Source organism: Symphodus melops, assembly GCF_947650265.1.
Source record: "Symphodus melops genome assembly, chromosome: 4".
Classification (NCBI taxonomy): domain Eukaryota; kingdom Metazoa; phylum Chordata; class Actinopteri; order Labriformes; family Labridae; genus Symphodus; species Symphodus melops.
Genome location: NC_136694.1, coordinates 8,977,641 through 9,265,998, shown reverse-complemented (window position 1 = coordinate 9,265,998; position 288,358 = coordinate 8,977,641). Strand labels below are relative to the sequence as shown.

The 288,358-nt window shown below is 39.2% G+C and overlaps 10 protein-coding genes across 21 annotated transcripts; 1 reads left to right on the top strand and 9 right to left on the bottom strand.

Annotated features, from left to right (window-relative positions):
* Nucleotides 1–65,461: 65,461 nt before the first annotated feature.
* On the bottom strand, nt 65,462–71,380 carry arl8bb (ADP-ribosylation factor-like 8Bb). The gene is made up of 7 exons (XM_079340542.1): nt 71,134–71,380; nt 68,802–68,882; nt 68,632–68,705; nt 68,298–68,391; nt 67,799–67,866; nt 67,414–67,484; nt 65,462–67,298 (listed from the first exon to the last, which is right to left on the bottom strand). The coding sequence occupies exons 1-7, from the start codon at nt 71,254–71,256 to the stop codon at nt 67,249–67,251; spliced, it is 561 nt and encodes a 186-aa protein (XP_079196668.1). The 5' UTR covers nt 71,257–71,380; the 3' UTR covers nt 65,462–67,248.
* Nucleotides 71,381–73,442: 2,062 nt separating this feature from the next.
* On the bottom strand, nt 73,443–76,676 carry LOC306821901 (N-acylethanolamine-hydrolyzing acid amidase-like). Its single transcript, XM_079340533.1, has 11 exons — nt 76,435–76,676; nt 75,912–76,076; nt 75,661–75,784; nt 75,414–75,504; nt 75,227–75,312; nt 74,971–75,143; nt 74,804–74,866; nt 74,654–74,720; nt 74,494–74,522; nt 74,159–74,228; nt 73,443–73,731 (listed from the first exon to the last, which is right to left on the bottom strand). Exons 1-11 carry the CDS (start codon nt 76,608–76,610, stop codon nt 73,714–73,716), a joined length of 1,062 nt encoding a protein of 353 aa, XP_079196659.1. The 5' UTR covers nt 76,611–76,676; the 3' UTR covers nt 73,443–73,713.
* A 3,115-nt stretch (nt 76,677–79,791) lies between these two features.
* bhlhe40 (basic helix-loop-helix family, member e40) lies at nt 79,792–83,467 on the bottom strand. The gene is made up of 5 exons (XM_079340529.1): nt 82,912–83,467; nt 82,736–82,799; nt 82,542–82,649; nt 82,056–82,179; nt 79,792–81,892 (listed from the first exon to the last, which is right to left on the bottom strand). Exons 1-5 carry the CDS (start codon nt 82,986–82,988, stop codon nt 81,057–81,059), a joined length of 1,209 nt encoding a protein of 402 aa, XP_079196655.1. The 5' UTR covers nt 82,989–83,467; the 3' UTR covers nt 79,792–81,056.
* A 2,198-nt stretch (nt 83,468–85,665) lies between these two features.
* On the bottom strand, nt 85,666–161,443 carry itpr1b (inositol 1,4,5-trisphosphate receptor, type 1b). Of its 10 annotated transcripts, XM_079340449.1 has the most exons (64): nt 161,232–161,443; nt 159,921–160,034; nt 154,753–154,823; nt 149,398–149,513; nt 149,045–149,131; nt 147,708–147,866; nt 145,231–145,329; nt 144,933–145,016; nt 144,562–144,708; nt 143,557–143,661; nt 143,316–143,360; nt 143,180–143,209; nt 142,538–142,692; nt 140,862–140,961; nt 140,627–140,787; nt 140,318–140,459; nt 140,076–140,234; nt 139,817–139,989; nt 138,679–138,798; nt 138,407–138,598; nt 137,833–138,084; nt 137,590–137,734; nt 137,344–137,497; nt 136,964–137,157; nt 136,742–136,880; nt 136,414–136,468; nt 136,150–136,315; nt 135,862–136,026; nt 135,645–135,716; nt 135,420–135,557; nt 135,158–135,283; nt 134,846–135,046; nt 134,431–134,682; nt 132,843–132,968; nt 132,481–132,609; nt 132,307–132,324; nt 131,783–131,809; nt 130,434–130,554; nt 130,133–130,317; nt 129,305–129,453; nt 129,072–129,183; nt 127,910–127,945; nt 123,267–123,302; nt 122,311–122,358; nt 121,693–121,822; nt 118,894–119,078; nt 112,587–112,770; nt 112,055–112,317; nt 111,121–111,321; nt 109,763–109,873; nt 109,208–109,303; nt 108,995–109,129; nt 108,435–108,542; nt 107,728–107,959; nt 104,839–104,961; nt 98,943–99,118; nt 97,646–97,810; nt 97,244–97,433; nt 96,622–96,714; nt 95,267–95,415; nt 94,593–94,758; nt 93,615–93,775; nt 88,146–88,307; nt 85,666–86,961 (listed from the first exon to the last, which is right to left on the bottom strand). In XM_079340449.1, exons 2-64 carry the CDS (start codon nt 160,010–160,012, stop codon nt 86,875–86,877), a joined length of 8,400 nt encoding a protein of 2,799 aa, XP_079196575.1. In that variant the 5' UTR covers nt 160,013–160,034; nt 161,232–161,443; the 3' UTR covers nt 85,666–86,874. The 10 variants fall into 10 exon arrangements, with proteins under 10 accessions (XP_079196575.1, XP_079196577.1, XP_079196578.1 ...); XM_079340451.1 differs by lacking the exons at nt 131,783–131,809; nt 132,307–132,324 and having other exon boundaries at nt 161,232–161,440; XM_079340452.1 differs by lacking the exons at nt 131,783–131,809; nt 132,307–132,324 and having other exon boundaries at nt 137,590–137,731; nt 161,232–161,440.
* Nucleotides 161,444–171,972: 10,529 nt separating this feature from the next.
* Nucleotides 171,973–175,128, bottom strand: setmar (SET domain and mariner transposase fusion gene). Its single transcript, XM_079340535.1, has 2 exons — nt 174,909–175,128; nt 171,973–172,866 (listed from the first exon to the last, which is right to left on the bottom strand). The coding sequence occupies exons 1-2, from the start codon at nt 175,008–175,010 to the stop codon at nt 172,069–172,071; spliced, it is 900 nt and encodes a 299-aa protein (XP_079196661.1). The 5' UTR covers nt 175,011–175,128; the 3' UTR covers nt 171,973–172,068.
* A 5,895-nt stretch (nt 175,129–181,023) lies between these two features.
* Nucleotides 181,024–184,105, bottom strand: lrrn1 (leucine rich repeat neuronal 1). The gene has a single exon (XM_079340483.1). The coding sequence runs from the start codon at nt 183,964–183,966 to the stop codon at nt 181,813–181,815; it is 2,154 nt and encodes a 717-aa protein (XP_079196609.1). The 5' UTR covers nt 183,967–184,105; the 3' UTR covers nt 181,024–181,812.
* A 46,101-nt stretch (nt 184,106–230,206) lies between these two features.
* On the bottom strand, nt 230,207–231,782 carry avpr2b.1 (arginine vasopressin receptor 2b, tandem duplicate, 1). The gene is made up of 2 exons (XM_079340545.1): nt 230,719–231,782; nt 230,207–230,535 (listed from the first exon to the last, which is right to left on the bottom strand). The coding sequence occupies exons 1-2, from the start codon at nt 231,581–231,583 to the stop codon at nt 230,327–230,329; spliced, it is 1,074 nt and encodes a 357-aa protein (XP_079196671.1). The 5' UTR covers nt 231,584–231,782; the 3' UTR covers nt 230,207–230,326.
* An 84-nt stretch (nt 231,783–231,866) lies between these two features.
* On the bottom strand, nt 231,867–238,065 carry trnt1 (tRNA nucleotidyl transferase, CCA-adding, 1). 3 transcript variants are annotated; one of them, XM_079340525.1, is made up of 8 exons: nt 237,931–238,065; nt 237,631–237,760; nt 236,550–236,743; nt 235,695–235,833; nt 235,402–235,528; nt 235,077–235,270; nt 233,468–233,718; nt 231,867–232,486 (listed from the first exon to the last, which is right to left on the bottom strand). In XM_079340525.1, exons 2-8 carry the CDS (start codon nt 237,758–237,760, stop codon nt 232,241–232,243), a joined length of 1,281 nt encoding a protein of 426 aa, XP_079196651.1. In that variant the 5' UTR covers nt 237,931–238,065; the 3' UTR covers nt 231,867–232,240. The 3 variants fall into 3 exon arrangements, with proteins under 3 accessions (XP_079196651.1, XP_079196650.1, XP_079196652.1); XM_079340524.1 differs by having other exon boundaries at nt 237,909–238,050; XM_079340526.1 differs by having other exon boundaries at nt 233,582–233,718; nt 237,909–238,050.
* A 44-nt stretch (nt 238,066–238,109) lies between these two features.
* Nucleotides 238,110–242,681, top strand: arl6ip5a (ADP-ribosylation factor-like 6 interacting protein 5a). Its single transcript, XM_079340541.1, has 3 exons — nt 238,110–238,370; nt 241,524–241,741; nt 241,931–242,681. Exons 1-3 carry the CDS (start codon nt 238,192–238,194, stop codon nt 242,104–242,106), a joined length of 573 nt encoding a protein of 190 aa, XP_079196667.1. The 5' UTR covers nt 238,110–238,191; the 3' UTR covers nt 242,107–242,681.
* A 1,912-nt stretch (nt 242,682–244,593) lies between these two features.
* frmd4ba (FERM domain containing 4Ba) lies at nt 244,594–272,022 on the bottom strand. The gene is given in 25 exon segments (XM_079340469.1): nt 244,594–245,657; nt 246,108–246,255; nt 247,120–247,246; nt 247,345–248,108; nt 248,216–248,380; nt 248,915–249,050; nt 249,155–249,211; nt 249,331–249,559; nt 249,808–249,924; nt 250,007–250,140; nt 250,249–250,381; nt 251,446–251,581; nt 252,308–252,350; nt 252,353–252,383; nt 256,385–256,471; nt 257,506–257,563; nt 261,593–261,658; nt 262,661–262,744; nt 266,302–266,324; nt 266,685–266,741; nt 268,014–268,098; nt 268,415–268,507; nt 268,644–268,738; nt 268,964–269,029; nt 271,734–272,022. Coding segments are annotated over 24 exon segments (3,054 nt in total). The 5' UTR covers nt 271,896–272,022; the 3' UTR covers nt 244,594–245,657; nt 246,108–246,149.
* Nucleotides 272,023–288,358: the final 16,336 nt, after the last annotated feature.

Here is a 288,358-nt window from a genome sequence, read left to right as displayed (position 1 = left end):
CAGAGCAGTTTTGGGGTTCGGTGCCTTACTCAGGGGCACCTCGGCAGTGCTCAGGAAATGGACTGGCACCTCTCCAGCTACCAGACCAGTTTCCTGACTTGGTCCGTGCCGGGACTTGAACCGGCGACCCTCCGGTTCCCAACCCAAGTCCCTACAGACTGAGCTACTGCCGCCCCAAAAATAAAGTACAACACAAGCCTATGCATATAACAATGCACGGTGTCACGTGTTGAAAATATAATAAGAAAGCAAATTTACAAATTGAACGAAAAATTAATACAAATACAAGAAAAAAAGCGATAACAAATAAATCAAAAACCCGAACCCACCCACTCCCTGGACCTAGGATTTCTCTCTTTCATTGTTAATCAAACCTGAAGCTCACGGAGAGTAGTCAAAAGTGAGTCCCAGGCATTGGTGGCTGCTTACTTGGCACCGTGGCTGTCGACCTGGAGTGGTCGACAGCCAGAATAAGCAATGTCCATATATATCAGGACCCATGCATGTGTGTATGTGGAGGTTTCCAACGCGTGGCTACAAGCTTTTTTCTGGCTGTTAGTCCAGCCAGCAATGCTCTTTTGTTGACAAAAGACAAACCTTGAACCGACAGATCGTTCAAAATAAGCTCAATATTGAACAGCTTTGAAAGGTTAGATGCAACCATCCTCCAGAAATCAGCCACCGGGGGACACTCCCAAAACATATGAAAAAAACGACCTATCACTTTTAAAGAGCAAAAAGTGCAGACAGGGTCATTTTTACTCTTCATCTGATGAAGTCTCCTAGGGGTTAGGTATACCCCGTGTATAAAGTTACAATGTATTTGCTGATGGTCTGGGTTTCTGGACGCTAAACCTATGCTAGCTCACACTTTGTCCCAATCAAATGTGGGGTTCATGTCCGGAACATCTTTCCTCCATATTGTGTCAAGTGCCAGAGGTTTGTAAGACTGCTGTAGTAAAAACCAATAGTGTCTTGAAACAAAAACAGTTGTACCACCATTGTAGTAAATTATAAAGTTGGTGAGATCTGAGAGCGTTCTGTAATGGAACACCTTTCTCTTTCAAAGATGATCTCAACTGTAAATAGAAGAAAAAAGAGGTGCAAGGTATACCATACATATTGCATATGTCCTGAAAAGAGACCAATCCTCACTCTCCAAAGAAGTCACCAAGTGTACAGATGTTTCGTCTTTCCCAATCCGGAAAACAAATGGGACGACCGCCAATCAATAATTTGTCGTTTTTAAATATAGGAGAATATTTGCCCCACGCATTAGAACATCCAGCTAGTTTCTCTTCTCTCCTCCAGGTAGAGAGCAAGTATGTAATTATGGGACCAAATCTCACTTGACATTGATTAATTGAAATATTAGACTGTAAAAAATTAACAAAAGAGTATGGGGTTAGCATCCTCTCCTCCATAGCTCGCCATGAAACCTGTGTCTTGGGTTTAAACCAAATTAAGAGAGGCCTCAGGTTACAGGCCCAGTTGTAAAGTTTGAGGTTAGGGAGAGACAGACCGCTGGCCTGCCTGCCCGGCTGCATGGTCGTGAGCTTAATACGTGTTCGTTTACCTCACCATAGAAATTTGGTTATTGTTGATTGTAATGTAGACCAATATTGAGGAGGTGGAGGTACTGTTAAACCTCTCAAACACTTACCAGACACCCATTTCACAAGCACCAAACCAATAACTACCAGTTCCTCTACCCCTGTCAGCAGTCTACACCCTTCCATAAGTAAGGTCCTTTACCTGCTTTTTGTAAACATAACAATGAGCATGGTCTCGTTACCTGCTCTTTTGTTAATGTTAACAGACAAACAGTAAGGTCCTTTACCTGCTTTTGTAAAGTGTCTCGAGATAACGCCTGTTATGAATTGACGCTATATAAATAAAGATTGATTAATTGATTGATTGATTCTCTGACATTAAGGCGAAGTTAAAAATGTAGATGCCACTAATACACCAGCTTTAATTGTGACAATTAAAAGAGGTGGTGACCAGCGATATGTGTGCATTCTCTCTCTCTCAAGCCTCTTATCTATCCTGCTGTTGACTTGGCTCTGCACAGTTCTACGGATGCTTCCTGAGGATGACATGAGATTTATAGTTGGTCAGAGCACAATACCTCCTCAGGAGCTATTTCACTTCCTGCCTTTTGATAGGACATTGGGGACATGACCCTATCAAACTTACCCGTTTTTATGTTCTACAACTCGTATTGAGCTACTTTCACATTTCTATTTGAAGTAGAAGTGGAAACAGAAGTCGATTGTTTTTTTGTTTTTGTTTTTTTTTCCAGCTGTATTTCTCCTTGTGGCACACAGCCTTCTGATAATGTCTATTAAGTAGCTGACGCGGGCTGTCGGCATCTTATGTGATACTCAACAGGTGTTCAATCCACTCAATGATATTAAATTAAAGTTAGCAAATAGTATAGTGCAGTGAAAAGCTCTCTGAAACTGAGGCTATGAGCACTGCCAGGTAGTTGCACTAGCAGACACAGGCCCTATATGTTTAACTTTAATATACGTTATAACTTACATAGTTCCCTTAGTAGTTGATGTGGCTCAGAGCTCAGATGACACCTCGTGTTAAATCCTCCAGCTCTCCAGTATCTACATGTCTGTGCTTTAGTTTATATTTCCATTAATATCCTGAAGGTAGGTGTGGTAAAGGTAAAACATAAAGCTTTAATGAACCCACACAGCAAAACTAGTTTGGTGTCACTTTTATTATCATTGTCTTGTCTTTCCATGCCAACCTTTGAAACCTGCCTAGTTGAGGTGTTGGGAGTTTCCCACTGCCAGAGCTGGGATGTTATCTTGAAGTCTCTATGGGAACTAATCCTGCAAAGTCTCAATACTATCCTGTGCAACTATTGTTTCGGAAGAGACAGGATACTCCCTTCCTCCCCCACTTTGTCACCCATTTTACAATAAAGTCACCCAAAGAATAACTCCCTAATTATGTTGACATATTCTGATGTCTAGCCCAGATTGTTTTCATTATAATACAACTTAGTTTCTTGCTTTTATTTATCTTTTTAAGGTCATGCAGAGAACTAAAGCAAGGCACTACCTGTTGAATTATATTTTAATATGTTCAGGACGCTCTATGACATCACAGCGTGAAACAGACAGGAGGGATGCTGAAGCACCCTCCCAATATCTCCTCCCGTGCTGATGTTGGCTTATTTCCTGGATACACACTCGTAGGATAACAGTGTCATGGTTACAGTTACAACATTTACGGGTGTGTCATGTGGGCATATTCACCACCTAGTTGAGCAAGAAACTTACAAATTGGTAGAAACTGTGACATTGAAACATTTAAAATCCCTCCCTGTGTTCCCCTTTTTAAATAAAAGCTGACATATGACATCTCTCTGTTTCAGTGTGTCTTTAGGATAATGTAGATATGAAATTGAGGGATTACGCAAACATTTGAGTCTTGTAGTATACAATTACCAATCCACCTCTTAACATGAGTTTAGTAAAGAGCGGAAAAAAATGATTGTAAAGCCAACTTCAAACACTTAAATTAAAAATACTCTGCACCAGTTCCAGATTTTTTCCCTAATACAATTGATAAAGTGCTGGAAAAACTGTGAAAGTACAGTAATTACAAAAATACATCAAATACATTTAACATCAAAACATTAATAACTCATGTAATATATCGCACAATAACTTCTTGAAGTATTTACAAGTAAGGAGCTACATGGTGAAACAGAGAGGAACAGAGCCAGAGAATGAATGGGTTAATGGCATCTATAAGCAAAGATAAAGGGGTGGAAATAAAATATGAAAAGTCTTTAGACTATAAGACTTTGTAGAACTATACCAGGAAGCATCCGACAAGAGAGATGGGAAACAGAAATGGCAATAACAACTTTGGAAGAAGACCAGGAAGAAGCAGAAGAATCAGACAACACAATCAATATATTAAGAATTTGACTGGAAAATGGACATGAAAGCTTTCAGAACACAAAAAATAGATGTTTTTGCCGTTGCTCTCTTTTATTTTCATTTGACTTTTTGCTCTGTCCTCCCTTACTCTATACTTTTATATGTATTATTGTTTGTTAAACAGTGAACATAATAATTCTAAAATTGACAACATGTAGTGTAAAAACCTGCAATAAAGGAATTCTCAAAAGTGTTTTGCTATGGACTCATTTTGTTTAAAATAATCCCACTTTGCAGCATGGATATTGGACAATGCCTTCTTGGAAGTTCTGAAGGTGCAGGAGACGTGTGTGTTGTAAGAACTGGGAAACCTCTTGTTGTCTAGTATGCCATTGAGCTGGAGGGGCTTTTGGCCCTGCATGTCTGGGCTGCTCTGCTTCTTATTTTGTAGACTACACAGCGCCAGCAGCACTAAAGGCCAAAGCCTGGATTGAATTAATTTCTTTGGGAACCTTGAACACTGTCAACATCACTAAAAGATACACATACTTTAACAGGTTCAAGTAAAGATCAATTCTTAATCCCTTTCCATAATTTTTTAGGACTTTACACAAACAAAATCAATCCTTTAAATACATTAATCCTTGATTGTGTTTCAGGGTGAGCTAAACCCTCTGGGATTGATGATGTCATGGGAGTGGCTGTCAAACTGAACATTGTGTGCCCCTGGATGTCTCCAGTAACTAGTCTTCTTTTTTAAAAAGGAAAACAAGTAACAAATGTTAAGAAATAATCAGACTGTCCGAGTTGGTATGATGCTAACAGGTAGGTAGCAGGACGGTAACGATATGAGGAGTATTTGACCCATGAGGGTCCGCTTGTGTCATCAACCCTGAAAGTGAATGCTAAGGTATCAAATTAATTATATAAATATGTTACATTATTTTCCCACCAGAGTATCCAGTTATTGTCTATGACTTCTTGAACATCAAATATGATCATCTGTATAAAAATGTAAAGCTCGAATTGAAATTGCTATATGGATAATCTGTGGTTTAGTGCTAGACTCTTGTCTCTCAACTGGAAGGTTGAGGGTTTTATTCCCAGCTTCTACTGCCACATGCCCGATGTAACTTTGACACTTAACCCCAAATTGCTCCCGCTGCTTCGTTGGCAGTGTATGAATGCATATAAATGGAATAAGTTACTTCAGATGGCCTCTGCCATCAGTGTGAGAATAGATAGCTGTGATGTGTTGTAAAAGCATTTCGAGTGGTCAGAAGACTAGAAAAGCGCTATGTAAACTCAAGTCCATTTACCATTTATTCTACAGCTTTAAACGTGTTTGTTTAATTTAATCCCAATGTTTTTATGGGGTAATGTGTTTTTTCAGAAAAAGAAAAAAACCTCTCAAAATGTATGATGCACTTCCCGCTCAGCCCCAAGCAGGGCACAAGCAAGGGTTGAGACTAAATGGTACATGGAAAAATGTGTAAAGTTGAATTTAAAAGTATTTCAATGAGGACCCTATAAAGGGTTAATAAGATGGAGAATTAGTCAGGTTAGGAGAGTTATTGATCAAGATAGAGGTGGCGAACACCAAAGACCTCAGAAACTTGGCAACTAATGGATGATAATGACAATTTTATGTTTTAAAAAAGATGAGTCACTGAAGATAACTTTAGATGTGACTGATAGTCACAGTGGCAAGAAAAAAAGGTGTCATGATCAGATGTAATCTACAACATACTGTATATCTTTTCCCAAGGTTAATGGCCATAAAGACAATGATATAATGTATTCGTAATTGTAAATGGTTTATTTGTTAGTAGTTAGTTGTTAGCCCTGTGTGTTCGCGGATCAGAATCCAAAAAGATTTATGAGCAAATTGCATGAAGGTCTGGGCCAAACAGGCCCCCCCATACTCTCCTTTACACCATCTGTCATGTCCTTTAATGGTTTTCAGCTGAGCATTAACACATCAATTCTGTTGTTTGCGCGCTGTTTGAAATGACACTGGCTTTCATTTCTTTCAAAACAGCAGCAAGAGACTTCAACAAACAGAACCCTGCATGAACCCTTTGAGCAACAAACTGTTTTAGTTTGTAGGCTTGGCTGGATTTTTGTCCTCCGCTGAAACCCATTGTGCTCTCCTTACATGACCTACTGGCAGTGTCACCTCTAGAGGGTTTTCCAGCAGTGATCTGCTCCCTGGCATCAAACATTAGCTTGATGCACGTAATTTGCTGAGACTTGTAGACTGTTAGCATGACTCACACTCAAAAAACAACCTTTCACCCGCAGTTAGAAAATCCTTTGCTTGCTTACTAACTTGTTGATTTGACACAAGACATCTCATTATGGTATACAGTTTGAAGGGAGTTTGAGGATAATGTTAGCATGTCACCCAGTTGGACTTCTGCCATGTCATTAAAACAGGCCACAGATCGAACCAAAAACAGAACTGTTTCCAGGGGTGGATCTAATGCTTTAAGTTCTCTGGGGCAAAACTGATGACAGGCAAATCACTCTTCATAAATGCTTCATAAAAAAATAAAACGAACAGGAAAAAATAAATCAGCTGTGAAGAGAGACTGCACTGATTCCACATTTGAGTCACTGTTTGATTGATGAGCAACTCACAACAGCTGGGACTAAAGCCAATGGCTGAACATGTTGGCCTGGTTCTCATTGAAGTGGGGATCACTGTTTGCATGTTTTTGGACTATAATAGATGTGTCCTATCTTGAACGACCATGCACAAAACACCACTTTGAGCAATCTGCAATAAAGTTAGAGGACTGAGCTATTGTTATGGCTACAGTGTCATCTTGCCATCTGGGTTTCACATATGACTTTATTGGGAATGCTGCAGTAGGAAATGGCCCACAGCAGGAAAGTGTTAGGATATATCTTCAGGGCACACACACTATTTCCCTCTTGAATAAGAAAGGATGAAAGGAGCTTTTGTTCAGGTTTGAGTTAAAAAAAATTCATTCCATGGAAGGACTCCTTGCCATTGTATCAGAAGTGTTCTCGTAAGAAATACCTGGCAGGGGTGCTTGCAGATTTAAGGAGTCAATAGCGACCCTCAATAGTGTTGATTACTGCACCAGTTGAGGAAAGGTTATGACTGAACATATAACAAAGGGAGGGTTAAAGAAGAAAATACTACCTGCAACTAAAACAAGCAACTCTCCAAGATAGAGGAAGGGAATGCACGGAAAAGGTGATCAGATAATCCCCCTATCCCAGCAGGCAGCCCGACAGTACACTCAGGCATTAGCAAGCACCTCTCTGATGGAGGCCTGGATAGTGACACAAGGCCCAGCAATAAAAGAGGAAAGACAGCAGATGAGGAGATTAAACCTAATGTCTCACAAGAACAGAGTCAGAAAAGATAGACTTTTTATAGCGACTACATGGGAAATTGATTTTTAGCATGAATGTTTGTCTTGTTTTTTGAACTTTTAAATGTAATGATTTTATCCAGAAAGCACAATTATTAGGATAAATGCAAACTATTGGGAATACCTCGGTGTACTGAGGTGTAGAAGTGAATTTAGTCAAAAGGGGGTGTCTGTGTTAGAGGCACTCATTCCTGGAACCAATTACAAGCACATATCAGTGATTGCGACAACTAGTCAACATATAAAAGATAACTCAAGCATTCGATCAAAATGAGCTCTTTCATGATAGCTGTCTCCTCTTCTGATGCCCTTTTTCGGGGCATCTCATCTAATTGAACCAGCTAATTTAACGTGGGCCTGTTTTTATCATTAATGTGTCCATTTTGTATGTTAAACGTTTGTGAGCTTTTCTGTGTGCTGGCTTGTGGACTGTCATGTGATGTGTACTGTTACTGTAAAATGTGTTTTTGGTAACACCAACACTGCCATAGAACTACAGATTAAATTGAGCTATGATGGTAATTACAACGTATCTAAACAGATGTGTGACACAGCGCTGATAATTAATGATTAATATGCACGGTGCAAATTTAATAAATACAATCAATCAATGTGTACAGAATGTCAACCCAGCTGAAGCTGAAACGTGATTAAACAAAGCTGTCAATTGTGAGATGTATTACCAACATTTAAAAAACACCCTGATGTGTATCAGATTAGATTTTTTCTTTACAGTTGTCATTTGAAGAATAATTTGTTTGCTTAGCGCAATAATCTTAACTTTTTTTTTGTTGTAAAGTTGTCTTTGGTTGCATGTTTCTTAACAAAGTAGAAAATATCCAAGGGTAGGGTTATGATTTAACCATGTAAGTTTGTTCAGTCATTCTTGCAATCTTGTATCAACACGTAATAATGCATGCTAACATGCTAATGTTTCTCAAGAAACGTTGCTAAAATTAGTCTGGTAAACTTTTAGCGATACATTTATCTGAAGACTCTTCTGGCTACCTCACCAAAAGAATTTCAAGGGATAATCAAAAACTAGAACACATCCATTTGGGATCACAAATACATAACATGTTTACTGGAAAAACATGTATTGATTAGTTATTTAATCCTGGACAAAGTCTTTTTCTTAAAACCTTACTGAATGTTTCTCCTTTGAACAGAAAATGTAAATGTATTAATCAGACATGCTGATACAAAACTAAACACTGCAATTGTTGACATTAGTCCATTTTGTGTTCATTAATTTGAACCAATAACAACACTGTCAAAAATCATCAGAGATTGTGGCGAGCTTGCTGCACAGAGAACTCTGACCTGGCCTGATGTGACTCTGCTTGAAAGAAGTCTGGCTCTGTCTCTTTGAGCTATTTCTTCTTTCTGTCTTTGAGTCTTTCTCTCAATTCTTGTCATGTATTTAGACACAATTTACATATTAACACTTTGACTGTTACCTGGACGTCACCTTGGATTTCCTGCGGTGCATTTTTACATTACAGCAGCTGGAGGAGAGTGGTGATCCATTGATAGGGAAATGGTTCCGGCACTAGGAAATAGTGTATGACAATCAGCAGCTTCAGAAGACCGTAAAAGTGTTTCTCCATGAGCAACAGCACAGTATGTTATAATGAATATGCAGCCAAAAGGATTCCTGTCTCTAGAGGTGTTTGGCTTGTTTGCTTTTAATTCAATAAGTGGAAATGTAGATACATATTACAACTTTTTTTTTGTAAGTAGAAGTACTGAACCGATTTTTTAAAAGCGAAATTGGGAGAAAAGGCGCTGGCTCTGAAATGCAATAGTGCAATAGTAAAAAGATGCCTTCTGATTGACTTCTACACTGTTGTGAAATCTAATCAAAGTTCTCGTCATATTTGTAAGACTATTGAACTTAAAGCCAAATAGTCCCCCCCAAACCCTGTGTACACAATGGTGACTACAGACCAGGCACGACGCCAGGACTCCAGTTTTGGATGGGCTTGTTTATTTTAGAAGTTACAATGGTTCAGAATAATAGAATAGAATAGAATAGAATAATATTCATCTATAATGCACCTTTTATTACAGGTCAGCTCAATGTGCTTTACATTGATGATAGTGGCTGTGGCTCAATTGATAGAGTAGTCGTCTCTCATTTGGAAGGTTGATGGTTCGATCTCCGGAAGGTCGATGGTTCAATCCCCCAACCTAGTAACATGATTGATGTGTCCTTGGGCAAAACACTTAACCCTGCATTGCTCCCGCTGCTTGGGTGCAGTGTATTAATGGATTAGTTACTTCTGATGGATGATACTACATAGCAACCAGTGCCCTCAGTGTGTGAAAGGGTTTGAATGGATAGGTGTGACATGCAGTGTAAAAGCACTTTGAGTAGTCAGAAGACAACAAAAATTAAGTTTAAAATATATTCCAAACTTTATGAATCTATAGCCCTAATGTATTAAAGTCCTTGTAAAGTTGTGTTTTTACACAGTAGTCAGTGAGTCAGAAACACAGCTCCACTGGTGTTTATTGTTAAGTGATTAAACAATAAAGCTCGGAAATGTCTTCCTTTCTTTGGAAGTCCAATTCAATATACATGCATATAGTCCAATTTAAAATATGTGCATTTTACCAGAACAGTGCAGCACTGCATTTTTGCAATTTTAGCAAAGAAAAAAAAATTGTTCTATTCTCAGTATACAGTTCTCTTCGACTGGCTCATGATTTGGCTGCATTTTAACCAGAGAGTTTTTTTCTTCTGACTTCTTCTGAAACAAAGAACATAGATACAATTAAAATTATGATTTCTCTAAAACTGCTAAGCCAGATAAAACGAAGGGGAGGAGGGACATTGGCAACGACAGATTTGCAAAGCTGTATCTGACAAGATGCTACAGCTTGATGTAGACAGACCTGGAGATGGAAGAGGGAGAAGATGAATAAACCATATTGAAATTCTCCAGCCTTGCAATGTTGCTCCCAGGAGAGCAACCAAGCAAAAGGAATATCTGATAAAAAACAGAAAAGAGAAACAGGCAGAGAAACTTTTCGTTCTGAATTATTGAGCCATTTGAGGTTGTAGTGTATATGAATGTTTTCATGCAAAGTTTATTGTTGGGAACTTTATGAATGAATGTCTGCGTGCAGGATTGCAGAAACACATTATAGGTGGTCTTGGAAGTTAACATTTATGTCTGATCAAAGTAGAATTTAAATCCTTCCTGATCCAGTTATGCCCTTTTTTTTAGTCATATTTTAAATAATTCTCATGGCTCATGCCTAAAGGGTTGACAAGTTAATAACATTCAGAATGATAATGACCTCCATCCTGTGATAGTTCACCAGGCAAAAGCTTTCATTTCTGATGCTTTGAGTTGGATTTCTGAGGTGGTGTGGCCTTCACACAGTGCCATGTAGAGAGTAATAGAAATTGGTGTTGGGTCTGTGGTATCCATGGTGACGATCCATAGTTAAAGGGAGGGATCCTCTGCCAGCATTGTGTGTCTAGACCATGCAAGTGTCTCCAATTGGGTGAAGCAAGTGTGGTGAGTCTCGCTTTCATGTGCTAGATCAGAGCCATGCTAATGTAGCTCTCTGAAATATTAGCACCACTCAGCACAGGGTTGCTGTTTTTGCCATGTACCCATAGCAACCATTTATTGTGAAAAAACAATGTTGGCTTTTGATTTGTTTGTAAAAGAAGTGCCAAAAGCAGCAGGTCACTAAGCTTGCTGCATTGTTATTGTGCTCCCAGAACCAACATTCTTAATATTTAAAAGAATAGAGTCAATGGATCAGTTATAATGGTGTTAGACTTGAAACTATAGAAGCCTATTCCACATGTGTAAACCTTTCTCCCTTTTAAGAATGCTTCTTGTATTTTTGGGATAATATTTGTGTAAATATCTTGGACATCTATAACAACAAGTCAGTTCTGAGCAGTTACTTCAAGTTTTGTGAAGTTGGTTTAGGCTACTCCACTTAAAACATCCTAAAGCGTACTTATGTTCTGCTATTGCACTGAATTAAATTGACATTAAATTGACTGACACATGCAGGATTTATGTTACAGAGTCTATTTGTCTCTGTCATAAGCCATAATAATTTACCATCCAGCATGCCATCATATATCAGCAAGTTATTAAATGTTCTACCCAACTGTGAGCAGACATGTGAAGAGCAGTCCTGATGTGCATGATTAGCACGTCTGAATGTATGTGTTAAAGTAAAGGAGATCTTGACTTAACTTGTAATATATATATAGTATGTCATTTATTGGACATCGAAATACACAGGGGATACAGTAGAAATTTCTATTTCAGTATGTGTGCTTTCTTTTTTTAATGATGAATAATTTGAAACCAAGATGAAATCTTTCAAATATGTTCTTTTACATTTTGCCCATTATTAACCCATTCATACATCTTTAACTTCTTTCATTCAGACACAGTCTGACACAGCAGTTTGCCTACTGTTGTCAACAATCAGATAGATGATCAGTGAGCTTCAGGCAAAAGACAGTATGTTATGTTTCTCAGTAGTGCTAAAACAAAATGACTTGCTAGTTAAATGTAATAATACGTTATGTAACTGTTGTAAAATGGATTTCTTAAACTTTTATGGAGGGTGGCATCATTTAAGAGAGTCTCTTTGGCCTGAAAAAACACTAGCTCTTTTTTGGTACCATTGCTTAATGTTGTACTTCCCCGTTGTGTAGCTGTGCTGTTCACATGGGACATTTAAAGACTTGACCAGAACTTTCAAGAAGACAATAATTGGAAAAAAAAAACCTTAATGTCTTGAACTGTTTTTTTGTTTTTTTTATTCAAGGAAATGTGGACACACAATGATAAATATGGCAGAATAAAGCTACCTCGAGTCTTACAAATGTGTTGACAGTTAGTTAGCTGCAAATAGAAGTATGTCATGACATTGTGCAGGTACACTAATTATGAAGTAGAAGTCCTTTTCAGAATAAAACTGAGTAGTTACATATTATAGGAGATAAACATCTGCACACTGGGAGACCTGGGATGGGTCTCTTGAGACTGATAAGCATTTACCACCTGTTCCCCAGAGTCACAGATCCTGGCATTTGATAGCAGCTCAATCAACATAGCATTGCTGGTATTTGGCAGCATTACAGAGTGACGGATAATCACCTCATTGTGCTTCATCCATATCCGAGCTAGGCTGAAAATCAGCCAACCAGCAGGGACCCTATGAAATACTGTATTCCACATATCTCCTAATCCAGTCAGGTATCTCATTAGCTATGGTGGTTGTGTGGTATTTGATGCAGGTGGACAGTCTTGTGGCGGATGCTGACTGATGTCCCCTTTCATCTCAGGCCCAGACCAACTCCTTCTTTATGTGTCTCAACCTTACATAGAGAGAGCTGTAGACAAAGAGATGGAGACTATATAATATATCATCTGCACCTGGTTGCCCAATAGTGGGATCACAACTCAAAGGAAAAGCTTGTTTTCTGTCTTTTTGCTTTCTGTATGTGTATAATGACCAATTTTCTAAAAAAAGGGCCGGGACAAAAATAATCCAAAGTGATTTATGAATGTGCAAAAATGTTGCTTGTCATATGGACTATTCATGGTATCTGGGTCAGAGCAGGGTTATGACCTATCACACACGCTCACACCCTGATGAGCTTGCTTTCCCACACACTGACCTCATGGTTGGCACAAATGTTACAACGTTTTATCTTTGAGTCTTAAAGCCAGGAGACAGCTGTGGACAAGCAGCAGCTCTGTCACACATCACAGCAGAGCCGTCTTTTCCACATACTGTATGTAACACTGCAAATATCAGTCAAATCCTGTCTGGCAAAACTACAGTAAACGAATCTACGATATTGCTACTTCTCGACTGGATTATTGCCTTTCCTTCGATCAACTTTGTGTTCTTATCAATTAAGTAATGTCCCCCATTTGTTACTGCAGAGGGCTCTGGAGGCTCAGGCTAAGAACTGGAGCTGAGGCGAGTTTTCATCCTTATGACTTTTTATTATTCCTGATGAAAAAATTCAAATAAAGTTGATTCACTGTAAGTTAAAGTATTTTTAACACCTCTTTTCAACCTTTTTTTATGAATTGTCACTGTACAAATAAAGATTGATGCGTTTATTGATTCATCCAATTTGACAAGTAACCATCAATGTCTGTCAGACCTCGTGTGTTTTATTTTGTGATGTTTTGCAACCACTTGAAACACAATAATTCAATATATAAACTGATTTTTGTAGTATTTTGATGAATCAACTTCACAGAAAATAATCCATCATCTTTGTTCTCTGTACAGGCTTTTAGCTTGTGTTGTATTTCATGTATTTGTGGTCTTAAAGAAAAATGAAGGTCTTGTATCTAATTGTTGGTATACAAACATAATAGAAGACCCAGTGTAACATGTTGACACAGTTTTTGGTTTGGCTTTGTCCAAGTAAACCAGCAGCCAAAATGATGGAGATTTGCCATAGAACAGAAGAGCCTTCTTTTGATGTCAAAGTAAGACACATTGAGATAGTGACAATACATTTACAACAGCACATAAACATGTTTTCAGTATGAGGATTAACAGGAGTAACCTCTGGAGCCTAGTGAGGCATTAGCAGGTAGTAATCTATCGGCCAGAACAGGCCTTTATCTTTGACCCCCATGGCCTCTGCTTTCAAACTGCTCTGTAATTACTTTGACCTGCAAAGACTAACAGTCTCTACCCTTCACACTTCAAAAGAGTGAAGCCCTCACATATTCACTCTGAAGATGAATACAGGTGTTATGATATAATCTGAGGTGAACACCTCCAAGAGGTCAAATTCCAAATTTCACTGGATTTTTTGTGCTTTTCTGGCTCTTCAGTCAACACAACATTTTTGTCATTTTTTATCACTTCAGGAGGTTAAGGGACTGTGCAGACTAGGTAAAAGGGGGTACAGTATATGTAACTGCAGCACACAAACATTCAAAGAAAGAGAAATTGAGTGAAGACAACATATTTTTACATAAAACATCCAGAGAGATGCAACTATTACTGTATTCAGGTTTATTAAACAACACGATAATTGTTCAGAGCTTTTTAATGTCAAACAAAAGAGTTGCCTTTCATGCTTTTGTCAACTAACTTCTCTTCTGCAGCAGTCACAGAAACTGCAATGCATGTCTTTACAGAGTGTTGTATCAAATAATGTTTCTATTGATCTGTTAAACTGGCTGGTATCAGTAGTGTTTGAATCCCTCACATGGCCTGCATCCCTCTATTTTAGTATTTTTGTTAATGCACATATGCAAGACTTTAAACAAGAAAAAACGGGTAATGCTTTAACCCACAGGTACAGTTTTTGTTAGTGTGTTTAACAGTCTTTATTTTTTGTAATAAGATGCACATTTGTCATTTTGCACAACAAAGCCTCACAGTTTTTGTTTCAACCTATAGTCAACTTAGGGCGCATTTAAAAAATAAAGCTTCATGAATATGATCCACTCTCAAAGCACTCATATGCAACAGAGCTGCAGCTAGGACACTTGAAAAACACAAACATATTAAGCCTTGATGATGTATCACAGTCATCTTCTTCAATTTTATGATATGTTTTAATTCAATAGCTAATATCAAGATTTCCACTCTAAAGACTTTGAAAATGCCCTCCTCGTCCGTGTGACCAGTGTTGCCTCTACTTTTGTCCTATAGTTATTTACTTTTATACTACTTACAATCAAAAGTTCAATCTTTTTCCATTTTGGAGAATCCTGTACTGAATCCAGTTTGTGTACATAAGCTTAAGGGATCAATGCATGCATGTGCAACTTTACCAATAATAACAGTGTATTGCATTGTATTCAATTCAATGAAAAAGGTGTACAGTTTTGTAAAAAGTATTCATGAACTTGTTTCGCATCAAAATAAGTACATACCAAATGAGCCTTTTACAGATCAGCACGATATTCTTTAATCAACAGGATGTTAATCTAATGGATTTATTGAAGCTCCTATGAGGACATCTCTGTTTGTTTCTAATGCAGCGCCCCCTGGGGACAAATCAATGCATTATATTTCTTTGCTGATCTTGTCCTTTACATGTGTAAGTACTGTTTTCTGTATAACATAAACAAACGCTGTTTCTGCTGTTAATCAGCTTGTCTGACACTTAAACACTTACCACATGACAACATTTCCAGACAATAAAAATCACTGGATAGAAAATGTTCAGCCTTTATGCTGATGGTCTTGTTTACGTTTGTTAAATATAGAAGAATCCATATTTATTTCAGTCTGTGTCTCTCTGAAATGGAACTTTTGATATTTGAGTTTTCACATTTGTCAGTGTCTTCTTTACCCTCAATGCAGGGAAAAACCTGCAGGCCTTGATGGGAGTTGAGAAGAAAGTCCTCTGTCTTCCTCCCAGATTTTCATCTCTAAATCAGCTGGTTGATTATCGGAACAAGTCCAAATCCTGTCTACTCTTGCTTATGACAGCCCATTACCTCCAGGCTTATCATGACCCCTTGTTCAAAGCAGAGGGGATTAGATGATAATTAAAATAAACAAGCTCATGTCATCTAAACTTACTTGTTTGGCAGAGGGCACCAACTCACACTGCTCTATTGAATCCTCTCATTCACCCTTATTTCTGGGAGGAATAAGAAAGCACATTTGTTCCACGAGTGAAGTGTCACATGTGACGCTCAAGAGTTCATACAGTACAACTGAATTTAGCGTTCATCGCATTAACCATCACCATCTATAAACCATAAAATATCATACAGTACCTTGCACAGGAATGCCTCTCTTCCCTCTGAGATACATGCTATATTTCACTGTCCTGACTTAAAACACCAGTTGTCATTCTGTATTAAAATGCACTGAGCTTTTTTGTAGTGACCTTACCTTGAACTCGCTTGAAAGCACCATCAGATACAGATGTGCATGTTGTGGCTGGGAAACAACTGTTGAATGAAAATGATAAGCAGCTACTGTATGTTTTACAGTTTATAATATGTTGAAGATAGCTAATTTAGTGGAAATGAAGCTTTTAGCATGGTTTAGTTGTGTTAGCAAATAGTTCAAGTGTTAGTTAAATAAATAAAAAGGTTCAAGGTTTTGAAGACAACATCTGAAACTGAATCAAGTTTGTGAGCATTGACCTTGGATAATCATTTCACAGTTTTTTTTCTTGTTTTGTCTTTTGTTTGTTTTAACTTTATAACCTCTGTATTTGTATAGCACCACTGTTTCTGTATTTATTTAAGTCTAACAAGTCTGTCTTAGTCCTAAAAGCCAAGCAAGGGACAAGCGTTGCAAATTAACCAAGGTCAGAAACTTGTATGCATGGTATCTTCTTTATATTTAATATACAGTATGAAACGATTTTCACTACATTTGTCCCTGTGAAATAAACAATTAAAATAAAAAAACATGAGAGCAAAGTGTTTCGTTAAGGTGAAGAGCTGACTCAGATCAAACTGTTTCAGATTAGGGAGGAGTTTGTTTTCAGTATATGGCAACATTTCACCATCACTTTGGTTGACACATGGCAGAGGCTTAAAAGAAAGACCTCATTTTCTTCCCAATTACCCACATGCTGATTGTTGCAAGAATCCCTGACCTCCATCATTTCTGCCAACTCAAATTTGTGAGTCCATAAGTCATTTCAAAAGAGAAATTAAAAGACTGGCTGAGAGCAAAACTCACAGGAGAGTAAGATCTCCATTTGGTGGCACTTTATGCTTTATTATATTTATCGCTAAAAGAGCATAAAACACAATATTAGGTCGACACCTGAAGAGCTTGTGACACAAATTTACCCCATGAAATGCATTTCATGTGTTGTCTATGAAGTATAATCCAAATATATATATATATATATATATATATATATATATATATATATATATATATATATATATCAGTTATTTCTCAATACTGAACGGAGTTGAAAACTGATTGATATTGAAAACATTGATGCACTTAATAAAAGTTTTTGTTTAACGAGATTTCAAACATCTTTGTTTTTAACCCATTACGAATAGCATCAGAGGAAAATAGACAATGTAGAAAGACAGTTCGGTGTGGAGGGTGATGATAAATGACTCAAACTCAAGATATTCCTGGAGATGGGGTTCAAGTCCCCTTTAACTTCCAAACGTCTGTATTGTTGTTTGAAATGTAGCACGGAAAGTTTTCTCTCGTTTTGTTAAAAATAGATAACAACTATTGACATTAAATTAATGAACGCATTTTGAAAGATTTTCACTCATTGTACACGTATTAAGAAAACATGTCTGGGAGGAGGAATATATGTTCTGCCCATTTATTAATGTTCTGAAGAAGTGTGAGCCTGTTGGAGAATTGAGTGTCTGAAGACCAAAAAAGAGCTACAGGATTGGAATAATTGTATTACACTTTTAGTGGCTAAATTTGTAAAGGATAAATAGTTTGCTGATCAATTTTTTGAGGTGGTATTACATCAAGGTTATGATAATAGCTTCTTCTCCTGATTTTAATTGGCCATAAAACTAATATACGTTTAATCTTAAACACTCTCTTTCCATTCTAGTTACTCCAATTCTTAAAATTTCAGTGAAGTCATGTATAGCCAAAAAGGCACTAATAGGGTCAAAGTATGATTGTAGAGAGCATAAAATAAGAGAGAAAACTAAATCATTTACAAACACCATTCATATATTAAAATGAGGAGAAAACGAGTCGAAGCATGCCATTACTCTTTTTTGAAATAAATGCTTTACAGGAGTTATATGATACCCAAATCCCAACATCTCAATTACCCTTTCCCTCTAAATCTTAACTGATAGCAAAGCAAGATTTTCCTTCTTTGCCGCAAGGAATCAGAAACAGATGTAGGCAAGCACTACCGCAGGCAAAACAACACAGTATGATTAGGAGAAGAAGGTAAATGACAACATAAGGGGCCCCAAAACCTATAAATGAACACTTTGCAGGGCAGGCAACAGTGTGTGATCTGGAGCAGGCGGCCCATTGCTCCATGCCAGCAGAGGCTCATGAAAAGATTTAAAGAAGTGAGCTCTGGGAAAATGCCAGGTCACGATGAAGGGACGGGTGGAAATAAAGCCCTGATGGTGGAAGCCTGACCCGGCATTTAGATGAGTTTGGCGCCACATCCAACTTGCATTGGGAAATTATCATGAACTACTTCTCCGTGTGTCAGCTGGTGAAGCTTTGTGTGTGTTACATTTCAGAAAAAGATGGAGGCATTCCTTTGTGTTCATCATTACAGTAAAGCTGATACCTTGTTTTAGGACTTTGACCTTTGGATGCAGTCTGCAGTAGTTAACTCAGTATATGTGGAGGAGAGTTTGGCTGATCTGAGTGTAAGCTGGTGGCAGTTGAATGCACTGTGACAGGCCTTGGTCGCTGTTTTCCCACCCCTCTGCTTTAGCAGTCAGGCTCCAAAGGCAGCTTGTCAAGCCCAAGGGTCTGGTTAATACACTCTCATTCAATCAGACACAAACGTAAACACGAGCAGAAATCACAAATGCACACAAAGGCCTTTTCATAATTCTTGAGGGAACTAAATCCTTCATTTTTTCCGGAAAGCCAAACAAGCCATCAATGCCACTTTGGAAAAATTTGCAAAGACTACATATAAGGTGTTCTACTTAATAATGCATATTTCAATCATGGATAAGTAAATTCCATTCCCTGAACAAACTAAAACTGAGGTGTGCAAGTTTGTCTAGGTCATATAGAATTTGCAATGCCCCTACGGCTCTGGTTCTGTGTAAAACTCCTTTAAGGCAAACTTTGATTTATTTCAACTGTACAATCTTTTATTGAATGTTTTGACCATTATTTCTACTATGATAACATTATCTTCACCTATTGTAAATGCTGAGAGGACAGGCAAGAAAAGGCAAAAAACAAACAAACAAACAAACAAGGAGTTGCAGTATTACTCAAAGTTTATGCTGTTATCATAGGCACTGTGGGAGCTGAAACGCTGTAAGTTAAAAAGTTTAGACTTTGACTCCTGCTTAATGTTAAAGTGACATGGACCCAGTGTCATCGCAAAATTTAGAACATGGTATCATTAGTCATATGAGTTTGTATCACTTTGTGAACAGAAGCTGGAGATGTATGTTAAACAAGCAAAAAGGACGTTTAAATGAAATCCTAAAAAAATTGGGACAACAAAATTGCACTGATGACTGACTAATGGCAGTTGGATTAATGTATATTAACAGTTCTATGGTACATTAGGTTGTTTTAGTGCCCTTACTATCTTGAAATGTGTGTTTGTAGAGGGGGAGAGGAGGTTTATGAATATACTTAATATGTGGTTTTATTTCTCCGTATGGTCACCTTGAGTGTCATGAAAGGCGGCCTTAAATAAAATGTATTATTATTATTAACCCTAATGGGTTTGTTTGCTGTATTGCTTTTAGCTGTTTTCACATATGCACTCCCAAAATATCGAAATCATTTCAGGAGGATTGCTTCGTGGATACTTCCTACTGGCTGTTCACATGTGCTCCTCATAGTGGGAGACTATCCCTGTCAGCCATGAAGCTGGGGACGGGGGTCTCCTCAGGTAAGACGTGACTTAAAAAGAACTATAAGTATCAGGCAAAGCAACAGAGTCTGCTGTACAACGCTATCAAGAGAATATTTCCCTTTATATCAACACTAAGTGTAGGTCAACAGAATCACCCTATCAACAAAAGAGGTGGAAACAGCATACTGACGGACAGATGGCGTAGGACTACTGCAGCTGTTTAATTACATGTACGTCTGGAAATCATAGTGGTTGTGTGCTCGAGGTAAATCCTTCAGATAACATCCACATCAGCCCACACGCGTTACGTTACATAGTTCAATTTTTATATTTGCCACCAAGGATGTGCTCAATCATAATTAAACAATGACATATGTCACCGCAGTTTAAACCTATAATTAATATTTTTGTCAATGTAGGCCCATAATATCAATTTAATGTTATGGCAAAGTTTTACCACAGTCACCCAGCCCCAGCCAGGGCTGAAGCTCCGGTTCATGGGCCTGCTCAGATCTTTGTATCACTGCCGTCATCTCTCCATTCTTATCAGTCAAGCATGCTCGGGAGGCAAAACAACTCAAAGTAAGGCACGCAACTTTATTCATAATGATCTTTATAGGTTCATTGTCCTCAAGCGGTTTTCTTTATGCAACCTCACAGGCCATTGGCTCTCATATTTTTGACAGTAGAGCTTGTAGCAAGTAAATATCAGTTCCATATGACAAAAAGACGAAGCTCGTAAAAACTGAATGATTATTAGAGTATTTGAAATAATAACCAAAGTTTAGCGTACCAAGCCCGCTGAATCATCCAATTAGGAACTAAAACTCCCTTAGTCTAGTCCATCCATCGAAATAGTGAAGAGTGGGAGGCCGATTTGCTTGATCACCAAAGTGTCAGTGTTGAGTTTGCTACACTTTAAAAAATGTGAGTGAAAGTGAAAGCAGGAGCAAATACAATAGCCCCAACCACTAAAGGGCAACACAATGCATTTTCTTAGGGAAAGAAGTACAAAACAGAATTTAATTGTACATTTCCAGCAAAACTAAAAAGTTTTAGACAAAGTGAATTGTCTTGTTTCTATAAGATTCATTTCAGAAATGTGACAAAAACCAAATCTCCATAAATCTCCAGGGCTCTTTAACTTGTTCAGCCCACACTGAAAGAATTTGTCCTTATTATGAAAATAATTCAAACCAGTTGGTGCTCTTCTGATACAGGGATTCCTCGAAAAATGACCTAGAATACTGATTTCTGTTTTCAATTCAGCTTTCAAACAGGCCAGGACGTCATGAGTTTGATTTCTAAGGAATGTTAAAGATAAGGGATGAACATTTAGTTAAACTGTTACATAAAGGGATACTTATCATATCAGTTTCTCTCTTTTGTTTTTAAGACTTATATTAGATGCCTCTGCCTGCTGTGTCCACTGTGTTGCATCATCTGTAAAGAAAAAAATAAAATAAAATCTACATTGCCAGAAAACAACATTAAGAATTTACAATTCTCCAGAAATCGAAGGGTAGTTTACTTGATAAATTGTATGTATTTTTGTATCTACTGTAGGATTATGGTGAGGGAAAGATTAGGACGTTTAAAGCATGACTTAAAGAGCCACTTTACTCACACCAGTGAACATCCAGGAAACAGACAGAGATTGGACTAAAAAGTTCCTGGCTGTAATGTAAAGTGCATTTGTGTTCACCTGAGTCGTAAACTGGACTGGACTGACAACATCACCACACAATCCAAGGCAGGCCAGAGCAGACTCCATCTGCTGCGCACACTCGGGTACTCTGAACTGTGTGCATTGCATGCTCTATTTTGTCTACCCTTGATCAGAATTAAAAATTAAGTTTTTCATCTGTTATATAAAGTTTATTAAGCTAACTGTAGCTCTGAATCTGACTGACATGAGTTTTATAAAATGATTCACATTATAAATTCACATTAATAAATCAAGAGAAAAAATAATCTATCATGAACAATGAGCTTGTTTACCAAATCGTAATGGTTGTATATCTGGTAAAAGTCATTACATAGTCCCTATTCATTGTCTTAAGGCTGCTCTATGTCAAACAGTGGGATAGGAGTATATGAATAAATCACAGCTTTATCTGAGCGTGTTTCCCATGTGCCCGATGGTGTTTACACACATCATGCCCTGTTAATTACCTGCTTATCTCATGGGCCTTCTGTTATACGCCGAGCGATAACTGGCATTAAACAACCACTTTTCATGACTTGATCTTATCTTGTAATCCCCGTAATTACCTGATTTGCTTTGAGGATTACCTGCATTGTTCCTGACAGAACCTAATCTCTGGATTTCAAAACAAAAGACAGACATATGTAAAACAACGGCTGATATAAAAGAGGACAGGCTTCACCCTGCTGTGGGACGAGGCATTTTCACGCAAGTTCTCCGCACGGAATACCAAGTGGCTGCTGGGAAAACCTTTGTTGTGCCATGGTGGGGAATAGGGGTATTTGACTTAGATCTCCATGATTGCCAGAGGGCTGTGGCTACCAACCAAGTACTGCAGCTTTCAATATCTTTCTGCCAAGGAATACAGTGAATAGCAATACTTGAAACACACAACTTAATAAATAATTTTCATCCTAGCTTTGGAATTATGTTTACTGAATTGATTAGAAATGAATATGGTCATTTACTACTTATTTGATTTTGTATTATTTGGATAGTTTCAACTTCTTCAGTTTCATTTCTGAATTCAGCTGTGAGTGACTTTGTTTTTGTTTTGGACTTCACCACAGTCTGCAGGACACTGATACGGACAAATGGGATCTCGCCTTATCATTTTGGAATGCTGAGGTCCTCACAGATAGAGAGTCATCTCATATGTTCTTCTGTTTGGATGGTTTTACACTTTTATCACTGGTAAATGGAGCCTGTCTGACAAAACCGCTCACGCACAGTCTGCAGGCCTCTAAGAACCTCACAGCCTCTCAGTTATCTCCCAGAGAAGCTCTGACTGTAAGTCAGTCATAAGGGACATATGACCACAAGGAATTCGCCACATCGTACATCATCTTTCCAAATGTACTTTTTTGTTTTGTTTCTGTACATCTGCTTCTCATCTGACAACTGCTTGCACTTGATTTTTCACCGACCTTTTCAGTATCAGGTCTCCACTAACAATCCACAAATGGTTTGTCACTGAAAAGACTACAAAGTGAAAATGGAATTCATATGTGGGTCGTTATTGAAAACGTGTGCTTCATAACCAACTACTGATGAGGTGTCACCCTTAAGTGAGAGAAAAACAACGTTAAACTTCTTCTTTACAGAGGTCTGTGTGTTAGAAAAAGACATACACCTTCATCTGTAGGCCTCTCTCTGAAATAGCTGGCTTTTTTGGGCGTGGCTGTCAGACACTGTTTGCTGAACGTTTTGGAAATTGTTAATGTATCTAAGTCTATGTGCTAGTTCCTCTGCGAGCCTTTATTTGCTGTGCTTTGATCTATAGATTACATTGGCAATTAGACATGTTTAAAATTATACTAACAAAGACAGCATATATGTAGCTGGTCTTGCCTGACACTCTGTGTGCTACAATAATCTCCTGGTTTAGTGTTGTTTAGAAAAAGATAAGAATAGGGCCCGGGCTCTCTTTCCATTCCTGCTCCAAACCTGGAGCAGGCTTATTTTCATAAATAGAAAAACATCTATACATGAAAAAGATATATGAAAATGTAAACACAAACTAAAGCGTGGACTTTTGGTGAATTATAAAAATGTTATTTTAAACACACGTTTCATATAGGGTATACATGTTATGTATGTATTACCTTTACAGTAAACAAAAAACAACAAAACAAAAACAAACATTTGCTGGTGATGCTAGATATACTGTGATATGGATTGCGGGCATTTAGGCTTCAGAGCTGTATTTGACTATTACAATGTATTACACTTACAAGTTAAGGAATTATTTGAGACACTTATTGTGGTTTTCTCTGTCAAAAGCTTAATAATATAATTGTGATCAGACACTAACTTCTAAATGCTTCAGCAGCCTATGTGTTATTTCTATGTTTTAAAGAGTTGTTGCTAAAACACTATGTAGTAAATCATGAATTATCTGGACCTGGCAGTTTTTTTTAAAGATCTAACATGTTTAAGTCAGGTCATCAGATTTCATTTTGAAAGTCCATTTAGGGCTACCACTTACAGTCACATCATTGGTCTTGAGACTTGCAACATGGAGCAGTGATAACACAGTCCTGATAAATCCAGTGCTGATTGAAAGCAGGGAGCCCCACACCTCTGGTTGTTGTCTGGAAATGGGGAGCCAGGGAGCTTGTGTGGCTGACCTTTCCCATCATTAATCAAACAGACCAGACCCGACGCTGCATGTGACTGACATGCTACCTCAAACAACACCATACAGTCACGCGTTCAAATACCACACAGATAATTCCCAATCAAAGCTAGCATGCCAATAAGATGATAGGCGTGGAAAGGTCATTTCTGCCAAAGTAATGACAGCTTGTTAACAAACTCTATGTTTTCACTTTCTAATTCGTTTTGATGGAAATCCCTATTTACCTAGATTTAACTCTTTTTATTTACCTTGTTGATTTTTGTATCTTTTGTTTTTTAATTATGTCATCTGACATCAAAGTATTCAGTAAACATCCAACCTCTAAAATAGGACAGAGATCATTTGAACACCATTCCCCAGGTCTATGATGAGAACATCTGCTCTGCCAAAGTGTAAACCCTAAAGTTACACGTGTACAATCTGGTTGCATATTCATAACATGGTCCAGTGTCAAAGTATTAGGGCTTACTAGAGGCTTCCCTTTCTTTGGAGTATTTACACAAGCGTACTTGGAAAGACAAAGCTGATCAAACACACACAAACAGACCCCTTTGTAACTACACACAGAGCTTTGCATCTGCCCTTTGGGCCAACATTGAAAGAGTTAGAAAAATCCTGTGTAACACAAGAGGTGGCAACATGACCGTGGTAGAAAAACTGGAGTGGTGGGCTATAAGAGGCTTCCTACATCACCGAACGGGGGACTTCATGCAGATGAGCTGCCATGAAGATCTGAAGAAGGAGCGGCCTGCTGCCAGCAAGGAGATTGGGTTTCCCTACAACTTGTTGCCTGGTGCTAAATAAACGCTGGCATGTTGTGCGGAGACATCCCACACCCCATCTGATAGGGTTGCTTACCCTGGGTTGTTCACAGCACCACATTTCTGACCCTCACAGTGCCCTCTTAACCCCTTCATTCTACTTTCGCTCTCTTTCTACTCAGCTCCTGTCTGACCTGCAAACAAAAGGTCCTAACTAGCATGACTGCCTGTCACTAACAAGGATGCACGGCACAAAGACACTGTATGTGCTTGTATGAAAATGAATGTGAATTTTTTGCATGCGATGCACAAGCCAACTATTGACCCGGTTCCATTTACTTGCCTTGCTGCAAGGCCCAAGGCTGATTCCAGACACCAGAGAGAAGCCTCAGATTCCCCTGATTCAGAACTCCAAGGATATTCCCTATATTTTTTCATTTGCCGAATCCATTTCACAAAGAAAAGATCTGTCCAGTTCTACAGACCTCACTATCTGGCTTCCGCAGCACAAAGGGAATTTATCATTAAAGAAGCACAATCAATATCTCTCACCCCCTCCACGGCAAGGCATAGCACTGGCCCTGATAGTGAAGCCGGGTGCTGAGCTCCAGTAGGGGAATGCAGGGTTCCAGAGGAGCTAATTAGAGAGGGAATGTCTGCTATCTGGTTAGCCCACATCCAGCTGTGGGAATGGTGCTAATGAGGCATGCTGTACCAACATAGAGTGGCTGTTATTGAAACATGGAAGATCACTGCACTTCTTAATCTTCTATGCTTGTATATTCATTCAAATAATGTATAATTAATGCTTTAACTCCCCTCTGGCGTTTCATCTTGGCAAGCAAAGGAATTCTGTTAGCTACATGCACCCAACATGCAAGATGCTGTCTGACACCATGTAGGCACTTCAGAAATGCTTGGAACATGTCTGAGGCATGCAGAACGCTTTTCTGAAAATCGACACACACAAACGTCTCATGCTTGTGTATACAAATACTTGAAAGAGATAGAAGGAATGTTTTTGTACCAAAAGATATCCATTGATTTATAGGTATAATACAAAATTGCTTATTCAGCTGTAGCATTGGTCTGAAAAGAATCTTTACACACACTGCAAGTATTTCAAACTAAATGTCTACAAAACCTGCCTCAAGTGAAAGATTTCTCTTTTGCTGATTAATCTAGTAATGACCAATTAGCTGTGGTCATGGCTTGTAGCCAGGCTGTGTGCAGTGCAGCATGCCTGTTTTTTCATCATTAATAGGCAGTGGGGTGTGAGCAGAAAAGCACATTTGACCCTTCTCTCCTGGGAAACATTACTTGGCAATTGGTCAGGATTCCTATCTACACTAACACGAAGTTTGTCCATGTTTTCATTTGTCTTCCTTCTTCTTAAACCTCAAGCTTCTTGGGTGCTATCTTGGCCCTTTTTTTTAAATCCATTAATTTAAAAGAATAGTTGTAAACTAACATTAGCCAATCAAATGAGCCTTATCAGCTTAATTTCTTACAGTATACCTCTTTCTTACAGTGTACCTCAGCCACTCAAGGCTCAGTGGGGAACACAGTAATGTAAAATCATTGCAGGGGGTAATATAAAAGTATTTAGCTTGAATTTATTACTCTCACTCACTTATGTACCTCTTGCTATGGGCAAAAGTGGGTAATAATACCACTTTTGCAGCTAAAGCTAATATGAACCTCTGTGCAACTGAAATGTGTTATTGCTGCAGGGACTTTTTAATACAACCTCTGAGATTGAAAACATGGGCATATTAAAAGGCTAATATCTGCAGTTCTGTCAGCATCCCTGCTGACTGCACACCTCCCTCAGTTTTATCGGCTCCAGTAGGGTAAATATTTACAAATGTGCACTCAATAACATTTGCTGCGCTTTGAGCTCAGCAGCATGGTGGAGCAAGAGAGACGAAGCACATCATGAACTCATGGGAAAGTACTTGGTCTCAGGTTCCATCCACTCACTGGGAGGCTTCAAATGCCACAAACAACTGGTCCCAGATGTATCCCATGATGCAACACAGATGAATTACAAGCTCCGGGGATACCCTTGATTGTTCATGTAGGGAGTACATAAGTGGCAGTTGGCAGTTGGATTACAAAGTCGTAGTGCAACACACAGAAACAAAAGCAATGCTCTGCACATCAGCCAATTAAGTGTGTTAAAGACAACTTGTAATAAGTCTTTATAGCATAATTTAAAAAGGAAACGTTTTTTATGTGAAAATGTTGACATCTGAATATAGAAGATCTATACCCATGATTATAAAATATTGTTTCCCACAGCAAGAAATTACCTCTATGAGTGCTTGAAGCAGGTGCAAAGATATCTAAATCCTGGAACAAATGTCTTCCAACATCAGTCATCCATCGGTCACCAACCTGTTCATTCAGAATACTCTATCAATGAACACATGCACACACTGACAGCACACACACAAATGCTAGTGTTCTCCCTCGACAGGTGCATTTACACACTGCTAAAGACTTTGTCATGCTCCGCCCTGTGAACTTCTCTGTAGTGTATCTGTGCACTTCCATGAGCACAGGAAAGCCAATTCAAATATTAAGCTTTGATGGAGTGAACACATGGGACACATGAGCTAAAAAACAAGATGTTGTGTTGTCCTTCCTTCAATAAAATCTTCCTTTGATATGTCATTATTCAAAAGAGTATTTTACAAAGTTAGTTTCTCAAAATTGTGAGATATTCCCAATTTCCCTTGATGTTTTTTATTTTCTAATTTAAATTAAATTGGCATTTTAAAAAATCATGCAAATCTAATGTTGAAACACAAGTATGTATATGAATCCATGCCCTTACTTCCTTTATATCCTTTATATAGGATGCAAGTTAATCCTTGTGTCAGGACTCCAGCTGATGATACATTTTAAAGGATTGTCTAACAACACAGGGTTAGATAACTTAAAAACAGAACTACTTATAGTCACATTTGATGGGCTGTCCAATACTGGATGTACAAATGTCTGAATTACTCTTTACTATTGAACTAAATGAATGAAGTTGACATGCAAGAAGTTTGGTCACTGCTGCCTCATTCACACAGGGAGAGATGACTCAACACTAGAATGGACCTGAGACGAGGACTAGTGAAGTCCAATGATGCATTACTCATTCTAAAAACAACTGTACATCCTACCTGAATCATTTAATACGGGAGAGAGATGAGCAACAGGACCCTACTGCCAAAATCACAAACTTTGCTCATGATATGCATTAACAGTGGAGTGGAAAGATTTCAGTTTGTGGTTGTGAGCAATATGTTGAGGTGACCATTTAAAGTTTGTAGGTGAATTACAAGGTGAGGGTCTCTGGGGCTCCTCCACTCTGGCTTTGGACAATGCACCATAAAAAAACCCCACATAACCTGATGGTTAACCTCTTTTCCCATGCCTGAGAGAGTCAGGGCCCCTGGCACCGAAGGGCTTATAAAATGGAGCTCTGGTTGGACCCCTCCAGCAGCGTGACAGACAGGGCACCAAACTGCTCTTACTACCCCATGTTCGCCCCAGCATAAATAATGTCTCTGTAAGTGAGCTGCATAGCCCCCACAGCTGCTGTGAGCATGTTTTTTATGAGTTGCGGTATGACACTGTGCCCCATGTGAGCCATAATGAGCCCTCCTACCATTGCTAGCTTACTGGAACAGGTAAGGGTGGGAATGCTTTATTAGGTTAGCTGTTTAGTGTAAAGTTACTCCATCGTTAAAGTGATGGATGGCAATTAAGGTGTAGATGTTGCAGGCTGTCTGCCATCATGCTGGCCCACTGCCAAAACAAGTTTAATTCAAAAAAGGGAATGACCTGTATTTCACAACAAATGTGAATCAGTTTATTTACCAAATTGTTCCTGCTTAGGCCAAATTGAGCATCGTTCTTAATTTCAATTTATGTAAGTGTTGTGATGTCTTTGAAAATAAATAGAGGGGGTCAGAGTTCAGATTGCTGTTGATGAACTTTCCTCCGCTGAGCGACTGCTGTTAAATATTGGTCCTTATGTGAAATGTTGAACTTCTTTCTCTGGTCTTAGAGCAGACTTACTTTCTTTCTTTCTTTATAGGATCCTCATTAGCAGCAGCATACGCTTGGGTTATTCTTCCAGGAAAACACAATACAATAATCAAACAAACAAAGACAAATGGCAAGACCTGGTTCTCTTATAGTATTAAAGTTCATACAAAAGAGGAAATAAATAAATACATGGCCATTCATTTTGAAGACCGTTAACAAAAGTTCTTCACCTCACAGAGGTAGACAACCTTTGTTAGACGGGTGGGGGTTTCCTGAGGCAAGACATGACGTGAAAAGAAAAAAAAAAGGGGTGGAACTCAATACATTTCCCACCAAACAGGCATATTTACACCTTATTTCACACTTCGCACAGAGCTGGACTCACTATCCATATGGATCCATATGACATTAGGCAAGTACATGGTGGGCTGTGTTATTTATTTTTTTGCTCGTACAGGGTTAGTGGTTTTTGAGTTGGGTGGTGAGTAATTTGCTCATACAGGTAGGAGGCGTGCCGAGGGCTGAGGTCCACCCATATGTACTGGAAAGGAGTAGCTGCCGGGGCTGCAGTCCCCCCATGGCCCGGCTGGCTGATAAGGTATGCTTCCCTGTTACTGAACCTCTGCCCCTGTCAACTGCTACACGGTACCGTTTTCCTGTCTTGAACTTTATGTGTTAGCATTTGCGTGCAACTCTCGCTCCACTATCTTCTGTTTCTTGGTTTGGCCCGCTCAGCTTGAGTTTTGTGTTTGGCACTGTGAGAGGCCTGGTTGACAGCTCAGGAGAGATGAGGGTGTCAGGGTTTCAGCAAGTACCATCAACTTTAGACCAGCCAAAATAAATAAATAATAATGCCCCAAACCTGGCCCAACATGTCCGAATTATGTATTTAATAATTCATTCATTTATTATGTATTTTACCAGAGTCCGAAGTCATGTTCCGTAGGGCTTGGGCCCTACTAATGTTGTGTAGATATTTTTCTCATATTATGTTTACATTAACCAGGTCTCTGTTCAACATGGCAGTCTTTAAGGCATGAAACATGAGGGAACTAAATGTAAGAAACAATTGCTTGACAACTATATAAAAGTCATTGTTAGCAGTCACTTTGAGGAAATGTAAGTCTTTTGTGAGGAAGGAAGGAACATTTTTTTGCAGACATGTTTGCTAACACACTGGAGAACTGAAGCCTTGTGCATGGAGGTTTTGCTTTCCCTTGTTTCCATTAAAGTCACACAAGCACGGTTAATGCCCTCTAACTTGTGGTGTAGCATTACAGTGAACCCCATGAAACTATGCTGGCTGTGCTTTAACCAATGTCATGTGTTTACTGAGCGACAGGCCACTCTGGGCTGAGACGTCTTAAAACCCATTCATGACTCTAAGACAGCAGGAGAGCTTTTAAATCCTGATTCAAGGAGACACTGAGAGACAGGTCGTTTCAGTTTGAGAAGTTATTATACGTCTTTGTCAATCAGGTGAGAGCAACCACTAAAGGTGCTCAAAAAAGGTGAAAGTCCAACTGTGCTTGGTTTTAAAGTTAACAAAAGTAAGCATCTCGAGAAACACTTTTCATCACTTTTATTAGGGTCAAGTGGTCATTAGTAAGCACAGGAGAATTATAAGAGGAAGTGGCTAATGACTCCATGTTTACTTAGGGACTCAACCAGCAAGCTCATTGGCTCCATTTGTCCCTTTGTTGGCCCACCTTAACCATATGGCACCAAATAAAAAGAATGCTTATTGCTATACATACTTTATCTGACTATGTTGAATCCATTCCACAAAGATTATAATGCTCTAATGTTTAACATATGAGATAGTTGTAAAATCAGTAAAACATTGTATGCATTTGTAGTTTTTAGCTATTAGCTTTTAGCTGATGTGCAATTTCTAATCTCCAAGTTTTTTTTTGTTTTTTTTTTACAATAAAGGGAAACATATATGAATAATTGAGCATAATAAGTAGTATATTACAACTTCCAAAAACGTTATTAAAAAACAATCTATAGATTATGGTATTGGTAGATTATGGTAGATTATGGTTGAAGTTTGCAAACAATAGGCTATAAAACGCTTTCACAGTCGTAGTTGTGCAAATTCTATACTGAAATTGTTCAACTTTTGGAACACAGCGCTTCAATGTCATTTTTCCCTAATGGCCAATCTGAGTAAAACTAGCATTGTCAACAACAACAGAAGAGAAACTAATTCAATTATGTATTTGGGGGGGTATAATTCCCAGGTCGACCTGGATAAGATTCTTTGACATTTCTTGGAGATATTCCCTTGACTAAAACAAATATAAAGCACATGTAGCAATTTTAAACAGATGTAACAGTCACCACTAAAGGAATCAGAAGTGTTGGGCGCCATTTGGCTAACTAATCAAAAGTAAGCATCAGAAAAAGCTGTTTTCACATAATACACTTCTGAACATTTTGAGAAATTTTCCTGATCTGGTTCTTCACCTCACAGAGGTAGACAACCTTTGTCAGACGGGGTTTCCTGAGGCAAGACATGACGTGAAAAGAACAACGCGGAAGAGGCACACCAAGCAACAGAATCTGTAGCTATAATGACAATGACAATGTTTGCTTTTAGATTAATTTTATCTATGGTTTAACAGAATCACAGTATCAACGAAAGAGCAGAGAGTTTTTCAGGAGTTCAGTGCAAGTGTGAAAGGCAAAGTACTCAGTAAAGGACAAAACCATATCTCATTATCTGAAAACATTGTTGCAAATAACTGTATTCTTCATTTAACTTTTAAGTAAATTACCGTAAACCAAGCTCCCACTTCATGAGCCTATACAATTTGCACACTAAAGTCCTGTGGAGCTGGTTAAGAGCACGCACATCGATGAACTCCACTGGTTGACCTCAAACTTTGTGACACTCGAAAATAATTATTAGTTTACAGCCACACGTGAGCATTTGGGCCAACATGCATCATGTGACTAAAGCAAACATTACAATATTCTGAACTTGCTGTGTTTGTATACAGCTATTAAATCCAAACAGCTTCTATAGTTGTAGTTTTGAAAAGTTGTGAAGTCTGTTCTGTATCACATAGGTGTTACTTTGTCATGTGTCAAACTAAGAAAGGAAATGTTCATTTTGATAGACAGCAGACTCTTTCTTCCCATCCAGGTCTTCTGAAAGCACCACAGTGTGCTATAAGCTTTTTAAATGAGCGACTGTTAAGTATTTAAACCATGCAGAGGGGGCCCCTTTGACAGACATAGAAGTTGTAGACGGGTTCTCTGAGGTCATTCTGAACGACAATGTAAAGGGAGAGAGGTCAGTGGGGACTTGTACCTTTGCCTCTTTCATTTCCTCCAGGGTGAACTTCCAGTCCCCTTCTGCCTCCTGGTCTCAGACTGAAAGGCACATGACGAGACTAAGAGAAAGGTCAAAACAGGGCTCATATATAGAAACCTCTGTAAAATTCTGCACATACCAAGCTGTGTTCATCCAGAACTGGACTGAATGATCTCTGACCTCTCCCTCCTCTGAAACAAGGAAAAAATTGTGGCTACCAGACAAGCAATACAGTACATGACGTGAGGGCAGGTGCTGTTATTATTTCCATGCTTAATCCGCAAAATGACAATGTGCATACTGGAGCATAAAGCTTTATTCCAGGAAGTGTTCTGAAGCATTAAGACTTAAGGATCTCTTACAATGTGAGTGTTCACCATAACAGTGCAAATCTGAAATAGGATGTCTTTCCGCTACTCTTCCTTACTTAGTTTTGGAAGACTTAAGGATTTCTATTCCCACCAAATGTCACCCAGAACAAGAACAACCAGGTCAACCAACCAGAATCTTCTTCCTGCAGGACCTAAACTAGTCTATTGGACAGTTGCTTCCTGTAATGAGAGATTTGGTGTGATTGTCAGCAGTGGTTCATTTAGCCCTCCACAATGATCGTTTTTTGGTGTCAAAGACGAAGCAGAAAAAAAAGTGCAGAGTGAGCAGACATGAATAAAGTTATTTGTTCTGTGTGTGCCCGGGTCATACAGTGCTTGTCTTTGTGCATTTATCTGAGAGGCTGCACAGAGGTCAGAACACTGACAGACACACAGGTGTGGCTGCAGTTGATGAGTAGTGCTTCCAGGTCTGAGCAGAGAGATAACAGATGACCTCGGAGGGCTGAAAGGTTTGAGGTAGACAGCAAAGTCAGACAGGGGATGTTGGACAACAATACATTTTTAGTAAATTATATGAAAGATATTTACCAAATTCATTAGATTTTGGGTGTAAATCTGGGTACCTGTGATATATGTTAAATGTAGGCTTGTTGTCATGGTTTGGTTTTGTTCTGTATTTAATCTTGTTTTAGTTTTCATTATTTCCCTCGTGTTCTGTGTATGTATGATTCCTAGTGTGGTTTACTTTAGTCCTTAGTGTGTTTCCCTGTATCCTTGTGTTATTCTATGTTGTCTGTAGACTTGTTTTCCTGTTACTTGTGTTTTCAGGTTCTGGTGTTTAATGTTTCCTTGTCTTGTTTTAAGTGTTTCCTGTTTTATTTTGTAATATCTTGTCTATCTTATCTTATCATGTCTTTTCATTGTCAGGTTTTACTTTGTACATGTCCTCAGTGTTCTGGTCTTGTGTTCTTTGTTTCTTGTTTCCCGCATTTGTGATTACCCTGATGTTCCTCACCTGTCTCGTTAGTCTCACCTGTGTCTGATTACCCCTTGTCTATTTAGTCTGTGTTTGCCTCAGTTTCTTGTCGATTCATTCTCTTGTCTTATGTTGGTTGTCGTGGCCTGTGGTTCTTGTCCCTGCTCCCTGTGTTTTTTCCTCGTGAATTTTTGGATTTCTGTTATTTGAGTAAGTCTTGGTTTTTGCCCTTTTTGTTAAATTAAATCATTTAATTTTTTTCTGCAATTGGGTCCTCCCTCTCCTGTTTCCTACCTGCTAACGTGTGACACTTGTAATGATGTTGCCATTCAAAGTAAGCAATGTAAAGACCACTACATCTGGTCTTAACAAGAATATTGTTTTGATTTGCTTATTTCTTTAATAGTTGTTTAATCCATCTTATTATATAAAATAGAGAAAATCCAAGGGGCTTCATTTCGCATGAAAGGATCAAAAGCAACTTTATCAATCCATCAAAATCTTGTCCAATTACCTGACATTTCACAAAACAGTTAAGTTTACAGTTAGGTTGGACACAGTTTTTGTGTGTGACTTTTTCATCCAGTCGTTGTCACCCTTGAGCACCAGCACCAAAACAAACCCTTTGTAATTAAACACACCATTAAGCGCGAGCAGCGGACAAAATTGCTTGAGCTGCAGTTGCCTGTGGCCTGCATTGTTGTTTGCACACTTAGGTTAACTCATAGGTTCATCTTGCACATAAATGTAAACATGGCTGGTTTTTTTTGTTTACCTGACATCCTAATAAATAGTAAGTAGGCTGTGTTCTTTTTGCTAGTCCTTGATTAGTTTAATACGCAAGGCCGTCCCATCCATGCATCCATACATTTTCCGTTTAAATAAACATGAAAGTATGAAGATTATTAAATGTATATTATGACAAATAATGTGCCTATTCAAGTGGCTTTTATTCACCACTTAATTCTGCAAGTAAACATGTTCCACATGTTTGGGTTTTTTTAGCTCTTACAATTTCCTTTTCCTTTTTTTTTTCTTTTTTACCTCTGACTATTCCCAACATGCAATAAAGCAATTTATAGTCAATGCAGCACTTGAAAATAAATTAATATGACAGAATCATGAATCTTCTCAAGATAATGTAGATTATGGTCGCCTGCTGCTCCTACAATGGTGGATGTTTCTGCTGTTTCTAACCGTTGGCACTACTCAGAGTCTGCTGGTGTATGATCACCAGTCTCTTTTCTATCTTCGAAATAATGTCAAAGATTTGGGTGCATTTGAGCATAGTGGACAGAGAATTGTGCCCCCTCTACTGGCGGGGATCCCGACTCACCTTGGCTCCACCTGCTCTGTGAAAGCGTCACCGTCACTGTGGCAAAAAGCTGAAAGTCTGGCTGGCACGATGTTCGTCCTTTTCCAGGACAGGACATGGATTAATCGATCCCTTCATTGTGCCCCGGCGTTTCCTGGATCCCCTCAATGCCTGCCTTGTACCTGTCAAAGGCTCATTTGAGGGACTCAGGCCCTTGGCTTTCTCAGCGCAGCGTGAACCTCCAGCTCCTGAAGACGCTGCCACGGGCTCCCCGATCCGCCGAATGGAAGCCCTCGGCTCCTGCCAGGTGTGGCCTGGTGATGCCAGATCACTGGTGAACAAAACGTTTATCCTGAAGGATTTCTTCAACACCCGTGACCTGGATTTCCTCTGTGTGACAAAGACTTGGATCGGTGCCGTTGAGTGCTGCCCTCTGATCGAACTTCTCCCTTCTGGCTGTTCTTATTTTACTTCCCTTGGTCGTGGGGTTGTGGAGGAGGAACATTTATAAAAAAAATATTTTATATGTAAGCAGCGCGCGGTCTCATCTTCATGAGACAGTGCATTTATTTGAGGCACATTTATTTGAGGTGGGTTGCTCTGACCTGGTGCTGTGTGCCATCATCTACCGACCGCCCAAATACAATAGACTTTATGAATAACCTCTCTGATCTTCTGGCTGAAATTAAGCTTAAGTATGACTGTGTCCTCCTCGCTGGGGATTTTAACATTCATTTGTGCTGTCCTGATAAACCGTTGGTGAAAGACTTTTTAAGCCTTATTGATTCTTTTAATTTGGAGCAGTGTGTGTCTGATCCCACACACGAACATGGACACACGTTAGATCTCCTCCTCTGTCATGGTTTGCCTGTGTCAAACGTGTAAATCTGTGACAATGCGCTTTCCGATCATTCGCCTCTATTGCATGAAGCTGCTTTCTCCTGTGCAACAGTTAAATCTGGTGCAGCCGTCGGATTTTTAACCCAGTCAGTTCTCTGCTGCCTTCAACCAGCTGTGTTCCCCCTTCCTTAACATCTGCAAACACGGAGGTGCTCAGTTCTTGGTTTCACTCCTCCAGCTGAACCATACTGGACTCTGTGGCTCCATTAAAAACTGTGCAGCCCAAAGCTAAACCTGAGCCCTGGTTCAGTGTGAGAACTCATGCAGCTCAACAGAAGTGCCCCAAAGCTGAATGCAGGTGGAAGAAGGACAAGCTGCAGGTTTCTCAACAAATCCTAAAGGACTGTTGGCACTGCTACCAGAGGACTGTTAAAGAGGCCAGAAGAGAGCACCTGTCAAACCTTATTGAGTCAAATTCTCACAACCCACGTGCGTTATTTAAAACCATTGGATCTGTTCATGATCCCCCTCAGCCTGTGTGCATAGAAGTGTGCAATAGCGTCCTTCATTTCTTCATTGATAAGGTTGCTACTGCACGGGCTCTCATTGCGACTCCTGTCTCTGACCCATCTGATCCTGTTCCTTGCTCAGCTGCGTTTGAGTTGTTTGAGCCTGTGTCTCTGATGGCTTTAGAAGATGTGGTTGGCCAGATTAAGCCATCGGGCTCTCCTGGTGACACTGTCCTGCCTCACTTTCTTAAAGAGGTTTTTCCTAGTATAGGGCAGTTGATTCTGGCCATTATTAACAGCAGTCTGTCTTCTGGTGTTGTCCCCCAAAATTGTTGTGGTGCATACCCTGCTTATGGAACCTGGCCTTGATTGTGGTATGTTAGCCAATTATAGACCTTGATCTCAAAGCTGCCTTTTATTTCAAAAATCCTGGAAAAAGTTGTCCATGCTCAATTGAAGTCATTCCTGGATGAGCATGATGTCCTGAAGTCTTCCAGTCTGGTTTTAAATCACGGCATAGTACGGAGTCAGCTTTATTAAAAGTTTTCATTGATATCCTCCTGGTGAATGACTCTGCTCGACCTAACTGCGGCATTTGATACTGTGGACCACAATATCTTAGTGTCTCAGTTGAAGCACCTTGTGGGCATTTGTGGTAGCACCCTGGTTTGGTTTAGATCCTATCTTGCAAGAAGAACTATGTGTGTAAGCGCTGGTGGTTTTGGGTCCCACTCAGCTCCGCTGTCATCTGGGGTTCCACACGGTTCAATTTTAGGGCCCCTGCTTTTCACACTATATCTGCTTCCCCTGTGTTCCATCCTGAGAAAGCATGGTATCTCTTTTCATTGTTACACTGACGACAGTCAGATTTATGTGCTGTCTGAATCCACTTCTGTTATGTCTTGAATCTTGAAGACATTAAAGCCTGGATGTCACTGAAGTTTTTGAAATTTATGAAAATAAAACTGAAGTGATTTGGCCCTTTGGCACACTATATGAAGCCAACAGTCTCGAACCTGGGTTTTAAGATGGACAGTGATTTTTAAATGGATCAGCAAATTGGTGCAGCTGTCATATCATACCTTCACATCTCAGCTGGATTACTGCAATGTACTTTACTTTGGAGTCAGCCAGTCCTCTCCCACAGGTCTCCAGTTATTCCGGAACGCTGCTGCGTTCTCTTGTGAACCGGAGTTCACAAGAGGGAGCACATTACTCCCATTCTGGCCTCTCTCCACTGGCTGCCTGTGCACTTTAGAGTTCATTTTAAGATTATTTTGTTTTGAAATCTTTACATGGTCTCGCCCTACCTTATCTCTCTGAGCTGCTCCATCCCTGCGCTCCTGCCCGGTGCCTCAGGTCAGCTGACCAGTTGCTCCTGGAGGTACCGAGGTCTAAGCGGAAGTTCAGAAGGGATAGACCTTTTACGACTGCCGGTCCCAAACTATGGAACAACCTCCCACTGCACATAAGACAAGCCCCCTCACTGTCCATATTCAAAACTCATTTTTATTCTTTGGCTTTTAACCCAGCATGACACTCTGTTATTTTTTGAGTGTTTTATTGTTTTAACTTTGTAATTGTTTTGTTTATGTTTTTCGTTCTTTTTTCTCGTGTGTGTACAGCACTTTGTCCTAGCTGTGGCTGTTTAAAGTGCTTTATAAGTAAAGTTGAGTTGAGAATGTTGCTCATTATTTGTTAAACATTACTCACTTAGAAAGATGTTGTTTTGTCAACGCTCCACTAGGCACCATCTTTTTTGATGGTTCTGATGATATCCCACTAGATTTTCCTGATATGTGTGAGGTATGTTAAGAATGATCTGATCTGCTCAGAATGATATTGTGGAAGTCCTCATTACAAATCGTAATTAATCAACATGTTTAATATTATTAATCTATTTTATGGCAACGATGCTGTTGTGTTGGGGTAACCCAGCGAAGCACACACTCTGTGGACAGTCACATGAACGAAATGATATCCAATTGGGAAGTGAGCTGACAGAAGAAGACAAAAGGACCTATTAGCAATCAAATGGATGGATATATTATTATTTGCCATTTTTCTTGGAAGAGTTAACGCAAAATGGGGGACAGAAGAGAGAATGTTTTTTTTTCGTTGTCCCTCCATCCATATATCATACACCTGGTGCTTAACATTTATTGCCTCAACTGCTGCCATCCAGTCTCAGCCAATTAAAACATCTGCAACAGTAGGCTACAATCTCCTCATTGTGCCAGGCCTTTGACCTGTCAAGACCTACTTGTTTTTTCAGAGTCCACCTTACATCTTCTACTGCCACATTCCCAGAACTCCAAACAAAAAGCCAACCTTCTGCGGTCAGAACTGCAGAAGAAAAACAAAACCTTGTTGCCAGCTTCAAATGAGAGCAGTGTGAGATCCTCATGTGATATTGATGAAAGACTCTGCCCAGACGGGTTATAGATTTTTCTCTGCCTTCTTTGAAGAATATCAGAACCTCTTGTTTTTGCTCAGAGATTTATCAGGAAAAGAGATGAAAACCTGTTCTCTAGGGATTTCTGTCAAGATCAGAGGTATCTTTTCTCTCAAATACGCATGCATCCACGTGGTGAGGGTTTGCAAAAAACAGCATGAAATTATCAAACTGAGCTGCTGACACTAACTTGAAATTACTGCCCAGTGGTCCAAAAGTCTGCATGAGAGGAAAAAGGGCCATAGCGTTTTCTCCCATTATTGAAAGAATTTTCTTTTAGCCTATAAAGAATTAACAGTGAAAAATGGGCGCTTGACAAAAACTCATGCAGCCTATCAAAACTGTATTTTTTATTTCAATCAATCAATTTTTATTTATATAGCGTCAATTCATAACAGGTGTTATCTCGAGACACTTTACAAAAGCAGGTAAAGGACCTTACTGTTTGTCTGTTAACATTAACAAAAGAGCAGGTAACGAGACCATGCTCATTGTTATGTTTACAAAAAGCAGGTAAAGGACCTTACTTATGGCTATATGACAAGAGCCCAGCTTAATCCGTCATAGCGTGGCAAGAAAAAACGTCCTTTTAACAGGCAGAAATCTTCAGCAGACCCGGGCTCATGACGGAACAGCCATTTGCTAAACTGTGCTGGGCTTGAAAATGGGATGGGGGAGATGGGACAAAATGCAGAAAGAAAAGTAGGATAGGATAGAAAGTTGGAACAGATATTTCTGTTCCAACTTTCTATCCTAACTTCTCATTTCGTATTCTCCCTGCTCTCGTTATTTCTTTTCACAAATTTGTTTGGTAAATCTCTAATTTAGTATATATAATAATATAATATATATTCCGAAGTATATCTAGCAACCTCAATCCAACCACCAAACAGACAAGCATTTCTTCAGGCAGAACACATAGAAACATGACGGTGCAAATCTGCAACCTTCCAATGAACCTGTTTTGGCTCCAGTGTTTTATACTATATAAAGCGTTTGATCGTGACCTCTGCTCCTCCTCTGCTTTTGAGGCTAATAATCTACCCAAAAACTTACCTTGACCACACATTACAGACAGTGTCATTTCTGTGTTCTAACTCAAACAAATGTAGCAGTCAAAGATAACAGGAAAGAAGGGGGAAGGAGAAATAGCATGCCGACTATTTATTGTCCATGGTCAGTTAAAGGAAACGATGGTTGCTGTCTATACTTTTTATTTATTTTTGCTAATTAACATTTCATATTGGTTTCTATTGATCAGTGAAATGTTGGTTTAGTCTTCATGCATCAAACATCTAAAAAAACATTTTTTAATGGTAATTGGAAAGCAATTAAACCTAATAACCAACAAATATCATGTGCTTTTTACAAGTCAGACTGTTTTTGTCTGCTTTTACAACATAAAGACTGATCATTCTCCATACAGAAACATTATTCTTATGATTTTTTTGTATCGAGAACTGTTAGTACAAAAAATGACTGTGAGTGACAAGCTCTAGCCACAGTGTTTAAAGCCTTTGATGATTTTCCCACTGATTAGGTCATAGCTCAAGCAGACCACATATTAGGTATATTGATGCATATTGTCTATGTTCAAGGGTTAAGTGTCATCTGTAAGATACCATTACATTTCAAATTGGATTTAAAAGAGCTATTACTTCTATTTTATACTGTAACTAAAATATATTTCAAATGGGACTGTCAGTTAAAGGAAACAATGACCAATATGACTACGGAAACGTTTAAACCTCTGCATCTGAGTGCCTTTCTTCACAGCATTACCCACGTGCCTGACTGCATCCATCCCAGGAGCCACATCTGGAGGCCACATGTGCTAAGGAGCGAGGTGGACTGGAGCCAGCAAGCCCAGGCTTGAATTGCTACATCAACCTGGTTACTTGTCTGTCGTTTGCAATTACCAGGACTGTTTATCGATATGAGCAGCTTCATCATGTTTGTCTGAACAGAGAGGTGGAGCATTTAGTTATTAGTGGGGGATACATACATGGCTTTACATCTGAACGACCTGATTGAGATCCTCTTTGACAAATTAGGCTGCAATGGTGACTCATTCTACAGATAATGCTGTACCACCCAAAACATTACATTAGGTTCCTTTAAATTCACACGTCATTTTTTTAAAGTTTCCAGTACAATCGTTCTTACAAAAAACAGTAAAACAGTAACAGCACTGACAATGTTTTTAGTTATATTTTAATCTGTTTGTGTCTGATATTATTAGCATTGTTATGCTTGAATGCTGAAATAATTAATTGTCGTCAAAAAATCCTTAAAATGCAAGTGTCCATCTCTTTTACACAATTTCCTTCGATAAATGTTCTTGCATGTTAACACCAATCCATGACTTTTTAAGTACTCCGACGAAAACCATTATTTAATTTGAATGATTTCACTGACAATGTAAAAAGATGCATGAATGCATGTGCAGCTGATATCTTTTTGTCAGACTTATAATATGTGTATCAACATATTATTTTCTTTTAGGGGGTATTGGCCCTGCTGTGATCCTGATTAGTTAAGGATTCTAAATTATCAACATTTTTTGGGGACATTCCCATTTAAATGGGGACATTTACATCTTGTTGGTTTTAGTAATGATAAAAAAAGACTTTTTAAAGCCTCCAATTATTATAATGGTCTTAAAAGATTTTTGTAAACAAAGATACAAAAACCTTTTAAAGTGATGATTCATGAGTTTGATGGACAGCAGTATGTTCTGCTCTTTCATCAGTGTTGACTCTTCCCCTGATGCTTGTGAGCACCACTTGTGCATACTGAAATATTTACAACACTCGTGGAAGTTTCTGAAGTGTTCTTCGAAGTTTAAAGTGAGGGCTTTTCATAACATGCTGCCGGCTCTCCCAAGTGTAAAAACAACTTGAGCTTTTGCCCTCTGAACCCTGTTGAATGTTGCTCAGCAGTTGTGCAATAATGTCTGCAGAAGTTTGTATCCCATTAGAAGCAGATATATCCAAAGTTATGTTATTGGCAGTGTGTTATTGACCTTTGCAACCCAAAATGTTATTGTAATTTCCGATTTGAGTTTCCATCTCGACAATGCTTTTTTATAATATGATTTTAAAAAGTAATCTGCAGGATAAAACCTCCATATTTGTAAAGTCCTCAATAACTGAGAATTTCCTCCAGGTCACAAACATGAAAACTACTGTAGAGCCCTGTGTAGGTCCACTCAGTTAGAAATAAATGGCTGTACGGGGGGACCTAAAAAGCTTTTTGCAGCTAGCTGTTGGGTCTTGTAACAGCCGGGGACTTTCAGTGTAGATTAGTGTCAGCATGGTAACAAAGTGTGGAGCCCTTAAAACTCCTGCACCTGACATCTGCAGGTAGGACAACGTAAGGCGAGGGAACCAAATGACATGGACACATAACTGAAGTGCTATACAGGAAAAAGTTAAAAAAATTCAACTACAAAGACTAAAACTAGAATAAAATTTGGTTACAAAGGTATTTTATCTTGAGGATTTTTTTACAGCAAGGTCAGTCTGAGAGTAAATCTGCCATACATTTTAGATTTGGTTTTAATGTTTTATTGGTAGCCAAAGATATATATGTATGTTGGCTGTTGGAATCGAGTATGTGCTACTTTCCTTTATCCTATTGGTTCTCAATGCAGTATGTGAATAGACAAAAATTGTGTGTCAAGTTGTTCATGGATGGCTTTTGTTTTTGGTTTTTTGGTTGTTTTTTTTTCAGGTTTAGACCAAAGATTGACACAGACTCAACACAGATTTTCTTGAAAATAAATTCTGTCAGCAGGCTTCTAAAAACCAATCAGTGTACACTGATTCAACCTAAGTGGTATTTCAATCCATAACGACTGATGGAGCCTTGAATTCTTATATGAAACACAGAAGTTGACTTACTGCAACCATAAGTTAAGAAACTGTCAGAAAACCACCAAACTCATCACACCAACTTTCAAAGCAAATAAAGCTTACGTCCTCTAAATATGCTTCTGTTTTTTTCAGTCAACTAAGACTTTCTTCAGTAGACTGCAAGAGTTTTCCAAAGAAAAGTTCATTATAATGCTTTGTGTTTGGCATTTCTGCTGGCTGCCATTATAGATCAGTAAAAACACCTCATTAAAGAATAAATGTCAACGTTCTTATGCAGGCCTGAGTGGTTTTATTCACATGTCGTTTTGCTCACTGGGAAACTAATGACACTGATATATACTGCCCAGCAAAATATAACTTGGCATTTAATAATAATGTTTTTTTTAATTATATAACACATGATAAGAATGAGATCATAAAAAGACAATTGGCTAATGATAGAAATAATGAGCCAATTATAATAAACAAATGATAATCATACTTGAGTGCTTTTGCTCTGCACCCTTATCTAAAAATGAAATGTAAAGAAAAATCCATCCAGCCTATAAGAGAAGTCCAAAGGGCAGAGGGTATGGCATTATTTTATCCTGTCAATCATATTCACCCAATTGCTAGCCAGAAAGGGGCTGGTAGGAGTGCAAAGCACATTTATTTTTCAAACATGATTTTTTTTTTCACCACAATATTCTTTCATCGTCTTTGAGTTTAAACAATAGAAAACGGAGGATTTGTTTCTTTCCGGGAAAAAACATCCTTTTTTAAAAGGCAGGTTCTCTTATTGTTCTCTTTTATCATTAAACAACATTTAGATTAAAGTATCTTTATTTTGTTCCAAAAATGGGAGGAGAAAGCTGGCTTTTTTTCAAGTATAGGTGTGGCTGAAATTGCTTGTCAGTTTGAAAAGGTCACAGTGACTTTTGTTATGTATCAAAGATTTGAAAACTCCTTTTAACAGAGTGACTGTGGTTTTTAGACAACCCTAATTAGGTTTTCAAAGAGAAGACAAGGGCTTGGGTTGTGCGTGCAAAGTGTGTGAGAAGGAAAATAATGCTATAGTGTGGCTCAAGGCAAAAATTGAGCATAAAGTATGTGCAAGTTTGTGCATGTGTGCATACAGTGTGCTCACACAGAGCAAGCTCTTTATATGACCCAGAGTTAGTCATGCCTGGCACTGGTCCCCCAGTATAAGGGAAATACAATCCCTCTTCTGCTCTAACTTTGAAGCTTAATAAAGCAAAATTACTGCGCCCCTCCCCTGTGAAAACAGGCTCTGCTCAGTGCCTCACTATGGAATATGTAATCACAGGTTACAGGGGACAAACACAATGATATTTCACACACCAGTAAGTCCAGCTGTGTTTCTATAAGTTGGCACTTGAGAACTTTAGGAAATGTTTTATCCTTTCCAGGGAGCACTTCTCAGTCACACACCCTTGGGTTTGAGGACACAATATGTGTTCTTTTAACTCAAGGGTATAATTCTAATTATGTGTAATTAGAGCATGCATCTTGATGAAAAAGAGTCTGTAAAAATGTAAAGTTTAACATCATCATCTTGGCTTCTGCGTAAGGTTTCAAGTTTTGATTAAATGTTTTTAACTCGGAAAACAAGCACAGCTGTACAGACAGCAACATGGGTTTGTGAAAAAAGAAATCCGCAAAACTTCCCAAATGCATTCCCCAATAGCATGAGGCTCTTTGTTTAAGCATCATTCTTCAGGCACTGCACATTTCCAGTTCTTTTTGTTTGACGAATGTGACTTTACTCTTCATGTATACTCTAAAGTGGTGACACATGTTGTGAGGGTCTCCGATCCAGAGGACAAGATGTTGTCATGTACAACACTTAACTGAATGATATGAGCAGACAGACAGATTAAGATAGAGATAAACAGATAAACAGACAAACACAAATGCAAGTAGACAGGACAAAACCATCATATGACCACAGAGACGGTGCTGATCTTACAGACATCAGTGCCAGCTTTATAACAATCAACAACAAGATGAAAGACTGCCATTCCCCCTCTTTGCAATCAAGATGCACGCTAAGATTGAAATCATGTAACCCTTCTGTCTCACTGAACAAAGCTCAGAGGTCGAATCACTTTTGACTGCGATGAGATCATTTACAAAGTAAATGTTATCATGTTTGTTTGTGTCATGATGCAAACATAATACAAACGTACATTTTTGAGTGAAGGCATCAGGCATGTTCATGATAGCATATACCTCCTTGAGATGCTGGAGCTATTTTTAAAAAAACAAGCAAAGCAGAAAGAGAATGTCTTTATATTATATTACCTCTCACACAATTTTTGTTTTTATTTTGGAATCAACCAAGTTGTGTTTACATCATGTTCAAGACACCACCATGATGAAATTACAGTATGTCGTCATGGTTCGCTTTTACAGCATGTGGTCAGTGACATAATGTGCACATTGTTACATTTGTCGGGGTTCAAAGAAGTCATTGTGAAACCACAATCTGACAGCAGAAGTACAGACATGATGCTCACATATCCCAGAGCTCTTTCATTGAATGTGTGGTCTTTGGATGTAGGCATATAAGAATAATGCAAAGCTAAATAATGTCATGTTAGCCTGCTTAAGACACAGGTGGCTCAATGACTGACAGTCAAAAGCAGAGAAATACGGGGTGCGGATGGCCGTTTGGTTGCCTTTCATGTACAGAGGCTATAGTTCTCCAACCAACGGTTCAAATTTGACTATTGTTTGCTTTATCACTTGTCATTCCCCGCTCTCTAAATGAAGGTTAAAAAAAAGCCCTACAAAGTATTTTCTAAAGACAAAAAAGCTGGAGGAAAAAACAACGCTACAGTTACTGCTCGTATGGTTGTTAGGAATTTCCAGTTGCATAAAAAGGCCCACACAAAGCCAAGCCAGCCACAAAGACTGTTAGCAAGAAATGCTACTGTTAATGGCAGGGCTGTTGATGGATGCACATCAAGCTACATACCAGTAAGAGGGTGTAATCAGCTCACCGTTTTTCATCCTGTCTGTCAGCAGCAGCTGAAATGGCTGCAATCTATTGGCTCATATGTCATTGAAAAAGAGGTTTTATTAGTTTCATGAACCATAGATAAAAGGCTAAGAAAAATATGAACATGCACACGCACGCACACCTACACACACACACACACACACACACACTTGTAAGGTTTGCCCAACTGCATAACTTTCATTACTGTGCATGGATTTAAAGTTTTATGTAGTTTGTTTGTCATATAAATATGCACAATATGAAAAATCCTTCAACCGGCTGGTTACCACACACGTTAGCTCGTGCAGCCACAGCACCCTCTGACCTCTCTCTCTCCACCTCTGTACAATCTATAACTCACCCCTCAACCAGCGCATTCAGCCCCCAGATCACAACCTGTCTTATTTATGCTTGACTGTGCTTCAAGCCACGTGCCTGTTCATGTTGTTTATGTTGTCGCTGCTGATGGGGGGTATTACAGGTTTGACACTTAACCCAACGTTTCATTGAAGTATGAGGTTCCACCTTGAGCTTTAAAAAAAAAGGAAAAAATTCACATTTTGAATGTCTTCCAGAGCAGAAAATGCTGACTAAAGTTCTGTAGTTTGGAGCTTCAGGAGACAAATAGAGTTACAGACATTGACTATTTTTCGAGGCCAAGATCTAGAGCATAAAGTTGTGTAAAGTGTATTAGAGTAAAATGTAAAGAACAGGTACAGTATGGAGAAAGGCAGGGAGGTACTATCACAAGGCACTTTAACTAATGGATGCTACTTCTAGTTCTTAATGAGGCACATAGTAAAGCATTACACTTTTCTTAACATGACTCCTGGGGCCATTAACTTCTTTCTGTTTCCAACTTACTCTGACATCACAGGAACCATAATTACCCTCAACAGCTGCTGGAAAACTTGGAAGATATTTTTTCATCAAAAACAAACAAAAGAAAAGCTCTGTTTTCACATAATAACCTCCAGGACCTCCTTTTAGACTCTCCTACACGTTTTTGTAAACAAATTGATTCTTTGCTGTGAGGAGGACATTGGCATCATGTGCAACATCGAGGAAGGAAAATGAGAGTGAATAAGGAAAATGGGAGTGACATCATATTCTCAATTTCTGAGTTCAGCGTGATGGATTTTTTTGGATGATGTTTAAAGCAGAATGATCATTTTAAAAAATGATTGAGATAAGTGTTTTGGCTTGTTAAGTTGAAACATCACAAACAAATAGCAACACAGAAGGTAAACAAACTACAATTGTACATTGCTGTTTGTAAGGTGTCTTACCCCTTTAAATGACACATTGAGCTGGTGGTACCATCACTACTCTAAGTAAAGCGCCCCCGTCTGTTTTCCCACACAGGCATGAAGATTGATATTTTCATAACCCGGTTATGATGAGGTAATAGGCTATAAAGGAAGGCCTCCACCAACAGCTGCAATGAAGATGACATTGGCCCCAGACCCTGGGATCTAAAATGGACTACAGTCTTCTGCTCACACCCTAACACTGAAATCCATTTTATGTATTCACAAACCCAGAGAACAGAACAGAATCATATGGTGCCACTTTAAAGCCAGCACTGAGTTGTTGTTTTTTTGTTTGTTTTTTTGAAGAATTACTAATTGAAGGATAAATAATTGGATTTAATTATTTTAGGAAGACCCCATGTGGAAGCAGTCATTGTGACAGAAAGGCTAAATACTGACTTCTGTAAAGATAAAAAATACTAAAAAAATGTTGGTTGTTTGTTTGACTCAATGATGATCAAACAGCCTAAATGCTTTTTAGAAGTCTCATTGAATTTGACAAACAGTTCAATAAAACAATTGAGCAATTGAGAAAATAAATAACAGGAACACTCAGGAAATCCTGCTTTAGGCTGAAACCATACATCTAAACAGACATTCCCCGCTGCCGCTGTTACAATCAGCCATCATGCATAAAATAAACACAGCTCACAATCTTTATTTTGAAAAGGTAATGGAAACAATTAACTTCTTAATTCAGTGGCGAGAGGTTCTGCCAACATCTGTATGTTGTCGCAGCTGTCCACATGAAACATGATGAGCACATTTGTGTGTTTATGTGAGCGTGGAGGCGGTGGGGGATGGTGCCACTTAGGCCTCTTACAGCCACAGATACATAGCTATTCCACTTTGGTTATGCTAAATCTTAAACTGCTTCTTTCAAAAGTAGTCAGTATGACAGTTTTACTGTACTGTGTGCTAAATAGTTTTCTGTTCTGACATTGACCTTTAAAGTTTCAGTGATCACTGATGATCACGCCACCAATTTGCCTGATCAATTCAATGGAAACAATGACATAAAAGAACATCCTATCAGACTGTCACTTTATAACTGTATTCATTTGTATTGTCACATTATATGTTTCTAGTAATCATTTTTCAACTGGAAAAGCTCTTAGGCTAACTATTGTGTTTGGCAAACAATGCTATGGTAATGTTAGAAGGAATTGCTGGATTGAAAAAATGTGTTTCCCTGCTAAGATACTGTTTTAAGATACTCAGCAGGAGATGCTTCAACACACTGTTTAGTCCATTTATCACGTTTGCTCTTTTGGTTTCAAAAGTTATTAAAAAAAAAAAAAAACATCCTTGCCAACTTTTGAAATTTAAGAATGATTCATTATAATGTTTTTTTAAGGATCGATTTAGAATTAGAGATAGCTTTTTGAGTACTTTATGCAAATGATTAATGATTTCCTTGGGCAGCTTGAGTAAAATTATTTTAATTCTTTCTTGATTATTTAATTCTCCCTTTCTTCTGCAGACCACAGGGAAGTATTTGTTTTGCTCCGACATTCCTCTCAGTGTGTAGCTGTGGTGGTTGAGAGTGGGGGCCCTTGGGGACAGTGGCGGCAGTCATCCCGGACCAAAAAGGAACAGGTGGCTATTCCTGTAGCAAGGCCTTTCCCTAATATCAACCCTCAGAGTGAGCATGGTGTTAACACTTTTACAGCTCCCCAGGGCAACTTAAGCCCCACGGCAGGGCAGTGTAAAAGCCTGTGGTGACAGGTCACCTTGGCAGAGGGTGGCACTGTCTGCCCGGGCACTCTGCCAGGTCACACAGGTTGAAGCTGTGGACAGACACGCAGCCTCGGCATCAAGATGCTGCTGAGAGGAAACTCTCATGAAAGAGGGTGCATCTTCTCCCACTTAAAGGTATAATGCAACATGTTTTACATTAGTATAGCAGATATCAAGCATATCCTAACTAAATATACCTGCGACTAATACCTTTCTTAAAGGCTTTTTGATTTTAAGAATGTGTTTTCTGGTGTTGGATTTCATATCTGTCTCATACAAGAGCTAACGGATTTGAATGTGCCTGCAGCGCAGGTGGGGTGAGTTTTTGTCTTTTGTCACACAAATTTTGTTACTGGATATGATCAAGAAACATGATTCACCTTGCCTCATTGACTTCTAGAAATGAAGATCAATATTATGCCTCTGTGAGCTTAATTAAAGCAAAACAGCTCAGAGAAATATACAAAAGTGTGAGTATCGGGCAAATACATGATTAATTTCAACAACTGAAACACATCAATAAATTAAATAAAACTCAATAAAGTGCCCTAAGTTTCTCTTTCTCTAACATCTGGCACTTATCAGTAATGAGGCGATTGACTTACTGATTTTTGTCTTCGAAATGTGTTTGAAAATTAATCTTTTCTGAAGCAAGTTTTCTATCAAGTGACAGTTGCATGCAGACTACCACAGATATTACTCTCTAATGTGATTTATGACTTCATGTATATACTGTATATAGGTATCCTATGGATGTTAAGCCTTTTAATGTTATCAATACAAGTACTGCAGCCATTTGGAAACTTAATCTTAGAAAGAGAAGGTAAATTAAGTTACTTTCATTGTGTGGCTTTGATATTTTAACCCAATAAATTCAGCACCCCTGGGCGATTGATGAACATCCTTCAGTATAATGCTTTCATTGTGTGAAATATGCAACAGTTTCATTTTCAATTCATTGAGTAAAATTTCAGCTCATCAGTACCCTATTACTTTTAAAAAAAACAAAGAAGTCTTGGGTTAATTGATTGTATTTATTTGGAAAAAAGGTTAGAATTTCACAGGCAACGCTGCAAAGGACAAGGTCATTCTGTCCATAGAAAATCTTTGTTACATTCATAAATAAATGAATTTTTTATTTGCCCTGTCCACTTACAGTACATATCACCACATTTTGGCTGGCTTGGATGATTTAGAAAAAAAAAACCTTTGCTTGATCAAAGACATAGGCCTACTGGATTTTGCAAATAAGTTAAGTATTGTTGTGATGTATTTTATAGTAAAGAAATATGAAACTTGCACCAATTGGTTTTTAGCCATTCTAGCAGATGACTCTCAGGATGGCTCTCTTTGAGAAAGAGTTGACAAAGACATTTTTGTTATCCTCTGACTCATGTTTGGTAACATCATCAGGTCAAATGTGTCTTGTCCCTCACTTTGAGTAATTACCACAACCTAGACAAATGAATGGTATCCCAAACAGTCTTACAGCAATAAGTTCTTAACTTTAAGGTTAGCATGTTAACAAACTAAGCTAAGATGGTGAATGAGGTCGATACAAAACTAAACATTTTAGCAAGACAAAACAATAAGTACAACTTAAAAAAAAAAAAAAAAATCAGCCGGTTGAGTCCCTGTGCTGTTCCTTTATCATTAGTTCATTAGTTAGACCGCCAATATGTAAACTTTGGGTGGGTATATTCATTCATGTCTAATGAGATTTTTATTAATTTTAGATGTTTTTTTCCATTCATTACTGTTTACATATGGTCTTGAGTTCCCAGATCTACTATGTCACCCAGGGGTGTCATTGACTCAACAGCCTATTGGGAAAATAGCCTGTCCATCAAATTTATAAGCAATAGTGGCCCACAAGAGAGATCTTACATTAACAGAGTGTATTTTGTTAGTGTTTAACAAATCCATATTTTATTAAAACAAATGCCATCATCTAAAACAATACTCACTTACATTAAATATGTATAGAGCAACAATTACAGGTAAATCTCACCCCTTAAGAGATTACACATTATAAACATGTGATTTAAGATAGATAGAAAGCAGGGCCGGGTGGGAGGGGGCTGGAGGAAAGACTCTAGAGTTCCTGGAATGTCTCTAGCTGACACACTGCCCTCATTTCATGGCCCATTATCAGCCCCACTGGAGTATTATTAATAGTTATGTCTTGTATTTGAATGCTGTTGTGTCTTAAATAGAAAACTCTAGTGTATCTACTGTAATTAGGTATTGTGGCGAGTATTTCCATCTTGGTCAAACAGGACTGGATATGATTTATGATTTAATATCTGCGGACATTCATGATAAGATATTTTGTCTGTGGGATAAAGAAAAAAATGTAACCAATTCATGACTTTGACTGTAAAATGAGATTGTATGATTCACAAACAGATGACCTTCCATAAGCAAAATGTCATACAGGGACATAGAAATGGTTTCTCAAATCTGTAGTAGAAATATTTCTTTGTCAGTGCATTTAAACTTTACAATGCACTACATCTCTCATCAGCCTGCATTATCACTCTCATCATGGCAGCCTCTTGGGAAAATGATTATTCACCCTCTATTGTGCTGACATCTGAAGGAAAGTTGCTGAGTGGTCTTAACAAGTCCCTGTTGTCTCCGTTTTGATGTTCCCAATCAGCAATTATGCTGTGTGCTTATGATCCCTGAGCTACTGCCAAATGACAGAGATGTGTGTTTAACATTTATTTATTTTATCTCAGCTTGTTAAGATTAAAACAAGAACAAACACACATACACAAATATAACACACACACACACACACACACACACATATATATATATATATATATATATATATATATATATATATATATATATAAACAGCCATGCTTGGTCAACTTCTAAGACATGCAACACTGAGAATACATGAACTCTTTTCAGTCTTTTAATGTAACTGCGGGCCTTGTCAACAGAGAGATGCATTAGAGGTGAGTTGAGGAGATAATAATCTCCATCTGCTCATTCAACCACTGACATATCCTACATACCATATTGATGTTAGCTCTTTCAAATTCATGATAAAAAAGGGCCTAGGTTGTCTTTTTAACCTCACTGTACTAAACCCATTAAAGATGCTAAAGAAGAACACAAAAGGTGTAATACAGACTACAAGGAGCCATCAAAACTCTCGGGTTTACAGCATCTTTATAACCTCTGCAAAGATTAAACAAAAAGTAACACACTTTGTGATTACTAAACACACTGACTCACTAAAATGGCTTCTTTTCTGACAGTTGAACAAAAGCTGATCTGTTTGAAACATAACACCAGAATGTGCAAGAGGCCCCTGTCCTCACTTGGCTTCCTCCCAAGCTCTCCAATGGCTCATCAAAGTGAGAATAAGGAAGGAACTCCACTGTAGTTTCATTGCAAGCCCAAACATGGGCTAAGCTATTTAGAAGATGTTTGATAAACTGCCATATTTCACTTTTTTGTCTTTTGTGTACATGTGAACATTAAATGAAGAAACAAATCAGTAGTTTCATTTTTAAATGTTGAACAAGAAAAGGACGATCAGTTGACATCTTTTGTTCTTGTAGTCAAGTTCTAAAATAGATCCATCCATGCCTCATCTGGTGTTCATGCTACTTGGCAAAGGAGAGGCTCTTACAACAGGCAGCCTAACAATCACGGGTTGAGCTGATAAATCAAGACAAGTTTGTTCATGTATCTAGCCCTGGGTGGATGGGAGGCAGGCCTCAGTCCGGCCAGGCAGACAGGCCAAGGTCCCTGGATGGCATGACAGAAAGGAGGGGGGATGCCTGGATGAGGTGCCTGGGAACCTTGCTATAAGAGCGTGACAGCTCTGTAAGTCAGGCCCTGATAAAGCAGTCAGGAGTGACAATCTCTGGGTCCCAGCCAACGCAGCGTCCGTCCTGCTTAGATAAAGTCAGACAGGCCATCCATCAGTCCGGAGACAGGGAGCTGGACCTTAGCTCTCCTGCCTCAATGGAAACAACTCAATGACCAGCCGCCGCTGGAATGCACGGAGCCTTCTGCTCTCAAGAGTTAGCAATGGGAAGACAAAGATGACTGTGAACCCTCTCTGGAAGAATCATGCATAGAGATTAGAGGGAGTGGGTGATGCGTAGCCTGTTAAGAGGTAGAGGTGCCACATCACTGAATGAAAGGGTGTAAATGTTGGTTGACAATGGCGGGGACACAACACGTCTCCATTGACGAGACCACCACGGCTGCAGACAGCGGAACAACACTAGAAAGGCTTCACCATAATGAGGAAGCAATAAGCCATGAAAACTGAAAATGTCACACAACACATTCCACATGTCAAGTCTGTTCAAAGGCAAACAAAGCCAGTTTCAAGCAGCAATAAAGAAAAGACCAGGTTGCTTAGATGTGTGGATACAGTATGTTAGAAATTTCAGGAAAAAAATGGGCATATGATTTAGTGACAGAACTAGATGTACAAAACACCCTGAAATTTTAAATTGCCAACAATGTTGTGAGTACACAGAACTGTAAATGTAATTATTCCGTACAAATATCTTGCCCTGGAAAAGCGTCTTTACTTCCTCTTCTGTTGACAACCTCTCAACGTTTCTGCTCTCTGTACACCCATGCTTCTTTGCATCGTGGTCTCAAGCCAGGAACTTGTCTGTGTATGGCTCCAATGAAAATACAAGCAATTTCACAAGAACAAACAATCATTTCCCTCTTATGTTTGCTCATGATTTGCCTCCTGGAGATGCATGTGACAGGAATGCACAGGTCTGCATTGGTTTAGGGCTCTTCGCTTAATATGGTTTGATTCTGTTAGAAGATATTTTATGATATTTTTCGAGCAGGTAATTGATGTGCATGCAAAAAATAGATAGTTTTTTTTTTTTTTTTTTTTCTTTAGTCAGATACAACCGTTCCAATAAATGAGCTCACTGTTTCAGTGTTCAGCTGTTTAATCTTTCTGATAAGGTAAAGACCCTTAAGTGTCGCTGTTTTAATGTTAATATCAAATGGTGTATGTCACTTTGGCTGAAAAGAACAGTTCAACATTTTGGCACATGGCATATGAGAATTAGATCAGCTGGTAGCATTTTCTTTAATATTTCTTCATTCACCTTAGATAACAATACACAGACTAAATTAAATTGAAGGAAAAAACAAGAATTTCTTATCAAGCTGTTGGACCAATAAAAGGCCAACAACAATGCAGCTTGGCATGAGTTCTAGTCTTCCAGAAGATTTGTCCTCTTTCAGTTAGTTGTTGAGTTGTCTTTCCAACAGCTCTAAAAGGTGTTAGTTGGGTGAGAAATATCAGGTGTGTGATTTAAATCATACATCATCTATTAAATCATATATTGTTCATTGAATCCATGCCTTGTGTGTAGTATGACACCAGATTGTTGTGTACCACAACCTATTTGTCAGATAGTTCATAGGGGGATTTTACTCAATTTAGCCTGGCATAATAACCTGGTGTCATGCTCTACCTAAAATAGCAAGCTGTCCTCATTTCAGATTTAAATGCCAACAGCAAGGAAAGAGGCATTCCTGCAAAACAATAGCATTCCAGTCCTGCTTTGTCATGCTTCTTTACAGAAGAACTCAGCATATGATGTGGTCCAATGTTGTTCTATGAGCAACCTTTAAACATTTAAAGCTCTTAGAAATGCTTTTATCATGGCGATAGAGTGTCAAGGCCATGCTAGGTACATTAAAGAATGCAAGCTGAGGTTTCCATTCCTCATTCCTGAATCCCTTTATTCTAACCACAACACATACAGGTGGTTGGACCGGCGATCCCTCACAGAAAAAAATGGAAAACAGAATTAATGGCTGGAAAGGTTTCTTTGGAAATATAAATGGTAAATGGACTTGCTTGTATAAAACCTTTTTCGTCTTCTACTCAAAGGTGCTATTACACCGCAGGTCACACCTACCCATTCACACCCATTTGAGACTTTTTTTTTTTCATTTGATTTCTATATTTAAATATGACAACATTCATTAAGAGCAACAAAGTCACACGTGTAAATTTGCCAGATTTAGCCATGCAGGCTAATTTTCATATGCAGTCCCTGGCAGGTTGATGATATTTAAGAAAATATAAAAAAGCACACAGGAGAATGCAGCACAAAAACATACAAGACAACACAAGTATGAGGGACGACCAACTATAACTGTTACTGACAGATTACTGACTATAACATTGAGACACAGCTACCATGTCTCAAACAACATGTTCAAGAAAAGCTGTCACACAAAAAGAATTGCAAGTCAGTAAATTATGATGAACAATTTGTTAAAGTCACAGAGAATACAGTGTGAAAGACCTTACATTTATGAAAAAAGAAGCTAGCCTGCGTTATTAATAATGTTCTCTCATATGGTGCACAAGTTTCTCCCTGCAGGCTTCTCGTTGCTGAATAGAGAGTGTGACTGTAAAGTTGTCAAAGTATGATCTTTTGCTTTTCTGTGACACAGGAAGGTCACAGGCCACATCCAAAAGTCATCACTAAATCCTCAGCCCCCTTTTCAGGGGGTAATCTACAAACCCACAGGGCATACAACCGCTTTCCCTGTGTGAGCAACAGTAAATGATGTTCCCCAAGAGTTGGTTTGAGCTTTCAATCATGTAATGAAAAAAAGAGAGAAAAAAAAATCAAACAAATGTAATCAAAAGGATTAAGAAAGAGGAAGAGCAACAGATCCCAGCCTGTCTCTCCAGATAACATCGCATACTGGAAGCCCCTTCAAATCACCTCCCATCTGGATCGTTGCTATACCTCAAGCATTGCTGCACAAGCAGTGTGATGCACAGCAAGGATGAAAGTATGATCACCTTGTGTCTGCTCTGACTCTGGGAAAGGCGCAGGAGGTGTCCTGGCAGGGGATCAGACCAAGGTAAAGCTTTTCTTCCATCTGATTGGCCTTATGTTGTCTGCCAAGGCCAGCTTCCTGCAGAGGAAAGTTCTGCTGGTATCAAAGGCAGGTTACCTGGTCGGAATCCAGCTGTCACCAGATTTCCAGTCCATCTGGCCCGTGGGACCATCTGTCAATCCCATTGAACTGATTCCAAAATCTCACTGAGGCCTTATTAAGAGGAGAAGTGCTAAAGGATGCTTAACCCTTTCTGGCAGTCAGCCTCATGACGTTTTTCAAAATGTCTACTGTGAATCAAAATCTGAACTATAGTTTGGAAATCCAATACCAGAACCCTATATTCAACATGCCGTTAAAAATTAAGCCTTTAGCTTGCAACACTGTATTTTTACCCTATTGTTAACCGTTTTTCCAGCATTCCAGCCTGCAGAGAACCATTTGTCCTGTCAGCCTCCCCTTTCACAGCCCACAGGGTTTTCTGCCATTGTCAACCTGAAGCGAAGACTGGAGGATAAAGGACTCACACAGTGCCTGCAAACTCCCCTGAACACACTCTACCTGATGCTGCTTGAAAACAAAGGGTGGCAGATTCCTCAAGCCTCCAGCCAGGAAGGCTGCAAGCACACAGTGAGGACATCCTTTGTAGGGATTTGGACGACATTTATCAGAGAAGACACATTCTTTCGACATATTATTTTTCCCTCTTTTTCACAATTGTCTTGTCTGGTTTAAAGACCACATGGGGTGCAGTATGTTAATGAATAATCAACCTAACTATATCTAGCTGAGCTCAGTTCTAAAGGCTGATTAAAATGTATCACTGTTAAATATAAATAATAGAATAAATAAGGACATATTATTAAAAAACCAACACAGTGTATTTCTAAGATTATAAATAAGCTCTGCAATGGGCTTTTACATGTGGAGCTTCTGTTGCTCTTGCAGCTGCACGGTGAGTGTGGTCACAATTGACTTCAAGTCATGGAAGAAGAGGTCAAGACCAGCTCCCATTAAAAAATAAAATACAGGCAAAGTCACTTTTCATTGAACTAAATTAAAATGTATACTGCACATACTGGGTCATTCTCAATACAGTTTTCCTGTATTTAATAGTGTTTGCTTTGCTGATTGTTTGTGTAACTTAATCTGGCACATACAATCACACAAACCACCATGTCACCTGTTAACAACCTTGTATTTCAAACAAGGGAGACGAGAAAACAACATTTAATACTTTTTATCTAAGTGAACATTCTGAGCCTTTATCAATCAGGATTTAGAGCTGCTCACAATTATTTTATTGCTCTAACAAGGTGACATCACGTCAGCTCTGGATAAATCATAACATTGTGTAGCACTTTTTGCCAATTTACCAAACGCATTTGGTACTGTGGATCATTACCTGCTTTAAAGAGGCTACCTTACATTGTACTAATTGGTTTAAGAGTAATCTGTCAAAGAGACAGCATTATTTAACTGTGCAGTTACTTTTCAAGTTTTCAGTACTGAAACCAAAGGTTTTCAACAAGGTTCAATGATATGTCTGCTTTTCTTTACTATCTATGTTAACAATATCGTCACTTATTTGTAAAACTGTCATTTACAAATGTATGCTGATGACACCGTGCTTTATTGTTTTACTGACACTGTACATTTTGAATGAATGAACAAAACTGGATAGTGATGAGGAGGTGGAGAGTTACACTAAACAATGGTGTGAATTTATTGGAGGCAAAGACAAGCCATATTACTGAAGACAGGACATTAAGTGAACTTATTTTGCTAGTGCAAAAGGTTATCAGAAATGACCAATAACAATGTGCAATATAAATACTTTCTTTCTATATTTTTAATTGCAGTGCTTTCATGATGAATGAAAAGACAGACTACATAAGCACATATGTCTATAATACCAAGTAGCTAACACACACATACGCTTGCTGGCAAAATATTTATGTGTTGCATTTCTGGTTTTGTTGTGAGAGTTAAATTAATTATCCACAACATTAACTCTGTTGTTGCTCAATGCTTTTACGGTATTTATTACTGTTGTACTTTTGTGCTAAATATTGGCAGCTCTGATTTCCTTCAACCCTTCGCTTACCCTCTACAGCATATGACTTCATTACAGCTGTGCTAAGAATCTAATTTTGAAGTCACTTTTTGACACATTTCCATTGTCATGAATAAACCTTTAGGTCACAGGGTGTTCTGAAGAAAGATAGCTACATATCCAACATAATCTTCAATACCAAACTATAAGGAACAAGACAAATATTGTTACTACTTTGAATCGCACATCTCATCAAAAATGTTATTCTTATTTAAGTTAAATGCTTGCCTTTTTTTTAATTTTTTTTTTTTACTTCAGTTTTGAGAGCTCAAGATCTAATTGTTTAACAATAGACAGAGCAAAGACAGTGGCCCTTTATTATTCTAAGACCTCCTGGCATCAGCTTTATAATTAATTGACAGATAATAATTTGAATAGCGGTTATTATTTCTGTGATCTTTCTGTGATCTTACTCTTTGCCAAATTTAATAGGCATATTTTTGAAACCTGTAAAACATTCATTAAACATTTGTGTTGTTAATAACTGATTTTCTGAACTCATAATAAGGTTGGCGTCCCAAAAGAGGAGAGATTGCTGGTGACCTCGGGGAATATGAATCATGGCGAACATGCTCCAGCTTGTATGACTCCTGTGCTGCTGATAATATGCTAGTTTATATCCATCTTGTCTTCTTATGCTCAATTTTCATTTGTGTCTACTGTTCAAAGAAGTGCCAGGGAAACTAGAAGAAAATTGACCAAACTACACCATATGATTTGAAAGCTTAAGTTCTGTTTACAGTCCCTGCATTATTATTCATCCCACATACCAAGTATACTCCCTTGTTCAAAGAATTACACTCCCAACATCAACTTTTCATTAAAAATACATAAATCCAACATAGTTTAATAAAGTGGACTACTGTGAATCATCCTTAAAATGCAGAATGATAAATACTCAATTTATATGTAAATATGAGGTACATAGGAAAAAAATAAAAACGCAGGGAAAACGCATTAACAGTCCTATTTGATCAGAGCCCCAGGAGCTGAAGTTCTGCTTTTTAATGGAATCTGAGGGGGAGAGAGTGTTGAAGCTGAGGCGCAGAGGTGAGAGTATGAAAGCGTTCACAGGAGAGCTGGCTATCTGAGAGGACACCGGATAACAGAAAGGACCTGACAGATTACTCACACAGAGTGGAAATGGAATTATTGCATTTAGAGTTCTCAGCAGCTCTTTTGCACTCCCACAATCACCAGATAGAAGAGAAAGTCTTGGTTTACATCGAATAAAAATATGACTTTCTCGTTTGATGCTGTTTTTCTCGCAACCTCTGGGACTAAAGCAACAACTCCTGAAAACCATAGTTTACAAACTTAAATAATTCAAACATGGATAATTATCAGTAATTTTTGACTGTATGTTCATATGTGACTTGATCAGTTGATCGAAAAATAATACTTCAATTAAGGCTGCCAGTGTTACACCACAATGCGATTAAGGTGTAAAATCAAACTTCTTTTTTTTTTTTTTTTTTAGCTTTAATCGGATGCTATTTTGTCCGACAAGACCCATCAGAGCTAAGTTACCACTAACAGCAGTGTCCTCCTGTAGCTAAGGGCGCACTTACACTAGACCATCAGCACCGTGCCCAAATGAAGCTTAGCAGAAGTTCAGTAAGTAAGACTTTTGATCCACTTAATCAGGTTTCTCAGTCACCCTTTTTCACGCTATCTCATTTCCGCTGACATTGTTGAGCTGTCAGTTTGGGCCGTCTGTGGGTTAATTAGCTGTTCTATCACCAGACCTCATCTAACCAATGGCCCAGCGTTCCTCCCTCGTTTTCAGCCTATCATTGTTCAGCTCTCCTTTTAAAGATGATTCTTTCTCTCATGCGCCCCTCCACCTCCCCATAACTAAATCGCATCATCCACCCCATACAGTCCAAGCGCCAAAATATTTTCTATCAAATCACATTATTTGACATTATCACTGTAATAAATTAATTTCTTAAGATCACTTGTCTCTCCTGATTGAAATACATTTGACCCCTAAAGTCCAGTTTGTTTGACTCTGTACTTTCTTGACCTTGACATGGTTGGAAAAGTTGGGCACTTGGCTCATGCACAAGCATATCTCCTCCTGAAGACCTTCTACCAGTGTTGTGGTGGCCACGCTAAAAGATTTTTGAAATCTTAAACAATTTGAAACTTGAGAGGCCACACGTGACGACAAATCATGACAGACTTATCAGTTCAGTTCTTATAGTGCGGAGAGGAGAGCAATGAGACGACCAACTGTACACACCATAGCCTACACACTCATCAATTCATTCACCAACAACCAGTCTCCACTATCAAAATGTGTAATCTTGTGTGGTCAAATGCTTCTGAAGAGCAAACAAACATGATGGTCGAGCTAAATGTGGCGAGCTGTTAGCTGGTACATCTATGAAGTTGGTACTGAATTTATGACAACCATCTCACTTTATGCTTTGCGTTTACCTTTGTACTTTTTATGTTTGTTTTCCTTCCTGCCTTTGTCAGCTTGCTTCCCTATTCCCTATTTTTTTTATTGGCTGTCCTGTGCTCCCCTCACAACAAGATTTCTGATTATAAATATTAACCGTTTTCAATATTGACATTTTAAATCAGAGGGGCCTCGCTCATCTTCTGAGTAGAATGGGGAGTTTAAAATCACTTAACACACCTCACACCACAGGAGAATCTGGCAAGATAATGTGTCCGTTGCTGACTTTGGTTGGATGGGTGGAATCGGGCCAAAATCATCACCAATTATCTTGTAGTGTGCACCCCGCTTAAATTAAGCCTGGCTCACACTACAGGACAATCAGGCCGTTTTAAGTTAACATTTCTCCATCCCGACAATCACAAAGTTGTTCCTGACTCAATGCTCCTCTGAACTGATTACCTTCCAAGACTATCTTGAAGTGTGATAATGATCAAAGATCCATTCTTATAGTCAATTTATAGTGTGAGCACATTTGAGATTATGGAGAAGAAGACCTGTTAGGATTCTTCTTATGTGTGTCATGTAACACAAATTCAAAATTGGGAAGAAAAAAAAACATTGGGATTTTAGAAGTCCTGCAGTGTGAGCCAGGCTTCACTGTTGTTACTTTCAGTATTCCACAGGTTCCTTATAAGCAAGTTTATATCCAAACAGGGAGTTAAGCACCTTAAGTAACAATCTAGATAAATAAAAGCATAACAAAAACTTTATTGAAATCTAAAACTATAGATTTCTAACATGTGATTAAAAATGGGACCAATTACAAATTGAATGTGACTAATTGAATTTATTGCAAACACCTCCTTTGACTCAACATATAGGGCATTCTGTTGACTGTAAGACAATATCAAAAATGGAAGAAAATCCATTTCTGTCCATGGTGCAAACATTACTTAAAGTCCCACATTGGAATGCTTCACATTTTGTACATGTCAAACTGCCATTGCAGCTCTTCACATCTGTCAGTTAATTGTCTCATGTCCATTAAAATAAGGTAGTGAATGAACGTTGAGGTGGATAGACAAATCCTTAGTAGAAAAACAAATGTGTAGACCAGCCAACAAACTTCTATCAAAACCTCCAGCGGCATGCTAGTTCTAAAAAAGATTTGCACATGCTCTAAGTCACTATTGAATGGATCACCATATTTAAAAAATCCATGTATGTTTAGAAAGGAATCGTCATCTGCACTGATGAATGTTAAAACATGGTGAACTACCTAAGCTGAGGAATGTTCTCATCTACAGGGCCCAATTTGGGTAGTAACAAGGTGTTTTGTGCACGTAACCATCTGTCTTTAACAAGGTGTAGAACAGTGAAGGATGTTGATATGTGCCATGCAGCGCTGGAGGAATTATGTGAAATTCCACACATAGGGATTACTGGAAAATTACGATCGACACAGAAATTTATATGAAGTGTTTGCTGATGTTTGCCGATGCTGAGGTCTCAAACCTTTAATCCCTTTAGTCCCTACAGTTTTACAACTCTGGAACAACTTATTGACATTTTATAGCCCTTATAACCCCAACAGACTTTTATGACCTTTAGGGACAAATTAGTCCAGAGTAAGCTCATCTGTAGACAAGTGTGCTCTGATCATTGATGTCACATGAATTAAAAGGACAATGTCAAACAGTGTTAAATAAACAGCTGTGGGCAGACACGTGCACACAAAAAAAGGGCTTGAGCACCGACTGCTTTGCGCTCTACGGAGAAAGTGCACTTTTATAATAAATAACACATTTCTTGTTGGTGCATAGGCTGGCCAAGTGAACAGATATATTTAGTTAATAAATAATAGCAGGTCGGGGTCATGCCGGGGCAGCCAGGGCAACCCTAAAATTCTGATAGGCTACCCCTGTGGCGACCCCAAATCCTGAACTACTGTTTAAACTATTTGGGCTGTGTTACTACAAGCTTTAATTACATTTCAAAAAGGCCTGTTGCTTTTTGGTAGTTCTTTAAGTTATGACTTCAAACATACACTTTTTCACTACTGAAAGAGTTAAGGGGAAATGATTGTGTGTGTGTGTGTGTGTGTGTGTGTGTGTGTGTGTGTGTGTGTGTGTGTGTGTGTGTGTGTGTGTGTGTGTGTGTGTGTGTGCATACTTTCAGGCACCCCTGTAAAAGTCAGCGGTCCGGTTAGTCCACAAAATGATTCAGAGGAAGTTCAGAGGAAATACTGTGTAAGAACACCCCAGACACCCTGGTCTGTTCTCAGCCCTAAGAAACCCATCATTAGCAAATTGTAGTGATTTAGATTTTTATCATATTATATGATCAGAACTTAGTTGTTGTGTTGTATTATGGCATGAAATATAAGTAAAACAATAGTACGGCATTGAACTAATACTCTTTTGTTAAATTGAGTTCCTACCCCTCTAAAATACTCGTGCACGTCCCTAACTGTTGGCATGGCCCTAGGTGAAATGAGGTCTTAATTATGAATGACTGTTCCTGAAATAACTATGAGCAAAATCTATAGCAGAAAAAAGTCACTGCACCCATGTTTCATCAAACTGTATGTTGCATCTGCTTTATTACTCTCTGCTGAATTTAGATTTAATATGCTCCTGTTCAAAAGTCACCAAGACACAGAGGCAGTAAATCTGACATGAAGTGACCTTCACCTTTTGAGGCACATGTTTACAGCTTGGAGATTTAATGAAAAGCTCCATGGGTGCATTGTGAAAGTTTGTGTATCAAGACCTTAAAGTCTAAATGCTGAAGTAGACTAAATATTAAAACACAGCAGTCTAAAAGATAAGTAACGTTTATAAGTGAAACCAGATAGAAGGAGAAGGAAATGGAGAAGGTCCAGTCTCAATAGGGAGGGATGATTCCAGTCTGCATGCTAAATTAAACATTATTTATTATATACAATTATTTACAAGGTTATCTGTCATTGGTCAAAAACAAAAATGTCCTTCCAGTAAAATATTTTCCTGGTGCATCACAGTAAGAACAACGATCAAATAGGTGAACATTTTTTGCCCAGGATGTTTTAAAAAGATCATGTGGATGGGTTAAGTCAGCAAAGGTGGTTGGGAGGCAATATGATCCCTAAGGACACCATAGTCCAAGAGAGTGCTGACGTGAGCCGAACTTTTTCTTATTTAGCTGGAAATGTATACATTTGTAAAATCTACTATCAGATTGTTAAATTCTTTGCCTCTGTCTCTTTCCTGCTCATTCAGCATCACTTTGCTGCTCTTTCTCTAATACCACTTAACCACAGACACTTGGTAGGCTTCTGGAGACAAATTACAACATGAGAAGGGACATGTCGAAGCATTCAGTCCTTCAGCATTCAGAACACAACTCAGCCTCTTCTAGCAGTAGTAGGAAGCTAAGGGAAGGAAGTTAGATTCTGAAGTAACTTCCAAAAAAATGTTGACTGATAAGATTATGCATGATTTACTTTATCATTATCACAGGTGCTAATGTTTAGTTAACGTGCCTTTATTGTCTGTCTGAAAAACAGAGAGAAGAAAGCTGCAGGTGAAAACATCGAGAGACACACCAGCAGGCGATGGATAAAGACAGAGACAAGAGTGAGAGCAGCAGATGAGAGGTAAACAGAGCAGGTATTACAACTACTGCTCTGTTTGTTCTCCGAAAAAATGTGCATGTAGAGTAATATTGCAGTAAGCTTGTGTTTTCAGAAATGCACTTAACATATTCCTCAACCCCTCATTAAATATTTATTGATAGCAGTTGTACATTTAATGTGAGGTACAAATCTCAAAGTATTTTTAATGATGAAGATGTGTTCTTGAATGTAAATAAGGAGCCTAAAGGAGTGCATCAATAGTATCAAAATCTCTAGGAATGAAACCGCATCGCCCAGGTTGAATCAAAACGTCTTCCATGCAAAAATACAGAACATTTTCAGGTTATTGATATTTCGCATACATTATTTAGTGGTTGACTGTTTTTTAGTAATATGTCAAGCAATAAAGTCTGCAGTTACACATAGCAAAGAGGTATTTTGAACTATTACAATGGGATGCCTTTGAGTTATGCTGCTCTCGAGTTAATGAGTAGGTATTTATGTGTTTATAATATACTGTATGTGAAACAGCCTCATGTCAGTCCTTGGCTGGGGCCTCCAAATCACCAAAGTGGCCCCTTAAAGTAGGTGTGATGTGTTTGCTTGTTACAGTCATGTCATTGTCCCTGAGTGAAAGTAAGTCACAGGCCAATTCCAAGTGTAGACTGAGACAGAGCTCTGTATGTATGCTGAGGAAACTGAAGTGACCCATGCTATGTGAGAGAACACATCGAATTCAGACTATAATGAACTATCAATCAGCAGCTTCTCCACAGTGCTACATATCTGAAGTTTTGTTCCAGTTTATAGCATAATGAGCATGAGTTTTGTTCTCCTAATTTAAACATCCAACAAGGTTTAAGAAAGGCTTTGTTAAGTTCAGGGTTGTCACAGTTACTTAAATGCTATGACTCAATAAATAGAGGAATATTTCATCATTTAAATCAGGGTAGATTTTGTATTGCTGGTGATTAGAAACCATTCATATATCTGACCAGTGAGTTGGCACTTTAAAGCAAAGAGCACAGATGTGACAAGTGGTAGGTACAAAACATGTTGTATTGTATAATGAGCCTGTTTGTGATGGAACGTCACTACATTCACTGTATGTTATGTCTTTGGTTTCTCAAACGTAAATCCCTGCAATAGATTTGTTCAAGCAAGAAAGCATGCACACACGCACGCACACCAACTAATTATCCTATGGAATTTGTCAGTTAACACTTATCTGTCCACACCCTCTTATACCTCCCTGGCACACAATAAATTCTAGCAGCTGTTCATTAAAAGCTGTATTTAAGAAATTAGATTAATTGGGGTTTTCCTCCTTTAAAAGCACATGGCCTGCATTCTGACTTTATGCAGCTCCAGCTGTGAGAACATGATCATGGCTTTATAGCCCCCTGGTTTAAACATATTCCCTCAGCTTGTATCCACGTTGTGCAGAGCGTCACATTTCTGTGTAATCGCTTTTTTGGCCAAGAAACAGAGGGGCAGTAATCAACTTTATTGGGATCTATCAGTAACAAGACAAGTTCAATCAGTTAATAGTTAACCCAGATGTAAAATCAGTGTGGTTCTAAATCTTTTTAAAGTTCAACTATTACCATCACAACAACAGAAGAAGGAGGTTCATGAATATTCATTTGCTTTTTCCATTTAAAGTCCTTTGCTGCCACCTGGTGGTGACAAACTAAACAGACTGAATGAATCTGCACACACCACGTGAAATCCTTAAAAATAAAACAAATTTATTAGCAATCACAGGGGAAGTATACATGACATTGACGGGAGCAATTGTTGGAATAAAAATGCTAACTTCTTATTTACAAAGTCTGCAATTGAATGTGAATAAGTTCAGCACATGCACATACAAACTGCAAATAGGCTATATTATTACACAGGTAACAAAGCTTTCCCCATATCCCCCTCACAGTCACCCAAATCTTACAGCCCTTCACTGCTGCTGCTGTGGTCCCAAAATCCACATTTAAGATGACGACGTTCGCCAACAGACAGAGAACAACATGTGAGATAACGGAGGGCATGTGTTGGATTTTTTACAGACATTACAGTAAAGTGTAGAGCTATATAAGCCTTCATACAGTATTGTAGCCCTGATCCAGCAATACTCAATCAAAAGGTAGTTAAATTAATCAATATGCACTGGCCAAGCAAGTTGCAGATTACTATACAGTGTTGAAACTTATTAGTGAGTAGCAGAAATGAGATGTGTCAATCAATATGTTGCTCCTTAGAGGAAACAGTGTCGTCCCTGGACTGCGAGTGTTGCTTGAAAAACACATCATGATACAGACATGGGTGTGGCAAGGCATGGAGGACATCAAGTATCCAACACTTTGAAGCTCAGTAATCATGACTAACACTGGCATTCGTGTATCCAAACCCAAACAACCAAGAGATTAAAAAGAAAATACAAGGGCACACCCAAATGTGTTCAGGCATTATTCTTAAAAAGATCCTTTAACAACCTGAGAACTGCAAGCTAAACTTAGCCCACATTTCAAGCTACATAAAAAAGTCACAGGCTACAAGGGACACAACATTCAAATGAGCCTTCAATCAAACCATAATGTAACGTTTTTTCATCCACCTTCTAACCGTGGCATCCATTACTTCATTCCTCATTGTCATTGTTCGTACACAGCAGTGTTTTTACAGACATTATAACGCAGTTATAAGTTACAAATCATAAAAGCAGATTGTCCAGCGGGTGGTTTTAGATGTAATAAAGTGACTTGTGTCTGTAACAAGAGTGGATTTCATAATAGTGGGATTGAAGTTGCGTTGGACAATAACTGATTGAAACACTCACTTCGCCAAAGGCACTTAATACTCTGCTGCATTTTGGACACCACAACCACTCTGCCTTCTATTTATCCTTATGCTGTATGTAAACTTGAATTTAAGTCACTTCATAAAATAGATACTTTCATACACCAGCAAATAAAACACAAGCTACATTTTCAAAGAGTTTTTCAGGAATTGAAGGCATTAGCATTAGCAAACATCATCATTTGGCAAGTCGTGGTTAAAAACTACAATCACAATACTGCCATGAAAACATTGAGCGTTGACAGGCAGGACTAGAGGTTTAAACATGGGTTTAGAGGAGCTTTATCCTACTGTAGTCTAGAAACATTGCCCTGCAACATCTTTAGATTCTTGTGTAGAAAGAAAAATGTGAGATTAAAAAAAAAAAAAAAAAATCCTTGATACACAGACTGATAGCATATCCGCAATGATGTGATACGAGTATGGACGATCCACCTTCTAGCACAGCGCTGAAACAACTTTACAAGGCTTCAGATAGTTGGGATGGCGGTAGTGCTGTACAGGGGTCACACATCTATGGTAGTGTGACGGGTGGTGCAGATTGTGACGGTAGTGAGCAGAGAGCTGGATGACTTCACACAGGCAGTGAAAGGGATGGCTGTCGAGGACCCATGACCATTAAGGGGGCTGAGGCCGGAGCTGCAACAGGGAGGACTTCACTTTCAGCTTCTCCGTGACTTTGAATGCTGGATGAGCCACTGCAGTGTGATATCTGAAAGGGGGAACCATTGACACATTTATATGACCCCAGAGATCCTGACTATCATTAAATATGTTTCTACAATCAGTTGAGTAAAGAACCATTTAAACTTGGAGGTGCTCCTTACCTATGTTGTCTTTCTCTTTGCAGGAGACCGAGTAGCAGCAGATCTCTCGGTCCTGAATGGCAGACAGATTCCTGAGAAGGGAGAGGGAATACAAAGTCAAAAGAATATCAGTAATTGTTTTACAAGCACTGTAAAAAAGAGAGAGAAAAAAATACTGCTCAGCCCAATTATTTTGTCAAATCCAATACTAATATTGTGTTGAATCTGTACCCGACACATAGGAAAAAAAGCTGTGAAAAAATTAAATTGGTCTAAACATATTTGTTAGGAAGGTGAGGAAAAGAATCCAAACACAGATTTATTATAGACTTCTTTTGACTCTTGGATTCAGTCAGAGGTAAGTTCATGATTATCAACAGAAACACAATATTTCCTGGTGCCTCACATTTTTTCAATGAGCTGCTTCTCATCGAGCGCATTGGGTAAGTCTCGTTTGTTGCCCAGTACTAGAACCTGAAAGATGAATAAAAGAGAAAGGGCTGATACCCAACACAGCAATGTATCAACATGATCACACTCATCAATAAGACAACTTCAAGGATTTCTGTTGATCATGAGCTTTTCTTTTCATGTTTTTCTTTTGGGGCTAAATTAACAGTCTTGTGTCTCACAGCAGCCTATTGATTCATCATGGAAAACTCTTCTGTCAAGCTACTATATTGAAGACTTATTTAAAAAATGTTGACTTCAGAATCAACGACCGCTTTCTTCTAATGTCATCAAGCCTGAACATCTGACGCTCATAAGTTGCAGTGATTACTAATTGAAAGTTTAATAAATGCTTGTGACCAGAGTCACAAGAGCCCAAAAAATCAAAGTGATGAACCCGATGAAAACAAAAAGAGCACGAGATTTTGGAGCAAAGATCACAATTAGTCTCTTACAGGAATTCCTTGTAGTTGTGGTTTGTCGAGAAGGTTGTGCAGTTCATTTCTGGAAGCTTCTATCTTCTCTCTGTCTGCAGCATCCACCATGTAACTGCAAAGATGGAAAAAGATTATTATTTTTTTTTTTACAATCTGGTAGAACTAAAATACTTGTTCCACTAAACTTAAATGTAACCTTTGGAAAACGTAAGGCTGTGTCTATCTGGAGAGACACTGAAGCAAACGTGAGCAGACTGAATTGGTTTGTGATATTTACCTGATCAACAAACAACCTCAGGAAGTTAACGCCGCATCTTAAAGGCAGCTGAATGAAATGTGGTAAAATACTTACACGATAGCATTGACCCCTCTGCAGTAGCGCTCCCACATGCTTCTGAAGCGCGGCTGTCCTCCTATGTCCCATATCTTCAGTAAAAAAAAAAAAAAAAAAGCACAGTGTAGAGCATAAGAACATACAGCTCGAAGCAGACAATGGACCTGTGCCATATTAACTGCATTTACCTTTATTGTCACATTGCCTTTAGTGACCTTCCTCATGTTGAAACCCACCGTGGGGATCATGTCTTCACTGAACTGGCCTGACTGAAAGACACAAACACAGACAAAGAGTGTCATGTTGGTGACTGTTGCATAGAACAGATGTTAAAATCATCATTTATTAACAAGAAATTCCATTTTGTGTTAAATAGCATACAGAGTGCCAATATATGTATACATTCTGTGTATTAGAGGCTCCGTGTTATGATATCATCACTGACAATACGACACCTGAGTCATGATCTACTGTCATTGTGATGTAAAAAAAATTGCGATATACAGATATTTGTGATACAATATCAGTTTTTCCTTGAGGTTTTTTTCTGTGTGTGTGTGTGGGGGGGGGGGGGGGGGGGGGGGGCAGTTGGACACAAACGCTTAAAGGAATCTTGGTGTTCATGCCTTGTTGTTGTTTTTTTTAGAGACAGCTGTCCTGTTCTGTTGGAAAACTATTCTTAAATGACTTCAGTTGTGATCTGGCGCTATACAGAAAAATGTAATCACCAGTGGTCAGCATGTGCGCCCCATGAATGGAGGCTGTAATCCTCCAAGCGAGCAGCATCGGTTTCAATCTGACCTGTGGCTTCTTTCCTGCACTTTATTCCCAACTCTCTTTCCCTTATTTAATGACTCCATCCACTATCCTATCTCTACAATAAATGCACAAAAAGCCCCCCAAAAAAATCTATCAAAAAAAAAAAATAGTAGGGAGAACAATGAATATATTACGATTAAACATTTTTAACTACACATTACAGCCACAGAATCAAACTACATCAAGAACTGTTTAGTTAAATAAGAATAATTTCTCATATTATTCATCTTACTTCAGTTTTTTTATTTCAGTCAGACCCACAGCCTGAGCAACACTGTGGATGCATACACCTCACAGTCTGAACTGAACAATGGCAGTCATTTTTAACAACGACCCTTCAAAAAGGACATATTTGTGTGGTCTTATACTGTATGGCCATCTTCCAGTGGTCAGTTTCAAGGATTCTTGCAAAGTTCATCTTGCTAAACCCAATGACAGATTTGTGTGATTGGCACAAGACTCTTGTACTATATCTAACAATACTTTTGCAGAGCACTAATCAGTCTACGTACGTTCAGGTAAACGTGGATTCACATGATTCAGAAGTCACATTAAAGGTCACGTAGGTGAGGGTGATTAGTAAGAAAAGATTGAACTGTCCAGCAGCCTCAAACTGTATGACACTCCTAAACTTGTTGAGTCATGTTTAGATGATGGCATTTATGCATCAGCGACTCTCATGTCTAATCGCTCTTTCTGCAACTGAGCAGTGCTCAGTAACCTGAACATTTCAAAAGCTGTAAGTGCAACGTAATCCTGAGGTCTCGGTCAACCATCTTTAAAGGCAACATAAACTGCTTTGACATGCACAGTGTAGGACATTGTTATACACATCCTGAGAACCTATAAGCAGACAAATATGCTAGAGCTTTATGTTGCCTTTTTTGTAGGTTGTACAATTTCTGGGTCCAGTGTTACAGCCTGAACAGTGAGGGAAAAAAGCCTTTTAATGACTGTTGGCAGGTTTTTGTACCTAAGTGCAGATCACTTGCTATGGACACAACAGAACAAACAGATTAATGTGATTAATCTAGCAATAGGACAGTGTGAGTTTACAGTCAGGTTACATACTTAATAAACTAGTCTATCACAGACACAAACAAAACTGAACTTCAGAAGTCCCAACATCGTACCCATGCAATGCTGTTCTGTTCAACAAGCCAACAGAAGTTAAAAAAAAATCTTCAAAAAAAGACGCAATTTATTTAAAAAAAATTTTTTTTCACAAAGATAGATCAGACAATATCCCGAGCAATCTGCATAAATAAAATAAAAATCCTAGACAGTCTTTGGATAGAGAGGCTCCAGGCCTCGTCTATATAAGATCACCTTAACTAGATCAGAAAAATCTACACAAAGTTAACAAGAGTAGAGTTGACAACAGAGGCTTGATGTTGACACACCAGTAGTTATTACAAAGCAATGACAAGTCCGTTCACATGACTGCCTTCATGTGGAGGCGCACAGTCATTCTAGCCTGCTAAACAACAGCTGAGTGAAACCAGTCCTGGAGACACATTAGTCAACTATTTCAAAACCACTGTCAAGTCAAGCAGGCATGTCCCTGAGATTGGGAATTGAAACCTTAAATTGTTGTGGTGATGATTTTTTAATTAGTTATGCATACAATGAAACCTTCGCCCAAAACATTTCCCAGGTAGTAGCCTGGGCCCAGGTTGACACTGCTTGGAAGCTACTTACTGCAATCACGTTGACAAATGTGGTTTTCCCGGAATACTGCAGTCCCACAAGTGTTAGTTCCATCTCCTCTTTCCAGAAGAGGGACCTGAACCAGTCCAAAAGCCTATTTATGAGGGCCAGCATCTTGGATGACACCGTAGTAATCGCACTGTCTGCGGCTGCCTTGATGTGAGTTAGTGAGCAAGCTACACAGGAAGTAGCTCACTGCTATGTCATGTCATGTGATCTTCTGACAACAAGTGTTGCTGGTCGTGCGCGCTCACCTTAAGAGTGCACGAGCATGTCGGGAGCTCGCCCTTGAAATCGTTTTGTCTCGTTTAAGAGGTTTACATTTTTAGGCTTTAATCTTAATATTTACATTGAGTCTATAGATATTTAACTTAGCATCCCCGCTGGTTAGCTGTCGGGGTTAGAAATGCAAGTGACGCCCGAGAGTGCTACTGAAAGATTGTTTTCATCGACTTTATACCTACTTGTGATGTTTAATGAATACGATATGTGTATCCAAACTGCAACCAACAAAAAACTTGTTCATAAAAAAATAGGTTTGGTTTATATCATGTAAGTAGCTATAGGATAGTGCCGTTCCCGTTGCAGGTCCCTGGTGGTCTAGTGGTTAGGATTCGGCGCTCTCACCGCCGCGGCCCGGGTTCGATTCCCGGTCAGGGAACTTCCTTTTATGGCAACAAACATCTTCAGTCGTCATAAAGAATATGGCGCAGAGATGGAGCTCTTTTCCTCGAGTTTACGTCACTTTTGTATGTACTGGATTTGGAAAGAAAGTTTAAAGACTAAGTTCGACAATAAAACAAGTAAATATTAGGTTATAATGGAAATCAATGGTGCAATGTGTTGTAACGGCTTTAGTGGTCGCCAACAAATTACATAGGCCCATGGAAAATATATAAAAATAGAAAATATACACAAACAAATCCAATGTCTTCATGGATCAACTTTAACTAAATTGATGATGTGTATTATCAAATTCACATGATTTTGATCCTCTGATCTTATATTTACTGTCTCTGGGCTTTTTAAAGGCTTTGTTTAATGTAACATGTAGAAATTGACTCTCACTGGCTGAAGAGGAGGATGCCAAGAGTGGTAAAAGTGGTTTGTTGAGAATGGTCTATGTAGTTAACTTTTTGTTTTTCATAAGACCACATGCAGAGCAGGCCTTCTTTGCTGTGAAAAGCAATGAAATCCTGATGTCATACTGCAATCTTCAAATATTTCGATTTGAGAATTACAATTCCAAATGGCTGTTTATTCTCCATGTAGCTAACTGGCATGGGAATAAAAAGGAAATCAACCCTGCAAACCTATAAGATGTTCTCTGTACATTTTCAAACAAAATATAGAGCATTTCTGTAGCCAATAAGGCCCCACAGAGTAATATTGAAAACATTTAAAAAAGGTGACTTAATGTACTTAATCAGAGGACTGTAAAGAAAAATCTAGGGAATTTGTTTTGCCTTTAAAAAAAAAAAAGGGCTTCACATGGTTAAGTCAAAGTGTGACTGACTGGTATTGTGATTGTGAATATGTATAGCCTAATGGGTTTAAAAATGTGCTAGTTTTACTATTTGTAGTTTTTGTAACTTAGTCCTGCTCTATTTTGCTATATCTGGTGAGTTTGTCTTTTGTTAGGCTCCTAACAAAGTCCTACCACACATTGTCTTTCCTGAGTCATTTATTCAAATTGTTTGAAAAAAAGAAGGAAATAGTTGTTAAAATGTACAGGACCACCCCTTAACTCATATTCACATTTTCCACAAATTTATCTGCAGCTAGCTAACATGCTATTAATTATTTCAAATTAACGTCAAACACAGAATTGGTTTCTGATTATTTATTGGATTAATAATGCATTTGAAGGAAAGGCACTTTTATTTTGGATACATTTATTGTCAAAAGCTTTTTGTTAAAAATGTCATTATCAGACAGCAATTAGTATATATACTATATATATATATATATATATATAGTATATAATTATATATATATACACACACACACACACAAGTCTGTTATTGCAGGACTATAGTATGTCAATCAAAGTATTCCATATAGTCTCAATGAAAAACATGTTCAGATGGCTCACCTGTACTTATCAAACTTATTTATCTGTTGCATTTAAAAATATAAAGTACTTTATACAGTAGTCTTCACGTGTCTTATGCACTCTCACATTTCCTCTATGCCTTTACTGCCATTTTCATTCTCTTAAAAGTGCAATTTAGTATTTATTAAGTGGTTAATGACACTTAAGTTTATTTAATTCAAGGAGCCTCATTCTCCCCCAGAACATTGAAGTTGTTCTGTGTTTGACATTTTTTTGTAAGTTTCTCAGTTATTCAGCTGGAAAAGCACAGCATGCAGACAAAAATGTCAACATTTCTTATTAGATATCCAGGGGCAGTGTCATCCCAAAAATGTTGAAATCAAAGTTCCCTCTCTTATCCATGTGTCACACAATCTCCACATTACCATGAAACCTGCAGAGAAGTACAGAATTTAAAGTTCAGCAACAGAAGGACCCAGCAGAAACAGTCTTTGCGTGGACTGGCTCTGTGTCTTTCAGGTTGGCCTGCAGCCCTTGAAAGACAGAAACAAAGGCTGTATTAGTGTCTCACATTTTCTGTAATATACCACCACTTCATTACTAAAAATAATGTACTTGGGGGGGGGGGAGTAAGGGCAAGGGTATGGAGGAAACAGACAATTTAATGGTTTTCTGTGATTTAAAATGTTATACCTCCATTGTTCAAACTGTAAAAAACAGTTGATCACAAAAAAAAACTTCAGATTTAATCTTATTGGCCAGGTTTGTTTAACACACAAGGAATTTTGCTTTGGTAGACTGTGCTATCAAATGTGGACATTAAATATTAAAAACTAACTTAACAATATAAACAGGAAATTTAAGACTAATATGTATAAGAATAAATGATGTTGCAAATAAAATGATTGATGTCCAAAATTAGACAAACAAATATCAGTTTAAGTTGCCTATATAGTTTACCTTTGGCCTGACACGTGTACTGTACTTGTCAGGGGCTGCTGCACTCATAGTTGTTGTGTAAACTGTGATTCTGGAAGAAAAACATAGCAGGATATTATTTATACACATCCATTTCATTGTCCACTCCATATGTTGAACACCAGAATGCTTCAACTGAAAATCTGCCAAAGCTTCCCTATATGCTACTTGCTATGTGCTGAGTATGGTGTAAAACAAAGGCTCATTGACACAAAGTGCTGAGGTGGGGAAATTGGAATAAAAACTGGTATGCACAAAACTGCCTCATCTCAGCATCATTAAGAGTCATGTGATGAATTAAATAATGTGCTCCTTACCCGTTACACACTGGAAACAGCGACAAAACCTGCAGGACAAGAATCTGTTACAAACCTTTTTTTATTGTCTGTGAATATAAAATGAGCAGTAAACATTTTCTTTTCTTATTGTGTGTTACATTTGTTCTCTGAGAATATTGTTTTAGTAGTCATCACTTGCCTGATAAAGTGTCTTAATGTTTAGGTGTTCTTGGCCAGTAGCATTTAGTGCTATGTTTGCTGCTTCTCTATGAAACAAAACCAAAGATATTGAATAGTTGTGATAAATACTGTAGTATTGCTGAAGCATCCATCATGTCAGAGAACTCACCTTCGATGATCTCTGGCAGGGGGTGGAAGCCAGTGGTCAAAGTTAGTCTCCACTAAGTACCATCTTACAGTAAAAAAAAGGGCGGCACAATTTTATGCTTGATTAAACTCATGTCAGTCACACCCAGATGCACCAGATTTTCCCCAATACTGTATTTTGCCTCTTACTCTCCGTTCACAGGATCCAGGGGCCAGATATCAACTGGGCCGGTCCGGTCTCGAGTAATGACTGCCCCTTCACCTGCTCGCACACCACCAACAATGTAATACACCCCAGTGATGATGGGGATTTTTGAAAGACGCATGACTGCATCCTGAAAGTCCTCTGCTTCCTCCAGTGTCTGCAGAAGTAAAAGTTATTCAAAGTTTCATCTCGTCTTTCTGTAATCATCCACATTAGACTGACTTCTGCGGATGAGCTCACCTGCCTAACTAGCCAGCTAACTGGGGATCTACGAAAGATGAAAGCAGACACCACGTTCTTCCACCAGTTCCACCAATGTTCAGTGCCTGATGATGACCACACGAAAACATAAAACCAAAATAATCCTTAACATCTGATTTGTAAACTTATTTGAATAAACGAGTGCAGGGAAGAAGTGTGGTCTTACCTCGCTGGTCACCAGACACAGTGAACTTGTTAGGACTCTGTCCTGTCCACAGGCCAATATAGCCAGCAAATGAAGTTCCACGATAGGCCACCTGAATGAGTATGTCAAGAAACAGTTATCAGTTGCATAGATTGCTACTTTTTCATAATGTAACAAGTTTTTTTTTGTATCCGTTGACACTAATAAAAAACTAATGGTCTGTGTAAATTGTAGCAGATGTTTACATTTTTGGAGAGTGTAACTGTACCTCTCCATTCTTGAGGAAAACTAGGTTGACTGTCAGATTCCTCAAAACTGAATGTGGATAGTCAAGGTTTCTGCCATGATACAAGTGCCCCTCTTTATCCTGGGCTATGATGCTGGTGCAAAATCTATAAAATACAATAAAACGTTTGTTTGCATATATAAATGGGGATTCACATTCAATCTGCATATTTGTTTGACACCCTGTGTGTCTGCATTATACATCACTTAATAGCTTCAATAGATTATACATACGCTGATACTTCATAGGCAAAGTTAAGAATGATGATATCTGAAAGGCTTCCTCCAAAGTATTCTGCAAGGCCACGGATCTCCCCTGCATAAGGCTGGGGAATGTACTTATCCAAGGCCACTACAACCGGTTTGACTGCTTGATGCACCCATTTTGGAACAGTGGAGCTGGCAAAGACATAAATGTAATTACAAACATACATGTTTGATGTTACTGCACTTGATACAAACAATAACAAGATCATGATAAAAACCAAATTGTATTTGTCTGCCTGCTTGGAAACAAAGTGTTTATATAAAGTTGACACATATAGAGAAGAGACCATAAGATTGTTTTTAGCTCTCTGTGGCTGTGACACTAATGATTTAAATTCAAAGTGTGATGTTTACAAGTATGTTATTTGTGTCCCGTTTACCTTTATAGTCAACTTACTTAGGCTGAGCTTTAGCAACACTACACATAACTATGGTAAATTTTTTAACACCACCACCAGCAGATGTGAGGCAAAGAACTTAAAAAACTTACTCAATGACCTCTGCGGCGGCTTTTTTTAGAAAGTCTGCATCAAAGACTTGTGTTAGAGGCGCCCATCGCACCTCTGGCTCATCATCCAGGCTGATATTGAGTGTGGGTGGAGCGATCTCTGCCCGGCACGAGGACACGACGAGTCCGAGCAGCAGCAGCAAAGCTCGAGTCGCCATGCTCGGTCCAGAGTGGAACTAACCTGGGCTGATAGCAGAAGAGACTGCCGCGGAACTCAACTTGATTTGCAGGAAATAACAAGAATTAGACTTCCGCTCCGCATCTTTCAGAATAAAAGCTCAACTAAACCATCGTGTGCTTAAGTGTCCACCTACCCGCTGATAAATAAAGTTAGTTAGAGTTATCACGCTATCTAAAAGGGGAACTTCCTACCCTTTGTGTCTCATTGTTAGTGATGTACTTATTGGGAAATAGGAATAGACAAAAAGCAACTAACAGCAGCATAAAACTAATCTAACACTGAATTTACAGAAAACGACCAATATTGGATAGGAAGTGTACTTAATCCAAGTTGAAAAGTTTCATATTGACACCAAATGTTTAAATATGTGGAAACAATAATTTCCAAAAATAATCTTGTTTTATCAGCTGTTTTACAACCAAATCGGTGTGAAGCTGTGTGATCTATTTTGACACCTTGTTGGGTGTATTTACAGTCTATGAGTATAGGCTATGTAAAGGAAATTGTAGGTTAATTATTATTTATTTGCTGACCTATCAACGTAGTTGATCAGAAATGAATTAAACTACAACATAAAGCATTTGTTATAAATGTTGAGTTGTTGCTATAAGGTCCACAGTAATTTGGCAGAATAAATATTTGATGAAAACTCACTTAGTATTAAAGACGTTCCACTTTTACAGTGAATGTGCTGATTTACAGGCAATAAAAGCCATATCTCCAAAAACGGTTCAGTCATCTCAGCCATCATGCCCTCTGTACAGAAAGCATCCTAAAAACGCATTCCAGTGGTTCTTGTAAGCCTTTTTTTCTGAACTCATGACATCTTTTTTTTTTTTTTTTGCTTCCTCTTTTACAGTGGTGTCAGTGTTTGCTACATCGCCTTCAGGTTTGCCACATTTGGCAGCAAGGGAGGCTATGTCCTGCCTCAATGCAATTATGCGTTTGCTTCGGTTTGCTTTAAGGAAAAGTTGAAAGAAGAAACGAGAAACTATATGAAAAAATCATTTAAATACTGTGTAAATGGTGGTGAGCATGACAATTCACAGTGTAGCTGTTAAATGTGGGGTGTTACACCAACAGCATTGTCCTTGATTGGGTTCATGTTGTCATGATTCAGTTTTGATTTCCTGTCTTGTTTTAGTTCTCATTTTTTCCCTTGTATGTTTCACTGTATCCTTGTGTCCTTAATGTTGTCTGTAAGTTTGTTTCCTGTTTTACTTGTTTTAAGGTTCCTAGTTTGGTCTAGTTTGGTTAGTGTGTCTTCATCTAGTGTTTAAGTTTTTCCTGTTTTATTTTGTAATATCTTGTTCAGGATGTGTTCTCAGTGATGTGTTTTCAGTGTCAGATTTTACTTTGAAGTTTTCTTCAGTGTTTCTGTTCTTGAGTTCTTTGCTCCTTGTGTGTTTTCCACATGTCTGATTGCTCTGATTGTCCTCACCTGTCTAACCAGTCTCTCCTGTGTTTGACTAACCCGTCTCTATTTCGTCTCTGTGGTCCTTCCCTTCTGTGTCAGTGTGTGTTTTGGTAACCTGTCTCATATTTCCTGTCTTCTTGGATTATTTGGTTCCCTGCTCCTGTGTCTTTTTGTTTTGGGATTTTGTTTGATAATGTTTTTGAATAGTAAGTTCTGTTTGCCTCGTGTCTTTTTTAACCTGCAATTGGGTCTTTCTTCCCTTTTTTTCAACCCGAGTCCATGACACATGTATGTCCTTTGCCACTTGTGATGCTAACTTCTGATGCTCAAGCCTATGACAGATTGTAAATCTACATTTACCTCTAGTGTAGCACTTTGGGAAGCACAAGCAACTTGTAAATGTTATATTATGACATGTTCACAATATAGACCATTTCTTTAATCACCCTGGCCTTTTCTAGAGTTCTCATGTTAAGCTATACTTGTGTTGTGTGGTGCTAAGCATGTGATTGGATTTTCCAGAGCTCATTCCTGTTATGAATGGATATGAGTGATACGAGTAAACGGAAACAACAACATTGTGGACAGTAAAAGAAAAACCCTTCAATATTTTTTAAGCGGTTACGCGGGAGCTACATATAACAGTCTTGAAAAGCCAACACAAAAGACCCAAACAATAGGCTAAGCATGATAGATGAGTAGAAATTAGTTTAGGTTTCTGTGACTGACATATTATGGCCTTGTTTCGACCCTTGTCAGCTTTAAAATCAGCTGTTAAAGCTGATGGAGATTATTTTTTTTCTAGACTCATTTAAATAGCAAAAAAAAAAACAAAAAACTTTTTGACTGTCAATAGTGACCATTGTTAATTTGAAAAAACGTTTAAAATCAATAATGCTTGCTTTGTGTCCTGAAACGTCCTGGCCAAACCTGACCCCTGGCGGTGGATAAGGTAAAAGTCATGCAATTTCTCTGTTGTGAAAAACTGTTGCCAGTAATTCCACAAGGTGGCGCTTGCACTGCATTTTTGACAACTATCAACAGATCTGTCAACAGTAAATAAAAAAAAAAGGTGTTGGAAAAAACTCAAGTAAAAAAGTAATTCAACACTTGTTTGAGCAAACAAACGGTGTCTCTCCAAATGTATCAGGGAGACGTGGGTAGAAAAATACCACATCTTCCACCTTCTGCCTGAACAGCATTTCCAACCAACCATAGTGGTAAGAAGTCAACGGACACATTTTCTGCTCACACTCCGCAAACTTTGAACATAGCTTAGTTTATGCCTTACATTATGTAAAACATAAAAACTGTTTGGGTCTGACTTACTAAACCTCATTCAGAATCACATAATTCTATTAATTTGTATTTTCTATTTCTTTGATGCTTGTTATATATTAGCACTTTCTCAGTTACAATAGTTAATTTTATTTTGAGTTTTTTTTAGTGTTATAATGACATTAAAAAAAATAAATCTTGTCCACGATTTATTCAATAATCACAAGGTACAATTTGTAGTTAAGATTTAAAAATGTACACTTGCACTTTACTCATTTAGTTCTAACAGTTTAAAACGGTTTTAAAACTATGTTTACAGCCTGTAATCTAAGACCAGCTATTGATTTACACAGGCGCTGCTGCGTTATGGGTTATGTAAGTGTTATGTAAGGATGTGTTGAGAAGAGCTGTAAGGTCGGTTGCTGAGAAGACAGGAAAACACAAAGTTAACGTGGGAAAAAAATGCTTTATTAATATTTAATATATATATATATCAATAATACTTTATATACAAAATATGTACAACAAACATCCTTTAGTTACATTTCAAAATAAAAATCCCAAGTACCTCGCTATACAAAACTATTATTTTAGTTAGAACTTTTACATTCACTCTTTTTGCCACAGACACATTTAAAGCAAAATACATGTAAAAAACCTGCAATTGTTGTGTCTGCGTTAATCGAGTAAAGGCAACAGCATGAGCTAAGGTCAGGCCTTAACATAAAGAGGGCAAGATGCAAATCTGGTTTAACACAGCGCACTATACTGTACACGCTCTCTTGAATACAGCACACAACTACCTCATCCCTTGCCTGCTCTCAATGCAAATACACTCAGTGGGTCACGTATCAAAAATAGAGATGTACAAGTAGTATAAACGAAAATAATTACAAGACATGACTGAACAGGAAATCTATGTAAATACACAAATATTCATGAGTCACACATTAAATCATAAAAGCTTGTATGGCCACATCAATTTTAACAGACACGTGTGACACACCTTGTACAATGACAACGCCCTGAAATTTTTGAACATCGTTCAGCTAAGCTCCAAGGAGTTTGAAGGGTCAAGTGAGCAATGTTTTTTTTTATAAACATGCCTTGTCATCATGAACCGGATTCTTTTGTTTGGTAAACTTTTAATCAAGTTTGTTGCACTTCCTAAAGCAACTCAGACTGAAGGTGGATCCTCCTTTTTTACAGATCTACAGCAGGTAATAATAATTCAAGCAGCATCTACAAAGAGCAGTCGTACAACCTTTACATTCATGACAAACTGTGCAAAAAAAGTAGGTCCAAATCATTTTGGGTGGCTTTTCTATGCCTTACATTCTGAGTTGACCTCTGACATTTATCAGAGTGCTGAGAAAACAAACCTTCCAAAAAATATTCTCTCTTGATATCTGACGCACTCATCTTTAAACTGACCAAAACTGATCTTCACAGTGTTCTCGAGCTTTGGGACCAGTAACAAATCATGAGCCTTCACATGGCTAGTCCATGTTAAACAGAAAAGTACTGTTTGAGTGTGCGAAGACCTGCCGAGAAATGAAGTGGCCATTTGAGCTTTTTTGATGGGGTCAAAATTCTGATAGGCTCAACGATGACTGTGGTTTAAATGGTTACCAGTGCGCCTGTGTCCATTTACCCTTTTCTCAGTGTTCTAACCATTCGACCACAACAACATTCGGAGGGAAGGGTTTCAAACAGAAACATATCTGTTCAGTCTTTGGATTCCAGGTTCAATGTGGAGACATGCTTTAAAGCTTTGTGAAGTGAGTGGGAGTCCATGGGGTTCTGGTGGGTCACGGGAGACCCTGCCCTCTGGGACATCACCAGAGATGAGGGAAGTGTCTGCAAACTCGCTGCTGAGCCGCTCATACCAGGATACATGACCGGCATGCCCCCCGGGTACCAGCATTTCTCCAGCATTGGTAGATATGCTGCGGCGGTTGCAGTTGTAGGGGGGATGAGGTAGAAGGGGAGACAAAAGGGGTTCTGGTTGGGGGAGAAGCTCATATAACTGCCAGGACTTCCCACCATCTGACCAGGAAGTACCTCATCTTCTGGAGAGTCGGACCTTAACTTTTTGGCCAGAGGCTCGTCGCCCTCCTGCTTGATGGATCTCCTTTCAGCCCCAGCCTGCTTGAGCTCCCCCTCCTTTGCGTGACTCTCTGACCACTGAGCCTTTGGGTCACGTTCTCCTCCATAGCCGCTGTCAGTGTCTGTATCACTGCCACTCTGCTCCCCCATCCCATGGGGATAAGTCCTTTGAATGACAGGCACACAGTTCTTAGCGGGGACCTCAGACGCCCTTTGAGGCTGTCCAGCAGGTTTCTTCACTTTCTCTGAAGCTTGTGGGATGGAATCGTCCGGGTTCGGGCTGCTTTCATGATGCAGGACTTCAGCTGCCACCTTTTGGATGTGGCTGATGACATGGGAAGGAGTCAGGTCCTGGCTAGTTTCTTGGCCGGCCAGATAGTGAAGAACCTCTTTCGCACACAAGTGAAAGCCGGAGCGGAACATCTCTTCACTGCTCTCTTCACCTCCATGATCACCTGATTGATCACAAGTTTTAAAATGTTTATTCTATAAATTTAACTCATAGTAGTTCTGAGATGAAAGAGATTGCAGAGCTCCTGATTAATAGATGCTAAAAGAACAACATGCTTTAAACATTTTATTTTTTTGATCTAATCAACATTTAGGCATCACACTTACTTATTTGCAGGTCCTTTTGTAGTGAAATAATTTTCTGCTGCTGCTGCTCCAGGAGGGTACTCAGAGCTTTCACATGCTTGAGAGTCAGTTCCAGCACCACAGCTTTCTCCAAATGACCCAGCGTCTAAAACAGGAAGACCTTCGATAAGCATGTTGATCTTTCTTATGTAACACATTCTGCAGCTGAGTAGAGGACAAGCCTCAAACGCCCGGGAAGTCATGCAATTCACGTACACACACTAAATTATGAACAACACATTTAAAACTAAAACTCCGTCTGTGTGTATGGAGACTATAAATTAATATAGTTACAAAAAAAAATATTTTTTATCTCCCCAAATTCTCACACTTTTGTTTTCCTCATTCTAAAACTGAATCCAAAGGCTGGAGCAAACAAACTTATCGGATGAATCATGTGGTGTCTCAGTCTCACATTCCCTGGCTCTCGGCCCATAGCAGTCACCATATGCACAAGATAATACTCACTGTAAGCTTAAGATGTTCTGGCAACAAATCTTTCAGCTGGGCGATGCATTCATTTATCCTGTCTCGTCTTTTCTTTTCGATCAGTCGGTGTGGTAACTTGTATGTCTCCTGTAAGAGTTTAAATGTTGTCAGTGATATTCAAGCAGTTGAATCGAATAAATGATGTAATATTGTCATTTATTACTTAAATTTACCTTGCTCTCATCCACACGCTTCATGCCCCTTCTGGATTTGTACACATACATTGGAAAGTCCATCCTTGGGAGACAGGTTGAATTAGTTCATATAGTTGCAGGTGATGATTCTGTTAAAATGTATTTCGGCGATACATAAAAAATGACAAAACTGCAACACAATTACTGTATCTTACCCTTGTAGTTCAGCTATATCCAGTGGTGGGTGTTTTGGCATACAAGGAGGTGGTTGCGCACTTGTAATCCTCTCCATGTCGCTCAACTGTATAACCCGAATAAAGTACTTAAAAAAGCCTCAAAAATGTTCACAATGCGACTCTATTGCATTCACTTCAAAACGAGAAAAAAAAACATCCGAAAGGCGGAAATAAAATGAAGAAATATCTCCTTTTATCCAGTGTGTGTATTTTTTTCCCGCGGTGAGCTGGAGTTGGGCACGGCGCAGTGTTGTCACCCTGCAGGTCCGGACTGAGTAGTATGTCTAGGGAGGCTCCACGCGCAGCTCAATGTGTGAGCGCTGGGTGGGTTTTGACTACGTGTTAAACCCTGTGACTGCGGGCACGTCTCTCGGCTGCAGACAGACTCGACACCGTCACATGAGCCTCACGTGTTGGACGGCGCTTTCAACTCCTCGCCCTCCCCGCACACACACACACACACACACGCCTCCTCCCCTCTCATTGCCGCTGAGTACAACCCTCTTCTGTAGTAGGCTGGGGCTAAGTCTCGTGGACGACCATGCTCCAGCTCTCGAGGCAAACCGTGTTTGCAGAGACGACTTTGTTTACAAAGCCAAAAAGTGGAGCAACAGTTTATTCGGACAATGTTTTGAAATGTTGAATTGTTATTTTGTGAACTTGCGAATATGGCAGCCCATGTAGAAAAGGATTCAGGACCGACGGAAAACATCGTGTCTTCCAGTGACACGAGACTTGAAGAAAAATATAGCCTGTAAAAAAAACAAAAAAAAAAAAAACATAGCCACCTCATACGCTTAATGCTTCAATCGATTATAATGCACGAGTAAAACTAACACTCAATGCGCTCAAACAATGCTGAGCTATAGGCATCGCATTGTATTATTAAACTTGACAAAACTATGTTTAATAAGCTCTCAACAGAATAGCATAACGTAACATAGGTCTACATGCATTTTTTTTCTCCACATTTTTCATTGTTTTCCTTTTATAAGCACGGAAGAATCGTATTATTCTTTTAATTTTATTGATTTGGAACATTTTGAATTAGCCTATGGGATCTTGACTTTAAATAGGCTACAGACGAGACCAATAGGACCCAGTTTATTAATTGATATTTAAAGCGTAGACTGTGAATCAAATAATAAGTATCCACGGTTAATTCTAAAGCTTTCCAGTGTATTATTGTTGCCAAGAGGTCAAATATTCAGCGTGGCATGTGATGCGCTCAGCATGAACAACGTGTAATTTCATACTGTGCCCGATTGCTGTGTGGCACGTGCAGCAGCAGCAGTGTCGCGTCTGCTGAGTGTTTTGTTTTCTTTTTTTTTTTTATAGCCTACCGGCTGCTGTACTGATAGTATTAAACCTGCCTGTACCCAGTGGGATGTCACGTTGAGCTCCTCATGGCCAGGGAGTGTGGAGCGGATCCCTGCTTGTGACGTCATGCGCGCAATCTACCGAGAGTGCCCGAATGGTCGGTCGGTTCCACCCGCCGACGTCCCGAAGAAGCCAAAGACTAAAGATAGCAAAAGTCCCAAAACAAGGGAGCGACTGGCCGGACACGACCTACCCTATTCTCCAAGTCAATCAAATGTTCGAGAAAATAAAAAAGTTAGCAGAATGCGTACTGGCCTGTGGGAAAAGACAAGGAGGCAATGACAATCAACAATTAATTAATAAAGATGTAGGTGAAATGGGCTTTAATATATAAAAATAAATAAATACACCAGGGCTAAATGGGCTTTAAAAGGCCAGGACTAACGTTTGTTATTGACTTTCACCTGTGAACCAAAAAACGATAGCCTAGGCTATAAGATAATTGAACACACTAGGCTTCACTACATTACAAGATTAACACTCATTTTCAAGCAAACAAACAATCTATTAGCCAGTCAAAATGTGAGGTGCAAAAACGGCCCCAGTCAGTTTTGTATTTATAAGTAGTTGGGTAAATATTGGTGTATTATTATTTGTAAGAAAGAAAGAAGAAAGAGGTTGAATTGTTGTTAAAGACTCCACATGTACATTTAAGCTCATAGTATTTTTCCCCTCTTCAAATGTAGACTAGTTAAGTATAAAGATGAAATAGCTTAAATAAAAATTCAAGTAAATAGTGGGTTTAAACATATATACTTCCAATTCAAAGAAGTAGCTTATATATTGACAGTAAGTTAAAATTGAAGCAACATTTAGCTTATGTTGTAAGATTCCTATGAACGAAAAAAATGTGCTTCATACACTGAATTAAAAAAAAATCAGAATGTAAATGCAATATATATATATATATATATATATATATATATATATATATATATATATATACACACTACACCACATATATACCCAGTTAATTCTAAAGCTTTCCAGTGTGTGTGTGTGTGTGTGTGTGTGTGTATATATACATATATATTTGTTAACTTAAAATCTTCTTACCCAAAATAACCTATCATTTGCATCATGAAGATTTTATTCATTTTATAAGTCAGGTAGGGAAAGATTAAGAGCTAAATATTAGATTAGTTATTATTTTAGGGACGTTGAGATTAAATCTGAAGCATGTCTGAAAAGTGTCTCAAATCAATCATGTGATAGTTTATTTTGTTTGAATATAATTTCAGACATATATAATCATAGACTCAAACATTTCTAAACAATGAGGCATGTTGGTGGCTGACTTTCTAAAATTCATTCTGTTTCTTCAAGTCAACAATAAGAAAACACAAAATAAAGTAAAGGATAAATACATCAATTTAATAAATAATTCTACTTTAATATACAAATTGACAGAATCCAGATTATTAGTTATTCTTAACATACATGAGCGAAAGTGTTTTTCTCCCTCTCTTTTTCTATACAAAAGCAAAGATCGGCAACAAACCTTCTGTACACATAGTAGTCAAGAGAAGAATTATAACAATAGCATGGAAGTTAACTTGTACATTTTAGTAAACATGAAAATAAAAACGAGTGCCTCTGCACAAGCAGCAGACTCGTATCAGTCTTTAAATGCGGTCAAACACAGGCACAAATGGAACAAGTTTGCTGCAGACAGACAGAAAAGGACAAAGTATTGATTCATTTATTTATGGAGAGTCACAGCTCCTGAGCTAGTTGCATTAACATGAGTGAACCTGAACACATCATAATATTTTTTTTTTAAAAGACAAACACTCCTAGTGTCTGTCAAAATAAAATTCAATGTAAAGCAAATGCATCATATAATGATGAGGCAGTGAGATGTGACAACATTTGCAGGTGAAGAAAACTATTTGAATATATTGCTTTCACACAATATATACTATCTCTATTTCGTGCAATTTACAATCAAGAAATATGCACACCTTTTACGAAACAAATCAAATGAGCAGGTCATCTTATTGATATAACTTCTATTTGTATGCAAGTAAAGACGACTGGCTACTTCCTATTTTATTCAGTGGCAATAAGGTACAAACAGAAACATTGGCTCACTTAAATAAGACAAACTAAATGGAACTTAAATCCACACTTCAATGATGTTGCATATTTAAGTTATTATATTGCACAACATACAAAAAATAAGACATGTAATACTGCTTGTTATGCCAGATATAGACAACGTTGAAATAAAAAATGAAAAACAAAGTTGTCTATTTCTCCCTGTCTAGTCAGCTATATCATGTTTCAAGTTCAACCCGTAAAGGCTGTGAGATGAGTAATCCATCCAACAATAACATAGACAACATTTGGCACTAGTTTAAACTGGAAAGATCACAATGAGGGGGATGAGCGTTACTGTTTGAGTAACACAAGTGTGGGGTAGAGCTACACGTTGCATTATTCCTACCTATGTTACAGTGGTTAGAAGTTACACTCAGTGGAGCTGACATTGTTTGTTACCTCTGAGTGAAGACTACACAAGCAGCCGATGCAGATTCTTTAGGGCACCGTCAGTTAACCTTAAGCAGGCTGCTGAGGGTTAACGTTCATGTGCTGAGGGTGTCCTAGCAGGCCTATCCGTTGCTTCTGTTTTCTCTGCTCTGTCATCTGGAGAGAAAAAGGCAAATTTGTAAAAAAAACAAGCCCACCTGTACCTCTGAAGCATGCACGTCCTCCTCTGCCGAATTTACCGATTCATTCATTCTTTCACTTCATTTATAAAGAACTACAAATGCAGCATTAACTCTGCGCACTGCTGAAGAGAAAGAGATGCTTTTTGTCCTTTCAGCTGTGTCATCCACATCGCACAGTCCTCTGACGAAAGCAGCAGAATACAAACTACTAATACTGAAACTCTATCTAAAGAAATTTCAGAGATCAAGCATAGCACATGAGTCATAACGCATGTTTAACCTTTATACAAGCAGGAATAAGAACACGTTTTCTGCTAAGAATTAACTTGAATGCAATGGTCGTCATCTCAACACTGAAACAAAACAATATTAAAAGTGAGATTAAGTGTTCTTGCAATGATTGTGCCAAGAGAAACAATTCTGATTAGAAGAGCGTGTTATGGACAAATATCAATACAACATATGCAGTAGAATTTCTGAAGTAATTTCACCAACTTTTTTCTGTTACTTTTGAGTAATGCCATTTTCTTTACAAAATATGACTATTCAAATATGGCCGTACAGATGTTGATTTTGTACCAAAATGTGCCTGTTAGTGTTACCCCTGTACACTTCATAGCTTTTGACAACACAGTAATCATTTCCCCGTCTGGGTCAAAAGGTCTTGGTTACATTCACTTCCTCACAGATAGTTCTCATTTCAAGGGTAAAGGGAATTCTGTTTAGTAGAAGCAGTGTGCAGCAATTGTGCAACTGATGCCTTGTTTGCTAATAAGCACAAGTTTTTTTGCACAACTTTGAAGGAGTTCAGTTGAGTGTTCACTTGAGTGTTTTTTCCTCCTTGTCTAGTTAATATAACAACAACTACTATATACTACTATACCATTAAAAATATTGAATTATTATTTGATGACAACAAATACTTTGGCCAACACGCCAGTTGTCTCTTGAAGTTTAAACTCCATGAGGATTAGAGTTGTGAGCTGCTGTGAGTTATGACTCATCACTTTTGGTAATCTCTGCATCTAAAGAGCAATGAGCGGCATACTTAGCTAAAGCAACACTCGCTGTCCTCAAAGCCACTGAAAACCTTCTCTCACACTTCACGTTTTAGCCAGGATGGATGCTGAACAGTGTCTCCGCCTAAGTTAAACCAACCTGTTCTTTCAGCTCGGTGAGCTGGCCTGACAGGTTGGACACAAGTTTCATGGTGGACTCCAGCTTCTCCTGCAGATTCCTGATCTCATTTTGCTCCCCGTCAGCGTCACTACTGACCAGTGACATGGCCCGCATCCGTGGGAACCAGTCCAAGTTGTGGTCCTGGGAAAAAAAAAATGTTAATAGTTGTAGCAGGTTGATTAGCACAACATACAACTGATACAATAAATTCTCTGTGGTACTTTTTTAAATTTGTACATTTGTACATTTTTCAGAAGTGGTTTGATTTTCCCTACAGGCCTTGTGCTGCCTGTAGCTGCATGCAGTGATTTGAAGACTATTGTTCAAGCAGAATGACGTTAATCGGGAGGGACTTTCTGTATCTGTATTCTTGTAATCACTCGGAAGTTGTTTACTTGTGGGTTATACGTTTCCCTTATTTAAAGTATGAAGTAGGCAGTATGTGGTTTCGGACACAGCCACAGTGATGGAAAAGAACACTGCTGCATCTTTAAATGTCTCACGTAAAAAAAAAAAAAAAACCAACTCTCAGACAACTCAGTTAAAGAGTCAAAAGTAATCCACCTTGTAACATGAGACATTTATCTAATTTACTGTTTCCATTTAGTTTTTGATCCGTAACAAGTTCATTTTTCTGTGGTTAAGTCAATGTCATAACCTTCCATCTACCACAATGTTCTCAAATGTTCTTCTTTGCAGAATAAATCTCTTTCTCAGCTTCAGACATAAAAAAGAGAGCCTAACAAGTTTCATTTTAAAATGTAAATAACAAAAATATGATTCATTACAATTTTCTACTGAAATATAGGGATTAATGAGGATTGACATTTGGCAGCCCTCAAAACAAGTCATCTAGACGCTCTGGGTGCTTTGTTAATCTGCTTCTTGCTGAGCAAGATGAGTGGAAATGCTTTTCCATTTCATTCTTTGCAACATAAATACAGATCTTACACTTCCATGTTTCTGTCATTTGGCCTAATTACAGCTTGAATGAGAGGGTGGGATGCTGTGTGGCCCTTGATATCCCTGGCTGGAAACAGAGCTCTGTTAACAAAATGGGCTAAAAAGTCCCTAGGTTTCAGTGGCTGATATGTTGACAGATGGTTAAGTGAGTTGGCCGTCCAAACCACAAACCATTGCTGGTTGAAAAGGCAGCCCGAAGGGGAATCACACTACACTAAAATGACGAACATCACACACTCATTGTGAAAGGACGAGACAATTTCTGTTAGCAGGTTCCACTTCCTGAATGCAAGGTGACAGAGGCTATGTTTACCTCGTTCATCCCCTTCAGAGAGCCTCACATTCACAACTATTTTCTTTTAAAATAAAATAAAAGTCATATTTATTATAATGTTTCTATTAAATCATGTAGGAATTAGCAGTTTAATCATTGCACTGGTGTGGCTGTGGCTCTGTTAGTTAGCTGTCTCTCAACTGGAAGGTTGGGGGTTTAATCCCCAAGACATTGAACCTCAAGTTGCTTGTGCTACTTCTTTGGTGACTTGTCAATGTGTATGAATGAGAGAAGTTACTTCTGATGCTAACTTTAAACCTTTGCCATAAAGTGTAGAAATGTGTAGGTATGACCTGTGGTGTAAAAGTGCTTTGAGTAGTCAGAAGACTAGAAAAGCGTGATCTGTCAATCTTTATTTGTATAGCGCCAATTCACAAGTGTTAACTCAAGATGCTTTCCAAAAAGCAACATACCAGTCCATTTACCATTTCAATGCATCTTCGTCTCTTTGATCGAAAAAGAAATAATGACAACCCAAAACCTAACAATATATTTTCTGTCACTGCACTAATTTAAGCTAATGAGCTACATTAAAGAAAACTACCAACACAGAGGTCATTCCCTCATTTTGGAATTTGCCTCCAAACCAAACAGTGCACGTTTGTTTAACGACTATGTCACCACCGGTCCTGCCCTCTTTCCATCCTGGTGTTTACACGAGAAAGCACTTCCAGTAAACTGAGAAGTGCAGGCACGACTGAAGATTGTACTTCACACTGGTTCAATGGAAATGACGGAAGTACATCTTTCATTATTAAAACCACATAGCCATAACTGAGAAACAGGATGCTGTGTGGTTAAAACAGTAACCTAACGTCACATTAATGTCGCAAGGCACCAGACGGGCTGACAGCCCACTCAGACAAAAACTTCAAATGAATAGCATAACATGCTACACATCTAATCAAATGTAGATACTGATGAAGCACATTTATTCTAAAATAGACTCTTATACTTAAAGAACCATTCTGAGTGCTTGTGGTTACTAATGTTTGAAATCTGTGCTGAAGACGATAATATCCTGCTGCTGAGGAGGCAACAAGAATGAGGAATATGAGCGTGTATAAAGACTCATGTTTTTACACCTCAGATTTGACACTTGGTTCTCAGAGCCCTCCACGATTGACGTCAGTCCCAGTCATTGTCAGAGTAGTCTGACTTCCACACCCCCCTTCTTCTCCTATTGCTACTTCCATGTTAACGCAGCAATCAAATGACATCTAAGCTGCGGGGGAGAGACTAAATAGACTGAAGACAATGAGCTTACTGGTTTGTTCTTAATGTAATCATAAGCTAATGCTTGTAAATTATAATAAAGTTTTACACTACAAAAAGGAATAATTAATCAATTATTAATGTGTGTAAGGTCATAATATTATTGTTAGTATTTAAATTCATTACTTCATACTTTTCCTTTACTTTGTCTTCCATGCTGTTGTAACACATGTTTTTTTTCCTGTTATCTTAACTTATGTCCAAATTGTTCAATACCAAATTTCCAGACTAATTGAGAATGTATATGAAAACATAAAGGCAGAAAATGTTATCTTATGACAGCAAGATGTCAGCACTTGAATTAAATACATGACACATTCACTATTTAGTAATTTCTTTTTTCATTGTTCATGTAAATGTATTTACTATGTTTGTACACCTTGTATACATGATTAAATGATTTACACATGTGGTCTGTCTGTTGCACTATTGGTCCTCAGTGTACTGCAATAAACTCATGGGTCACATCTCCACGTAGACGCCAGAGACGACTGTGAACATCTCAGCCAGTCGGAAAAAGAGAGACGCCTTCCGTTCCAGTAAAAGGTAAGCCATTCATTGTCTTTAGTTCTCAGGCAGTATTGAAAGGCTAAAGGGAGCCCGAGTAGGGTGTTTAGAAACATCTGGCTTAAACTGGGGCAAGTGCAAACATATTTGTCTGTGTTTGCATTCATAAAGTAACAGAGGCCTCTGTATGAGTAGTGCTGTGCAGGATGAGCTGATTGGCTCAGGTTGTTTTGCTTGGATGGCAGTAAGGGATCCTGGAGGTCGCCCACGCTGGTCTGAGCCCACTTTGTAATCAGATGTACCGCTGTAAAATCCCCAAACAATCATTTTGGCTGTTTTGTAGCTTTTTTTTTTTTGCATTTCAATGTAGCATATTTAAAGTATGTTAAAATCTAAAGTAAATACTAGTATTTAAAAATTGTAATGAACTGTGATTCATCACAGCCTCTAGGGCTTTTTTTGTCTTGTGACCTCTTTGACTTTACAAAACTTTAGGCAAGCCAAGACATCTAAAACACAAAATCTTATAGGTAAAATGCATTGGTTTTCTAAACTTTTTTGTAAGTTAACATTCATCTTAGCGAGCATTGAGACTGGTTAGACATTTCTGCACAATGGATGACAGAAAGAGAGAGTGACTCTCAAAGTTTCTTGTTTTGGCATTGGCTTCATGGTCCATAGTAGCCAGTGTTCAATATATTTTTATACATTACATATTTTTCAATTGTTCAATAAAAACAAATTTCATGCGACCCTATTTGAATACCATGCGGCCTCACGAGTTGTTGGGATCCAAGGATGGGAAAGTCTGCTCTAGTGTGATCAATCATAACATATTAATTTGATTTACAGCACTTTAAGTTGGAGAAGTTTTGTGAACACTGCAGGCTTTGTGGACAACTCAGACAAGAAGACGTTGAACCCCGCCATTAAAGCACTTGCATGTGAAGCTTAGACGCAATGTTAAGGATGACTGGGTCAGCTGATGGGTCATTGGGGTCCTTCTCACCATGTGTTCCCTTTCTGATGAGCCTGCTCCAATAAACTGCTGGTCTGAACACATCCTTGCCAAACTCGTTTGGGCTCAGTGGGGGTGAAAGGTTAATGGGAAAAATAATTGGGGTTAATCCCAAATCAGGTGGTTCCTCACAAGACTGAGCGCAGCAGATCAAGGCAAAATGCAAACGAGTGGGCAGAGTGGTATCTAATGAGAAACTGTGTCAGAAAGCAACACGTAAGTGCAAGTACGTCAGGGAAGCAACCACTTCAGAAGAAGGGGCTTTCCTTTGGCAGTTATACTACTTTCTAATTGCTCACAGGCTATGAGTATGATGTAAAAACCAAAACAATAACATTTAGATCTCTTTCTGTTTTCATCTTACATATTCATTTCTTCTTGTTGATTCATTTGCCACAAAAAAATACAAATTAACAATTGTGTGTGCGCCTGCATCTAATGCAGAGGTTGAGATCTAATTATGTTTGATGACCCAACCATTACGCTGACAATAAAAAAATAAGAGTCTTTAATTGAACATTGTTAAATTACATTAAATCATTATTAATCACAGCTTCTAGTGAAGTACATCACAAACGACACTGGCCGTGGAACATGACTTTGAAATGAGTATGCTGCAGGCTAATCAACAGTGTGACCTTTCAAGAATCACTGACACAACACCAGCATCACAGGAAAACTAAATGAAAACTGTTTGTATTTTTAAGTCAGTATTTGAGTGGACTGAGCAAGACACAGGAATGTAAAATCAACTTGCAAAGTGTCTTTCAGTCCTGCATACTTCGGTTTCAGTTTTTAAACAACTTAATTTAAAATAAAAGTAGTGCAGCTTAGTTACCAGGCTATGCCTCATTCTGACTAAGTGCTTCTCATGAGGTTGTGTGTGTGTGTGTGTGTGTGTGTGTGTGTGTGTGTGTTTAATGATTAAAGCACAGCTGTTTCAGGGGATTAATACATTTTATGCCAATGGCAGACATTGTCTGAAAGTGAATTCTCCATTCTTTATTGGGACTGGAGGTCATAGAGGCAGTTATTATGTTACACACTGGTAGTGCAGGGCGGATGAGGCAAAATGAAGAAACACTGAAAGCTGTTGCTGAGAAATAAAAGGCTGCAGTAATCATGTTAGCGATAATCTACATTAAGGGTTGGTGAAGAGAGCAGTTTGACCTCAGGAAAGAGGCTGATAGCTGAAGCTGACGCTGACACATGGTTTCCAAGTAGTTACAAGGGGGGGGGATAGAAAGAGATTCGAATTGAGGACTTATTCACAGTATAAAACAAGATTATTAGATTTGATGGTTTACTCTAAAAGTTCAAAAAGTTCAGTAGTGTATGACGACATCCTTACCCTGATCATTTCAGCCACATAGCTCTCAGGTCCTGTGTACTCGGTGGAATCCTTCACCTTCACCAGGACGATGAAGAACAAGTAGTGCCACATGTTGTGCTCAACTTTGATGTGTTCTTCAAAGGTAACCGTCTTATTGTCAAACTTATCTCTCTCCAAACCTAAAAATCAGAGACACACACACACACATGGGGTCACGAGGTAATGGGCATATGGTCTCATAAAGTACATTTTGTCAAAGTGGTCATAATTGTTTGTCACACCAAATCCCTGCAGAGGATTTGTGGAAAAAAAGGGAATAACCCTTCTTCGATTTTATCAACACAAAGCAGCAAGAATAAGTGGATCTGACAGTGACTGTTCAGATGTCATGCGTGTAAGCGACTGTTAAGTTATAGATGAGGACGTGTCATCGGTGCAGTGAGTGAGTATACAGTCTAACATGGTCAAGACCGATATGGAAGCAGAAAGAAACACTCCTCCTCCTCCACAGCAGCACCTACCATGACTAACCATTCATTCTGAGAAGAAGAGGCGTTTGGTTGTTTATAATACCCAGAAAAAACAGCCCCCATTTTGCACAGACACCTGATCTGCAGCTGCAATGCTGCATGAACACACCAGGCTCGGAGTAGGCCATGCTCATGATTTCTCTTAATTTCACATCAGTTCAAACCACTTTAATCACGCTCGCTGATTCTACTGCACACAGTGTGACTGCAGCACAAAACTGCAACGCATTTCCTTTTTTATTTATTTCTAAGAAGGGAGTATGACTACTGTACAACAATGACAGGAAAAGACAGGAAAACATGAGTCAAAGGTCAGGAGTCCAATTACCCTTGTGCTAATGAAACAGTGTCTGCCTTTACAGCAAAACAAATATAGCCAAGGCAGCAATTTTACTGTCCAATGAAAAAGTGTTTCAAACTGATTTTGAGAGATTGTTCATTAGAACAACCCAAAATGCTTCCTCACCACAAATAAAACACGTTGTCTTCAGAATTTCCTCTTTTTTCTGCTTCTCACTCCTCAGGTCGGCAAATGTATCGATGATAACACCAAAGATGAGGTTGAGGACGATAATGATGACCATGAAGAAGAAAAGCAGATCGTATATCACCCTGGCAGCGAAAAGGGGCTCCTGTTGGAGGGACACAATGAGAGCTGTTTTTATACAGGGTACTATGCAGAGACTTCCCCGAGATGTTGACTTAAGTTTATATCAGCAAGAAAGCTTAATGCCTTCAGTCTGTGGGTCAAGCCTAATTTCTAACACATCAAGACGGAGAACAAGATATTTTATGCTTTTTCTCTGGAATGTTACACATTATGAAACCTTGTGTAACCTCTCTGATCTTCCACTCGTCCATGTGATACATATAAACTAGTGGAAGCCTTCACTTCACCGCCTTTGTGGTAATAATTGTTCGATAATCTGTGAAGTTGAACTCAATATAGTCTTGGACTCATTGAAAATGTTAATGAAATGAAACCCATACCTCTATTTTAACTTCATTTAATCAGTCTGTGTCTTGCAGGCGAATGTGCAAGCATGTTTGATGGTTATTGATCTCACTGCCCTCAGATGTTAATTATCGAGGATAACTTCACTTCGATAGTTTAATGAAAACTATTCCTGTGCTTTGTACCTCTTTGGATGGCTTCCGCAGGACATCCCCAACACCTCCTCCACTCCTGAGGCCGTGACTCAATACAGTGACAATGCACATGAGCAGGGAGTCACACGATCGCTCCTTGTCTTCAATCACCACTGCTGACGGTTGGACAGTGAGGGAAGCTGCAAACGCACACATTCATACTGCGTAACTGCGGTGGACAAGCAACATGGACGCTGCTGTGTTAGCTAAGACATGGTAACAACAACACACTATGTGATAGCTTGCGCAAAAATAACATGACAACATGTCCACAGATAGATCTTGCATGATACTATTGGTGGTGTTACTTTAATTACACAAAAAGAGGACCAAGTTGCTCATAAACACAATAGTTACAGCTCAAATGTTACTGTTGATGCACCATATAGGATTTTAACTCAGGCTACTGAAGAAGGTCAGAGTTTCCAAGTTGGATTTATGATTTTAGGGCAGCATTCCTCATGACGTATCAGACCGGCAACTGAAATGGAACCCACCATGACTAAATAAAAGGTATTTTATTCCTCATTTCATACTTCAATTAATTTAATTTATCCAATCATAACTTTGTGATGGCTTGAAGGCTCAGGATTTCCTTATCCACAAAAAAAAAGGAACCAGACTATCACAGGCCAACTGCTAGTGATTAATGTGGGACCAGACAAGGTCAGGCACCCAGCAGTCCAGAAATTCTACATGGTTGGCTTTGATTTGAGCTTTCTTCCCAGCAAGGTCAGTAGGTTTGCAAAGACTAGTTGTTTACATTGAAAGGCTCTCTGATCCACCACGAGTGGACCCATCCACCTGCTTTTACCCAATGATGATTAATCCCTGACCTTTCACCACTGGGCACCTACATCAGGTCTTTGGCTCCGTCTCCTGTGAACCACATAGAGTGCAAGGAGTTTAAATCCCCAGCGTCTCACTCATGTCCCTGAAAGACTCCGGTTGGCCCGGTCTAATCCCATGACCAACCAGCCACTGAGATTTACAGCTCAGTGAGAGGAATCTCCTCAGGTTGAGTCAGCTGTCTGCAAGGACATAAAGACCCTATACACAAGCTTGCACTTACACACACAGACATCAGCACAGAGTCACACTGAAACACTTGGAATTCCATAGACGCATGCATGCAAAAACATGTTCACACTAACTTTAAAGAACCCTTCGACCTTATTAGATAGATAGATAGATAGATAGATAGATAGATAGATAGATAGATACTTTATTGATCCCGAGGGAAATTCAGGCTAAATAAATTGTCCAACCCTCAATCCCAATGAAACATACAAATACATGCATTTTCACACAAAGTCCCCTTTAACTTTTCTTGTTTCTTAACCTACCATCCATCATGGCCTCTGTGGAACAGTTTTCCCCGTTTTCTTTCTGGCACACTCCACCAGAGAAGAACTCTCCAACCATACTGGCGCCGTGCTCTATTCAATTGTAAATACAAACATTGTCATGCCACTGTACAATTTGTGATGCAAACTAGGCATAGTTATTTAGAAAATGCAAGTTAACTAAACCTGAAACATGTTTTAATTATCCTACAATTCTTGATAAAGTAGTCCATTGGTTCCCAAACATCATCTTCCAGGCCCATCAAATAACAATAATAATAATGAAGGTCAAATAATAAAATGTTTGCAGCCTCCACCCCTCACCATACACATCAAAATATATTGACTACACTAAACACATTGTCGGTTTTGGTCTTTTCTGCTTTTATGCATCCCCTCTTCTATGGGGGAAAAATAGTCGCCATTGTTTCAGTAAAGCATCACACACACACACACACACACACACACACACACACTTAGGGGTCCTGGGCTCCACGATGGGAATCACTGCTATATTCCTTTTAACTAACATTAACTGTATGCAAATATATGTTCAGTCAGTGACAGAATAAGAAGAACACTGTAATATACCTGATGTTTTAGTTATAGGTTTTCAACATACCTAATGTTTTGTTGGGTATCCTGTCCACAGCCAAAATGAAATCATCTTTGAAGAAGATATAGCCCACGATAGAAAAGAGGTAGACGAGGATAAGAGCAAGCACGGCTGTCAGAACAATGGAGCGGCCATTTCGGGTCACACTTTTTATTACGTTGAGTAAGGTTTCTTCTCGGTAAACCAGATCAAAGAGCTGCAAAGAGAAAGCATTCATTTGTCTTTGTGAAAAACGTGCAAAAATAAGTGAAGACTTTGTCAGGTAGTCTGGTCATTTTAAATTCTCTCTTTACAGTATAAATGAAGTTCGAATTTACACAGTGCTGTTTTCTTTTTTATAATGATGTGTTGTACATATGTATACATGTTTATGTAGGACAGGGTCACATGTATGTTTTGCCCACTTACTAGCAGGCTGTAAAAGAAGACATGGACAAAGACCCCCAGGCTGCAGATAATCAGGTAGAGCAGGTGGTATAGGAACTCCACATCCATGATCATGGCTAAGTAGCCACGCGTGAAGGTTCCTCGGTTCCCAACGAAGCTCGTCAGGAAAATGACCTTATTACATAACTGAAGAGAAATGGACAATAACAGAATCAAAACCACAGCCATTTCATGGTAGAGCATACAGTGATCAAACTGAGACAAGAGGGCTCGCATTGCTCTTTGAATATGTTTATGCATGATTTTCACATTATCTTTGTTAAAACCAGACTAAGTAGAGTGGATATGTTTGATCAACAGCACTGAATTTCAGCTTTATAGTTTAAAAATAAACTCTCATTATCTCAGATATAACCCACAATGGAGCTGCAGTTTTACAAACATCTTCATTAACATCTTGACTGTTATCCCAGAGTGTCAGTTTGGGAATTATTACTTAATACTTTATGTAAACTTCACTTATTACAATAACAGTGCTCAAGGGGATAGTAATACGTACACAAACATTTTTAAACATGTAAACTTTATGAACATCTTCCAATAACAAGTCAGATGTGTTTTCTCCTGGTCTGCTTTAATCCTATTTACCGATTAATGCCAGTGTTTCCCCTCCCATTATATTCAGGGGGCGCCTCCCCTTGAAGGTCAAGTTAATTCTTTTTTTTTTGGGGGCCTTTATTGTAGAGATAGGCCAGTGGATAGAGTCGGAAATCAGTGAAAGAGACTTTATGAGCTCGAATGACGTGCAGGAAAGGATCCACGGGTCAGATTTATTTTTGGGCTTTTATTGGAGAGATTGGAAAGTGGACAGAGAGAAATCAGGGAGAGAGAGTGGGGATCGACATGCGGGGGAAGGAGCCAGAGTCTGGATTCGAACCCGGGCTGCCCGCTTTGAGCACTGTTGCCGCCATACATGGGGACACGTGTGCTAACCACTGCATCATTACATCAGTGTCCTGATTTGATTGACAGAAACATTGGACATGCAACACCTACATACTCACATGTAATACCTGTCAAAGAACCTCTACTTGCACTGCGTAGTCAGTGGCACTTTTTTTTTTTTGGACATTTGAGAAAGTGTGCTGGAATACTTTCCTTTTCTCAACAACAAGTGTACTGTTCAAGTAAGCTTTGTTGTAAAGGCAAATCACAGTTAACCGTTTACTTTGCTATAAATCATATCTTTTTTTTACAGCCCACCAAATGAGCTGTAAAAAAATGTGTGGCTTCTCTAAGAACAAAAATGCAGACTTACATTGAAACCGCCCAGCAGGAGCAAAGTGGGCTCCAGACCAACGGAGAAGATCAGTCGCAGGATGGTGGAGGCAATGAGTGCCCGAATGCCATGAGGCTGAGGCAAGACTATAACTATAGCCAGAGACACCAACATGGCCATCCACAGCAGAGCAGACAAATGGGGCTCCAGGGTACCTGAGGAACGATAAAGACAACTAATTATAGTATGACGACTATAATGATAATAACTATCATTTGTTTTCACTGTGTCAAATCGACGCTTGTTCAGTTACTCAGGAAAAGACACTGAACTCCAACTAATTTTCTCGAGTTAGAAACTGATGGGCCCTAAAATCTATGTGAGGTTTTAGTAAACCACTTGACAGGGAGCATGCTCTGCTTTCAACTAATAAAATTGTGACTTTTCAAAGATCTGACTTACACCATGATTTAAGACCTTATAATTAAATCAGGACAAAAATGCACAAATTCTATTCCTCAACATCACATTTTTGTCCCTGGGGTTTTTGGCTTAAGAGATGTTCCAGCATGAGGAGGCCGAGTTAAAGCAGTTGTCTGCTCTCAGTGAGCAACATTCTGACTGCAGTGTTTGGTGCCACAAGTTCCCAAACTACATTAATGCTAAATTAATTGCACACACGCCCTTTTACTCTATCTGTCCAATTCACTCACTCACATAATCATGCACTGATGGCAGAGGATGATACAGTTTACTCATCCACTTCACAAACATTCAGATTGAGAGACATTTTACTGAACACTGAGTTGTCCCTAAACACACACCCCTCACACAAAACAACAACAAACTGAGATCAAACAGGGATTTTTACAGGATTATGAAGGAAATGCAGGAAACAGAATATTTTAGCCAATGTTGCCAAGAGACGTCCACAAGTACTACAGATCACTAGATGGGCATTCTTCAGCTCAGAGCCTGTGCTGCATTCGATGCCCTTGGCACCTCAACTCTCCAATATTTGGTAGTAAGCAGCTTCTCATAGGACACAGGCCGATTCGTTTTGGGAAAATAAAGGCATACATAATTTGGGTGACATCTTTGATAATCACGGATTGAGATCATTCCAGGATATTAAAGGTCGCTACAACCTCCCGGGCACCTCATTCTTCTTTTACCTGCAACTTCGGGCATCCCTCAAAGCTCACGGAGTACCGTGGAATCAGCCTCTACTACAACATCCATTGCATAAACTATTCAGCTCCTTACATACGTTTAAAGGTCTTGCATCAACACTTTATTCAAAGCTACTTGAGGCTTCTTATCAGAATTTGACTGTGGATAGGCAGTGGAGAAATGATGTTGCCAGGCATAGATGCTGACTTTAATTGGGATTCTGTTTAGGCTAATATTCAGTTGGCGTCCCGTAATCCTGATCATCAGCAGATCCACCTAAATTATGTGCATAGGACTTATCTTACTCCTAGGAAGATGCACCTCATGAAATTGGTGGCCGACCCCCTGTGCTCCCTCTGTTCTCAGGGTGTCATTGGAACTTTTTTACACATGTTCTGGGAGTGTCCACCTGTGGCTTGTTTTTGGAGGCAGGTGACTACTCATTTGTCCCTAATGTTTGCTATAACCATAGATGTTGCTTTACCTGTTTTGATATTAATCACATCTGGGTACACATCACATCACATCACATCACAGGTACTTGTTACATAACCCAGTTGGCTAAAAATACACTTGGCTTCATCTAAATGCATCATGGATGGTCCTGCATCGTAAAAGGTGGCTTGTGTGCTCGGACTTAGCATCCAATCCAGACACCGCTGCTTGCTTGTCCCGGACCAGTCATTTCCTCGTCTCCGCTCCTCTGGGAGATAGATGGAATATCTTTACTTTAAACCAGTTCAATTCCACTTCCGATCACACAGGCTGATTGAAAGGAACCCTCAGAAGTAACTAATCACGTTCATACACATTCACATGCTGCCAATGAAGCAGCGGGAGGAACTTGGGGTTAAGTGTCTTGCCGAAGCACATATCAGACATGGTGCTGCAGGAGCTGGGGATTGAACCCCCAACTTTTTGGTTGAGAGAACACCGACACAACTACCTGACACTACTAACTAGTTACCAAAGCTTTCCAGCAATCAGTCCTAACTTCTATGCACGTATGGGCACAGATCAAGCTGGGAAATTGGGACTGGTTGATGGAGAGGTCCCAATTCACATCTGACTACATGCCCTTGAGCAAGGCACTGAACACTTAGGACGGTCGTCATGTGCGACTGCCTTGAGCATGGCACCGAAATCTCAACTGCTCAGGACCGTCGTCATGTGAAGCCCCCCTCACCATCACATGTTTTCATCAATGCATGTCCATAGGCTACTGTGGGCATGCACTAAAGTGTGTGTATTTCAGGCCCATGTTTGTGTGTAACGAGCTTCATTACAGAGGAAAGAAGTGAATTTTCTTATGTGGATTAATACAAAATTCAGTACAGTCTATCCCTCTAATTTAGGCACAAGCACACTGACAACCAGTGCCATGCCTCAGCATGCTTCACACCTAAAGTCCACTTTCTTTAGCCAGTGTGATCACTTGCTTGGCTTCGGCACACTTCTGAGAGGTTTGCTTCTGCACGGCACAGTTCATGCTCGAACACAAGCACGAGCGTACACAACGTTGACAGCCTTCATTATGGAGAAATCCAGAGTGTTCTGGTTGTATCTGACTAAAGAGGACTAAAAAATCAGCCACAGAGTAGCCGTCATGTTCTCTGTGTTGATGTGCGGATGCTGACTCGACCGCTTGTTTCTTTTTTTTTTTTTAAATTCATTCATGGATCTGTATCTGTTTAAAAAACCCTCAAAGCCTGAAAGCCAGTCGTGCTCCCCATTGCCTACCAGCCACGGTAAGGACTGCCGGTGTGATCACAGCCTTAATTGTTTTTAACTAAAAGGCCCCTTTACGAAGCCTTATTTCCCCTATGACTGAGTTGTTTTTTTTAACATGATAACTAGTTTCAGTTTTAAGCCCACATTAGAGCGGCCTGGAATGAACTCTTAAGCTCTTTGAAGACCTTTGACACTGAAAACCACATGAAGTTTCTAGAGCTTAGCTGACAAACCCAGCTGACCCCTCACAGAACAATTGAAAGTTTATGTGAATAACAACAAGTGTCTTCTCTGTGCAACACTGCGCCAGAACAATGCAGGCCTTAACAGCAGTGGCTTTTCACATCCCCACAAATACTGCCCTCAAGGAGAACTGAGAAAAAAAAGAAACGAATCAGGAGACAGCAAAACAAACAGAAGAGTGAAACTGCAGGTAAAGACGTGCTAAGGTCTGCCACTCATTCCTTTGGTTTGAGTGACAGACTCCTGTCATGCAGGAATGAATATCACAAAGAGATATCGATTAAAAAGAGTATTTTCCCTGGAAATTAATTTGTCAAACCTTGTGACTCAACACCAGACAGATTTACCCAAACCTTAAATATTTAAATGTCGGGCACATGACACAACCTGACCAGAGGTTAATTTGGTGTGGGGTAAAGGGTCAAATATGTAGACACTACAAAAGGAACTAATTTACCTCCATTACAAACAGATTTACAAAGACAAAATATTTCAAAGTCAGAATTGTGTGACTTCTGCCCATTCTCAGTTTATTGAATATGTAAAAACAACCAAGTGGGAATGACTGTCCAGCACAATATCAAAACTGGTTAGTTAACATGCATAGACCTTTCAATCTTCCAAACAATATTGATATGACACAAATCAAGATCAGCTATAAACAGATTCGTTGGTAAATCAGAACACTGAGGAATGTCTGTGTAGGTTCTCATTTATCCAGGTCATGGTAAATTTGAAGCTTTATCCAAAGCCAGGAAAGCCAGCTCCTCACAGGACACTCCTTCAAGGATGACAAAGTGCAAATATTGGACAGGGAAGGCTGTTGGTTTGAAAGGGATGTTAAAGAAGCCAGCTATGAATTTCCCTCAGGATCAAAAAAGTATCTATCTATCTATCTATCTATCTATCTATCTATCTATCTATCTATCTATCTATCTATGTTAAAAAAAAAACATCTCCTTACCGAGATCTCTTTCAACCTATAATGCTGTTCTCAATTTTCTCTTAAAACAACTGAAGCTGTCGTCTCTCAACTGGAGAGTCAAGGGTTCGAGGTCCTGCAGTAACAGTGGGCCTGGGATTTGCCCTTGGGAAAGACACTTAACACTGAATTGCTCTTGCTGCAGCTTATGAATGGATGACAGTCTCCCTGCATAGCAACCTCTGCCATCAGTGCGTGAATGTGTAGCTGTGACTGCAGTGTAAAAGCACATGAGGAGTCAGAAGACGAGAAAAGCGCTATATAAGCTAACAAATCTCATTACCATTTGCTACAACGACCCACACGACCGGGGGTGGTGGCAAAACTAGGTTAACAACTCAGCTAACGACTTTCATGTGAGTCATCCCAGAATTGTTTCGAACTTTCGGAGGAGAGGTGGAAATAAAACGACAGATCTTCAGCCGTATTTGAACCCAAAGATGCTGCGAGCGAGAGAGAGCAGTCTTCAAGATCAATCAAGTTGCCTTTGGATCATCCAAATATTTATCGCTCTACCTCCTGACACACAGCTAAAGTACCACTTTAAGTTACTGCTGTTTCATAGATATCTGCATCTCTTTAAATAGATGTCACTTTCAATCAAACAGGAATACAAAGACACGTGTTCATCAGGAGCAAAACACTTGAATAAGAAGAACACTATGAGTAAAACAATCGTGAGACCAGATATCGGAATACATGTTTAGTCGTGAATCAGAGTCAGACACAGGAAGCAATAACCAGGTCAAACCCTAATAGAACAAATCTATCCGTCTTTTGTGACAGCACTGCAGCTCCAGATCCAAATGTCTCAATAAGATTGTAATCTTCACACCTCCACTGAAACTCACTTTGGTTAGGCAGGTGTGAGGCTACACCCAAACCGCAGGAACAGGAGCGCACAGTGTTCTGTAAAGTCCTGTGAACACCAATAATGGCTATCAGCTATGCTATAGATGGATGTTTTAATACAAATGCTTGGATGTGAATGCAGAAGTCACAAATAGAGATATAGAAGAAACTCGGAGATTATGAGATCCTGACCTCGTGATTGTGAGATCATGCGTCTAATTTTTTTTTCTTTGGTGAATGCAATGGGCTTCCGTAATGAAGTGACAGACATGTGACGATCATATCAGAGTTGAGCTATTGGCATCAACCTAAAGTGGGCGGGAGTATTGGACAAAATAGCGGATTTTTTAGGGGCAAGAGATCCCAGTTTGTAGATATGCTTTTTCAATGATACAGCACACTTTTTATAAATTGTTCCGTGGACCACCAAGCTATGGTTTGCGGACCCCTGGGGGTCCTGGAACCCCACTTTGAGAATCCACGATGAAGACAATAGTTTTTTTTAATAAAAGTTGCAGTACTGCAAGAAACGTGTACAAGTACATAAAAATAACAGCAAAATAGTTTCCCTTCAATCCAAGTATGGAAAACCCCAAGCTCTTCTCAAGTTTACTGTGTCATGTTTGTCACTGACATAGAAGTGTGTGGTTATGGTAGAGCTCTGCCTGTTTTCACACCTGGTTCTATAGAAAGTTGATGTCTTTTTAATTTGTATTTCTAACTTGTAAGTGTTGCTCAACATCAGACCAATTCCTCTTTAAATATAAGAACGATCTTTATTGCTTTTAAACTAATTCTAGCAAATTTATTGGGATGTTCATTTCAGCCTGAACTCCACTGTAAACAGAATGGTGAAATTACAGCAGACAGCAGCTCTCAATCAGGATACTGACATCTATCAACATTTTATAAGTCTGACAGAAAGTTACAGGTGACATGTTTAAGCACACTGACCTCCACGGACACCCTCCAGAGGGTAGAAGAAGGCCACAAGCAGGTTCATGAGCACAGCCAGGTTAAAGGAAATGCTGCTCCAAAAGGACATGTTCCTGGAGCACCAATAGAGGATAGGCTGAGCTGGAGGACAACATTTGAAGGAAAGTTAGCATGTTTGTAATATAGCAGAATTCACACACAACGGTTCCTCCAATAACATCACAAAACACTTTCTTTTACAGTCAAAGTAGAACAAACAATGGATGTTTCAAATAAATAGGAAAAATAAATCTGTAGCTTTATTCCATTTGGATTCTGAAGTAATTTTAATCACTTCAATGAGGAAAAGTAGAAAAATGAGTGGAAAATCATTTGGGGATTTAGGCAATAATTTAAACTATTGAAACACATTTATTAGACATAAACAACTTTAGTTTTAAAAAACTGTAAGCAAAAACTGTAAACAAATAAAACACTTTGATGAGGTTAATGCTTTAAAATCTCTAACAATCAGGAAAGAAATAATTTGCACATTTTTTTGAAACATGTCACAGCAAACTATTTTCTTCTTAAAGAACACACACACACACACGCACGCACGCACGCACACTACTCAGACTACCCGGTCAGGAGATCAGTATCGTGGTCAGTGCTATTTTGAGCCTGACGGTTCATTTGAAAAGCAGAACTGTGGTTGGGGACTTTTAGCAACAGATGTCACTTAATTCATGACAAGTGGTTAGAACCAGTGGTACAATGTGGCTTCCAGCTGTGCTTATTCATTCTGATAGGAGAGGGATAGTTGCCATCACGTGTTATCATGCTAAAGACAAACCCACTTCCTTCAGGCTTGGCCATGAGACGGGCCACAGCCTGCATGCATTTCACTTCCTTTTAGTAACTGAAGACAACAAGCCAGAGTGTCAACACTAAATTGCACTCAGGTCAGCATGACTATTATATATGAGTTTAGTAAAAGTAAAGCAGACATAGTACCTTCGTTCCTCATTTCTGCATTACTAAAAACAGCTTGCTGGATTGCTTTTCATAGGCTCCTACCTGATAATTCAGGATGCACCCTGGGTCTACTACCCTGCATTTAATGTCTGTGCATTACATCGAATACCCATTAAATACATTTGAGCAGATACATGCTTCTAAGTTAAAAGGCTGAAACACAACATGTACCATGGAGACAACATTTCAGCCAAGGGTCACGATCACATCCTTCTCTTTGACATCTTTTTTTTTTTTTTTTTGGCTCTCTTCTTGGTTAAATGATAAACTTTTCACACTGTTACATTTCCTGCCCCAAGATACAACGCTTTGGTTTTACACTCATGTGACTTCTCAAACACTGCTTAAATCAAATGTTCATGCTAGCAAGTTTTCAGTTTAATCTTAAATTTAGCACGGGACAAAAGAATGGTGCAAGTCAAGCATGGGAACATGTCTTTTGTCTTTGTCTCCCTGTTTCCAGTAAAAACAAACTTAAGGGACCTCGAACAGTTCAGTTCAAATGGACGAACAGAAATCAGGAAGTATGTTCATACACAAAGTAAAAGCAGTGCATGAATGCAATTGCAATGTGCACCAACTGGCACAGTGACAAACATGTGATGTTTATTTTCTAATACATCACACTCAGAGCGGAAATCACACTCTTGTGACAACAATGAAATGAAGGAAATCATTAAAGAACATTTCATAGACGACATCTTAGCCTTTTATAAAGTTATATAAAGTTATGCAATAAGTTCATCATCAAGCTTAACATGCTGTCTCAACTTCCATCCCTCCAGGGTTCAAAGTTGGGGGAGTAAAGTGTTGCCCCTTTTAATCACTGAACCTGCAACATGACTGGGGTTTATAATCAGTATGCCAACAAGGTCTTTGAGTGGTATGTTTAATGGTTAGAAGAAATGAGCCAGTTTGAAGATGTGTATGTACACCATTTAGGATAGATTAGCATTTTTAGGATATTCTTCATGACAAAAAAAAAATACCATCAAAAAAGCCATCTAAAGAAATAAAAAAACAGTGATTAGGTAGTAGATGATTAAGTAGTAATTAAGTAGCGAGTAGGTGATATCCTCACAGTTCATTGTAATAAACGTACCAAGCACAATGTGACTACTGTTGGTCTTGCCGTTTCATATTGTTTTGTTTTACCCAGCTTTTTGTATGTTGTGGGATTATAAACATACTTGAAGTTAAATTAATAATAATTGTAGCAGAGGCTTTTTGAACTTCATTGGATTGCACATCATGGCTTCTGATCCTACAAAAAGTGTTTAGGGTCATTTTTTTTTATAAAAGTTTGGTCTCACAAATTATGTTATTTTAATGAATATTTATCGAGCATGTCTTTCAAAGATGCTTAAGTACAGGAATCTCCAAGAGGTAGTTCAGGAGCTGACGGTAGCTCGCGGTTTTCAGTAGCTCGCCTATAGGTTGACCGACTGTTAAAAAATATATAAATAAATCCGACGACAGTAAATGCACCTCTTTCCACAATTCATTTATTTGGCCCAAAAAAACAAGTGTAGTGTAGTTATGATTTCTTGGACACTGGTGTGAATTTTCAATAACATAGCTGACTATGTGGGACAAGATATTCTTTTTTTTTTTTGATGTGACTTTAAGATTATTGATAAGCATTGGCTTATTGCAATTTCACTGTTTGTGTAGAAACCGTAGCTTAAATCAGCTGATATGTGCTATGTGATGCAAGTAGCTCTTGGCTACTTTCATGTTGCCAAAGGAGCTCTCAGATGAAGAAAGGTAAGAGAACCCTGATTTAGTATGTACTTCTAAATCTGGATGGTCATCAGTGGCCTGGAGGAATGTAAGGGGAAAACATGTAGACCAGGAAGTAAGAGATAAGGAATAACGAGAAAGACGTACAGGGAACCGTGTTGGTGTTACCAGTAGCCTCTTGGGTACCTCGCAGCTTCTTCTGCCAGTTCATTTCATTGAAAAGGTCCTCAGAGCGCAGGAAGAAGTCATTGATCTTACTGCCTTGCTCATCTCGCTCTGTAGTGTAGTAAACACGCAGCTTGGATTCTTGGGTGAGAAACTCACAGATGTTGGGCACAGGAAAGACAATTTGTTCCATAGTGCGATCCAGCCGTACGATCTGGACATAGCAACAGAAGAAGCCATCAGTTACGTCCATTCTCTCACTGTGGCAGGCAAATAAGGCTTTATTCTGCAAGTTTAGACAAGTCCTTCACATAGATCACTTATCAATACAAACGGAACGGTTGTTTTCTTAAGAAGCTTATAAACTGAACCAACAACTTTGTCCAATTTTTTTTTTAACAATCTGCATTCCTTCTTCTTGTTGAGTGCACACAGGAAAACCGTGCACACATACCAAGGGGTCTTGTCATTCTGTTCAGTAACATGAGGCTCAAATGCAGGCCAAGAAAAACACGATCACACGCATCGAGCAGAAAGGGATGCCGAAACTTGTCTTATGATAGATGTCAGATAGTTTGCAGACAATGGTGACATTGTTGTAGGGAAAACACAACATACAAATAACTGAATAAAATACAAAAACAGCAGATCAGGAATAGAATAGTTAGTTCATGGTTCTTACAACCTACCTCAATCTGAGCTGTGTGTTTAGCATAGAACTCCAGGGCTTCATCCCCCTCTCCATACGTACCCCCTGGCTTTAACATAGCCTGCAGTTCCTTGTTGTGACGGGCTAACTGAAATAGCAACAAAAGTCATCTGATGATTAAAAATGAAAAAAACAATTTAAAAAAATAATAATCATTGCAAGCATCACAAAAAAAAGGTTTGCAGGATTTTAACACACGTAAACAATGAGGTAGAGCACATGTTATCTGTTCTTTCGTTTTAATTACAAGACAGCATTTAGAGCCAACAGTAAGTGTTGCATAACTGTGACTATTGTTGTGAACCTAAATCGTTGTTGAGCAACGCACAGCCTGAGGGCTGAGAAAGAGGAGGTGTGAACAGAATAGCAGGTATCACATGTCTTTGGTTGTCAGGAAGTGACATACAGTACAGTAACAATAAGTCATTGGAAGTGTTCAGCTATTAATTACACTGTGTGACATTTGCATTTGCCGCAGCATTATTAAAGCGTTTGTCAGGCTCAACACTGATCCGTCACATATATAGTTGGGAGACTTACTTGATGGGCCAAGATATAGATATTATGACCAACATTCCGCGGAGATGCAGCGTGTTCCTCCTCTCCATCCTCGTCCTCCTGGGGCTCCTCCACCTCTATCTCCCCCTGCATGTAGGCCTTTTTGATCACTTCCACCTGCAAAACAACGGGCACTATCAGAGAACGTCGACTGGAGTCTCTGCGAATGATTTGTTTGAATGGTGTGTTACGCACCAGCTCTTTAGGCCTCATGTTGTAGAGTATCCTTTCAGCGTTCTCATTGTCATGGCGACTCTCCATGATTGCAAGAAGAAGCTTCGAAGCATTATTCTACAAGAACACGAGAGTAAATGGTAAATGGACTTGAACTTATAAAGCGGATATTTAGCGGAAACTTTCCACCCATTTGCAACTCCAGGGAAGATCCACAGTCAATCAAGTCGTGGTCATTTCATGTCTGATCCACGAGGCGACTGGACAGTTCCAGTTCTTGAAGACATCGTTAACAATAAATGTTGTCGTCATAATTTGACAACAACATTCTTGATCTTGGACTATTGTAGTATTTATCATGCAACGTGCTTTCAATTTTCTATTTGATGTTCACAAAGTAAAACACTTCGTAATTTTAGACATTTTTAAGGGTTGTCTTCATTAGAATGGCTTACCACAAACAAAACATCAAGCTGCAAAAAAACAACATGATTTTCTATGTTAAAAGAAACTACGAGCGTTTTTGAAGTCCCATTTCCTCTCTCGCCCCCGATGAACGATCCAATCATTACTCACTTTGAGTTCCAGCACCAGATCCATCCTCTTCTTGCCCAGGGGGTTGATGTCATTGAGGATTAGAGCGATTATGATGTCAATGCCATTGCATTCATGAGTGGCAATGCAGTTCTGTAGATACCGAAGAGATGAGAGTAAACTAAAGCAGACATTAGAAGAGGTTTTTTTTTTTTTTTTTTAAGCGTAAAAGTTGTCAAATTTAGCGTCTTCTGTTTTTTTGATGCAGCGAAGGTTTTCTTGACAACTTCTGCAAAAAAAAATATGTGTGCAGAAGTAACAACAAAATAAAGCATTTAGCATTTATGTGTTCATGAAATCTTTACAGCAGTCAGCTGATCAAGGAGAGTCTGATGTAATCTGTTACCTCACTTACAAAATTCAACACAGCTCTCCAGATTCAAAAATTTGAAAGAAATAAACGTTTTATCAATTGATCATTTTTCTTCAGCTCTGACCTGTACTGAGCCAATGCTAATGCTTACTTATGATGCTAATGCAACTGGTCACAACATTTTGGCTATACTACATGACTTTTGACTTTGTAATCACAAACTACACTTCATGCTTGGCAAACGTGTCCCACATCCCAAGAATTGAGAAAAGGTATTAACAGCCAAATAGTTTGCTAATATTACTGTCTTCAGAGGTGGTAACAGAGCTGTATTAACTATGCTATGCTTGCTTGGCCAGGACACTCTGATTAAGGAGATTTTTTATCTTAATGGGGTTTTCCTGGTTAAACAAACTTATTTGCAGGATGTCAGTTGAAAGAGGCGGCCTTTCATAACACCGCTCAAACAACACACAAGCACAGTAATCTCTTCACGTCTTACCCATGTCTTTGGAGAGAGAAATTAGTCATCTGTTTTAGTCTGACACTCCTCTTCTAGCAATGTTTGGGGGGAGACTGAAATCATTTCAAACGGTGATTGCATTTGGCCAGTTCATTTTTAGTCACGTACGTTTTACACTTGCCAAGAAATGAGCCCACCGCAGCAGGAACAGAGGATGCCACCAACATTTGAGAAGAACAAGTGTTTCTAATCTATACCAAAGAACAAACAGAGGCCAAATGCCCAGAGCCAGCTGGTGGTGTGACACTGTTGAAAAAAGACTGCATAGCTTCCATAGTGCAACTGATACATGAATATAATACATGCATATGTCAGTGCTAAGAGAGAAAAAAACATCATTTTGGAAAAGAAAAGGTCTCTCTGATTTCAGCTAAGGATTACAGGAACTAAATAAAATGAAAAAAAAAAATGCAGATCCAAGTTAAAAGGAAAATGCAGATTGTAAACACGTTATTTGTTTTATTGTGAGCTTTCACACTCGTGCTGTGTGTGCACATGTATCACCTGGTTCTCATGACAGGGGCCTTGGCAGTACTCAGTCAGGCTCTCCACAGTCTGGTTGATAAGCCCTACGTTCTTCTCATTGATGTAGAGACCCAGCAGACCCAGTCCTCCTGTGGTGCTGCCACAGATACAGTCCAGGAACTGAAGCGTCTCACACACCAGATTATAGTTGTTCTTGTTATTCTGATTGCGCAGAAAGTTCTGCAGATGGATGAAGACAAAACGCATGGCATTTCCTTTATCAGCGCCAATATATCTTTCAGCTGCTAGTAACAGTGACAGAAACAAAGTTGATGTTTAGTAAAAGGTCTAAAAGAGTTAAATCAAGCTTATTTGTCCTGGTTTGTAAAGCTAAGGGTCAACATGTACTCAAAGCTACTGTACACAGCAAGTCAAAAACTTATTTTCCCTTTACTTTCCTTCTCTGAGTTAAACGCCTCATTCTACTTCTTTTTTTGTTCTAGATCACTCAAGAAAACACTTTATGTCTCTGTAAGGAACAGCAACATGTCAAAGAATTGATCATCTGTGCCTCCAGGCCAGCATTTAATCGATAACTTGCACCTACGCTGGGTCAAAACGGATGACACTGAGTGACTCAACATAAAAGCAACTACCATTTAATAAAGACTGGCCTTGGTTTATGGTGTAAACAGAATCAGTGCAAAAAGGAAGTTATCTGTCTGTGCTACACCAACACACTCCTCATAGTGAAACCAGACCAAGACACAACAGATATAGAAATGGCTGCATCAGGAAGTTCTGCATATGTTGCCTATTTTCTCCCGTTTCGTTTCTGTATAACTAAATGTGGTGATAGTAATTCAGAACACAGGTCACGAAATGTCAGCGTGTCGAGGCTGCGGCGGGAGAGCGGGGGTTTAGGAAAAACAACACCTTTAAAAAAGACACTAAAATGTGTGTCACGGCTGACCTGCAGATCTCTGTTGTGGTTCTCACAGAGCAGCTGCATGAGACGCAGGATGGGCTGCATGATAGTGATGATGACGCTCATCTCGCCTTCCTCTTGGCTCTTATCAGCGGTCGGTACTGGAGCTCCTTCAGCGGCTGCTTGATGCTCTTCGGCTTCGACCTCGCGGCGGTAGGTGGTGAAAGCCTTCTTGGTGACAACAGAGGCCTCCACAAGCTGCTCCTTCACTTCTTCTGTTACCACTGCCACCACTGGCACATCTTTCACTAAACAGACAGACAGTTTTCCTTACAAATAAGGTTAAAAACAAAGTATACAAAAAATATAAAACTGAATATCAAATTCAGAAATATGACTTTATAAAATACCATATAATACAAAAAAAAATACGGATACTGTAAAAAACACCATAAACAAATAAAATTGGTCCATTTCTGCTTTAAAAGAGGGCATTCTTGAAGGCGAAATGTAATATTCACACAAGACAGTAGTTTTGACGTCCTAATTCGTGTGACCTCAACTCTTGACCTCTGACCTTTCTTGCGTGCTGGCATGTCTTTGTCCAGAGGCTCCTCATCCTTCTTCTTGCTGCCCAGGTCACTCGTGTTCACCGTCACAGTGGCTTTGATCTCCTGCTGAGCCAGTTTCATACGCTCATAAAACACCTTGAAGAATTTCTCGGACTTGTTGTCCCCCGTTAAACGGTGGTAGAAGGATCTCTGGAGAAGAAATAGAAATAAAAAGGGGAACTGATGGGGAAGATTAAAGTGTGTCTTTGCACTTCTGCGTCCTTCAAACGCTTCCTGGTGTCTCACTGTCCCTATGAAATATGAACTTGTGTATTTGTGTACGATTGAAAGCGTGTTATGAGTCATTTCTTTTCACCTTGAACAGAAAATAAGTGTTTTAATAGCTTCAAGAACAAATGATATTTTTAGCAGTAACTTCTTGCCCTTTCTTGTTGTCTATAACACTTTTAGTGCTGAGAGCCAGGGGCGCTGTTAGAAGCAGTTACATAAGACTCCTTTCAGTGACAGGAAAACGTGCTGCAAAGCCTCACCATGCTCACCTGATTTTACACCATCTGCTCTCTGAACTCTGGTTTTGGCACCCTGAGGACTATGCACTGTGGTAACACATGCATACAAGCAAGCAACAGCGAAAACCAAATTGAGGGGTGATCTTGCAGCTAAAAACAAGTCAAACACGTTCACTCATACATGCAGAACGAACACACTGCAGGGGACACACTACAGTACATGCACGACCAGCGGTGTGCATGTGCAACCATGCAAACAAAGGCGAGTCATCACATTACATTAACAAGCAAAACTGACCTAACTTGAGTTGTAATCGACCAAACAGGTTTGCTTTTATGAGCTTGTCTACAATGCAAAAACAAAGCTTTATGGTGTATGAGTAAGAGGTTTGTGAGGACAAGGTGAGAGCCGGCCTATGAAAAAAAAAAAAAAAAAAAGGCTGTCTGGTTTAAAAAGCTTGCACTCTATGCATAGGGCCGTTGTTTTTCTGCAACAAGCTCATATGTTCTGTCCCATTTTCTGTCGACAATCCCTCCTTACATAAGACCTGTAATCAGCTGAGTGGTTACAGTGAGGGCACACAGCGCCTCAGCTCTAAAACTGTTACATCAGTCCACAGAGGGTGAGCATTGGAGAGAGGAAGAGGGAGAGAGGAAAACCCTGTCCTACTTTCCAGTGCCAGAACGGCACGAAGTGAGCGTGTGGTGTGAGAGGGAGGGTCCAAAAGTGGTCAAAAGGTAGAACAGTTTGATGCAAGCAGGACTTAACGCATAGATTCATTCGAGGGCCGTTCTGAAATCCTGTTATATAAGTTCTTCCAGGTTCCGCCTAACTCATGAGTTTCTGAATGAGGGGAAAGACATGCAAATAAAGAACTAACATGTGGTTACTGTGCAGGAGACTGACATGATGTTATCTGCTTGGAAAATCTTGAAAATAAGAAACTTATTTAGAGAGAATCTTGGCAGTGTCACCTGACTCCTCCGAAGGAAACAGAACACTGAACGCATTTACATAACCAGAGTTGTTTACCTTCTCTGTTTTTATGCAACAGCTCCTCTTGCTTGTTTTTCCAAGATGTTAACATCAGGTTGTTGACGAGATAGGGTAATTCATTGACCGTGATCTGATTAAGAGTGAGCAGAAAAAAAAAAAACTTATGCAAGCTGGTGGACTTCTGCAATCAGAGACAACAGCTGGAGAATAGAAGCTTGACAAGATAACCGCGTTAAACAGATCTCATGATTATGACCGTAAACATTCATTGTCAACACTCCTCTCTGGAGGATGCAGCAGACACGAGCCGAAGACCTCGGTTTTGTTCTGCTCTGCCAAACTTTCTGAAGATAAGAGGCATGAAGAGCATTTTTAGATAGTCACTGTGTTTTTGGATCACATAACCGCTTAAAGGACTTTTTAGAACACATGTTTTTATCTTTTGAGCACGTAGGTTACAGATCATTTTAATAAGCATGGAAAGCACTTTAGACGGTTGGAGCATCAATATAGTTATGTAACCGGCTGTATGATTGACTTAAAACAGCTTTACAAAACAGCTTTGATCTTTTCATTAGGCTTGAGAACAGATGTTAAGGTAATTTGGTCCTTTATTTCTCTAGACTAAGACTAAGCGTACAGCTCAAGGTCCACACTATACTTCAGCAGGTAATGGATGACCTTTTTTTTTTTTTTTGTGTCCCTTGTACATTAAAAATCATGTTGAGAAAGCAACCATTAAAAAAAATGGACCAGATTAATCCCCTAATTCTCAACAATGAATGCTGAATCACTCATTAAAAGAAAATGGTCAAACAGCCACTCAGCTCCAGAGGCAGCTTAGCCCTGTGTGTGTAACACTACAGAGCCACTAAGCCTCCTGGGAGCTACAGTGTGTTGACCCTGCAGCTGTCAGTCATGTTCAGTGCAGCAGGTTAAGGTTGACTCATGATTCACTCCTCCTTCCCTACAGATTCAACAGTGTGGCACAGCCAGGTCTCCTTTCTCGTGATTCTACGCTTTTACTTTTCTCTATATTCCCCGTCAGCTGCCACCCGGACTCCTGGCAGCAACATGCGGCAGTTATGTAAGGCCCTGTTTAAACCACCAGCTCGCTCTCGCTCTCTTTTTTTTCTCCCCCTCCCGCCTCTTCAGCCTGACACCTTTGGTGAGTGACAAAGCTATCTCTGTGCTCATTGGAGAGGCTCAGAGGCTTACTCTTCAACGCCCAGTGTCTGACGGGCACCACACAGATCCACTCTCTGAAGATACTGTTCAGATTCCAGACAGAAGGTTAAAATCAAAAAGGAAAAACACACGAGTGGTGTTCTCAGACGCAGGTGAGACATCCAGCAAAGCTAAACGGACAAATTGCAACAAAACAAACTGAGGCACTCATCTGATAAAAAGCTGCACAGGGCAAAATTAAAGTCAAGTATTTATCACACTACAACTATAAACTGTATATTGAAGGAAACTCCCCAGCCCACTTTGTGGTTAAAAGAGAGATGGTATGTTGATGACACTGATGGCTGGAAACTCACTTTGCAGAGACTTTTTAAAGCTTTCCAAGAGGCTGCTGTGAAGTGAACATGAGCCGATCGGAGATGAGGGAGTAAATCATGTTTGGAAGGGGCTGAGGATAGCAGCGTGCCACAACAAGCCTGTTGAGTAAGAGTGGTGGCACCTGTTTGCTCCTGTGATAGTTATGGAGGTCATGCATTGAGTAGTTGGATGAAGGGGCTGTGGAGCAGAGCTTCGGAGCCTCTTTTCTTACATAATACACACACACTTTCTCTACGAGCTGTTTTTGGAATGTGCTTTCTGGCCTCTAAGTATATCCAGGAGTGTGTCCGTGTGACAGTGTATGTGCTGATGGGGTTTATGGATGAGTTTGCAAGGGTGTAGTTTAACGCTATAATACAGTGTGTGTGTGCGTGTGTGTGTTCAATATTTCTACTTAAGCAAGAGATGTTCATTCAATAGCTGTTTATTACCAACAGAAAAATCCTGAAGGGTTTTTCAGAATAAATAAATACTGTCCGACTTTTTTTTTTTTACAGTTAGCATCTTATTAACAGATTCCATCAAAATTAGCCATTAGGGCTAAAACAGGCTCTCATGAAAAAAAACAAAAAAAAAACATGTTGCTGCTATTACAGCTTCATACAATTCCTTGAACAACTTGTTCAGGTCATACAAGTTACTAGACGACCAAAGATAAATGGAGGGGTAAATCGTCTTTAACTGTTATGCACAGTGAGACGTCATTGTGAGAACTTTTGGCTGGTCTTCTACTGAATAGTGCTACCCAGATCCAGAGCTCCTACCAGTTCAGTCCAGGTAACATCATTAGTAAAATCTTAAATAAAGGTTTTATTTAAGTTCGGACTGGGCGATATTAATATATTTTCAAACAAGATATAGGGTAAGACAATATAGTTAATATCGATAAAGCATTGCTATTCAGCGAACAAATATCCAGATCAAGATATGAGTTCTGCTCCATATCGGCCAGCCCTGATTCAAGTGTGTCAAAACATGCTTCCTGTGTCCATACAGAGCACATGCAGCGAGTTGTGGTTTTTTCAATGATTTTGTACTGAGTGCATTATTTCACAGGGGATACCTATGGCCTCTGTGTTATGTTAGCGTTTTTCAGCAAGCCACCACATCTCAACAGCACACGGGCAGATAACCAACTCTAGAGAGGGAGCAGTGGTGACCTGATCATCATTTTATATCCAGTTGAAATATGTCCTGACCCTTTTGTTTTGGGTAACACATTTGCCATGTCCTTCGAGCCTTCATGAAGTCCACCTCGCACAGAGCACTGGGACACTTCATTCAGTCAGGATCCACTCAAAACATGATACTTGTTTTTTTCAAGAAAGTTGTTGTCAAGGCTACAACCCTGGATTACCCCAAAAACAAACAGACAGCTTGGAAAATCTGTGGGTATGTTTTTGTCCTGCTTTTCATTTAGACAACAGAAAGCCTTCTGTCCTGAAAAGGGGCAGGCAACCTTCGCTTATGTAAGACAGGGAAATGTGGTGCATCTGCTGATAAGTAGTGAATTCCCTCTGGCCCATGCATGATCATTCAACAGAGCTCACTTGTCCCTGTACTGTGGCTAAGAAGGAGAACTAACTTACATTCTGAAACAAGTAGCTTCTTTATAATTGTATTTGATCACATTTTTAACAGAGAAATGGATTTGCTCGTTAGATTCACTTTAGGGTTCTTTTAGAAACAAAAAAAAACAACATCCGTTTCACCTCGGAATAAAGTCTAGACTTTGAGACATGAGCTGTTGATTCTTTTTTACCAATGCATCTCTTTTAACTTTATATAATCTATAAAGGTTACTCAGCACATGAAAATCGAGCAAGTCCATAAATCAGATGAGCTCATCTGTTCTAGAGAGTGGCTATTCCTCAGGTAGCTCTGAAGAATGAGTTCAATCTTTGGATTAACCTGAGGCCTATGGCAGGTTGAGTCTTTTACCACCCCTTTACAGGAGAACAACATGACCCAGATAAGAGTCTGGCTGGAATGTCAGGAGGCCCATGGGCTATGGGCAATATTAACCCAGGAAGAAGGGCAGCAGCAGTTTATGTAAGAGGAGTCATGTGAGTGCTTTTGTGTACACTCTGGGAGGTCAGGCCTTAGTGGGTTCATACGAGGGGTGTGACTGTTAATCATAAATCAATAAGGCCACTGGATCACAGCTAATATCTAACGAGTTCCAGTACCATGACGATGTACGGAACATTCTTGTATATATACAATGGTGGATATGCATGCTAGAGCTACCTTTAAGTTGACCTTTGATTTGCTAGACAAAATGATACATCTGTTTTTTGGGGGGACGCAGAGACAATCCACAGTTTGATTACGAGAGTCTTTTGCTTGTACAGCAATTGGACACCAATCGATTTCCTCCCAAAATAAATTCAGTTTGGGAAAACGCATGCTCACAATCGTCTCCCTATTTTTGTGTAAGTCTGAAACAGATCAGTTAGCTTACTTAGTTAGCTTTCTTTCCAGTTATTCAGTCATGTGTTATGATGCACCCCTTCGCTTATTCAATGAAGTATCAGGTTGGAAATCAAGACTATGCCAGATTCCAAAATGTGTCAAAACACTTTGCAAATAACTTTATACGTAGGTGGAAAGACACAAGAGCAAACATGGAATACATGCATATACACACGTCATCCAAGCATGCAAAGACAATCACAGACAACAACACACACCAACCCGCAAAGCTGAAATAATGCAGCAGCTATGTCCCTAATCAACCTCCTTCCTGGAGGTTTGCAAAGAGTTGCCTTAGCAACACCTAGCTGGCTGTGGGGAGGCGATGACGTCTTTGGCTGCATAGATATGACCTCTTCTTTTCTAACTCCCCGTCTGTACTCTGCTTGCAACCCCAATCTCACTTTTCCCCTTTCTTCACAACTCCACATGTCAATCAGCTCAAACATGTCAGGTCGCTGTCTGACGCTCGCCGTGACCTTGTGTTTCCTGTCCCATGTAAAGCCATACACTGTAGCTTCACGTTTCTCCTTTGACTGCAGTGGATGGATATAACATAAGTTATTCACACCACAACTTTAAAGCCCCAAGATAACATCACCTCGTTGAGATTCTGCTCATGCTTCTGTGAAGGGAATAGTTTCACTAGTCCCATTTAATTACAGGCTGGTTGTGTGAGTGTTGTACCTCATTTACTCTTCCCACCAAGCCCTCTCTGCACAGTTTGTGCCAAGTTTGTACTCGAACCCAGTGACCTCCACTTACCTGTATGACCGTGTTTCCACCCTCTAGCAACGCAATGGCCAACAGTATGCTCTCCTGGAAGATCCGGTCGCTGGTAGCATTCATGATGAGGTCAATGACGAGATCAGAAGCCCCTTCTTTATCCAAGTGACACTGAACCTCGGCCAAGCTCAGCTCCCCTCGACCTCCGACCCCAGAGCTGACCACTGTGGGCACAGTTAACATATGGTTGTTTTCTGATTGCATACAGGTTACATAATAGAACCTGGGAACACATCTGTTGTCATACAGTCTATGAAGGTAACATGCTAGTGAAATGACATCCACATCTTTCATTATTTTCATTAAGTCGCAGGATTTCTTAGAAAGATGGATCTTTATGTGTTTTTAACTACTCTGTTATCCTTTTAAACTCTGTAGCACTTTGAGATTAAAAAATGTAAAGTGCTTTACAAATCAAATGTATTATCATTATTTATTATTATTATTATTATCCAGAACATTTTTCCCCTATGGTGCCGCAGTTATCACCCAGAACCCTATTTAACTCCTGAGACTTCAAGGGGCATGATTAAAAACAGCTAGCAACATGAGATAAGAGTAACGCTGTAAAACCTGTTTCAAACTGTCATCAATCTCGAACAACTCTGAGATGAAATTGTTTTAAATTAAAACAATATAAATAATTAAATTAGACTGATTATCAGGCTTGCTTGATAATTGAAAATAAACTACTGTGTAAAGAAGAAAAATGACATTTTCAACTATGTGAAAAATCTATAAACACTCATCTCAATTTCCCAGAGTGGTTTCTTTTTAAAAGTGTAATAAAATGTTGTTTTTAAAAATGGTATTGCTCAATTAAATACAATACAAAAATGAGTATTTTTTCTTTCCGTTAAGTTAGTGTGTTATAATCATTTATGTTAATCCAAGTCCATGCTGTTGCTGCAGTTTTTACACATTTATTTTCAAAATTTACATCTTTGCAAATTATCTTGTAAGTTTGGTTTATATTTTTTAAATCTTTTTTTTACTGTTAGCTTACACTGTGGTTTGGAGAGAAACCTTTTTTTTATTGTTCTGTCTGTCCAGCACAAGTTAAAAAATTGACAATAAAGATGACTGTGACTGTTTTGACTTTGACTGAAAAAAACAAAAGCCTTATACTCCCCTCCATTGATTCTTACAGAAAAGCTTGAGAAGTTTACATTTACATAGCAAGAATTAGAAAACCCATAATATCTTATTACCACAAAAAAAAAGATTTCATAAAGAGAAAACAACATATTTAAATTTGATATGGGACGTCCAGGCGTGTGTGATACACGTTATAAGTTCAAGTTTTCATGTACATCCATTCAGCCACAGAGTCAGACGTGTCTGTAATCTGTGGCTGTACTTCAAGTCCTGCTGCTGCTGCTGCTGCTGCTGTCGGCTCCTATAATGAGTCAGTGAAGTAGTGGTGAGATAACAGCACCCATCAGAGCCATCTCTGGCTGGGTGAACCACTGAATCAACAACACATCCCATTCTAGACGGAGCTTGGCTCACTGGTCGCCTGGCAACAACACGGCCTGCAGTTTGTTCAGTATCAGAGCAGAGGTCCAAGAGCGTAAATGAGCACAAGGCCGTGGCTGTGAATAAGATCATATTTATCTCCGTTGTTGGATTAAGGAAGAGCCATCGCTGTGATCAGAAACAAAAAGGCTTTACAATGAGTGAATAAAATGTCTGTTTTAATTGTGTGAATAACATTGTTGAAGTGGATTCTTGATTGACCAAAACTGACAGAAAAAAAGGTGTATAGTACCTGTTCTTCTGTGAATGTGTTATTATGAAGCAAACGCACAAAGACGAGGATACTGTGGTCCGGGTGGGTGACGCAGACACACCAGAGCTTTCTTGTTTTTACTGTGACTTCGTGGAAGTAGTGCATCACATCAGTTGATAGGCAAGTCTTTGCATTGACATTCACAGATAGCCAGTTAAAGACAGGATACTTTAGCCCTTTTATGCCTCGCCAACAATATGTGAGGCATGGGTGTTGAATGGCGGGCCAAAGTCCTTAAGCCCCTGATCTGACATGAGAGGTAGTAACAGAGGCTTAATGGGAGAATACTCTGGCCATGTGGAACCTCAGAGCTGGCGAAGAGATACACTGCTGTGTGTTAATGCGTGTGTGTGCATGTCTGAGTGTGCGTGTATGTGAAGTTCCTGCGTCTTGGGCTTCCTCACATGGATTCACACACTGCGACATCAATAATACTTTGTTACAGATGCAATGTGTAAGTGAAGGCCGTAACGACAGCGGTACTTCTTTACAGTGCTGTCAAGGTATCGCAACACGTAAACGGTTTGAATTATTCAAGTGTATTCCAAAATCAAATGAAAGCCAATCACTTGTTCGATAAACTAATTGAATTCATTTTAAATGTAATATTTTCACCAAATGTTTCATGCGTTTCTTATGTCTGTCTATCGTACAGAGCTTTGAACTTGGGCTTTTTTTTTTTTTTAAGTTGTGTTTTTGGGTTTTATGAAGACTATTCTTGCTTACTTTTGGTGTATCACATAAAACTGAAGACAAGGAAATTGTTAATTCTTGTAAATAAAGATCAAGTCTGAATGGCACGATTGGCATGTGAAAGCTTTTGTGTAATTGCTTGTTTATAATTTACCAAATATTTGACAAGCTTCTTGAATGCAGCTGGCAGCTATTAACTATTTAACTGTGTATACAACTAAAGAAATCGAAAAGCCTGTTTTCTTTATGAGCATAACCATATAGACGCTGATGTTGTTTAGCTACACACTGACCTGTAGGAGATTTTCCTGGAGCTCCAGAAGCAAGTGGACCATTGCTGAAGGGGGTGAGACTCTCTCTCCTCTGACCAGGTTTGATGTTCCCGTAGTATCGATTGACCAGGATCTGCCGCAGAGCTTCGCCCTGTTAGTGAAAATGGATGCTCGTAAGGTTGCCTGGACAAAATAAAGCCCTTTAAGGAAAAAACATGAAAAATACATATTTATTTTCAAATTATTGATCCCCTCCTCTTTAGACTACACTTGAAATATCTGCCTGAGTCAAACTAATACACACAATATTATTTGGCCCTCCTCCTCTGGGATCCTCACTGTTGAGTCTAAACTTATTCAGTATCGTCTATATTGGTTTGGAATTATTGTTCCAAAGTCACCTACATGGTTCCGTTGGGCCTGACATGTCACAGGCCGTCAAAGAAAAGAAGAAAGCCCACATTTTAGACCATCCGTAGATTAAACCCACATGCTACACATTGTAAAAGTGACAGGGGAGAAAGTGAGTAGCATGCCGTGAAAGCAGGGGGACTGTCAGGGCATCACAGCAGTTAGTCATCAAGCATCAATAAGATGCTGCTCTGGACCAGACCACAGCAAACCAAACTCAGTACCTACCCTCCTTTGATCATCCAGTTGTTTCTGTGGCTGGTTTGGATCAAGCTCCTTAAAGGTGAGGTAAGTTAGCAGAAAGCGATACAAAAACAGTGAGAAAGAAAATTTGGAAAAGAAAATAGGAATAAATTAGGGGTTAACAGTGCAAATTAGTTATTTCTATAGCATGCAGAAAACTGGGTGCAATTAAGATCATGCAGTTAAAAGGGACGTGGTTGTGTCAGGGAAGATGTGAGGCTGAAAAATGCAAATGCAAGGGCTTCATGCAAAAAAAGGACAGTTTTAAGAGCACTTAATAACTACATAATATTTTGTAATGGAGATTATCAAAAAAAAAAAAATCTTGATAGTTTATGTATCAACAGTTTTCTTCAACCTGGAGAAAGTTCTACACTCATGACACTCATGAGTCCTACATGGTAAACTTCAAATGTCCAGGTTTTTGCCTTTTGGTGCCTCCCTTATTTGTCAACGTGGTAAGGAGCACAAATTATTTACAGTGACAAGCTGCCAGGAGGGAGAAACACAAGCCATGAGAGGGGAAAAAAAACAAAAAACGCCCTGCCCAGGTTACATAACACATAATGTAGCCGTAAGCTACTGACTCAAAATGTAAGCACCAATGTGGCACAGAAAAACACCTCATCCATGTCAACCCCACTTTCCCCCTAAAAGAAGGTCAGGATATTGGACTTTGCTCAAAAACCAAGGAAGGAGTAGGGGCACAAACAACGGCTGATATCCACCGTCATTTAAGATCTTAAAAGGGTGAACAATGCACAGAGAGTCCTTTATAGCAGGACACACGACGTCGATGGTTGTTACGCTTATCTTTTTAGATTAACAGGAGTTCAAAACTGAACCAAAGTGTAATGGGGTGGAATTAGTATATGAAAGATGATCTTTGATCAGCAGTGACACATGGGCAGGAAGCGGGGCAGTATGGGTCTTAAACACACCTCAGCAGGGACTTCAGGCTCAGGTGGAGGTGCCAGCTGATTGGAAATAAAAGGGTGATGTTAGTCAAAGTTAGAAGATGCTAATTTAGTGATGCTGCTCTTCCTCCAAATAGTAGCACCCTCACTAAAAAAAAAAAAAGTGCAACCTTAACAGACCTCGTGTCCCTGAAAGCTGCTATTTACTGAAGCGTCGAAATATCGTCACGCTGCTTCCTTTGAGTGCACCCACATGTACACGGCAGGGCAGGTACAGAAGAAGGCATGACAAGAACATGTGAACATGCTGATTTAAAATTCCCTCCAATATATTAATGTTGTTTTATATGATTTCATGAAGCTACATTCATCAAACTGCTTGTTTGATAAACAGCAGTAACCTACCAAAGAAATAGAGTAGAAACTACATACAAGAAAAGAACTCCAGACTATAAACGCTGAAGTGCGTTTAGTATTCTGTGAGTCACTGTTCATCTCCTGCAAAGTGCTGCACGTAAATATTAGCCAAACAGTAACAGACAGAAGTAGAAAGTGTTCATTAAATCTTCATATTTGATTGAATTTTCATTTCTTTATGAGTAAACTTCTCGTTTAAACGGACAAAGCTCAAAAAATCACAAAGACGATGCAAAGGTATTGAAGGTAGTGGATGTGACAAACGTAATAACAAACCTTAAGCAACTGTAAGTGGGCATTTGTGTTCCTCTGTAATGTATTCATGGAGGTTTATGCTGATTAATTGTGCAACTGGACAGGAATTTCCCTACATCATGCCCCTTTTACGTCAGCAAAACGATTTCCACAGAAAAATGGTGATGCATTACTGACGCAACTTCACTTTTTACATCAATTCCACTTTTCACACTGCACATAATAAGCAACATCTACACATTACATTTCTCAGACTAATACCAGAACATTTGAGCAAAACAGACACTAAAGCCGTATGATGTCTTTCAAGATTTTTTTGTTGCAAAAATATGTTAGGCCTAGATTTGGCACCTGGCGTTATGCAGACTGAACTGCACCCAAAATAAAACCCAACTTTTACATGGCCACACTCCCTAACCTGTTCTGTCTGGATAGAGTTGCATGACAGCGAGAGAGATCCCTGATGAACTTTTATTGCTCATTTCCAGTGAAGGTCAAACATCAGTTCAAAGTTTAAAATTCCAGAAAATGTAAAAAAAAAAAAAGAAAAAAAGGGAGAAACTGCTTGCTCTTATGTAACTGCTTTCTGAGAGCTGGCTGGAGCCCAAGACTCGTGCAGCATTAAGTGAAGGAAACTGGGACAGTGTTGCTGAAGAATGTCTGCAGCGCCCCCTGTTGATCAAGACATAAAACAGGCCTGTGCCTCCTGACTTCAGTCTACAGTAACAGGCGGAAGCACAAACCAGGACAAGCAGAGCCTATCTGAGGCCGTTTGGAAAAGTTAGTGATGGGAGTGACAGCGACATGAGATGTACACTGAAACCAGAGAGTGTTGAAGGACAAAGCATGGCCGTGAAAGTGAAAGTGATGGACAAAACTCAGTATTAATAAAGAGTTGATAGGGAAGTGGTCACAGAATCACATTAACAAAAAAGGAAGCAGTAAACTTAGCATCTACACAAACTCAAACCTGATTGTATAACTGTGTGGGGCTTGCAAAAGATGCATATTGAGAGCTTGAAAAACGCAGTGCCTAAGTGCTACACACAGAGACCACCACAGTGGCATAGAAATAGACCCTTATATAACTGTAACTACATGCATAGGTTACGTGTTCACTGCCCCGCACCGTCCTCAGCAAAGCACGTTACGTCACTGGAATAAGACAGAGACATCATCTCCACCTGACCTCTTCAACCCCTCATGGTCTCTCCAACAGAGAGGTTCACATGCATGTGAAGGAAAGACAAACACTCGGAGTGAATGACAAGACCAGGTCTGACAAGGAGGCAGGCCGTCTGGTCGCGTCTCGTTTGCCCTGGCTCACATTCGATCACGTTTCTATTTCTGGAAGAGCGAGATAACCTCCAATAATGGGGTAGGGGCTCACTGTGCTTTATTCGGTTACCCTGCATGCACATTCTTAAATAGAAAAAAAAATACAAACACAAACACACAAAAAAAAAATACCAGAGACTGGGCATGCAACAACTAGAAGTATGACAGGGTCTGTCAAACAGCAGTGAAACTGACAGCTGCAGGGAGGGAGGTGCGGTGTGGGTCAGAGAGCAGCAGCAGGATAAATCCTGGGGTTACATAACAGCTATCATGGCAGTTTAGCTTGCTGCTGCTGCTGCTGCTGCTGCTGCTGAGAGGAAGTTGGGGTTTTGCTCTCTCATCTGAATCGTATGCACAAACATGCTGCCATTCAACAGTCAGAGCACTGTGTGCTGTTGTCAATGTGAGCGTGCGCATGAATGAGTGACACACAGCATGTGCTGCAGGGGTGAGGCATGTGTACGTTCTTAAAAAGGGAGGAGCCACTGGAACAAAGGCCCCGGTCTGTGAGAACAGCACTGTTTGTGTGGAAGTTGGGGATTTCCATTGCTACAGTAAGAAGAAGAATGTGTAAGGAGTGAGGGAGGAGTGAAAAGGAGACAGACATAACAGTCCAACACACTTCCTGTTCCCTTCTTAGCAACTCTGGAATGACCCTCGCCAACTGTTGTTCCATTACCAACATCAGCGCTCACTTCCCTTCTACTCCCCAAACGCTACATCGCAAGTGTTGCCTTGTATTTCACCCTTTGGTGCTTTTCTGCTTTAAAAAAAAGAATCCATCTCTGGTATACGCAGATAAAGAAATGGAATTATTTGTATCAAACCTGCAAAAAACAAGCACACATTACAAATTGTTTGCTAATCAAAGTCAGTAAGAGGTCCACTTTCTAAACGCTGAAAATGTTATATGACACAGTTTCCATGGGCAGATGGGATTTGCTTATTTTAACTCGAGATACATTCTAAGTAGCTGGAATTTTTAAAGCTTCGATTAAAAGACGACGAGACATCCTATAAGGTTCAAAACAAGAAAAGCTTTAAAGAGGGTGAAATGCAGATTTAAACCTTAAGGGGGAATAATGTTCTGAATAATGATGGATGTATGGATTGTTCAGGATCTTTGAGCACTTTACCACAAATATTTCGCTCCCGGTTTTTTAACCATGAAATCCAGAAGCTTTATTTTTAGTTCTTTAAAAACATCGACCCAGAATATGATGAACAATAACAAAATGTGACCTTAACACAAATCCCTTACGACCTCTGAATAGATGTGTGTAGGATTGGCCTGATCATGTGATATTAGTCATAGTGACATGTGAGATATGGTTCCTCTGTAGTCACACCTAGAATTCCTGTGACCGCTCATCATAAACAGAAAGAAGAAACCCGTTTCATCCACTTCCTAAAAAGATCATGGCCTCACAAATATTTGTACAAGATCCTCGTGCCCCTGTGTTATGAACCATCAGTCAGATAGAGTATCCTCTTCTATATATACACTCACACCTGCTCTTGTGATGTTGGCAAAGGGCTTTAGTAGAATACGCTCTCTCGTCACCATCTATCATCAGGGAGCATGAGGCATGTAAATGAAGTGACCGAAATATAATGAAGGAAAACAACAACTCCCATAAGGATTTGATGAATAATGATCAAAATGACCTAATGGCATTTACAAAACATGTCTATGGTGAAAGATAAGACGGTGTGTTATTGAAGGTATCCGTCTCTTTGGGGACAGAAGAATGAAGTGTAAAGTGAAAGGATTTCCAATAGGTGCGACTATGATACGTTTAAACGCTGAACATTTAAAAAAAACAAAAAACACTAAATGTTAAGTCAGTCATGAACCGTTTAAATGTTTGTGTTTTTAAATGTGGTAACGTGTGCATGTCACAGAGCAACAGATGTTACAAGAGGTATGTACAGTGGACCTTATCGTTCTCTCTCTCTGCTGATGTCATTCTGCTCTCTTGGTTTTGCTGAATCTTATCTCTCTGCAGGAGTGGAGAGGGATGTTTTGGGGGGTTTTTTGTTTGTTTTTTTGTAAACCTGATTCATGCTTCTTGCGATGGGTGTGATGCCCCCCCCCCTTAGGGAAAGAGAACCGTCCAGTCTGTGTGGATGTGAAAGTTTGGGTAAAAGATAGTAAAAAATAGTCCCTTAACAAAATTTTCTCGGGCCAGAAAGTCCCACACAATATCAGATAATTTTTTTTTACCTGGACACAGATTCTGCCACAGGAAACGTGTAGCATTCTGTTTATGGCTAATAACACCTTTATATTATTTACTGTTGAATGCTGATTATATCCGTGAAGTCAACCATCAACACTGATATTTGTCTAACTAACCTTTTCCTTGAATGGGGAATTCTAATAGACACAGTTAGCAGATAACTACTTTCAGGCATAACAGGCAAGCAACTTGCATAATGAGAGCTAGACATGCTAGCAATACACTACATGTTGACAATGAGCTAAGGAGAGACTCTTACACTGGCACACATTAGGGAGGGATGAACTGAGCTAGGGATGAAGTGTCAGAGATGACAGTGGGATGCTGGAAATGTCTACTTGCAGGAAAAGCATGTTCATACTGTTAGTGGGAGACAACAAAGATGCACATCTCAGGAATAAGAAAATTATCAACCTCAGCCACATCCATTTCATCATCAAAGGCAATCAGCTGCAGGAGAAAAAAAGTATAGAAAGCAGAAAGTTAGCAGAGCTTGATTAGTAAGTCAAAGCTTGATCAGAGTGCAAATGTAAAGAAAAAACAAAAACATGCTGGAGCAAACAGGGAAAGGTTCATATCCCCTCACCTAATTCAACAAGTGGTTCACTAAAGCGTCCTTTACATTTGCACTCCTGAAAAGGTCAAGAGAATTTCAGGAGAAATGCCCCCCTGAAATGCCCCGGATCCTGTCGTTCACACATGCACCTCACAGCGGGTAACAGTGCAACTAAGTCCACATCACAACAATATAATAAGAATAGTTGCCTTCATGTATCAATGCAATCAAAATAACGGAGAAGAACAGAAAACATAACGCAGCAGTTCTATTCTGTGCATGAACTGAACTGTCGTGTGCATCTACGGCCGACTTCAAGGTTTATTCTCTAAGATTACGTCCTGCTGTGTTCTCACTTGGACCTTATGCAGAAAAAAAATACGAGGGGGCCGGAAGGAGAAACACTTTTAGCGCCAACAAATGCAGCTCCTCCCGAAAACTTGAGGGTTTTTTCAGATTTGTGTTTCCAATGTGAACCACGCATGAGATATATTATCTGAGAGTTGATATAGATGTAGGTTTATTAGCTCATTTATGGGTTGACTTTGTTGTTGTGAAAACAACCTGAGTTCAAGCAATCCACTCGATATCACTACAGGTTGTTAGTTTACCAGTAATGTTGTCAAATAGTTAATAATGAGTGCATGCATGTTGTTAATAGCATTAATCATGTTAATATATGTTACTAAATGTTGTTTTACTTATTAACAAGGTTTTTGGGGAAAGGTTTTTCTTTTCATTAAATCTGTATCTCTGTGCCTAAATTCAAACTAGACACGGCCCTTAGTAGTCACAAACGGTTTCATTAACAAAAGACTCAATAACATCTGTGAGGATTTTTTCTGTTTAGCCTCCAGACTCCAGAGGCCACCAAGCAAGAGTTCAGCTTCTGCTTTTGTGTTTCTTTTTTTTCAGTCTTGTGTTTTTCCAGTAAGTGGGGTGTGGTGGGGAAAGTAAACTGTATCCTGGACACGACTATAAAACTAATGAGTGAAAGCTGAAAAGTGAGAGGGTCCGTACCTTCTCCCCATAGCCCCGGTCTTTAGTCATCATTTCCCTTAGAGTTTGCAGTACTTTGATGCAGAGACGCTCCTCATTCTCCTCCAGCAGCTGCTTGGTGTGTTTGATCAATCTGGGCAGGAGTGGGGGAAAGAAAGATGAGGACATAGTTACTTATGGATGAATGAAATCTTGATGTGGTATGATCCCTGCGTTAAACAAACAAACCTCTGAGGATGGATCTTCAAACTTACTTCGATATGAATCCACCGCTTTCGCATTTCTTGCGAGCCTCAGTGTTCTCAGGGAAGAGCAGCTCTGGGCGGTGCAGAACATCCACAAGCACCGAAAGCTCCGCTTGGACCAGCGGCCTCAGACGGTCCTCCAGCGCTGACACTATGTCCTACAGAGCAGAGACACAAACCAGCACAGCTTAGACAATGTCTCCTTCTCCAAACAAAAAAACAACAAAAAGAAAACTACCAGGTCATTTTTTGATGACAAGTTTACAGACTCAACACTGACACATAATGTCAACATTGTACATACACACGCATAGAAGTTAAGTTGAATAAATCTAATCACGTCTTAGATCTCTGATTCACTCATTGATTAAAGCAGAAGGTACAATTATGGCAATTTGTTATTCCAGGACTTTACCAATCCTTTGAAGCCTTTTTCTCCCTAAAATTAAATTGTGCTTAATTAATTATTAATCATTATTATTAATACATTAAACATCACCATGCTCAGTCATAGTAGTGTTAAATATTCAAACTCATTAGAAGCAGTATCACAGAAGCTCCCTCGGTCATTCTTGTGCGGATCTGAAGTGGGAACTGAGTAGTATTGCATATGATAGAAATATTATCGAGCACAATAAACATTGTGCTTTCAACATGAAAACCATGCATATGACGCACAACTACAGCTCTATACGCAACCTGTCCCACTGGAAATAATGAATGTCAATAATTGACAATAATTTGACCAATGTAAATGTTTGATCGAACTAGTAAAACTAAATAATGTAATCACATGTTTTGCACTGAGGGTAATGATAATGAAGACAGTCTTTCTACCTGTAGCCTCTCAATGATGTTTCTGTAGTCTTTGCAGGTAGTCAGTCCAGAGTCTCGTCTTGAGGTGTTCTTTGCAGACAGTCTCCAGCTGAGGATGCTCTTCTGCACAACATTATTGGACTTCACAAATAAGTTGTTCACTTGACTGTCCAAGTCCACAGGGATGGCTATGGCTCTGCTTTTAGCTGTGTAGAGGTAAGAATGTAGATTTGTAGTTTTAATACTTTCATCATGAGCCATAACAGCATTTATAGCTCAATAACATTTCCATGTTGATAAAGTGTGGTGGATGTTTTCTTACCCACGTCTGAGAGGACTTTGATGCAAGCCTCCACTGAGGCCTTCTGAACAGGGTTCAGCCAGTTACAGTGGTACACTCTGAAAACTCCCTGAAGCAGTTGTACAAATACCGGCTGACGAGTCTGTAAGACAGACAAACAAGCAAATTAGAAGAAGAACCCAAGAGAGAACTGCAGACAAAAGGAAAACATACACTGTGTAGAAAGAGGAGAAAAACGTGTGTAAGAATCTATTTATCAAGAAAGATACTATTAGGGCCACTGTAAGGTTGAACTCCGAACCCAACTTGTGCTAGAAATGTCACTGTGAGGATACTATGGTGGAAGAGTCTACAGCTTAAGTTCAGAAAGGTCTACGGTGGCTGGGAAGTGCAAAGCAAAATGTGACAAACATTTTACACAATTTGAGACTAATTTGCATATCGAAAAAACATTTTTACATTTTATAGAACAAAATTAAAAAAAAACTAAAACAATATTACCAAGGACCAGACTTACTGTTATTTTATAAAACAAAAGTACAAGGTGTGACAAATGTAAAAGTAGCAGAACACTTTCACCAGTCCCCAAACAAATTTACAAACAACAGAACGTTGACGGAAAGGTTGGAAGTGACCCGGAAGTGATCGAGTTCGGGGTCATTGTTTGTTTTGGCAGTAAGACTTGGCGGATAATTTCATTTGAATGAATTTATTAATGTCTATATTAATAATCTGTGTATACCCAAAACATTACATTAAAGAGGACAGATTGTCCCCTTTTTTATCTTTTCAAACAGTCCGCTGTGCTCTCAATGAAACATCTGTGCTGTGGTCCAAATATAACATGAATCAAGCACCAAGTGATCAAGTGACCCTGTAGAAATGAGACCCTTTAAGTTTTAGCGAGAATAACAATGGAGGACCTGCGAAAAAGTTTTACTCTAGGCTTGGATTGGAGTCCATGAGTGGAGAAATCAGGGGAGGGGGGAGGAGTCTCATGAGTTGAGAAAATTAGAAATGGAGCACTTTCCTCTGTGTAAGATTTATGCAGACCACAAACGAAGGACTTGGATTTATTTCTTGGAAATAATTTTTGGGAAATTATTAATTGATTTTAAATATTAGAAGAGAAGAATCACGATTTCCTTCCAACCCATACTGTCCGCCAAAACAAACAAAATCACCCTTCACTCAATCAAACTTTGTAATTTTACACTTCCCAACCACCGTATGGGTCAGCTGTTCATGAACATAATGTAGTTCCAAGACATCGAATAAATCCAGCTTTTTACTGACCGGTTTAACTGATTTCAACCACCATAATGAAAGAGCTTGCTAGCAAGATCAGCTAGCCACAGTACTATAAATACCTCAGTTATCTTTCCAAGAAAGGCAGCCTGTCAAAGAAAGAGGGTCATGATGTCATCAATAATTGGAAGAACTAAACTTTCAGAATTCTCAGAAAGGGGAAAGGTTTACATGAAAGAAAAGTAACTAATACTACTTGGGGTCAACTCGAAACAAACTGTCTCAACAAAAGGAGAATAGAATTTCAGTTGGGCAGATGTATATATTTAACATACTGTGGAGTACAGGAATGAGGCAAGCTATAGAGGGTACTGCCGATGATTTATTGGGAACTTTGTGGGTGACAGGACATTGTTACAATAAGGTCTAAGAAATGAAGTGACCATGTTGCTTGCATACATTATCTGCACCAAATCCCAGCAAAACCTTGTGCAACACACCCACAGATCTGGGAACAACAGAGTCCGTCTGCTGACTAAGCCATCAAACGTGTAAGCCCACACAGTGAGGATACTTTCGAAACATTCAGAGACAAGTTTGGAAACAACCGTGGGGGGGATGGGGGGGGGGTTTTACAAATACTTACATACATATGACGTGCCATCTATGTAGAGGGAAGAACCATATTTTATTGCCTATATGTTTATTGGTGTTTTATCAGCAAACAACTAAACTTCAGTGAAAAAATGCATTTATAGACTTTAAATTGTAAATGTAAGACATGCTTAAAAAACGTATGTAAATACTCGATTCAGATTACCTGTAGGCTCGTGCTCTGGTCAGAGAATGGAGAGCTAAAAAAACATGTGACAATGCTCATGACTGTCTCAGTTACATAACGCTCCAGCGTGGTATCTGCATGCTTCCTGTCACTGGTGTTGTTGCACACCTAGGTAAGGACAGAAAAGATATATCAGCATGACGTACGGCCACTGGATCACACTTCCTGCATGTGGGTGACAGGTTGTGTCAGTTCACTTTATGCTGTGTTGGCTTAATCATCCAAACCAGTGAGATAAGATAAAGCAGGGTAGCACGCTCTGTCTTTGTAGTGATCCATGCATCCATCAATCCAATACCACTCAAATCTCAACTACAGAGGACAAATACATCGTGGCTTACCCGACAAATGTCCACCAGAAAGTTCTCAAACAGCTTCCACATATGGTTGGAGGTATAAATCTCCTTCATCTCCACCTCTGTGTCAACATAGCAGTGGTTGAGGAAGTTGATATAGGCAATCTTCACCTATGAGCATCAAAACAAACAAATCGAATGAGCAACATAAAAAACCAGCGGTGACAGCATCTAGCTCTCCAAACAAACATCTTGCACTCAGCGTATATGGAGCAACACATTCATTCTGCTGGCCTTCGCTGTACCTGCAGATTGTGCCATCCACTGCAGTAAAGGGAAACTTCCATGTAGTTTAGTTTACCCACCTTTGACCATTAACTTTTGTTTCAAAAAAGTCTCCAGAAAAAAAAACAAAAAAACAATTAAACTACAGATTCTTTTTTTACTTAATACAATTTATGTAAAAAGTACTGGACTCCACATGATAAAGGATTGCTTAATTAGGAGAAGAAAGCCAAATTCAGTAACAATCTTAATTCACCAACATTGTCTTCAACTCACTTAAAGGGATACTTCACTCATTTGCATGAAGCTTTGTATCATTAGAAACATGGTAGCAGTGTTGAATGGTTGTGAGTCCAGCCCTCATTTTGCATTCCCCCATTCAACACTGCTACCATGTTTCTAATGATACAAAGCTTCATGTAAATGGGTGAAGTATTCCTTTAAGAAAATCTCCTAACTTTCCTCTATGCATTGAACTGGCAAAGGTCTGTAATTGTTTAAAGTAGACAACAGTTATCTACTTTTTCAAATGTAGGTGATCACATTCTTCAGTCTGACCTGTTTTTTTATGTCATACTTTTATTTTATGTAAAAGACATGTTGATTTGTAGCGAATGGGATGAGGTATGACTTCTGCTTTCTACTGTGTTACTCAATCAAGTGGTTTGCTGTTCTTTTGTTTTCTTGTCTTGAAGGTTTACTATGAAATATTTAGAGCACTTTTCCAGAACAATGAAAAGCTCGCTTTTGACACACCCCCTTCATACCTCCACCCTCCCTTACCGTCTCCATGTTCCCCCGCCTTTACTAACTCGCTTCACCTGCTAGTGTCTGAGAGTGAAAGCCGCACAGAGTGCTGATAAACATCTGGAAACAAGATATGCGATCAATTTCATGTGAGATCAGGCAACGCAGATGTTGGTTCGCTTATCTGTCATTTTTGGAAAGTTTGCTGGTTATCTTTCAGTTGTACGACAATTAGGGCTTACGGTTGGACGTACAATTGTGTGGAAAAAGAAAAAAAAAACATATTTGAGCATGTGTGGGAAAGGAAGTGCCAACCCATCAGTTTGAAGACAGATTTTAAAAAAGCCAGAGGGAGTTTGATTTCATCATCTGTTTAAGAAGTCATTCTTATTCTTGTCATTTTAAATCAAATGGCTGCTTAATTAGCCGGAAACAACTTCAACTTAGAATAATGAACAATTGTTATTCAGTCGTTGTAATTGTTAAGACCTTAATTTTACATTCAGTACTTCCACTCAGTGTAGAGCAAACTTAACAAAATGCTTTCCATATAAGAGCTGAATCGTATACACTTCTCTTCCATTTACAATCATGGTTATACCTCAGGGATACAGTCTTCGTGGGTGACGACTCGTACAATGTCATCCAGGGGCAGCAGGGAGTTACATTTAATCTCAGTGTAGACGTTCTTCCCCTCAGTGCATACAGCAAGCAGTTCCACAAGGTGAATGTGGTACATGAGAGGGCTGTTTTCATCCATGCGGTCTCGCTCTGAACGCATCATCTGGATTAGGGTCTGGAATGACGCCCGGTCGTTGTAGAAGACCAGGACATCCTCGCCAGAGTTCACAAGCTGAGTGAAGAAGAGGCCCATACATGAACAGACTCATATTCAAAGTGTGTTGTTGCTTATACAGCTCTGTATGCCTATTCTATCACAATGTCTTTTATTTTGATTTTACAGTTAACGTCTTTCTGCTTGATTTTATCATCAGCTCATCATACATAGAACCAACCTCAGCCATGACAATGTCCTGACACTTCTTGATGAACTTGTTCTCAGCTTTTACGATGGTCTGCAGGAACTTGAGGTATTGGACATGTCGACCATGACTCTCAGTACAGTGAACAAAGTGTTGAACAACTCGTTCATTGATCTCACTGCACAGCTGGAAGTTATTCATGAATATGTGCTGCATAGTGACTGCCTCGAGGATCTGAGAGAGATGGATGAGAGGTTGACAGAAATGTCCGTTTTTGTCAGCTACATATTGCATGTGAATGTACACAAATTTATCAATTCCCCCAAGGTACATCTTCACACTCACCCCTGGGTTTAGAAACAGGTTGATGTGCTTGTGGAGAAGAATCTGATTCTGCTGATTCCCTGCACAGAAGTTCTGCAGGAACTCATGAGCAAGTTTCATGATCTCCTGCATTCGGACATCCTCGCCCTAATGCAGATAAAACACAATCAGACTCATGTTTGTTCACTTTCAATTCATGACTAACTTCACATGTTTCAAAGATATTCAGAGCTTTAATGTGTCCTTGCTCGTCAGCATGTTCTATTGAAACGCAGTGCTGCACCTTCTCATAGGGGATCTGAAGGAGTTCCAGCACTACACTGTGAGCGCCCATGTTCCTCAGCAGCCTCTGCTGCTGTTTCTTACTCTTCTTCCCTGAGCTCCCCTCCTGGACACACAGCTTACTGAGACGGATCAGAATCTGAGAATACACAGACACACATTCATTTTATTTACAAGAACAAAATATCACAAAAAAGTGAAAAAAAAAAAAAAAAAAAAAGCTTACCTCTTTTACAACCCTGTAGTTGTAACTGCTGGTGCTCTCTGTTTTCTTCTTGTCTGAACCATGTGAGTCTCCCTGTAAAAAAAAAAAAAAAAAAAAAAAAGTCACAATGAGGCAAATATATCTTATAGCATTACTTATACTTATATATCATTTTGAAGGATTATTATTCTTCAATGAATTTGAAAAAAATTAATTTACATCTTGTGTTTCACTGTACCTTCTTTTTGCTTTCAGACTCGGATGGTCCGTCTCCATCTCCATCTTCTCCCTGCCTCTTATACACCCACAGTTCAGACTTCTCGACGATAGAACGCAGTTGGTCGAGATCGGACTTGATCTGCTTGTAGTTATCTACGTCTTGACTTGTTACCAGCAGCTGGACCTAAAGTTGATAAAGAGCATGCACTTTAAATCTAGTCTGAGAAATAATTTAACATCCAAAATACAACTTTTATTCACGTGTAGTGATTTTGATCTCAGCTGGTTAAAAAAGCAGTAAGCCTACTTGTTTGAAGGCCATGAGAACCTCCTGTCTCTGGCTGAAGTGCCTGAAGAGCAGGTGAAGTGCTCCAGACACAAGAGGAGGGTAATCATGCATCGTCAAGTGGAGAAGGACTCTTAGGAAGGTACGACCACCATGGTCATCCAGGTCTAGCGGAGTGTTCTCCTCACTAAAATTCAAAGGGTCAAGAGATGAACAAAAATCTAAATCTGTCATGCATTAGCCTCCTTCACAGTAGATGACAAAAGACGGTAAACTATGAATTACCTTCCTCCAAAAATCCCCTCAGCCTGTTCTTCAATGTTCTCAAAGTCAAGATTTCCTGAAGAAAAAACAATCAATGTGTCAAAGGAATCTGGGTTTATCATGTATGTAATAAAAAATCATGTAAATGATGGCACTGATTTTGTTACTTCAGGCCTTTATTCCACAGCAGATATTTGACCTCGTCATGGAGAAAAAATACAAGTGAGACAAATGTTGTTTATGATGGCTCAGTCCAGTCTGAAATGATTTCATCTCGTTATTTCTTGGTGAAATGAGACATAATGTCTTCTGTATGAAATGTCTGTCCAATCATAACATGGCATCATACCTGGCATCTGACTGGTGACATTATTGGATCCATTCTGACTGGCAGTGGTGTCGCCTTGTGGGTTGTTCTCATCAAACTCACGTTTGAAGATACAAAGCAGGCAGGAGATCCTGTAGTCTAGCCGAACATTCAAAATGAACTACAGAAAAAGATTATTAGTTGGAGCATCAACAAGAAACATAGCTTTGCCTTAAAGGAATCACCATCGCCCTGATTTCCTACCTGAAGAATCTCGATGACTTTGAGCTTCGTGTCCATGACCATGATGTCCTCTCTCTCTGGTTCCGTTTGTGTTTTAACCACATCTCCCTCCGGCTGATGAGTTGGTGTGGTGGGCAACAGTCCACCTCCTCGCAGCACTACTTGAGTCATTAACTCCCCGACTCCATGAATGGACTTCATCACATTACTGCCAGCTTCAGTCAGTGCAAAAACACACATATAATGACACTCAAATGAGCACTTGTTCTGATGAGATCTTTGAATATGAACAGCCAATTGAATTAACCATGACACACTGAATCGATGTGAACATACTTTCAGAACACAAAAACACTTGAAGTGAAGTAGAAGTAGTTCAGCTTCAGCAGCTGAAAGTTTACCTTTGTTTTCTTCTCCCTTTTCGATTTTGTTGATGGGGTAAATGGTGCTGACATGGACGCAGTCTAAAATGTTCAGTAAGATCTTTGTCAGTCGAAGCAAGTCACTGAAGTTGTAGAAACCAAAGTATATGAGGTTCCTTGCCAGGTTCACTACCTGCAGTCAAAGAAAGACAAAATCATTATTTATACTTTGAATCCAAACCATGTGCCTTCGTGTCTGTCCTCACCATCGACATGACGAGTTACCTCAAAAGTAAGCTTGTTTTTCTCCTTGTCAGAGAAGGGAATGTTCTGTGACACCACCTCTCTCAAGTAGTTCTCCACAAAATCCATAGTGAGGCAGAAGCGCTCTTTGATCTCATCTCTGGTGGTTCCGTCGTTGTCATAGCTGCTTAATAAGAGGAAAAAAATCACATCTTAGAGATGCTGCGTGATGTTCAGAGTGAGAGTCACGTAACAGAATGTTTTTCTTCATGGGGACAAACTCACTCGTCAATGGCAATCTTTGAAGGGATCTCAGACCACAGACGGGCATATTTCACAGGTGTGACCTGCTCCTGGGGGTCCCGGTCCACGTGCATGTGCAGCATAAGACGGCAGAACGAGGCCCGCAGGTCAAACGGTAGGTCCTCGTCAGACATACAGCGCAGGATCAAATCCACATCCAGCTGGCCTGAGATTTTGTTGATGGCCAGGTACTGACGGTCCAGACACATCCGTGCAAAGAGGTTCAGCTGACACCTGTGAACAAATAATACATATGAGTTTGGAATGAATTAAATCGTGTCTGGATTCTGAAGATTAAAATACAGAATGGTTTTGTTATGATTAAATACTTGTATTTGGTGATAAATGCATGTATATGCTCGTCATACTTGGATATGCTAATTTTAGCGTCCATATAAACAATGAAGTTGAAATCCCTAATCAGAATGATTTTGATCAGAGTGAAGAAATATTGCACATAGCTAGCTAGAAATTATTATTTTGTAAAATGTTAAAAAGAAACACAAACTTCAGATGAGGATTTCAAAACAGGCCGTGTGCTTTTTAAAGTGTTCACCTGTAATAGCTAACCACATCCTGGTCATCCTTCTGGCCCTCCTTTGCATCCTGAGCCAACTCACGGACACTCTTACTCCGGATCTCCTTACAGTTGTCTTTCCAGAAGAGCCAGACCTCCTCTTCGTCTTCTGCCTCCAATGGACTGTCTCCATTTGTTGTCGTCTCAATCTCAAACCTCGACAGGACCAATCTGGTGAATGATATAAGATGATTAGAAGATGCCAAATGCAGTTTTGCCAGTGTAACCGCTAAACCAAATGAGAAGCTTACTTGGTTTCAATGAGGATGTCAGCATTGGTAGGGTCCAGTACTGCGTTGCAGATAAGCTCCTGTGTCACAGGGATAGACTTTTGCATGGACACGCAAAGATCCGAGAGGTAGTCAAGAAACCTGGGTACAGATAGCAAAAATATTCAATTTATTTAAATTTTTGCATTGACTTTGGAGGGTCACAGATACTACAGATACTCATGTCCACACAACAGAAAGAAAACCACTAACACCTTTAAAATGACATCCTTCCTGACCGTCATTAGTGATGCTTTAACCACTGAATCATACCATTTCCTGGAGGTTTCCCCAACCAAGTCATATGTGACCTTCGATGACCTAGATTAGTCTATATTCCATGTCATCAGAGAATTTGTTTCTTTACATCTTTGCGCCATTGACGAAGTCACGTCTCTTTAGTCACAGGGACTGCAGCGTGTTTTTTGCCCACATCCAGCATCGTTGCATATTTACATTTGTGGTTACAATAACTGAAAGAGTTTCCATTTTCATGTTTGTTGTCAATAGTTAGCAGCATTATTGCATGACTGACCTGATATTTCCACTGCAGCACCACCTGTTCTTTTGACAGATGTGCACCTAAAGGCATTTTGTGCTGTGACCTCTTGGCCATCAATGAGAACCTACAGGAGGTTCAATACAATAAAAGTTACATGTGGAACTAAAGTTCTATGAATCTCAGATGACCAACAGAGCGTCCAGTCACTCAGAAACCTTGTGTCATGAAGAGATTCAGCAGGAACAGATCCTCTGTAGACATCAGCATGTTTAGACCAGTCTGGATTATCGGGGTCATGTGATTGATGATACGGCTAATAGACATGGGCATGCGTATTATGGTATCATTCAGTGCTTAAAGCGTCGCCTCTTCTTTTAAAATTCTGGATCAACCTGTCACACATTATCACCAACAGTTGGCTGGGAAACCACATTAAAATCCAATATCCTTAAAGCTGCTTTGCTGACAAAAAGTTTCACTTTTAGTTCTCTGCTCATGTTTGAAGACACTTGCATTCATTTTTTAGGAACTGTAAAAAAACAGAAATCAAATCCAGCTGAGTTTTCTTTGTTCAATTTAACAAACAATGTGAGGCAAGTCCCTTTCTTTTAGCCTCACCTTGGCTCCCGGTTCTTCCTCACCAGAGTGACAAATGTGTCTATCTCTGCTGCAGTGATGTGTTTTTCTAGCAGCTTCCGGTTGTTGTGAAGCAGAGCTGTTATTGTGTCTTCAGCCAGCACATCATATCCTATCTGCTTCTGCATGAAGCGGAACTGTTTGGCTATGTACTCCTGTTAATTGATAGAAAGAGGAATTATCAGTGCAAAAGAGAGGACATGGGATCAGGGTTTAGGGTGAGATTGTTGTGGCCACCTACCTGGTTCTTCCTGTAATCCTGCTGGGAATGGCGTAAAACTCTGTAGCAAAGTCTGCAAATGTGTCTGAAAGGAGCATGGCGCTGGTCTCCCAGCTCCTCCAGCCGCAGCATGGGACCGTCACCACTGTCTGTGAAAGGGGCTTGGAGAAGTTTGAAAATCTGAAATGGAAATTCATCATTTGAATACACAGAAATGTAACAACTCATCAGTGCGGTAACGGACTCCGAGCTTTCAGACTGACCTGCTTCAGGATATTCTGCTCTCTCATGAGTTTCTGTCTTTCCCGGTCAGGTTTGTTAACCATTATCTCCAAAACATCCTGACCACTGTTGGGGATGTCCACCACAAAGAAAACCAGATCTTCCAGGAGCTTAGTCACAAATCTGAAAGCAAAGTGTAGATGTCAAATACAAGCAGCACATCATGACAGACGACATAAAGAAAGGTGCGTATGCAGTGACATCAGTGATGTCTGGGTTTTTTTCCCAACAGCTATGTATAAATAAAAACATCATCGAGGACAATCTGAAGTTTATCGCTTGCTACATACCTCCTTTCATTTTGGGTAATGGTGCCCTTTTCAAGTTTGCCAGCTATGGACGCCAACACTTTACTTGCATCATTGGCGAAGTCTAGATCCCGCACTTCAGCTGGTGGCACTGGTACTATAGCAAAAGCTTCCTTGTCTTCTTTTACTCCAGAGGTTCCAATCTGAAAAGATCTATAGTTTTACTTTCCAGTTTAAAAAACATCAGCGGTGGCAGACCTGCTCCTAAGCTACTCACCCGTAACATGACAGGTTTCTCCTCCTCTTTGTCGATGGGATTGTTGGTGCTGTGCACCCATGTGTTGGTGCACAGGTGTCTTAGCCTGACATAGGAGCTCCTAAAAGTAACAGGGGGGAAGGGATGATAAATGAAAATGACGCTTCAGAGAACAGTACAAGGTGTCTTTGTGTTCTAAATACCTGGCAGTTAGGATGAAAATACACAGTTGATCCCAACAACATGCTCAATAAGTAAACCCATCAACAGCTATTTAGCCAATCAAATTCTTTGTCTGATGATTATCTTGCGTCAGAGTAGGTTTTTTTTCGATGACCAGAATTAAAAAGAGATGTAAGGTTTTCATCAAGACGTCTATTAGTAAATTCTTTACCTTGACTCAGTTTCTCCATTTAGGTTGAAAGTATTAGAACATAATTCACATCACATTTACATGCTGAAACGTAACAGTCAAAACATTTCCAAGGCCTCATAAATGTTGATAAAACATCTTAATGGACCATCATGAGCATATAAAGAAAAGCCAGTACCGGTGTATGCGTGTGTGTGTGTGTGTGTGTGTGTGTGTGTGTGTGTGTGTTTGTGTGTGTGTGTGTGTGTGTGTATATATATATATATATATGGTAGGGAGGAGATTGTTTATGATGGCCTCCTCAGCCAAATGTGTGACTTTACAGATTAGCCAGGATTAACCTGTACAGTGTCAACTTCCTGTCATTAAGCAATAAAACCTTTACACTTTGTAAAGTCTGAGTCAACTTGTTCTTTGTTCTCTCTTCACGTGTGCAACAAGAGGCGTGTGTGTGTGTGTTCAGCTTGTCAGAACATATGCACAGATAACAGGCTGCAGCTATATTCTTGGCAGGTGTTTCTTGAAATCCTCCTAAAGCCAACAGGATTACCTTTGTCTTCCGGTTCTTCGAGGCATTAATAATTAGTCCCTTGGCTACAGTTAGAGGGCCAGGGTTATTCTGGGTAGCAGTGGGAGGTGCTTACAGTTGTAGCCTGCAGCATGCACGCATACACCTGATGATGTGACACAATGGAGGCCTTAGGAACATAAAGATCCTGTTCTCATCTCGTGCAGTGACAGGGAGAGGTGGACTTTTATTTTAGAAGAAATGCAGACACGATTGTCTAAAAAATTAAAAGAACTAAATCATTGCTTTTAGCATCCAGCACATGAAATGTTTTATAAAATGAACATTTTTCTAAATCTTTGTAAAAGTGTTTTACACTTTTTTGTTTTGTTTTGCACTTCCCAGCCACCATAGCTGGGGTTCAAACCCAAACTTTATGATTGACCGATGACGAACTCTATCAATAAGCCACAGCTGCCCAATCCAGACCAGGTAACGTCTTTTCTGTTAAATGTTCCTGAAATATTTTAACAGGAACAAGAGTATCTGAAATGTGTTTTCCCGAAAAAGGTTTTTTTTAAATAGTTTGGTCTTTAAAATCACTTATCATTCTCTTTTACAGCCTTGATTATTTTAACATTCCCACACCATCTTTAATCATTCATTTTATTTCCAACTCTGTTGTTGTAGGAAGCTGTAAAGATTATTATGTTCGTGTTCATAAAAGTCCTTCAGTCAAATTCTGCTTTGAGAAAGGGCACTATAAGTAGGTGCGTAGGTACAGTGTATATATCTATCTTGACATCAATATTATACCTTGGCACCATGGAGTCACCTCCTCTCAGAGTAGTAGGATCCAGCTCAAAGATGGAGGAAATATCCATGCCGTCAGGAACTGGCACCAAACTGTACATGATCTTCTCCTGTGGAGCTCGCAGACGACCTCGTAAAGCTTCATTATCCGCATCAAGCTACAAGGAGAACACATGCAGGCAGAGGGACTGAAGCAAGGGCTCAACATTTGTAACAAAGTTCGCAAAGTGCATTTAACAACCACAAATCAAGGAGCTACTTGTGCTGATAAAAGATGAGGCAGAATAGTTTCAATATTTTCACATCAATCTACTTGTCCTCACTCTGCAAATAAGTAAAATACATTTCAGTCATCAACACAAGTGGTTAGGACTTAACAGTAAATAGATCACTAAAGGGAAACACAACATCAGTGAAAGGCTGATAATGGTTTGTATAACACTGCCACCTAATGGTAACTTCAATCAACTCAGATGATACCATAAGAAATCCAATCTGTTGCTAATAACATATGCAGACATTACCTAGATTTCAAAAGTGATTTCATGTGCCATACAGCAGAGGAAGTAACATGATCACGTACTGTACGGGGATTGTTGTAAAATCTTTACTTGCTACAGCCAAGTAAAGATTATATGACAGTACCTGGAAATTAAAGGGTGTAAAATCCACAACCTGGAGCGGAGAGCAAAGATCCAGCACAGAATTGAACTGATTAGATCAACAGAATTAAGGCATCTAGCAGAGCAAAGCACTCAAAGGATGCGAGAAATGGTCTTACCGACGAGCGCTGCTCAGCACTCTCCTCCTCAAAGTCTTGATTAACCTGGGAAAAATAGTGTCATGTCAAAATCCCTCCTAAATATAATGTTATTAAAATCCTGGGCCCTGCCCAGGTTTTCAATTCCCTCCTTTATATTTACATGTTACACGTCTTATTGGTGATCACATCTTAATTTGTTGTCTTAATGTTTGTTACATAATCAGAGCACAGTGAGCTGAAAGAGAAGGAGTTGACACACCTCACCCATCTCAGCAGCCAGGTAACACCCTGTGGCCAAGTGTTTAAACCTGAACAGGCTGTTCCAGTAGCCTGCACCTCCCCTGCACGGATCATGATGGACAACCTGACAGTGACAAAAGAGAAGGAAACGATGATTAATGAGATGTGCAGAAAGCTGAGCTCGTCTGGTTTCACAGTATAATTATTTCTGTGATTTCACTCAAACACTACTAATTACTTGAAGCTTTTTCCATTCCCCTTTACACTTTATAAACAGGCTTGCTCCTCAGCCTTTATGTAAACACAGCCAGAGACTACAGAGCGGAGCAACTTCAAGTGGAGTTTTATTTTGCAATATATCTTTTGCTCAAACTACTTTTTCTTTTATTAAGGAGTAAAATGCTTGAACTCACTACCTGACCACTTAGAGCATACTGAGAACATCAACACTAAATCCTGGTTTGTTCAGCAACAGACTTGTACTCGTTTTGTATCTAAGTCATTGTTAAGTCTTATTGTATCTCGCTGTAGCCAGTTAACTCCTTCCTTTTCCCTGATTTAATCTTTTATTTACAAAAAAGCTTTCCTAGGGACCCTCACCCATGATTATTTCTTAAAAACAAATGCTATTAAGCCCTAGAGGGTAATACGTTTATACAGAATGTAGTCTCTATCAAGTATGCATTTGGTATATATTGTGTTTTTTGTGTTATTAAAATATCCCACTCTCACTGCTTTATTACATTGCTTGCCATAATAATTTCAACCAAACGGTGTTCAAGCCACATATGTGGTGAAATGTTTACCTTAAACAATTTCTCAATGGAGGTCTATGAAGTATCATTGAGTGAGTGTTGCAAATTTCGGCTATAAACACGCTGATACTTGGATTAAAGTGCTGCATATTTGACCTGTCCCTATCAAATAAACCATTAAAAAAATACTTTAATCAGCTCAATGACTCGATTTAAAAAAACAACAAGAGTAAATCACTTTGTTCTTTTAAAAACATGTTTGTCTTAACCTCTATTTCCCATAGTGCTTTGCTGCTGGTTGCAGAAGTGGCAGACTGGCGGCCAGTTGTTCGAAGGAAAACGTGCTGCTTCTTCCTGTGGTCGTCACACGTGAGAAACTTCTCCTGCTCTGCATGGAACAGCCGGACTACATCACCCTGTCGATACGTACAGACACACACATGAACAAGCAAGTAGAATGTGCAACGCATTCAAAGCAACATTTTACAAACATGCAATTATTTTCTTGCAATTTGAATCTACTTGCCATTGATTCTATATACTTAATGTTTAATATCAACTCGTATGTGTGCTATGACGTTGACAAATAAAGTGTTTCACATTCCAAAGATGATGTCTGATGAAAAAAAATGGTCCTTACCCCTTTAAGTATTGTTTCCTTGTTGTCACTCCATTTCATAAACAGAACAACTTTCCAACTCGTGTTGCAATTTACAGAGTTCACCTGAAAGACACAAGAACAGTTTGAACAAATCAGACACATTTAAAGAAAGAAACATGTCGTTTCTATAAAAGTGTTTGTCCTATAATATATAATAATAATAACAACAATAATAATAATAACAAAAATAATATATAACAATCCAGGGTTTCAACCTGTGATGAGAGGGAAATTGAGTCTACTTAAAAATAAAAAATAAAAATAAAAGACCCTGCACCTCATTGCATCCTGGGTTGTCAACTAGCTGGTGTGTGCTGGCATGGAGGGGCTGTCCAGCATTCACAGGGTTAAGGACCACTTTGTCTCCAATCACCACCTGCCGGTTCAACAGAAATACACAGTTCATACCACATTCATGACAACTTGTTTAAGGGACTCAAATAACAATCTAAAGGATTCTGGTTCCTTCACTCAGCACTGCTCACTTTAAAATGTGCTAAAAATACCCCCCTGTGTCAGATGGAGAACTCTGTTTAAACTCCAGACCAAAAGTATGTCAAGTCCCATGATGTTAGCCATCAATCTTCACACTGCAGTTTCCTTTCCTCACAGAGTGAATGTGACAGAGAGATATGAGACGTGTCCTAACGCTACATCATGCGAGTCTCCAGATAAACACTAGATGGAGTTGTGGACCACGTTGTGTGTGACGGAGAACTGCATCAGACAAAGATTGGCTGAGGTGTAGAGGAGCTCTGACCCAGACCATCACTAAAGGGAACTGAGGCCACGTGCAGCAAAGACTGAAAAAATACTGTTTTGGTGCAGTTATCCTTATTGCAATCCATACCGTGCACAAGCACGTTTGAGCCCAATGTCCAGTTTTGTTTGACTCGTGTGAGTGCTCTGTGTCATGCTCAAGCACGGCACCCTTCCTTGGCAAGGTTGGAAAAGGAGGGCTTCGTACAGTTGCTCATGCAAGAATCACAAGCACGGGAATGCAACGTGGACATGAGGTATAATTGATTCCAGTCTTACATAATCGAGAGATTTAGGATTGTAAGAAACAATCTCAAAGTCAGTTAAGTTGCTGTCTTTGTTGTTTTTCTTTTGTTAGCTTATACAAGAGGAAATCCTCACACTGTCTTCAGTCGCTATTCAACAGCTACTGGATATATGTTGTTGTATTATTGTTATATTACTCAATGCATGAGTTGACTTCAATCAACCAACCCCCCCCCAACCTATCCCATCCTATTCTTCTTTCTGCATCTTGTCCCATCTCCCCCATCCCATTTTCAAGCCCAGCACAGTTTAGCAGATGGCTGTTCCGTCATGAGCCCGGGTCTGCTGAAGATTTCTGCCTGTTAAAAGGAAGTTTTTTCTTGCCACGCTATGACGGATTAAGCTGGGCTCTTGTCATATAGCCATAAGTAAGGTCCTTTACCTGCTTTTGTAAACATAACAATGAGCATGGTCTTGTTACCTGCCCTTTCGTTAATGTTAACAGACAAACAGTAAGGTCCTTTACCTGCTTTTGTAAAGTGTCTTGAGATAACGCCTGTTATGAATTGACGCTATATAAATAAAGATTGATTGATTGATTGATTGAACCCTCCAAGAATGTCAAAATGATAACTGGGCAGTGTCTTGTTTTCATGATCTCTCTTGCATGTCATACACTTAAGTGATAATCGGAACTTGAAGCAGTCAAAAAAGTGAATATAAATCTCCATCGGATTAGGCAAACTGCTAATTCAAACTTGGAGGAAAAAAAAAGCCCCAGAGCGCTGTGTTCCGGTGCACAACATACATGACGTACGTACGTACATGCTCAGGTCTGGTTTGGCCCGGAGCAGTATGAGTGCAGGGACAAGCGTGCTTCATCAAGATACAGAGCAACAGGGCCTGTGAGTGTGGCCTGTTCACTCCAATGTGGACACTTGCTGTTGTCTGTGTACCTTTTATTTGTGAGTAAGGGTTTAAACTAAAATAGATTTGAATTCTTACAGGTCGAGCAACATGAGAAAATCAAGTGATGTGTATGGGACACAAAGGTAAACAATAGGTATACTATGTGACGACTCTATCTAAGAAACAGATTGTGTTTAGACCGCTAATGGAAACTTGTTTTTTTCCCACACAGCCTCTTTTTCCACTGCCACTGACCAAGATACAGCATACTGTATATCAGCTGGGGTTGAACTGTTGCCTGTTATTGGATTCACAACTACAAGACAACTTGTTTCTAGGATAAAGACGCATCAGCACAGATGTCCTGTTAGATATTCTTTTCTTTCATATGAATAGCTGCTGTCTCCATCACCAACACAGCAGCTAGTCGTGTTCAGAGCGTCATCACTTATAGTCTTCTTCAGCATTGAGCCTCACGTGTCAAACATGACAACCATTAAAGCAGCCTTTACGACGGTGCTAAAACATGATTGGATGCTCTCTGTTACTTGAATGGAGGTAGAGTGGAAATAACTAGTCTTGTTTCAAGTTGTTTTGTCATATTCTGTATCAGTTTGACTTTGTGGGCAAATAGAAAGAAAATTCCACTTCAACTTAAGTGTATTAAAATTCACTTCTATGTTCAATTCCAACAAAAGTGCAAAACGATTAATTTGGTTAAAAGAAATCTTAGAGCTAGTCCAAGTCACTCTTGAATCCAAACCACACTAAAAAGGTTTAAAAATACATCAGAAGAATCTGAGCATCATTCTCTTGAATCCCACAGCCCGCTCTACCCACACTGTCTCCCAGGGACCTCAGCTTGTAGAAAGGCTGGATGTAGAACCAGGAACCCTCATTTCCCGCAGAGTCTAGTGTCACTCTCATGGCGTTTTTCTCCAACAGCGCAGGTAGACGCTTGTTCACTGTCAGGTATTTATTGCTTTTCAAGTGCAGTAACTGTTGGCAAAACATAAAAAATCAGTGTTACACATGGCTTCTCTTAATGGCATGATGCAGGCAGTGGAAAACATTACAGAGCTGCTACAAAGAAGGAAATATGTCACAGTCTGGCACATATTAACTCATGGAAACAGTTAAATGAAATATGTAACTTCAGTATCATTATTTCTCCTTAAAACATTTATGTCCTTGAAATCTCTTATCCTTAAATGTTTTTTGTCAGCTAGAGTTAAACGACCGTCTCATGACCACAACAGAACAGGAGTCACTCAAGCTCTTCATATTGTAGCGACCCCAAATGAACGGTCGCTCTAAGATCAGACAGTTTGTGGAGCAAAGGCTCATGGGAAGGTTAGTGTCCAATTAAGAAAAATGTGTTAATTATTACTAACGTTCAAGTTAGTGTTGAGTAATGTGTTTGTTTATAACTGCTAATTGTGCCGTTTTCACTGGGATAGATAGTGTGAGATCAGTCAGCGATAGTTCAACTTGAAGCGTGGGAGACCTCTGTGCCTGAGCCCTGTTAATAAAGTTGTGCTCCTGATTCAGTTTGCACACTTGCTGTGTGTCAAAGCAACCTCTTTGTCTCCGTCTTGTTCTTGACACGCCAGCTCGCCACAATGTGTTGTGTCCCATCAGACAAAACTAACAGCCCAGCCCTAATCCTCCAGCATGATAAATGCATGTAGTGTTGGAACGAGTGACTTCCAGAGCAGACAACTTCAGTCTTTTATGTTAAACATGTTAGGTAATGAAATGTATTCTATAAAGATAGAGTTACGGCACAAGGAGATTATATCTGTTTTTAACTATTTCTACTGTTGTTCTTTAAAGCAGAGACCAACAGCTGTTCCTTGGATAACTACTGAAAGTTCATTGCAGCTAGGACACAAAACACTATGTGCACTGTCTTCCTGTGTACCTCATACAGTAGGAATGCTTTGCCATTCTTGGTTTAACATGATCTCATACATGTGTGCAAACTATTCACTGATAATGAGCGAAGTCAGATAAGCTATTAAAACAGTTGAGCAGTTTTTTTTTTCTCCCTGTAGCTCTTATTCAAAACTGAGTCTGACGAAAACGTTAACTACAGCCAAGATTATTCCGCACACAATGTCGCACATGGTGCTGCGGTGTTATCTACCAAAGCACCTTATCTCTGCTGAACACACCTGTATAACATTTCCATACTGGATGACTGACCCCAGCAGCTTGCGATTTTCAGACTCATTCTGCTTCTTCTCTAGGTCAGCAGCGTGCTAAAACCCGGAGCAGGAAAGAACAGGCAGGTATTAGAAGTCAGAGTGCTTTTCATTACGTCTATATCTGGAAAGGATGATGCTACAGAAATGATGTCCACGGAAGGTTCTCACTTATGCAGTTATTCAAATGTCATTTAAAATAGAAACACAAAGTCTACATTTGGATTTTAATACATGCAACTAGTCTTTAGTTTTGAGCCACTAACACACAGATTAGGTTACAACATGCGCAGAGCAGCAGGGATGGTGAAGACAACACTTACATGGAGTTTGGTGAGGAGGACCGTGTCAGTGGTGCTGTTGCCTCCAGGTTTTGCTGCCTTCCAGAACTGTTTCTGTGCAGAATATCTGTTCATAGGACACAATCTGAAAAGGCAGTCTGGTAACAAAACAAAAAAAAAAAGAGGAGAAATATGGTATTAAGACCGTCTGACCAAAAAGTTCTTCTGAAAAACAACAGCAATAATTTGATTCAAGACAACAACAGACAAATCCCAAACACATGAACATCAGATTCAAATGAACATAAAGCACTCAAAATGTAACCTTTAGATAGAGAAGTATTTTGTCTGCAACAGCAGGCAGAGTCTTTCACCTGACTCTTCACTAAAGTCAGACCTTGTGAAATAAACATGGATCTTGACTTTCCAATATTTGAAAGTCACAGTGAGTTAAACATTGAAGTGTGCCTGGTACTAATGTGGTCCTCCTGCCTGACGGCGGCTGTGAGACTTCTAAAAGCTACTTGCTAACCGACCTTTTATCAAAAAAAGACGGAAGAAACCATCGATGCTAAATGAAGGGAAAATATGTGTTCCTCTGTAGAAAGACAGAGACACTTCTGTTGTCCTTCAGAAACTAAAAACAGGATGAGTGCAAACGTTTGCCTGCTGGGACTAGCTTACCATAAATCGACATATTCTGAAATGATACAAAACCCAAAAGAGCGGTGTTCAAGTAAATGTGTCCCTATCTCTCCTTACAGACGCAGGAAGGTAATGACTAACACCGACATCCACAAACTGTTGTTGAGAGTTTATAATGTCACAGCTCACTGAATATACAGATGATTCACAGTGGTGATGAGATATTGCCCAGATCTATCTGTATGTCTGTCGCTCCGTTCCTCACTAAACTTGGGACACGATCCGTCCATGCCCATCCTGCAAGGATACATGCTCCAGGTCTCCGTGTGCGATGCCATCAGGAGACGTGACATGTGAGCGGTTCAGTAGAGTTTGGATTGTTGCAGCACAGTTATGATAGCCATGTTTCATAACCCGGTTCTGTGGTTCAAGCTTTTAAGGGAACAGTACTATTTACTTTAGATCACACAACACTGGACATGGAAAAGATATCCATTCATTGGTCGTCGTCACCTCGTACATGTTAACAGGGACGGGTACACATGTAAGTGACCACTACAGAAACTTTCCTTTAAATTACAGACAGCACCAAGTCACCTGGGATTAACATGGGGGGGGGGGGGGGGGGGGGGGACAAATACTGGAATTGGGGTACTAGGTGAATCTCTGTCCGGCAGGAATGAGCACCTGGGGTTAAGGAGAAAGGAAGTGGAACTCTTGGGCTGAGAAGCATCGAGTTTACAGTTCAAACTTTGAGAGTGCTGCACTAAAAAAAGTCAAAAGAAAACAAGACCAGTGTTTCCCCCTAACATTATATTAAAGTGGGTTTCAACATCAATCAGATGTGGATGAAGGGGATTTTCAAGGTCTTGTTTGTGTCTGTCTCTGCGAGCCGCAACATAGCGACGAGCAGTCGAGGATGATGGAGAGACAGGAGGCGGCTGGTGCCGACAACGACAGGCTGGTTTTTGTGCCGAAGCACAAGGCGTCCCCCCTGCCGGCGGAAAAAGACAAGGAGGTCATTTTAAATGTTCTCAAGTAGCAGAAGGAAGGATCACAGCCAGGGGAAACTGGGCTGAGATTGACTGAATACTTCCGATGCTCTCAAGAGGATAAAACCCCAAAGAACCCAAAAATTGGATATTCAAATGGAGCATCTGGAGTTGTGTGAAATTAAAAGAAATGATCATCGAAGTGGAAAGCCAAATGAATGCTCTAATTAGTAACTTGAAAATGCCTTCCAATTAAGTCAAAAACACTATCCATATGGTGATATGTGTGCTTACGTTCCTGGTTTATTAAGAATCAGTAAGCAGTGAAGAGGTGACCTCCGTGCTGGTTCGTACAACACACTAGGCTTTGTTTTAAGTTCAAGTCAAGCCTCACTTCTAATGAGACAATTAGGGTGCATTAAACCTGTATCTGAGTAAATAAACAAACAGACACTTGATGTTGTGTATATCTGCCTATAGTGTCAGAGAGGATTTAAACTGCTTTGCTGCTCCCTGCAGTTCAGATTGTTTTAAATAGCTTAAGTGTGCTATTAATACTCAACACGGATGGTAGAACTTAGTCCTCACTGTCAGTGTCAACTTTGCATCTGCTTAACTCTGGCATGAGTCAGGAAGTTAAGGCTGCAAACTGCATCAACAAAACACATGAGCTCTCATTGTGCTTTGTATCAGAGTCTTTACGTGGACAGGTTCCAGGTGTAGTCTTGGACGTTGTTACTCTGCTGTTGGTTTGCTTGTGTGGAGATACAGTTCTGTTTTGAATATGATTTGAATAGCTCAGTTAGACATTGACAAGTGAAGCTGTTTCGCTTTTTTGTGACACAGCTACCTTACTGCTGCTCCGCACACATGAAGGTGGCAAAGCAAGGCAGAGTTATTATAGCAAGCATCCTGAGTTGAAGAAGAGCAGGTTCTTTCAGGAGAAACCTTGAGTGCATGAAAACTGGAACACACGTGCATCAAGAGGAAAAATGGGAGAATTTTTAGTATGTGAAAGGAAAAGAGCAAAAGTCTCCAAACAACTAATGAAGAAACCGAAATCAACACCAATAAGAAGAAACCACCATACAGGGATTTTGTAAACACACTGTTACAAATTAGTGGGACCAGACTACAAGCAAAATCATTGATGTAAATATATTCATGTGCTGGCCTGTTACTATCAACAACACATTCATAAAAATAATAATGATACATTTCATTTAATGGCGCATTTCAAGCCACCCAAGGTCGCCTTACAGCGGATAAAAGCAATACAGAAGGTTAAAACCCGACATAAAACGAAAGACAGGTGTAGTGTGCCGTGACCAGTTACAGTGGAATTTGCAGGCAAGTTTTTTTTTGGGTGGACTCGACTTGTTGTTATTGTTGTTAACGCACAGAAGAACCGTTTCTTCACTTCTGCTATTTCCTCCTTTTGAAAGAGATTTCTGTGAGCTGCTGGCCGTTCTCTCTCCTTTGATAGGAGTTGAAGATGTTTGGACAGTTCATTGTTTAAATCGACGTGACACCAAACATCTTCTATTCATGTGGGCACTGAGGGGCAGAGCTTATCTAAAGGTGGAGGTGTGTTTGTTATTAGTCTATTTTAAAAGGATGGCAGTTTGTTTTTGTTTGTCTTTTATGGCACATTGTTTGTTTAAACTGGTTTAGTGTGGAAAGCTCCTTGTTGGCTGTTTGGGTCGTTTTTGTTTTTGTTAAAGTTGCCCGAGAGCAGGAGAGTGTGAGACGAGTTTGTCCACCTGTGAGAGCTGCGAGGATGGACAGAAGTGTGTGGAAGGCCTAAGCAGGTGAAGAGCGGGAGTGTGAGACGAGTTTGTAGTTTGTCCTGTTGATGTATGGGTTAGGCGGAGTGGAGTGAGGAGGATGTTGAGAAGGAAAATAAAATGACACTGCCTGGAGCTTTGTGGAAAATTGGTCCCAGGGAACGTTTTATACAGGCAACACAGAAGTTTAAAAAGAACATTTACTTTAACACATCAAAAACTGGTAATACATGTAAAAAGTTACATATATATGTGACTTGTAGCTAGATATAACTCATTAGGCCGTTAGGCAGTTCGCCTGTCAGCCATGTGGTATCGATACAAACATAGCATTTTGGGCCCACCCACTGAGAAAAGATAAGATAAGAAAGATACTTAAAGATATTATTATTTTACTTCAATCATATTTGAAGTTTTAACCAATCAAATCAGGCCATTTATGCTACCCACACTCATAAACTAGTGGTAGTGCAGGCACACAGGTCATATTATTCAAGTAAAGAGAGAGAGAAGGCTGCATGTGGAGGACAGGTTTAAGTCAGGACATTTGTCGAGGATGGATGTCCACCTCTCCTTTATGCTTCTCATCCACAGTGACTGCCACAGCTGTGTTCACAGCCTCGCTTCAAATCACTTTTAGAGACTAACGAATCATAGACAAGAACGTAGAAAGACAAGAAGTAGTGCTGAAAGTCTGTGCCGAGTGTCTCTATTGTGTTGTAACCTCACATAGGCCTATACTGACATCGTGACATCTTGCTCATAGCTCGTTTTCTTTTTTGCTATTGATGCTGTTTATATGACCTGTTTTACTGTTTTTTGGAGCTGCTGTAACACCTGAATTTTCCCCATCGGGGATCAATAAAGTTTATCCTTATCCTTATCAACTCAAAAACAGACAGCTAAGTGTACCGCTCTCTCTTAAATAACAAGTCAGCGTAGCTCCCCATCAACGAACGGACAGTAAGGGCAGAATATTATATTTGTGTTCAAGTCAATTATAGAAGAGTAAACGGTAGGTGAACAAAAGGCTGTCGATAAATCATCAATGTTTCAGAAAATATCACAAGAAACTTCTTTCAAAGTTTAGAATATAGTGCGATAGAAGAAGGTGCAACAGTTTATCCTTACATGGATTTTTTTATTTTATATTGAACATAAATTTATCAACACAATCAATCTGAAATACATCCATCCTGATTCATATTACAGATGACATGCCAATTCCTAAAAGCTAAAGAAAGACGCAATAGTACCTCACTAAAACGATCTTGTTGATTTGACATGATGCACTAATAGATCCCAGTACAAAGACGTGCATGAAGAACTAGGATGAGTTTGCAGTAGAGACAAGACTGCTTCAAACTGTTGAGACAGTTCGCTTCGTCAATTCTATCTTCTTTTTTTTTCAAATTGAATTGTTTGACCCCTTAAGCAATTTGCTATAAATAAAATTTTAAAAAATCGATGGCTTCCATGAGATGATAAAGTATCTCCACGCAAATATCGTAATAATATGCTGTATTGATTATTATTTCCCCCATATTTAATATCTTGATTTAAATATCTCTACAACTTGTTCGCTTCATAAAACAGGCGACTTTGCTGTTTACATGTTGTGTCGAAGCCGACTGTTGTGAAGGTGATCATCAATGTGGTTTGTAATTAAAAGGGATGAACTCACAATGCAATTGATAAAATATACTGTTGTTTACATCACAACAGAAACATTGCCACATTAAAAAGCTGCAACACCAGAGTGAACAGAAAATCTGAAACACCAGTGAGATGTGGAACGATGTGTGTTTTTGTGCACTGTCCCAGATCACTTGTTTACAACTCAGAACCAGTGAAAACCTTCAACCAGCACAACATGAAGCGGTTGACTCATGAGTCATCGTTTAGTTTAAATCCAACTATCATGCCATCAGCTCACCAAGCAGAATGAAGTGCGAGTGTTTTCGAAGGCTTACCTCGGAATTTCTTGGGTGGGTTGTTGAGGTCGCCTGTGTCTGGTTGCACCACACAGCGGTCATCCACGAGCCTGTGAGCATAGACATCATGATGAAGAGTCAGTCACTCAACAAACATCTAAAACAGCCGCTAAAACAGGGGTCTCCAACGGGTAGCTCGGGAGCTACCCATAGCAGCTCGCGGGCAGGTTTTCAGTAGCTCGCCGACAGGTCGACCGATTGTTCAAAAAATCCCATGACAGTAAACGCAACTCTTTCCACCATTTATAGATTTGGCCCACATGTGTAAAGTAGTCATGCTATCTTGGGCCTTGATTATATTTTCAGTAACACAGCCGACTACAGTATGTGGCACAATAAGAAGCGTACAATATTCATGTTTTTTTCTTGGATCTTGATTGGCTTAATGTCATTTATGTACAAAGAGTAGGCTTAGCTTATTTATCAGCTGATGTGTTTTTAAGTCAATAAATGAAAGCAATGTGACACAAGTAACTTGACCACTCTTATTTTGTCAAAGCAGCTCTCAGATGAAGAAAGCCTGGAGCTAAAAGCTTTGACCTGTGACACATCAACATGTTATGAGTTTCTACCATCTTCTTTTCAAGTCATGTTTCGTGAAACAAAGAACTGACACCCTTGCGGTAGAAAGCCTTTAAAAGCATCGACGTCGTCACTGAGACCTGACAGCAAGAAACGCATAGCTTCTCTTCATCTCGGGTGTTACTTTTTAATCCAACATACTTTCAATCAAATCAAGTTGATATTTTCTTGCAGACCTTGAGCACTTCATTCTGTGACTTGAAGGAACAGCAAAAAAAAAAAAACAACAACCATTGGTTCAAACTGCATCCCATAGGAAGCGTAAAGGTAAATGAAGAGTGGACGTGTTGTTGTCTTAGCCGTGTTGACATCAGGTTTACAGGGGACAGGGTGTCTGGCACCTTGCATATGAAAGATGTTTCATTCAGGACTCAAGAAAAGAACAACAGCAGCCTTGTCACTGCTAATCTAAATATTACTGAAGTCGTTTTCAGGCACATTTACATACAACTCTACTGACTGAGCCCCAGCTGACCGTACTGGATCAAAAAGCGGCACATTCTTCCTTTAATGGCGTCCTTCCAAAGGTACATGCAGCATTTGTTTGGTTGGTTAGACCTTTTGTTTTCCATTTAACTTGCACGTGGGCATCAACACAACTAAAGTACAGGCAGTGGTGTTTTAATCCACCGCTTTATTACCAAAACACATGTCATAATGTTCAACTAAAGCACAGAACAGAGACGGCTCGCTGTTGTAAAACAGATGTTAAACTGACCTGAAACATCCCAACTGCTGTTTGAAATGGTTATGTAATTTAGAGCATCTATAGTAAGAAGTGTCAACTCGGCATAAGTCATCAACAGCAGGAGGAAATTCACATTCTGCAACACCTGTGTTGGCAACATTGGCCTCATATCAGGCAGGCTACAATTGTGTGGGGCCCTTACACACACACACACACACACACACACACACACACACACACACACACACACACACACACACACACACACACACACACACACACACACACACACACACACACACACACACACACACACACACACACACACAAACACACACACACACACACACACACACACACACACACACACACACACACACACACACACACACACACACACACACACACACACACACACACACACACACACAAACACACACACACACACACACACACACACACACACACACACACACACACACACACACACACACACACACACACACACACACACAAAACCCAGACATGCTAACAAAGCTCTGCTCTCTCTTCTGACAAGAAAAGACTAGTTTTTACAATAAAGAAAATAAACGTGGAGGACCAAAACACACTATTTAAAGACTGAGCAGATGAGGAAAGAGGTTTCTAGAAAAGGAGAGAGATGGTTTCATCATTCTGTGTGTACGCAACAGAGGAACCAGAGTGCAGCAGCACAAATACAACACTTGCGTAGAGTACTAAAGCTGGTCCAGTCAGTTCCAGCTTTTTATAGCTCCTGTGGTGTAAACTGCAATTTAGGACCAGTATGATGACAGAGGAAGAAAGACAATAATGTTTATCAAAAGTCACACACAAAACCTTCTAGTGCATTGTGGGATACGGCTACATAACGTGAAGCATAAAGATGTGGCTTCAGCAGTGTTCAAGGTGGCTGCAGATGTCTCTGAGGGGTCACATTCAGAACGCTGGCAGTGAAAGCAACACCTCGTACGAAAGTGCTATTTATAGCAACAACAATGGAGGGGGTTGTGTTTGTCTGCGTGTGTGTACGTGCGTGTGCGCGTGTGTGTGTGTGTGTGTGCGTGTGCGGCTGATTGCTTGGCATGAAAATACGAGATGGGAAATTTGACAAATGAGCTCTGTTGCTGTCTTCAAAGCTGTGCTCGCATTTGTTGCTATGGTAGGTGACGCACAGCACTAAACTGGGAAAGAGCAATGATTCTGAAAGCTTGCAGGAGGAGCTCAGTCACGCCTGTAGTAAGTGTCAAATACAATAGGGCTGAGTTGGCAAGACGGACTACACAAAGCTCTTTGAACAGTCAAAAGAATAAAGAAGCGCTACATGAGCTCAGGTCCTCTCCATTGACATGGAAGATTGCACTGCTATGAGCTGGCTCTGGATAAATGTGCCAATATGCTCAATGTGCATCAACGCAGATTTTACAGAATCAATACTGACACCAAGCTGTGATAGGAGTTCGCAACACTACTACATGATGCAACACAGGTTTCGAATCAAAACAAACAAGCATGGATGTGACTGTATCCACTCCCAGCAAAACTGAAAGCAAGGATTAAAGCAGCAATTCAGATTTTTTTTTGCAAATACCAGGAAGTCGGGTGTTGGAAAATGAGTCATGCAATATGCAAGCTATGCAAAGACAGCGTAAAATACTGCAGCGACACAACCAACCTGCAGCTATACATGACTAGTTGCAAGAAACAACAGCTAGGTCCACTTCAGAGGACCAGTGTGTGCAATGCTAACCAGCACTTTACAACGCTGTCAAGTCAGATTTCCCCTCACTTTGATGCTTTATGTCTTTACATGTAGTATAAAGGTGATTTTGTGATCTTTTGAGTACTTAGAAGTCGAGGGGATTTGGGTTTGAATTTCACTCAACTATCAGATGGACTCGGGGGATTTTAAAAAAACACCTCTATGCATTTTGTGTTGCCTTGTGCTTGTACTTGTACAGTCGATTAGGAAGGCTTCAGGCAGCTGCTTAATGAGTATGAGTCACGCTGCTTAATCACCAAAAGTTGATTTATTACAGAAACTGCAGTGCCTAAGCAGTTTGCAGATGTGAAGCACAAAGAGCATTCTTTCCAATGAGTCGACTCGTTGATAATAATAATATATATATATCGTCATGTGCTCCTTAGAAATACATGTTTCACTCGTGACAGAATCCATTTGGCTGTAATGCTGTGATGAGAGTTTTAACACGACTGACCTACAGTGCAGTTCACAATAACACCTTAGCCAAAGCTCTGGGATTAAAATATTGTTATTGTGTATTTCTTGGATCTCTTGAAGTGTTTTAAGTTGTTATGCCTCTGCTGTTACTCTGTACTATAAAGAACAGCTGTTGTATTGTAGTGTGTAGGACAAAATCAACATCATCATCGTGGCCTCAGTGTCATAATATGAATCGTATGGTGAGGTTGTGGGACATAAGCAGCCCTTCAAAGTCATTGTCAAGTTAAACCAGGTCAGTAAATTAGATTTAATAAAAAGCGACAGAGAAAACAGAGAGGGCCATTGGAGTTTAAAAAAAAAAAAAAAAGCAAATGAAGAAAGCCTCGAGTACAGTTGAGCTATATATCTGTTCAGATGACAGTATATCGTTCTGCTGTTATCAGTAAACCATTAAAAGGCATGAAAAATTTTATATTTCACAAAAAAATATACTGAATGACGAGTGAGAAGAGTTGCAGATTCAAGATTTTTATTTGTCACCTGCTCATACAGACGTGCAGTGAAATGTTAGGACTGTTCCGCAGGCCATACAAAAACAATAAAAACAATAAACGCTCAGTTTAATAATATAAACTAAAAAAATAAAAGGAGTTATTTGAATGTACAAAATAATAAATATAGAATACTGTAAACAGGATGTGCCATCAGGTGTGCTGGACTGGGAAACAGATGGATGACAGCACCCTCTATCAGGACGTCTTTGTTCAACCTTCTGGTCTTTCTGGGATGTGAATCATTTGTAAAGATTTGATAATTGCACGTAATCATGTGCACTTTTCACTTGATCCCTACAATTAAGGAGGAGGAAAGGCATGCTGCTAAGCAAGTGAGCAGGAAGAGACCAAGTGAACTGAGGACAGAATAACAAGCAAGCACAAAATATACAGATCAATGAGAACACCGGTTCTTTTAGCTCTTTACTAAACGATGTTAGCAAGTTCAGAATAAAAGGACAAATATAGGACACACAAAAGTTTACATTAAGTTAAAGATTAATCAAATAAAATGAGCTTAAAAAACATTGAACACTTTTGGCTGATGTGGTTATAAAGAGGGACTAAGGATACTGACTATGTTGTAAGGACAGACAGAACATGCTGTACATGCAACTGTGTGAAATATGACGCGACTCAAAAGGTGTTGTCAAATCAGACAACCAAAGTGCTGCAGAGCAAACACGTTCTGCAGCTTAGTAAACACTTGGGTATGTGTTTAGAGATGGAAGGCCATCCTTAATTTCCCTCCACTCGTGTTTTGCCCTTTTTTCAAGTCCATGCATGACTCAAACTGTGTTCATTCACAACAAAAAGAAAATAGTATTCTCTATAAATGTCAACCAGGTGCATCAGGCCAACACTTGATTACTCATGGCCATCCATTACAGCCATCAACCATCTTAGCCCAGCAGTTTGGCTGGCTCAAACAGCAAACACACAGATCCTTTAATGAGTTACTATTTTTATTTTGTTGTTTGTACTGTGAGACAGTAAAGCAGTCTGAGCGCTTGTACAATATTGTCCATCCAGCTCATGATCCAGCAGTATGAAGCATCAGGATGTGGTGAGATGGTGAAAGGGTAAAAGAAACGACGAGTAACAATGACAACAGGCTTACCCTAAGGTGCTGATAAATCCACTGGTGGAACCCTCTGCATAGAGGGAACAAACGTCCCCAATATGGAGGAAACTGGACATCTTGTCTGACATGGTTCCTGAGGCTTGACTTCACCTGAAAAGACAGACAACAACGTCAGATCTAACACTGAGAACCATTTTTAAGATTTTCACTAAATCATTCAAAATAAGCCCCTTGGCTGTAATTATCAGCTACAGTTATAACACATACAACAGTATTGCAGTTTGATATTCCTGCACATATTGATTGTCAAAAACTGATTGAGTATAGAAAGTGTTAACAGCTGTGTACTTACTACAAATATGATGGTGACTTTGTCAGTGCTAGAGTTTCTGTTCAAATCATCTGAATTGTCCATCCTCAGGCCCACCTACAGCATGGTCAAGTGTACGATGTGTGTAGAGGTGTATTCTAACAATATAACACTTTACAAATGACATAAATATTCACCGATTTTTTTTTTCTCTGAGGGCATGTCCATTGTTCAAGTATGGGGTCTGTTGTTTTTGATGCAAAGCATGAAGTCTAAACAACATCAATCCCAACTAACTACAGCTATTTTATTTTGTTGTACTGCAATCATTTAAAATAATGCAACAGGGGGGGAAAAAAAACAATGAAACTAACTCTTGCAAATGATGTTAAAGAAAGTATCTGTGGGCACTATGTTTGTGTTATTTGTGTGACTCTATAACACTCAGGCCATCGTATTTAGGTCACTATATTCTTTAGTGTGTTTCCAGGTTTGCAGTCTCTCTGTTTTCAGGCTGGGACGTCGATAAAGGTGTAACCATTACAACTCTTTCTTTTATCATGTTTGGCATAAACTAAAAGTAATAATGCGAAATAGCCATACTTTCACAGTACTGCACAACAACATCGTATTGAAAAAAGAAAGAACAAAGTGTGTTATTTCCTTAAAATATCAGACTTCAGATTCCTTTCATAGGGGGATTTTCTTAAAGTGTATATTCCCGAAATTGAAAATGTTTTAAAACAATCCTTTCAACTGAGACAAATACACGGTTTAAAGTTTGCTCTAATCTATACATCCCATTGAAACATTATGTAAAGAATCCTAATTGGGACGTCTAGAGGAACCAGTGGTGCCACAAACTTCTTCGCTAGCTAAATTGAATATGATGTTGTTTCTTTTTCACCACACGAGCTGTAGCACAAACAACGGCAACAAATGAGCGCGTGGGCTACTTCCTTGACAGAGATGCTTGCAGCTCAGTGGCTAAATGAACAATGCCATGACTGAAAACTACACGAAGCCTACATATTTACCTGGCAGAATGTGATGGAAGGCGTCCAAGCTAGGTAGAGAAAGGAAGGAGTGAAGAAGTGGGTCAGCACAGGATCATTTCCACAGCGCTGTCCTTGGTTAAGTCCATGTTAGTGAAACTCCAGGTGAGTGCAGGCTGCAGATCAGCGTTATCTCTGACAGCTGAATGCGTCCTCGGCAACAATCCGCTTCTTGCCTCCTCCACATGTCACTGCAGGGAACGCCCCTTTCGTTACTATTTATACTGCAGCAGAGCTCTCTGGGAAATGTAGTATTTTAGGCATTTAAATCGATGTCATGAGCAGGGACAGTGAGTTGCTCAAATTAAAGATTTTCGTACTTTTGAATAGATTGTAGTAGATTTCTTGGTTTAGAAAACATTTCTGAATATATCATACTGAAGGAGATAAGGTAGGCCTAAATTCATTCCACTAAGTTTTTTTTTACTTTTTTTTCTGCAGACTAATAGTAGAATCAGAGCGTGCATTGTGAAATTAAACAATATAAAACCAGTTTGAACTGTGGTGAGTCTAACAGCAGGTTTGTGTATGGTAAATGGACTTGAGCTTGTAAAGCGCTTTTTTGTCCTCTGACTATACTAACGTCCAAACACATCACATACAGCCTTAATTTAGGCGGCTGCAGGAGCTGGGAATCGAACCCGCGGTATTCTGGTTGAAAGCCATATTTAGATTTGAGCAACAGCAGTGCAGCTGATTCATCTGAGTCCCTTGGTTGTCCCCTCTTTCCTTTAATGGTCATTTCAATTTTCACCTGCCTAATATTTCTATATTTATTTGTGAACTGCAAACCCCATCAGCTTCTTAAGCATGTTAACACCAAGATTGTGAGTTGAATATGTATTATGCTTTTTCCAAAGAGGATTTGATCCATCCATCCTACTGCTAACTTCACAACTTTTAGCATGTTGTATTTATTAATGTCTGAGTCTGTGTGCCTTTAAAATGTTTCTCATATTGTTCCACAGCTGCAAAATTAATTTCCCATCAGGGACAAAACGTTGAAGTTCTCTCAGCAAGTCCTCTTAGGGCTTAAGGAGAGTGCTGATTTTGTCCTGTCACCCAAACCAACTTGAGTAATTCTGGCACCTAAATCTTAGTGAACTGTAGCTATTTCCAAAAGCTAACACATACTCTGTTTGGTATTCAAAAACGTGTGGGTTTATGCAGTTAGACTGGTTAGGTTAAAAGATAATGATATGGGTTAAAATACAGAGTCAGTGTTGACATTTGGTTTCACACAAGATACAAACGAATCATTATACCTACAAAACATCAATACTTCAGCTTTGTCTGAATGAGACAACTGTCAAAAGAAAATAAGATACGTTAACAGGAGAAAACTGATAGGAATGTACAGCTCTCATAAATCATGAAACTGGCCAGTTTTAGCTACTAATAATTGTTACAAATTCACTCGTTCATTTGTGCCAAATGTGGACTGTAGCAATGGTGCCTCTAAATGATAAAACCAATGCGACCTGAGGTTTTACATTTCATGTATGTAATGTCAGAAACAGAGGCACACGCCGCCTTACAAAGACAGAGTCATGCTGTGCATGTCTATGTGAAAAGACGTGAGATAAAGACATCAGTTGTGTTTGCTGTCTGCTGTCAGAAACACTGATTCGGCTACAGACAGTCAAACTCTATAATCGCTGAAGGGGAAACCCAAGTGGACTCTCTTTGGATCAATGCCTTTTTTTCTGTTTCTCTTTTTTGATTCATTTTTTTTATGCAGGGACCCAATGAATAAAGAGTTGTTTACTTTTGAATGGATATTGCAGTGACACACCATAGCAGTGCAGATAGCTTGCAGTGTTTCCCATGGACCACTATAAGTTTATAACAGTTTGGATATATAAGTCGTCAGCTCTGAGTGATCTGGTTTATTTGCAAGTGACCCATTAAAAGCACAGTGACGTTTTTAGCTAGTGGAATCAGATCACAGTCTTTTACTGAAATATACAGAAGCTTTGTACATACTGAACTCAAGAATATCTTGCCAAATGAGTGATATGTTATGGAATCAGACTGACCTCACAGGGATTGAAGTCTTTCTTTCTTTGTACAAAAAAGGAAAAAATACTCACCTCCGACTTCTCAATGGAAGCCAGTATGGTTTGCAGTATAAGTTCAGTAAAAGTCTGATTATCCGTAATGATTTCTTATTATAACATGGAGATAAAAGGAGCATTGACCAAATCTATTAAACAGTTTGTTTTCTTATGGAATCCAGAACAATTATGAGTCATGTAAATAGGTTTGCTAAAATTGGTCTTAACATAAAAGCACTCTTCTCATATGTTCCATTTTAAATCCGTTTTTTTTGGCTAAATTTAGTGATATAGCTCATGTGGTTACATACTAGCCCATTTTTAGACGTTTGACTTTGAGGCCTTAAAAACTTCAACATGGTGATTTGTGTTATAATGTTCTGTATCCTTGTGTGAATAAGAAAACCCAGCTCTGCTTGTAATAAGAAGACCTATAATTCAAGTGATCTGACTTTTTTTTTTTACGTCCCTGTTCCTTTTCATTATCTTTATAATATGGAATAAAGAATGAATGATTTGTTCTTTGTCTCAGTTCATCAGTAGTGTCAGTTCTGAACATCCATGTCTAAATGCAATGATGTGAATATAGTATAGTATTCAATGCTTTGATGGTTAGGTATGTTGAATACAGTTGTCATGGATACAGTGTACAGACGACTGGCTGACAGTAGTTGTACGACCGAGTGAATTTGTTGTTGTTTGTATATGTGCATCCATGTGTCTATGAGGGGCGGACGGATAGATGGATGGATGGATGGATAGATGGATAGATGGATAGATGGATAGATGGATAGATGGATAGATGGATAGATGGATAGATAGATAGATAGATAGATAGATAGATAGATAGATAGATAGATAGATAGATAGATAGATAGATAGTACACACATTGTTTTACTGTAACAGTTCTTCAGAGGGAGAGGTGATTCATTTATCACATGGTTACGTTTTCTTGACAACAAATTGAATATAGCATATGTGTGTTTGTCATCCACTGAAGACAGATGAGTGACAAAATACAGTGAACATCTGAGTGGGAGCACAGATTGTGGGATCCATTATTATGCATGATAGAGGGAGTATTCTCATGTGCAGTTTCAGGCCTTCTCTAGGCATCACTGTGTGGGCACAATGGCTGGTAGTGTTCCTGTCTGAGACTCTGTTAACCCTCTGTGTAGGCCATGCCTGTAAACTAATCCTCATATTCATCAAAAATGTCACAATAGAGCTAAAAGTTGCTTATTTTCATCATTGGTCAGAATGTCTTTATTCATTTAATGAATTTTCCAAATCTGCATCAGGCCTTTTCTTGTTTAAAGAAAAGGTTTCTGCTCCACCGTTTTTATTTGAAAAACATAAAAATAAATCTGGGGCATCTAAGAGCTGCTCCAGATCTCTGACAGTGAGTACTGATGCCAGTGGGAGCAAGAACAATATATGATGGTTTACAAGTGCTTTTAAGCACAATGCAAAATCATGATATAACTTCTTTAATAATCTCACAAACAGCTGTATACTCAGCTGTAACTTTAGACGTACTATCCTCTCTTGAGTCTTTGACAGCGACCTGATGCGACTTTCAGACGTCAGGTCTCTTTAAACGCGAGCCAGTTGCACTGTGAAAGCCTACAAGGTTTAACATCTCTTTCTTTGCTGAGATCACAGACAGGAATAGAAAATGGGAAATTTACTCAAACCCTGCTTCTAGAAGAAGCGATGTAGTCGTCTATTACAGACTTTAGTCAATCATTAATATGTCACAGACTTTAAGGAGGTATCCTTAATTATTTTCTGAAATGGCAGGTTCCCCATTCTGTCTTGCCTTGCAAGAAAACAGTTTTAGGAACGCAACCTAGGATAAGGTAGAGATCTATTTCACTAAAAATAAAAGACAATTATGCTGGTATAATGGCCTTCACACTCCCAATGGAAATAATCTGATTAGAACAGCTGCTGAGATATTGTAATTAGGCCCTGTACTTTTGAGTCATAATGTGCATTGACATGTACAAAAAATATTTGGATTGAAATGGACCTTGTAAGGAAATCTACATGAGTGGACACCATATTATTAATGGCAACATTTTTGTTTGCACATTTTCAGGTATCAAATTCTGTCAGGTTCAAAGAGTAATTGGTGAAAGGCAGAGATGGTTGATCAAATACACAACCAGATTCACAGGTCCCCTCTCAACAACACTGCTCTCAGAGGAGAGGATCACTTCACCACGTCCCTTGGTTACAGCATATTGAATGAGCTAGATCATAGACAGGAGTAATGCACACAGTTGTAACATTAACACAGTTTTGGGCTTATCTTGCTGAAGGAGAACAGTGGTCTGAACTCACCTCTTTAACCTGCAGAACATGTTCTGTAAGCTGCTTTAACTGCCCTGTAATCCATCGAGTCACTTTGGGATTAGAGGACTCCTGCCTCACTTTCACTAGACGATAACCTAACGGGTCCAGTATAAGTTTTCTATAATTATATAGTGCACAATATACAAGTTAGTATACTACAAAACAACAATCTATGTGCATATATATTCCTAGAATGTATTGAGAGAAAGGGGCTCTGTGGGATGCAAGGGTGAGGCAGGACTGATAATGGGATTGTCCCAGTTTAGCTTGCACAGAAACACAGGGGATTGACTGTTTGTCAGTAAGTTGTGAAACAAGGTTTTTAAATACTCATGTGGGATATCTCACACATTATTAGTCATAGCCTAATAGGTTGAGAATATCTTCCACATTTGCATCTCAGTGGGATCATCTGAGGTTAGAATGGCCCTGTTTACACCTGAATTTAACACATGTATCATTGTGTTATTGGTGATCCCATCAAAAAGGCTGCCATGAATATTTGTTTTGTTGAGAAGATTTGGATGGCAGTGGAGCATAACAGTGTTAAACATTAACCTCTATGGTACGCATTATGCTTTCTGTGATGGACTTTTTTTTGTTGCTTTAAAGTGGTTTAAAGTGGACCCTATAGAACTATGTATATATATATATATATATATATATATATATATATATATATATATATATATATATATATTCATTTAGGCAACCTTGTACCATAACAGCCACATTGAAACATTTGATGTTTACATGAAGAATTATTGAAAACATCAATTTCTATGACCAAACATTTAAAAAAAAAAAGATTTTGTTTTTCATGTAATATGCATTTCCTATTTATCAAAAGTATCATTTCATATCCAGCTGTTGCTCTCAAGCTACACTGTACCATTATGAAACACAAATACAACCACATCTTAATATCATCAATTATCATATCAAATCCGTACAATCAAGTTAATTCAAGGTAAAACTTTTAAAATCCCCATGTCCATATCATAATTGGCACCTTTTCCTTTGAATAAGAATACACAAAGGATACAAACAAGAGGACATTTGTTTGTACACAAGAACATACACACAAAACCTATGGAGGTGGTCCATTCTGAACACTGCATTTTTTTTTTTACAATGCCTCATCAACCTTTCAACCCAAACAGGTAACCTGTCATTTTGCCCATTGATCTTCTACCATTAGTTTTCTGTCTCATCCTCATCCCTCTCTCTCTTTCCTCATGACACCTCATCCTCACTCTCAACTGGCAGGGCCACCAGTGCATTATACTTGTTTAAGTTTAATAGAAAGGAGCAGATTCATCCCCTGCATCAAATCACAATATATGCACTGCAGATAAAGTATGTGAATTACATATTCTTATTCATGCATTACAAAATCTTTTTCAAGAAAAATACATTTCCTCACAATTAAATATATTTATTATATGTGTATTACAACCTAATGTTCCTTGTGGCCTGATGCAATCCATTGCTGTACAATGTTGCGTTTATTTAATTATCGATGAAGGTCACTCAGGTCTTTGTAGGTAATTATCTCTGCTTTTTAGAGCAATATATCTTTGTTTTTATTGTTTGGCTCCTGAGGGGCTCAACTTTTCCTAAATGCAAGGAGGAGGGGCTTAGGGGAAAAAGGTTGGGAACTACCGTACTCATGTGGAGGGTTAAAGCACATTTATTATCATTTGTTTGTGTGATTTAATGATGAAACTTCATGTTTGGATTACGTTTTTAAAATGATTGCTTTTTAAAACCCACTTAACCACAGCTGAGCAAATGAATACGATCAGTCGAGAATTTATTCTCAAGAATAACTTGTCGCAGAGTTATTGAGTCAGTGTGTTAAAGTTGGAGTAGTGAGAGCAGCTGTGGTTGCTTGCATTTTTTTGGGCTCCAGAATTGTCTGCTGAGCATGCTGCAGGTGTCCTGGATCAACCATATCTTCACATCCATATTTGGAGTGACCTGCTTTAAAACAACTGTTTGACAAGGTCTCTCAAGCTCTGTGTTGCGGCTCTACTCATGCAGATAGGAAACTACACATTATTTTGGCACATAAGCAACAAATTGTCGTAAGTATCGGGACCCTGAAAAAAATCATTGCAAGAAACTGGGGCTTTTTTGGAGACAGAACCACACTGATTTGGTGTAAATTGTCTCTTTTGTGGCATTGGAAATGTTTTTGTGGTTTCCCCTGTCCTCACTTCCATGCAGGTGGCAAGCTGCTCTTCTTTTAACCATAGCCTAATATAAAACGATTGTCGAATGTAATATTATAAATTAACTACTTTGTTTTCATAAATGTGTGACTTTAATCTTTACATGTACGTTATTTATTTTCTTTAATGTGGTCTTAATACTCTGTCATAGAACCTAATTTTCAAAAGCATTGCTGCAATTTTCCTTCTCTAACTCTATTTCCACCACTAGCCAGCATACAGTGAAAATCTGTTCTAGTGTGTTGTTGAAAAAGAGTATAGTCATTTCGCAAGCTTTTTTCATTAAGGTTTTAAGAGCAGAGCTCACCCATTGAAGCCAAATGTTGAAGCAACTTGTAGGTCAACTTAATCAGGTTCTGGTTAAAAAATGAAACCCATGCTGTTTGATCTGTTGATATCTGGTCTATAAAAGTACAATTGACACACCTGTTAAATGGAACATCACAACTGTACGTCTGCAAAAGGTCATACCTTACCCATGACATTTCATTCCGGTGAGCCATGCAGGGTTTTGAAAACATCTCTTTGATGTTTTTGTGACCCAGTCAGTCAACTCTTGAAAAGTTTATAATGTAAGAATTTCAACAACAAAAAAATCGACATTTTTGTTGACACTGATTACTTTGTATAAAACTCTTATTTTACTCGCTGAATGCTACTTTTTTCTGTATCATACTGAGCTTTTTACAGCCAGATTTCAACATTAGGTTATGACAATTTTGTAAAATACAGCAGTAGCCTACAGTACATCTGTATGTATGCTGTAAATCTCTGTGCGAATGGTTAATGTGATAATGGTATAGGTCTATTCAAAATTCACCTTTGGTCTTTCATGTAAAGTCATACACATCAAATTTTGGCATAAAAGTCCTTGTTCATTGCTTTCATCTGGCAGCTTATTAACCATTTTCAGACAAGATAAAAACCCCGTGTTATGGATATTTATGAAACATACATTATCTCTCTATCATCACTGAATATGTTACCCACATGTACCAAAGGATGTGCAATATGTCGAAATGAATCAGAAATTCTAATCTGCTGTAAAAAAAAAAAGAAAAAAAAAAAAAAAGTAACTGTACAGAGAATTGATCTTGTGTCTCAGAAAAAGTCATTATAATATGAGAATTGAATCAAAGTAAATGTTAAACAGCAATAAAAAAAATATATGCAGGATGATTACATTTGAAAAGCACATTTGAGGCCAATGAAATAGTTTGAGTCATTAATTTATACATTTGGCTGCAGGATTTAAGGCAAGGACATCTGGTCCCTTGTCAGAGTTGTGTTCCATTTTTGAACGAATGCACCGCCAGTTGTGGTTTCTCACTGATCACTCACACTGGAAAAAGTGCCCCGCTCAATTATCAATGCGATACATCACTCTGACATATGGACAATGATTCTGTTTGTCCTTTCAAGGTATATTTGGCAAGACATGTAGGTAAACTTTTATTAGCCTCAAACAAAGATGAGCTTTAACCCATATCTATTTTTTTAAGCCATATTTATTTTTAAGTCAGATTATAAAAGGCTGTGGGCTCAGCGGTCGAGTCGGTCATCTCTCAACCAGAGGGCTGGGAGTTTGAAGCTCATCTAACAGTTGTGACAGGACACCCGTTTACGTTGGAGTCTTTGCATTCACACACAGTGGGTGAATGTGACATGTTGTGTAAAAGTGCTTTGGAAGAAGAGATTTGAATTTTGACTTAAACTACACGTTGCAGTTCCAGCAAGTGAATTATAAGTTAAAGGGATACATCACCCATTTGCATGATGCTTTGTACCATTAGAAACATGTTAGTAGTGTTGAATGGACATAAATCCAACCCTCATTTTGCCCTGAGATGAGAAAAATATGTTTTTCTTTGCCTGGAAGTATTTCTAATAATACACACATACATACATACATAATACTTCATGTAAATGGGTGAAGTATCCCTTTAAGGACTTTCAGTCTTTTTTTTTTTTACAAACTAACACTACTCCATTTATCTTCTGAAGAGTAATATTTACAGCCTCTTCATATTCATAAAACCCTATCACACTGGGCTACTTCATCTTAAGCTCTACTTGATACGTTTGTTTTTGGAAGGGAGGGGTGTGGAGCGGGTTTGGTGGGGAAGTTCACCTCATGTGATTAACTGGTGGTTGCTAGGTGACTAGCCTGGAAAGGATCCACTGATTTGCAGCCCAGCACTTCATAAGGCAGGATTGAAGAACAGCTTTCCTGCACCTCAGAGCCAGCCACTGCTGTCCATATCACCTCCTGTAGACATAGCCTGTTGCCATAGGGATTCCAGGGACATCTGAATCATAAATGACATGAGTCATGCATTTCAATGGAGATGTATTTTTATTACTTGTAGTAGTTAGGGTTAGGGTTAGGGTTATTCAAGGACAACGGAATCTTGTTTACCACAACAACACAAAACCTTATGTTTAGACAACTAAGAGCTTTCTCTAGTTCTCTTATTAAATGTTTTTTCTCAAATTTGCAGAGGTGAAAGACGACACACGCTTTAGCTGATGTAAAGAAAGCATTGACCCAGATCTTTCCATAGATTTTTTTTCTTTGATTTGACAAATGCAGTCGTTTTCCCTTCCTGTCCTAGTTTTCTCCAAGGTCATAGAAACAGTGAACATCCAGCCATAACCTTCACTCGGCAGTACAGTGTTTCTTACAAATACACTATTTCCTTGCATCTATGCTTTCGACTAAATCTGAATCAGATGTTTTGTTCTTACACTTTGACTAAAGTTATATCAGAAACCCAAATTTGTTCTAATCCAATACGTGATTGTACTGCTGTGTTATGTTGGCAGTGACTTAGTTTAAAACTAGATATAATGACATAATGGCAGAATAATGTTAAGTTATTTTGCACAAATGTACGAAAGATCAAAGCCATGCTCAAGTTTAACACACAACGCTTCTTGTTAGCTAAGGTAAGTATTTAGACTGGATGAAGCGATGCTAATACTAGCTAACTGTAACAACATTCCCATAAAGTAAAAAAAGAGCACATTGTGGTTTTTGAACAGATAAAAACCCTGTGACCTGACGTCATGGAGAAACATATTTTACTCTCAGTTTTTCTACTAATAAACAATAACAAGTAACATTTGCCTCTTATCTGGGTGACACAAAAACTAGGCAACTTGACACTGGTCTCCGATCAACAGAGGGCTTCCATCCCCACCCCCATTTAGTCTCTCTCAGCCCTTGTGTGGCTGGTCCCATTTCGAGATGAAAAACGGTCTCCATCCTAATTAACCCAGATGTGGGTATTAATAAGATGAAAGCAGGTCTAGACTAGAAAGGGGGCTGATTGAAAGGAGAAGGTCCTGATTTTGAAATGGTCACACTAAAGTGGGACACCTTCACCCCTCCTCTGACAGGGGAATAAGTCTGTTTCTATATAAAACACACCCTCTGGCCCTTTTTAATTGGTCCCACGTCTCTTGAGGCTTGAGTGCCATGAGAAACTGAGAATATCTACTTGGTGATGCATGAAGACAGAAAAGAAATGACAAGTTGATGGTAAACACATGACAGCTATAACTTTAACTTGAGAATTCTGGTGTTTAATTTTGATTTATATGGGTTATGCAAAATACTCCAACTGTAAACAGTAGATCAGTTATTTTGGCTACTTAATGCATCAACTTCAACACTATTTCTCTCATCTCTGTCAGTGTAACTGATACTTCTGCTCCTCATATGTGACGTTTGTGAAAAACGGGATTACATTGTGCCACGACAAGAACGCAGTGTGTTGGTGTCAAACACAACTCAAACATCCCATGATGCCTGGGGATTTTCTCCAATGTTTGTAAAATACTTTGTAAATCACCCCCAGGAGTCACAACCATTTTGTTAATTGATTGTATTACTTTCACTGAGTGGGGGAAAGCTGCAGGTCAGGTGACCTCAGGGGAGAAACAATGATGGTCACAGACATGGTTAATGCAGCAGATGTTGTGTAGGGAGAAATTCAGTTGTCAAGAACTGTAAAATTAGAACTAAAAGAAATAAACAAGAAATTTTAAAACAGCATACAATATTTTAAAGTTGCACTAGGCTGGACAAAAATGTTCTTCCATTTTTCAGAAAATATAATCTCTTCGGGATGAGAAAAATGCATTAGTTTTTTTGTCTTTCAGTTGAGAATGGATAAATCCAGCGGAAGAAACTGAACGCAGTTATTGGCACCACAGTGGCACTGTTTTCTTTGGAGTCCGCCTGTCTCTTTGCTCTGTAACACATTAGCACTGTTTGCAGGCAGCAGCTCTGCAGGAGGTTGGTTACTGTATCCTCCCGAGTAGTCAAACATCAGTTCCTCTTGTGCCTCAATGTTCCGAGCTGCAAACAGAGCCAGTCTAGGTACCATGGAGTGCACACGGACCGGCTGCATGAAAAGGTTGGGCTGGCAGGAGTGGTTGAGAAAGCGACCAACATTCCCAACAGTTGCTGGGTCCACAAACGTCTCACTGATGGATCCCGTACCAGCATGCTCCCTCACTGCAATGATGTAGTTGTTTTCTTCAGACTTCTGAGCAAGCTGTCTCCGTCTGGCCTCTTCAAAGCTTATCACCTCTCCTGCATACTCACACACAAACGTCCCTTTTGGGATTGCCTCAAGTGTCTGTACCCCCCAGCCCATGTTTTTAGTGCAGTAAACCTCCAACCTCAGCCTTAACCCCATCTGAACCACCCGGTTGGAGCATGCATCACTGCAGGTACAAAGGGCGTTACACTCAAACACTGGTGAGCAGTAACCAGAGTCTGTGCTGCTTAGGTTCAGCAGTGTGCAGGTAGCGCCATATGCTGCTCCATGTGTGTGCAGGCAGGAGCAGCTCTCAGGAACACAGAAGTGGGAAAGACAGGAGCATCCTGGAAGGGAGACTTCACTGGGGTCCAAAGTGCATCCTGGTCCCTGAACATTATCTGGGGAATACTGGAAAAGAAAAAAGAAAAAAAACTTGTGATATCCAAATGGCTTATATTATTGCTATTCTTACATTTACAGCTATAGTTTCTTTTCAAAGTGATGTTTGGCTGCGTGTTTTGAGCAAGATCCACTGAAATGCTGTGACCTAAATATAAATATAAATTGAGGCCTGGTGGGCTGTCAAGCTAGCAGTATTGGGCTCTTTTATGATAGGCTGATCAGCTAATGAAGAGTGAATACAGTTACACAGTACACAATCTTACACTATCGATATGCTAATATAACGACACTGACATGCAAACAAAGTTTCATCACATTCAGCAATCATGACTTAGAATCACTGATAATTAGCTTTAAAAAACAAATAGGTTTTATTATATCACAGCCAGTGCTTTCACAGCATCATGAGCAAAAATAAATATCAGTAGATACTGAAGTGATGGATTTCAACAGAAGTACATGTTTTAATCCCTGTGCTGAAGTCAGTTTGTAATGTGGCTGTAAACTGTAATGATTTGCTGCCATCTGCTGTTCAAACAAGGTTTTTCATTTTATAACTTCAGAAACCAACAATATGAAGGCAAATTGTGGTAGGGCATTACTGACAAAAAAAATAAAAATAAATCATAACAAGGAGATGGTAAACGAAAACTGACAACGTTGCCAATGTCACATTTTATCCCTAATGCCAGAGGAATATAGAAGCAGGTTTGGATGTGTTAAGTCTCCTGCCTGACTCACTGATCCTTACATGACATATGAACATATTAAGTTTCATTTTGCCTCATGTGTAAAATGTGCTGTATGTGCATGTATACCTCTCCTGGCCTAAATTTTGCAAATGACATTTTTCCACCCAAACAAAGGCCTGGCGTTTTTAGGAGGCCTTTACTCAGTGACTATGGGTAAAGGCCTGGAATATGCTATTTCAGGGGGTAAAATCTGGTTTATAGAACCACTACGTTCAGTAGATCTAGGCTTATGAGTGTGACACAGGTCAGTGTCACCACTAATTTTTTTTTCTGTTTTAAATCTCAGCTTGTGCAAAAACTAAACCACCTAGGGCAAAACCAATGTTAGTTTTGAGATCCTTACAAAAATTTAGATAGGTATTTTTATTTTCAGCACTACAAAGCACATAGCCACTGAGTAAATGACTCCCAAAAATGCCTTTGTATAAGAGCCATTCCTGAGGCTATTGTTTGGGGGAGAAATGGGAGTACTGTATCTCAGGAACTATACCACAGAGCTAAACTTTTTGCACATGTTCATTGTGGACAAGTCCCAACTTGCATACCAAATTTCATTAAAATCTGAGATGGTGAGGTGGGAAGCATTGGACCACTTGGCATGGAATGACCCTGTACCCAAATGAACTATAGGCAAGGAAGCTTATCCATTTCCCTTGTCCACATATGACAGTAAAAGCAGTATACATCTACTTAAGATGACATCTGCTTCATTAAAACTAACAGCAAGTATGACTGTAGACTTCTTTTTGAATTATAAATCATCTTCATCCCAACTACTTAAATTATGTTGGGTTTTTTGGCGACATGTCCACTTTAAGTGAGGGATCTCATTGCAAGCACAGCCTTTAAGTTCAGTTTGTAAACCAGGGGTTTGTTTCTAAATCCAACTTTAGTAAATGCACCTTTTTCCCACTGTTCTTACATCTGGCCCATGAAACAAGAGTAGAGTAGTAATGTTTCAGAGTATTGATAAGCACTGGCTTATTGCAATTTCACACGTGTACAGTAGCTTAATACAGTGTGCTAAATCTAAGCAATGTGACCCTAGGAGCTCTCAGTAGGTTGTATTTTCTAATTATAAAATGTTATACCGACAGAACACTTTTATATTTTATTTACTAGAGCTAAACAACTTCCGCTGAACAGATGACATGATAGAGCTAAAATATCGAGAAAGTTACAAGGCGAATAAAAACAGATCACCAAAGTCTAGCATAGAAGAAGTAATCCGTGTTTACAATGTGTGGATAGATAAAGACACCTGTCGGCTACAAACAGAAACAACAACTACATTACCACAAATTGTGGACGTGCCCGAGTGTCTGAAATTCCCCTGATAGAAACAGGAACATCCTCGAGTCCGTTGCTCAGATCCAAACAGTTAATGTCCAGACTCATGACATGACACAGTAACTACGGCTGTCCACTCGGCAGACCAGCTGGGACAGATGAGCTGGGATTTGAAAAAGTGAAACCCAGAAGCTTCCGGTGTTTTTTCACAGACGGGCTCCCTCTAACGGCATGTCGTGTGATTGCTCAATTTTACAGGATTTAAAATGATTTTAAATTGATTGACCATGTGAGGTCAAAGTAAACAGGAGCAGAATCATGACAAATCTACGGCACTAAACACGCGATATAAAGTAGCCTATTTGAAATTCTCCCGGTCTCTCTTTCATTGCGTTGGTAGTAAAGTAAAGCACGTTCTTTTCAATCTTATTTACTGTAATGTGGAGGTTATTATCCTTTGCTCTCGACAGAAATCGTGAGCGCACAATATTAAAGCATATATTTATATAAACATATATCTAGCCGAGTTGATCAAATCTGTAGAAATTCCAGCAGAGGGCGTTCATGACAAACAGAAAACATTTTACTAAACGAATAACAAAAGAGACGCTTATGCTTATGTTTACTTTGGTTTAGTGTTGAATTTACTCTCATCATATGTTGATTGCTGTGTTAAATTAATTCAATATGGTCTTCATTGACAAATTGCAAAAGGTTCTCTAAAAGTTAAAGAAAAGAAGAATAGGGAAGGAAATAATCATTATTACGATCATTTTGGATTGGTGTTAAGATCACGATTATTAAACTTCACTACTGATTAATTTTATTTTATATCTTTTATAACATCACTTGAATTAATTGATCCTAAACATGTTTAACACCTAAACATTGAGAACACTTAATTACATTAAAATAGATCAGTTAAAATGTAAAAATAAGACTGTATAATAATATGAACACTGCCAACTGTTAGGACGTAGGTGAACAAGAATTATGATTCAAATATGCTATGCTTAGTGTAGCCCTGATAAGCTTTTAATATTGACTAATAAGCAGCCAGTAAGCTACTATTTAGCACGCTAATAAGCAACAAGTGAATGATAAATGTTGTGACCTTAAAGTGTTACTATGATTTATTTGAAAGATTTCATGTCAATTTTAGTCATTACCCTCGAAAAGAATACATGGGTGTGTGTTTCATATTGCAATTTAATGAAACTTTTCCAAAGTATGAAAAGTATCATGTATATCAAGTATCAGTATAAAATGAAAAGTATCATGTATATCAAGTATCAGTATAAAATGAAAAGTATCATGTATATCAAGTATCAGTATAAAATGAAAAGTATCATGTATATCAAGTATCAGTATAAAATGAAAAGTATCATGACTTAAAATTGTTGAGCAGTCCTTACTCAAGATGATGTCTGCTGTTGGAGGTCTTTAGTGGGGTTGTTGTCAGCAATCCTTTGGCTCAAATGAGAACACACATCCCCCAAGAAGCAGAAACTTTGAGGCTGGACTACAATTGGTTGGCGAGTTAATGAACCAAAGGCATGATTGAGTATGTTCTCTGGAGAGATTATCAACAACAGTCTAGTACTCCCTCTGCTGCTGACTGACTTGGCCTCAAATTGGTCGCGATGCGTCTCCTAGTTTGTAATGAAAGCTGTCTTATGGCTTGGTAAACACACCCTTGTCTTGTCAGACAGTAGAGAACAAAGGGACATTTTAAAGGTTTTCCTTATCTGCTTTGGCAGCTTCAGTGGGCATGATTGTAATGAGTTGGCCCAAGTGGTTTCAAGGGAGCTTTTTCTCACAGCCCCACTAAATTTGTCAAAGGCTATCACAGTAAGTTAGTAAAACAAGCAGTGATGCATAGTTCCTCAATGTTTTTGAAGCCCTGTTAAGTCAAGTATTGTATTTGGTAGTGATTATGAAAGAAAAGAGGTCAGAAAGAATAAAAAAACAACAACAACAACCTTTGCCCATTTTCACACACCATGTAGCAGTTGTCCGACAAGACTTAAGGATGCCCTCCTCTCATGCAAGGCAAGTGCAGTAACAGTGTGACTACACTGGTGCAATAAGATCTTGTGTAAGACTTAAGCAAGGAGTCAAGGCAGCTCATCAGCCTCCTGAGGCAAGCAACACATTTAGCTCACTCTGAGTTTGAAGATTGAATTAAGTTTGGTTGAAATTTACAGACAAGTCATCCCCGACTGCAGGTCAAACTCCTAAAACATTCTTTATTTTTCACTCTTATCTCTGAAGATTACTAATGTGCTGATGTTTGTCAGTCTCGTCTGTGTTTCTGTTGTGATCTCTTGCATCTTTTTGTGACCGGATTTGCATGCTTTTTGCAATGTTGTGAAGCTGTCTTTGAGAATTGTTTTAGGTTGAAGTTGAAGGTATCAAATGAATGCATATCCAAAACAATATTCTCAAAGCCACAACATGAATACAAAAAGACAAAACTCCAGTGCAAAATGCCACAACAGAAATAAAAATGTGTGATGACATTTTGCATTTTTGTTGTTGCTTTTGTATTTGTGTTGTTGTGCTTGCCTTTGCTGTGGCGTGATGATATAAATGATTGTTGTGGCTTTTTGCAAAGTGTTTTGGATGTGCATTCGTCTGACTACACCTGACCACAGTAAAATCATGAGCAATACAAATTGCATTAGTAACAGTGGTTCATGCCATCTAGGACAGTTATATCCTAAGAAAATGGTGAACTCCAAAGCTTATTATAACAATGGCCTGCCCAAACAGTCTCTCTCACACACTCTCTTTCTCTCTCTCAAGCTCAATTGTGTCAAAATGGTCAAAACGTGATGCATAGATTCAATCCATTTTTCTGGTTATTGTTAATGTAACATGAGAAACAAAGCATGTGCATTGTTATGTTGCTTCTTTTTAAATACAAACACAATTGAGAACGCAATTAAGACAGCATTTTGAAATGTTTGATGACTATAGGCTGTCAATAAATGTAAATTGTTTGGCTTCACCTTCATGTGAAAGTGGAGTGCAATCTATAAAATTGGTTCAGTATTGTATTTTGATTTCTGTACATAACTCTTCTCACTAGGTATACCTGTTTAAAAACAACACAACTGTAACAGTAGGAGCTGTGTCTAAGGAGATTGAAATGAATTTCAAGCTCATGTTTCAGCAGTAAGACTTCATTCACACTTGGTCTGCTGCAGGCAAAAACAAAGCTCTGTAATTAGGCCTTGAGAGAAAACAACAGAACAATCGCTCCAACAATTCATTATGCGTTCAACACATAATTAACAACTGCTGATTCAGCTAACTGCAGTATTTTTTACATACTTTAATAGGGATTTTTTCTCAACATTGTCTTATTATTCAGGAAGTTGAAAACCGATAGTGTCCCAGAGGAACGAACAAAGGTTTTGTGAAGTATGTGAAATAAGAGAATTAATTAAAAAAAAATTGTATTGTCCTTTTTTCATGATTAGTTAAGAACATTCCTGATTAATGACATGAACGCTCAATATCCTGAAATGCTTTAGAGCACTGATGATGACAGAATGGAACGGTTGTTTGATTTCAGTGTTTATATGCTGGCAACCAAAGCCTGGAAGAAATATCTTATTTTTTATTTCATTAGTAATATTATTATTAACCCTCTACTTTTGGTCTTTGGTCTCTTTGTGTTAATAATTTCTTGTACGCCAAAATGTATTGTTTATATGCTGCTGTTTCTTATTTTTTCCATTGGTCCTAACAGCCTGAATGAAAATGGCCTGCACTTATTCCTCTTTGTATGGAACAAGTACCTTTATTGTGAGTGTCCGTTATATGCCTTAAGCAAAGAGCATGAATTAACAAAGACCACATTTATGATACCCCTGACTCGTGACTGGGTCTTCAGGGTGGGTGACAAGTTAACTTAGTCGAAGAAATGTAGAATTGGCTTCATACTACAACCTTCTCTGACAGAAATAAGATCTGTGCAAATATGTGTTGATGATTTTCTTTCACATACTCCATTTATTTTGTCATCAGCTACTGTTTTAAATATTGAATTTGAGAATCTCTGAAGAAAAGAAGGTGGGGAGCGATCTGTGCCATTTTACCTTACTTTCAGTGGAAAGATGGAACTCTTCGACCTTCACACCTTCAAATGTGGACAGGATTTTGTAGTGTTTCCCCACCTACAGGTTGTTGACCTTGTCAGTGATATTTCAGGCTCGAGGGACTTCTTTCACTTCGCTGCAAATACGGGCTTGTGGATGGAGGGGGGAGGTTGTCATGGAAACATTCCACTGAGATGGGACATGGTGCAGGCTCCAGGAAATCATTTGAAAAGCTTTCATTGATAGCTGTCCAGTGAGCAGATTTCAGATCTGTCAGGCTACCCTCTGAGGTTACTTAAAGGTTCCTTCATTCTGTGTACACAAAAGGACATTTTTTTAAAAAGCAGTTACAATATGCAGGTTGACAAATGTCACTTGTTCATCACTAAGCAAAATACACCAGTCCCCTGATAGCCCATGGCATTAACAGACTCTTAGTTGTGTCTCTTAATAACTGTATGAAATAAAGCTGTGGCGTGCAAGACAGTTTCCAAATCTGCATAACTTTAAGGTAAATGCATTAAAAGTAATTAGTTACTGACACTGGTCTTACACTGGAGTAAGTGACACTTAATTTTCACCCCCCTTTCACTTATATTCAATTCTATCATGGAGAAATAAATCACATTATAATGTAGATTTAAAGACTTTTTCCAATATTCATAATTTGATGCCTCAATTTCTTCTACAGCTTCAGCTTATGCAGTGGTGCTCAGTTGAGTTATTTGTCTTTCAACCCAAAGGTTGGGGGTTTGATCCCCAACTTCTGCGGCAACTTGTCCTTTGTGTCCTCAGGCAAGATACTTAACCCTGAATTGCTCCTGCTGCGTTGTCTGTAGCATACAAGAATGTGTGTGAATGCGATTACTTAGGTCTGACGGACACTTTACAAAGCCAACTCTGCCATCAGTGTGAGAATGTGTAGATGTGACCTGCGGTGTAAAAGTGCTTCTTTGCAGTCAGAAGATTAGAAAAGCACTATCCAAGCTCAAGTCCATTTGCCATTTAAAATGTTAGCCCCACACAAGGATTTCATAAAGAAACGCAAAAATTATAAAAGAGAAAACTCTTATTTTTTAATGATTGAACCATCTATCGTAACATTCTTGTGTGAAGCTGTTATTAAATTTGTGTCATATTGCTAATCCACAATGAACTGATTAAAGGCAGAAACTGCATAAAGAGAGCAGCTAAACAGAAATGGTTTGATTGCACCAAAAAGCCCAGAGTTGTCCTCATAAAGTGACAGGACTTCTGGGCTCCCAGTGGAGATTCACTTAAAGGCAAACCTATGAGATAAAGATGTGCACTGTCGGTGGAGTTATGAACCTGGCAAACTGTGCTGGCAGTATAACTTAACAGATGACACGTATTTACACACAGAGAGATGATTGCTGTTTTATCATGTTATGCTAGCAGAGAGGAAGAAAATGGACTCATATTGCTATAGCAAATTTAAAATGATACAATGATGATGAACTGCAGTCTCAAATGTGATCAGATGTCCTTACATCAAAAAGTGCAATATAAAATACAAGAACATTTTGGTTGAATATAAAATGTTGGATTAGTGACAAACAATTGTGTCATCTGTATTTGCTGTCACTATCAATTATCTACATCCCCCCATTCATTCAGTTGCATTATCCTCCGTGTGTGGTTTTATTCATAAAAATAAAGATATGGAGATGCAGATTTGTGTTGACAAAAATGTAATAATATATCCACCATCTCTGTTTCTGATGTAATGGTATAGTCCAAGGCATATTGTGCAGTAAGTAATTTTAATGATTCTCTGATAACTGCTTTTCAGGGGCAAACACTGCAATCTGCAGCTTGCCTTTACTCTCAACACTATTGTAGCTATTATTTTATTATTTATTTATTTTGTAAAATTCCCCTGCACAACAGTCATGCTCTTTAAAGTTTACCTCCAACTTGCAAATACATTAAATGTATGAAAACAATACAAATCTTTGTAATTTTGATAGTAATGGCTCTTGGTGTCAAAATTGTGTAAAAAATAAGAGGAAGTAAGATTTTATTAAATTTGCTGCTTGAAACAACATGTTGAAGTGGTTAAACCATAACAAAAGCAGTGATTGTATACATATCGTAGCAAAATAAGAAAAGAAAAATGTCATGAAATTTCAAAAGCTTTACATCTACTTACCTAGTTCATAACATTCATATTCTATTGCTGGTTTACAATAGCTGCTCTGCAAACTTTAAGTCTACATCAAACATAGTGGTATTCCATGTACAAAACTTAATTTAATAATAGTTGATACAACATTACAGAGGGATAGCTAACATTATTCAGTAGACAGCATATCAAGTCTAAACATACTTTGTTTAGCTTATAATTGTGTTGATAGACAAATTTGTATATATATTTCAGTGCACAACAGTCAACAGTAAAACTGTCTCACGAGAGAAAAAGATTGCAGTAGCTAACAGTTCTGCCAAAATGTGAAAAAAGGTTTAATTTTGCATCTTTGTCCATTCTTGTATGCTACATCAGTGACAATGCTCATGCTGTGTTAATCACAACAAGTACTAAAGATAAAGCACAGTGAATACTACTGTAATTCAAGAAAGCTTTACAAAGTTGCTGTTTCGAAATGGAGGTTAAAAAAAGTTGAATGTAAACCAAAGATCTATAAATCTCAGTTTGTATCTGAATTTAAAGAATCAAGAAAGACAAAATAACTCTGTTCACTTTTACACAAAGAAGCATTGATGTATATTTGTGCTCCTGAAAGAAACTAGTCTCTCCGTCTTCCTCTGGATTGTAGCTCTCACCACATGTAATAGCTGCGTGTAGTGTCCACCTGACTGGGTTTGGTCTCAGATGAGCCCTCTTTCTCCTTTTCAGAGTCAGCCTCCCACAAATTGATAAGAGGGGGGTACAACTCATTTAAGGGTATTGATGAAGTTTTCTGCATGTACTTTTTCAGAGAATGGTGATAGTTTTTTCTCTTCCACCTCTTAGCAATGTACACTCCCAGACACGCCAGACTTATGATTGCAAACATTGTTGCCATGACTGCTGCGAGAGCAGTGTTGGTCCCTTGGTCAGATATTTCGACAGTGAATGCGGATTGCTTTGTTGTCACGTTCACACATGACTTCTGTGTTTGTTGGTGGATGTTGGAGACTGTGAGGCACACTTCATACTCAGTTGCTGGTTGTAAATGTGTGAGGTTGTACTCATGGACATCCACAGGTACTTTGGCAGTGTAGGTAATATGTGGGTTGTCTATTTTCATGGTGGCAGATGACCACTTAAGGTTAGAGGCCAGTACATTGGAGTTTATTTTCCAAGAAACCAATATAGAGTGAGATTCAGTTTGTTTGATGTAGATCTTCATAAGCTGGGTGCTGTCTAACAGAGTTCCATTCACTCGTATGGCTGTCACTCTTGTATCAGTTCCCTCTGAATTTTGAGCCACACAGGTGTATCTGCCAGAGTCCTTTATTTGGATTTGAGAAATTCTCAATGTCCCTTCATTGCTCAGGCTGTACTTGTCAGACAGGGTGTCCATCATTATCTTGTTCCCCATTGGTGTTACCCAGTAGATTTCTGGCTCAGGCTGGGACACAGCTCTGCAGTCCAAGTCCACTGTCATGCCAATGTCAAGGTTGAGGTGGCTTGGGAAAGTGTCATGAGAAATCATAGGCAGGCACAGGTTTACTAAATGATTCTGCAGAACCTCCCTCACATGCAGACCCCTTACCTCTGAAGGCATAGCACAAAACATGGACAGAGGTTCCATAAAACGGACAGTGGTTTTGTTTGAGCTCATCCACTGGATAACACAGTCACAGCGCAGGGGATTGCTATGAATGCTTATCTCACGTAAATTTGGGAGAGAGTCCACTGTGGACTTATAGAGGGCATTCAGGGCATTGTTGTTCAGCATTAGACTCTCCAAGGCTGGAATGTCTCGAAAAGCCTGACGGTTGATAAAAGATAATTTAGGGTTGTTCGTGGCCTCAAGCTTTGTGAGTTCCGGAAGGTTGTCCAGTGCATACTTGTCTATAGAAACCAGCTCTCCCATATTATTTATTCCAAGTTCCTTCAGTCTTAGCATGTTCTTGAAATCCCCTTCTTGAATCTTGTGAACTGGATTTTTGTTTAAATCCAAGAATTTCAGGTTTGGTAGTTTCTGGAGGGCTCTCTGAGGAACTTGCACCAGCTTATTGTCATAAAAAGAAAGGCTCTCAAGATTGTCAAGTCCTATAAAGGCATTTCCAGGGATGTCCGTCAAATCCATCCCAGCCAAAACCAGGCTTCTGAGGTTGCCTAGCGGTTTGAAATTAAAGTCCAAAATTCCAACAACAGGGTTCTCTCCGATCATGAGAATTTCAAGATTGGGTGTAGGTTCAAACCACTGGCTGCTTATGGCCTTCAGTTTGTTAGAATTAAGATGAAGCCTGAGCAGGTTGTGGAGCCCAGAGAAGGCATTGGCGGAGATGGTGTTTATCTGATTGTGGTTTATGTAAAGCTCCTGCAGGTTGCTTAGGTCCTGCAAACAGTAATCAGGCATTTCTGTTACTTGGTTCTCCTCAAGATGAAGCGTGGTGAGCTGGGTCATATTGGAAAGGCCAACATCTCGAATGCTACTGAAGTTGTTCTGTGACAAGTCCAGCTCCGTCAGGTTGAAGAGCTGTTCCAGCTCCTCACTGGTTCTGGCAATGTAGTTACTCTGTAGGAGGAGAACCTGAGTTTCACTTGAGAGGTTCCCCGGGATGCGAGTCAAGCGAAGGTCATTACAATCCACTGTTATGGCTTCTCTGTAAGTAGACTGTGGAGTAAACCATGGTCGGATCTCACAAACACACAGCTGGGGACAATCATTGCTCTGGACAAAGGATAGTCCCACAGATAACAGTATCAGGCCAGCAAACACCTGGCCGAGAAGAAAGCGGTCTAATCTCCATCTAGCCATTCTGAGAGGGGACAGGAGGAGGGGCAGAGGACCTTGGGAGTGAGTGTGTTACAGTCATCAACCAGCTTTCCAAAGAAAAGGCCTTTCAGTCCACCGAAATGGTTAAAAGTTGAAGCATACGGTTTTAAACAAGATCTTGAAGCCTCAGTGTTCTGTAAGAAAAAAAGAAAAGACAAACATATTTAATTAGAAAACATGTCTACCCAACATAATAAAGAGGATAAACAATTGTCAATAATGTGTTAGTGTTATTCAGTTTTCCAGCTCAAGCATCCTGCAGACTTCAGTCAAGTTTAAGTGCTGGACTTTTAGTGAAATATGTCAACAACTTTTCTATGTTCTGGGCATTGACACCATATTGACATTTCAAAGCTCAAATACTTGTACCAAAGCATAAATTCAAAGATCGCTTGGTCTGACTTTGGACTCTGTTATATCACAGTAACTGTTTGTTTACACACTCTTTGATGGTTTCCTTGACATGTTCCAAACAGACTGACCAAGAACAACTGCTGATATACTCCTTGTGAGACTTCAAGATATGTGCAGCATCAACAGATTTAAGAACATGCAAGTTCAGCTCATTATAATGAATGCACAAAGCATTTTCTGAACTACTTGAAAACAGATCAAATTCCATTGAAGGCTTTAGTCTATCAAACGCACCCACAAGCACTCTTTCATGAGATTCTTTATGAGAAGATCATTGGACACTTTTAGAATATGCATAGTGTGGACTACCATATAGAAATTGGTGTGGTAGCTGGTGGTAAACTGGCATGCTCGGTGGGGAAAAAAAACAATTTATGTAAAAATCAAGATTCTCATCTTTTAAGATTTTAAATAGAGAATTTTGTTTTACGTCCTGGAAAGTGCTAAAGCTAGCTCTTTAACTCCAAATGGAGCAGCAAGCCTGTCACACAGATGACCGGGGTAGATCATGAAGTGTGCACTAATTCAAAAACTTGAATCAGGAATCCAGAACCATTAGAAAATGTTCATCTTTTACCATTGATTCGTGTGCTTTTAAGAAATAAAAAAATATATTTAGATGTGGTTGACCATATTTGCAGGCTATTGTTCATCAACCTTAGTACAACCCAAAGTCCAATCTTGGTAGTGTAGCCCAAAAGATACCAGCCTCCTCCTCATTTCCATCATCTCCATAATTTAATTGTCCAAAAATGTACAGTATCAAAAAAGTTGTTTCCTTTCCTCCATGAACTAGTGGCACATAATATCATGGTTCTTGGCTGGCTAGCTTGCTTAAGTTGCAAGGTAACGCTAGATTCAAATATAAGTGTTGAAGTAAACACTTCTCACAGTGAGTGTAGAGAAAAATGATCAAATACCTTCGACAGTAAATAGATTGTATTTTCATGCAAGGGTTGTATCCCTATAGCTCCACTTCTTACACAAGATTTACACTTTTAGCTTTCTGCAGCAGGAATTAAAAGATCCCATGACTCAAAATCAGGTGAATTGACTAATTGAGACACATAGACAGTGCAGAGCAGTGTGGCAGCACCATAGCACCACCACAGCCTTCTCCATCACATCGCTTGATGGTCAACACCAGCTTAAGTAGACAGCACTTAAGAGGCTTTCAAACAGGAGGGTGGTATATTCATCTGAATGCAAACTGCCTGGCAACAACACTAAGGAAACATGTGCATGTCTCTGCTCCTCCTACACTTGCTATTCTCTATGGAACAGGGCGGAGCACAAGTGTAGCAGGGACAGCACAGTATCAAGCCTTTAAGCTATAGCACTGTATATTATGACCATTTGTGGTAAGGATTAGTGGCTGGAGATACTGAAGTGGAGATTAGCTAGTAGCAGTGTACTTGATTCTCAGAGGGAAACAGGTCACCTCACACTTGATTTCAACTTCAACTTGGAATCTAAGAAACATGCAGCGTAGAACAGCACGCTTCATCTCTCAATTTCAAAATAATTACCTGAAAGTGCAAAAGTGCAAAAAATTCCAAAGAGTGGTGTGAGATATGGTCATAAAATCCATCAGCTAAATAATGAATAAGTTAAACAAGTTCAGAATCTGTTTTTTGTTTTATCTCTGTTTTTTACGGCTCTAATGTCAAATGCTGCAGGCACGATAAATAACTCATGCATCCTTAACAGAGGTGGCTATTCTTTAATCATAATACTACCAAGACTACGGAAACTTCTCATTAGCTCATTTCCTTTAATACATATTAAAATCGAAATGCATTAACATGAAATTGCTCCTGTATTTTACGTCATAATGATAACATTTCAATTTGACCATTCTGCTGAAAATATTCCCAATTTTAATTTCAGGAATCTGGTCACCTTATTCTAAAGCTGTCTATTACTCAGTGTAAAAATCCGCGTAAACATCCTGTTGTTGAGTTTTACAACTACTGAAAGCTGTAGGGGCCTTTCTGACACATGTTTACGTGCAGGTCCATTGTGGTCAGAGTTCTATAACCACAGGACATGTTTAAACACACAGCAGGCAGAGTAACACTCAATGCAATACAACACAACCTCAAAGACAGGAAACTGAAAACCCCACAGGTTTGAACCCTTTTGAACTGTATGAAGGTATACTTGAAGTAAATACCAACAGCTGCACAAGCATGTTTTTTGGTGGAAGTCTCGGATGGTGAGCATCCTGATGCGAGTTAAAAATACAAAGGGAATTTAGCAGAAAGACCACTAATTACTCGTCATATATTCTTGTCATTTTATCAATGGTACATAGCCAAATGGAAATGGAACTTCAATGACGGGTTGAAGTCAAGTCTTGGTCACACTAATCACTTTAAACCTAAAGGCCGGTTCACACGGCAGGATTTTAAAATTGTCGGCCAATTTCCCAAACTTTAGAGACCACATGGCGATAAATAATCAGAGGTTTTACAGTTTTGGTCGTACAGTGTGTGGTGTGCGGCCACACGGCAACATCAACACACCACACACAAACCGATTTCACTCGCGAACATCCCCCGATCAGACGGGAAATCTCGCAAAACCTCTCGAGATCAAACGTGATTCCAGAGTCAACAAACGGACGAAGAGGATGTAACAGGGATCGTTTGTGCTGATTTTATCTGAAAAACACGTTTTAAAAAGAGGCGTCGGTCACAGAGAGGAGACAACGGGAGCATGAGCTGTACTTGCTACATGATATGGAGGTGAGTAGTTGTTGTTTTGCTCTACGTCACCTCGCTTTCTGATTGGCTATGCGTCACATTCAACAGGCTCGAGCTCGTTTTCTCCTCGGGGGACACCACACATGATGTGAGATCGGGCCAAAACAATCCAACATGTTGAATATCCCCGATTTGAGATCGGAGCGGTCCCGACATTCTTCCGACCAGACGAGAACGGTCTGAACACAGCACACACGGCAGGATGATCTTATAAGATTGTTTTATGATGATCGGGGCGTCCTTAAGATTATCGGAAGGTGAGAATCTGGGCCAAAATCGGCGTAATGATCCTGCCGTGTGAACCAGGCTTTAGTTAAACAGTGCTTTTGGGCATCAACTGGAATTCAATTAATGATTATTTTAACTTTTATGGACCAATTGAAACACAGTTGTATATCTTTATTTTTATTTATTTTTTCTATTAAAAGGTATGGACTCCGCCTTGAATATCAATAAAACCAGAGTATTTTCCTGCATGCCCTAAAAGTTAATGTCTGTCATTTCATTTGAGGGAATGTTGCTTGTGTTATAACAACTTTAAAACTAGGGTGTTTCTGTTGAGTTTTTCGAGATGTGCCTTTTTAAAAATATAGTAGATAGTAAAAAGATAGTACTCTTTGCGGTAAAGTGATAACCATTTACACTATTGAGAAGAAGTACTGCCCAGGTCGCAAAAGTGTTCAGAATGTGAAACTTCTCTGTAATAACCTCTGAAGAGAATTACTCTTTCCCCCAATGCTTTACGTCTACAGTTTCCTTATCCTACGAGACTTATTTATGTTAATATGTGATATGAGATTGAGATATGAGAATATGAGATAAGATTAGAACGCCCTCTGACGAAATCATATATCTGCAAAACTAGATACAGTCCATTTGTAAATCAACCTCAAACCCTTTGAGTTCAAAAATAAATGAAATGAAATTCCTGTCTGCGTCAAACTGAGGACATTTTAGTGAATCTGTAAATCTTGATGCAATAGGATATGAGACTAAAATGGGTAAAGAGGAATGTGATCTAAAGCTGTGCTCTCTCCCATGAAACAGCCCAGAGGGTATTCAACTCTGCTGGCCTAGGGGTGCCTTTGAGAAACCAACAGATAACAAAGGGAAACATGCATCTAATACCGCATGTGAATAAAAGAGTCAACATTCTCTTTACTCATCTTTTCCCACTTGTCTATCTTAACCCTAAAACTAAAACATGTTGCAGCTTCCTAAAATCACGTACACCCTGTTTATGGACAGATTAGACATTAGTTTTCTTTAAGGACAATGAAGGCATTTGGTGTTAGTTATCCTTCAGTTTCCTTCATTGTCATCATTTCTTATGCTCACACCTCAACAATTTCTGCAACAACTCTCCAAGGATTTAATTTAACACTGTAATTCCTCGCAGGAGTCTCAAATAAGCAGAAGTTGAAAAAAAGCCTGTTTTATTTGGAATGTAAAGAAAGCTTTCAACACACAAGGATAAGACACTATTAAGATATGTAGGGTATTTACGTAACACATTTCACTACACATAAATCTCCCAGCAAATATAACTGCATTTTCAGAATTGTACTGGATCTCTATTTAACTGTTAAAAAAAAAAAAGTGATTCACGTAAGGGCATGTTGGAAATAACTGGGCCACAACACGTCATCAACAATACTTGTGGTATTGATTTAACAGCAGCTTGATTGCTCTACCTCTCAAACTAATTCACCTTCAAACAGAAAGTTTATGTTCTGATTGCATGGATGGACGATTTTGAAAAAGGCCGACTGAGCCCTTAATTGATTGTGGGATTTGTTACAGGAAACAAAATACGCCAGAAATTCAAACAGCATCTCAGAGTTTGAGGGGAAAAAAGTTTCTGTAGTTTCTTGTCTGACTTGGTGTTAAACGCCATGGAGGACGACAACCCAGTTGTGTCCCTCTCTGATACGTCCACATATTCCGTGCACCTAGCAGCACACATTTTGTATGTCTCTGCACATCATATAGAAGGCAGGGTGAGCTGGACAGTTACTGTCTGTTGTGTCTGAGACCTAAAGCCCACAAAGGACAAAGGATTAATGCTTCAGCCCTTCTTCTGAATAATAGCCCAAGCTAAGCTCAAAAACCTATAGCTCCCCAACCCCCGCCTTTACCCTTGGGAGCTAATGTTGGTGGTGATTGGGGAAGTGTGATGGGGTTTGAAGACCCCCCTATGAGCCCTGCTGTCTCCTAACCCACCCCCCTTCCTACCTACACATACACATGCAAACATGAATGCACCTGCCTTTGACACTTGAAAGTGTTTCCTTAGACAGCAGCTGTGAGTACCAAAAAAGTGTGTGCCAGAAGTTAGACGTAGCTGTTAAATAATTGTATTAACACTATTATCTGAAGACACGCCTTGTATCTGACCCAAAGTTCCACAAAAAAAAGAGAACTCAGCAATTTGCTCTTAAAAAAGGCCAGAGTCCTTTAAGGTTGGACTCTGTAGGACAAGAAAAAAGCCACCGTGTGAAAAGCTAAAAAAAAATATCCTCCTGTTCTCATCTTAAACCTCTCAACGGTAGCCTCTATTCCTCTGCCTAAAGTTCAATGAGTGATGCAAGTCAGCAGTCTCCATAACAAAAGAGCAACAGCTGCAGCTCCAGAAGAAGCGTTTGAGAACCACAATACACCCCCTGCCAACGCAACCCCATCCTAACCATCCAATCTTCTACAGAGGGCCTTGTCTTTTCCCCGAAAAAGACACAGCGACTTCTTGCTAAGAACGGAGGCACCGAGACATCTGCCGACATACTTAAACATTAATATGCTAATCACATTTAGCAAACAGCGTCGCGCACAGCGCACGCTGCACCTTCTGGCATGGCACGCAGGCTACTGCAACGAGATCAAAGTAACTTTTATGAAGAGTAACATCTACAGCGCCTTTAAAGGAGTGTGCTATTAAATCAATTCATACCTAAAAGGAGAAAATAAATCATAAAGTCAAACCTTATTCCGGGTCGTTCAAACCAACTGCATTTAAAAAAACGATCATGCCCTTGAGTGTCTGCATCCACACACATCCTTATGTATGGCCTTTGCAGGGAAATACTGTATGTTGTGCATGAAAACTAATTACAATGTATTATGTTTGTAGCCTACACAACACAAGTGTTGAGAAAAAGTGGAGACTGTTCAAATCACTGAAAATACATTTCCCAACCAAATTTGTTGCGTAAAACAGTCTGACTGGCTACAGCAGTGAACATTCATTCATTTCTGTCCTGACTCACCTTGTTGGCATTCCAGTCCTATGTTCCCAAGCACACAGGTCCTTTATCCAAAAAGCTTGCCGGCTCGGTTTCAATAGACAAGAAATAAGATCAATGTTATTGTGCCAAGGGGAGGTGGTATTGTGGGGTGTTTACAGCAATTTGTCCCTCGCGTATCCGACCAGTCCTAAGGCTCCTCTGAGAGATGCATAGTGTGGTCTGCAGAGAACTCTCCGACCTGCTGCCATCCACCACCGACCGGTTTGTCGCTGCAATAGTCCTCCTCTGCCGCCGCCTGTTCCTCCTTTGGATGGAGAAGGAAATTGATACAAAAACACCTGGCGATGTCCAGACCAGTCAGCTGATTCCCCAGCAGGCTATTGGCTGAGAGCGTCTGCCTGTCACTGTCGGCTAAGCAAAGCAGAGCACCATCTGCTCCAGGCTTGTTTTGATGAGAACAAAGACAGCAGAGGGCGGCGGGGGCATGGGGCGAAGGAGGTTGCGTGGGTGGGTGGGTGGGGGGGGGTGCTACATAGCATTATCGCTGGAACCCCCCCCCCCCCCACACACACACACACACACACACACACACGCACACACACAAGCACCTACACACACACACACACACACACACACACACACACACACACACACACCCACACACACGCACACACACACACACACACACACACACACACACACACTGGCTTTCTACAATAATCTACAATAACCATACACGTTATGTCACGACAATTCACTATAACATAAAGTGCATTTAAAAAACAAAAAGTAAAATTACTACATAATAAATATTTTATTATTGTTTTAAATATACATTTTTATTTGTATTTGTTCATGAATTTACGTGTTTAATAAATAATGAATTAATGAATGAATAAGGATCCTAAAAAATATGGTCAAAAGCCCCATAATTGATGACATGATAAAAAAGAAAAGAAAAAGAAGATCCATACATTTGGGGCATGACGAATATTTTGGACAGGTGTTTTTTTTTTTTTACAGATGTTTAAAGATACATGTAGCACATCTATTGATCTCAAGCTCTGACATGCACCTTTTGGTGGGTTGTAGGAAATCACTTCTTGGTAAGAGGAGAAATGGACCAATAAAAACAGCGATAAGGCAACAATGGTAAGCCAATGCATTTAATAAATGTAATGAGAAAGACTTAATCATACCATAAGAAATGTATAATTCTTGGTAAAAGCTACAGATGGCTTGCCAAATTAAATTAGTTATTCAGTGACTTTTGATATAAAAAATGGCAGCATACACACCCTGAGAAAAATACACTGGGAATCAAAATAAGCAGCTAATTGTTATACTGGGATCACATGATTACAATCAGCTGAATATTGAATTACCCTTTAACCAGAGCTCAGACTTCAAAGAATTTTGGTTCTATTTATAATATAATTTATTTGAACATCTTACATGATTTGAATTAATTATTTGCTCTCAATTGGGATGATACAGCCGTGTGTGTTCTTACGTGACTTGCTCCTGCCTGTTGCCATGTCTCAAAGTGTAAGGCAACTGCACAAAAAGTATACAAAAGTATGAATGAGGTCAAAAGGGGTCTAAGTATGAGCTATCAATAAATAAGGTGTTAAGGTGTTTGCACTGTCCTCTAGAATGAAATTGCTTCATGAGTGTCCTTTACTTTGAAGCACCAAAGATGTATATGCTCATGGCTTCTTAATTACTTCAACTTGCTTTTATCAGACAGTAACCAATGATAGATAGATAGATAGATAGATAGATAGATAGATAGATAGATAGATAGATAGATAGATAGATAGATAGATAGATAGATAGATAGATAGATAGATAGATAGATAGATAGATAGATAGATAGATAGAAAAGTGATGACTTTCCACCAGATGAATAATAACGTTCCTTTAAAGAGTATTAAGTAATATCAAGTCAGAATCCCAACCATGGCTTTTATAGCCACTATGTGTGCTATGTGTGTTTTGTGTATGTGCTTATCAATGATAGACTTGAGCCAATTATAAAATCTGGCAAATGTTTGTTACAGAATCTGGTTCCAATAAGGATTTGATCCATCAAAGAATAACATCTATTCAAAAAGCATTTACAAACAGAATAAAGCTACTCTGTGGCACAGGCTGACTTGGTCATCTCCTCTTCCATGAACACAGCCAACGTGTTGAATTTTACATTATACTGCATAGCACACCAAATCTGTGTGTGAATCATGTATGAGTAAGATTTGCTAAAAACCGCAACCATCAGCTTGTTTCGTTTCATGGGAAATGTATGTCTTCAGCATCAGGATAAACATTTGGGAAAGAGGGCATTTGACTGAAATGATTACATGACAAGAATCAACAATCTTTCATTAAATTGAAACAAAACAATTCAATGTTGTCTTAGTCTTCTCAGTGTGTACGTGTGTGTGTTTCATTTGTGTTTTACTACCTTACCTACTAATTAGTCTCTGTGCATCTTCCCCTCTGTGTCACATCTTTGTCGTATGTCGGTCCATGTTAGATGTATGTTTTCCTTGTGCTCCGATGTATATTTCTCATGACTCCCTGTTTCAATCTTTTGGGGATTTTTCAGTTTGGGGATTTTTGAATGTATGTTTTGTTTTTCACCTTTTGTTCTAAATAAATTGCTTCAATTCTACACTTGGGTCCACATTCTTTGTTTTTCAACACGGTCCGTAAGACATCTTTCAGATGCCTACCCAATGACACACTGATGGCAAACGGATGTTATTTAAAGAGACGTTCAGTTTTAACTAATTGATGGGTTGAATAATATAACTGTCCCTAAAGCTGAATCTATCAACAGACTGGATAATATTCATGCAGCATATCACGGCCGTGGTTCTACTCTAACAGACAACACTGAGACTCTGTGCAGGCTGAAAGATAGACGATTTTTTTGGTCGTTGTGGAACCCTTATATACAGCACAACAGATGCCACAAATTCCTTCCCACTTTAGATATTTCTGTACATGGTATGAAGAAACACATGACCTTTACTCTTTAAATGTCACGCCTATATTTGAGGAACACTTCAACATTGTACTGTCAACTGAGGCCGAACATTATACTTTTATGATACCTCATATATCGTGTTTCTCTTCAAATATGGTCATAGCTTCTCCGAATAGATCATAGTCTGCTAACAGCAAAGTCTTCTCTACAAGATGTATCCAAACTGAACATATTAACAGAAATTCGTACTATCACTAATGCCATTCATACACAATCATATATGGCCAACAATGCAGCAGGAGCAACTTGGGGTTAGTTATCTTGCCTCAGGAAACATCGGAGCTGTGGCAGCAGGAGCTGATTGATTCCCAAAACGTCCGGTTGTAACACCACTGACTCTACCACTAAGTCAGCCACATTATAGAACATGTAGCCGTGTATTTCCAATCTAGGCTGTTGTAGTTGGGCTTTTGTACAAGACTGTAACTGGTCTGGTTTGTTTGCTATCGATTCAGTTTCTCTGTGTACAGTGTTAAACACCACATCATCTCTCTTTACCAGTGGTCATTATCAAGCAGTGCACCCCTAATCACATGATGTCCATCTTCTCACTCTGTCCAGTCTTAATGTTCAGTGGATCTCTTAGTTCATCTAATCTATTGCCAGAAAAATATGTTTGATATGGTGAAGACAGCTGTAAACTTGTGCAGTAACAGTCGAGACTGTCAGGTTTTGTCATCTAAAGATGTGACACTGTGCACTTTCAGTTTCAGATCAAAAAACCAGATTTAAAGAAAACTTTTGTGAAGCAACAAACCCATTTTCTGTATGCTGCGTGCATCACAGTCCGCAAAAATGGATCACGCAGGAGCTGGAATGAATAAAAGTTTTTGTGCAAATGACTGCCAGCTGCTATCTAAAAATAGTTTCACTTCATGAGGAAGTTCGGAGGGAGATCAAGGAAACTGTCTGTGTGATAGGAATGCTTATATCAAAATACAATCGAACATTGATGATAAATATAGACAATCTTCAGGAGAATTCAGTCTTTAAATCCAAATGATTTGATACTAGAATTTCAATGCAGTTACACTTCCAATATTAGGCCAGTTTCCCCAGTGTACACTGCAAACACATCGTAGGCTATTTTTAGAGAAACACAAAAGAAGAGGTGGTAGGGGGGATGAATTAATAGGTGGATGTGGGCGTAACAATGATTCAGGGCCAGACCTTGGTGAAGGCAGGCCCAATGTTGGTCCGTTGATGGACGAGCCTCTGGCTGACAGGACAACTGACAGAAAGTTGAGCATGAGCTAATTGAAGCAGGAGCAGACTGAAACACTTGCTCACATACTGGCCAACTGTAGTCTTAGCACACTACCCTCTCAAACCTCTGACAGTGTGACTCAGTTTGAGACAGGACCGGAAGAAAAAAACACACAACAAACCAAATTTTGTTCCAGATGAATTCAAGATTAAATTAAGTAAATATTTTATATAATTGCTTTTCTGCTCAGTAAAACATCTTCTTTTTGAAACAAAGGCTTAAACATGTCACATGTCATCAAATTTGATTTAATTTTATAAGAACATACACATGAGTTAAGATGACAATGTCCCTTAATGATGCAATCATTACTCCCCTGAGGTTGGGCTATTTTAAACCACAGACAGACTGCTAAAATTGGCCCTCAATCTCCTGTTAATCATCTTTCACAAACTCTAATAGAGGTTACTTACAAGGGTTGTTCATTTTATTTTTGATAGTTACTTTGAGCACTGATAATGTGATAGCCAAAAACAGAATAAAAGTGGTCCAACCCTAAATGATAAAAGTTAGATGGTTTAACTTCCTTTTACCTGGTTTTGTTGAAACATTATTATGCATATACTTGCGGTCATATCTGTTCATCTTATTTCACATCTATTTCATGTAAATTATCAAAACTCCTGCTGTGCATGCATGGGCATGCTCAGGAAATGAGAACCCAACTTTTTTTTCTGCCCCTTTTTTTATACATTTACTGTGTAAGACTGAAATGGCTCAATATTATAACAGTACACCTTTCCCACTGTACATGAAGAGAGCTAATACCTGATATTTACAAGCAACACAAAGGTCAGTATTACAATTTGAAGGTGAGAAGGTCAAAGGGAGGAATCAAGCTTATTAGTAAGTCAGCTGATCATTGTTGAAGCAATTGTGGTTGCCAGGCAGATTTGGCAGTTTCATATGGCAGTATGATCACTTTCACACTTGTTTTATTTTCATCCTGTTTTTTTTTCACCTCTTCTCCCTCCCGTGTTGCAGCCTTCTCCCAACACAGCCGAGGTGTTTCATTACTCAGTCACTTCCCTCTTTTGCTTCAGTTACACATCCCAGCCATAAGGCATGCATATGAACTCTTTCAAACTCACCTGTAAATATGCAGACTTTTAGATTGCATAGAAAAATATCTTCCTGACATGCCTCCAAAGGGATCATGGTACTGTATGGTGTGAGCTGGATTATCAATAAGCAAACACGAAGTAAGAGGGTTTCCCTGTACTCTGTCAGCTGTTTGCGGCAATGGCAGGCGAACGATCCTGCATCCGTAGGAGTCTTCTATCTTATCCCATGAGACTGAGCAGACTTTGCACCACAGAAGAAGTGAATTTGCACCACAACATGCACAGGAACACTGCCTTTAAATATTAATAACATCTGCCTAGTAACCAAACAGACGCATCTCCCAGGGATGTTACAACACTATGTGCCTTAGAGCACGTAAAGCTTGAGAGAGAGAGAGAGAGAGAGAGAGAGAGAGAGAGAGGTCAGCTGCTCACTCAAATGGATGGATTGATGGAGGGAAAATCAAGCAGTGGGGAATGTAGAAAATCCAACACCATTGAAATTCATATATTCCCACATGGAGCCCCAAAGACAGATCAAAAGCTAACTGATAAGCTGGCACTGCCTGTCTGCTTTAGCTCCAATCTCTGGATGGATACACCAGTGAATATCCCCCTGCGATCACTGAGCACCTGCTGGAAAGGTGTGAGACTGCTGAGTGAATGGATGGTCCATTTCCTGTGACGTTGTGGTGGGAATTGCCTCTGATTGTCAGAGCTGTTGCTGTGTTTTGCTGAGTTCATTTCAAAGAGGGAATTCCCTTCAAAGAAGTCTTCCAAGCTTTAATGTTCTCCCTTAAAATATAGGAATACATATTTGATTTGTTATGCCATATGTCCTCTGTATTCTAGGCATCTCTTTCAAGGGCCCTTTGTGGAATTAAAATGTTTTTGTTTGACATTTTGCAGAAGATAAAAACACAGCTATACTAGCTTCTTCATAAAAGTTGGCATTTGAAAAATAAGAATATCTATGGAAATTTAATACAGTTTTGTGTTGTTTGATTCTTATACACCAATTATTTTCTTGACCATATAATTAGCTAACTTGCCTATACTCTATATAATCTGATGACTAAAAAATGGAAATTAAAATGAAATCTCAATTGTGAACATGACTTTGTGTGACAGTTTTGTGTAATTAGTAAGAAAATACTTAAATGTTGACAACACACATTTACTGATTCAATTAAATCTTCGCAATCTGCAGTTATATCATTAGCTTGATTTTTTTCTTGTTTAACTGCTACACCTAAGTTTTCACGTTTTATTGTGGCAGATGGAACTTGTAATCATGGCTATATGCAGTGTCACCCAGTTTGGAAGGTATTGAAAAGTCAACAAAAAAGCTAGCAATCCATATTTCACTTAATCTTAGTCTTCATTGCTATTATTTACAGGTGCCACTTATTATTTTTTTCTGCATAGGTAACACTTACATTTAAGATAAGGTTTCATAAGCTCAGGCTTCTAAAAAGTGCTGAAGAATATTGACACAGAAATGGCTCAACAAGCATAATGTAAGCTAATAGCGAAGTGTTGCTAATGTTTAAAAGCATGTATGATGTATTTATGACAATTGAAAATTTACAGTGTAGTTTAAAAATGCTCACAAAATAAAGTCAAGCACATGAACAACACAAAAACTAAAATAAACAAATATCCATGTTTATTCATGCACAGTATCAGGAAGCTATTCAAGTCTAAGGTTGAATATCTTTACAACTGTCAATTACATAACTATTTGTCCATCTCAAATGCTACAGAAAAGCTCAAAACAGAAATGCAAAAAACAATCATATGTTACAAACACCTCTCAAGAATGGTTCATCATTTTTTTCTCTTTCCATGTGATGTTTGTTCACCTTATTTAAAATGAATGATTAAATTAATCAAAAGAACTTTTAACTAATGACTTGCTTTTAACATCACACTCCATTTACTGCATGCTGCAGAGTTTTCCTGACCTGCTAACACTGGTTTATTACAAAGCAGTTAACAATTTAAAGGTTCCATTTTATGCCCTTTTTTGGGTTCATATTTGTATGTGCCTCATTAGATCACAACATTTTACACTGAATTTGTGCAAAACCTAAACGGCTACAAATAGTTTTTGTTCTTAAAGCTCATAAATTGGTACGTTTATCAAGTCAAAGTTTCCTTTGCTCATACAAAAAACGAAAAAACAAAAAAAAAAATATTGAGGTGCCATCAAACAAGGCACTTAACCTTCAGCAACTTTCTGTCCAGCAGCTCTGTTGAAAACAAATCTGTTTGCTATTGCGCAAGGCAGGTTCCAAGTGTGCGTATGGTTACTTTCAGAGTGAAGCTGGAAAAAGAATATTTGTGCACTTCGACTTCTCAGCTCACATAAATAATAAATAAAGGCCAAGTTAAACAAAAAAAATTGTTTTCTTCTGTGACCTCCATGATATGAGATAAGAGATTCTTACCAGCACAGCAATCAAACAATGAAGTCCTGTGTAAATAATTCTGAGATGACAGATGTGATGAGGTAGGAATTTGTGAGAGTCAGCTTTGGCAGTTGAGGTTGAGTTGGTGACTTGCATTGCTGTTATGGTTTTGCATTGAATTGTGACTGTCACCAACAAGTGACCTCATGCTTTAAGGTCTGGCAGGGCGGCCCTTTGAGGCAGAAAAGAGAGCAGAGAAAGATGTGTGTATTCTGCAGTGGAGCAGATGGAGCGTCTGGCATCCATATGCATAAGGCAGGCGGTCGCCAGCCTATCACCTTGACCCTTGCTATGGGACTGGGACCTTGGACTCAATGGAAGAGAATAGAACCAGTCTAAGCTGCAGTGTTTAGGCTTTATACTGTTGTTAAGAAAATTGGCTGAGTCTTTAGACTCCAGTATTCAAGGCTGCATTTAGACAATTGAGAAATGCTGCTCTGCTCTCAGACACCTGCTTGGTCGCATGGAATTAGTGTTAGTAAATGATGGATGAGGGGGGAGGAGACATGAGAAAATGTCACAGAGACATCTTTGTTTCTAAGGCTTGGAAGGTGGTGCTTAGGTATGGAAAATGAGTCTTGGTAAAGAAATATGCTTAGAGGAGACATCATTTTTAACAGAACATAATTCACCTTTGTATAACGAGGAATATGATATATATAGAGTTCTTAAATTATCAGTACAGTCTTTACCAAATTTACTTTCTGCTATTATTTCTGATTGTTTGGATTCTGAAGACAAAAGTAAAAGCAGCAACAGAGACTTTATTATACTATTAACCTTTACACTGTTCTCAGAAAAATAAAACAATGATCCTGAACTACAAAGCAGTACTGACTGCGATCCATATTTAAAAGAACTTTTCACAGGGCTGTCTAGACTATTGTTTTATTCCTTTGCTGGAAACAGATTTCTGTCACAGTGGTGGTAATCCAATTTCTAGTCGTAAATGGTAAATGGACTTGAGCTTGTATAACGCTTTTCTTGTCTTCTGACCACTCAAAGCGCTTTTTACATCCCATGTCACACCGACCCATTCACACACTAATGGCAGTGGTTGCTATGTAAATTGACCATCAAAAGTAAATAACAAATTCATACACCTCTGACGCAGCAGGGGGAGCAATTCGGGGTTAAGTGTCTTGCCCATGGACACGTCGGACATGTTGCTCACAGGAGCTGAGGATGGAACACTCAACCTCCCGGTTGAGAGACGACAACTGACGACTACCAACTGAGCCACAGCCGCCCATGGATCAGTTAAAGGCACATGATGGCACAATGACAATGTCCTTTGTGGTCACACAGCCAAAGAATAGATATGCTAACACTAAACCCTGGATTACTTCATTCATTTATTCTCATGGGATACCATCCAGCATCAACTCAGCAAGTCATTTTTCAGTAAAAGTTGTTTTTCAACATGAGCTTTTGGGCTTTAAGCCTTTATTAAATGAGTGGCTAGAGTAGGTCATTGGGGTGGAGAGTGGCATGTGGCAAATAATAAAGGATACAGTCTCAACCTGTTATTTTGTACCTTGAGATAACATAAGTTATGAATTGGTGCTGAACAAATAAAGACTGATTGATTAAATATGATTGAAAGTCCAAAAAGTGGTGTCAAACTCAGGCTGCCCACTTCTAGTATAGCCTTCTTACATTTTTTTTTAAAAACTTACTTATTCTCTGAAAACTGAAATAACTGATTTGAAAAAATCCAAGCTGAGATGAGATGAGATGACCTCCTCTACTTGAAACTGTTTTTTTTTTTTTTTATAAATTTAATTACTTTTAGCATAACCATAACTTTTTATCATTTTAATTGGTGTAAATGTAAATGTACTTGAGCTTGTATAGCGCTTTTCTAGTCTTCCGACTACTCAAAGCGCTTTTACACAGAGCACACCTGCCCATTCACACTGATGGGCTGGATATGTGCCCCTTCCGATTGAGGGGCGACGACTCTACCAACTGAGCCACAGCCGCCCCTGTACGTTGTGAGTGTAATTTCTGCAGGACTCCCTTGAAACAAAGTTTTATGATCTCAGTGGGACTTTACCGGATAAATAAAAGTCCCCAAGCTTGAGAAAAATAACTTAGATGTATTATACAGCAATATTATTTCGAGGAAATATCTCTGCTAGTGCCAAGATAAAAAACAATTAATATCTGAGAAATCACAGTAGCATGGCATACTGTAGGATAAATCTATTCAACTGGCGGCTTGCAGATCAGTTATATATACAATTAAAAAATAAATGTATAAACGGGGGTTAAATGTTTGAAACAGCAAAGCTCTCCCGTTCTTGACCCTATCTTTGGTCCTGTGCTCACAGCATATCACAAGCTTGTATTGTTTCTGTACTGCTGTGTGAGGAAGAGATGTGTTGGATTTAACCTATGTTTTAAAGCTTACTCATTGTGCTTTAAACATGCAATTCTTTAATGTATGTGGAAAATGATGTGTTTCAGGGAGTCTCCTGAGATAAGACGGGCCTTAAAAAAACAATGAAGCAACAGAGTCCGCTACACACTTACCTACAATGATAATATATGCCTTTATATCAGTTCTATGTGTGCAGGCACTCTATGCACCGTCCTTTTAAATGTCCCACATGTGACCCACACAAGCAGAGAGAGCTTTCTGTTTCTGTTTTTATGCTCCCAAACTGTGGAACTCGCAGCCTCTGGACATCAGAACAGAGAGCTCTCTGTGTGTTTTTAAAAGTAAACTAAAGAGCCAAATTTTTAATCTGGCTTTTAATTTATAGTGATTTCTGCTGCTTGTATCTTATTATTATTAATATTTTTGTCAATACAAATAATTGCCATTCTGTGTGTTCTGTTCTGTACTGTCTTTTATTCTGTGAAGCACTTTGGGCTGCATGTTTTATGCATGAAAGGTGCTATACAGAAAAAGCTGTGTTGAGTCCAGCAGTAACAGTATAGCAACGTCACTCCTCTTCCTATTGGCTCAAGGTGAATTATCTGGAGAATATCCTGCAGTGTTCTTACATCAGCCAGCTCGGACTTGCTGTGGAAAAAACACTGGTCTGGCAAGAGAAAATCCATGAGAAGTCCAAGTGAAAAATGTGGCTGTTTGCATTCACATAAACATTTCCTGGAAATATTTGTTTTTCAGGAGATTTCTGTCCGTGTGAAAAAGGGTATAATTCTACAATAACTTTTAACAAGTGGAATTTGGTCTCTCCCTTGTCCACAGATCGCCCTGGTCTCCTACCTAAAGTGCGTTAAGAGAGAGAGAATGCCACGGTTCTCTGGCAAACAGTGGGCACAGCTTTACAGCTCTAACCATTGTTTAGTACTGTTTGGCTCTTGCTAAGATCTTAGCCAAGGTTAAGAGACACAAGCAGAAGATGACACTGTAAGAAGAGTAACCGAGCAAGAAGCATGTGAGATGGAGCCCAAAAGATCTATCTGAGGGGCCAGAACCTGAAAGCCACAATAGTGCAGGATGCCATTCATCAATAGGCTGTAGGCCTATCATTATCAGTTTCATCATTGTCTAATATGTTATAGCTTTACCAGTTGTATAGAGTTGTCCAATCCAAGTTATTTCTGAGGTTTGTATACAAATAAAAAAAAATGCAACCTTAAACAATCTAATGCCAAATGTTTTCTTTAAAATGGATTGTAGACGCCAGCAGAGACATATTTGTGCAAAATCCTGTAATATTAAGCTACTGTAGCCCGTCAGTATGGTTCATTGGCTTTTCATAACACTGTTCCTCTGCTTGTCAGCAAATACGTGTTGTGTGTGATAGGGAGTAGTGGAGGAGGTTCATCAGCACTGTTTGTTTAGCAAAAGTGCAGTTGCACTCAGAGACCTTTGGTTGGTGCCAAAGCAAAAGCTCAAAAACAGGAAACAGGAAATATAAACAGCGTCAATTGCAAAAAAGTTTAAAACCCCCCAGCTATGAGCATGTTTATAGTAATTAAATAAAGGAAGAAAAATTACAATACAATGAAATAATACTAGACATAAACATTATTTACACTTTCACTTGTGGAAAGAACCTAAACAAAGCCCTGTTGAATAATTTACTGCGAGCTGCGGTGCACTAGCAACCTATTTAGAAGCAAAAGCTGTGAAAAGTGGGAAATAATGTCAAGAGACATTAGACGTTCTTGACATTTACTGTCTTCAGTTTATTTGTCCATTTGAAGGCAATACTTCTTTAAATGTGTGTAAAAATGGTTTAGTCTAAATCATGTAAAGTTGTCAAAAAATCCAAATTTTTAGAGAGGACAGTTTGATACTGCAGATGAAGTGGCAGGTTTCTGAATAAGAAGACAAAAGCATGAGTATCTAAGGAAACAATTTGCACAAAGTGAAAGCCAGCAGCGCCTAAAAAGTGTTTTTAGTAGTAAGAAAATAACACCTGCTACTTCAAAGAAAGGGCTTTCCTATATACAACATAACTATAATGCAATACTTACTGTGTATATTGTTTACGTTTATGTCTTTAGTCGGATCACGTTCCACTTATACCTTCTTCTTTTTTGTATCTAACTTTGTACTTACTTTTTGACACTTAATTCTTTTGTTTACACTGTATCTTTGGTGAATTTTAGTATACCTGCACTGTCGTTCATTTACTGCTCTGTGTGACTTTGAATTGACTACCGGGGACAAATAAAGTTTTTTTAATTGAATTGAAGCGACATTTCATATTATAGGAATGCTGTATGGCTACAGTTGTACACTGTAGTTGTACACTGTGTGTTACAGGTTACAAATGTGAGCTACATCAGATTAAAACGTGTAATTCAGAGAATCCTATAAGCAAGGATGGAGTATCTCTACTCAAACTACAGTATGAGTCAACACACATTGGTCCATAAAGCAAAGCTGGCAGAAAAAAAACAAGGGCACGTTGCCATTGTGAAGCAGCAGAGCAGTAAAAGTTTCTTTCCTCACAGCCAGAGTGGGAGAAAACTCTGTAGAGAACAGGAGTGTGTCGCCTTGAAAAGCTCATGATGCTGAGGCAAGCAGTATAGAGACAGCAAATGGAGGCTGGGAAATGGCACTGAACATTATGTGCATGTGCATAAATGAATAAATAAAGGATAGTATTTTCTTTTAAATACTTTGTGGATCAGATATCATGCATTGGGAAAATTGGTAATGAAGAAAATCTCAGAAGTTTTACCCGACTGTGTGTTCATCTTTCTCAGCACTGTTGGGTTGTGTGCGTGTGTGAGCGTGCAGCATACATGCATGCCTCTCTGCGTGCGTAGGTGTATGTCTGCCTGCATGCGTGTACTTTGTATTTTACATAATAAGTGTTCATTGCATGTGTCCCTGTTACATTTGCAGATAAATAAAATAAAATTAATTATTGCCCTAAGTGCTATAAAGCTTTGCTCAGTGACAAGCCGTACTGTAAGTTGTATTCTTACCATTAGGAAGGGCCCTTTGTTACACTGCTGTGTGCTGAGTGTTTTTTTTATAGCTTCCTGGTACTTTTTTCCCAGATCTGATGTTTTGCATTTTTTTTACAAGACTGGATTAGCCAATTGTTTTAATCAGCATTGCACAGAATGGTAAATGGACGTGAGCTTATATAGCGCTTTTCTAGCTTTGTTTGAGTGCTTTTACACTGCATTTCACACCTACCCAGTCATACCCTTTCACACACTGATGTCAGTGGTTGTTATGTTGTATTATCCATCAGAGATAACTAATCCATTCATACACCGGCACCGAAGCAGCAGGAGCAGTGCTGAGTTAAGTGTCGTGCACACATGTTGCTCAGCAGAAGCTCAAACCCTGTTTTAACTACTCTTTTAGAGATTTTTAAATGTAAAGCTCTACAATACAATGCATTATATTTATTATTATTCACCTTCTGGTTGAGAGGCGATGGCAAAAAACCCCCAAAATGATTACTAGAATTGCTATAGTTTCATCAATGACCTACTGCCTTCTCCATATCCATGGAGACCCAAACCAACCTCACAACCAGAAAATATTCTCTTTGCTTACCATGAAGCTACCAAAGAAATGCTGATTGTGCTTCATCTACTTTCAAAAGACACCACTGTGTATCTATTCACAACCAAATCTAAACAGCATAAATTAATAAATATGCATAGAACATGGCAAACACCGGCCTTTCTTTATCACAGAGTGATACATTAGCATATGAAGTGATGGTGTCTTTAGTACAGATGGGCAATCAGAGATAAATGAAGCCCACAGACCTCCGAGAGTAAAAGACCTTACACTTAATTGTTGTGCCTAATTTTGTATGTATGTATGTATGTATGTATATATATATATATATATATATATATATATATTTCCTCTTTATAGTTATATGGAAACATAATTAAATTACACTGCAGATAAACAAATATTATCAAATTCATATGGAAGAATGAAATTAACCTCCAGTCTAGTTAATTTGCTGCCTTGCAGTCCAGCTTTGTTGGATTTGCCTTTTCATTATTGTTGTGGATTCCTTGTCATATTTTTCGCTGGAATCTTGATTTTTAAAAATTGATAAATCCTTGGAAAATCCATACATTTGCCAAAAGTATTGTCATACTCTTTTTTGAAAACCATTAATATTTTAAAATTGAATGTAAGTGTTGTTTTTTTTTATGGAAGTGAACACTGGCTGAATTCTCTTTTTGTATTCATGTAGCCCTTTTCAGCCATTTTCCATTTGTGTTAGAACTCTATTTTTAGGCAAGGCATGATCTGAGGAGAGGATCTGTCTTTGATTCCTGTAGAGGTGGCTCTTTGTCTGGGCCAACAGCCAATCAGCAGCAGGCTGTCTTCCATTCGCTGCTGTCTGGGGAGGGATATTATGAAGAAAAATAGCAGTACAGGGAAACACAGTGCTCTGTAGTAATATTGCTAGGTTTCGGATCGCTGTTAGTGCCTCTGTGGATCTTTGTGGCCTGATGGAACACAACACAGCTGCTATTTGTGTTGCTTCCTGGCCTTTGGCTGGCCACCAGTTCTTATAAACATTTAGTATTCAGTTGGGGCTTATGGACTGGGGCCAATGAACAGAGAGGCTCTCAGATACAAAGACTGCTGTCTGACTTAAGTATTCCAAAATTATGCAGCTGTTGCTCCCTTGTTTCAACAGTTCACTGACAAGTGGAGTGTGAAAAATGTCATCTTAACTGCAGACTTTTTGGTTGAAATGTTGAACTGTGAGGTCTCTCACGATTTAAATGATCTTGTTCAATCAGATTTCAACCATCTTAAAGAGTACTGTCACTACATCTTAATTTACTTTGATTATAGTTCTGCAGGTGGAGAAGTGTTGGTGTAATGATTATCTATCTCCAAGGGTGGAGGGTGTTACATCCTTTCAGTATGGAAAAAAAGTGGTTGACCTCATGACAGGGCTCAGGAGCTCCCAGGACATGATGTGGTTAGTTTCTCCTGCCAGACCCCTAGTATTTTGTTCAGCATAAAGTCTGAGTGAGCTTATTTGAGAACGCAGCAGCATATTTGAAAAAGCTAGTTGGTAGAGCTTAGCGCCAGTACAGGAGACATCAATGGGGAGTGCACATTGAAACACAGGATCCCATGCTGCTTGATTTTAAGGTGTTTATTTGGTGACCAGGTGGATAATGTTGTAGATGTGGATGATTTATTCTATCACAACAAAGAAGTGATATTAAACTCAATATATTATAATACTAAACAAACAGAATAATCCAAATTATATTGTTATCTCTGGTAAATCAGACTTACATCAATAATGCATCCAATTTCCTGATCAAAAGGTAAATACAAAAGGTTTGTCGGTTCCATTCTTCTTCTTCTAAAAGCAGGCTTGGTTTGGAGGGACAAAGCGGGAGCTTGAGGTATGAGGGCAGGCTTTATAATGTTGGGGTGTGGCTTACACAGGTGTGATGGAGGTCAGGTGTGGTGAATCTAGGGGATTGGAGCTTGTGATTTTATCAATATTCTTCAGATAATTCAACTTGAGCCAATCGGAGGAGGAGTAACGTATCTGTACTGGTACTGCTGCACGGTGAATAGAGTGTCTGCACATGACCTCTATGATCTCCGCATACATAGGCTATAAACAGCTGCTTTACTTTTTCTGTTCGTCAGTATGTGTTTTCCGCTCTTTTCTTGATTTTGTCATCCCATTGGACAACACGTGGTATTGATAAAAAGGCAAATATTGTCATATTAGTATTGTGTAGCTGACTCTGTTTGTTTACTTCTGCATAAGTTTTTACTTCTTCTCAGGAGACCCCCCCAGCCCCCCCTCTAATCTGACAGGGATAGCCTCCTGCTGTGAAGCATACAGTATGTGAATGACTAGGAGGAGAGTCTCCGGAGCAGTCAACCCTTTATCTAGATATTATACAGAGTGCATACGTGAAAACAATTTAATTACATTGATGGCTGGAAGCTGTCTGCTCCTGGATGGTGCTCTATGTAACTCGTTGCACTGAAAATATGAGAATTTCAGATGTGTTTTAGGAACTGTAAGAACGACACAAATGCTAGCAAAAAGAACAATTGAAAACAAGATTATGTCACAGTGTTTGCCCAATAAAAACACATGTGGTTCTTGCCAAACATGCTAGTGTCATATCCGACAGTTTAGACAAAGTTGTAATTCTCAATATGATTTTTCATGTGTGTTTTTTAGTTGGCTATCCTCTCATATCAGGATCTCTCTGCTGCCCTTGTATAACCGTTAGCTGTAGCAGCTAAAACTCATCCCCATTTACCCCGCTGTCTTCCCTTGCCTTGATTACCTCATGTGTATTTAGTCTGTGCCCGCTTGTGTTTGTCTCAGTACTAACTGGGAGGTGTGAAAAATTCCACCCTTTTTTTTTTTATTAGTGATTGGATCTCTTTGTCTATGACCTTCAACTGTTTGGACCCTGTTTTGCCTGACGCTTGTGTGCCTTTTCCTACTCTCTTTTTGAGTGTTTTTCAGTAAACTTTGCTGGACTTTCAAACGTTTCAAGTTGTTGTGCATTTTTGTCTACCGTTTGTGCCAAGTCTGAAGGGTTACATCTCCTATGGAATCCAGAGTCGTCTCTCTCCTCCGACGTCTACTCCTGAAATCTTCCCTAAAATTTCAAGTTGTCTGCTCCTGAAATCTTTATAAAATTCTTGTTTACAAATGCACCTCACAGCTGGAGACCATCCCTGTCAGACAGGGCTTGGGGATAAGGAGGATCTAAGTAGGCAAGATATATGTAAAAAGAAGTCCATAGAAGTGGCTGATGAAATAACAGAGCCCAACAATTTAATGACAAATTTAGCCTATATATATTATGTGTGGTTTGAAAAACTCACAATACCAACAAAAAAGAAGAAAAGAACACTTGCAGTTTCCTTTTGTGTATGGAGAGTGCAATGGCCAGTGAATACTGTACAGTCAGGATAAAAACACCATCCCTTACTGCTTGCTCACAGTGAATTGTCCTCCTGCTACGTCAGGGGTCTCCAACCTTTTTTTGGAAAAGAGCTACTTTAAAAAAAATAAAACAAGTCAGGATCTACTCCCCTTATTTTTGTTGTGTTGTGTATATCAATAATATTATATACTTACCTTTAATGAGATTTCTGACACTGCATGCTGTTGATTAGTGCAGTGTAATCTGGCTAGATAGATCTAGAGTTGTATTAAGTATTGTTTGCTATGAGTGAGGTTTTGTTTATAGGGCAAATATTTTTATTTTCTTTCTTTCTTTAATTTTTTTAATTTGGATTTGCTTGGCGAGCTACCGGTAGCTCGCGAGCCCCCTGTTGGAGACCCCTGTGCTACGTTCTGACATGGGCTGAGCAGGGAAATATTCCTATAAAGTTGAAGTGAAAAATGTGACTGTTTAAAGTCGCCCATGCAGCTCACTCCGCAAATTACAAGAAGTTTTCAGGATTTGTGTGCATGTGTGACAGCACCATAAGTAGGACTTCTGGCTCTGACCATCAACACTGACTGTTCCTAGTCCTCCCAAAGGAAGCAGCAACTTTTAGTCAGGTAATAAAGGCAATGTGTTCTGTCAGGTGTTTGAAATTCAAATGATGTCTTCCACTTTGTTTTTCACTGACGGCTTTGAAAGTTCTCATAAAAGGAGAGAAGCTGAGATGGGACCAACATAAGCTGAAGGAGAGCAGAAAGGCAAATTCAACTTCTTCCCAAAAATAGATGACAGTGTCAAACCAAAAAGAGATAATCAAAGAGCTGCTCAGCTAAAGCATGTCTGGGGTTTGAATATATAGGAATATATCTATTTTTGTATCAAGTAATGACATTTCTGAACAGTTGTCTGTGTTGTGCATTTTTCAAAATTATTAAGAGAAGGTCTGAAGTGTTGCAATACAATGAAATATAACTATTTCACCTGGCAGTGTGTTCCTGTAGTATGCCATTCTATGACAAGACCCTCAAAATAAAAAAACTAAATTCAAAAACAAGTTTTGGTAATTGATAAAAACTTAATGTAACAATGCAGATTGTCCCAGCTTTGGGACTTGAAGGTGTGCAGCACTGTTTTTATCATCACAAATGTAGATATGTCTGCTCTAAATGCAACACATCATAAAAAATATGGCTCTATAAAACAAATCACTGCAATGACACGACTGATTTAGTGACTCACACATCAAAAATAGACAGACTTTTAAGCACCTGAAAGATTTGGGTTAATGGCTCAGTCAGAATTCCGCCACCTCTGTTAACTGTCTAACAGGTGTCATCATGAAATTAAGACTTTGAAAAGTGTAAGCTGCAACACAGTGGCACAACTTCCTACTGAGAATCTGTAAAGCTGACATGGAATTATATATTAACTGTATATAAAGTGATCATGATCATATATACATCCTAACGTATACAGTGGGTACATCATGGTCATCTCTTGGCAGATGGCTGTTTATCATCAGTCTGTTTTTGGTTAAGGTTTCTGCCTGTTAAAAGAACATTTTTCCACTGTAACTTTGCTACATGTTGCTGTTGTTGTTGTTGTTGCTGTTATTGTGCATTAATGTATGCTCTTTGTTGATGATATAACAAAGAGAAAGGTCTTCAACCTGAGATAACATTTGTTATGAATTTGTGCTATACAAATACAGATTGATCTAATCAATCAATCTCTGTTTAAGTAATCTCCAACACTTGGTTTCTTTGTTGTTGTCTCCAAGATGTTTGAAAAAATATTTCCAGCCTCTACAACAACTACACTCTATTTGAACAAAAATTAAACCAACCCATTCATGATTGGAGCAGCAAGTCTAAACATGTATTTATTTATTTTTTTGCATTTTTCTGATTAAAACCTTTGTATTTCTTTGAGTGACTCTCACATCTGTAAAGATAATTTTAGTTGGGTCATAGGGCTTTATGTAAATTAGTGTGCAAATTCATGTTTTGGCTGTTTTTCAATTGCAGCTTTTATAAGATATTTTGTTTGTCCATGTATTGAGAAGAACTAATCCTGAGCCGATCCCACTGATGTGATGCCTATCATCCTCAACATCAATGAATCTTGAGAGGATAAACAGATAAGAGCAAAATAAGTGCAGTCCTTATCACTGTTCTGAGGGTGTGTAGTGATGAATAACTCTTTCCCTGTGCAGAGCAGGTGTACTTACTGCATGGGTATAATCACCAGGGATTCTGCCAAGCTTAGCTAATGTGATTTTAGGCTGTGAGTTTAAAGAATTTCTAATGAGACGAGAATATTCACAGCAATTGAGTGCAAGCTTGAGTCGCATCAATAGGGGTGTCAGATGTGAGGATGATGTTTAATCTGCATGGCAAATGCAACTTTGTCATCGACTCATAAAAAGTGTGTTTTCAAGTACGTTGAACCTGATGCACATCAACTTAACAGGAAAGCACACTCGCTCTTTATTTCTAAAAGAGACAGGCCAGTTGAAACAGGAAAGCATCAATTTTAAAGAAGCTTGCAGTTGATGTGTTACTGGATTATTATATAAGACTCAGACTGTCATTTCATATCAGTTTAACAGTTTTCTTTTTGAACTTTTCCAAGAATATTATTATTGAAAACTAGCTATATAGAGCAGTTTTATTTCATTTATCAAATTTTCTAACCGGTAGCCGTCTAATCAAAAGCTACCGTATAACTAAGAATGACACACCTCTGAAGCTTTATTTTTGCTAGATTGGTGCACTTTCTTAAATTCATTAATTTATCTGTCAGACCATTTCTCTGTAGACAACATGCATCTTTTTAAAGATTTGAAATTGTTATCGGTAGTCAGGTATTCCAAAACGAATGGCTAATGACCTCAGAGCAAAAGGTGACATTAAAGACCAAATACGATATCATTAGCTACATTATCTTGTTGGTTAAGAAAAAAAGTTAAAGGGCTAATCAACTTGCAAACATTACATTTAAAATCGTACCTCTTTTAGATGGCAACTGCTGTTTGTATCATGACATGTGCTGCTGTCCCCTTGTTAAAGAGATCTTGATCTCAATTGGTTAATTACCTGGTTAAATAAAGGTTAAATTAAAAAAAATGTATGTAAAGTATATCTTGTATTGTTCTGTCTATCATTAAAGATTGACCTATTATAGTAAATCTTCCACCTGGATTGTAGGCCATCATACAAGCTGTGTTGCTTAGTTCTGGGTGGGTTGACTTTCAGAACCTTTACACGATAATAACAACAGAGAGACTTCTGCTCATAGTTTTCTATGTTGAACTGTACTTTTTCTACAACAGAGACGTATCACACATATACAAATAGTTAAGTGGGCGACTGTAGTTCAGCTCAACCTCACCTGGTTGGTTGACACCAAGAGGGAAGGAACACTAAGACTGAAAGGCCTTGTTCACATTGCACCACCAAATCTGATTTTCAGGATATATAGATTGTATGTAGTTGTTTTTTTTCGCTAGTCTGGACACAAAAAGCCACAGGGATCTGATTCAAACCCCATACAAAGGATTGAATGTGATTTATCTGATTCCGACAGATCCATCTCAATCTGAACTTCACGGTCACTTCAATGTGTCTTCTGCATCACTCACAACACCATCGACAATAACAATGACGTAGGTCCGACAAGACAAAAGTTCCCTTTGGTCAGTGGAAGAAAACAGCAAGCATAAAAACAAACGTGTAGTATAACAACAGCCTGTCCCACAAGATAATTTGCCTCAGAAACAGACACACTTCTTTGACATCCATTTTGCTGTTTTATTTCCTGGGCATAACCTGTTACCTGAGAAATCAATGTGGATAAGAAATTAATTAATGAGAAATTAAAACAAGAAAATCTAAACACTGAAATACCCAAAATACTAAACTAAACAAGACCAAATCATGACAATTGTATTAGATCTGTGGTTGATTAAACCTAAAGGATACATATAATATATAATGGCTTCCAGACTATATAAAAATAAAATAATAATAAGATTCATTTTTATAATTTGAATAGTCCAAGCACTTGCTGCTCTCGGGACAGACACGTGTGATGTTTGCACAGAAACATCAATAAGAAGTGGTCAGCATAAGACAAACTAAACAGTTTTGCTTTTTTCCAAGACTTACTTATTACAAATCATCTTCATTATTGTCCCTTTTTGCCATCCCTCAGCACTTGTCCTTCAGCTCTGCTCTGCAGCCACACGGGACTTCCAGTCGAACCAGTTTAACCAAATCCAGTCATTTCCACATATCTGCTTTAATGTCACAGACAGAAGAAACTGTTGTCCAATGTTATTTTAAATGCAATGGATTTCTTGAAAGAAAGGATTGAGTCTCTAATGATAACTGTCTAATATGACCGATAGCTATTAACAGCAGTAAATCAGCTGCTTGGAACTCAAAACACAGACACAGCTTTGTATAACAACGTCTTTTTTTTAAACTTTCTTTATCCCTCTAGTATTGCTAATATTGGTATCGATTGGGAAGATGGCTGTTTGAGAAGCAGTAGGTTGAAATAAAAGCTTGAAGCCATGTCCTGACAGAATACCAGAGAGGGATGAGCAGGGCACAGGGCAGAAAGCACATCAATAATTCAGAGTGGTCTCACTGCACATGTAATTTGGCTTGTAACCCCCATGCATCAACAGACTGGGGATATTTGAGTAGGAAACACAGGTCTTTCCACTTGAGACAGGTAAGAGCAGGGAAAAGGTCATATACATCACACAGTCACTGTTGTATCTACTGACATTTAACCCTTGCATAATTGTTCCAACTGATAGTATGTTCGAAAGCCTTTGTGGTCGACAAGTGCAAACAATCAACAAAGGCTGAAATGACTTGTGATAAAAATGAACAGTACATTGAGAAAGGCTGTAAATTCAAACACATGTAAATGTCCAGAAACAAATACAACTGCAGAAACATGCAGCAAATGAAACAATTAAGCAGCAAAAAGCCAAAACAACTGCTTTAATATCAAACACACGAATAATACATAAAACACATGTTCAGAAGATGACTTCAAATAGACAAATGCTGTACATCCAGCCTTTTCAGGCTCAAGGCCTTTATATAGGGGCACTCTGCACTAAAGCGCTAAGTCCTTCATCAAAACCAAATCTCTCTGAGATGAGTTCTTATAGTTGGGTACATAATCACCTTTAAACGTCTGTGGTTATGAGTGACTGCAGGAATCTGCAAGTACGACTGCTTTACTGGGAGCGGTGCAATCATTTAGTAAGCATCTATACCAGTGACAAATCTAATCAGCAGCACAACACAGAATGTTGTTCTTTCAACCTCAGAAACTCAATTTGTCAGATCCATTCTTTGTTCAATTTTACCCATGTTTCATTGAAAGCCAAGGATGCTGCTTGAAAACTGCCACACTGTCAGTGCAGCTCTCTTCAAACTTATTACTTGGTTTCAAGTGAGTGAGCTTGGTGTCACAGATCAGTCACAAATTTCAAGAGATACTCTGACTCTTTGACAGCAAAAGTGTAGGAAATCAAAAAAGCAACCCTGTAAGAAGTAATCCAGTGGCTTTATTTTTTTTTCATGTTTACTCCTAAATACAATATTTTGCCATCAACTCAAATGTTGTCCAGTTAAACAGTTATTTTTTAAAGATCTTTTAAAATACATTGTGTATATAAAAATGTTTAAACATTTAATTCAAAGTGGCCCAAGACATTTATTATTTTTGACATGTTACTATAACTATCAATTTGAACTCAGATAATAAATCTGATTTTAAGCTCATTCAGTACTTGACTGATATGATGGTTCATCGGTAAAAGAAATAAATAAATGAAGTGCTCTAGACTCTCATCAAAGATAATTGCTTATGTTTGCACAAAGGTATGCTTCTGTGACTGTAAATGAGGGAGGGGATCATAGTTTGTGAATGAACAAATCTAATATGGGCTCTGCGGCAGATTGTTAAAATACAGCTTTGGAAATCCTGAAAATTATTTTATTCAGGCAGCTTTGCAGCACGGAGGGATGTTTGACGTGTTCACCAAAGGAGGGTAAATACTTCTCGATACCTTTTCTGATCAGCTTTTGTTGTGGTAAAACTTCATCTATCTGATGGCAGAGACATGTTCTTTCTGCAAATTACTTGAACAGGACATGAATGATAGATGCAGGAGTTTCTGGGGAATTAGAGTCTTTTCTCTGCCAGGATGACTGGTAATGACTGTCATTTTCATTTTGTTCTGCTACTCTGCTATCCTCTATTCTTTCACTCAAAACTCTATCCACACCAGCCTTTTATGGTCTACTTTGATGCTGGTTATGTTCGGGTCTTTGGACTATTCTGTCTCTGTAAAAATGTTAACACATTTTGCTTAACAATATTTTCTTTAAGCAAAAAAATTGACGGTTGAAGGGAAGAGTTTGTTGGTGTAAATTTTAAATGCCAAGAGACTTGGACACGGTCATTTTAGGAATATTAAACGTATCCTTCCCCTAGTAGGCTACTATTTATAAAAACAGATGCCATTTATGTGTCTGAAGACTAAAAAAGGGAAAAGTGATTGCATAGAAATGGAATGGGAGATAGTCATCTGTAATAGCCTTTCTTTTTTCCCCTTAAACTGTTTTGCTCTTTCAGTCTCTATACCTCACAATAGTGGTCAAACATCAGTGCTCATCTCATCATACTGTCATGTTTTCCAGCTTTAAAAGCTCGCTGTTGAATAGCACTGCAACCCAAAACATGTTAACATAGGTGATTCAACTTGATAAGAAAATACCTCTTTGTTTCACTTTGTTTGATGTTGTCTTGGAGGAGACTATAGAGTTAGGAGCACAGCTGTGACACTCATAGATTCAGTAGACTCATTGTATCTTGCAATGACCCTGACATGCTTTGGGCAGATGGCTGTTCAACATGAGTCTGGTTTTGCTTGAGGTCTCTGCCTGTCAAGAGGAAGTTGTTCCTTGCCAAAATGTGCTATATCTTGCTTATTGCGCATTATTGTTGGCTCTCTGTAAATAATAGAGCATGGTCTAGACCTGCTCTTGAAAAGTGTGTAGACATAACATTTTTATATATATATATATATATATATATATAAATGGCACTATGAATAAAGATTGATTCAAAGATTAAGTGTTGCCTCAAATTTGTTAATATCACATTTTTCATGTATCTCTCCTCTTCCACAAAGATATAAAAGAAAATATTTAGTTGTTGATATTATATAACAGATATAAGAGATATTGATTTTATCTGATTTAAAAAACTCAACGTTAGAGATGGTCCACATCCTTCAAATCGATTCATTACATGTACTGTGTCATGAATTTGACTTCATCAAGCATCTGTGGCTGGCTGAAAGCAACCATGTGAATAATCTGGTTTCATATGAAGTGGCAGCTCGGCCTGCCAGCTGCAGCAGAGCTTCATCTTCTGCATCCTTTCATTTCCTGGCTGGAAATATTCCACAGTGTGCAAGTCATTAGGCAGTTTTTGCCTAATACATAAACTACAGTATTTTATTACAGTTGGAAAAATGTGCATTTGATAGAAACACAGTGTATTGTGAGAAATTGCTGAAACAATCATCAATAGTCAAAATGGGCTCTGACCTTGGCTGTTGTCTGCCACTGCCTGACTGATGACAAATAGTCACCAAGCACAACAAAGATAAAGTGATTGATCTGGCTCGGATTCCCCAAGCCTCCCATTGATCCCCACTAGGACAAATTCCCATTATAGTACGAAAATAAAGAGTAAGTCTGATAACTAGTCTCTCATTGCTCCTCTGTTACTTTTGGACTTCTGAAAACTTGACAGAGGTTGAAGACTGATGTTTGACTAAAGTGGTCCATTAGTTGTTGGCACAATCCTGATAAAAGCAAAGAGGGTATAATCTTTCATAATCACAGGTCCATTTCTCAATCAATTAACCTCTGGTCCTACCTAAATGCTCACCACTCCATACCAAAATCGACTTCCTTACTATATGGTCCTAGTCTTTTTCATTTCAACTTGACAGCACTGACATCTTCAGGAAAAGAGGAAAAGTACAATATATAATATAGGCCTGCACAATAATGTTGATTTAATTATATGCAACTAATATGATACTGGCCTTTTCATAGAGTCTGGATGATGAGAGGTCAGACTTTATGAACGCTATTTTAAAATTATAATGCTTTAATATGAAAGCTCTTAGTTATTTGTTGACTGTGTTTTGAGCTGCTGCAGTGGTATTGGCAAGTAATTTCCCCTAGGGGTCACTCTTTTCTTGCACCCTGCAGACCCTGTTGGGTCTGGTCACTTTAGTCAATGCACAATAGGCCTACATGATTGTGAGGCACTGGGATGCAATTGTTCATTACTGCAAATAACAGAAATGCAAAACAATAATACCATTAACACCATGCCATGATTTTTAAGCATTTTTAATCAGTGAGAAAAATATCTGAAGAAAGTTTTAGTAGTTCTCTTATTGAGCATGATCTCAGATTTACAACATTGCAGTATCACACAGTATTTGCTGTTTGTTTGTTTTTTTTACAGCAATATTTGTGTCTTTTTTGATTGTATTTGTATTTTCAAGTATTTTATCAGATTTGTATTCATTTTTAATTTGACTTGAAGAGATAAACGTGTATGTAGTGGTGGCACATGGGACAAGTTTACTATGTTCTCTGTTCTTATATATTGCTTTCTCCTAACATCAAGATGGCAACTTTACTCCTGTTAATGCTATTCCTTGATCCCAGCAGCTCATTTGCATTTTGTCTTTCAAAAAAGCTTTTAAGTTACACTCTATTGACAAACTCGATGTTCTGCTCTGCTCTGAACTTAAAGTCGTATATAGTAGTATATATTGCAAAGATTAAGTATGAACTTCTCTCTGGCTCCATTCCCCTTGATTTTGCTGACTATACTGCTTCTATGTTCAAAGCTTCCCTGAACAAAAATATAATATTTAATTGCTTGGCTCCAACCTGTTTGTGCGAGTTTGTCTGTTATCGCGCCGCTAGCTCTGTAAGGTCCACCAGAATAACTTCCATACGTAACTGCACTGTACCCTTTCGCTATTCAGCCTTTGGGCAGGCAGTTTCTCTTTTACAGCCATAAAACAATGGAATACTAATCTGGACAATATAAAAAAGTGAGTTGTTTGGTAGCTTCAAATTGGATCTAAAAAATTACCTAAAAAACACTGAGGAATGCACTCACGTCTCACCCATTTTTTTTTCTCCTCATGGGCTGACAAGGTGTGTGTGTGTGTGTGTGTGTGTGTGTGAGAGAATGGAAATTGCTTCCCCTCTCCATGATCGGTTGCATCAATGCAATAAAAATGGTTGTGCTTCCGAGATTTTTGTATCTCTTCCAAAATCTTCCTGTTATGTTGCCACTGTCTTTCTTCAAGCAGCTCGATTCAAGTATCCTGTCTTTTATTTGGGCAAATAAACCTTCTCGCATTTCTAAATCTCACTTACAGAAGGATGTAAACAATGGCGGCCTCGGCCTTCCCGTATTTCAACATTACTATTGGGCTGTTAATGCAAGGGCTCTAACCTTTTGGCGTCAGGGCCTCCCTGAACATGACTGGCCAGCTAACTCTCCACTCTGGTTAAAAATTGAAGCGCTATCCGTTACAGGAACCTCTCTTCCAGCGCTCCTTTTTTCTAAAACACAACCCTCACACGATCTAATTGGCTTTAACTTTGTCCTTAGAAATTCCCTTAAGATCTTGAATCAAATCAAAAAGTCCATTAGCCTGTCTAATATGTTATTATACACACCAATAGCATGCAATCATCTGTTTAAACCTGGGCTGATGGATGGAGTGTTTTTGGACTGGAGAAAGCAGGGACTTTGTTGTATTGGTGATCTTTATAATGACAATAGGTTTGCCTCTTTTCCTCAGCTGCAAACCAAATTCAACCTTCCTCAATCACATTTCTACCGGTAGCTCCAAGTTAGACATTTTATACACAAGTACATCTCAGAATTCCCCTTCAAGCCAAAAAGCCACTATTTTAATGATTTACTTTTGTCTCCCTCAGACTCCAAACATCTGATCTCTCGCTTCCTTTCTGCTTTTACGCAACCAGTCAGCACCAGTCATCTCAGGGAGGCTTGGGCTGAGGAACTTGGAGTTCCACTATCGAATGAACTGTGGGAGGAAGGGTTATCCCGCATAAAGTCCTGTTCAATCAATTCCAGATACAGAGTAATTCAATTTAAAGTCACTCATAGGTTGCATTATTCTAAAGTAAAGTTGAGCAAGATATTTGAATCAATCTCCTCTCAGTGTGACAGGTGTGGTATTGCAGAAGGTTCACTAGCTCATCTGTTCTGGCAGTGTTCAGTGCTTGGTAAATTCTGGTCTGACATGTTTAACTGGTTTTCCCAACAGTATCAAACAACCATTCAGCCGGACTGTCTTTTAGCAATATTTGGCTGTTCTGACAAGACAAAATCTCTTCCATCAAAAACAAGCCCTAAGCACCGGCATGGTGGTCGCAAAAAAATTTATATTGTTGAATTGGAAGTCTCCAACATCTCCATGCTTCAAAAGGTGGCTTAATGAGATGCTTTCTGCTGCTAAGATGGAACAGATACGTGCCAGCAGATCAAACTCCCATTGCTATTTCTTAAAGATGTGGAAACCTTTTCTGATGGTGCTAGATAAAACTTAACCCTAACGGCTATTGTGTTTGCTGCTATCCTGTATCCACATTCTGTAAATGCTCCTCCTTGACTGAATATTGTGTGACGTATATAGCATAACTCCACCCAAATGTGCTGTTATTATTTTGTTTTTGTCAGTTTTTTCTTATTTTGGCGTTGTTCTTTTGCTTTGTTGTTTATATTCTGTTCTACTAAAGAAAAAATAAAATAAAATATAAAAAAAATAAAATACTTGATTTTTTCAGTATTTGAAATGAACTGCAAAAACGCCATTCTTAAGTCTTTTTGTCTCATTTATAAGCAAAAATATCTCAATACATTGACCAGCTACTGTTGACAGGTGTTGCAAATTAGAATTGTACTATTAACACAAAGAGCAGTGCATCTGGGGCTTATACATAGTGAAATGTTACAGCACCAATGTCACTGTATGTTTATGTTGAACAAACAAATAAGTGCGCCTCTTTTCTGCTAAGAACACAACACAGCTTCCTGAGCCTTAAACGTTTCTATGGTACTATTTACATACAGTACAAAGGGCATGATAATTGCCAGAGGTTTGGAGCACACAGCAAAGCTTTGTGTGATTATTAATCACTTTACAGAGAACAATGAACTAGAACATGGTTGTGGAGAAACCACTATATCTGCATGACTTTTAAATCTGTTGGCTGTCTGCATGAGAAACATTAAGGGTTCACTTGGATTTCAATCAATGCGATATGACCAATGCCAATATTTTACAGGGATTGATTCATGACAACTCATTTAGGGGTTTGTGACACTTAAGCCAAACCAAATGGGATTGCCTTTGTAATATAAAGTATGTCACAGAACACTCAGTTTAATTTGACGTACATCTCAATGTATTTTTGTTCAGCAAGAATATTACTTATAGGTAACATAGTTACCTGGATTATGAGTGATATTAAGTGTCTTTAAATCAAGAGGTGAAATGTTATTGTAGAGCTAATAACATCCTTCGGACTTGGTCTCAATTGTGCAGTGCAATGTGAATTTTGTGAATCCCCATAAATCAAGATCCTGCAGGTCGTATGTGGTGAACTTTATGGTAAAAAGACACTAAGTGTTGACCAAAGACGTAATTGGAGTAAATACAGAAAAATACAGAAAGAAAAGAACTCTTGGGAAGTCATATTTCTAAAAAAAAATATATATATTATGCAGTATGTTAACATGATAGTGCTTAAATTGGCGTACTGTAGCTTTCATGAGCATGTGAAATATGTGCTTGGATTTAGATGTCTGGAGACACATTTTTCAAAATGACTTAATGTTCTCTCAGAGCTTTCAGAAAAATAGACAGAAATATACCAGGACTGTTGCTTTTAGTGTTCTGCATCTGCTTCAAATAGCAATTTTTTGTTTCTTTGAGTTGTATTCTTTTCTAGGTTTTCAGATTAAACTGTGAGCAAATTAACCCTTACATGAAACATGCAGTCTGTTTTTCAGAGTGCGATGTCTTCAACTGAGGGGTTTCACTCATGATGAGAATAGTGTGGACACCTACGGTGCTCGTGTCTTTTATTGACTCTCAGAGGTTGTTGCTGCACAATTGCACAGAATTGCGGGCATGAAGGCAAACTGCACGCTTGAAAAGCTCTCCATCGATTTCTCCAGCTGAATTTTGTATCTAGGCTTTAGCAGTCTATGTGAATCAGGCAGATATTAAACATGACAGCTTTGTTCTTAGTTCTTTCAAAATAATCTGTGTATCTTTGGAGATATTTTTACTATCTATATCCATTAATTCGTCAATTAACTGCTCTATATTAAAACCATTAAATTGTTTGGCATTCCATCAGAATGTCACAGCCAATGATTGTGATATTAGATACTGATTTTCTGTCTTGGGGAGAAAAAAGTCTGAAACTTCAGACAACACAAGTTTGTGGCAAAACCACTTAAATTGAGCTGAAGCTCAGAGTGGCAGTAGAACATATTCGATTTTCTGCTCTTCTCTTTATGATAGTCTTTGAACTCCAGAGACAAATTACCTACAATTTTTGGTAGACAATTGAGGCAACAGGAGATGAAACCGGCATAAAAACGATAAAACTAACACTTAAAGTGAGTTCCATTTCCATCGCGAACGTTCAATTTTGCTCTTGTTACCATTACTCCCCTTACTTCTATCTTGTCTTCTATCAAGGACTTATAACACATAATTCTGACAGTCACTGTCTTTTCAGTTAGTCACTGGCTGTTATTTAAAGATCCTCCTTTATCGACAGACAAATGTTCACTTACACTCAAACTTGAGAAAAGATTTGGCTAGAAAGACTCCCTTGCAGGTTTGAACAATTCCTTCTTGTGAGCAGCAGAGTTTAAAATTTGATGTGAGCAGCAACTGGAGCCAGTGGAGGGATAGGAACAGAGGAGTGAAAGGTGCTGTGATTGGGGAAGGCTGAAGAGCAGTCCCACGGGTGTGTTTTAGATCATATGCAGGTGTTTGATTATGCATGCAGGAAGACCTGCCAGTAAGGCGTTGCAGTAGTCATTGCATGATATATCAAGAGCCTGTACCAGGAGCTGTTTAGCATGCAGGTATAGGGTCTGATCTCTCTGATGTTGTACAGAGCAAATCGACACAAATCGGGCCAATTGAGGCCACGTGAAAATCCTAGCTGGGCATCAGTCATGACACTAAGGTTCTGGGCAGATATTGTGGGCATGTGTTTGGTTGGTCCAAGCTGTCTATTGATTTGTGGTTGCATAGAGGGACAGGCTGGATCACAAGGAACTTGGTCTTCAAGGTTAAGTCAAAGGTGCCGTTCATTTATTCATTAATTCAGATATGACAGCTGAGTATCAGCATAGTAATTCTATGAGAAACCATGAGAGCAGATGATTGCTCCCAAGTAAGGTGGTGCAGTGTATTATGTGAAAGGAACTGAGAATTGACCAGTGAGGCAGCCATGTGGATAAATTGTTTGTTTTTGACACTTCTCCCTTCAAAGGTACTCTAAAGGTCTCCCGGACAGAAAAGACACAAACTAAGATGCCAACTTTAGTGAATATTGATAGCAACATATTACAACATTTCCCACAAAATAACCTTTATTACATTTAACCTGATTACTGGTACTTCTAAGCCCTTCTGGGTTTTGCATCAATACATAAATGAACATGATGAATTTAAAACTGGTAATGGAAACTAGCAAGGTAAGGTAAAATAAAATATATACAGCATCAACCAACAAAATGCCCAAATAACCCCACTACTATATAAATAAAAGTGAATGTTTGCAGATAAGCTTGAGTAAGTTTTTGCGGTCCAAGTGCAATATTTGGATACAGTTACATCATTTTTATTCTGTTGTCGTTGATGTTGTCTATTTTTAATTTTAATAATCAATCACATTTTAAACTGCATATCGTTAGTGTCTTAAGGGTGACTGATGCTCAGTTTGTCGAGTCAATCATCCCTCAACAAGAAGTTTGAGGGTTCAATCCCATCATGACCAAGTGGTCTTTAAAGTGTCTGCTGCTGCTTTGTCGGCAGCATATGTATGAATGGGATTAGTTACCTCTGATGTCACTTTACATAGCCGTCTTTGATATAAGTGTTTGAATGGGTAGGTGTGACCTGGAGTGTAAAAGCACAAGTAGTCAGAAGAATAGGAAACAACTTTACAAGCTTGAGTCCATTTATCATTTCAAGTATGTTCCCCAAGAAAGGAAAAGATGAACAGGAGCAAATGCTCTGTAATTAGGCCAATAATAATGGGGGTTTTTTTGGTGGGGGAGGAACATATGTTCAATTTTGTTTCAGCAAGAGAGACAAAATAAAACAATGAATTCAAGACTTCTTTTCAAGAGCGACTGTGGCTCAGTTGGTAGAGTCGTTTACTCTCAACCAAAAGGTCGAGAGTTCGATCTCAAGCTGAGCAACATGACTGATGTGTCCTTGGGCAAGACACTTGACCCAACATTGATCCCACTGCTTTGGTGTGTATGAATGTATTAGTTACTTCTGATATTTGATACTACATAGCAACCACTGCCATCAGAGTGTGAATGGGTATGACTGGGTAGGTGTGACATGCAGTGTAAAAGTGCTTTGAGTTGTCAGATGACTAGAAAAGTGCTATATAATCTCAAGTCTGTTTACCATTTAATTGGCTGTAGTATTTCACTCTTATAGGACTTTTGGAAATATCTAATTATTCACTGTCAATCTATTTATTTATGTATATTAATGTGGGAATCTTGTGAAAAGTTCTGAATATTTTTCTAATCCATCACATTTATTATTTGTTCCCAATGGAAAACAAGTGACTCTGAAATATAAATATTGCCAGTGATAGTTTAAGTAAATTGAATCAGAACAAAATACAGCCTCTGTACAAAACTCAAAATTTGCTAAGGACTTAGCAGGTTTTCTACAAATTAGGTTTGTTCTGATGTCTTGTGAAATATAATATATAACATTTATGTATGTATGATTTCATGATCTTTGACTTTCTATTCTCAGTTACCCAAACAAAACAGTGAATCTGGAGGGAAAGAGTCATGCATAACACTTGAAATATTAATCCATCCAACCTCATTCAGTGAGCTGTTCCATGAACTACCTTGCCTCTTTTTCACAGGATGAACAACCGATGCCTAGATGCTTTCTTCTGCCTCTTCTAGCTGCTGTTTCACAGAAATGACTTGTGAGAGTGTCACTGAAAAATACTCTCTTCTCGGCTTGATCGAAATAACAAAGTTGCAGTGATTTAACACAGTGCATTGTATGTCCACTACACTCCCTTTCACATGTTTTTCCTTTGACATATCTTAGTTTGTGTCTGGACTGCAGTCGCCAGGACTGTTAGCTCATGGTTCATTTGGTGAAAGTGCAGATATGAGTAATAAGTGGTTGAAGAGCTGTAGTATTGTGAGCTAATCAAAATACAAATATAAGAGGAAAAATGTATATTAGCATTTAAGGCAAATTTAATAGTGAAAGCCTGTCCACCAGCTAGAGTTTGATGTGAATATGATGCCACGGCATAGACTCCTAGCAGAACACCCTTCTGTGCATAAAACAAACTCAATGCTACTTAAAGTACACTCATGCATGGACAGAGGTCCAGTAATTATTAACAAGTAATAAACAACCTTGGCTTTTCCCTCCACACAGGACTGGCATTTAAAGGAGAGCATTTTATCCAGTAGTCATGCCAACCACATACATCCAGGTATGTGCCTTTCTAAATGACACATATGGGGAGAGAACTGATTCCCAGAACACATAATGACGTCGCTCTTTGTGCAACATCTGTAGTATTTCTGCACTCATACTGCATGCTAATGTAAGTCAGACCATTTCAAAATGTGTAAAAACAGTGGAATCCACAATTGAAATGGATTCTTGAAATGAGTGATAAATGTAATGGTAGTTTTGATGTGTTGGTAGTTTTATAGTAGCAATGACACATTGTATATGTGGATAATTGTGAACTTGGTCCATCTGTTTGTCTCCCAAAATCTAAGCCATTGTTGTCACTGCAGCTAATTGTCTGACATATCCCCTCTGGCTCTATACGGGCCCTGCTGTTCATGTACAGTACATACTGAATCTCACATCCGGACGGATGTTCACAACCTGTGTGCCAAGCAGAAGAAAGGGACGCTAGGCAGACTTCATTTGCATGTGTACATGAAGTTAAAGGCAAGTGTACCAACAGTTTTGATTACAAGCCTTTAAACTCTCAATCACATAGATTTATTATATGCTTTAAGAAATATTTACAGACCAATAATGGCAATTATTGTTCATTCCGTCAAAAAGAGAGCTAGTGATTGACAACCATAAATTAAGAAGCTAAACAAAGAATAACTAATTCATAGAATAATAAACAAATTCAGCTCCATAAACTGTCAAGAGAGATGAACGCATGACAGTGCATGCCACAAAGAGTGATCAGAGAGCAGCTTTCAAATAGGTATGCTGTGAACCATAAGCAATTTTCAAGCAGTAAAATAAGTGTTGTAAAGATGTGACTATTAGAGCAAAAGAAGAGATCCAACACAAATCTATCTGTCTGCTATGTTAGAGACCGATGGCAATTTTTTTCTGTTTCTGTTGAGGTGAATAGCTAGGCTAAGAGCTTTTCACTCACGATCAGCCAGACCACGTCGCTGATAAAAGGTACAAACAACCCTTTAGTGTGCCGTAAACTACAGCCTGTTGCAAAAAATTGTGTATCATCAATTTCCTAGGACTTGTTAAAATTAAACTGCTATCAGCACTAACTTAAGTATGATAAAAATGTCAAACAGTATGGATTAAAGGAATACTGTATTTCAGACTTTCACCTTCAGTATGTTTTGATCTTTGTTCCAGAAGTGAGATACTAACTGGAAACCAGCGTTTAACAGCGTTAAACAACCTTAAAACATAAGTCACAGAAACAATTCATTCTATTCTGTCAAGGAATGCGTTACTATTACTGTGTTCAACCAATAACATGAGATTCACGTGGCTCTATGAAACCTTTCATAATAAACGATATTCAGCTATCTAAATACATTTTAGAATAAAATGATAGGCCAAATAAAATCTTTGTTTATTGTACTTTAATGCCTCTTTGACTTGGTGAAGACTCCTGACTGTTTCACACTTTGTTGATAAGTAGTTTTTCACAGTGCACGGCAGCAAGTGCATCGTTTACAGACTCAATGTAGGGACTTCATATGTGATTGACGTTAAAATACATTGTCATTTTTCCCTGTATAGCCAGAGAGCTTTCAAGTTGTTGGGTAACGCTGATAAATGAAGCTAATGCAAGTATATGAATCTCGTTTGGAATTCATCACAACTTCAGTCTATTAATTGATATGCCACACCACAGCTCTGGCTCTTAACATCCTTAACACCCTCAACCCATCCTTATATTGATCATTTATTTTCTCTTGTGTTCTGCCAAGATCATCAATATTGCTTCACTCTTCTAGAAAATAGGCAGTTGGTAATTAAGTCAGTTCCTTCAGATAGTATAATAGATGAAGCTGATGTTTGATGAGTGCAGATAAGATCAGAGCCCATATCTAATAAAATCATATGTATGGTTCTTCAGTGAAATGTCTGACATTTCTGAAATAGTAAAACACCTCAGAAAGAAGAACGTGCCACAAAGTAAGGTTTTTTAATGCCTTAAAGTGGATTCAGTCTTGAGGGAGAGGGCATGGAGTTTGATGGAAGTTGGTTTTCAACAACACCTCATGTGGTTCTCAGCTTGTCTGCAGTCAATTCCACAAACAATCTCCCAGCCAGTGTAACTCCTCACCTATCCCACTTGTGCAAATTAGCTTGCACACTACACAACACAGAACCCAGAGTGCCTTCCAAATAAAGCCACCAAGGACATCATGGGCATACTGTTTACCATCTGATGGTCTGATTTTGGCTCAGTTACTATTAGGGTGACAAAAGCTCTTTGTTTTTTATCTAAATGGCAAACGAAGGTAAAGTTGATTTTAAAGTTGTGTTGGGAGTTTGTGTGTGAATGGAGGTCTTGATCCAACATAGAAGGACTTGTTTGTACATTGTTTGTATTGAAGTCATTGCGCTGTTGACTTTATGTTTCGTGTCAACATCTTGCTGTAAAAGAAAATCCTTACTCAAGGTCCTCAGCAAAACTGTAGCAGGTCAATTTTATAAAGATGTATTTTTTAAACAAATGATAAGCCTGCTGAGAAGTTTAATTTAAACACCTTAATCCTTACTGATGGTAAAAGGAATTAGATATCAGATTCAGTATGCAATTTCGTTCAGTATTTATCACTCGTCATTGTGCCATTCACAAACTTCCACGAAGTATTTCATTAATATTCTAATGAAAGTTTACACAATACAGATGGCTTTCTTGAAAATTCTGATTTCATGTGAGTTGTACCGATATGTCTTTTAACAATAAGGGTGTTGGTGCACCAGTTTTCCTCTGAAAATGGACTCACAGTGGCAGTCTTATTTGCTCAAAGTGGGATTGTGGTCCAAGACACTGCTCATTTCTGATTTTTTTGCCTCCTGATTGAAATTCGTATCGACAGGGTTCAATTAGTCTGTGAGGTGAATTTCAAGTATGTCATCTGTCAGTGAGTCACAAGCCAAGTCCATGTAAAGAAATCTTAAGAACTCACTTTAAAGACTCTATAGTCGAACTGTTGCAGGGTTCATTTAATTTCCCTCCCATGAAAACATGTTGTACTTTGTGTTTAACATGTTTTTTGTAAGAAGCACAGGTATAGTTGTCTGTCTCTATATGTCAGCCCTGTGATTAACCATCTCCTTGATCAGAGTCCACCTAAGAACAGCTTGGATCAGTCTCAGTCCTCCCTTAAACATTTAACAGGATAATGTTTACAGCCAACACGTTTTAAGCCTCCACACTCACATTATCATCACATTGTTATTTTCATTTGTAGTCTCTTAACATAACTTCAAACATACTCCATTTATTAAGCTTAGAATTTCTTTGTCAGCACTATTGATAGAAAATAAAAATTCTTTGATTAAATGCACATTTTAAATGCATTCAGCCTTTCATTGTGACTTAGTTGGTAGAGTCGTCGTCTCTCGAGGGTTCGATCCCTGGCTCCTGCAGATAGATGTCCAATGTGTCCTTGGGCAAGACACTTAAAGCAGTGGATCTCAATTATTTTCTGTCATGCCCCACCTAGGGGACACAATTTTTTCACACCCCCCGAATTGAATTTCTGTGAAGAACCAGATAGTATGCATTTATCTGTACAAACTACTATATAAGTTGCTGGCACCAGAATTCTGCATACAATAACCAAAATGTAACTTTTTAACTCACCAGCCAAGGTGTCGGGTAGATAAAAATCAGGTAGAGTACGCATGCAGAAGAGAATGAGATCAAACCAATGTATTAAAATGTATGGTGGATTCACAACAGTGTCTTCATGTTTTTCATAATAGCTGTACAAATATGTTACAGAGGACATATTGTGAAAAAACTTTTTTTACAAAGTTTTTGAGCATATATTTGGAGTGTCTACCAACCTACAAAATGTGAGATAAACCCATCCAGGGAGGTGATATATACAGGATCACAAACCTCCTCTGGTGCTTGATTCATGTTATATTTTGACCACAGCACAGATGTTTCATTTAGACCACAGTTAATTTTTTAACTGTAGGCAGAAAATAATGGCTGACTGTGTATTTGGAATGCCTCTTGCCCAATTAGATTACTTTGTTGGAATTAACTGTTGCATAAAGTTTGCTCATTTTGCTCAGTATTTTGGTGTACAGTTTTAAAGTACTTATAAGTTCTACTTGTTTACAGCGCAAGTCAAGTCAACAAGTCAATGCAAAGTGCTTTGAACACGACACCGAAAGCATCGAGACGAACGGAAAAGGAAACACTGTAATCACTAAAGCAAACCATTGACGATCACAGAGAAGGTTACATATGCAAATATAAAATAATAAAAAAAGATCCAAAAGAAATACATAAATATGACATAGATGTCAATGAGAGTGAAAGATTACTATCAGCTCTGTGTGCATAAAGAATGCAGAACTTTAAGACACTGACCACAGAGTCTTGGTGATAATAACATTTATTTATTTTTTAGCAACAATGTACACATTACAACATGTAGTTACTATATTTCTATTAAGATGTATAGTAACGGAATTTTAAATGGAAAATATTATACAGAACAGGATTTATGAAATTATTTTCAAACACTCACAAAACATGTTTCTAGGTATTTATGTAAATACATGGACTGGACCTCATCAGAAATTAAATATGAAAGTATTCCTTAGAAAAAAGAAATAATTTGTGGTTTATAACCCATATTTTTCTGTTATTTTTTTTTCTATTAAATGTGAAGAACTGCCAATAAACCTTCTTAATCAATCAAACAGACAGCAATGACCAAGCAGGTCAAGCAATTTGACTATTTGACAGCACTTGGTTTGATAAATGCAAAGTTCTTTATGCTTCATGCATATAAAGTTGTCCGTGGTTTAGAAACCATATGTTTCTACAGCAATTCTACAGCAATGTTTATTGCCGTCCACAACATTAAATAGCTTTTTTGAATTCAAATGCATTAAGCAATCTCTACAAGTGGCTCCTTTGGAAAGAGCAATTTCAGACATCAAGGGTCATGTGTCACACAAGAAGAAGCATTATTAGTTTGAACACGCATCATCTTAAAGGCTCAATAATTCACATGTTTTACCCCATGGGTTTGAGGCTTCTCCAGCAAAGCATGTTTTGTTTAGTTTTTTTTTTTCTCAGAATTTGACTCAGACATTTCACCATTGAAAATGTATATTTTGGTGGAGATATATTTAGATATCTTTTTAATGTAATGAGGGAACCAATGTGCCTGTGCTTAAGTACAAAGTTTGAAGCATAATAAATGCAAAAGCTAATCACTGCAAAGCTGTGGGCTCACAAAATTGTATGACCACTATATTTAGTTCGCTAAGTGCTGATGTGGGGATTCATGAAAAGAATTGTAGCTTACATTTCTTTGTATGATTGTTCTTTATATTTCATATTTGAATCCCCTCGACCACATGCACCTCCATTTTCCACAAAGAGGAGCTGTGAATGTTATCCTTAACTGTACAGAAATGCATGTTAACATGTAGCTCATGGTTAAGTGTGTGGTTCGTTTTCTATTGGAAAGGTTTAATCTGTAGCATTTTTTCACAATGTAGTACAGTATGTATTCATCTCAACTACAGAAAAAACTACTATATTAAAGTAAAGGGATTAAACACAATCAGACTGTTTAAAATTATAGAACAATTATTTAAAATTAACTCCAAAAGTTTTTATTACAATTTTAAGATGTGTTTAAATTGCTCAACTTTTTTTTTTTTCCACTAATGTCATGTAGTCCAACAATTAACAGCCAACCTGAAACAGTTACTTTCATAATTCCTTTGTTTACAAAATAAACATATACATGAGAAGATGGTGCATGCGGTGCACAGACTAATTGATGAACGATGCCATGACTTGTCAGACAGATCCCACCCAACCTCTCCTCTAGCAGCTGGAAGTGCTGCAGTGGTGGTTGCTGGTCATTCTATTAGCGTTAAAGGTCAAAGTTGAGTTCCAGCCACCTGCCAGACAGTCTCTGATGAGAACAAAAGCCCTCTTTGTAGGACGATTTGCATTGGATTTGTTTACTTAATATCACACCAACCCCCCCCCCCCCCCCATTATAAAATAAAGAAAATATGCAGTCTGTTGCAGCCATCTTATTGAAACAATCATGTTCACATTTTTCAGACGGTAGATGAGAAAAATATCACACTTAGCTGAAAAATGTGGCTTTCAAAAATACAGCTTGAATTGAAAACTGAAAATCTATGTGGCTGAGCACTTTCCTACACTGCTGTTAGGAAGTAAGAAAATAGACAATGGTTTATTTGGCAGGGCAGCACATCTGAGTTCTTCAGGGATGAAAGGAAAAGTCTTCATGTAAACAAACAAGTAACATTTGCAATCGAGAGTTTTGCTGCATATTTTCAGATAGCTGAGAACCACACACCATGTATTTATAGTCAAAGGACACATAACATGTATGAACTATTAAATATTTACAGAAAATAAGTCAGATTCACTTTGAATCACTGTAAAGTACATACATTAATTAATCAATATCAAATGCCTTATTTCACAATTTAAGTTATGAGATAAACAAATGACAGAAAACATTACGTGTAGATGTTACATTATTTTAAAAAAAAATAAAATTACATCCTTAACAATTGTTGTTTCTGAAGATAAATTGTTAAAAAATAGCGGTGCAATGCCACAATACAAAGACCTTAAGATCCACAGGACTGTTTGTTTTCACACTTCAATAAGAGAGTTTACTGTATTTTCACAACAAAACAAAAAAATAATAACGACCTGAGGTTTGGAAAGTGGCTTCGTTTTATCGACTGTCTGACAAGTTCTTGAGGCTGATGTAAAGGGAGCTGACCGTAGTGACATCATCCTGGATGGAGTCATTCAGCTTGGGCTCACCCACACAAGTAAGGACCACAAGACTTTTAGGAAGTTTCCCACTGAAGAGCAGGTAGATGCAGGGGTTCACACAGCTGTTCACACTGGCAAGCAGCATCAAGATAGTGAAGGTTGCAGCTGAGAAAAATAGACGAGGAAATGTAGTGAATGATTTTTTTCTTGTAAAAGAATTTCGTCTTCTAAATCAGGCAGGATGATATTCGGAAATGTTTTGAATTCAACAAGACATTTGTTTTACATTATTTTATCTCTGACAAAACCATGCATAATTTTGTGATGTCAGATCCCCTACTCTCTTACTCTGTGTGGGCGCCTCGACGTCCCAAACAGACCAGAGCTGCACGGTGAAGAAAGGCGTCCAGCAGATTATGTAGGCGAGTACGATGACCACTGTCATTCTCACCGTCTTCACCCTCGCCTTTGAAACTCCAGCCACGCTACTGGCCCTTGAATGCAACGGCTCACTGGTCGCCTCTCCCACATGATGTGTCTTCATTTGAAAGTTAAAATGTAAGGTTCGGCAGATGCGCACTTGGCACACGACCACTGTTAGAATGGGCAGAACGAATATTACCAGAGTCGTCCAGGTCACGTAGGCTCTTGGTCCCCACGGCTTTATGAACTGCGCCCAGCAGTCGTGCACGCCAGGAGCAACCTCGACCCGTGAGAAAATGAAAATCTGTGGAAGGCTGCCGATGAGAGAGACGCACCAGGCAGCGCTCACGGGGCCGTTCCAGCGCGCCCTGCGCCTCTGGAAGGTCACCATGGGGTTGCAAATAGCTTGATATCGGTCTATCGTCATCACCACTATCATATAAGTAGAAGCAAACATCCCGACAACCTGCAAATACTTCACTAAGCGACACAATATATCAGGGCCGACGAACCTGTCAGTGATATCCCACATGAGTTGGGGACAAACTTGAAAGAATGTTACCACCAAATCGGCGACGCACAGGTGAAAAACGAAGACGCGCATCCTGGAGAGCTGCTTCCTCCGCTTCCACAGCACTAAAAGAAGCCAGAAGTTCAGCATTCCTGCAGTGAGGAAAATAATGGAAAGGAGAGCTATTTCTATGTGAGCTAAGCGCTCATCTCGAGGCTCGTCTCCCGACTGAGTGCGCTCCAAAGTAATATTACTGATATTTACATTGAACAAAGCCATGGTTTTAAAGAAGATCCCCAGTGATCTATCAACTGACCGCTGTTAGAGAACTATCTCAAGTTACTGACTTTAAAAATGCGACTTATTGACTTGTGACAATAAATCCATTTGGCAACAGGTTCTTGACAGTCTCCAAGCTCAAACTGACACGACCGAGCAGCAGGCTTTATATCAGCAGGAGGGAGGAGCAACTCCGTCTCTCAGTGCCAAGGGCATCACATTATGGCGGCTAGATTAGGTTTAAAGTATACTGTGCAATTTTTGCATTAAAGAATGTACATGCTTGTGTGGCCACACTTTTTATTGAACAGTCTTCACACAAAAAAACAACATATCTGTGGCAGCATTTGAAATGAGAACGCAAACTAATCAACAGCAAACTCAGGCGTTCCAATGTAGCTTAAAATTCTTAACATTGACTCAGTTAACATTTCTATTGGCGATCAATGTGCTCTGATTTCTATTCTAGCAGCTGTAATGCTGAAATCAAATTGTGTTTTTTATATCTTTGTATTAAATAATGATGAAGGTTACATTTCATTTCTTTATGTCTCAGGATATGTAGTGGCCATTCTCAGCAAAAACCAACAGTCTCATGTAAACTGAACAATAACAGTGTCGGCCAGGTGTCAGAAAACACGGCTCTTTTTGTCTCTGCTACGTCTTTACGTAGCTGAGAAGTTCATCTTTGTCCATCTGATATCGACTTTTCTTCCAGATGTCACGGAGATTCTGTAGAGTGGCACCAATCTCTTTGCCTGAGGTGACACCAATCTTTCTTAGGTCATGACCACTGACAGGGAATGGAGGGATGGACCACCTGCACAGCTCTGCCAGAAGTTTCTCCTCACCTTGATACTTCAGTAGCTCACACACTTTGGTTTTGGAATCCAGCTCCCGACTCTGAAAAGAGTACGTGCAAAAATCAAAGTTAAATTTCCCCCCAAAAAACAAAAAATAAAGAAATGACTACCATCAATTTATGCAAGTTACGTTTTCTTATAAAAAGGTCCCATATTCTGCCCTTTATTATTTTAACACTAAGAGTCCCCCAAGAAAAAGAGAGAGATATTTTTTTTAAATAAAAACAGTCCCCATGTGTGCCAAGTCTGATCTGATTGGTCAGCCGATCTGCTCTCTCATAACTGATCAGCCGTTCGGCTTTCTTCTCGGATATGTCCCATCTTTTTTACCATATTGGGAATGCTACAGTCTGTCCGAGGGGAGCTTGTGGTTGCTACGACGAGCTAATGGGCTTGGATCAGTGACATCACGGGTTTGTTATGTCACAAACCCATTTTCAACTACGGGGGCTAGGGAGGAGCATTTCATGCAGATACTGCTAACAAGAGGACGTAGGAGATGCCATGTTTCAGCGGACTTTGAATTTTTGCACCAAGATGCATCTAAACATGCACAAGGTACCTGAAGAAATAAAAACACATTAAAGTGCATATGAAACCAGAAAAAGCAGAATATGGGATCTTGAAATGATTTTTTTTCTACACAGAGCTTAAGATATTAGACCATACAAGTAGGGGGTTCGAGCCCCAGCTCCTGCAGCAACATGTCCTGTGTGTCCTTATGTAATACACTTAATCTTGAATTGCTCCCGCAGCTTTATCAGCAGCATATGAATGTGTATGTATATATTAGTTTAGATAGTCACTTTACATAGAAACCTCTACCGTCATGTGTGAATGGTTAGGTGTGACCTGCAGTGTAAAAGCACTTTGAGTAGTCAGAATACTAGAAAAAAGCTCTACAAGCTCAAGTCTATTTGCCATTTCCTAAGTGCAGGTCACCTGAAGCTCAGCTCGAACAATCGATAACTTATGTTGAGCTGTTATTAAAGCAGTTCACCTGAAGGACTTGTAAACTCACATCAATAATAAAGTCAGTGTAGGGTTTGAGGCTTTGTGGCTCATCTTCATTTCTGTGGAGCTCTTGTCTGTGTTTGACCAGGAACATAGCCAGAGTCTTCTCCTCCCTGGATACCTTCAGTCGGAGGTCCATCTTCTCCACCTCATCTGGGCTGTGGAAGAGAGAAGCCAGGATGGTCATGGGTTTGGGAGAGTGGTCTTTGGTATTCTGCCAGACGCGCTTCATCTCCTTCATGTTGCCTGGAGGTAAACCTGAGGAGCAGCAGGGACAGGAAGCAGTTATAAGATTTTACATCAGCAACCAAAACTTAAAAAGATGAGGTACTAGAGCGAACATTTGTTGCATTTACAATCCATGTGATTGGGGTTATACTGACAAATTTTCCTGAATTTCCCTCGGGATCAATAAAGTATCTATCTATCTATCTGTCTAAATGACCTGGGGTACTCGTTTTCTGGTTGATTTCCTTTTTGTAATATCTATTCTTGAAATTTCCGACGATTTAAAACTGTGCTGCTTGCTCACAAAACAATGACAAAAATGGCTCCTTATTACCTAAACTCTCTCGTCCTGGTCTACACTCCCTCCTGCTCGCTACGCCCTGCAAATGTAAAGCCATCCAACCTTCACAACAGGGCCCTAAGCCTCCAGCGAGACCATTCTCCTCTGTTGCCCCCCAGTGGTAGAATGAAGCACCAAACTCCATTTGATCTGCAGTCTCTTTGCATCTTTGAGAAAAAGCTAAATAAACAGCTATATGCACATGATGAGATTGAAAATTGATATTGATGAGGACGATGGTGATAGAGGATGGTTTTGATGCTAATTAGAACTCTCTGGAGCAGTAATCGATGTTGTTGATGATAATATATTAACTTTCATTTAAAGAGGAAAATAGTGCTCTGCCTTCAGTGCAGCTCAGCACAGCACTTGTGTCCAATCTGACTATGAGCACAAGTTTGTTTGCACTGCTGTTGTCGTTTCTTCCTCTCTCGATCCTTGCTTGTGTTGTAATTACTTTCTGCTGTATGTTCAGCATCGTCTGCTGAACGAATTGTAGAATTGCAGCCTGAGGCTTTTTTGCCCATTAAAGCCACAAAGACTAGGTGTAGGTGTAAGCTTTGAAGGAAGTCACCGTTTATGACCCTGGTAGGTTCTAATGTTTAGAGTTGGTGCCATAAAAGGTAACTCTCTGTCGAAACATTACATAAAATGTGATTAAAATCCTGTCATTGCCCATTCACTTGGGATGTAATGATTCACTCAACTCCTGATACGATTCTCTAACGGTTTATTTTAAGAGAACCTGGAGGTGATTGGAGCTTCTCATTTGGCTGTTGATAAAATGCTGCATCATGTTGGTTGTGCTATTTGTGAAGTTCTCTGTCTTGTTGTAATATGTGCACACAGTTTTTGTCTTTCATTTTTCTGTCTTGGGAAGCCAAAATGCTTCCACTGCCATGATAACATCAACCTCCTCTGCTCTACAGCTGCTGACGCTTCACGATATTACTGCGATTCATTTTTCAAACCTTGACACCTTTGAATCGATGTTTAACTGCCGTACAATTCATCTTTACATCCCTACCATTCACACTAGCCATCTCACCTAAGTACTGGGCCAGTTCCAGACTGTACATCAGCTCCAACAGATGATCAACATGGTTACCAAGCACCATTTTTTTCAGTTCCATCCAAATTCTTTCTCCTGATATGGCTGACAGGCCACGGCCATTTTTCTTGATGGCAGCCAGAGTTTCTGGCTCATGGTCATCAGGCTCATCAGCCACTCTGCCATAAAACCTGCAAAGAGAGAAAAAGGTTGCCATGTCTTTTTTTTGTTAAATATGTACATTCTTTCTTTCAATAACATTCATCTCAACAAAAGGAACTCTTTCTTGCAAACCAAGTTAAAATAAATAAATGTAGCACACCTGAAATAACGCAATATTCTCAGGTAGTCTTCCTGTATTCTTTGTTCAGCACTGCCAACAAACCGAACTTTACGATTCTGCAGATCCTCATACCCTTTAAAATAGTCATATAATGTGCCATCAAGACCTGAGAGGGGGCAAAGAGGAGAAATAGGAAGTTAAAGTGTCAAAAAAGTGTAACAATGACCTCAAAATGGATTCAATATTTATTACATATTTAGCATCTTCACAAAACAAGCATAGAGCAAAGTCAGTCTTTTTCTTCAACCAGTGGAGGATAAGCACAATTATACCTAAAAACATGGAATTGATGGTGAGGTCCCTTCGCTCAGCATCCTTCTGCCAGTCAGTGGTGAATTCCACCTCTGCATGGCGTCCGTCAGTCTGAACATCCACCCGCAACGTGGTCACCTCAAAGTTTTCGTTGTGTATCTTTAAGAGAAGAGAAAAAATGATTACCGGTACATAAAGCCCAGTAAAGCCTGCCCTCATGTTACTGTGACAGAAGGCCAGAGACATGCCAGCGTGTCCTGAAGTCTCTCCTTTGTTTCAGTGAGTGCTGGAACACTTCAGCGTTCTCACAATATGGACTGTTGAAATATTGATTTTTATCAATCCAACATCATGTAGCTCTTATGTACCTGCTTATAATGTCCGCCAAACAGATGAAACTTACATATTCTAAGGGGGGAAAAAACCAGTAAGATGTAGAGCTTCCTGTAACTGGGCAGCTAATATGAGAGATTCGCGACCAATCCATTTGTGAGATAAAATCCTTCTAAAAATCCAGATTAGAGACCGACTGATAGAGGATTAAGTGTCTGTCAAAGAACAAAATGGTCCACGTAGTACTTCAGTCTACCATGATGCAACTGCTTGGTGTTAAAACTGCTGTAATGAACTGTGTATACTTGCTGCTGTGTAAATCAACATCCTCATGTGTTTTTACCAGATTAATGTGTGATTTAAATATTTGCAAATACAAAACAATAATAGTGGTCTCTATTGGCATCAACACCTGGAGATTTAGTTTAGTTATTCTTCAGAAAAAGTCAAGAACCTAAGATTTTCACTTTAAAGCAGATTACAAACAACTACGAAAAAGCCAAATCTATATTTGTGCCCAGCTGAAAACTTTAGTAACTCACTCTTGCTGTAATAGTCCCATGCTTCTCTCCTTTGTTGTTGATCATCCTGATCCCAGCCCTTTGGAACATTTGCTTCATCTCCTCCGGAGTGGCTGTTGTGGCAAAGTCCACATCTTCCGGACGCTTCCCTGACAGCAGGTCCCGTACAGCTCCTCCAGCTATCCTTAGCTCATACTGTTGCTTCCCAAACACCTCTGGGAAGAACAAATGTCAAGTGGGTAACTTTTTAAAGGTAGTGTGTCTGGAACCAAAAGAATCCACTAAACTAAACGATGGAAAAATCTATATGGACAAGAATCGTGTGCTAATAAATTCATTTTTGTGATCTAATACAAACGATTTATTTTGTGTTGATTTACATTCTGACTGCTCTTTTTAGTTTGATAAGAAGCCAACTCATCCGTTCACACCCCCTCAGGATTTTTCTAGTTTTACTACTTGAAATTGTATTTATGTTTATGTTACTATTTTATTCGGTTTTTGACTTTTTTTTTATTCTGCACGGCTGCTGCTGTAGCGCCCGAATTTCCCCATTGGGGATCAATAAAGTTATATCCTGTCCTATTTGACACTGGAAAGGATTGTGAATCATCTGTTCCAAGTCATCAGACACCATCAAATTATATAGAAGTCACTAGATTATTTTTGCGACACATATTTTATAAGTCATCAGTCGGAGTCTAAAGAAGTAGAGCAAAGAGTGTAAGACTCAACATTGACCTTTGAACACAATTTTAAAGTGCAATTTTATGAACTCTATTCTGGACAACCAAAAACCTTAATTACTTAATTAATCACAGGCAACTACTTATTTTTTTTAAAACATAAAATCAGACATTCACTGATCTAATGACTGTTTTTTAAATGATAATAATAACAAACATTTCTGATGAGAGCATTAGTTCCCATAAAAACTTGCAGGCTTTATAGTATAGGAAGCGTTAAAAGAAGAAAGCAACAAAAAAAAAGGATCATAATGCCTTAATTCCACAGCATTTAAATGACATTCATGTAGGCAACAACAACAAAACAGTAGCGTTAAAAGTAAAAATCATACTGCACGAGTCCTAGTTCTCCTCACCTGCTAACCCGTTCAGTCCATCGCTGAACAGAGACTGGAAATCGCTGGTCTTTAGCTTCATAGTGCAGAGACTGCTCCAATGTAAACTTGTTCTACCAATGACACGAGGACTCAGTATTCTGCTCCACATCTGTTAATATAACACATCAGTCATCGTGTGCCTGTCTGACTGTTTGGAGGCAGCTCATTTACATGAAACCATGCTGAGGCGTGCGGCTCTCTCACGTTGTCATATTGCCAATGACAAACGATAAATTATCATATGAAAATAAACGTACCATTATAACAAACAGAACTAACCTAAAATATCAATAGCAGATTTTAAAGGGAGCCGACGTAGTTATTGCTTCACGATATCCTTTACTGCCTGGCAGAGTTGCAGGAAGTTCATCTGTAGCGTCCCGTTTCTATCCAATAGCGCGAGGTTTCGTCAGGGTCATTGGGCGGGGTTTAATAGCCCGTGATGACAGCAGCTTCTCGCGAGACATCAGGAGGTTGTTTGAGAAGATTATCCTCCGGATGTTTGAGCCGTAGTGTCAGAAAAGGAGAAACTGTTGTCAAATGGCAAAAGTAGAGCTGACACCGCTTAGATCCTGGGACGACTTCTATCCCGGCTCGGAAAGATTCTCTTCACCAGATTTTAAAGATCTGGCAAGATGGAACAACAGAGTTGTCAGTAACCTGCTTTATTATCAAACAAACTACTTGACTCTGGCCATCGTTGTTTTCCTCATTGTCGGGTGAGTTACAGTCTTTGACATCAGTTTATAGTGGACATATGGCAGCAACAAATAAAGTTAGTGTCTTTAAGCGTACGTCAACTGTGTCACCTTTGGGAATATGTTTCTCATTGTTGTAGGTTAAACTATGATAAATGTGCTATAAATATATGCTAAATGATAAAAGTTACTTAAAGTTTATACAGGTGCAGGCAGGATGTAGGGTCCTCAACCTTGTCATGCAGGTGAAGTTTAAAATTATTAAGATTAATAAACAATCCCTGTCCCACCAGCGAACAAACTAACGGGATTTTTAAAAAATAATGTCTTCCCTCTAAAAGTGAGTACCAGTTACATTTGTTTTCATATGGTATCCGAGATTTGTGTTTGATTGCATGGTATCACCATCCTGAGGAGGCCCTGTTACTGCAGCACACTTTCGTAGACAGGAAGTATAAAAAGCGTCTGCATCAATGTTACTAGACTACTGCAGACTCGTTGAGGAACATCTCATGCTACCTGGAAACTCCATACAAGGTCAGATCAGGTTTAATCTCTGCTTGGCAAACTCTTGTCTTGAATTGGCACTTTGTTTCATCATAATCCCAGTTGACTAAAAATAGTGATGCCCTACCATGGTCTGCCCACTGAGCTGTATGATGACATATAGTTGATGTGTCCATGACGGTGAACTGAGCCGTTACTCTTCAAAGAGAAGATAACAGCAACTCGATCTACTGCTCCCCGTACCTCTGAGTAAGGGGATATTCCAGTATTGGACACCTTGTCCCTGAATCAATTTCTGCTGGTAAACAAAACCTTATCATTCAACTATGTACTTTTGATTAAGGTTGTTTTGTAACATATAACAACGGCAGTCAATGAGCTCTGTTCCCAGCTTTGACTTCTTCTGATTTTTTTCCAATGAAGATGATTCTGGGTTTTTCTGTGCAAACAAAGATTGTTAAACTGAAACACATAAAAGATTTTATTTTTTTTTTATAATTCACTTACCAGACACTTTTATTCAAAGCAATGTGCATCCGAGAGTAAGTACAACACAAGCATGGATCTATAATAAAGGAAGCAATGTCAGTAAGTGCAAACAAACAACTTGCACTTAGTTTTTAAGAGCTCTATAGGAACCATCTTAAAAGATGTTTTTAAACAAAAACTATAGTCATTAACATCATTATCACCTATCGAGACCACCATCATCATCATCATCTTTATGTTGTAGAATATAATGAAAGAGCTGGGTTTTTAGCGTTTTCTTAAAAGTGCCAAGGGACTCTTTAGATCGATGGAGTTTGGAAGTTTGTTCCATCACCGGGGGGCGACAGAGGAGAAGAGTCGAGTTAGCATCTTAGGACTCTGTTGTGAAGGTTGAATCAGAAGCCTTTCATTAGCAGAGCGTAAGGGCAGGAGGGAGTGTGGACCTGGGATTGTAGAGTTTAGGTATGGAGGAGACGTTTTTGTGGCTGTTTTGTAAGCGAGTAGCAGAGTCTTCAGAGACGAGCGATAACTGGGGACCAGTGTATGAGATGAACAGCAGACTGATGTGCTCTTTTAGAAACGTTGAAGATCAGTCGAGCTGCTGCATTAATGTGTCATCTGCAGGGGTTTGTTAGCGCATGTAGGAAGACCTGCCAGTAAGTTGGAATACTAGGTTTAATATGCCTGTAGATAGATAGTTTCAGATCACAGGACTTGTTGTTAATATCCCTAGTATCTGGATAGAACCACAAATCTTGGAGGGAGAGAGTGGGGAATGAGACACGGCAATGGAGCCACTGGTTGGATTTCTACTTGGGCCGCCCGCTTGGAGGACTATTGCCTTTGTACATAAGGCCCACGCACCAACCTCTAGGCTACAGGTGCCCAGACCTTTAACTCTGTGAATAACACATGCACACTACATTGATCAACTTGTATGTGATTAAAAAAAGGAGAGCTCTGAGGTTGGGGTCAGTCTTTTGCTAAACCTTCAAAATGCTCACCAACGTGAAAGTACAAGGGACCTGTTTTAAAAAAACCCAAACAGGACTGGTTGGGTAAGCAGCCTACTTTCCTATTGGTCTGTTGAAATAGATAGCAAGAGTTCTGTTCAGAAGTGGATTTAGTTTAGGATTAAACAACTTCATGAAGTGCCCTGACAAGTTCTGGGTGGAGTGTGAGATACCATGAGGCTTTTGAATACAAGTTTTCTTTTCTAAACACACAGAGGTGAATATGTTGTATCATACAAGAGTTAGACTGAAACATATAGAATTGTGCGACATCCACAAGAAAATTCAAGTGTTTTTTTTACTCCACTGAGGTTTGATATTTGCTTATTTCAATTCACAAACATAAACAATATAATGCTTAATACATGCATTGTGCACTGTCGGAGGACAGCATTTTACTCAGAAAAGAAGAATATCGACACACATTAACTGCTTTATGAACGTGCTGCCGTGTGAGACAGGTCCATGCTTATCTCTCAGGTCCTTAACGTGGCCTGATGGCATCCTTGGAGTTACAATATGAGTGGATTTGTCAAATATAAGAATAAAACAGGAGTAGGTTGGTGTACTGTCAGGAGAAATCTTCCTCTTCGGGTGAATAACTGTTGGGAAGCAAACTTCATAGCACATATGATATTAACCTATATACCTGTAAGAAATGAATGATTGGTGAATCGTTTGGTCTGGTAATGTATATAAACAAAACAAATAGCTCAATTTCCTATTGGGTATAGCCAAATATTAACAAATAACAAATCCTCACATTTGAGGGTTAGATTTATTGTCATAGTGCTTGTTGTGTGATTATTGACTCTTTATTTAAATATGTTGCTTTATTTCCGTTGTAGTTTTTTTGTTTTGTTTTTTTTGTTAAGAGTATATGTAAGCAGGTATTCTAGTGATTGTGATGAGAACATTATACTTACACTGTTTCGTTTTGTGTCACCTGTTTCTTCAAAAGTAGATCTTAAATACATCAATACAATGGGGAAGAACTTTTAAATTCTGCCTGTCCTTGACGCTTATAGGTCTCATGTTGAAATATAATAAATATTTAACCACTAGGTGGAGCCAGTGACCATACATAAAAGATCCTTCTGTGCTTGAGATGTGTCAGAGCAGGTTTAAACTGATCCCTCCTCACTCTTGTGTTACTGCCCTGCAGGTTCATGAACCCTATGGGGATGTTCACAGCCATGGCTGTGGTTTCAGGCATATTCCTGGGATCAGTGTGGGCTGGAGACAACCGAGCGGTGATAAACAACTTCAAGAGGCAGAATCCCTCGGCATTTGTGTTTGCTGTTATGGTGGCCAGCTACATCATCATCTCTATACTTGGGAGTGTAATGGTGTTTATGTCTGCAATCACTTTACCTCTGGCTTGTAAGTTCAAAGACAGTTGGTTTTCATCTCATAAAATAAATATATAGTCTTGAAGTACAATAAAAAACAATTAGCTAATTTTACATCTTTAATGACTTAATGGATGTTTATCAGTGATTTTGAAGTATAGTAATAAGAAGAGTTGTTTTTGGCCAAACATGAATGATCACTTTCTCATGTGCTTTTCAGTAATACTTGCACATGCTTCATTTCGCCTTCGCAACATGAAAAACAAACTGGAGAACAAGTTCGAAGGAGCTGGACTAAAGAGATCACCCATGGGCATCTTACTGGAGGCTCTTGGTCAGCAAGAGGAGAACATTCAAAAGATTCAGAGCTTTTTGGAGGGAAAGCGGAAGGAGTGACTGGACATGGAAAGGAGCACTTTTTTTTTTTTTTTTTTTTTACCAAAGATTCTTGAATTTTCTCATGGATGTGGCACAATCCTGAAATTTTCAGTCTAACTTGTATGATACAACATATTCACCTCTTTTTTTTTTTTAGAAAAGAAAACTTGTAATCAAAAGGGATTTATTTTTACCTCACAGTATCTGTCACTCCACCCAGAACTTGTCAGGGCACTTTATAAAGTTGTGATAAGGACATCTCAACACTCCCTCGCAGCTCTGCTATGTGACCCATTTACAGTCTGTGTGCAACAAAGCTGCAGAATTTAACTTTGTATGAAATGTGTGTTTAATCAGCCTCAGAAACAGCCCTCAGTCCTGCCACATTATTCTCTGCTAACATTCTTAAGTAATGCAAGTCTTGCTCTTTAACAAGAAATAAAAAGTGCAAACTCAACACGCATCATTGCCAATGTATTCTGGAGGCTTGGTTGTTTCAATTTTTTTCGAATAATGTGACTTCCCATACAACTTAAGTGTTAGATGAACTATGCATTTGAATAAAAACCGAACAACTTCATGATAATACAAATGGTAAATGGTAAATGGACTTGAGCTTGTATAGCGCTTTTCTAGTCTTCCGACTACTCAAAGCGCTTTTACACCTACCCATTCACACTGATGGGCTGGATATGTGGCCCATCCAGTATCTATACATTCATGCCACATTCATACGCCCCAGACGCAGCAGGGGGAGCAATTTGGGGTTAAGTGTCTTGCCCAAGGACACATCGGACATGTTGCTCGCAGGAGCTGGGGATCGAACCCTCAACCTTCCGATTGAGGGGCGACGACTCTACCAACTGAGCCACAGCCGCCAAATAAAAAGAGCCGGTCAAAATAGGAAAAGTGTCAGCTTGTCTTGAGCTATGGAATGCATGTGACTGTATATATTTTAAGTGAAGACCTCAATGGAGGGCGAGGTCTTTGTCCTAGACTATCTGAATGTTTTACCTCGACTATGACCTCGTGGGTAATAGGGTGGCTGTTGTTGTCTTCACTTACTCCAATGCTAACCAAATGGGGCTGCAGTAGATTATGGTGGGATGCTGAGCGCTGCACAGTGACAGAGTGAATACACCTCCAAACCAGAGTTTGTTTCTGTGTCAGCGACTTCAGCTGTTTTTCCTTCTCTTCTCATTGGATTCTTTTTGTAATTAACTGCAGATTATAAAAATCCATCTGGAACATATTGCAACTTGTATATAGGCAGCTAAAAGTAACTAAGTTATGAATGATGGGAATTTAAAGGACCATTTTTTGTGCATTTTTTTCCAACAGTTACTATGAACTCATTTGCTTTCATAGTCACTAAAACTCATTTCTTTTTAAGAAACACAGTTTTTAGTGAATAGCCCCCTCTGTACACTTGATTGTCATAGTAGCTTTGCGCTCTGCTACAGTATTGATTGATGTCCTTTACCGCTGCTCCATATTGTACAACTTGGATGAGTGAACAGTGATGGCAGTAAACTCTAGTTAAATCATGTCTGAAGGCACAGAACAGAGGAGGCCCTTGTTCTACTGCTGCAGCTGCTTTAAGGATCCTTCTGACACGTGTGCTGCTGCACACCCAACAGGTGTGACTCTTCCATGTGTTCTGATTAACAGAGGGAACATGTAGGCCATATTATGTCAAACATAGAGGAACTGAGAGGAGTCCAGTGTTGTTTTTTTAGCACCAACACACAAGAGACACATTTCACAGTCTTTGAATCTGTTGCTACAACTGTGTACAGAGAATAATGGGTGTTGGATGAGAGGAAAATAGATAGGAGCCCATTGTTTATGTAGCCAAGTGTCAGATGGAACGGCCTCGTCTGATGCCTGACTGCAGCTGGTGTAAAGCAGCACTGGAGCAGACCCCACCCCCACCCACACACACAGCCTCAGGTTAAGCTGATGATCTGGAAGTTTTGGAGACCTCCCAAGCGCTTGATCAGGAAGCAAAAAACTCTGAGTGCCACTACAAGAGAAGTAAAGCTTCTCCATTATGGCCTTTCTGATATATCTGGGATAAATCACACTCCCTTATATGGGGTAATGAAGGTCAAAAGGAAAAGAAGCTGAAAGGTTACAGAATTGGAAGGGGTGGAGGTATAACACGAGCTTGTCATTCACAGGGAGGGCAGAAGAACAGGTTTTAGCTCATGATAGGTGTGAAGGGTTTAAAAGACTGGTTTGGTGGGTTTATGGCTTGAGGACACAGAAAACACGACTTGTAACAGTACAATGCAGTGAGAGCATACAGCAGCAGAGCTCTGCAGCAGGAGAGTATTTCAAAGAAAATAACTTTTATTAAGACTTAAGAACCTTGAAAAGAGGAAAAAACTTAGATGGTTCTTATGTTACTGCGTCCTTAAATTTACCCCAGACACGCAGTATATGTGGTAAGATGAAAACTGCATTATTTTTATTTATATCAATTTCAAACAGAACGACTGATTCAAATGCTGACTTGTTTTTTTTTTATTAAATTGACTTCAATTATACAAATTACTAAGAACCAGCTTAAAACAATTGTTAACTATATATTACATGCTTCCAAAATACATACAAATGTTCTATAAAAGGTGGAACCAGTGTATTTACAATATCAATATGTACACATAGTGTCATTCTCTTGAGAGAAATAGTGAGCACCAGTCCATGACTTCCAGCATGGATAAAATAATCATGTAAGAAACAAACAAAAAAAACAAAGCAAACATGGATTTTCTGTCTCCCTGCAGTAACTGGTTTACAAGTTCATGACTTCAGGAAATACTCAGTTGGTGTGGCAGAATTATTCGGCTCAATCTGCCAGAGAGATAGACGGAATACTTAGTAAATAACAAACAAAGGTAAATGAAGCACTGTTGTGGCTATTAACAACACTGTTTAAACTTGATCTGGTGACCTCAGGCGGTCATTGTCCTCATTCAAACTCATTATTTTAAATGAGTTCAGTCCTTCATTTTGATTAAGTCTTTATCAATCCTTCATGGTTACATTGTTCATACACGTGTGAGGCAGAGTGAGTCGTTTAGTTATTCATCGATGCTCAGTATCCTTTTACAGTGACAATCTTAGTCCTTGCTTTGAGAAGTCTGTATCTCCATGAGGACATACTGCTGGGTCATGTCCCTTTGGTGATACCACACAGTCCACAGCATGTCCTTATATAGTTGAAGTGCACACGTAGTATCACCCCGAACACTTGCAATCCAGACCTGTAGACGCTCCTGTGGGGTTTGGTTATGCTGTAAAAACTGTTTTGTGATTTCCCTCTAGAGGACAGAGAATGATCATCATTCCACAGAAGTTATGATACTTCATTCTTTGGATCATCTTGTACACAAAAACAGGTAAGTGCAGTTTAAGGCATAGTGACAACTTGTCAAGGTTTACGCAGACAGCACGATGACATGTGCAGCTACACTATTGTTCCCGGTTTTGAGTCTTCATTCCAGCAAATTTGGTCTTCTGGCTCCAGGTGACTTTCCATTTGGTTGACATTTATGTAAGATCTGTGAAAACACAAGGATTGACATTTTTAGACGGAGCAGAAAACTGTAGTTTTTGACTGGTAAAAATAACTGGAATGAAGTAACCCTGGGTTTTTAAACAACATCCTGCAATATTTTATTCATTCTTGTTTACTAAATGCCATTTAAGCATTTAATAATAAATTATACACATGAAAACCCAGGGTCATACATTCTCACCCAACAAAGCAGCAGATGCACAAAGACATTAAGCACACGCAGAGCCTTCAAATGTGACACACAGGAGTCACTTTTTTTTTCTTCTGCCACACAAACACTCTCCCACAACCACAAGACACCAAGAGAGAGGAAAAAAAAGCAAACTCAGAGAAGCAGTACTAATAATTGATTTGGAACCCTCAGTCAATCATTAAAACACACATCACCATCACCATGACAACCACGTGGGAAGTTTACAGTCTCGTCTCTCACCCTTTCTTCTGTGCTGGGACTTTGATAAGAGGGGGGAGGGAGTTAATTTTCCTGGTCAAAAGCATAGGCAACAGCATCACGCTGCTCTAAAGCCCCCACAGGGCATGCCATCCTATCAAAGCTCTGCCTCTCAAACTCTGGGGTACATCTGTGCATAAGAAGGGGCAAAGTCAAAGGTGAATAGAAGCACATGGGCAGCAAGCCGCTGCATATGAGCCAAGAAAAAGATTCAAAGAGGACGGAAACAAAACAACATTTTCTGAGGCGTAAAAAAAAAAAAAAACATACTGCAGAGAATTCTTGCTTGTTTGCTTGAAGAATAACTGGGGCAGGCGAGCTTTTTAAAGCCATGCAGTTACCTTTGACTAAAATGCAAGCTCACTTCAAAACATCAAGCAGACTGTAAAATCACGATGCAGACAAACTGAACGACGCATGAACTACCTTTCACAAAGGGCCCCCCCTGACTGAGCCTGTGGACTCTGGAGGATTTGGCCTGTGCAGGGCTGGAGGCCACCTGCCTAACCACACAGCCAGGAGAGTAGGAGGAAGAGGGAAAGGAGGAGGTGGAAGCTGAGGAGGAAGAACTAGCAGGGTGAAAGGCACAGTGCCGTTGGCCATCAGGGCTGTGCCATGAGCCCTTAAAGAGCTGGGCGGTACCGTATCTATAAGAAAGCATGGACCAGCAGACAGTTAAAGAGGGAGCAGAGCTGGTCTGAAGCTCTGAGGAAAAAAAAGTGTCTGCTGGCTGCACAGATCCTATAATCCTCCTGCTGGACCAAGATGTCAGGTGAAGTAGGATTTCTTGAGTTCTAAAGGCACAGTAACATTACGCAGCAGACCATGGTATTGTTGTGTGTCAGGAATTGCAAACCAACTAGCAGCTAATATTTTCTGTGAACAGCCATTCAAAGCAATTAAAAATGACTGTAGTGCTTAGCACTAAGGATAAGCAGGATCAGGGAGTGACTTATTGGATAAGCTGAGTTGAGGCAAAGTTTTCTTCTCTTACCTGTTGTGGGTGGAGTGGCTGTAGGGTGCCGTGCTGTAAGAGTAGGACTGTGGTGCGTGCAGGGGCATGTTATAGTCCGACATACCACTAACACTCATGTTGCTGTGCCAGTTTGCACTTGAGGACACTGAAGAAAAACAATGGTACAAGTCAGAATATGATCAAATATTAAGGTCTGCAAAATAAAGCAGTCGAGATTTGTCCTTTAAGAAGCAGTGATCCAACCTGTTGAGTAGGACATGTTGCTGTTGTGGCTGTAGGGCGCAGACATCGTCTGGTAACCCAAGCTCTGCTGGGAGCCTCTGTCGTAGTCGTAGTTGAATGCTTGCTTGTGTGCGGCGTTGCGGTGGTACCAGCCTCTCAGATGTTCGGCGACCAAAGCCTTCTGGACGTTATTGCCGGCCTGCTCGTTGCTACGGGTCCCTGGACGGTTCCTAGGTGGCCTCAGTGTGGCGTAGGGGTTCTGTGACATGCCATCTATCTCATCGTGACCATAGTTGCTGTGCATGACATGGCTGTGATAAGCTGTAGGGGTTGCATGGTAGGAAGGGTTGACGTTATAGTGCCCCTCCATCTCATTGTCGTACATGTAGGCACCATTTGAGTAAGGCTCTGGCTCCGTATAGCTGGGGTAGCCTGTGACGTAGTAGGCCGTTGTGGTAGGACGGGCTCGCGGCTGATAGGCTTGCGGTAGGCAGCGGGTGTCTGGCTGTGCCAGGTTGGGCATGCTACCAGTGTTGGCGTAAATGTCTTTTCTGTGTCGGCCACGGCCACGGCGTCTGTGTACGTGGTTGGGGCCTGGGACGCTGTATTCGACGCTGGACTGGCTTGTGTAGGAGGAGCCGTCATCGAGGATCTCAGTGCTGTTGCTGCGCCGTGCTTGGGAGAAGGTGAAGGTGTGCGCCGGGGCTTCGGACTCCGTCGGGAACTGAGACTGGGACTCAAGACTTCCACTGCGCTGCCGGAAATGTTGAGGGACGTTCTCTGACCTAAAAATATTGAATTGAAGCCGTCATTGGACTATCTATCACAGCAGATATTCAAGAAAAGAGAGGGGGAAAAAATACAGGCACATGTTCACTCTCTGAGGACCTACCGAAGCTGGGTGCTGCTGTAGGCATTGCGGGTGAGGATGGGGGTGGGTGGCATGCTCCGAGCGTCACGTGGCTGCCTGGACGCTGCTTTAAACAGGCTGTTGTTGCTTGATAAGGCATCACGGTGACTGAAGTAGAGTGGCTCGGGGACTTGGTTGTAATTGATTCTAGAAACAAAGACAACACACTTTTAGAGAGTTTGCTTCCTCAGGGCAGAACGTTTCGGATGCGTACTGTCTCTCCAGGCTGAAGGGGAACAAACTGTGTAAATGTTTCAATGAATTACTTCAGTCATTACTTAAAAAGGCTGTATTTACAAAGCCAGTGACTCTTCCTTTCGTGCAACAGTGAGCATGATGATTGCTTGAAATGAGATTAAACCCTTTTAGCCGAGGGTAAGAAATCAAACTTGAACACAGTTGTTTAGTTTTCAGAGTCACTTTTAAATTAGACGTGTTGCCTCTCCGCAGGCAGCTACATGTTTCTGTTCCTTCTATTTTTAAAGCCAGCGTATAGGATTGATAAGAAGCAGTTTATTATAGAGGCAGGGGAAGGAGGGAGGAGGTGAGTGGTAGGAATGTAGCTCTGGGTCTACACTACAGGTCTCTACTAGCTCCTCGCTTAGGGCCTCTCAAAACAACTCTGACACATACACACAACACTGAGCATGGATTTCACAGGTGGAGGCAGGGGCTGTGTACCTGCAGTCTCCGTGCTGCTCATTGGCAGAAGGCCGTCTGTCATTGTTATAATGGATGTCCAGAGTTTCGGCATGGTGTGGTCTTGGGGAATACTGAACCGATCGGGACTGCTGCCTCTGGGAAACTAGCTCATCATCTGGAAGATAAAGGTTATTGCCTGGTTAAAACTGATTTGAAATGCTGCGAAAGGAGAAGGAGTACACACGTGCACATTGGGCATGGCCATGTCTGGGCATTTACCGTCATCCAGAGTGAGGCTGTCAGACAGAGAGCTGAGATCTGAAGGGTTGACATCATCTGAAGGGGAACAGAGACAAACTAAATGAAAACCGTTTCTACTAATCCTCCTTTTAAAATAAGAATCATACTCAATGAATATTTATTTCAAGCTCACTGCTGTTATCTGTGACACATACCTGCTAGGATGAGTGAGGCTCTCTGCGTCGGTTTCTGTCCTTTCCTGATCCTGTAGTTGTTTATGTCCTTCTCAATTTCTTCCAGTTTCCTCATTGCATCAAGGCAGTTATTTTTTCTCTTCTTCTTCACTGTCTTGCCGATGTCACCTTCATTGGATAGCTTAAGTGCCGCTTCTACGATCTTCTGCTGCAAGGCGAACCTGCTCTCAAGATTCCTCAGATATGGATCCTACAGGGCAACAACAACAAAAAAAAAAAGTTTACAGCAACAGCAGTAAAAAAAGGACTTAACACATCTCAACAAAACGCTGGAAACTTAATCTAAATATTTTCCATAGTGTGCCAACACGTTCATATTTCAATGTTAATTGGGCACTATGCAATGTAAGTCAATCTCATCGGCCTTATCTCAAAAAGTCAGCGACATGACATCCAGACTGGATCGCAATAAAAACACACAGAAACACCTAAACCGACCTCGTCATAGGGGAAAAGGTCGTCCAGCTTGAAGGCTGTCCCAACTCGACGACGCACATGTGGAGCCTTCTCACCCGATGCCAGGGGATACTCTTCTGGCAGTTTGCCTGTAAGCTCCTGAAATAACAGGGATAACAAGTTAGCTGGGAGTTTGAAGTGTTGTTGTGAAATCGCAGTGTCGCTTGAGTGTGACACTTACAGCTTCTCTCAAGCAGATCTTTTTCAGTTCCTCAAGTTTCTGAGTTAGTGTGTCTTGGAGGTTCTTCTCTTTTTTCTTCAGCTCAGCGATCTTCTCTTTCTTCTGTTCCTCGTTGACTTCTGAGTCTGCAGAACCTGGAATGTACAAATGTTCAGTAAAAAACAAGGTCTAGTAATAATATCCCATTATTTGTCAACCTGATGTGGAATAGAGCTCAATGAGCTGATAAACTGTCTGTTTACCGGCTGAGATCAGGCTTCCACTGCTCGCCATAATGAGCTGATCTTTGCTGGACAGTTTACTTATCCGTGGTGCGCAGATTTCTGTGAGGTCCATGGCGATGTCGACTGAACTCCTGGTCGTGGTCATCTTTGACTGGAGGGGTGAGAAGAAGCCGGGATGAGGATGTGGGAGAGGAGTAGTGAAGAAGTTATTACATGTATTTGATTTGAATGAACGGCTCCATTTGCACGCTCTCATCGATCAGTGTAGGCAATGAGAGCGGACACACACTCATTTCATTTGGCTACAGCTACACACACCCATCCATCTCCTTCACCACTCACACATTATAATAAAACAATAGTGTCAATACACAGCAAATATGCATCATGACCAAACATATGAACCACTGTGTTAACCCTCTGACAAGTGACAGCTACGTTTATGGGGATTTTAAAGTCTTTCTTCGTGTCCATTTTGATTTGAGCTGTTCAGGTGCCTGGAGCTTAGATTAAACAGACATTCAAGAAAGTTTGCCGCAGATGTCCCAAAATAGGGCTGACCACTAGGGGGACGTTGAAACTCGAGGCATGTGATATCTGCTATTTAAACAAGTCATAATCCAAGAACAGACAGTACATCACATGACAAACAGTCACAGTGACAGCAGGCTGTAACACAATAATGACACAATGGACACTGCCAAAGCTCAGGCCGAAGAAAGTCTATTGGTTTCATTCCTAGTAAAACACTGTTATTATTATTTATTAAGATAGATGAAAAAAATGTCCATGGGGCAATGAAGTTTGTCTTGTTGTGTCTTTAATGAGATGTACTTGTTCAATGAGTCAGTATATATCATTCCAAGACACTAAACCAGCAGAATTTGCTTTTTAAAAAATAAGTTTAACGTGACATTTTTGACTACAAATTTGGCAAATAAACTTCCTTATATTTTAAGTTCCTGAGTGTGAGCAAAGTTCAACAATAAGTTTAATAGTATCAATGAGAGTGACGTTTCTAAAAGGTCTCATTATTCGACAAACTGTCCAGTGAAAAACTAAACAACATTAATCGGCCAGTCAAGTATCTGTCTCTCAATGTGAGCTCACCCACACAACCTTCACCCCATCACAAGTCAAGCACGGTGTAAAATGCACATCATCTTAGGCAGGAAATGTGGACGACGTAAAGGTGAGAAGAAAGCAGACACTCACTTTGCTTTGCTTCCTGTCCAGATAGAACTGGTGCTGACTGATGGCCATCACCCAGAGGGTTTTAATCAGAGAGTGGTTTGCATACCATGTGTGAATAACAAGACCAGTCTGTCCAAAAGTCCGCTTGGTCACTGTTCTGCTCAAGGAGATAAAAGACATACACTCAGTCCTTGTGCTGATACAAGAGGCATATCTGCATACATACTCCACACGATTTATGGTACATTTATTGTAAAAGACTTGTATGGAGCTTTTGTAGTCAAGTATCACATTCATCCCTTCACACACTGGTGGGCAGTACTATTCCCCTCACATGCTGTTGGCAGAGCAGAGGGAGGAAATTGGGGTCTTGCCAATAGACATTTCGACATGTGACAGCAGGATCTGGGGATTGAACCCCGAACCTTTCAGTTGAGAGCCCACTGGGCCACAGCCGTTCCCAAAGTAAACATAAACAAGACTCTTTTTATCAAGTCAAAAAGACTTTTAAAAGAAGGGATTTTTTTTAAAGTGTTCAGCAAAGTTTAGATTACAATTAAAACATCTGATCTAATTGAGTATGTCAATAAAAAGAAGAGGATTCGGGCAGGGAGATCAAACTCGTTCTCCAACTGTTAGTAGATTTTAGTTTTAGAGTTGGAAGCGTCATCGAGGAGCAAATGTCTTATTAAAACTAGAAGAATAAAATGACACTCGAAAAGCAGCAGGGGAACAATCATTGAGCAGAAAGGTTACAACTTATAATGTGTGTCTTCTTTTTGTCCACTGGCTGCAGATAAAATGGGAACTTTTAAAAACAGGTAATGATCCTATTCAAATGAGAAAAATAAGAAATAGATTAAGAGGTTCTGCCTCTTCTGACCTGTGTGGGTCGTTCACTTCCACAGCAAACTTCTTCTCACGGAATACAAATTTTCCAACTGCTTCCACTGAAACAACTGCAGAGAGAGAGAGAGAGAGAGAGAGAGAGAGAGAGAGAGAGAGGAGAGAGAGAGAGAGAGAGAGAGAGAGAGAGAGAGAGAGAGAGAGAGAGAGAGAGAGAGAGAGAGAGAGAGAGAGAGAGAGAGAGAGAGAGAGAGAGAGAGAGAGAGAGAGAGAGAGAGATATCACACTTAGTACAAAAGCCAACACATGAAAATTGATTGAAGAGAAAGAAAACTGTATCGCAGTAAAAAGATAATTTCATAGGAAAAGGTGGTCGGAGCCAAATGAAATCAAAAAAGCAAGAAGACACGATATGGAGCAGGTGTTTCTGCCACCTTAGTTTGTATTATACACATCAACTTGCAATACTGGCAGAAACTACAAAAAAAAAGTAGAAGGTCTGAATGGAGGTGACCAGGCCAGTCAGGGTTTTGTCCAGGCTAACAAACATCATTAAGTGTAGGGGGTTCGCCAGCCTCTCACGTCATTGTGATGCGGAGGAAAACAGAGGCAGACGCTTGTGTCAGGGAAACCTCTGCTCCACTGATACTACGATCAACAGACAGACATGGAGTCACTTATCTGCAATAACCCCCTCCGTCATTTTGGGCACAAACGTGATTCGACTGAGGAGCTGACAGAAATGTAATCTTGTAATATAGCCATAAGTAAGGTCCTTTACCTGCTTTTTGTAAACATAACGATGAGCATAGTCTTGTTACCTGCTCTTTTGCTAATGTTAACAGACAAATAGTAAGGTGCTTTACCTGCTTTTTGTAAAGTGTCTCGAGATAACACCTGTTATGAATTGGTACTATACAAATAAAGATTGATTGATTGAAATGAAAGATGTTCTTTATTCTTGACACGAGGAGGCTGAAGGTAGAAATTGAGCCGAGGTGAAGAAATGAAGAGGAGAGACATTTCCCTTTTCCCCCAAAGAAGCACATTTGTTCTTCCAAAATGAACACGTTTAAGTTCTTCCCTTCCTGTTTAGCTCATGAATAAGGAAGTGCAAGGGTCTAACAGAGAGAAGGTAAAACACAACAGGAAGGTAAACTATCTATAGAAGCTGAACAGGTAATATAAGGCTTACCGTAAGGTTGTTTTTTTTCACTTGTTAAATCCTCTCCTGGATTCTCTTGGGTTTACATTCAATCCTTTGACTTTGAGTTTCCCACAGGGCTAGGGCTTCCTCAAACAATACTCTCTCTTGTCTATCTGGAGCCAAATAGGTGTTGCAAGACTTTCAGCCACACTGGCCACGCCCCCTTCACAGCCCCTCCCTCTGACATCACAGCAGGTATTGCTGTCTTCAAGGCCCCCCCCCCCCCCTCGCCCGCCTCTCCCACATACTGCAGCTCCCTTCCATTTCAATCAGACAAAAATGTTTCCTGGGTCGTGTTTTTCACTTGTTTGAGGACATTTCATCTCTTGTCCACTTTCTCTCCCTGATAATACAAACGTGAGTCCAACAGGAAGTTTGAATACTGCTTTTTCAGCAAAAAAAAAAAAAAAAGAGAAAACATCACACAAAGCACCGTTGTAAAGCAAAACCTACTACAGCCATCTATCCTCCTGGGGAAAACATGTTTGGAATTTGTCACTTTTGTCTAATCATTAATAGCAGGGGCTCTCTTTGCGTTCCTGTGCCATGGGAACGCTCAGTTCGGCCACTTAAGACAAAAGGAAACACAACGTGTTGAACACCAGTCGACAGAGGTGAGTCCTGAGTCAGTGTGTCTTATCATTTGGGATTGAAGATGTATTCACAGAGAGATACATTTTTTACATTATTCATGTGATGGTCGACCAATTCACACATGTGAACACACAGTGAGCCGAGCACTGTTCTAGAGACAGTGATACTTTAGAAACAATGGCATCCAGCTGCTCATTGTCAAGGGAACATCTGACAAGAAAACAGACCTTTGTTGCTGTCAGTAGCAACGTTTACATTTGAACAAAAGAAAGCCTCTCTTCTTCCAAATCGTCCTCCAGTAGGAGAAACTCCACACCTTTGTGCCGACACATCGATGAAACTCACTTCCTGCTATCCTGACACTGATGTTCAAGTCACACCCTAAATATTTTTCAAGGATGTGACACTCCTCATGCTCTACATTACAGGACTACAAAATACAAATAGTTTTAGTTTTTGTAAAGAGGAAACAGTCACATGAATGAGTCATCATGACTCCTTCAAAGAAAACTATTGAAAAGTGGCAATTCTTTGAAAGAATAAATTAAATAAAGCCACAATAATTGAACTCATTTTAATTATTGTGGCTTTACTTTTTCCTTCTTGATCTTTAGTATTTCTAGCTCTCTATTCTGGCAAAAAATGATCATTTATTGCAGGTGTAAGTAAGACAGAAATATCAGATGAGACCAGACTGTTCAGATCCAGCTCACACCCAAAACTCAAGGCCCCCCAGGGCCAGGAGTCTGCAAGAAAATCTGTCAACGCACTGACTCACACGCCCGGACAAAAAAAGATCTGCCCCACCCTTCACATAACATGTCATGCACCAGCACTGACTGGCTGGCAGCTGTGTGTTAAAACACACGCACACACACACGCGGTTGAAATATGACAACAAGACTATCTAGGCAGATTATTCCACTATCGTGATTCATGATGGAGGGAACACTTGACTGGAAATGTGTGCTGTGGATAGAATCTGTCAGTCATCATCATCGTGTTTCACTTTATTGCCAAAACGTAATCTTTTTGGGCTCTCATATGTATGAGAACATACATCCTGTCTCATTTCATCAAAGATTCATATGAAAGATGAACGTGGTCTTTTTGAGCACTTTTCACAAATTAACTCTTTGAAGATGTTCCTTGAAAATTTCAGGACATGCAGGTCTCTCACAATCTTGGACTTCTCTGTTTATTTGTTTGTTTGTGTGTAGTGAGGGATTCACATGCAGGATGAGAAGGAGCAGCCAGACTTTAACGTGACAGGGCAGACGTGAAGTGAAGGTAGAGTTTGGGTTTGAAACAGAGCTGTGAACTACAGAAGCATCGTGATATCTGTCAGATCTCCAGCTCTCTCTTCAGATGGCAAAGGATTGTTGTTGTTTTTTCACAGGAAATTCCAGAGAGATGCTAATGTTACTGTCCCCCTTCTTGTAAGCAGTAGTAGGTGCCCCAACAACCTCCCTGTCCTACAACCAGAAACATAGAGCAACCCACCCGACTGGCTGAAGGCCAACCACAATCACAGAGGCCTGCTGCCTCCAACAGAGAACCATAATTACACTTTCTAATCGGGGGGTTGGTGAGAGGCTGTGGCTGTTAGTGCCTCAGTGGAAAAGCACATCCTGCTATGTCAACAGGTTACTAGCAGAGATTAAAGGAACCGGGGAGAAATGCTTTGTTGGGAGACACAACAAACACCTCACAATGGGCATTAGTATCAAGTCAAACATGGTTGAACTGGAGTTTTTGTAGTGTCTCTATAAAACCTCCTATTACTGATTGAATGCTTGACAGAAATAATTCTCCTGTAAAGTTTGTCTTCACAATGATATTCATTCTAACAGTAAAAAGGGTCGGTGCCACATGTTGTTTGTTTTTATATATTTTCCCCTTTAAAGCCTGTCAGTTCGACTGCTGTGAAACCATGATGACTATTCATTCCACTGTGGCTAGTGTTGTTTTCTGTTTGCACCGACAGCGACAGCCTTGACTGCACACAGCACTGACTGATAAAGAAACATACAACTCCCATTTGTCTTCCTCTCTCCTGATTGACATGGGAATCGTGGTCTTAATTTGCTTTTTTACAGTGTGGATGGATAATTAACCAGCGAACAAGAGGCATAATGATGACAGCTGTTTGAAGCACATTTAAATGAAAAGATACTGCATGCTGTACGCTTTTTAAGTTTTAAATCGTACATCATACCTATCCAATACGTTTGTTTTTTATTCTTAAACCAAATGTTTCTGTCGTGCTGGAGTTTTAGTGAATAGGCTCGCTGTAGAAAGAGGTGCACATACTTTTCTTGGTTTGAGTTTGTCCTGCAAGTCGTACTGGCCAATTCCTTTGTAGCTGACTCCCAGCCACCAGGGTATCCCTTGCTTGTCCTGGTGAAAGAACACACACAACGCCATGTTAACCTTCAATACAAACAAAAACAAACCACAAACCAAACAGACCTGTTGCCGTAGTCTTTTGAACTTTAGGGCTCCAACCAACAATAACACGAGAAGAAATCAAATGCATTGAAGTCATTGGATCTGCTTAGACTCCTTCACCAGGTGAACACATATCTGATCACTTCCTGAGTGAAGTTTAAGCACAGATCTAAATGCATCCTGAGAATGGATTGAGATCTGATAGATCTTAGTAGTCTTTCCACCAAAGGTCACACCTACCACTGATTAAATGTATTTGCCCCCTGTGTCTCGTGACCTTTTTTGTTTTAATCTCACTTGTGCTCTTAACATGTGAAGGTGTAGTTTATGCAGTAGAGCCAGGTCTGCATGATGATGTACAGTATGTGATATTCTGACCATGCCGTCTGTTTTTACTGTAAATCTCTCTTTAATAACGTGTTTTTTAAAGGCTTTAGGCAGGGGAATAAGGCTCCGGATTAATTTCCACACATCGCAGAAAAGTCCGATCTGATCATATGTGGTCTATGGTGACACATTTGGTGAGCAGGCTCGAGCCTGGCTCTTTCACAGAGCTGTCCACGTGTGGTCCTACCAGCCAGAGCACATTGTTAATAGCAGGTATAAATTCCCCCCAATGATCACATTTAGTTCAGTGGGTAAAATTAATAGAATTCATTATAGCATGGACATTACAGGAATCAATGAGAAGTCCACATGCCTTCATATCTTACTAGATGTTTTTATTGCTATAAAGTATTTATGGTGTAATCCATGTACTAAAGCTCAGTAAGTCATGTGTGTTCCTACAGCGACAAACTAATAATGTAGCTGTAGCTATATGACGTGTGATTATAAATGGCCTCGAGATTTTAGTGTCAGGCAATGCAAGCAAGTCAAAGTTGAAAGTCGAAGATTTTAAACAAAAAGAGAACGAAAATATTATGAGGACAGAAGCTAGTTCAAAGGTTAAGCTTCTGAATAGCTTAGGACAGCACTCTTACCTTCACCGGGTAATAATGGACTCCATATGCGGGCAGGGATTCCACCAAGGCCAGATATCTTTATAGAGACAAACGAGTTAACAGGAGCTCCAATACTTTCACTTGATCACTGTCTATCATCGGCTGCTGTGCAACAGATGGAGTTGAATTTAAGCTAGTCATTGAGAGCCACAGTCATTTGCAGTGGCAGGCTTATCGATTGTTTCCAGGACAGTCAATCGATCAGTTCAAGGGCATCGGTTCAAGAGGAGGACTGCTATCCTGGAAAGTTCCACTGCAGGCCTACTTTCACCAAACCTCCTCCAATATATTAGTGTTTTCACGCTTACACAAACCTCCTGAGGTTTTCAGGGTGAGCTGCACGTGTCAACGCAAACAGCAGAATATTTCTCTCTGCCTTGGTAGTTTTCCACAGTAAGTCAGAGTGAGCTGATGTGAGAACGCAGCAGGATATTATCAGAAGAATTCAGCTCAAACAAGAGAGGGGGGGTGCTGACATTTATTCCCTCCATCCGGTGCACAACCATAGATTGTATCAACATGACCTATAGGATCTTCTTGCATGTAATTTAACTGCAGCGTTTTCTGTTTGCTCTTCACTGCTATTCTGTTTCTGCATTTACATTCTTTTAATCTACACATAGGGCCTGATTTACTAAACATTTGCGTGTATTAAAACGTGTGCAAACCACCAGCAAAAAACGTGTTATCTGATGTACTAACAGCGTGCGGTGAGGATTGCGTCTTTCATATGAGCTAAACAACACGTATTGTTCATTTTGTATGTTTGCCTTAATGAATATGTAATGTGGGGTGTTTCTGCCTCAGCGTGCAAAATACTGGGAGGAGAAAAAGCAAAAAAGTTAAGTTAGTACACGCCATGTGATTTACCAAGCCAGGCAATAAATGGCATGCATTTTTGATTTTGCGAAAATAATTTAAAAAAAAGACAAACACCTGATTAAACTAATATTACTGAACATTCACAGCCTGTGCATCCTAAAGAATTGCAACATAGACATTTATGTCTTCCTATTTCCCTCTTTTCGCCATCTAAACTGGCCAGTTCCTTTTTCTTGCACATCTCTCCTTTTGCAAAAGGCATTTATGTCCGATCACACACAGCGCTGGTGCGCAATGTTCCTATCGGTGCGCCTGAGCGCCTGTGCCACAGCTCGCACCTCCTCAGTGATTTAGGCAGAAATGGGAAAACAGGGGGTGCAAAAAAAAATACAGGGGGTGCAATTTTTTTTCAGTGTCACTCATGAAGGCGCGGCACGACATTCTGTGCTCCCTAACACACTGGTTTTGAAGAAAACTGAATAAGTCTCTAAATGGTGCATTCTGTTCAATAAGATGCATTGTTACACATTTTAGTTTTCCCATTTTAGTTTTCCCAAGCTTCATAATGTTGAGTTACTGTACAGCCCCTGCCCTGACACACCCCTTCATCATTTGACTGCAACTCACTTGGTTCATGTTGTCTAACCCCTTTGTTGGCCCACTACTTCTATCTGCACTTTCTTTAAAAAACCAACAACAAACAAATAAATTCATAATATTACATGTGTCATCCAGTAATAATAGATCTCTAGACCTTGATAAGTCAATCATCTGGCAGCATGTTCGAATGTGGAGCTGACCCGAAAAGGTGGAGCTAAACCCTGCAGTCCGTTGATTGGTTGAAAAAATCGTCACTTCCGTGTTACGTCGGTAAACAAAACTCCGCCATGTTTAAACCATTGACTGTAACACAGCTGATTGTTTACGTCTGTATTTCTCCTCGCCGCACACAGCCTTCTCTGAAACAAAGCTTGATTGAGTTCTTGTAATAAACAGTCACATGCCAATGACAAAGTGGATGAACTGCTGGATGTCTTCCAGCGTTGGTTTTGTTTATGTAGCGTTTTTCTCCTTTGTTGAATTTATTAGTTAGCGGTTAGCTGTTAGCGGTTAGATGCTATCATATGACGCTATTTACATAGCGGCTATCGTCATCCGGCTGACACGCAGTTTACCAAATAGGGCACGGGTGGCTGTAGAAACGTTAACGGGATCGGGTTTAAGTTTTTCAGTACCGGTATTCGGCAAACATATTCTTTGCCAGAATTAGAATGTCGCCTAATCAGATATTTAGCGCACCGTATAGAAACCCGTGTAGTAAGCACGTCTATTAAATGTAGATATTTGCACGGCCTAGGTCAAGCCGTACAATAATTTCAAGGCCGTGTTTTTTTTTTAAATAGGCCGTGCAAAAAGCGGTTTCGCGGCAGGCTACCTAAATCTATGCACCTCCTGCACAATGTATGAAAATTCGTTGAAAAAATTAGGGGAAGAAAAGAGAGGCATGTTTTAATGCTGTGGTTTTCTGTTTATTTTTGTTATATTCATATTTATCTGCTATTACTTGAAAATACTGGACGTTCATTTGCCTCTCCCACTAATACCCATTTATGCGCTTGCAGTCATCCTGCTTTCAAGGTTCAAGGTTCAAGGTTCTTTATTTGTCAAATATGCTCCATGTTATAAACATACAGCACAGATGAAATTGCAATCCCCCCCAACCCCCAGTGCAAACCTGCAGTGCATAAAAAGAGCACTAAGAAAAGTAGCAATAAAAAAACAATACTATAAAACAAATAACTTAACTTAAAGACAATTGGGACAACAAATAACGAACGACAGACAAGGGCACTTGTGAGTATTTCACCATAGAGGTAGTATGTGGATAAATTAAAGTATTAACAATATAAGCAGAGTGCAGATTAAGTTAAAAAGTGAGGTAGTGCGTTGTAGCGTTGCAAATAGTGCAGATAGTGCAAATAGCATAAACAATAAACGGCTGTGCAGAGTTTTTTAGAGTGCGTGAATTAGCATGAATTAGTGGAGCACGCGGGGGGTGGAGGTGGAGGGGGATGATGTCCAAACTCTCCGTGATGTAAACCAGTAGAACACGCAAAAGCCTGACAGGAATACTACCGCCTCCACAAGGTTTGCACCTGTTTATCATTCACGCAAATTTTTATAGTAGATCACCCGCAAAACGCCCACAATCCAAACGTGCAATCTTTTGGAGTGAACACGCAATTTAGTACTCTTTAATAGACAGGTGTAGTATTTAGTCCTAAAACCAGGAAGTGAGTTAGCATTTTAGCGCCGTGGGTTCCTAACTCTAAAAGCCAATGGGTATTTTGAATGGGTTTGTTTTTAGACGCCTGAAATAAGGTCTGTGGTTAACACAAACTGAAGAGATGTTGACGTTTTGTTAGACGAGAAAAACTACGAGCGCTAAGACCCCACTTGTGAATTTAAAAGTTTTTACGCGAACTTTAAACGGCGGTTGCTAACAAGTAGCTAACTGAAACTACAGTGGTTGTTGCTCTTGTAAATATTAGGTTAATAAACAACTTATCAAGCTAACGTTTAGCTATCTTGTCAAAATCCGCTGATTAGATCGATGAAGCATAACGGCCGCGACGTCATTATAAACCGACCGCGGTGTAGTTTGCTAGAACATAACGTTAGCTTTTTACTTCTCTCGGCTGCATTAACTCTTCAAACTTCATATAAATGATGTTTATCTGTAAAGATTATCCCGCTGAACAAAACAGCTACATATCAGAAAGCTTATTTTCTGCAATGATCCAAAATCCAATGCAAAAATCCCAGAGACAAATTTACGTAGGAACCACGGGCACCATTTTTTCGGGTTGGCCTACAAAAATACGTCATTACTATATCAGTCTATTGGGATCTTAGTAAATCCGGCCCAAAGCGTTGATACGAAGGCAGATATTCTTGTTATAGCATTGTGAAGTTTCATCTCCTGCTTTGAGGTGCATGTGTGGACAATCAGATCAGGAGGATTTCAGGGAGCATTCCTAGAAAATTCTCTAACCATGTTCAGCAGTGCATATGTGAAAAAGGCTTTTAAAAAAAAAAAAAAAAAAAAAAAAATCTATAATACAGATTCGTGAGGTAGATGATGAGATCCTGGTGTTGGGGGTATAGTACTGTCACATGAAAGAAAAGCAGTGCGACTCCAACTCATTTTAATTATGGGATGTATTTGTTGTTTTCAACTTACTGCACGATGGCTTGTCCTCTGCTCAGTCCCTTCAGTTTCTTATAATGTTCTATCACCTTGTCCTCACTGCAAATGGATAGACACAACATTCAATGAATATTCCACCAAGTGTGACACATTCCATCCACGGTGCTGGGAGAGAGGGCTCTTTTCTTTGACACATGTTTAGCCTGCTCATGCAGAAAATGTAATCTAGCCTACTGATGACTCTCATCTAACTCTTCAGAAGAGCATCCAATTTACTTCTCACTCTAAGAATCCCTCTTAATGGCATAGTAGTGGGCAAAATGGAAAATACAATGCAGCTGAGCAGACTGAGACTGCAGAAACATTAAAGGGCCATTAACAAAAAAAAAAGGGACGAGAAAAGGAGTGAAAACAGCAGCATGACTATCTAAAGGATTGTTTCCTCTTTCATATGATCCTTTAAGGCTAATGGGAAAATGTCATTAAAAGTAAGGTAAGTAATTTCAATTTTGGTTGAAATGGTCTTTAGGTCCTGACAGTAACCAATCATTCATGTGCTCTGAAAGAGAAATCAAATCTGTGACCTGTAGCAGCTGTAAAGATGTAAAAACTTCGACCAATGACGGCACTCGACCATGTTTTAATAAACCAATCAAGCCTCTCTACCCCGTGCATGCACGAGGCCACACTCAAAGCATGCGCTGAAATCTGCTTCTGGACCAATGGCACTAGTGCATGTGAGTGAGGGACTGGGCTTTTAATGGAGCACAGAGGGGAGGGGCTGGGTGAATACAGAGAACAGAGAGGATGCTACTTTCAAAATCATTCTAGTTTACCAGCCCTGCAACAGAGGCAAGAGTCCCCACATCAAAGCAGAAACTGTCTGCCAACTATCAAGTAGGTCTAAAGACATAACATCCTAAATGTTCTTTTTGAGAAAATCACTGCTCAGTACAAGCAGGTGTTTCTTACCATTGAGGCCACCTCACAACTCAAGTGTTTGTGTGTATTGCAGAGGAAGTTCTTTTGTAATGATCACCACAGTATCCATAATTCTCTAACCCTCAGACATTTTTTTTTTTTAATTTTAATAAAACTTACCAGTATTTAAGAGATGGATGCTCCCTTAATACGCTGGTGGGCAAAGCTGGGAGCAGTCTGAGGTCTGATCTGGCAGTCTCTGCACTGAAAACAAGAAAAGAAAAGGGTCTTCCATCTTTGTGCATTCACAGCGTTGTTTGCGTTTCTTTCTTGAGGCATGACTGTAACAGCTTCATTTAAGTAAAGGTGCTGTGTCAGGGTATTTCTTTTCTACATTAGGCCTGTATGATGTGTGTTGTTCAATACTGCGATAACAATATGAAGCATGATTAATAAATCAATATTAAAGAATGCATATTTGCTTTGACTCTTAATGTGTGTTTTTTTTTTCATGTTTTCAATTTTACTTTTTGCAACATGTTTCCTACTGAATCCCCACATGGAGTAAAAGCAGGGCAAACATACACAGGTTTCCACCCCATATTTCAAACTAAGCAGGCTAAGTTAGAAAAGATTTCATGTGTACAAAAAAAAGCTGTACCACGTTCAATTTAGACTTCTGCAATAAGATGGAAATGAATAAATTGTGAGCTTCAGGTCTTCAATGACTTAATTACAAAGGTCTGATAAGACTTGTGTCTGAAAGCACAGAAAGACCCTTTAAGTCAACATTAGAACTAGTCAGACTATAGAGGATGATCACACCCTGACACAGGTAACAGGTAGAGTTATAGTCACAAACAAACGTCACCTTGTACATGAGTGATAACTGTTTGAGGTTTGTCACTGTCAAGGTCTCTGATTGTGATCACTTTTTCATTCCGACATCATGTATTAGGAAGTACGACGTAGTTTCTAGCTGGAAAAGCAGCTCTTGCTTGGTGGGCGCGTCCACTTCAGACGGGAACAAAACACTTGGCAGCGACTCCCTGATGCTGTTTCCATGCTGTCTGTGACTGCCAATGACACAGAACTCTAATGTGCATGACAGATCCTTTCTTGAATTAAAAATCCTCAAGAAATACACCAGCTGTGCCAGTCATCTCATCATGACTCAGGTAGTGGCCATATAATCTTAAGAAACTTTCCTGGGAATCAGTTTAAGTCTCTGATTAAAAAGAAAAAAGAAAAGAAAAAGAACTAGCAGCTGCTGACATTGTGAGACAGAAGTGTAGCAATCCAGTTATGTCAAACAGATTACTAAACAAAAAACAAGAGTGAGCCATTGCAAAGGTAGAGACACTTGAATCACTCTTCACTGTAGCTACCTCTCTGAGGTTGACTGCCTTTTGCTGCCATTGCACTTTGCTGCGTGTTTGACGGTATATACTTTATTGGGAGCTGGAGCCTGGCGATGTCGGCGTGATCTACTCTGCAGCCGTGCTGCTCTGTCAGCAATCTGGAATACATTACTTTCATTACTACGTCTGTTATCTCCCCACAGCCTGCAGCACAGGGGCAATTCCTACACCCTGTACAGAGCAGCCCGGTGCAGCCTACCCAGTGTGGGGGAGATAATACTCATGTCAGCAGTTCCACTGGGCTGCAACGTGGTTACTGTAAGGGGAGTACAATGAGAGAGCCTGTTGCTGTGCATGAACCACTAACTACAAGCTACACCTGCAAATAGAACTTGTGACTACTTCTGTCTGGGTGTAATACTGGTCCATGTGGACATAAAGACAAGAGAATTGACATATATAGCTGCACATACAGTATAGAGAGACATATTTAAAGTGGCAGGTATACAAAGTCTGCAAAAATGTATTTAAGTTCAAGAGGCCTGCTTTGAGAAACTGTTAAGAAATAACAACAGTTTGAAATCTTAATCGTTGAATTGATCGTCGGTTATAGCTGTAGCTGATTAGCAATAACAATAAAGGGTAAATAAATTTGTTTAGAGCAGGATATAATGTAAGATGTAACATAGTTACTGACACAGCAAAGGAAATTCCCATTCAAGTAACCGTAATGGTTGTGCATTCAATCAGTGCACAACACTGGGGGGGTGGGGTGGGGGGGGGCACAACACTATAATACCATGACTACAGTGAGTCCTCTTGCCGCCAAGTTGTCTACCATTGGACAGTCTGTTGGGCTCATCCGTCTTAAGGCAACTGACTGTAGTAGGAGGAGGAATCCCTAACTCCTCCACAGCTAATCTCACTGCTCCAGGCCCTTTGTTGATACAGTGCAGAGGAAAAAAGGCATTCATATGTGGCTTATAGGGGGAATATAATGAGAACTCTCACAAGAAAGCAGGGGGTGGCTCCTTATAACAAAAAGTGTCAGCAAACAATCAAGTGTTTGTACTTAAGTTAATGCAAGGTTTAAGTTTCAGAACAACTATTGTCATTCCCTCCAAAGAAGAAAATGAGCAATAAAGTGTTTTTTACAGCATGAAAAATAATATCTAATAATGGAAACAGCCAGTGAAAAGCACTGTCCTGGCAGATAGAAGAAAACGAATGCTTGATTTGGAAACACTCTCACCCTTGCTGATTGTATCAGATTTGTTGGCAGGCTGTCTTTAGTTGTGCTTTGAGAGTAAGGACAAAGTACAGCCCATCCCCACACCCACATGTTCACTGTGTAGACTGCACTCGACACCTTCCGCTTTTAAATCAAAACACTGAGGCAAAAACTCTGTACCAAAAGCTGGAATAATCGATAAATGACTTTTATCCGGTCATTCAGGGCTGCAAGAAATGAAGTTTGTAATACACAATGAAATAAACACTCAACTTTTTTTGCAGTAGAACAAAGGGCATAGTTTGACATGAGGTTGACCTGCATTTTAAGCATCACTTGTTTTGCCAGTTTAACCATACATGCACAGTCTTTGTGTTCACATAATGCACAGAGAGGCCCTGAGAGGCAAATCAGAGGGGAGACATACAGGTTGTGCTGCTTCAACCTGCTCAGTTACTCACTCAGTGAACACAGAGCAGTGTTCACTTATCACAGCCAAGGACCTTTACTTCTGTTGCAAAAACAACACACCTGACAGAAGGTCAAGCCACAGTGCACCAAAAATGACATCAATGTGTGAGATGTTATCAAGATTTTTATACAGCCTCAAACCAGTGTCGTCATCCGGGCATAAATGCTTTGTCAATGTGAAAGTGTTCTTTAGTAAGATGAGATTTAACATCTGCATGCCAAAAAATAGCTTTTGTTACATTTTAGTAAACCTTGAATGGATGCAGCTTCCTCCAACAGGCAATATGCGAGGGAAAAGTAATTTAAAAGAAATGTTTGAATCATACAGATGGCAATGTGACACCAGCGCTCTAGTGTAATATCACAGGAACAAATCAGGTTAATTATTAACTTAAGAATGTCAGAGGGGGGGGGGGGGGGGGGGGGATCAAATCTGGGCAAGCAAAGTTAAACATTAACTGACTACAATATTTATACACAGAAGACTGACTGAAAAAGCCTTAATCTGATTTCTTATGCCAGTATTTGAGAGGGTTGGTTGACATATATCTGTACCAGTCCAAAACATATAAAGTTCATGGTACCGGCAAACCGAAAATATCAACATTCAGTACATAACTTCATAAACTGTTAACAACCTTGTTTGCTTGCACACACAAAAAAACACGTTTAAATAAGAGTCAAATCTAACATAATATGAAAACATGTCTCTATCAATTTAAGTAAAGATTTAGAAATTATTTTGTATAGATTCTTACCTTTTGTAATCTCCTTTGGCCTCCTTTAATTGGACACAAATTAACAGTTAGTTTAACCATAAAAAGAATAAATTACAGACTCACACAGCAGTATGCATTGTCAGCTACGTGCATTATTTTCACATAGTTATACGAGACACCAAAACGTAGTGTACTTGTATAATATTCCACAAATTACTGAAGTGTTACAATACATAAACATTATATCGTTTGACAGGGCGGTAATAGTTTAAATGGAGTCGGTTTATTTAACAATGGCTCCGACCAGTCAAGAGACAACTGTCTGTTTTCAAACGTTGCGTCGCCTAACCGACACACTTCATTAACATTTGGAGTAAGTGACACATTTTCAATCAGAAATTCTGCGACAAACTCTTTCTTACCTGCAATGCGAATGCGGTTAGCCTGAACACATTTTCACTCTCCACTTCAATAATCTCCTATGGTTTAAAAAAAATGCAATATTAGCTTAGGTTTTCGAAAAACACGCACACACAAAGTGCAGGCTGTCCCAACACTTGACTTAGAGCTGTGAAAAAAAGGATCCCGTCCCGTACCTCGATCCCACCGTTACCGACTGAACCACTACCACTGAGTCCATACGGAATTCACATTTTTCCGCAAAGCCTTAATAATGCTGTCTTTCTGCATCTTAGTTATTATGACATTTTCCATACTCAACAAAAACACACGCTGGCAGATAGAGAGCTCCGTTGAGAGTCTTGCCTAAGACAACTACCCCCGTCGACAATGTGGTACGGTCCGTAAGCAGGTTGAACTGTCTCCCATGGTGACTAGTCTGCTCTCCCCGCGAAAAAAAAACCTTCATTGCTGCGTTTGGTCATACGCTGCTTTCAATTGCTGCTCGGAAAATCTCGTGTTACATAGGCTACCTCCTTTGCACCCTTGTCAGTACATTTTTATGGTTTATGCACTCCTAATTATTGTTAAATATTTCTAAAATAGATATGCAAGATGCATGTTTTATTAGAAGTAGGCCTACACACAGTTTTTTTTTCCATTTGACCCATGAAATTCAAGGAATTAAAAGGATAGCCATTACTTCATTAAAACACCTTCAGAGAAGGCATTTAAGAACGTTTTGATATTTGTACTGCTGTAGCCTACTTGTGTGCAAGGTGTTTGATTGACACGGTATAAAGTTACCCAACTTGGAAGGCAGAAGAAGGCTAAATCTTAAACTTTTTTGAAAGTTAGGATTTTTCATCAGCACTTTAGCGGCACAGAAATTAACAGTAGTCTACAATTCAGTGAAATGATGCGTGTAAAATGTTTCAGACATTTATTCTTCAAATATATAGAAATGTTTTACAACTATTCTGAATAAAGATAACAGAGTCGAGTATAGTCCTATGAAGTTATAAAGAAATAAACCTGTGGATTTGAAGAAATAGTTTATAACCTAAATTATAGCCTATAAACCTGTAAAAAAGAGGCATATATAGACAATTGTGTGAGAACATTACCTATAAATAAGCCTACACCATTATCAATTTGACCATCAACCCCAATCATAGCCTACTCATAACAAAAGAATGATAGCAGACCAATAATAATAATATATATTTTTACGAGGAAATCAATGATTAAAAGCAGTTACTTAAGCAGGCTGAAATAAGGAGGAAACAAAAATGTTAATTGATACAGTTTTTTGGTTTATCAATCATAAATATATATATAAAAAAACTTACATTAAACACTAAAGATTTGGCATTTAAGAAGAACAGCTCCACTGTTGTATTTTCTTTCAAGAAGGTGATCTTCTCAATATAAAACCTGGAAAGAAAATTGGGTGAGCTATACAAAATATCCTGTCAATGCCTTTTTTTCAGTGCCTTAGCAGGCATTAAAATCATAATAATCATGTTCTCAAATCCAGTTTGGCTTAGATTAGCAACACTTGAACATCCCTGCCACCTGCTGGCCAGGACGAGGCCGTGTGTTCTTAGTTAAAATGCCATGCCACAAATCTCATTTATACAGTTAACTTGAAAATGTAAAAACACTGGGGTTTTCTTAGTGGGGGGTGATAATTCTAATGAGGCAAACCATTATACAACATTTAGCAAGCTTTTACTGACAGAATACTCACCTCACAAGGAACCTGAGTTCTAAAGGTCCTGATGCCTTAGAGAAGTCGTGATCAAGGACTTTACGATCCAGTTTAAGCCAATTATTCTGGCCACTAAGCAGGTAAAAAATAATAAATTATATTTTGTAGTTGAATAATGCCATTATAAGGTTTATTTAAACAAGAACACTAACACACGTTGAGAAAACACTGTTTATCAGCCTAATTGTCTATAAGGAAATATACTTACGTGTCATCTATGAAGCACAATCCAAAGTAATCTTTCTCCTTCAGGTTAAAATGTGAGGCCACCAAATCTAACAGCTCAAGGGACAACAGCTTGGGCTGTTAGGATAATCATAAAATACAGGTTTGTTTATTTCTTTAAATGTTGATTCAAAATCAATCACTAAATGTCAGTGAAAACTTGACATACAGATAGATCAATTTAACAAAAATCAAAACGGAACTCAATTGAAATATAAAGGCTGAATGAAATGCATGGGGATAACTCTGAAGAGAGCGTAGCATAACTTGTGCATTAGAAATCAAGCAGAAAGAGTCAACTACCTGAACCAGCAGCTCCAGCTTTCTGCCATCAAGTAGGTGAACCTGGCACAGACGGCCCTCTGTCATCTGTAGAAGGAGAAATAACTTGAGTCATGACAATTCCTGCAAGAAAAACACTGTCCTTGCAAAAGTTGAGTCTCCACCTCCACTTGGGCTTCTCAGCTCAAAAAAAAAACAAAATCTAGCAAAATAATGAATGCTGCTCTTTCCTGATTGAACAGTTTAAAGTCACCATAGGTTTATTTTTTGGGGTTCATGCATAAAATCACAGTCTTATAGAGAGAAAATACTGTTACCCATTTAAAGTGAAAAACTAAAAGAACTACAGCAATAGCTCTACAGACGAGCTGAATCATATAGTTTCTACTTACCATTAAAACCTCTGCACATGTCTTTTTTACCGCACACATAAAATCCCAGTAAGAACACTAAAAACCACTGAAAAAAGTGTTATTTCTGCAAATCAGAAACAGAAGAAAAAAACAATGAAGTTAAATTGAATTCTAGGCATATTGTCAAAGAATAATGGTTTTTAGATTAATTCTGCTGCAGTTAGCACATTTTCCTTTCAGTACAGGAAAAGGTAGAGATGATAACGTGGCAATGAATGTAATTTAAGTCATATTTGAATCTGTTAAGATTGTTCTGTTGTTGAAAAAGATGAGCATGTCCATGGTATTCCCATGTGATTTTTTTGATCAGGCTGTACAAAATCAGATGACATGATGTAGGATGATGATATAATGGAGGATGTATGTTGTGTAGTAATAGGCAATTTTTTGAGTTTAGTTATTTGAGAGACTTTTTGAAAACAATGAGCAGAACTTCAATGTTAAAAAAATGTTTTCCTGATTCTTTTTGGTACCCAGTATGTTGAAATGGACACCTTTTATTTCTTTGAGTAAAAACAAATGCCATTCAGCTGCCTAGCCTCTTGTGGAAAGTGTTGGTCATGGTGACACCCAGTGAGGCTGCATGGCTTGAGGTCTCTTTACAGCATGGTATTAATCTTCAGTTCGTCATGTTCTGTGCACCACAACAGAGCTATGTTCTCATTTATACATTGTTTCAGTTATTTGCTCTTTGGATTTCTTTAATTCCCGAAACACAAGTGAGAGTATCAGCTCGGTGGCTAAAATGTACTTCTCAAAGAAGATCTTCAAACTATCTTGCTTGCTTGTATCCAAATATCCAGATTGAGATTGAAACACATTACCCACTATCTTTCACTGTCTAATGCGAGCGGCTCATCGTTATCAAACTCCATATCTAAGTGGCCCAGAGGATGTAAGCATCGCTTTAAATGACATGAAAAAGAACTAAATCTAAAAAACATGCCCCAAAAAAACTAAATAAAAAACATATTTGTGATATGTGATGATAAGAATTATATTTTAGTGGTTGAAAAAAAAATCTGCAATTTATCACATAACCCTTTCATGAATTGGTGTTGCCCTCCATTGCACAATCCTTTCAAAGGCTCCTCTTTCAGTACCATTGTTTCCAGCCAGTGACATCAACACCCTGACAAAAGCCTTTAGTATACAGGGTATAAAGCCCAGTCAGCCACTGAATTTTATATTCATCTTCAAAATCTGTCGAAGTTATACAAAATCCAAGTCCTTTATCCCATTCTAATCTGTGCAGGCCATTAAAAGTGAAGTACAACAACTAATTTATAAAGATCTACTATAGGATTATGAAAAATGTGTCAAAAAGTTGCACTATAGCAAATCAGCCTGTATCAAAATGAGGACCTAAAATAGTTTTTGTGGTCTTTGACAACTAAAAAGAAAGGTCAAGTCTGTGTCAGGGAGATCCTACCCTGGCAACCCTTTCCTTGAAGGCAGAGAGCCCTGATGGTGCTCTTTTTACATGACCCTCAGCCATACTGACCTGTTCAGGCTCAGTTTGGCACTGTGTCTTTATCACCTTCTTTATGTACTAATTATGTGTAGAGTGAATAATACTGGCATTTACTTTGATGAAAAGTAAACAATAAATGTTTCAAATGCAGTTAAGAATACATATTTTCTATTACTTCAACTCTGACATGTACCAACTGTTGTTTCACTTAGCGTTATATTACCCTTTTTTATTTTCAGTGTTTATCACTCTATTATCTTGGCTTGCACATTATGCAACAAAATAAGTGAATTACAGAATTGACATTGCAGCTTGCTAGTAAGTGACAGAAATATTAAGTAGCCACTGAATGCAAAAGACAATTTTTAATGGCATTATGTTGCTAGAGAGCTAAAAGGTGAACCACAGGTTCCAGGTTTACACAGAACTAATGCAAGAAGGATGTGTTAGCCACACAGATAGTCTTCAGGTGTTCAGCTACAAAGCATTTCAAAGGCAACTTTGAACATTCTCCTCCTTAGCCAGATGGAGAGATCAAACGGCTGGTCATGCTGCTTTCTAATGACTGCCATATGTGCTGAGCCCTTGTTAAAAACAGGCTTTGTGTCTCAATGAGAAACAGGCCTGTGCATTCTCACATTGAAACAAATAAAACACATGCATATGCTAATGAGTCAGAAGGAAAAAAAACTGGACTAACTTCACATTAAAAAAGTTAAAAGGGAAAATCTAGGTAATATAGGCTAAACCATAAAACGTAATGGTTAGTCTGAAAAAACTATCTGGCAGCCTACTTGTAAGTCCTTAACTTATACTGCCCGACCATTTCATAAAACACGTTCTTCTTTCTACTATGTATTTACCAACATCATCTACACCATTATTGCTGGAGGAGCTGTCCTACCTGGTAGCATTTTCCAATCATGAACCAGGCTTCAAGAAAGCGTCTGCATGGCATTAGCCCATTATTGTACCACCTCCTCAAGGTTTGCTGTGCCATGCTCCAGACAAGCTGGCTGCCTGATGCCACCAGGTCTTCCATTCCACGAATGACTCGCACAGCCATAGTCTACTGATTTATCTTCTTGTCGGCTAGGTTCTGCCCCTTATGATGACATCTCACAGTTTCAGAACCAAGAGAAAAGAGCACTTAATTTTGCTTCAGCATAAGTAGCTGAATGCAGGATCTACACTGCAAACACACATCTACTTTGTGCCTACTATACAGTATGTCTCGAGCTGATGTAATGTCAGTGAGAGTCGGCGCTCTGGAGGGACTGGTGTGGAGGAGCTTGCCTCAGGCTTGGTCTTGGGACCAGGTCCAAAACACTGCCTCATTGAGTGCAGGGGAGGGCAGGACAGAGGGGCCTCCATCTTCCCTCAAAATGAACACACTTGTATTAAAACAAAACAGAGATGGAGACAATGTCTGGCTGGACAATAGGCCTACATAATCATAATTATTACCTTATTGACTCACAGTAAAAATGGGGATAATGTTTTGATTTGCTGATCAAATCTGTGATCTTACAACACTCAAATCATGAAGACAAAATTAAGTTCCTTTTTTTATTCTTTTGCTTAACAAAGTGAAATTACTTTATTGAATCATATATCTGATCATGTATTTCAATGTCTTTAAACAATAGTGGTCACTTTGTCTGGGATGTGTGAGCTATTTCCTGCTGAGACCAGACACATCCACCCATTATATCCTGCAAGAACCCTAAAAATAATTGGTTTCTTGTTTTGGATTAACTGGAGCGGTGGAACTGAAAAGGCTGAACTAAAATGAAACTGCAGGAAAAACATTAAGAGCTTATATGTATCAATTAAAAGAAAGCACAAACAGACGTAATTCTTCATAGTGTACATTTGTTATTGACCTGCGAAGGTCACAAACAAGCTGTACACTCAGCTCACATAAAAAAGTTGTTGAGAGCAGCACTTCATGGAACAGCCCCCAGCAGAGAATGTATCAACCTGTTGCTTGTTTTTGTGATCATTGTTTCTGAGATCTCTTAAAGTGTCTGACAGAAAAGTGTGTTTTACCCAAAAACATTAGCATAATTACCTCATATACCGTAAGCTCTGTAACCTTTAATATTCTATAGTAACACACAAAAGCAATGCAGATGCGGTTTAAGAAGCAGATCAGTCACTCTTTTTTCGTAATAATACACCAAAACATGCAACATGAAGTTAACAACGGTTTCCACCTCTACTCAAAAAGCTGGAAGGTGCTCAGACAGAACCAAATAGTTTAAGAAGGTAGTTTCCAGTTACAGTCCATCCACTATATTGAGCCAGAGTAAAGTATACACAATTTACATAAATTGACAATAAATAGAATATTAGTTCTGCGCTTGATCAGCCATGCATCTAACTGCCTCAAAAGGCAGTAATGCAGGAAATTGTAAAACAGCATCACATGTTGGATATGAACATTGATATTACCACTCAGGCATGCAGGTTATTCATAGCCATTGAGGGCAGCTGTGACTTTGGGCTTTTATAATAAACACAATTTGAATTTCTAACAAACAACATGAATATAAATAAATAAATAAAATCTAGTTCAGATACAAACATGTCCCAATACTTGTCAGGGGTTAAATATTAGTAACAAGACAAACAGTTTCACAGCAATATCTACTAAATACAAAAAGTACCATAATCATATGAACTCATAATGTACTGTATGATGTGTCTGCAGAGATTCTCTGCCAAAAACAGCTTTCTCAACAATGAGGCAGCTTTAGTTTGTGCAATAATATTACTAATGGAAAGTTGGAAGTATAAAGGTAAAATATTGAGCCATATATGTCTCCAGGGTGCAGACAAAAACTCTGTATGTTTAGTAGTTCAGTTTAATATCACAGCAGTCTTTAAGCCCCGAAAAAATAAATATGTTTCCAGTTCTAGTCTATTGTTCTATCAGTTTTAACTGTATTACAAAACTATATCTATTTTATCTACTTTTTACAGGCCAGTATTCATCATTTATTTATTTTTCATGTTAAATTAACCATGATAAACATATGCTGGAAAAAGCAGCTGTTCATGACTCACATAATCACCATGAGTGCATTGGAGAGCAACACATTGTGGCCCACATTATGTCAATAAAAGAAGTGTTTCTGATGGAACACAGCATGTTTTCATTAAAAAATATATTATTTGCACCACTCTGCCTGTGTAATGAATATATAAAGACAAGAACACTGAGCAGAAATGTACAGTTAAAAAAAATAAATCAAAAGTAGCATTTAGGAATACAAATACAAAGCATTATTTGATCATGTTTTATATGCAGATGTCAATGAAAACATACCAAGAGTGGATGTATTTCATTGTAAGTTTCCTGTGGATAGTGATGTCTACAAAACCATGCACACTTATTGTAAATACACACACACACACACACACACACACACTCTCTCTCTCTCTCTCTCTCTCTCCCTCTCTCTCTCTCTCACTCATGTATGTGCCAAATGCCTACAGGCAGCAGATAATCCCAGTTGATTTCAGCGCTTTACACCAGCGTCTTGGTAAGGTGAAGATGAAGATAGGGCAAAACCTGAGCTAGAATCAATTGGTGGAAGTCTGCCCTCAAAGAGGGAATCCCAGATACAAGTGTAAATGAAGTATTTGTGATCATTCTGAGAGATGAAAAATATGCAGTTTAGTTGTTTGCCAGTCGGTGTCCATGATTAGGTCCTTTTTAAAACATATAATTTTGCTGCTTTTGTAAAAAACTAAAGTATTTTTTTTTTCATTTATTTACTTACCTTTTTTTATTGTTGTTTTCTTTTTCCTTTCTTTTTCCTTTTCTTCTCCGTAAAAAATGTCTCTACATTTGTGTGTTAAGTAAAAACTAAATAATTGATCATAAAAAAAAGAGGGAAGTCGAATCTAACTTGACCTGAAAACCAACCTATGGACTGACAGATGCTAAATCGATCATGAACTGCAAAGTCAAGAGATAATTCTCAGTTGTTTCTACACAACACACAATGTTTGTTAAAGCACATGCTCTAATCTGATACCATGTTATTGTTCAAATATTCACTACAGCAGCTTTGAGCTCTTTGTATCAGTTTATCAGACATTCGACAAACCTCAAAATTATCAAAGAAGGATTTTGTGTCTTGAACGTCTGACATTGTGTATGTAAACATATATGACAATGTGCATTTTTGTGTAATATTATTTTATAGACATGCCCATTACCCTACTACCCCAGTATTCATTGTTGATGTCCACGGCCTGGCACCATGGCTGTAAACACCATGACCTCACTCCACGGTCTGTCATCTTCTTTGACGTCACTATAGTGTCACTCCATTTCTCTAAGCAGGTCATGTGCTGTTCACAACACAATACTCAGTTAAGGCCTCATTCTTCTGTCAGCTTTTGTGATACCCCCGACAACACAACCCACACCCCTGATCGACTACAATCAATTGTTGTGCAAGCTGAGCAGTCAATGACATCTAACTTTCAGGCTGCAGTTTGTGTTCATAACCAGCAGGTGGGGGAATTGAAAAGTCTCACACAGGCCCAGAACATACTTAAAAATGTTAGTTACCTCTCCCTGTTATCCAAACCTTGATGTGTTTTTTCTCCAAATATTATATATACATAAGGTTATGAGTCTGGATTAAATGTTCAATGAGAATACAGACAGGCTGCATGTTATGATTTAACTATGCTTTGCTCAGTCCAAGATAAATATTATATTTATCATCCTTGTTCCCTAAAGGCATTTTAACATGGCAATTACTATAGTAAGAGGTAGATTAATTGCCAAATCAGGTTAGGCCATTGAGTGAAAACAACAAAGCATGAGCAAGCAGGGCAACAACTGTCATCCACAAGGGCCAACAGCTGACGAGCTATGCCACATACTGAGACTGCATCTGACACGATGAATGGAAGACATTCTGTGCAGTGTGCCTAACACATGGCATGGCATGATACACACACACACACACACACACACACACACACAACAAAGAACTTTCCAACCCCACATTATTATTTTCATTGCCACACAGGACCTACTTGCATGCTCACTTGCAGTCACTTGCAGTTAGAAATGGGAAAAGCGGACACAGCTGTCAGATGCCATGATTCCCAATGGGTGGATGATTTGTAGTCATACATCATATATGAAGAGATTAAGCTCATGAAACATAAACGAGGCTATAGAAAACAGGAACTGTACCACCGAGCATAATACATGTGTTTTGAGAAAACACAGTTAATATAAAATATGATGCATTTTTTCCTTTTTAAATGATTTTCTAGGTGGCCAGGTATTCTCAGACAAAGGACCTATCCAAAACACTTTGTGAAAGGGTAAAACATATACCACAACACAAATGCAAATACCATAACATGAACACAAATCCTTTTTTTTTCAAATATCTTGATATGTTCCTGTAATAATGTTTGTTTTTGTGTTGCGTACAACAAGTTGTAACAGTAATTTATTAATAAAGTTTGAAAAAACAACAACTAATCTTCCACACGTCTGTTGGGAACAACAGTTTTGACAAAAACACAAGACAGATCCTACAGGCTTAAAATTCCATTGCGCAGTTACGACACGTCGGATGACTCGGATGGCTCCTATTCACCCAGATACCCCATAATGCGCACAAAGCTCATTGATTCGCTGGTGGATGATGTGACCCGCTTTGATCCAGATAATACAGACTTTAAAATAGTCGATTATCTCAGAGAGATCAACCAGCTCCTCCATGAAATCCCTGATGCATCCACCTGTGAAAAACTCAGGTTGATCTGGAAGACAACTTCCAGCAGTGTTCATGACTTCATCAGTACCCTCCGGCCCAGGATTAGAGAAAAGTACTCTGCACTCTGCAATGTTTTGTGTGAGGAATACTTCACCTTTGTTTACCCTGCAGAGAAACTTGTTAGTGCTTTCAAAGTCCTGCACCAGGAGCATGAAGCACCCAGAAAGTATTACCAGCGCCTAAGGTCAGTATACTTTCAGGGACATAGGGCTCCAGGTATGGACGAGGATGGAACTCTCAAGTCCATCTTCGTGTACAATCTGCATAGCAGTGTGCGGCCAACTGTTGAGCTGTACTACCGAACTCATCAGCCGAGTATGCAAGAGGTCAAGGAGTTAGCACAGGCAGTGTGGGAGACACGTATACGCCCTGAGCCTGAAAGTCACAGAGGTGGCGTAGCACTTGAAGGCAACAAATTGCCTCGTGCTATGAAGAAGTCCAAGAGACCACGTCACTGGCAGAGAAGACGACAGAGCCAGGGGTGTGAAGGGTTGAGCCAGCCATAGGGTAGGTTCCAGCCTGAGGAGTCAATCACTGACAGACCTGAACGGAACTCTCGGGATGGCCGAAGCCTAAGTCAGAAGGGTAGGTATAACCAGAGTTCCCAAGAGCTTCATAAGGAAGCAGGTCTCAGCAGTGAAATGACTAGCACAATTCCGAGGGGGTGATAGCTGGGGTAAGACAGTGTCAGGCCTCCAGCCTTTACAAAGAACCAGGTTCTGACTCCACATTGGGGAGGGGGGAGTAGCTCCCATTTCAAAATCCAGTCACTCTACTCACGCTTTTGTTGTTGTTGTTTTTGTTTTGTTTTGTGGCCTCACACCCATAGTGAGACTCTACATGTACATGTACATGTACATTACACACTGACATGCCACAAACACACACAGGCTTTCTCCTGCCCAGTCTAGGAGTTAGCCCACACATCTACACATGAAACTCTTCTCCTTCTCTCTTCCTCTTGTTTGTTTGTTTCATGTGTTTTGTCAAAGAATGTACCTTGAGCAGCAAAGCTTCGCTAATGCCTGATTATGTTTTGATGTTTAGCGTTAGACATAGTTAGACAGTCTGCCCAGACTTTGCCTCAATGCCTGCCCAGACCAAATGCCTCTTGAATTTATGGACTGTTTGCCAAATTAACTTTTGTACAAGTATCTCCAAAGCACGTGGACTGGTGGCCCATAGTGCCCTGAAGACCATGACCTGCATCCCGCTCTTCAGGCCAGGGGGGATGTTGGGGTCCAGCCAGAATGACAAAGCTCAGGCTGTGTCGTTTGGAGAACTACAACAAAAGAGTCTTTATCCCAGCATGCCTTGCAGGTACTCCCAGAATGCTTTGCCACACCTAACACATAGGTGTGAAGTCTGGGAGGTATAAAGCCGGCTATGCCTCATTGTTCTGCCTCTTTCAAACGTCGCCTGGCGACGTCCGGGGATACCCAACTCTGTTCCTGTTTCAACACGCTTCTCTTTGTTTAAAAGTTTTGGCGCGCAGCTGATCCAAAGGCCTTGAAGCATACCGACGTCCGAAATTCCGAGCTTAGATCATCCAATTGAACGCATCTCCAAAGAAGAGCGTCTATTTCTCCCGTATTGAAACGGTATTGAGAGAGATTGTAAGGATTACGTCTCGTTCCGTCCTTTAAAGAAAGGACACCCACGGAGATCACCTCGCTCGACGGAGGACACTACGGCCCTTTTCTCAAACCCCTTTGGACGCACCGCCATCTCTGCAGAAAGGCCGTTCCAGAATCTCTTTTCTTCCTTTCATCAACCGTGGACAAAACGGTTACAAGTGAGGCTTAGCTAGGTCTGGGCAGTTAGATATAGAGAGTGTGTTTAATAACTGAGTTATTATTGTGAAACGGTGATAATATTTTCTTGGTGTTTGACCACTGTGTCTTAGATTTTACCAGAGTAAAATCTCATTTGTTCTCTTTATTTGTGCCGCTGTGTCCCGTGTGTTTATCTGTGAGCTCCCGCGTCACAACCGGGTAATAGACTCACTATCAGAAAGACTAGTGTGAACGCCGTCTGATACAAATCCGGCCGCTGGCTTCTGTTAGTGAAGTAAACTATGCTCTGAGTTGTGGTGAGCTCCAGTCCGAGATTGAGCTGTCGAGGTGCGTTGTTTTCTCTCGCTCTCTCGCCTTTACACACACACCTTTCGGTAGACGCACACACATAGAGATCTGTGGCTTTCCAGACGCTGCTGAAACGTGACCACGCGTGGTCGCCGCCATTTTGATCTGTCCCTGTCTGTCTCTGTCTGTCTGTCCCCCTCTCCCTCTCTCTCTCTCTCTCACTCTCTCTCACACACACACACACACACACACACACATGTGCCACGCTTGTTTGTTTTGTTTGTTAATTGTAGTGTGGCTTATGATGGTTATTTGTTTGATTGGGGTTCATTGATTTACTTGATGTTGCTTTGTTAAATAAATTCTATTATATCTTAAAAAGTCGTTGTTTCTGATCACTGTGAATTTGCTTTGTGACTTAGGCTGGGTGAAAGGGCTTTGTGTTCGGATTTCACACCTTCAATTAAATACAGATTATTAATTATTAATGATATTGGTATTTAATTAAATAATTTGAGACTGATATTGGTAATATTTTGGTTGTTCCCTGTTTACAGGGTGGTGCCCCGAGGTTTATTAAACACAGTTTAATAACAATTATTGATTTAGATTAATAATTAAACAAACTTAATTATTAATTTATTTTGACAATCAAATTTTACGTCATAAAACCCAACATAACCGTTGGTCAGATATTCGCTCCTGAAAATCCCCAACATATGTGTATTCATGTTATGGCATTTGCAACCACGTTGTATTGTTTTAATTTCTATTGTGATGTTTGCATTCGTGTAGTGGCCTCTGTGTTTGTCATTTCTTTAAATGGGATTGAGTTTTTCTCTTTTTATAGCTTTTTTGGATATAGCATTTGAAACATCTGAGACTTGTTGGACACCATATTAAAGAAAATGTATGTAAAATATTATTGGCTTTATATTAGTTTGTGTTGAAAGAAATGGCTATAGTACCTAAAGTAAATATTGTAGATTTCTCCAACACCAGTGTTTCAAAAGAAACTTCTAAGTGGCCAATAGCCAATAGCCAAGGTTAGAAAAAGAAAGCAAGGCATGTACTGACGCGAGGGCTCATGGGTTTCAAGCTTCCACCATCCATCTATTAACTTGTCTGCTGTGTCTGGGGATTTGGGGCCAGCTTCTCTTGCTGTATAGTACATTGCTCAGGGGATCACTGGAGGCCACAGGCCATGATAACTTAGTGTGCGTATAAAGCAGATGCTGTGGGGAAGGAGGAGGAGGTCAGGGGGAGGGAGTTTAAGGCAGCAGTCCTTGGTGTAAGCAAGCAGCCCCACACTTTCTGCTGTGACAAAATCTTGCCCTGAGGGATTGTGGGTGACCAGATTTGCTGAGACATTTCTTCTCAGAAGCACAAAGAGCCTGTGTCAGTGGCTTTCAATATCATAACCCAGTAATGGAAAATATAAATGCCACACTGTTGACTTCTCCACAGGCGTCCAAGAGGAAACAAATGGACAAGAGATAACACAGATGAGGGAGACAACATATGATCCCTGAGGAAGTGCAAAGTGTGAACTGAATTAAAAGAGAACAAAAATAACTAAATAATTCTAAATTGTTTGGCTTCTGAAGTTTAATATTAGCATGTATATTATCAGGGTATGCTGTTGATCTGACCAAGAAAACAACATATAAAGTTTCATTTGTTTGCAAAGTTAAGTATGAATATACATATATACATTCAGTTGTCAAGTACTCCTTGATCCTATTTTTTTACTTTTATTTTTTTTACTTGTATTTTTATCCTTTATATGTTTGAATATATTTTTCTACATCTTTCCACTGTTAGTTTACACTGTGGCTCGGAGAGAAACGTTTTTCCAATTTTTCTGTACATCCAGCATGTTGAAAAATTGAAAATAAAGATGACCTTGACCTTGACTAACCTGATGTAGCTTTTTTCAGCTTTAGGAGCCACAATGTTGGAATAAATCTAAATGTTTCAATTCTGAATCTCTCCAGCCCTGGAGACCTCATATTTCATTTGGCCAATCAGAGGCTTATAATCCTCAGACAATCAAAAAGCCAATTTCACAATTTTCCTTTTTAAGCAGATCACCTCACAATGTTAACACAACAGAAAACAAAGACAAACAAGCAGAAGTAACAGAGCCAGGCTGAATGCTGTAATAAGCATGTAAGAGTAATTAAGAAAGCATTAAGAATTCAAATAAGATGCCATTTTATCCAAATAAAGACTATACCAAAAGTCATAATACATTTGTTTTATTTACCAGGAAAGAAAACTTATTGAGATTAAATCTTGTTTAAGAGTATCCTGGACAAGACAAGCAGCAACACAAGTAACAGAGTTTCAGACAGACAACAAGCAGCCAACCATACAAATACAAAAAAACATCCTTAGGCAATTAAAAGAAAGCTATTTGTCAGGTTCATCCACAAACATATCAAGGAGAACATCTACAGCCAGATGTCTCTGCCTCCAAGTCATGTAACTTCCTAAAGAGAGAAGTTTGTTAAGTTTCAGTTCATTTTTCTAATTTGTCCCAAGTAAAGGGAGCAGCAAAGTTAAACCTAGCTCCGGCCTGACTTTTGGAACAGACAATAAAAAGAGGTCTTGGGATCGAAGAGTATAAATGCTCTGGACACTGTGTATCATGGAGCTCTGAGGTTCATCACTAACTTTTAATCCCTTACTCATCACTGTTTGTTGTATGAACGTGTTGGATGAACTTCTTTGACTTTAAACACTGGCATATTCTTATTTTCAAGACAATTTTACGTCTGCTTCTTTCATACTTTTTGACCCTCATCATTCAGAAGAGTGCAGGGACTTAAGCTTCGTGAGGAGGCATGCATGTATAAAACATCCACGTTATCTCACTTCAAAGAGCAGAGTCTTAGAGCCGTTACGTTCGCGACCGACACATCACTACAGTATTATCTCCAATACCTTTGTTCTCGACAACTGTTAGAACGAAGTTCTACACAACAACTTCATATCAGCTTTCAAACTAATTTTGTCAACAGTTTAAACACTGTCCTCCTGACATATTTCATTTCTGAACACTGAATATGTAATGTCTGACTTTTATTGTCATTAAATGGCATGCTTCTGATATTGTGGCCATTACCAATTGTGTTGCTGTTCCATAAAGTAGAGCACAGATATAAAGGTATTAACACATTCATAGAGGACCTTTTTTTAAAACAAATAATAAGCAAAGCTTTTACTGAACTACCTGCGATGATGATCTCTCTTAGACCACACACCTCCTTCCTATATGTTATTGCTAACATGCACGTTTTTTTCCACAACCCTCTTTCCTTCTCATAAAGCTCACAGTGGCCTGTCTGGATGAACAAGCAGGAAGCTCTGTTAAAGTCCACAGGACGGTGATAATGACTTCCCTAACTGCTTCTCCTCCACCCCCTCATTCCAAGCTGCAGTTATGAAGGTGACTATAGCTGGGGGATTTTGTTCATCAACTGCAGAGGATATGATTTGGAGGTTGGGGATCTGCTAGTGTGTCAGTATGGGGGGGGGGGGGGGGGGGGGGGGTCCAGTATTAACCCTGCAAAAAGAAGGCTCATATAACACCCCATTAAAGATGAATGCGAAGCTCTGGTGGTACCTATACAACCTCTGTTTCTATTATCTACAACACCACACCCTGCTGACATACACAGTATAAATCCACCACAGATATAACCAAAACAAAATTAACTCATTTAGCCAAGGCTTTAATAAAGACAAATCCAGCTCAACCCATCAGGAAATTACTATTGGAGGATTGGGGGTGGGGGGAGGCTGGGACTCGTAGTATCAGATATTCACTGAAGTCTCCAGTGATTCTCCTTACTATGCCTCCATCCCTTCTAGCAGTAAACATTTGAAACACTCACACAATGTTTTAGTATTGAGCACAATCGATCTCTGAAGATCTGAGGCTGGGGGGTACATCTGCTGTGAGAGCATGCTAGCATGCTTGTTTTTTTTCCAGACTCAACACCATGTACCTTTCTATTTGTGCCTGAGAGGGTAATAATAGCAGCTCAGGTCCTTTTCCAACCCCTCCTCATTTACCTTACACACACCCACAGTGTAGAGAGTCCCATTCTGGTCATAACCATTGAGGCTTTCAAACACCCCCTCAACAAGGCCTCCAAGCTCTCCTTTGTTTATGTGTGTGTGTGTGTGTGTGTGCGTGCGTCCGTGTGTGCGTGTGTATCTATGTCTATGCTTCTTTGTCTATGTCTGTGTGCACCTGATCTATGAAGTGTGTTTAAGAGGAAAATAGGAAGAACGGGAGAGCAATAACAATAGATTACAGGAAAAAACAGCCCCCATCCCTGTCTGAAACCTCATTGCCAGCCAGCACATAAAGAAGAAGCAGTTTTTGCTTTCTTCTAATTTTTTATTTCTTTGCCACAAACAAATTTCTTCCAAGTGTGATAGAAATAATAAAAGGAGGAGGTGAACAATACAAAAAGGAGTTTTTCTACAAAACAGTGTTTTTACAGAGGTCTATCGAGAGCTACAGTACAACGATTTCAGAATCCGCAGGTAAAAATAAATTGACATTTAAGTGTCAGAAGTAGAGCCTCAAAATGGTATGTGTGTGTGAAAAGGCAACCGTATTTAGATCTGCAACAAGATGACATGCTAGAGACTAAAACAACATATGGTGGTAAATTATTGATCACACACATAGGGATAAGGGATAAAAAAGTGTTCTCTTTTAGACACTAGCTGTAAGTACACCTGGCCAGTAGTTAAAACCATAATCATCATTTTACATATTTTTTGAAATGTAGACTTAAAGAGCAATTTGCATGTATGCCTTCGGACATGGTTTACACATTGTTTAACTCAATAATGACTCCTTATCATTATTTGGCTCAAGGCAAACTACAAAAGCTGAAGTCTGGACATAGCTAGTCTAATTAGTAACCCTTCCAAACTGTCAATCAATTGACACTCTTGGTAAGGTACTTCTAAAGGGGTAAGTTAATATCCTGAATTTATTAACCATATTATTCGATTATGAGAGTACAATTCAATGGTGATAATTGGGATTTTAATCACGTTAAAAGTACACAGATTTTATTTTTAGAATTAGCACGCCTTTTCCCTTTATGGCGACAATGTGCATATTTTTAAGTGTTATCTTATCCCCATGTTACTTTTATTAACATATACAGTAAAGTTATTTAACTTTTCAATTTGTACATAGCTGTAAGTTATTCACATCGTTGTTTGTCCAAAAAAAAAATAACATTTTAAAAGTGAGCCTTGCCATGCTGAATGATGATGTATCACCAGCCTGTTAAAGCATATAAGTTGTTGCTCTTGCATTTACCATGCAGAGTCGGAGTTGCAATTCATTTGTGCAAACATTCCCCCTGGAAAAATAGCTTTTTTTCCTCTTAAGTGCTTGGATCAATAGCAACCAATACACATGGGTAACCTTTAATTCATCCTTGTGCCTCTTCTTTTAATTATTTATAAGGTGGTTGGGTTGAGTCCTGGAATTTGTTCTCAAAATGAGAAAGTGTCTGTCCTTAAACAGAATAATTAATTAAGTCTTGTTCATCTTAATCATATGTAAATAAGATCCCAGTGGAATTACGGGCCACTAAGAACCACAGGGCTGATGCTTGTGTTTTCTACTTTTTAATCTGAAGGGGAACAAAGACAAAACCAACCCTGAAAACCATTACAACATCTTTCAGAAATAATAAAAAAAACAGCAGTATTTTTGTGATGTATAATTTTTTGTATATTGTATTCTTTTATAGTGTAATCGCACATGCTTTACAGCCATGATGCCAGATTTTTTTAGAATCTCTGATTAGCAAACAAAAAAAAAACTAAGGGCCAGACTTTTGATTTTACCCAGGAAGTCCTGTCTGACTGGACAAAGCAGCCATAAAAAGGGAAATAAATGAAGAGTCTGCTCACTGCTGAGTTGGTTTGTGTCCAATGAGGAACAGAGTTATGTTGACACAACTGTTGGTGAGCCATACATGCAGGCATCATGGCAGAAGGCTAAAAAGCACTGTAAGAACATTTACAGCAAAAGGTGGAACGTTTCGACATTTGTGAGAATACTTTACAGAAAAACTCTTCAATCAAGGCTTCAGCCTCTCTACTCAGACAACCACTCTACTCTGGTGATGTGAATTGATTTCCACTGCTAAGCCTATAGATTAGTGTTGACCTACAAAAAAAGTGACTAGAAATCGGTCCAATGTCTGACCTCGAATAAGGCTTCAAGCTAGAATCCTGTTTACATATAAAGAAGCCAATAATACACACTATCCATGTTTTCAATTTGACAACAGCTTGATCTCCTTGATCTGGTATGTTTGCTTATAATCTAATGTCAAACGAACGTGATCCTTTTAAAATTTCAAAAGTAGAAATTAAAGTTGTCCTTTTCACAAATAATAACAAAAAAAACTTCTCAATTTGAAAACATGTTTTAATGATTTTAGTGGGATATCTTAATATACAGTAGATACCCTGGTAGAGCCTTTCTTCTTGGTGGGTGTTTTTTTTGTTATGTGATTTACTTCTACATATTGACTACTATCAAGGATTACAGATGCTGTAGACCCGATTCTTTTCTTTATTCAAAACCCAACTGTTTTTGTTTGATTAATCACAAGAAAAACATTTTGTAGACATTTGTAAACCAAGATTGTATTCAGGCCAATGCATTGTCTTTTCCCCCACGTTCTTTTTCCCTGCATGAAACTGAAGGCTTCTTCAGCATGTTTGGTCAACAACACTCAGAATACAAACTGAAAAAAGCTTTAACCACATCATGATTGACACCAAACAATCTGTCTCTTAATGGAAGTAAGTATGCAGGATCTGAAATGTATTCACAGGAAGAAGCCCCTTTGTCAAACTCAAATGTTTTACTCTACATAATATAAGTTCAACTGAATGCAATGACACCGCCAAATAAAACATTACACCATAAAAAAAACATTTGCTTGAATGTACTAATCCATTAGATGATGTCTTGCTGTTATGACTCAGCTCTGAAGTTGTTGACTTTTGCTTGCTCACTTTCATTCATATTTCTATAACTTCTCCCTGTTAAAACAGATGTTCATATGTTTGAATCAATCAATTGATCACTTTTCGTTGTCTCTCATTACTCACTGGACAGTGGGCACAAGTTTCCATCTCTTGCCTGCATTACATGGATGTAACTTTATTTTTCTATTTGTCATTTTATGATGACATGAGAAATTGTCTTTAGTATTTTTTTATTTTGGTGAGGCCGAGCACAAAAACTAAACTAATTAATTTTAAGTATAGATAACAGAAAACACTACTTCCCATCACTTTGAACAATACGCCCAAAGGCAGAATGGTTGGGTAAAGTTGTTTCACCCCTGATCTGCCATCAAATGCAGTAACAAATGTGTAACATCAGAGCTGTGTGTGTGCATGCTAACTGTGTGTGTGTGTGTGTGTGTGTGTGTGTGTGTGTGTGTGTGTGTGTGTGTGAAGCTCCTGCTGTGTATTCACACACTGTGCTTGTTGAGCTTCCATAATGCTATAAATGCAATGTGAATTCACAAACTGGGACACCAATATTCTGCCAGTATGAAATGTGTAAGGTGCAATGTTATCCAATCAGTTCACCAAAAGGTTTGTGCAGCATATGAAAAGATTTCATTAATGTCCTCTTAGGTTTTACTTAGATTATTAAGTTTTTACATTTTTTCATTTGTGAGTTTGTCAAATAAATACAAAGTCTAACACTACTTTGCTAATGCATCACTTCAAGGGGTTAAAGGTAATGTTATTCAGTTGAAATGTCTTCTCTTTTGATTTTGGGAAATCCTGTTAGACACTTGATCCAATAAATACCAGAAATGAATAAGACGTTCATGACCTGGTTGGTTTTATTCATAGACAGATTTTTTTAATAAACTCATACAATTACTTTGAAAAAATTGCATGTTAAAAAAGTATTCATTACCATAAACATGTTCACTATCACATGCCAGTCTCTGCTAAAGAGTTCTTTTAGGGGATACTATCTGTTGTCAGAACCAGTTTGGCAGGAACCTATTCTCTACTAAAATGCTGAGTTGTGTGAACCTGCATGATGGCAGTATCAAATAGCCTGAATGACAAAAGCTCTCTTGCAAGTCTCCCATTGGACGTTAAAATAAAGATGTGTGGGAAAGAAAAAATAAAATGCTGATGAACAACTATTAACACATAGGGTCTTTAAGGGGAGTTTGGAACACATGCAGCTAATCTCAAACTCTCCAGGTTGACTGAATCTGCTGTTTAGTGTTGTTCACCCGTAATATCACCCTATATGGATAGGACTGTAAATGGGCCCTGATTGGCAAATAACTCTTATTCGTGCTGAGCTGAGCTGTGGCGTTGGAATATTCACTGGGAGTTAATAGCTTTATTGAATTTGAAGTGCTGACCCCATTAAAAGCAACTGAATATCCTGGACTAAAGTTGACACAAAAGCAACGCTGCCTTTGCAGTTTGTCTGTCTTTCTGTGTGTGTGAATGTGTGCGTGTGTGTGTGTGTGTGTGTGTGTGTGTGAGTGTGTGTGTGTCCTTATTTCAGAGAGGAAGAGTCTACTGAGTTGAAGTCAATAAACTACAGTGAAAAAATACACTGAAAAATTAGATAATCATCCTGTTTTCAAAAAACCCAGCAACACTAGCTCCTGTTTATTAAGGTCTGCAATGACACAAGACCCATACAGGATATCATGTGCTTTCCATGCTGGCCTGCCTATTGTTTGTTTTGTCCAGGAAACAGGATATTCACACAGAGGAGAGCAAACCAGCTGACCACAGTTTGGGGCCAGTGAGAAACAGGTAGGATAAGAGGAGTTATTTTCCTTTTTAGTGAAAGTTGAACAGGTATCAAGGTGATATCCACAATCTCAGGTCACTGTTGTTCAAATAACCACTGCTGTCCAAATAACATTTACAACTTGAAAAGCACACTTTGGCTCATCACTTTTGTTTAGATGTCAACAGTTCCACACTAGGTTGACACTATAGTCACATGAAAGGTAAAGTAAAAGACCATATGGATCTGTATACCAGTTTACAAGAGCCATTAATTAATTTACAACTAAACAGAACAAGTTTGAGGGTATTTTGGTTTGATGCAGTGAAAAAAAGAGATGTTTCACCAAAGAAATACTATAAAGCTAAACATAATATTGGTTAGTCTAATGAGCAAATGAACCAAAAAGGAGTGAAGTTTTTATTGACAATGTAACAAAGCCCATTAAACCCGAGCGCGTTATAGATAAAATAATAGGCTAATATTGTCGAATATCTTTCTAGGATATAAAACTAAATGCCTTAAACGCAAGTTTTCAGTTTTTGTGTAAAACAGGACGTTTCTCACCTTGTGTCTTTTGTTGTGATCGGATTTTTCCTTGTTATTGCCTGAGCGCAGAGCGTCTCAGCCAACCGGCACCGCTAAATCAAATCGATCCACCTCTTTCTTTAAAAGAAGGAGTCTTCCTCAAAAAAGCGATTTGTTAGAATGAAAGAAAGGAGTTTGTTCGGGAGAGTTCACGAGGGATCGGGACAAAAAAAAAGTC

Bases quoted from the DNA above. Each gene is read 5' to 3' on its own strand.
- arl8bb (XM_079340542.1), bottom strand. From the start codon at position 71,256: ATGCTGGCCCTCATAAATAGGCTTTTGGACTGGTTCAGGTCCCTCTTC. The intron at 68,706-68,801 runs GTAAATGCAGTT...TTTTTACTGAAG, and splicing joins AAGGCAATGTGACAATAAAG to ATATGGGACATAGGAGGACA. The intron at 67,485-67,798 runs GTGAGGCACCAG...CTCCCTTCTCAG, and splicing joins AAGCAGCTCATTGAAAAAAT to GAATCTGTCTGCCATTCAGG.
- LOC306821901 (XM_079340533.1), bottom strand. From the start codon at position 76,610: ATGGCGACTCGAGCTTTGCTGCTGCTGCTCGGACTCGTCGTGTCCTCG. The intron at 76,077-76,434 runs GTAAGTTTTTTA...TGTCTTTGCCAG, and splicing joins GCCGCCGCAGAGGTCATTGA to CTCCACTGTTCCAAAATGGG. The intron at 74,867-74,970 runs GTAAGAGGCAAA...TTTTACTGTAAG, and splicing joins CTGGATCCTGTGAACGGAGA to ATGGTACTTAGTGGAGACTA.
- bhlhe40 (XM_079340529.1), bottom strand. From the start codon at position 82,988: ATGGAGAGGATTACAAGTGCGCAACCACCTCCTTGTATGCCAAAACAC. The intron at 82,800-82,911 runs GTAAGATACAGT...CTGTCTCCCAAG, and splicing joins GATATAGCTGAACTACAAGG to GATGGACTTTCCAATGTATG. The intron at 82,180-82,541 runs GTGAGTATTATC...TTCCTGTTTTAG, and splicing joins CAGAACATCTTAAGCTTACA to ACGCTGGGTCATTTGGAGAA.
- itpr1b (XM_079340449.1), bottom strand. From the start codon at position 160,012: ATGTCAGACAAGATGTCCAGTTTCCTCCATATTGGGGACGTTTGTTCC. The intron at 139,990-140,075 runs GTAGGTGGCCAC...ATCAATTAACAG, and splicing joins AGGATTACAGGAAGAACCAG to GAGTACATAGCCAAACAGTT. The intron at 134,683-134,845 runs GTTGGTTCTATG...TTCTTCACTCAG, and splicing joins AGGACATTGTCATGGCTGAG to CTTGTGAACTCTGGCGAGGA.
- setmar (XM_079340535.1), bottom strand. From the start codon at position 175,010: ATGAGTCTGGACATTAACTGTTTGGATCTGAGCAACGGACTCGAGGAT. The intron at 172,867-174,908 runs GTAATGTAGTTG...TTTCTTTTCCAG, and splicing joins GGGCACGTCCACAATTTGTG to TATTCCCCAGATAATGTTCA.
- lrrn1 (XM_079340483.1), bottom strand. From the start codon at position 183,966: ATGGCTAGATGGAGATTAGACCGCTTTCTTCTCGGCCAGGTGTTTGCT.
- avpr2b.1 (XM_079340545.1), bottom strand. From the start codon at position 231,583: ATGGCTTTGTTCAATGTAAATATCAGTAATATTACTTTGGAGCGCACT. The intron at 230,536-230,718 runs GTAAGAGAGTAG...TATTTTTCTCAG, and splicing joins CGTCGAGGCGCCCACACAGA to CTGCAACCTTCACTATCTTG.
- trnt1 (XM_079340524.1), bottom strand. The intron at 236,744-237,630 runs GTGAGGAGAACT...TGTTCTTCCCAG, and splicing joins TGGACTGAACGGGTTAGCAG to AGGTGTTTGGGAAGCAACAG. The intron at 233,719-235,076 runs GTGAGATGGCTA...GCTGCTCCTCAG, and splicing joins GGAACTGGCCCAGTACTTAG to GTTTACCTCCAGGCAACATG.
- arl6ip5a (XM_079340541.1), top strand. From the start codon at position 238,192: ATGGCAAAAGTAGAGCTGACACCGCTTAGATCCTGGGACGACTTCTAT. The intron at 238,371-241,523 runs GTGAGTTACAGT...ACTGCCCTGCAG, and splicing joins GTTGTTTTCCTCATTGTCGG to GTTCATGAACCCTATGGGGA. The intron at 241,742-241,930 runs GTAAGTTCAAAG...TGTGCTTTTCAG, and splicing joins AATCACTTTACCTCTGGCTT to TAATACTTGCACATGCTTCA.